A 254,043-nucleotide genomic window follows, 5' to 3' on the forward strand; every position below is an offset into this window, starting at 1 on the left:
AGGACAAGTCATGGGGACAGTGCTGAGCTGGAAGTTTGGAACTGGGTGAGGTGGGGTAAGGGGAAATGAGGAAACTGGTGAAGTTGTGGGCGGCACGGTGGCACAGTGGTTAATACTGCTGCCTCACAGCGCCAGAGACCCGGGTTCATTTCCCGCCTCAGGTGACTGACTGTGTGGAGTTTGCACATTCTCCCCGTGTCTGCGTGGGTTTCCTCCGGGTGCTCTGGTTTCCTCCCACAGTCCAAAGATGTGCAGGTCAGGTGAATTGGCCATGCTAAATTGCCTGTAGTGTTAGGTAAGGGGTAGGTGTGTAGGGGTATGGGTGGGTTGTGCTTCGGTGGGGCGGTGTGGACTTGTTGGGCCGAAGGGCCTGTTTCCACACTGTAAGTAATCTAATCTAATCCACATTGATGCCGCTGGGGTTGAAGTGTTCCGAGGTGGAAGATGAGGTATTCTTCCTCCAGGCGTTTGGTGGTGGGGGAGCGGCGGTGAAGGAGGCCCAGGACCTCCATGTCCTCGGCAGAGTGGGAGGGGGAGTTGAAACGTTGGGCCACAAGGCGGCGTGGTTGATTGGTGCGGGTGTCCCGGAGATGTTCCCTAAAGTGCTCTGCTAGGAGGCGTCCAGTCTCCCCAATGTAGAGGAGACCGCATCGGGAGCAGCGGATACAATAAATGACATTGGTGGATGTGCAGGTAAAACTTTGATGGATGTGGAAGGCTCCTTTGGATGGAGGTGAGGGAGGAGGTGTGGGCACAGGTTTTGCAATTCCTGCGGTGGCAGGGGAAGGTGCCCCTGCCCCTGTTTACGGGGAACAAAGAAATGGCAGAGGAATTAAATGGGAACTTCAGATCTGTGTTCACTGGGGAAGACTCAAGCAATCTCCCTAAGGTAACAGTGGCTGAAGGACCTGAACTTAAGGGAATTTATATTTGCCAGGATTTGGTGTTGGAGAGACTGTTAGGTCTGAAGGTTGATAAGTCTCCGGGGCCTGATGGTCTACATCCCAGGGTACTGAAGGAGGTGGCTCGGGAAATCGTGGATGCGTTGGTGATTATTTTCCAGAGTTCGATAGATTCAGGGTTGGTTCCTGAGGATTGGAAGGTGGCTAATATTATACCACTTTTTAAGAAAGGTGGGAAAGAGAAAGCAGGAAATTATAGACCAGTTAGTCTGACCTCAGTGGTGGGAATAATGCTGGAGTCTATTATAAAGGATGAAATTACGGCACATCTGGATAGTAGTAACAGGATAGGACAGAGTCAGCCTGGATTTATGAAGGGGAAATCATGCTTGACTAATCTTCTTGAATTTTTTGAGGATGCAACTCTGAAGATGGACGAGGGAGATCCAGTAGATGTAGTGTACCTGGACTTTCAGAAAGCTTTTGATAAAGTCCCACACAGGAGGTTAGTGAGTAAAATTAGGGCGCATGGTATTGGGGGCAAAGTACTAGATTGGATTGAAAATTGGTTGGCTGATAGGAAACAAAGGTTAGTGATAAACGGCTCCATTTCGGAATGGCAGGCAGTGACCAGTGGGGTACCGCAGGGATCCGTGCTGGGATCGCAGCTTTTTACAATATATGTTAATGATATAGAAGATGGTATCAGCAATAACATTAGCAAATTTGCTGATGATACAAAGCTGGGTTGCAGGGTGAAATGTGATGAGGATGTTAGGAGATTACAGGGTGACCTGGACAAGTTAGGTGAGTAGGCAGATGCATGGCAGATGCAGTTTAATGTGGATAAGTGTATGGTTATCCACTTTGGTGGCAAGAACAGGAAGGCAGACTACTACCTCAATGGAATCAATTTAGGTAAAGGGGCAGTACAGAGAGATCTGGGTGTTTTTGTACACCAGTCAATGAAGGTAAGCATGCAGGTACAGCAGGTAGTGAAGAAGGCTAATAGCATGCTGGCCTTCATAACAAGAGGAATTGAGTATAGAAGCAAAGAGGTTCTTCTGCAGCTGTACAGGGCCCTGGTGAGACCACACCTGGAGTACTGTGTGCAGTTCTGGTCTCCAAATTTGAGGAAAGACATTCTGGCTATTGAGGGAGTGCAGCGTAGGTTCACGAGGTCAATTCCTGGAATGGCGGGATTACCTTACACTGAAAGACTGAAGCGACTGGGCTTGTATACCCTTGAGTTTAGAAGACTGAGAGGGGATCTGGTTGAGACGTATAAGATTATGAAAGGATTGGACACTCTGGCAGCAGCAAACATGTTTCCGCTGATGGGTGAGTGCCGAACCAGAGGACACAGCTTAAAAATACGGGGTAGACCATTTAGGACAGAGATGAGGAGAAACTTCTTCATGCAGAGAGTGGTGGCTGTGTGGAATGCTCTGCCCCAGAGGGCAGTGGAGGCCCAGTCTCTGGATTCATTTAAGAAAGAGTTGTAGAGCTCTCAAGGATTGTGGAATCAAGGGTTATGGAGATAAGGCAGGAACAGGATACTGATTAGGAATGATCAGCCATGATCATGTTGAATGGCGGTGCAGGCTCGAAGGGCTGAATGGCCTACTCCTGCACCTATTGTCTATTGTCTATTGTGCCAGGATGGGAGGGTGGCATGGCCAAACCACCCTAACTCGCACATCTTTAGACTGTGAGAGGAAACTGGAGCAAACCCATGCAGACACAGAGGGAATGTGCAAACTCCACATGGACAGACACCCGAGGCTGGAATCAAACCCAGCTCCCTGATGCTGTGAGGCAGCAGTGCTAACTACCGAGCCACCATATCACCCATAACTATTGTGACTCGCCCTCTGGGTCACTAAAGCTGTTTAGGAAAGGATCCTTACCCATCTGGCCTACACGTGACTCCAGAGCCTCAGCAATCTGTTTGAATCTCAAGGGCAATTAGGAATGGACAATAAATGCTGACCTAGCCACCGATACCCCCATCCTGTGAATGGACAAAGCAGAAACAATCAGACTGCAGGAGGCGCTGTTCTGAGGGTTGAAGGAGAGGAGAAGGACACGTGGACAATGTTGTACATGAGCCAACCTCAGACATTGAAAGGCATTTCCATTCTCCAGTTCACCCTAACTGAAAATCCTCGAAGCTAAGGAGACAAGAACAGAAAACAGTGAATTAACAACAGGAAGAAAATGAAGTGAAGTTGCAGAGATGAAAGGCAAGTGACAAGAAAAGATTGAAATTGTATGAAAAAAGGGAATGTCAGAAATACAGGAGATGGGAATGTGGAGCAAAGCTACGGTAACCTAAAGATCCATCTATCCTGGTGTCAGGATCGAGAGACATCACTTGTTGGGGACATTGTGGCTATTTTTGGGAAAAGAAGATTGAGGGAATATTTGATTGTGGTGTTCAAAACGGTGTAGGGGTCTGCACAGAGTGAGCTGGATGGAAATGGGTTCCCATTGTTGGAACGATTAAGAGCCAGGTGACATGGATGTAAGTTGATTGGCAAAGAAACAGCAAGTTTGTGGGTAAATAAGTTGAGTTGTTCTTGCAGAGGGCTGGCATGGGTACTAAGGGCCAAATGGCCTCCTTTTGAGCTGTCGCAATCCTAGGTTTTAGGATACCCAGCTCTTCTCAAAGTGCTGTACAGCCAATTGAACCCGTTTTCATGTGTAGTCACTATTGTAACGGTGGCACTCGACTTCATGCACAGCAAGATCCCACAAACAGCAGTGCAACGATGAGCGAGTGTGCAATGCAGGTTTAGGTGTAGGTATTGGCCAAGCGCACTCAGGGGAGAACTCCCAGATTTTTGCAAAATGTCATCATGTGAACGTCTACCCTATTTGAGAGGGAAGAATGGGGGAGCATCCAAGAAACAGTATCTCTGACAGAAACCTTCTGACTCCGAACATGAATGTACCTCAAGGAAAGGAGCAAAACTTGATGTCCTCTTTGGAAATAAGGCAGAGCGGGTGACTGAGATGTCAGTGGGGGAGTACTTTGGGTCCAATGACCATAATGCTATTATTTTTTAAAATAGTGATTGGAACGGATAGACCTGATCTAACAGTTGAAGTTCTAAATTGGAGGAAGGCCAATTTTGATGGTATTAGGCAACAACTTTCAAAAGTTGATTGGGAGAAGATATTTGCAGATAAAGGGACAGACGGAAACTGGGAAGTCTTCAAAAATGAGATAATGGAAGCCGAGAGACAATATATTCCTGTTAGGGTGAAAGGCAAGTCTGGTAGGCATAGGGAGTGCTGGATGATGAGAGAAATTGAGGTTTTGGTCAAGAATGAGAAGGAAGCATATGCAAGGTATAGACAGCAGAGATTGAGTGAATCCTTAGAAGAGTATAAAGGCAGTCGGAGTATACTTAAGAGGGAAATCAGGAGGGCAAAAAGAAGATATAAGATAGCTTTGGCAAATGGAGGAAAGGAGAATCCAAAGGGTTTTTATAAATACATTAAGGACAAAAGGGTAACTAGGGAGAGAATAGGGACCCTCAAAGATCAGCAAGACAGCCTTTGTGTGGAGCCATAGGACATGGGGGAGATAATAAGCGAGTATTTTGCATCAGTGTTTACTGTGGAGAAGGATATGGAAGATATAGAATGCAAAGAAATAGATGATGTCATCTTAAAAATTGTCCATATTACAGATGAGATGCTGAATGTCTTAAAATGCATAAAGATGGATAAATCCCCAGGACCTGATCAGGTGTACCCTAGAATTCTGTGGGAAGCTAGAGAAGTGATTGCTGGGCCTCTTGCTGAGATATTTGTACCATCGATAGTCACAGGTGAGGTGCTGGAAGACTGGAGGTTGGCTAATGAGGTGCCACTGTTTAAGCAAAATCCAGGGGACTATAGAGCAGTTAGCCTGACGTCAGTGTTGGAGGGAACCCTGACGGATAGAATTTACATGTATTTGGAAAGGCAAGGACTGACTAGGGATAGTCAACATGGTTTTGTGTGTGGGAAATCATGTCTCGCAAACTTGATTGAGTTTTTTTGAAGAAGTAACAAAGAGGATTGATGAGGGCAGAGTGGTAGATGTGATCTATATGGACTTCAGTAAGGCATTCAACAAGGTTCCTCATGGGAGACTGATTAACAAGGTTAGATCACATGGAATACAGGGAGAACTAGCCATTTGGATACAGATCTAGTTTGAATGTAGGAGAAAAAGGATGGTGATGGAGGGTTGCTTTTTAGACTGGAGGCCTGTTACCAATGGAGCGCCACAAGGGTCAGTGCTGGGCCCTTTACTTTTCATCATTTATATAAATGATTTGGACGTGAGCATAAGAGGTACAGTTAGTAAATTTGCAGATGACACCAAAATTGGAAGTGTAGGGGACAGCAAAGAAGGTTACCTCAGATTACAACAGGATCTTGATCAGATGGGCCAATGGGCTGAGAAGTGGCAGAGGAAGTTTAATTTAGATAAATCTGAGGTGCTGCATTTTGGGAAAGCAAATCTTACAGGACTTATACACTTAATGGTAAGGTCCTGGGGAGTGTTGCTGAAAAAAAGAGACACTGGAGTGCAGGTTCATAGTTCCTTGAAAGTGGAGTTTCAGGTCGATAGGATAGTGAAGGAGGCGTTTGGTATGCTCTCCTTTATTAGTCAGAGTATTGAGTACAGGGGTTGGGAGGTCATGTTGCGGTTGTACAGGATGTTGGTTAGGCCACTTTTGAAATACTGCATTTAATTCTGGTCTCCACGCTGTCGGAAAAAATGATGTTAATCTTGAAAGGGTTCAGAAACGACTTACAGGGGTGTTGCCAGGGTTGGAGGGTTTGAGTCATGGAAAAAGGCAGAGTAGGCTAGAACATCAGAGGATAAGGAGTGACCCTTACTGAAGTTTATAAAATCATGAGGGGCATGGATAGGCTGAATATTCAAGATGTTTTCCCCAGGGCAGGGGGGTTCAAACCTAGAGGGCATAGGTTTAAGGTGAGTGGAGAAGAGTTAAAGGAGACCTAAGGGGCAACCTTTTCACCCAGAGTGTGGTACGTGTATGCAATGAGCTGCCAGAGGAAGTGGTGGAGGCAATTGCAACATTTAAAAGGCATCTGGATGGGTACATGAATAAGAAGAATTTAGAGGGATATGGGCCAAAAGCTGACAAACAGAACTAGGTTAATTTAGGATATCTGGTCAGCACGGCAAGTTGGACTGAAGGGTCTGTTTCTGTGCTGTACATCTGTATGACTCTTTGAACTCACTCAAGACTCAAGAAAACTGACAGCATCCAGGCTCGAGCAACCCATTTGATTGGCACCCATTCACCACGTTAAACATTCTGCTCCTTCACCACGGACGCAGGGTGGCAGGTGGCCATTTGGCCCATCATGCCTGCTACGACTCTTCAACGAAGCATCCCCATTGCTTTGCTTCATTTTTATCCACATAACCATCCAGTGCCCGTCTTGAATGCCTCACTTGAACCTACCTCCACCACATTTCCAGGAAGGACATTCCAGACCCTACCTACTTGCTGGGGGAGAAAGCTTTTTCTCATATCACCTTTGCTTCTGTTACAAATCACAATAAATCATTGTCCTCTCTCGTTCTTGTTCCTTCTACCTCAATCAGATCTTCTCTCAACCCTTCTCTCCAGGAAGAACATCGTCATCACGGAATTTTCTCATCCCTGGAACCATTTTTGTAAATTGCTTCAGCAGTCTCCCCAGTACATTGATGTATTTCCTATAATGTGATGCCCACAATTGTATACAGGACTCCAGCTGAGGTCTAACAAGGGTCTTCCACAGCTTCACTGTCACCACCTTCTCTTGTAAGCAATGCCCTTAATATTTGATTTGATTTGAGTTAATTTAATATTGTCACTTACTGACATACAGTGAAAATTATTGTTTTGCCTGCTAGGCTCACAAATATATCTTACATAAGTACATCAGGGTAAAAGAACGGATTATAGTGTTACAGCTACAGAGAAAGTGCAGAGAAAGATCAACTCTGGGATATGAGAGGTCTGTTCATGAGTCTGATAACAGCGAGGAAGAAGCTGTTCTTGAATCTGTCAGCATGTGTTTACAAACTTTTGTATCTTCTGCCCGATGGAAGAGGGTGGGAGGGGTCTTTGATTGGCTGCTTTTCTGAAGCAGCGGGCAGTGTAGATGGTGTCAGTGGATGGGAGGCTGGTTTGTGTGATGGACTGGACTGTGTTCATGACTCTCCGTAGTTTCTTGCTGTCTTGGGCGGGGCAGTAGCCCTATTAAGCTGTGATGCATCGAGAAAGGATGCTTTCTAGGGTGCTCTGTAAAAACTAGGTAAGCGTCATTGTGGACGTGCCGAACTTCCTTAACCTCCTGATGAAAGAGAGGCGTTGGTGTGTAGTTTCTTCCCTGTACTCTGTCTCGTCTTCGTTTAAAATCTGACCCACGATGAAGGTGTCATCAGAAAATCTGTAAATGGAGTTAGAGCTGAATAATAAAACATAGGACACTGTAAGCTTTATTGGCAGCTCTCTCCACCTCTCCTGCCACCTTCAGTGATCTGTACATCTCCACCCAGCTCCCTCTACTCCTGTACCCCTTGTCTACCAGGTGCACTGCAGCAAGTCACCCCAAGGTCCTTCACAGCAATGCATGACCTTGACCACCGCCAAGGACAAAAGTAGCAGATAGAGGGCAGCACCACCTTCACGCTCACCTCCAAGCCCCACACTAACCTGACGTACATTTTTACATGGCCACGTGGGCTCGGCTGACACAGCCAGCATTTGTTAGGTTTCCAGCATCTGCAGTCATTGTTTTTACCTCGTTGATTTTAACCCTACTGCGAATCCTCTTGCAAGGATGCCTGCCTTGAAGAAGTCATGATTTGGAGATGCCGGTGTTGGACTGGGGTGTACATAGATAAAAATCACACAACACCAGGTTATAGTCCAACAGGTTTAATTGGAAGCACATTAGCTTTCGGAGCAACGCTCCTTCATCAGGTGACAGTGGAGGGCTCGATCGTCACACAGAATTTATAGCAAAAATTTACAGTGTGATGTAACTGAAATTAAACATTGAAAAATTGATTATTTTCAATTTGCTCAAAACTTTGCTCTTTGCTTTTTTCACTTTGCTCAAAAACTGCATACATTCATGTAGAACTCCGTTATCTCACTTTTTAGATTAGAATCAATCTAAACATCAGGTCATAGACAGAGAACACAGGGGGCTAACACCTTCAACATATTATCTAGCTATCACCATTGTTAACAGCTAACCCGAGAATGCAACTTTAAAAAAAAGGTTTTGTGATTTACACATGAAAGAAGTGAAACTATCACTGTATTCTAACAGATGAAAGGCTTAACAGACAATCAATTTTTCAATGTTTAATTTCAGTTCCATCACACTGTAAATTTTTGCTATAAATTCTGTGTTACGATCGAGCCCTCCACTATCACCTGATGAAGGAGCGTCGCTCCGAAAGCTAATGTGCTTCCAATTAAACCTGTTGGACTATAACCTGGTGTTGTGTGACTTTTTAACTTTGCCTTGAAGAAGTTTTCCTCCTCTCTCTACAAGCTGTATTCCTGATGAAGGGCTTTTGCCCGAAACGTCGATTTTACTGCTCCTCGGATGCTGCCTGAACTGCTGTGCTCTTCCAGCACCACTAATCCAGAAGCCAGCATTTGTTACCCATCTTAGATTGCCTTCCTCACCATTTCCAAATCTACTTTTAACACAGCAGGCCTAGAGTCACATGGAGATTAGACCAAGTTTCCTTTCCTAATGGTCATTAGAGAACCAACTGAGGGAAGGCTGTAATGGTGCTGGAGCACATCCAAAGGAGGTTCACAAGAATGGTCCCAGGAATGAAAGATTTAACCTATGAGGAATGTTTGAGCACTATGGGTATATACTCAGTGGGGTTTAGAAAGATGGTCGGGGGGGTGGGGGGCTTCTGATTGAAACTTACAGAATACTGAACAGCCTGGGCTGAGTAGAAGCTGGGAGGATGTTTCCATTGGTAGGAGAGACTAGGATCCAAGGGCATAGTCTTTGAGTAAAGGGAAGACCTTTTAGAATGGAGATAAGGGGAAACTTCTTCAGCCAGAGAGTGGGGAATCTGCGGAATTCATTGCCACAGAAGGCTGTGGAGGCCAGGTCACTGAGTATGTTTAAGACTGAGATAGATAGGTTCTTGAGTATCAAGGGGGACCAAGGGTTACAGGGAGAAAGGGGGAGAATGGGGTTGAGAAACCTATCAGCCATCATTGAATGGTGGAGCAGATTCGATGGGCTGAACAGCCTAATTTCTGCTCCTATGTCCTGTGGTCTTATAATCAGATGGGATTTTTCCACAACTATTGATCATGGTCATTGTTAAACTAGCCAGCCTAATTTCAAATTTTATTTTAGGTTGTGTTCAAATTTCACCAAGGTGGGATTCAGCCCCAAGTCTCTCGACCATTACCCTGGGGATCTGAAATACTAACTCAATGACATTACCACGAAGCCACTGCCTTCCCACGCCAAAATATATCACCGTTCCTTCAGTGTCTCTAGGTCAACGCCTTCCTTAACAGCCTTGAGGGCTACAACGGTTCAAGAAGACAGTTGCCCACCACCTTCTCAAGAGGGCAACTAGGGACGGGCAATAAATGCTGGGCCCAGTCAGCAACACCCACATCCCACAAACTTGAAATGTCAACCATGAAAGATTGTGATCTTAAGTTGCCAGAGTAGTGGAGTGGACCTTCTGATCTTTCAATGGTAGCTAAGGAAAGGTGTCCTGTCATTGAACACAGACCACAGAGACCTCACTGGGTTGATTCCAGGTCCTGGGAGGACTGTCTTATGAGCAGAGGTTGAGTTGGTTAAGCCAATACTCACAGAGTTTAGAAGAATGAGAACAGACATTATTGGAACATACAATATGCATTTGAGAGAATAATTGCGCAAAGGTTGCATCCTCTTGTGGGAGATTTGAGGACCGGGGGCATCATCTCAGGGTAAGGGGTCACCCATTGAAGACAGAAATTAGGAAGAATTCCTTCTCCCAGAGGGGAGTGAGACTGTGAAATTCTTTTATCACAGATGACCGTCGCGATCAGGTCTTTACGTATACCCGAGACTGAGACAGACTATTCAGTAAGGGAATCAAGGGTTAAGGAACAAAGGCAGGACTGACAGACCAATCATGGTCTCTTTGAATGGTGGAGATGACTTGATGGGCTGAATGGTCTGCTTCTGCCCCTACGCCTTCTGGTTTCTCTGCTCAGTGAGCAAAAGAGAGGGTGAAACTCCATCACTTTTCGTTAGGAAACGAAAAGGGGGTCGTCCTCACTGCCTCCCCCTCAGGGGTAGGGGGCGGGGGGTGGGGGGGGGAGCCAGGAATACATTTGTCATCGGCTCCAGGAAGCAGGTCGATGCTTTATTTCTTAAGAGACTAAAAATGGAGATGGGCGCTTCTTTGCTGCTCGTGCAATGACAAGTTTGCAGATGCAAATCACAAGACCCTCTCCCCACCCCGCCCCCCCCATCTCCACCGCCACTCAACCACCCGCTCAACGGTCCCTGACCACATCCAGCGTGCCTGACTGTGAGTTTCTCAGCCTCCATCCCCAGCAGAGCCTGCAGCCAGTGGTTTGACAGTAAAAACGCAGGCAGGCCTATAAGTATCTCGCAGCTCACCAGCTGCAAATCTCTGCCGTTGGGGGGGGGGAGGGAAGGAGCGTGATGGCAGCTGTCAGGGTTTAGTTTAGAAGCAGGCAGACTGGAAATCTCACCTGGACCTGCCTTCCTTCTGAAAGTCTGATAAGAAGCAGCGTCTAGGTTTAAAGGGGTGCAGTCTTCATTAATCGTCTCTTTTGCACTTTGTATCTACTCGGCCTGTCAAGTTAATACCAACCCTCCAAAAAGCATCCCACCCACCCCCACTGTATCCCTGCATTCCCCAGGGCTAACCCAACCTAAACTACACATCGCTGGACACTACTGGGTAATTTAGCATGGCCAATCCACCCTAACCTGCACATCCCTGGGCACTATGGATAATTTAGCATGGCCAATCCACACTAACCTACACATCCCTGGGCACTATGGGTAATTTAGCATGGCCAATCCACCCTAACCTACACATCCCTGGGCACTATGGTTAATTTCCCATGGCCAATCCACCCTAACCTACACATCCCTGGGCACTATGGTTAATTTCCCATGGCCAATCCACCCTAACCTACACATCCCTGGGCACTATGGTTAATTTCCCATGGCCAATCCACCCTAACCTGCACATCCCTGACACTATGGATAATTTCCCATGGCCAATCCACCCTAACCTGCACATCCCTGGACACTATGGATAATTTAGCATGGCCAATCCACCCTAACCTGCACATCCCTGAACACTATGGATAATTTAGCATGGCCAATCCACCCTAACCTGCACATCCCTGAACACTATGGATAATTTAGCATGGCCAATCCACCCTAACCTGCACATCCCTGAACACTATAGATAATTTATCATGGCCAATCCACCCTAACCTGCACATCTTTGGAATGTGGGAGGAAACTGGATCACCCGGACGAAACTCACGCAAACACGGGGAGAATGTGCAAACTCCACACAGACAGTCACCCAAGACTGAAATCGAACCTGTGTCCCTGGCGCTGTGAGGCAGCAGTGTTAACCACTGAGACAGTGTGCCACCCTCTGGCACGATCATGTGTTAATGTCCCACATCGAGCTAGTTGTGGGTCACAGTCTGCAAGAAACCTGCCCAAGTCAGGTCAGACCAGCCGGGGCTGAGAAACCTAAGGGTTTGCTGTGTGTGTTATTGCTGGGCTCCCAGGCTCTGGGTGCAACCCTTCCCTCTGAGCTTGTCCATCAGACAACTGACCCTCCCAATATACAAGCTCCTAAACAAGGAACAAGAATGGGCCGCTCGGCCCTTCACTTGAGCATGTTACCGCAATCTATAAGGTTGTGGCTGATCTGATTTTAACCTCAACTCTACCTTCCACCATACTGTAGAGTCATAGAGATGTACAGCACGGAAACAGACCTTTTGGTCCAACTGCCAAGCAGATATCCTAAATTCATCTAGCCCCATTTGCCAGCATTTGGCCCATATCCCTCTAAACCCTTCCAATTATATACCCATCTGGATGTATTTTAAATGTTGCAATTGTACCAGCCTCCACCACTTCCTCTGGCAGCTCATTCCATACACGTACCTCCCTCTGCGTGAAAAAGTTGCCCCTTAGGTCTCTTTTATATCTTTCCTCTCTCACCCTAAACCTATACCCTCTAGTTCTGGACTCCCCGACCCCAGGGAAAAGACTTTGTCTATTATGCATCTCATAATTTTGTAAACCTCTATAAGGTCACTCCCCAGCCTCCGACGCTCCAGGGAAAACAGCCCCAGCCTGTTCAGCCTCTCCCTGTAGCTGAAATCCTCCAACCCTGGCAATATATTTTTAAATCTTTTCTGAATCCTTTCATGTTTCACAGCATCCTTCCAATAGGAAGGAGACCAGAATTGCATGCAATATTCCAACAGTGGCCTAACCAATGTCCTGTACAGCCACAACATGACCTCCCAACTCCTGTGCTCAATACTCTGACCAATAAAGGAAAGCATACCCAACACCTTCTTCACTATCCTATCTACCTGCAACTCTACTTTCAAGGAACTATGAACCTGCACTCCAAGGTCTCTTTGTTCAGCAACACTCCCTAGGACCTTACCATTAAGTGTATAAGTCCTGCTAAGATTTGCTTTTTCAAAATGCAGCACCTCGCATTTATCTAAATTAAACTCCATCTGCCACTTCTTAGCCCATTGGCCCATCTGATCAAGATCCTGTTGTAATCTTCACTGTCCACTACACCTCCAATTTTGGTGTCATCTGTAACTTACTAACTATACCTCCTATGTTCATATCCAAATCATTTGTATAAATGATGAAAAGTGATGGACGCAGCACCGATCCTTGTGGCACTCCACTGGTCACAGGCCTCCAGTCTGAAAAACAACCCTCCACCACCACCCTCTGTCTCCTACCTTTGAGCCAGTTCTGTATCCAAATGGCTAGTTCTCTCTGTATTCCGTGAGGTGTAACCTTGCTAACTAGAATCCCATGAGGAACCTTGTCGAATGCCTTACTGAAGTCCATATAGATCACGTCCACCGCTCTGCCCTCATCAATCCTCTTTGTTACTTCTTCAAAAAAACTCAATCAAGTTTGTGAGACATGATTTCCCACACACAAAGCCATGTTGACTATCCCGAATCAGTCCTTGCCTTTCCAAATACATGTCTCTCAGGATTCCCTCCAGCAATGTGCCCACCACTGATGTCAGGCTCACTGGTCTATAGTTCCCTGGCTTTTCCTTCCCACCTTTCCTAAATAGTCATGCCACGTTTGCCAACCTCCAGTCTTCTGGTACCTCACCTGTGACTATCGATGATACAAATATCTCAATAAGGGGCCCAGCAATCACTTCCCTGGCTTCCCACAGAGTTCTAGGGTACACTTGATCAGGTCCTGGGGATTTATCCATCTTTATGCATTTCAAGACATCCAGCACTTCCTCCTTTGTAATATGGACATTTTTCAGGATATCATCATCATTTCCCTACATTCTATATCTTCCATATCCTTTTCCACTCATTTAGTATCTGCCCCATCTCCTGCGGCTCCACGCAAAGGCTGCCTTGCTGATCTTTGAGGGGCCCTATTCTCTCCTGAGTTACTCTTTTGTCCTTAATGTATTTGTAAAAACCCTTTGGATTCTCCTTAATTCTATTTGCCAATGCTATCTCATGTCCCCGTTTTGCCCTCCTGATTTCCCTCTTAAGTATCCTCCTACTTCCTTTATACTCTTCTCAGGATTCACTCGATCTCTCCTGTCTATACCTGACATATGCTTCCTTCTTTTTTGTAAACAAACCCTCAATTTCTCTAGTCATCTAGCATTCCCTATACCTACCAATCTTTCCTTTCACCCTAACAGGAATATACTGTCTCCGGACTCTTGTTATCTTATGTCTGAAGGCTTCCCATTTTCCAGCCGTCCCTTTACCTGTGAACATCTGCCTCCAATCAGCTTTTGAAAGTTCTTGCCTAATACTGTCAAAATTGGCTTTTCTCCAATTTAGAATTTCAGCTTTTAGTTCCAGTCTCTTCTTTTCCATCACTATTTTGAAACTAGTAGAATTATGGTCGCTGGCCCCAAAGTGCCCCCCCACTGACACTTCAGTCACCTGCACTTATTTCCCAAGAGTACGTCAGGCTTTGCACCTTCTCTAGTAGGTACATCCACATACTGAATCAGAAAATTGTCTAGTACACACTTTACAAATTCCTCTCCATCTAAACCCTTAAAACTATGGCAGTCCCAGTCTATGTTTGGAAAGTTAAAATCCCTGACCATAACCACCCTATTATTCTTACAGCTAAGTGAAATCTCCTTACAAAGTTGTTTCTCAATTTCCCTCTGACTATTAGGGAGGGGGTCTATAATACAATCCCAATAAGGTGATTATCCCTTTCTTCTTTCTCAGTTCCACCCAAATAACTTCCCTGGATATATTTCTGGGAATATATCGGTATTGTTCCCTCAGTACAGCTGTAATGCTATCCCTTATCAAAAACTCCCCCGTCCTCTCTTGCCTCCCTTTCAGTCCTTCCTATATCATTTGTATCCTGGATAATTAAGCTGCCAGTCCTGTCCATCCCTGAGCCACGTTTCTGTTATTGCTATGATATCCCAGTCCCATGCTCCTAACGATGCCATGAGTTCATCTGCCTTCCCTGTAGGCCTCTTGCATTGAAGTAAATGCAGTTTAATTTATCAGTCCTACCTTGTTCTCTGCTTTGTTCCTGCCTGCTCTGACTGTTTGACTTGCTCCCTTTCCCAAATGTACCAGTCTCAGATTTATCTCATTCCTCACTATCTCTCTGGGTCCCACCCCCCACCTTACTAGTTTAAATCCTTCTGAGCAACTCTTGCAAATCTCCCTGCCAGTATATTAGTCCCCTTCCAATTCAGGTACAATCCATCCTTCTTGTACAGGTCACTTTTACCCCAGAAGAGATTTGAATGATCCAAAAATGTGAACCCTTCTCCCCTGCACCAGTTCCTCAGCCATGCATTCATCTGCTCTATCCTCCTACTCCTGCCATCACGAGCTCGTAGCACCAGGAGTAATCCAGATATTACTACTCTTGAGGGCCTTCTTTTTAAATTCCTACCTAACTTTCTATATTCTCCCTTTAGAATCTCATCCTTTTCTCTGGGCCCTCTCCCCTTTGAAAACACTCTGCACCCTCTCCAAAATATCCTCGATCCTGGCACCAGGGAGGCAACACACCATTATGATTTTTCGCTGCTGGCCGCAAAAACATGTCTCTGTGCCTCTGACTAGAGAGTCCCCTAACACAATCGATCGTTTGGAAGCCGATGTACCCCTCACCGCATCAGAGCCAGTCTCGATACCAGAAACGTGGCTGTTCATGCTACATTCCCCTGAGAGTCCATCACCCCCTACATTTTCCAAAACAGCATAATTGTTTGAAATGGGGATAGCCACAGAAGAGTCCTGCACTATCTGTCTACCCCTCCTACCTTTCCTGGAGTTAACCCATCTACCTGACTGCATCTGTGACTTTTCTTCCTTCCTATAACTTCCATCCATCACACCTGCTAACTCCTGTAAATTCCTTGTTGCCTCGAACTTCCGCTTCAAATGATCCATGCGATCTGTTGGAATTTGCAACCAAAGACAATCCTGTAGACATAATCATCAGTAACATCGAAACTCTCCACAAACTCCCACATCCAACAGGAGGGGCATATCACTTTATTAAAGGCCATCTTTGCTCCATCACAATCTACAGACCAAAAAATAGCACTGTCTTTTTGCTCTAAAAAACAGTGCTCCAGGCTAACTTAGTGCTTATGGTTTATATTTTAAAAACTTAATCAAGAGACAGATCTCAATAAAACATCTAATCAAGAAAGAACCCACTCTATTCACTACTGTAGACTTACAGCAAGGTTACACACAAAGAACTATGCACTTATCTGTTCCTGTGCTGTGAGCTCTCCCACACAGGTTCCTCCAAGGTCAGCTGTGAATTTCGCTGTTTGTTAATTTTTCCTAGGCACACTCCAATGTGCAGAGATACATGAACTCAAACAGCAAAGGTAGTACCTGTGCAGATTCACCGCTGTGTCAGTTAGCAGTGTAGGTTTCTTCCACTCTCTCCCTCACTGACCATGTCGCCAGTGTCTTTTGTCTGCCTTTCTCCTTTTAATAGAGCTGTTGTTTTGATCTTGTTTCCCCAAAATTCCAAAGCAATGCAACAGCATATAAACCAGTAATTGCTGCTCCTGGAATTTGAGGAAATCACCTCCAACACCTCAAAAAGGAGCACCTCTTGCAGCCACAATTTTTTCCTGACCTCCATCTTGGATTACCCAGAATCCTCCCATGATAATTATTCATCTCCCTCGGTCACCACAATCTATCCACCTTCACCTTCAAAAATCATCCACTGCCCTTTGAGGGAAGGGAATTCGAAAGACTCACAACCCCCAGAGAGAAAATATGTTTCCACCTCTCTGTCTTAAATGGGCGACCCCTTATTTTTAACCTCTGACCCCCCCATTCTAGATTCTCCCACAAGAGGAAACATCCTGTCCACGTCTGTCCGTTCAACTCCCCTCTTAGATGTCTTGTCTCTCCTCTACATCCCAACTTCCCTCTTATCCTGTTTTCTGTCTTCTATTCCTCAAATGGTTTCTGTTCTGAGGAAGGGTCACTGGACCCCGAATATTAACTCTAATTTCTCTCAGCAGGTGTTGCCAGACCTGCTGAATTTTTCCAGCAATTTCTGTTTTTGCTTCTGATTTCTAGCATCTGCAGTTCTTTCGATTTTTACTTAAAATGATTGCTGTTCATCCTTTAATTATCGATGATAAAATTTACTATTGTTCTCTTTTGTGGGTCAAAAAACGGTCTACAATCGTTGTAAACTGGGGTCTGTGAGTGACCAGCAAGGCTACCTTTTTAAATTGATTTGCACTCAATAGAAACCTTTTAACCAAGTGCTACCATACAGAGTTCATTAAGATTCCAAACTGTGACCTTAAGCAACATTCACTTACACATTTGGAGAACTGCAATTGTTGATATTTTTAATGAACCAAATCATAGAATTCCTTCTGTGTGGAAGGAGGCCACTCAACCCTTCTAGTCCACACTGACCCACCAAAGAGCATCCCAACCAGGCCCATCCTTTCATTTCCCATGGCTAACTCACCTAACCTGCACACCCCTGGACACGATGGAGCAGTTTAGCATGGCCAATCCACTCTAACCTGCACATCCCTGGACACTATGGGCAATTTAGCATGGCCAATCCACCCTAACCTGCACATCCCTGAGCACTATGGGCAATTTAGCATGGCCAATCCACCCTAACCTGCACATCCCTGGACACTATGGGCAATTTAGCATGGCCAATCCACCCTAACCTGCACATCCCTGGACACTATGGGCAATTTAGCATGGCCAATCCACCCTAACCTGCACAACCCTGGACACTATGGGCAATTTAGCATGGCCAATCCACCCTAACTTGCACACCCCTGGACACTATTGGCAGTTTTGCTTGGCCAATCCACCCTAACCTGCACATCTCTAAATACTATGGGCAGTTTTGCTTGGCCAATCCACCCTAACCTGCACATCCTTGAACACTGTGGGCAATTACCCATGGCCAATTTACCCCAACCTCACATCTTTGGACTGTGGAAGGAAACCAAGCACCCGGAGGAAACCCATGCAGAATGTACAAACCCGACACAGACAAGGCTGAAATCGAGCCCAGGTCCCTGGCACTGTGAGGCAGCAGTGCTAACCACTGAGCTACCATGCCACCCCAGCTCAAATGCACTGTGAAATATCACTGCAGAAGGTTTTGAACCTAAGTGTTTTAGCCCTGAAGTTAAGTCCCTACTGCTTCATCACAAGAGCAATTGGAAGGGTATTTATAACCTTAATGACTGGCTTGTGTAGACCACATTTACTGGAAGAGTTTTTGTGTGCAGTTGATGGCAGCCATTAAACACATTAAACATTTGTAACGTGGTGTCAGGAATGGGTGCAGCTGAAAATGGGTGGGCTTTAAGTGATGTCTGAGAGAAACAGCAAGGAAGAAGCAAACATTACGAACGGCAGTCTGTAAATTTAAATGGCTGTGCATTTACTGCTGCTGTGGAAATGGAAGGAGATACGGGTCAGAATTGGATTGTTTTTCTCCTCCCTCAGTGACAAAAAACAAAGAATTAATTTTAAAACCTGAGCAAAACACAAGTCGCAGCCTTTCTCCCAGTGCTGGGGAGAACAGCTACAAGATGGAAACAAGAACAGAAATTGCTGGAAAAGCTCAGCAGATCTGGCAGCATCTATGGAGAGAAATCAGCATTAACATTTCAGGTTGAGTGACCCTTCCCCAGATCTGGCTACAACATGTACTAAAGCCTAGATCTCATTCAGGAGTATGAATGCCAGATAAGGGAGATTTAAAAAACTTTGAAGATATATGTTGAACCCCGTACAAGTGGTACAAATAACCAACTTCAGAGCTCAAGGGGAGAGGGAGACAATTGTTCAGTGTATCACCACTCTGATACATCAAGTTAAATTTGAGAACTTGGACAGCTAAAAGGAAACCTCATGCAAGATAAGACTGCCTTAGGAATAATGGATCCTGCAGTGAGTGCACATCTGGTAAGAGAGGGGAAGCTTACTCTCAAGAAAGCTATTGACACACAGAGACTCTGTGATTATCAAGATTCAGCTCACATATACTAATGGGAGAAGGGATGATGATATGTCTTATGTTAACAGAGATAGGGAAAGGGAAGAAGTACAGAGGAACCTTGATTATCCGAATGTCAATTATCCGAATATCGGATTATCCAAAGGGGATCTCAATGTCCTGATATAAACATTACGTTAAAGAGCTGCTTCAACCCTGATCGCATCTTTTGTTTACAGGTACAATGATTAATAATGAACTCTGCTCACTGAAATGCTGCTGAGAACAGTCCTGGACAGTCCAGGCACTGTCTCTAAATGACTGACCACCCACCCACCCTCTCTCTCTCTCCACCACACTTTCCCTGAAGTTCTACACAAGGGTGTACCTTGAATCCCTCTTCCCCAGATAATCTCTCCAACATTGTCCTGTACAGGCAGAGGTCAAAAAGGTGTGTGTGTGCGCGTGCGTGTGTGCGTCTGTCTGTCACTGTGTGTGTGTGTGTGCGCACGTGCGTGTGTGCGTCTGTCACTGTGTGTGTGCGTCTGTCTGTCTCTGTGTGTGTGCATGCGTTCGTGTGTGTGTCTGTCTCTGTGTGTGTATGTGTGCGTGTGTGTGTCTGTCACTGTGTGTGTGTGCCCGCCCGCACGCGTGTGTGTGTCTGTGTGCTATTGTGCCCGCCTGCCTGGGGAGGGGGAGAGGCATGGACGGTGGGTGGGGATGGACGGGGATGTGGGGTTGGGGGAGCAGGAAGGAGTCAGGGTGTGAGTGGATGAGGGTGGGGCTCGAGCACAGTGTGCTGCTGCCTCGTCTCCTGAACGGAGAGCAGACTTCACAGAGAACTCTGCCCCAGAGGAAATCAATTAACCGAATAATCAATTATCCAAATGAAATAGTGGCCGCCCATCTCATTCGGATAATCGAGGTTCCTCTGTCTTTACTGTTTTGTAATTGCAATAATCACTTTGCACATTAATACCAGCTACTAAGAAGCAAAATAAGCCTGTAAAGAATACCATGAGAGAGAGCTATCAGATGATGATTCTGAAAAGAGTCTGGAAAACAGACCAGTGTTGTCAGGGCTAACGGTGAAGATGGTCTGGGACTGTTAGAATGATATGCATCCCAGGAGCAGGCAAACATCCTTCATCAGGAATGAGGCTGGGAGCCTCGGGGGGGTGGAGAGATAAATGGGAGGGGGGTTGGAGCTGGGGGGGGGAGGTAGCTGACAGTACAATAGGTGGATGGAGGTGGGGGTAAAGGTGATAGGTCGGAGGGGAGGGTGGAGTGGATAGGTGGGAAGGAAGATTGACAGGTGGAACAGGTCTTGAGGGCAGTGCTGAGCTGGAAGGTTGAAACTGCTATAAGGTAGGGGAAAGGAGAAATGAGGAAACTGTTGAAGTCCACATTGATGCCCTGGGGTTGAAGGGTTCCGAGGCGGAAGATGAGGCGTTCTTCCTCCAGGTGTCGGGTGGTGAGGGAGTGGCGGTGGAGGAGGCCCAGGACCTCCATGTCCTCGGCTGAGTGGGAGGGGGAGTTGAAATGTTGGGCCACAGGGTGGTGTGGTTGATTGGTGCAGGTGTCCCAGAGATGTTCCCTAAAGCGCTCTGCTAGGAGGCGTCCAGTCTCCCCAATGTCCAGTCTCCCGCATCGGGAGCAACAGATACAATAAATGACATTAGTGGATGTGCAGGTGAAACTTTGATGGATGTGGAAGGCTCCTTTGGGGCCTTGGATGGAGGTGAGGGAGGAGGTGTGGGCGCAGGTTTTACAATTCCTGCGGTGGCAGGGGAAGGTGCCAAGACGGGAAGGAGGGTTGTTAGGGGATGTGAACCTGACCAGGTAGTCACGGAGGGAAGGGTCTTTGCGGAAAGCGGATAGGGGTGTGGAGGGAAATATATCTCTGTTGGTGGGGTCCGTTTGTGGCCTCGATGTCAATGCCTGTCACTTTCACTTCCCCACTGGAATTCAGCTCTTTTGTCCACATTTGTATGGTGGCCTTAACTATTAAATGGATTTCCATGGGGTAGATCCAGAGAAGCTAAAATCAGCTTTCCAGAGTGTGTATATGTGTGTGAGAGAATGAGTATGTACGTTTGTGTGATACTGAGTATTTGTGTATGACTCTGTGTGTGTGTGTGTTTCTGAGTGTGTGTGTGTGTGTGTGTGTGTGTGTCTGTGTCTGTGTGTGTATATGTGTGCATATGTGTGTGTGTGAGACTAGATACGTGTGTGTATGTGTGCGGGTGCAACTAAGTACGTGTCTGTGTTTATGTGACTGACTGAACAGGAAGAATGAAGATCTGGAGTTCCAGATAGTAAATGTTAAGCAAACTCCCCTCACCCCAGCTGTAGCAAGTCTAAAGCTTGAACTGTTAACCCTTCACTTCTTCTACAACGACACTGATGTTTGGAGAAACATATTTTAGTATATTGGCTGGCTTTCCACAGTCAAATGGGTCCTCTATCTTTGCTGTAAGTGACTTTGTGTGTGTTGGTAGCAGCCCTGAAAACACACACACATCAGGTTGTAACAACATACTCACTCTCAGTGACACGCACACACTCAGGGACACACACCAAAGTACTTAAACACATTCTTGGTAACACACGCTCAGCAGCACATACATTCACACGCTTAGTGACAGATGTGCACACACACAGAATCACACACACTTGTCAATGACACGTAAATACTCAGTTACACACACAGACTCAGTGAAACACAGAGAGACATTCAGTAACATTCAAACACTCAGTAAAAGAAACCCAGTCTCATGCACTACATAGATGCACACACACTATCATACACCAACGGTCAGTCACACACATATATACACTCAGTCTCACACACGGGCGCGTATGTACACACACACGCACGCACACACACAGACACACACACACAAACACACACACACACAAACACACACACACACACACACACACACCCCATCACCACCACCGCCATTCGCTGAGTGACAAACAGTTTTGGTGACACGCACATACACACTGACTGATATACACACACACACTCACACACATACACACTGACTGATACACACACTCTCACACACACATACACACACACACATACTCACACATACGTACACACACACACACTCTCACATACACACTGACTGATATACACACACACTCTCACACATACACACACTCACACATACACACACACACTCTCACACACACATACACACTGACTGATACACACATACATATACGAGCCACCCCCATCAAATCCCCCTAATAGTAAAATCAAGGTCCAATCATAGCCAAAATAGCCAAATATCAGAGAGGAGGTGAGAGTGGCTGCCCTTGACATTGAGGTCACATTTGACCAACTGTGGCATCAAGGAGCCTGAGCAAAAGTAGAGTCAGTGAGAACTGGGGGGAGTTCTCTGCAGGTTGGAGTCATGCCTGGGATATAGGAAGATGGTTGTGGTTGAAAGAGATCAGTCATCCCAGCTCCTGGACACCTCTGCAGATGTTCCTCAGAGGTGTGTCCTAGGCCCAACTACCTTCAGCTGCTTCATCAATGACCTTCCTTCCATCATAAGGTCAGAAGTGATAATGTTCACCGATGTTCAGCTGCACATGTTCAGCACTATTCGCAACTCATTAGGTACAGTGTCGAAATACAGCAATACCTGGACAATATCCAGGCTTGGACTGACCAGTGGAAAGTAACGTTCACACCATGGAAGTTCCAGACAATGATTCAAGTGTTGCTGGAAAAGCACAGCACGTCAGACAGCATCCAAGGGGCATGAAAATCGACGTTTCAGGCAAAAGCCCTTCACCAGGAAGGCTTTTGCCCGAAATGTCGATTTTCCTGCTCCTCGGATGCTGCCTGACCTGCTGTGCTTTTCCAGCACCACTCTGACCTTGACTCTAATCTCCAGCATCTGCAGTACCCACTTCTGCCAAGTTCCAGACAATGACCATCTCTGACAAAAAGGAATCTAACATTGACATTTAATGGTGTTACCGTTACTGAATGCCCCACTATCAACATCCTGTGGTTTACTATTGACCAGAAACTCATCTGGACTCACCACATAAACACAACGGCTACAAAAGCTGGTCAGAGGCTAAGAGTCCAGTGATGGGTAACTCACCTCCTGACTCCCCAAAGCCTGTCCACCATCTACAAGGCACAGGTCAGGAGTGTGATGGAATACTCCCCACTTACCCTGGATGGGTGCAGCTCCAACAACACTCAAGAAGCTTGACACCATCCAGGACAAAGCAGCCCAGTAGATTGGCACCATATCGACAAACATCCATTCCCTCCACTACTGACGCTCAGTAGCAGCAGTGTGTACCATCTACAAGATGCACTGCAGAAATTCACCAAAGATGCTCAGACAGCACCTTCCAAACCCACGTCCACTTCCATCTTGAAGGACAAGGCCAGCAGATACAGGGGAACGTCACCACTTGGAGGTTCCCCTCCCAAACCACTCACTATCCTGACTTTGGAAATACATAGCCGTTCCTTTGGTGCGTGGCTGGGGCAAAATGCCAACACACCCTCTCCATCAGCATTGTGGGTCTACCTACAGCAGTTTCAGAAGGCAGCTCACCACCACCTTCTCAAGGGGTAACTCAGGACGGGCAAGAAATGCTGGGCCCAGTCAGTGACACTCACGTGCAAAAACAAAAGATGAGATCACTCTCAATCTATGAAACATAGGGGAGTTCAGACCAGGTTTGTGTATCACGTTGTGTGTGCGTCGAGTGAAAGTATGGCATCCCCTCGAAGTGGTTGGGGACAGGTGTTCTCCAGTAGATAACCCGTGATAAGCAACCTTCTGCGTGCCAAGGTTTATCAGATCCCTGAGCTCATGATAAACATGGCTCCTCATCACATCACAGAAGATGTACCTGTTGATATCGGTCTTAATCTCTCAGCTAGAATGTAAAATCATTTAAAAACGCCTGCATCCCTCTGCTACTATAAGTAAACACTTGATGCTTTTCTGTTCAGATCCTCACTGAATCACAATGACATGTCTCCACTCTTGGACAGATCTCATGGCCATTCTTCAAGAGTGGGCATTGTGGGATTGCCCCGTTCTGGGCCACTGTTGTCCACCTGCAGTGTGCATGTGGTCTCGGGGCCAGACAGGGGCAGTGGCAAAAAATAATAGAGAAATAAAGTCCAACCAGACGACCAGCATTTATGAGAATATAAGAGGCACAATTAGTAAGTTTGCAGCTGATACCAAAATAGGTGATAGAGTGATAAAGGTTTTACTTTATATTCATTCACAGGATGAGGGTGTCACTGGCTAGGCCAGCATTTATTGCCCATTTATTGCCTAGTTGCCCAGAGGGTGGTTAAGAGTCAACCACATTGCTGTGGGTCTGGAGTCACATGTAGACCAGACCAGATAAGGATGGCAGATTCTCTCTAACTTCAAATCTAATGTTGGTCTTGCTTTGGTGCACCTCCTACGCAGCTCTGTACATCCTTGTATAGTATGATATGCCTGTGCTGTATGCAAAACAAAGCTTTTCAATGTACGTAAGGGGCCTGTGACAACAATAAATCAAACCAAATAAATCAAATCAACTTTCCGATCATGGTCCCCGACTCCACCACCACTCCCCATCCTTCCCAGAGCCAGTCTCCCAAGGCTTTGGAAGACTGAGCTCTGTGGACCCGATCCGTACTGGGCTTACATTTTCACTATCTAGGAGGGTGACAGTTCCTTCTGAGCACAGCCTCAAATGAGGAAAAAGAGATTAGCAGCAGCTCATCCAAAATCCAGCAATGGACTGGTGGCAGAATTTTTCCCTTAGCGTGAAAGTGGTCCTCTCTTCACTGTTTGTTTGAAACAGGAATCTCTGATGACGATGTACCTACAGCTTGTTTTGAGGCTGAGACCCAAATAAGACCACAGCTAACACATGGGTGGCACGGTGGCACAGTGATTAGCACTGCTGCCTCACAGCGCCAGAGACCCAGGTTCAATTCCCGCCTCAGGCGACTGACTGTGGGGAGTTTGCACGTTCTTCCCGTGTTTGCGTGGGTTTCCTCCGGGTGCTCCGGTTTCCTCCCACAGTCCAAAGATGTGCAGGTCAGGTGAATTGGCCATACTAAATTGTCCATAGTGTTAGGTAAGGGGAAAATGTAGGGGTATGAGTGGATTGCGCTTCGGCGGGTCGGTGTGGACTTGTTGGGCCGAAGGGCCTGTTTCCACACTGTAATGTAATGTAATGTAATCTAATCTAAGACAGGGGTAACGGTTGGTCAGAGGTGATGCTGTTGACTGCACAGTTTTCCTGTTAGGTTCCCAAGAGGGAGAGAACAGGCTGTTATTTCAGGTGGAACTGGCTTTTTTTTATTCCCCAGATTGAGAGTCAAACACATTGCGGTGGGTCTGGACACATGTCGGCCAGACCAGGTAAGGATGGCAGATTCCTGCCCTGAAGGTATTAGCGAACCAGATGGGTTTCCTCCAACAATCAATTCACAGTTACCATTAAACTCTTATTTCCCGACGTTACTGAGATCAAATTACCCCATTTGCTGTGGTGGGATTCGAACCTGGGTCCCCAGAACATTACCTGGGGCTTGAGATGAACAGCCCAGTGATAATATCACTAGGCCATCACTTCCCCTGGTAAGGGTGGCAGATTTAAGAGGAACACTTTAGTTACAGACAATGTCATGCGCGGTGCAGTGGTACTGTCCCTGTCTCTGGACCAGGAGATCCAGGTTCAAGTCCCACCTGCTCAAGAGGTGAATAATAACATCTCTGAACAGGTTGGTTGGAAAATATCTAAATACTAACAACTAGGGTTTCTGTTGTAGTGTCTCTGTCTCTGAGCCAGCAGGGCTGGTTCATGCCTGACTTGCTCTAGAGGTACATGATAATATCTTGAACAGATTGATTTGAACATATATTGACGTTGATAATTGGCCTGATTTGCTCTCCTCAGAGGACGTGTTTTTAATACAACCGTTCATTATTGCTCTGATTAAGCGTCAACACTGGATAACACACTGGACATCCACATCACCTACACTAACCTCATTCTTACCCTGCACTCAGTTAGCCATCTAGTTATTCATTAATCCCTGCATGTAAACCATCCAAATCCTATCACTCAAACCCTAAAATAGCATTCCAACTTTTAACTCAGTCCTACTTAGCTGTTAACATGATTTTTGAATTCGGTCCTAGCTTGTAACTCACTCCTGGTTCTCTCTGTTATTCCACCTATAAATCAACAAACCCCCACCAATAGTTTCAGTGAAGAATTCACTCTTCGGAATCGACATAGTCCATACAAATCTCTTGATAAGCTCATGGCCTCTAAATCACATCCATATCATCGATATATAATTTAGCTGAACCCTCTGTGATCAGTTTTCAGTCGATTGCCCCATATAGTCTATATGTAATGCACTCAAAACTGTCAATTGGATATAAGCAGATAATTCATTCCCACGATATGCAATTATTCTGCAACTAACCCATTCAAATTTCTCGATTAAATGCAAAACTGTAACTCCCTCCCATGTAGTGTTCAACATCCAATTAAGAATCACTCAGTCTCCTCAATTTAATAAGTGTAACTGATTACTGTGTACCTGTTATGGTATCCAAACCACCAAACCCTTTTGACTAAGACATTCATTTCTAGATCACTGTTGTATATATAAACCACCCAAAATTCTACATTAGATTCCAGGTCAGACTTTGATTCCATTCTTGAATATGTGACAACACCTCAACCTGATGCCTACCTGACAACTCCATGTTGCTCACCAGAGCCTATAATATTGGTAAGGAGGTAACGGACACAATTAGCTTGTCTGGTCGCCATTTCCTGACAGTGACAGTGCAAGTGTTACTTTAGTCAATAGTCTTGTTTGGTAAGGGTTCCTGTTAAAGTGACCAACCGTCGTTCCCTGAGACGCTGCCTTTGAAGTGCAAACCACCAGTTTCCACTGTTAGTGGACTGTGCTCTCCCTCAGTTAGCATCTGATAAGGTAGGGCGTGTTTCTGTAGTATCATACTGCCTGCTGATGTGATCTGAAAAAAAAACCGCAAAGTGAAAACAGAAAAACACAGCTGTGGCCACTACCAAAAAAGAATCACGATCCTTCAGTTTATCAGCTAACCACTTCTGTCCCACTGATCCAACTTGGAATTAAAAATGAGGAATTCAGAGTTGGCTGGTGACCATGAATCTATTGCCACTTGTTGGAAAAACCCATCTGCTTCACTAATGCCCTTGAGGGAAGGAAACTGCTGCCCTTGCATGGTCTGACCAACATGTCATCGAGTCATAGAGTCCTGCAGCATGGAAACAGACCCTTCGGTCCAACTCATCCATGCCGACCAGATATCCCAACCCAATCGAGTCCCATTTGCCAGCACTTGGCCCATATCCCTCCAAACCCTTCCTATTCATATACCCATTCAGATCCCTTTTAAATGCTGTAATTGTACCAGCCTCCACCACTTCCTCTGGCAGCTCATTCCAAATGCACACCACCCTCTGTGTAAAAACGCTGCCTCTCAGGTTTCCTTTTATTCTTTCCCCACAACCTTAAACTGATGCCCACTAGTCCTCGATTCCCCAACTCTGGGAAAAGACTGAGTGCGTTCACCCTATCCATGCCTCTCATGGTCTGATACACTTTGATAAAATCTCACCACAGTCTCCTACGCTTTAAAGAGAAAAGTCCTAGTTTGTCTAACCTCTCCCTATAACGCAGACCCTTGAGTCCTGGCAATATCCTTGTAAATTTATTCTGCACTCTTTCCAGTTTAATAACATCCTTCCTACAGCAAGGTGACCAAAACTGAACACAATACTCCAACTGCAGCCTCACTAAAGTCCTGCATAACTGCAACATAACTTCCCAACTTCTATACTCAATGCCCTGACTGATGAAGGCCAGTGTGCCAAAAGCTGCCTTCACTGCCCTGTCTACCTGGGACTCCACTTTCAGAGAACTGTCCATCTGAACTCCAAGATCCCCCTGTTCCACTACACTCCTTAAGGCCCTACCATTCACCATGAAACTCCTACCTTTGATTGGACTTTCCAAAATGCAAGACCTCACACTTATTCATATTAAACTCCATTTTCCATTTCTCAGCCCACTTCCCCAGCTGATCAAGGTCCTGCTGCAATTTCTGATAACCCTCCTCACTGTCCATGACATCACCTGTTTTAGTGTCATCTGCAAACTTACTAACCATGCCTTATACACTCTCATCCAAATCATTGATGTAGATAACAAACAGTAATGGGCTCAGCACCAATCCCCGAGGCACTCCACTAGTCACAGGCCTCCAGTCCGACAAGCATCCTTCCACTATTACCCACTGCTTCTTATCAACAAGCCAATTTGCCACCTCCCCCTAACGATCGAACCTTCCAGAGCAGCCTACCATGTGGAACCTTATTAAAGGCCTTCCTGAAATCCATAAAGACTACATCTACTGCCCTGCCCTAGTCAACGTCCTCATCACTTCATCAAAGAACTCTAACAAATTTGTGAAGCATGATCCCCATGCACAAAGCCATGCTGACTTCTCCTAATCAAACCCTGTCTTTCCAAATACATGTATATCTTCTCCCTCAGAATCTTCTCAAGTAACTTACCTACCACAGATGTTAGGTTTACTGGTCTATAGTTTGCAGGTTCTACTCTGTAGCCCTCCTTGAATAAGGGCACAGCATTCGCTACCCTCCAGCCTTCCGGGACCACACTGTGGCTAACGATGATGCAAACATTTCAGCCAGGGTCCCCGCAATTCCTTCACTAGCCTCTTGCAGTGTTCTTGGATATATCTGGTCAGGACCAGGAGATTTATCCACCTTCATACATTCTAATACATCCCACACCTCCTCTACTGTGACATGGACACCCCAAGATATCATCACTAATATCCCCAAGTCTGTCACTCCAGACACACAACAATGGGATTGACTCACAACTGCCCTGTGGGTAATTAGGGACAGGGCAATAAATGCTGGCCCAGCCAGTGATATCCACATCCTACAAGTGAACAAAATAAAAGGGTCCTTCCTTGAAACACCATTCCAGTTGTGTACCTCTCTCTTGCTCCCTGAGCAACAAGGTTTGTTCTGAATCTAGACCTGGGAGGTAAAGAGGATAAACAAACGACAGCCCTTTCAAAGTGTGGCTACCATAGCATCCAGTGTGCGCACAGCAGGATCCCACAAGCGGCACTGAGATTGTTTGTTGGTGTTTCGCATAATGCGTCTGTCCAGTCCACATGTGAGATCCTGAGTAATTGGTGGCTCCCCCTTTCTTTCACGTTAACATCTTTGTCTGGCTTTGAATCATAGAATCCCCAAAGTACAGAAGCAGGCCATTCAGCCCACATTGACCCTCTGAAGAGCACCCCACCCCCATCCCTAAAACCCTGCATTTACCATGGCTAACCTGCTCATCCCTGGACACTGTGGGGCCATGCAGCCTGGCCAATCCACCATAACTCTGCACACCTTTGGAGTGTGAGAGGAAGCCAGAGGAAACCCACGCAGACACGGGGAGAATGTCCAAACTCCACACAGACAGTTGCCCGAGACTGGAATCGAACCCGGGTCCCTGGCACTGTGAGGCAGCAGCGCTAATCACTGAGCCACCATGCTGCCTGATCAAGAACTGCACCTCATCTTTTCATACAGCCTTTTAGTCCCAACAACAAGCTCCATAATTTCATTCTGTAAACTCTGGCCCTGTTAGACTTCCTGTTTTACCCGGGTTCTGTTTTGTTTTCCCTCAGCACCTCTGTTGTTGCCTTTCTCCTCCTGGCTCCATTCCCTTGGCCCTGGAGAACAAACCCTTCAGTCACTCGCACTCTCCTGTCGATCGCCCCAACCGGTCGTGGGACAGATTCCTCAACATCGACACCATGAAGTCTCAAGGCGCCAGGTCAAATCTGGGTCAGGAAACCTCCTGCTCTTGAGGAGGGTGATATGTGGTAATGCCAAGGAATAGGTACTCCTCCATGTTGAACAACATTTGGAGGATGCCCTGAGGATGGCAAGGGCACTCTGGGTGGGGGATTTCAATGCCCATCACTAAGAGTGGCTTGGCAGCAGCACTACTGATCGTGTTGGTCAGGTCCGAAAGGACATAGCTGCTAGACCGGGCCTGTGGCAGGTGGTGAGGGAACCAACAAGAGGGAAAAACATCCCTGACCTCAGCCTTACCAATCTGCCAGCTGCAGATGCATCTGTCCATGACAGTATCGGTAAGAGTGACCACCGCACTGGCCTTGTGGAGACAAAGTCCCACCTTCACATTGAGAACACCCTCCATTGTGTTGTGTGACACTATCACTGTGCTAAATGGGACAGACTTCAAACAGATCAAGCAGCTCAAGATTGGGCATCCATGAGGCATTGTGGGCCATCAACAGCAGCAGAATTGTTCTCCAGCACAATCTGTAACCTCATGGCCCGGCATATCGCCCACTCAACCATTACCATCAAGCCAGGGGATCAACCCTGGTTCAGTGGAGAGGGCAGGAGGGCATGTCAGGAGCAGCACCAGGCACACCTGAAGATGAGGTGCCAACCTGGTGAAGCCTCCAAACAGCTCTACTTGCACACCAAACAACGTAAGCAGCAACTGATAGACAGAGCTCAGCGATCCCACATCCAACGGATCAGATCTAAGCTCCGCAGTCCTGCCCCATCCACTTGTGAATGGTGATGGACAATTAAACAACTCAATGGAGGGGGAGTCTCCACAAAGATCCCCACCCTCAATGATGGAAGTGCCCAGCACATCAGTGTAAAGGATAAGGCTGAAGCACTCACAGCAATCTTCAGCCAGAATTGCCAAGTGGATGATCCATCTGGGCCTCCTCCAGTGGTCCCCAGCATCACAGATACCAATCTTTGGCCAATTTGAATCACTCCACGTGATATCCAGAAACAGTTGGAGGCACTGGATGCTGCAAAGGCTGTGGGCCCTGACAACGTTCTGGCAACAGGACTGAAGACTTGTGCTCCAGAACTTGCCACTCCCCGAGCCAACCTGTTACAGCACAGTTATAACACTGGCATCTACCTGACAATGAGGAAAATTGCTCAGGTATGTCCTGTACATAAAAAAAAGGACAAATCCAACCCGGCCAATTACCGCCCCGTCCGTCTACCCTCCATCATCAGTAAAGTGATGGAAGGTGTCACCAACAGAGCTATCAAGCAGCACTTACTCAGCACTAACCTGCTCAGTGACGCCCAGTTTGGGTTCCCCCCAGGGTCACTCAGCTCCTGGCCTCATTACAGCCTTGGGTCAAACATGGACGAAAGAGCTGAATTCCCAAAGGGAGGTCTTCTCTGTGGTCTGTTAACCCAGCGACCCAGGTAACATTCTGTATTTGAATCCTGCCATGGCAGGGATTAAGAGTCAAATGATGACCACAAAGCCATTGTCGATTGTCAGAAAAAAACCCACCTGGTTCACCAATGTCCTTTAGGGAAGGAATCTGCCATCCTTACCTGGTCTGGCCTACATGTGACTCCAGACCCACAGCGATGTGGTTGACTCTTAACCATCCTTTGGGAAAAAAAGTGCCAAGATGGGATTTAAGGAATATGCAGACGTATCCATCTGAGGGATGGAATGATGGGTCTGTGACCTCTCTGTGAGAAACCCTCTGCTAGAGAGACAGAATTGGGAGTTTTTGAGGTAGAGGTGTCTGCTGGTTGGCATGGCAATGAACCCTGGTCAGAGAGACACCTCCAAGCCTGCCCTGGGCTGATTTGGACAGACCAAGCCACACTAAAATGAGATGGACCAGCAGTGGACTCAAGCGCAGCTATCATGGATGAGCAACAATCCCTAGGCCTTGCCAGCAGTGCTCAGATGCTGTGCAGGTGAAAAAAGAAGAGATACAAGCAAGAAAGTTCAATTTTATCTACGAATGTAAAGTGAAAATTATTCTGCTGTCTGGGTTCCATTCCCTATCTCTCTTTCTCTCTCTCTCTCTCTCTCCTTCTCTATCTCTCTTTCTCATTCTCTCTCTCTCTTCCTCTCTTTCTCTCTCTCTCTCTCCTTCTCTCTCTTTCTTTCTCTCTCTCTTTCTCTCTCTCTCTTTCTTTTTTTCTCTCTCTCTTTCTCTCTCTATCTCTCTCTCTCTCTTTCTCTCTCTCTCTCTCTGTATCAGCCATCTTTTACCTACCATTGTGGAAGCCTCCATTTACCAGCCTGTCCCTTGCAGCTGTGGGAGGTGGCATACCCACTTCGAGATCGGTTCTTAATGAAGGGCCTGCGTGTTTCACAGCCTCAGCAGGTCACGGGCGATTTCTGAAGTGCTGCTACTGTCCTGAGAAAGGCAGCAGCCCAGCCAGGCACAGCAAGATTCCACAGGCAGTGACTGAGAGTTTCGATAATTGACCAGGACTTCCCAACCCCCAGCACTCTGAGATTCTTAGAATTAGACTACCACATGTAAGTGGATATTTACCACAGTAATCTGGAGGTGCCTGAGTGATCTGTGACACACACACACAGACACACATACAGACACACTCACACACAGACACTCATACAGACACACTCACACACAGACACTCACACACTCACTCACACACAGGCACACACACACACAGACACACACAGACACAGACAAACACCCCATACACACACACACTCACACACAGCCACACACACAGACACACACGCACAGACACACACAGACACAGACACACGCACAGACACACACACAGACACAGACACATGCACAGACAGACACACAGATACAGACACAGACCACGCACAGACATACACATACACACACACAGACACACAGACACAGACACACACACAGACACACACACAGACACACAGACACAGACATACGTACAGACACATACACAGACACAGACACAGACACACACCCCATACACGCACATACACTCACACACAGACACACTCACACACAGACACACACACACATACACCCACAGACACGCAGACACAGACACAAATACACACACAGACACACACACATATTACACGCACACAAACACACATACATACACACTATTTACACAAACACACACAAACAGAAACACACACAAACAGACACATGCACACGCACACCCCACCCACACATGCATACACAGACAGACACGTGTAGGCAATACCCTGTGTTCGGTGCCAGGTAGGGAAAGACTGCCATCTAGGGGTTTTCTGCCAAAGTACAACATGGATCCATTCTGTTGTCAGACCCTCTTGGTGCCTCTGAATGAGTTTAAATAATTACCTACATAAGTAGGAAAATACTTGTGATTTTGCTAACTGTGGAGAAGCTCTGAGAAATGTCGAAATTCCATTTTTCTCTCTACAAAAACTGTACACATATGATTTAGAACCTTTGTAACGTGATTTGATTTTTGTGAATAAAGGCCATTTTTGAAATATATTTTAAAAATCTAATCAGTGTCAGCACTCCAAGTGTCCACGGGAGGGCGTGAGAGTCATATTGCACATAGCTGATGGGATCGCTCAGTCCTGGGTTAAACCGGTTGGTGTCTGGGCGACATGAGAACAGAGGAACTAGGAGCTGGAGCAGGACATCTGGCCAATCGAGCCTGGTCTGCCATTCAATAAGATCATGGCTGATCTTCTTGTGGACTCAGCTCCACTTACCCACCCTCTCACCATAACCTTTAATTCCTTTACTGTTCAAACATCTAAATATCTTTTCCTTAAAAATCCTCAACAAGGCAGCCTTAACTGCTTCACTGGGCAGGGAATTCCACAGATTCACAACCCTCTGGGTGAAGAAGTTCCTCTTCAACTCAGTCCTGAATCTGCACCCCTTTTACTTTGAGGCCACCCCCCCCCCCCCCCCCCCCAGTTCTAGTTTCACCTGTCAGTGCAAACATCCTTTCTGATTCTATCTTACCTATTCTCTTCATAATTTAAATGTTTCTGTGAGATTCTCCCCTTCATTTTTCTACATTCCAATGAGTATAGTCCCATTCTACTCAATCTCTCCTCATAAGCCGTCCCTTTCAACTCCAGAACCAACCTCCTCTGCACCCCCTCCGGTGCCAGTCCATCCTTTCTCAAGTAAGGTGATCAAAGCTGTACACAATACTCCAGGTGTGGCCTCACCAGCTCCCTATACAGTTGAGCATAACTTCCCTGTTCTTAAACTCCGTCCCTCTAGCAATGAAGAGCAATGTTCCATTTGCCTTCTTAACTACCTGCTGTACCTGCAAGCCAACTCTCTGTGATTCGTGCACAAGGACATCCAGGTCCCTCTGCACAGCAATGTGCTGCAATTTTTCACAAGTCTGATTGATTCTCCAGTTTGCACTGTGCAAGCCCTCATCTTTTTTTATCTAGAATCCCTAAAGTGTGGAAACAGGCCCTTCGGCCCAAGAAGTCCACACCGATCCACCGAAGAGTAACCCACCCAGACCCATTCTCCTACATTTTTCCCCTGACTAATGCACCTAACCTACACATCCCCAAACACTATGGGCAATTTAAGTAAGATTTCCTACAGTTGGAAACAGGCCCTTCGGTCCAACAAGTCCACACCGACACTCCAGAGAGTAACCCACCCAGACCCATTTCCCTCTGACTAACGCACCTAACACTATGGGCAGTTTAGCACGGCCAATTCACCTGACCTGTACATCTTTGGACTGTGGGAGGAAACCGAGCACCCGGAGGAAACCCACGCAGACACGGGGAGAATGTGCAAACTCCACACAGATAGTCACCCGAGGGTGGAATCGAACCCAGGTCCCTGGTGCTTTGAGGCAGCAGTGAGCCACCGTGCCACCCTACATTTTCTCTCCTACCTCTGTGACACTTAGTGTCCACAGTCTGACAATGTCAACATTCAAGCCTTAATACATGCGGATACCTTAATGTTATTTTTGTTTAAATATACTTTGAAATATAACTTTAGTAAAAAAAAAATTTTTCTTTTAAATATTAACAAATACAAAACCGAACAATTCAAACTAATATTAAAAAAACAAACATGATAACTATATATATATAAATATCAACTAATAACTAAGCTAATAAAGAAAAGTTTTAACAATAATAATAAAGATAATAACCATAACACAGCTCAACAAAACAAAGGAATAGCCCTCAATCATCGAGCAGATAAGTTTATACATATTCATATGTTCGTAGTTCCTTCCCTCTGGATACCAGATTTGTTACATAGAACTGCCATGGCTATATAAAGGCTCTTATTAGTATGGCGGACAAATCTGTACCCAGATAGTCCACAAAGGGCCAGCTTATAGAAATTCTCAGTTTTATGGTGCACCATGCATGTCAGAAATTCCAAGGGGATGTGCTCCATGACTCGCTTACTCCAGCCCCGGGGGATTTTCCGACAGCCACCCTCAAAGAACGTTCTTTCTTGCACAAAATGTGAGAATACTGAAAAGCGTTTTTTTGTGTGAGAGAATTAACAAAGCCATGAAGAAGAGAAACCAGGTCCATCTCCACCTCCATCCCCAGGGCCTTCTCTATTTCACCTCCCACAGCGCTCCAGCATCCCGCAGTCTGTGGCAGGACCAAAGGCAATGAGTAAGCGTGCCCACGCTCACTTTACATTTAGGACACGTCGGAGATGCTCCCATTTTAAGTTTAGCGAGGCAGTCTGACGCCAGATGGACCCTGTGGAGAATCTTCAACTGCAAGGTGTGGGTCCTGTTGCAAATCGAGATCCTTCTCGCATTTTCCCAGCTATCCTCCCATATTTCAGAAGAGATCTCAACGTCCAACTCCATCTCCCATACCTTACAGAGCCATCTGGTCTTGTCTGAGGGACCCCCTCCCAATAGATGATAAGCCAGGCTAACAGATAATGTACCCTCAGCACTCAACACCCTCTCCTCCATCTTGGATCGATAAGGATCAATTAGAAGTGTGGTCTCTTTTTGCACGAAGTTTCTAATTTAAAGAAATAAAAGAGGTCCGTACTGGGCAATTCATATTTCCAGAGCTTAAAAATGTGTTGCTGGAAAAGCGCAGCAGGTCAGGCAGCATCCAAGGAGCAGGAGAATCGACGTTTCGGGCATAAGCCCTTCTTCAGGAATGAGGAGGGTGTGCCAAGCAGGCTAAGATAAAAGGTAGGGAGGAGGGACTTGGGGGAGGGGCGTTGGGAATGCGATAGGTGGAAGACCATACACCATTAGTGAGGACTGCGGCAAGAGGATCTCTAGACAAACCCTCCAGCCACCCTGATGAAGGTCTCTCCCAGGACAATCCACTTCAAAGTATGAAAAAGATATGACCACTCGACGCTGTCAAATGCCTTGTCCACATCTAAGGAGATCACCGATCCCCATACTGATTGCTGTTGACATACTTGGATCATATTAAGTAATCTCCTGACATTATCTGTCGATCTGCAGACTTTTATGAGCCCCGTCTGGTCCTCCTTAATGATGGAGGGCTGGACAGTTTCTAGCCTTAATGCCAGAGTCTTGGATAGGATTTTGAAGTCAACATTCAGGAGCGAAATGGGCCTATAGGAAGCACAGTCCGGGGCTTTCCCTTTTTTAAGGATGAGAGAGATATTTGACTCTCTTTGAGATGGTGGGAGAAGGTCACGACTATGTGAGTCATTAAACATACTAAGCATCAGGGTCCTGACAATATATTTATCAATTCCTTATCAAACTCACTGGGAAGCCCATCAGGACCCGGCACCTTCCCATTCTGGAGCTGCCTCACAGCCTCCTGCACCTCCCGCTCTGACAACGGGACATTGAGGAGAGACTCTTGTTCAGGGGTCACTCCCAGAAGGCCCTAACTCTTCAAAAAAAGGCTCCATCCTAACCCACCCACTCTCGTAGCTTTCAGATGGGTATAATTCTGAGTAAAGTTCTTGGAATGCTGCATTAATCCTTTTAGAATTGTAGGTCAAATTTCCAGTGTCCTCTCTGATTGAGGTAATGGCTTGGGGGGGGGCACTCCTTTTCCTAGCAAGGTATGCTAGCTACTTGCCTGGCTTATCCACATGCTCAAACAGCCTTTGATTTGCAAATGTAAACTTCCTCTTGGCTGTCTGTGCGAGCATGGAGTTCAGCATAGACTAAAGCACCGTGAATCTCTGCAGTTTCAGCAGTGAGGGCCTGTCAAAGTCTGTCTTTTTAACTGCTTTCAGACACGCCTTGAGCAAACGTTGCTGCTCACCTGTCTGCTGCTTCTTACTGGCTGAACAGGAAATAACCAATCCCCAGCATAGGTTTTAGCAGCTTCCCAAAGAATGGATGGGCTACTGGCCGAGTTAACATCTGAGAAAGCCCTGAACTCAGTCGAAAAGAATTCGATAAGCTTGTTATCCTTGAGGCTGAAGGGGTCCAGCCACCAGTGCCTCAAGCCTACCACTGTATCCTTACTCTTAACCATTAAATACACTGGGGCATGATCGGAAATTGCCAATTGTACATGACAACACTGAGCCCAGATGTGCTGTGTGGGGTGGTGGGGGGTGGAGGTGGTCGGAAAAATCCTGGTACGGCATTTATGTGGTTTCGAGAAATCCTTGTCAGTAGGGTGAAGGTGCCTCCAAACATCCACCAACCCTAATTCAACACACAATCCCTTAATTGTTCAGATTACAAAGAAGCTAGCAGCGGGCCTTTAGGCAATCTGTCCACCGTCGGGTCTGTGAGATGATTGAAATCCCCTCCTATGATGATATGTTGAGATACAAGGCTAACCAGCCTAGAAAATGCATCTGCCAAGAGTTTAAGGGGGTAGGCTGGGGGACAGTAAACATTTAAGATCCTACATGCTTCCCCATGTATCAAATCTCAAAGGATTACAAATCTCCTGTGTTGTCTTTAATGCATTTTAATAACTTAAATAGGTGATTCTTTCTAACCAAAATGGCCACCCCTCTACTCCTTGTATTGAAAGGCGTAAAATAAACCCGGTCATACCCATTCTGTTGCAACTTCAAATGCTCTGCATCATCTAAGTGTGTTTCTTGTCATAAGGCAACATCCACACTCTTCCTTTTAAGGCTGGAAAGTAGCTTCTTCCTCTTGACCGTTGAATGACTCCCCTTAATGTTCCAGGTGCACCACTTAAACACATCCTCAGACTCCAGAGAGGGAGAACCTGAACTACAAATCACTGAGCTTTAATGCAAAAGAATCCACAAAGCCCAAAAACTACACAGACTAACATAACTACATCCAACAAATCTACAAACCTTACAAAATCTATGTACAGCAAAAACAGAAAAACAAAAAATCATCAAAGGCACTGATTGGAGGAATTTACTCCCCATTCAAAGGGGGTACCTACACATCCTACAATCATACTAACCATCCCAACACCCTACCAGCTCAGATCACACTACACACACCGACCACCTGGCAGAGAAAAAAACAACCAAGAGCAAGGTTAGTACTATAAACAATTAAACTAAAGATAAATATGATTCGGAGATGCCGGTGTTGGACTGGGGTGTACAAAGTTAAAAATCACACAACACCAGGTTATAGTCCAACAGACAATCACCTGATGAAGGAGCGTCGCTCCGAAAGCTAGTGTGCTTCCAATTAAACCTGTTGGACTATAACCTGGTGTTGTGTGATTTCTAAAGATAAACATGTCACCCATCCCTTAACATAACTTAGAGATTAAAGATAAATACTCTCTCCATCCCAGACATCAACTTATTACCAGAAAGGAGACTCCACCGAGTCCTTCTTAAATAAGAACAAACCCGATCAGCTCTGTCCCCTACAAACCCGATCAGCTCTGTCCTCTACAAACCCGAACAGCTCTGTCCTCTACAAACCCGAACAGCTCTGTCCTTAAACCCGATCAGCTCTGTCCTCTACAAACCCGAACAGCTCTGTCCTCTACAAACCCGATCAGCTCTGTCCTCTACAAACTCGAACAACTCTGTCCTCTACAAACCCGATCAGCTCTGTCCATAAACCCGAACAGCTCTGTCCTCTACAAACCCGATCAGCTCTGTCCTCTACAAACCCGATCAGCTCTGTCCTCTACAAACCCGAACAGCTCTGTCCTCTACAAACCCGAACAGCTCTGTCCTTAAACCCGATCAGCTCTGTCCTCTACAAACCCGAACAGCTCTGTCCTCTACAAACCCGATCAGCTCTGTCCTCTACAAACCCGAACAGCTCTCCCCTCTACAAACCCGAACAGCTCTGTCCTCTACAAACCCGATCAGCTCTGTCCTCTACAAACCCGAACAGCTCTGTCCTCTACAAACCCGAACAGCTCTGTCCTCTACAAACCCGATCAGCTCTGTCCTCTACAAACCCGATCAGCTCTGTCCCCTACAAACCCGATCAGCTCTGTCCTCTACAAACCCGATCAGCTCTGTCCTCTACAAACCCGATCAGCTCTGTCCTCTACAAACCCGAACAGCTCTGTCCTCTACAAACCCGATCAGCTCTGTCCTCTACAAACCCGATCAGCTCTGTCCTCTACAAACCCGATCAGCTCTGTCCTCTACAAACTTGAACACCTCTGTCCTCTACAAACCCGATCAGCTCTGTCCATAAACCCGAACAGCTCTGTCCTCTACAAACCCGATCAGCTCTGTCCTCTACAAACCCGATCAGCTCTGTCCTCTACAAACCCGAACAGCTCTGTCCTCTACAAACCCGATCAGCTCTGTCCTCTACAAACCCGATCAGCTCTGTCCTCTACAAACCCGAACAGCTCTGTCCTCGACAAACCCGTACAGCTCTGTCCTCTACAAACTCGAACAACTCTGTCCTCTACAAACCCGATCAGCTCTGTCCATAAACCCGAACAGCTCTGTCCTCTACAAACCCGATCAGCTCTGTCCTCTACAAACCCGATCAGCTCTGTCCTCTACAAACCCGAACAGCTCTGTCCCCTACAAACCCGAACAGCTCTGTCCTCTACAAACCCGATCAGCTCTGTCCTCTACAAACCCGATCAGCTCTGTCCTCTACAAACCCGAACAGCTCTGTCCTCTACAAACCCGAACAGCTCTGTCCTCTACAAACTCGAACAGCTCTGTCCTCTACAAACCCGAACAGCTCTGTCCTCTACAAACCCGAACAGCTCTGTCCTCTACAAACCCGAACAGCTCTGTCCTCTACAAACCCGATCAGCTCTGTCCTCTACAAACCCGAACAGCTCTGTTCTCTACAAACCCGATCAGCTCTGTTCTCTACAAACCCGAACAGCTCTGTTCTCTACAAACCCGATCAGCTCTGTTCTCTACAAACCCGAACAGCTCTGTCCTCTACAAACCCGATCAGCTCTGTCCTCTACAAACCCAAACAGCTCTGTTCTCTACAAACCCGAACAGCTCTGTCCTCTACAAACCCGAACAGCTCTGTCCTCTACAAACCCAAACAGCTCTGTCCTCTACAAACCCGATCAGCTCTGTCCTCTACAAACCCGAACAGCTCTGTCCTCTACAAACCCGAACAGCTCTGTCCTCTACAAACTCGAACAGCTCTGTCCTCTACAAACCCGAACAGCTCTGTCCTCTACAAACCCGAACAGCTCTCCCCTCTACAAACCCGAACAGCTCTGTTCTCTACAAACCCGATCAGCTCTGTTCTCTACAAACCCGAACAGCTCTGTTCTCTACAAACCCGATCAGCTCTGTTCTCTACAAACCCGAACAGCTCTGTCCTCTACAAACCCGAACAGCTCTGTCCTCTACAAACCCGAACAGCTCTGTCCTCTACAAACCCGATCAGCTCTGTCCTCTACAAACCCGATCAGCTCTGTTCTCTACAAACCCGATCAGCTCTGTCCTCTACAAACCCGAACAGCTCTGTTCTCTACAAACCCGAACAGCTCTGTCCTCTACAAACCCGATCAGCTCTGTCCTCTACAAACCCGAACAGCTCTGTCCTCTACAAACCCGAACAGCTCTGTCCTCTACAAACCCGATCAGCTCTGTCCTCTACAAACCCGATCAGCTCTGTCCTCTACAAACCCGAACAGCTCTGTCCTCTACAAACCCGATCAGCTCTGTCCTCTACAAACCCGAACAGCTCTGTCCTCTACAAACCCGAACAGCTCTGTCCTCCACAAACCCGATCAGCTCTGTCCTCTACAAACCCGATCAGCTCTGTCCTCTACAAACCCGAACAGCTCTGTCCTCTACAAACCCAAACAGCTCTGTCCTCTACAAACCCGATCAGCTCTGTTCTCTACAAACCCGATCAGCTCTGTCCTCTACAAACCCGAACAGCTCTGTCCTCTACAAACCCGAACAGCTCTGTCCTCTACAAACCCAAACAGCTCTGTTCTCTACAAACCCGAACAGCTCTGTCCTCTACAAACCCGATCAGCTCTGTCCTCTACAAACCCGAACAGCTCTGTCCTCTACAAACCCGATCAGCTCTGTCCTCTACAAACCCGATCAGCTCTGTCCTCTACAAACCCGAACAGCTCTGTCCTCTAACAAACCCGAACAGCTCTGTCCTCTACAAACCCGATCAGCTCTGTCCTCTACAAACCCAAACAGCTCTGTTCTCTACAAACCCGAACAGCTCTGTCCTCTACAAGCCCGATCAGCTCTGTCCTCTACAAACCCGAACAGCTCTGTCCTCTACAAACCCGATCAGCTCTGTCCTCTACAAACCCGATCCGCTCTGTCCTCTACAAACCCGAACAGCTCTGTCCTCTACAAACCCGATCAGCTCTGTCCTCTACAAACCCGATCCGCTCTGTCCTCTACAAACCCGAACAGCTCTGTCCTCTACAAACCCGAACAGCTCTGTCCTCTACAAACCCGAACAGCTCTGTCCTCTACAAACCCGATCCGCTCTGTCCTCTACAAACCCGAACAGCTCTGTCCTCTACAAACCCGATCAGCTCTGTCCTCTACAAACCCGAACAGCTCTGTCCTCTACAAACCCGATCAGCTCTGTCCTCTACAAACCCGAACAGCTCTGTCCTCTACAAACCCGAACAGCTCTGTCCTCTACAAACCCGATCAGCTCTGTCCTCTACAAACCCGAACAGCTCTGTCCTCTACAAACCCGATCAGCTCTGTCCTCTCCAAAACCGAACAGCTCTGTCCTCTACAAACCCGATCAGCTCTGTCCTCTACAAACCCAAACAGCTCTGTCCTCTACAAACCCGGTCAGCTCTGTCCTCTACAAACCCGAACAGCTCTGTCCTCTACAAACCCGAACAGCTCTGTCCTTAAACCCGAACAGCTCTGTCCTCTACGCCTAATTGGCTGGTCAACTTAAGTCAGCATGCCCACAAAGCTCTTCTCTTTCTCTGGCAAGTTGAACAAATGTATGGATCCATTACGAGTGATCCGAAGCACCGCTGGATATCTTAAAGAATACTGGATCCCAAGCTCTCTCATTCCCCTCTCATCATAAGACTTCCTTTTCCAGACCACTGACACCGAGAAGTCTTGAAAAAACATGACCCTGGAGCTGCTACATCCCAATGCCCTCGGGTCCCTCCCCTGAGCTCTACAGGCTTCCATGACCCTCTGCTTGACTTTATAATGATGGAACCTCACCAGGACAGGCCGTGGGCACTGATCTGCATCTGGCTTTTGTGCCCTGATCCTGTGGGCCCTTTAATTTATTATCCTTCCCTTCTCAACCTCCAAACCAAGGAATTCTGGGAGCCACTTCTTGAAGAATTCCACTGGCTGCCAACAAAACGCAGGTTTTTTCTTCTGCCCTGTTTTCTAGATCTCCCACCAGATCCAACAGACCCTGGACCTGTGTTTCCAGGGCTTCAATCCCGCTCTTGGAGGAGTCAGTCTCTGCCTCTACCCCTGCAGCCCGGTGCTCCAACTCATCGGTCCTTTTTCCCATGTCTTGCAGCATAGCAGATACAGGAGCCAGCTTCTCCTCGGTTTTTACTTGGATCTGCTTCCCCAGGACTTTGTGGGATTTGGCCAGTTCCTCAACCATGGCCTGGTGAGTAAGGAAGCCCACTGCTTCAGAGGGCTGAGCCTGTGGCCCAGGCCTCAGGCGAGCTTCCTCCTTCCTTCGGCAATCCCCAGCTGCAAAGACAAAGGTAAGTAGAGTGTTTTCAGATTTCTAGCTCCTTTACTGTATTTTCACTCACAGTAAAGTGTTAGGGATGGGTCCTGGCTCTGTCAGGTCACAGCGTGGAGCCCAGCAAGCACGTGTCTAACAGGATGCCGCCATCTTGGATCCCCTTAATGTTATTTTAACTTAAAAAAGTAGGTGAACTGAGACAGAAGCAGGGAAATTTTACAGAAAGATTCTGAGGGGATTTAAAGACATTGCGCAGGACACAGTTTTAGCCTCTATATTTCTTTTCAATTCATTCACAGGATCAGGGCACCGCTGGTCAGGCCTGCATTTATTGCCCATTCCAGAGGACAGTTAAGAGTCAACCACATTGCTGTGGGTCTGGAGTCACATGTAGGCCAGACCAGGTAAGGATGGCAGTTTCCTCCCCTGAAGAGCATTTAAGGAAGGTTATACTTTCCGCAGAGGCTGTATCGTGAAGGTTCATGAGGTGTGATGACAGGGGGATAATAAGTAAGTTTGCAGATGACACTAACAGTGAGGAAGGTGGTGTTAGGTTTCAGGAGGTTAGGGATGGAAAGGTCAGATGAGCAGATGAGAGATAACCCCAATAAATGTGAGGCGATGCTCTTTGGAAGAAGGAACAAGACAAGGGAATATTCAATGAATGGCAGGACATGAGGAAGCTCCGAGGAAAGGAGGGATCTCAAGATGCTTGTCCATCCATCCCTGAAGGTTAACAGGTTGGTTCAGAAGGCAGATGAGACTCTTGCCTTTATCGGTCAGGGCTTAGATTATAAGAGCAGGGTGGCCCTGTATGGGACTTTGGTGAGGCCACAGCTGCAGTACTGTGGACAGTTCTGGTCCCCACACGAGAGGAGATTCACCAGGAATTTCCCTGGGTGAAGAGAGACTGGATAAGCTCAGGTTGTTTTCTGTGGAGCAGGGAAAACTCGGGGGGGGGGGGTGGAACCTGACAGGGGTGTGTAAGATGGACGTCCATGGACAGGGTAGACAGGAAACAACTACTCCCCTTAGCGAAGAGTGACCAGCAAGAAGTGGTCATTTTAAGGTGAGAGATAAGAGATTTAAGGAAAGAGTTTTTTTCACCCCGTCAGGCTCTCTGGCAAGGGGGCCTGTGGGCAGGTAGATTGTAGGAGGAAGGGGAGCTGAGTTATGAGAGAGTTTGGTTCTATTGACCCAGGGCTTTCTGGAGAAGGATGGGGTGGTAATAAGGTGGAAAGGTGGGTGAACAAGAGCCAATGGAACCGAGGGGAAAGGCTTCCAACTGCTCCTGACCTCACATTCGGGAAGGTATTTTAAACTAACCTGTATCCGAAGTAGTTGTCGCCAGATATACCTTCCAGGACCCATTCCACCTGGATGAAGGTGCGACGAAAAAAGCTGCCTGTTTGAGCAACCTGATATGGCCAATGTGGCTCAATATCAAAGCACGCTTCATTTCGCTACGATGGGACCTCGGGACATTTCATGGCGTGAGATGTGCTGTGTAAATGTAAGTGATTGTTGTAGATGCGTTTTCTGGGATACAGTCGATGCTGGGTCTAGAACTTCCCCTGGTGACTGACCAGTCTGCGAGTGTTAGCCAGTACAATGTGAGTGCTTTGGTCAAAAATCCATTTGTGGGATGTGGGTGTCACTGGCTAGGCCAGCATTTTTCACACAGAGGATGGGTAAGGGTCTGGAGTCACATGTAGGTCAGGCCAGGTAAAGACGACAGCTTCCCTTCACTAAAGGGTGTTAGTGTTGCTAATTACAGTCAACAATAGTCAGTTCTTTTTTTTAGATTAGCTTTTTCCCCTTGAATTATCAACTTCAAATTTCACCACTGGCTACAGTGGGACTTGAACCCATGCCGTCCAAATATCAGCCTAGACTCTGGATTACTGACCCAGTGACAGTATCAATATACATGGCCTCCCCACTCAATAGCACATAGACCCCGATTGCCAACTCTGTTCACAGCAGCTCAATTTTGCCAAGGCCAGAGCCCCTGATTAATTTCATAGAATCAGAGAATCCCTGCAGTGTGGAAAAAGGCCACTCAGCCCTCAGCGACCCTCAGAATCCTCAGCGACCCTCCGAAGAGCATCCCATCCAGACCTAACCCCCAGCGTATTCTGATAATCCTGTATTTCCCATGGCAAATCCACCCAGCCTGCATCTCCCTGGGCCGCACGGACAATGTAGCATGGCCATTCCACCTAACATCCACAGCGAGTCATACTGTCATGGAAGTCTACAGCATGGAAACAGGCCCTTCGGCCCACTCGTCCATGTTGCCCAGTTTTCACTATTAACCTAGTCCCATTCACCTGCACTTGGTCCATATCCCTCCACACCTATCCCACCCATGTATACATCTTTGTTTCCACACGCAAAGGGTCTGGCTACTGTTTCAGATCCACACTCCTGAGAGTCCTTGGGAAAGCCCGGGCTAACAGGGGAGTAGCCACAATCAGGCCAGCCATGATCTTACCAAATGGCACAGCCGGTGCAAGGGGCCAAATGGCTGACTCTGTTCCTAATTTGTAGCTTCGAATGCCTTTAACAGTTGGATGGGAGGACCAATATCTATCAAATGTGCATTTGTTGGCCCTGTAGGCACACAAATTGATTTGCCACCAGTTTTAAGTGTGTAAAATGTGTAGGATAGACAGAACGTTGGAAGGGTTAAGTTTTTTTGTTTAGTTTGTCCTTCTCTGATATTTGCAATGGAAAGTCCCTGCAGAATCTGAGAGACATTGTGGGAAAGTAAGCAGTGAATGGTTGTGGCGCGGCAAATATTTCTTGTGCACCTATTAACACACCTAACATACCCAACCAGTTTCCAATGCCAATAAAAATAACTTGGAGGCGATAACCATCACAGATAACCTGGTTGCACAGTGATAGGTTGGCATTTGAATATTGAAGGAAACAGGAAGCTCAAAAACGATGGGAGTGAGGCTCTGTTAACTACTGGTGATGTTAGTGAAATAGGGAGAGATAGTCTGAGTTCAGAAACCCACTGCGTCAAAGGAGTTTGGATAGTGATAAAAGTCGATAAAGAGAAGTCACTTGTAGAAGTGCTGAACAAGCCACTTTTAGAAATCATGGAACCTGTGAGGAAGCTGTGACACTATTAGTGAGGGATTTTAATTTACTGACTAAACTACAGTGTAGCCTGAGAAAGTTGGATGGATAAAGGTCACCGAGCTGAGGAGTTCATTGCATGTTTTCGGGACAGTTCCTTTGCAAAACATGAGTCAGACAGCACGGAAAATAGACCCTTCAGTCCAACCAGTGCATGCCAAACACAATCCCAAACTAAACTAGTCCCACCTCCCTGCTCCTGACTCATATCTGTCCAAACCTTTCCCAATCATGTCCTTATCCAAATGTCTTTTAAATGTTGTAACTGTACCTGCATCCATCACGTCCTCTGGACATTCATTCCACATCTGAACCACCTTCTGTGTAAAAAAACTTTCCCCCCCAGCATGACTTTTTAAAATCTCTCTTCTTAAAAATGTGCCTCTCTAGTCTTGAAATCCCCCACCCTAGGGAAAAGACGACTGCTATTAACTCTTTCTATGATTTTTCAAACTTCTATAAGGTCACCTCTCGACCCCCTACGCTCCAGTGCCTATCCAGCCTTTGTTTATAACTTAAACCTTCCAGACCCGGCAACATGCTGGTAAATCTCTACCTGAACCCTCACCAATATTCTTCCTATAATAAGGTGACCAGAACTAGACACGATATTGCAGAAGAGGCTTCACCAATGTTCTGTCCAACCTCAACACGTTCTGAAGTCAACTAAAGGACAACCCGGTATTGTTCAGTGAGATAGGATTAATTAGTGATCTTCCACTACATGTGCCCCATGGTATCATCTAGCACAATATGATTCAATTTTACATCTGGTTTGAGGGAGAGATGTGTGGTTCAGGACTGGTGTTTTAAACTTAAATAAGGGCAATTATGAGGGCATAAACGCAGAGCTAACTAAATTATCGCCCATCACAGATAACCTGGTTGCACAGTGATAGGTTGGCATTTGAATATTGAAGGAAACAGGAAGCTCAAAAACGATGGGAGTGAGTCTCTGTTAACTACTGATGATGTTAGTGAAATAGGGAGAGATAGTCTGAGTTCAGAAACCCACTGCGTCGAAGGAGTTTGGATAGTGATAAAAGTCGATAAAGAGAAGTCACTTGTAGAAGTCAACTATGTTGGGCGATAGGTCAATAGAGATAAAGGAACAGAGATTGAAGGCAATATTTCAGAGTACAGAGGAACCTCAATTATCCAAAGGTGAGGGGTGGGGCAGTATTTCATTCGGTTAATTGAATTCTGGATAATTGAATGCCGGATAACATAGTTTAGCTGAGCATTGGGACCTTGTGATGTTGCCGGATAATCCAATATTTGGATAATCGAGGTTCCTCTGTACTCAGAGTAGATACATTCCAAAGAGGAAAAAAATTCTAAATCGATTTATCTAAAAATAATTTAGCTAGAAATGTTAACGATAGTATCAAACCTAGTGAAAAATATACGCGATTGTGCGAATTTATCAATGACATGCCAGAAATTTGAATGAAGTCTAAAATACAGCAAAGAATTACTGAAAGATTAATAAGGATGGACAATTTAGAGAATAAGAGAAAGCTAGCTAAGACTATAAAAACAAATTGGAAGAATCTCTAGAGATATTTAAAAACAAAAAGAGCTAACAATAAGACCATTTGTCAGGTTGAAACTAAATCTGTGGAATTAGCAGTGAAAAAGAGAATGGCAGATGAACTGAGCAAGTATTTTGCAACAGCCATTACTGATAGAGAGAGTGTGAGTAAGATCCTGGAAATAGCTGTAAATCAGAAAGTGGAATGGAAAGAACACGTTAAGAAAATTATAATCATCAAGAAAGTGATACTGAGGAGCTGGAGGCTAACAAATGCATGCAGCTGATGGACCTTATCTCAGGGTCTTCAAATATGTTGACGGTGAGATAGTTTAAGTTTTCCAAGATTCCCTCAATTCAGCGATGGTCCCATTTGATGGAAAGTACCAAATGTAACTCTGCTTTTTTTCCAGAAAGGGAGGGAGAAGAAAACCAGGAAAGAACAGGCCCATCTGTCATGTGGAAAATGTTAGAAACCCCTCTGAAGATGTCATAGTAAGGTACTTTGAAAAATCAAGGTCTTCAGGCAGAGTCAATGTGGTGCCATGGAAGGGAAAAGAGCTTTAGCCAATTTATTAGAATTGTTTGAGGAATCTGGATGGGTATCTGAATAGGAAGGGTTTGGAGAGATATGGGTCAGGTGCTGGCAGATGGGACTAGATTGATTTGGGATATCTGGTCGGCATGGACGGGGTTGGACCGAAGGGTCTGTTCCAGACTGTACATCTCTATGACTCTACGTAACCTATATTGGTGTTAAAGGGGGATACTGAATATAGATTTCTACAATAATTTTTTTAGGGTAAAGTTGCCATTGTCCCAGAGAACCATAGGACTGCTCTTTCATTATTAGACACAGACAGAAGTGACTGGTGGCGATTTTACCTGAGGGTCATTATGCCTCAAGTGAGGGGAGATTTTTAAAAGAGAGTTAGTATGTGGTGTGCCACAGGAAAACAATGGATCGTCAACTTTTTATAACTTATACAAATGACTTGGTTGGAGGGACTGACTGCACGGTGGCTAAATTTGCTGATGACACAAACACAGATAGGGAAATAAATTGTAAAAAATGGCGTAAGGAAGCTATAATATACATGAGAGGGCAAAGATATGACATGAAGGATAAAAGAACTGTGATATTAAAATGGTGAGTGATCACGATGGTGTAACAGGGAGGGAGACATAACACAGGAAATTGTCGGCCTGTTAGCTTAGCTTCTCCATGTTAGACAACACTTGGAGGAAGCAATGAGGACGGCAAGAGTGAGAAATGAACTCAGGGTAGGAATTCAACATTCACCGCCAAGTGCGGCTCAGCAGTTGTAGGAAGGATGTTATTAAATTGGAGAGATTTATGAAAATATTTATCTGGATGTTGCTGGGGCTGGAGGGTTTAAACTATTAGGATAGGCTGGGACCTTTTTCTCACTGGAGCATAGGAGGTTGAGGGGTGACCTTATTGAGGGGTGTAGATAAGGTGCATAGCAAAGGTCTTTTTTTCAGGTGGGGGGAGTTGAAAACCAGGGGGCATATTTTTAAGGTGAGAGGAGAACGATTTAAAAGGGACCTGAGGGACAACTTTTTCACATAGAGGGTGGTTCGTGTGGGGAATCTACTGCCAGAGGAAGTGACACATTCAGGTTGATTTTCAACATTTAAAGGATGTTTGGTTGTGAACATGAATGGGAAAGTTTGAGAAGGATATGGGCTGATTGCAGGTAAGAGGGACTAGTTTAGTTTGGAAAACGTGGTTGGCATGGACACGCTGGACTGAAGGGATTGTTTCCATGTTATATGACTCTATCTGTCATTGGGACACGCTAGAGGCTATTATAGACGATGTAATATTTGCATTTATTTACATTTATATTTACATATTAACGTAGCATTCAGCATTACATAATATAATCAAGTACCGTCAGCATGACTTCATGAAGGGGAAATCATACCCAACAAAGTTTTTGCTTTCTTTGAGGGGGTAAAAGGCAGGAGAGATAATGGGGAGCTGGCAGATGTAATATATCTGGATTTTCAAAAGGTGTTCAATGCGGTACCGCACATAAAGCCATTTAATAAGATGAGAGCCCATGGGTGTTGAGATAGTGTATTAGCTTGGATAGAGCGTTGGACCAACTATTAGAAGACAGAGAGATGGGGTAATGGGGGCACCTTCAGGAGATCAAATTGCAATAGTGGAGTGCCACAAGGATCAGTGCTGGGGTCACAATTATTTACAGTACAGGTACACAATCCTTAATCCGAAATTCCGAAATACAACAAGCTCCGAAATCCAAAATTTTTTCATGGAGTGTGGAGCGTCATTTTGGTGTGTGAACAGGTGACCCAACTCCACAGCCAGTCGTACCACATCACTCAGATATGACGTGGCAGCGTGGCCCAGCACTGGCAGGTGTCAATTGTGTCTTAGCGCTCGTACTATTCACACGTGCGTCTGCTGTTTGGTAATTTTCTTCATTTCACTGTGAAAATGTCATTTATTCCGAAATCCAGAAAATTCCGATTTCTGAAAAGCAACTGGCCCGGAGGATTTCGGATAAAGGGTTGTGTACTTGTATCTCTTAATGACTTGGATGATGGACATGAGTATATCAGAACCAAGTTTGCAGATGAGACACGGATAGGTGGGAAATGCATGAGGCACAAAACAAGAGCTGGATTGAAGTTGGGGAGAAGTTGTCTAAAACTGCAGCAGAGACGGATTATACAGAAACCACAAAATGCTAACAGCAACATTCAGTGGGTAATAGAGAAAGTGAATGCCATATTGGCCCTTACCTCAAAGGGAATGGAATATGAAAATAGAGATGTTATGGTAAATCTATTCAAGATACTAATCAGACTACAGCTGGAACACTATGAATAGCTTTGGTCCCTTTGTCTAAGCATGGATATTGGAGTAGGTTGACGAGGTTGAATCATGGTTCGGAGGGATTTTCATTTGAGGAGAGGTTGAGTAGGTTGTTCCAATGCTCATTATCTGCCAGTTAGGTATTGAATGGTATAAGAAACCTGACGGAGTAGATGTGGAGAGGTTGCCTCCCTTTGTGGGAGAGTCCAGGGCCACAGGGTATCATCTCAGAGTAAGGGATCACCCATTTAGATGCATAGAATCATGGAGTCATGCAACATAGTAACAGACCCTTCGGTCCAACTCGTCCATGCTGACCAGCTTTCCCAAAGACAACTAGGCCTCTAAACCTTTCCTATTCATGTATCTGTCCAAATGTCTTTGAAATGTTGTAACTGTACCTGCGTCGACCACTCCCTCTGGCAGTTCATTCCACACATGAACCACTTAAGACAGAATGATGAGGAATTTCTGCCTCTCAGATGGTAGTGAATCTGTGGAATTCTTTATCTGTGGAATTTAACTGCAAAATCATCCAAAATAAGATAGTCTTAGTAAGGGTGGCTGTGAAATTATCAGCAATCGTTAAAATCCATTCAGTTCATGAACATAGTTCATCTGAATCGTAGCCCCCTGGATGTGAAAAGGTACTTAAATCTTACTGGTTCAGAATGTCACCTTGCAAAGCCTGCCTGGCTTTGTCCGATCTTTCTTTCTCATACAGTTTGCTTTTCTACACCTCTGTCTCTGATGTTTTCTCAGTCTCTGTGGGTCTGGGAATTGAACCACTAATGCTCAGTCTCCAACAAAATCCCAGATCTCCCAGTGCCCCCCACTGCACCAGAATCAATTTGAACTTTGAGACATTTACCTGGTTCTGGGGAAGGCTCTCTCGAACTGAAACGTTACCTCTGATTTCTCTCCCACAGATGCTGCCAGACCTGCTGAGCTTATCCAGCAATTTCTGATCCTGTTTCTGATTTACAGCATCTGCAGTTCTTTGGTTTTTGTTAACATTTATCAGAAGTTTATTTTAGGAATTGAAGGAGTCATTGGGTCCGTGCCGACAACTTACAGGACAATTGGTTTCACAGCCGGTGAGTGTAGGTGAATATGTTAAATTGCTGGCTTAAGCCTCGAGCTGCCTAGCCCCAGCAAGACCAGACCAAACAAAGCTTGTCACTTTGTTGGGAAAGATGGCTGCTGTGTAAACATGGTTAATTTTCAACTGTTGCATTGTAACTTTAAACTGAAGTCCCAACCCATGCCTGAGGCAACTTCCCACCTTATTATGTTCCCTTTGACATGTTGGGCAGTTTAAGTTTTAAAAATGCAAGATTATCATTCAGATCGCAAAAAAGAGCACTGAGGTAATAGTTTCAAAATCCCTGACACAACAAGTTTGTACAGAACCCTGAACTCGCTGTCTTGAGTTCTGCAGCTGAAAATGGGCTGTTGATAATTACAGCAGTTTGCAACAAAAAAAAACTCATTTGAGTTGAAATGTCCAAAGATCAGCTTAATTCCCTGGGAATTCTCATTTCTGGGAAGCGGGATAAATGATCTGCCTGTAACCAGTCTCAGCCAATCACATTGAAGCCCACCTTAGGGTCTTTCAATCTTTGAAGGGAGTGCAGTTGGACAGCGATATTCCTGAACAGAGGCTTTTATTTGATGTTTCACCTCTGCCAGGGGACCTCAGGGTTGAGCTTTCCCCAGGGTTTCAGGACCCCGACATTGGGACTAAACTGTGGGGTGAGGGCAGGGTCCTGATCCTAAGATTGACAGCGGGACGACTATTGGTGGCAGTTTCTCGAGAGGTGCACTCCTAATTGGCCCCTGGTGTTCACCGTGTGGTGTCGACGTGTTAGCACGTGTAACAGATCCCACAAAAAGGTCGTGGTTACATTTCTTTTTCTGAGGTGATTCTAATCTCCTGGGTTATTTTTAAAAAATAAAACTCCCCCACAGTGCTTATTTCTCCCTCACAGCCATGTCATGTGCATGTAGGTGTCGGACACAGTGAAGTAACATCGAGTGCAGAAAACTTTATTCATATTCCACCAGCAGGAAGAAAAAAATGCCTGGGTGGCCAGTGGCAAGCAGTGCCCTTCTCGTGGTTATGTACATTTTTTTACAAGTGATGCGTTAGGCCTACAGAAACTTCCCTCTCTTCACTCCATCTCTCACATCTTTCCTGTGTCTCCGTTCTCCGCATCTCCAATTCCCACTCAGAATGCCCAAAGTGCATCCTAGTTTGGTTGAGTAGGAACTACAGAGCAAAAAAAAACCTGTATAAATGAAATAAATGCTCAGAGGCCAGTGTCCCATCATCAAGTCACCCTTTTCCTGCCAATGTGCAATGCACTGGCTATGGCCAGCCAGCTCAGAGTCAGAGGGTTGTGGTTATATTGAGTCAGATATCTGCAAGTTTTTTTAACAACTAACTATGTACTGTGCTGGTGCATTTGGATGTGCGTATACAGTCTGTAAATGTAATATGCTTCTGGAATCCTCATCTAATTGGATTGCTCACATCTAGCTTCAGGACAGCTCCCCCTCCCCCACCAGCTTTGCGTACAAGTCCTGTCTGTGAGGGATTGGGGTGTTTATCCAACTGTGAGAAGCGCTTTACCATTTGTTTGAAATCCCCACAAAGGCAAAGTGATCCATAGGGCTTCACAATCAGTACAGCTGGTGCTGCTTATTCCACAAACTGTCCTGGTTTGATGATACCTTCGCTTTCCAGCCTCCTGATTTCTGTCTCTACTTTTGCTCATTCGGCAAATGGCACTGAGCAGGCCTTGCAGAATCATGGAATTGCTTCTTGGTCAACATGTAAGGTGGCCTTGGCCCCTTTGATAGTCCCTAAACCTTCCTGAAAAATCTGGGTATTTAAATAGGACATAACTCAGGCAGCCATTTTTAAATCAAAAGATGTTGAGCCAATCAAGTTGAATCTTTGTTAATCAACTCTTCTCCATCAAACCTGGGCCTGAGCCTTTTACTAAATCAATGATAACTGAACCAGCTGCTTCTGATACGACACTGGAACCAAAGTCGTACTCTTAATCTGTAAAGGATCCCAGGTGTAGGTTCTCAGCCTGGCTCAGGTCTTACACAAACGTAAGGGTTGCAGTCCAGAGTGAATTTTGACAAAGGTGGTTCCTGCGCTCACTATTACAGCTGTGCCGTTATTGACCTCCATTAGAACTGGGTGATCATTTAACCAGATATTGATTTTAATTGGTTCTGATTTAGATGTTGCTAAGCAGTTTAACTGCTCCAAACCAATTGTAGGTGGACTTTCCAGAGTGTGCACTCTCCCAGATACCGGCCTATGAATTCTCTTACTCAATTCAGGCCTACTGGGGCTCTTTCTCTGTCTTGAGTCTGCATACTGGCAGCAACTACAATGGCCTGCTGGCCTGAATCCTCAAGAAAATGTGAACCATTTGGCTGAGACTTGGCTTTGCTTTGGGGTTTTGCTTTAGTTTAGCCTCGAGTCCCTCTATTCAGGATATATTCCTGAGCGAGGCTACACAATTGCTTTCACGAAAGCGGTGTTCCCCAAATGCAGTCAGATTGGCAAGAATGTCCACTTCCATCAGTGTACTCTCTAACTCATGTGCTCCACTCGCCACATTTTCTCACAATAAACCCAGTTGTGGTTCCTGTTTGAAGTCCACTTCGGCTTCAGCTAGTCGGCGCTTTTGCGTGGTCACATTATCAATCCCACTCTTATCGCCACTGGATAACTCCACAAAGGCTGGTATCCCATCACCAAGTCACCCTTTAGTTACACATGCACAGTAAATGACACTGACCCAGCCAGCTCAGAGCCGGCTCCTAGAGTGAAGAGAACCTCTGACACTCCTGTCAGCCAGGCTCCTTGATTGGACCAGGTTAACAGCCCCAATCAGGGAACTCATATTCTCCAAGATCTACCTGGATGACATCATTCTAAACACTATATCCCTCAACTTCCTTCATCTAGAAGGACAATGGCAGCAGATACATGGGAACATCACCCCCTGCAAGTTCCCCTCCAAGCTACTCACCATCTTGACTTGGAAATATGTCACCTTTCCTTCAGTGTCACAGGGTCAAAATCTTGGAATGCCCTCCCTTAGGGCATCTAGAGCTCAGGACTGTTGTTGCTTTAGGAAGGCAGCTTGCTACCACCATCTCCAGGGCAGTTCAGGGCCGGCAATTAATGCTGGCCCAGCCAGTAACACTAACATCCCATGAACAAATGGACAAAAAGATGTCTGACAGACATCATTATTTTACTCTAAGGGCTATTAGTTGTACCACAACGGAAGGTGAGGGAAAAAAGGAAGGTCATGTAATGAAATCTCCAGGACTGGCCCGACCAGAGTTGGCAATGCGAGGTGTGAAGTACTGACTGGTAAGATACAAATTTTTACAAAATATCTGACACATGTTCACAGCAGCTGAGAGAAAACAACTGAGTCCTCACTGCGATCGTTATTTATTTCAATTTTTGTGCTTATTTTCATTGTGGCAATACTGGAAGCGTTTTCAGAGATCTTCCACAGTCAGTATCTCAGCAGAATTCGATATCCCCTGCCAGAAATAAAGCAATTGGTTGGATTGTCTGGGGATATTTTCTAATCAACCCATAAGTGACCCAACCCTCCAGTTTCTCCATGCTGGGATCTGAATCTGTATTCCACTCCCCCACCACCCAACGCGTTGGTTTGAAGTTTTTGGATGACAGATCAGCAATATTTTCACATTGCCATTGCTTTGAACTGGCTTCGATGTAACAGACAACTTGCCCAATCAGTCTCTAATCCCCAAGGATGAGTCACATTTGTTAATTGCCAAATTCTTTCAGAAATTGCAGATCTGCTGGGTTTTCATGCTGAGCTTTTACATCTCCTCGGTTAACGCCAAGACATTCCGCTCATCCTGCCCGAGACCTTCCCACTGTTGGGAAATCCGGGATGGATGGTGGAGCTGGAGAGGTTGAGAGGAAGAGCAGCTGACCCTTGGAGCAGCGTGGCTTTGAGCTGTGCACAGTGATGTTCCAATGTGGAAGTGGACCCCCCGTTTTAATACTCTCAGCGCTGCCCTCCTGTGAAGTTTGTCCCCTCCCCATCCCTGTAGCCTCCTTTGGATCCATAACGCTCCACTTCTAATTCTGACCCTCGCATGTTCTCAACTGTCATCATCTTTGGATGCCCTATCTATGTACTGCCCTTGCCCCAAGATCTAGAATTTCACCCCTCTCCCAGCCAGATCACCTCTCTCTTATCTATTAAGATGCTGCGGAGTTCAGGGAAGGATTGATCGACTGAGAGTTGGGGAGAGGGCTGTTACAATAAGAGGATGGGCCTGTACCCACTGGAGTTTAGAAGAATGAGAGGTGACTTTATTGAAACAGATCAGAACCCTAGAGAAAGTTGCTGAACAAAGAGACCTAGGGGTGCACATTTCCTTGAAAGAGGAATTACAGCTAGAAGGATGGTGAAGAAGGTGTTTAGCACACTTGTCTTTATTGGTCAATGCATTGAGTACAGGAGTTGGGACATCATGTTGCGGCTGTACAGGACATTGGTGAGACTGCTTTTAGAATACTGCGTACAATTCTGGTCGCGTGTCAACAGGAAGGATGCTGTTAAACTTGAGAGCATGTGGAAAGGATTTATAATGATGTTGCCAGGTTTGGAAGGTTTGAGCCACAGGGAGAGGCAGAACAGGCTGGGGTTGTTTTCTCTGGAGCGTCAGAGGCTGAGGGGTGACCTTACAGAGGTTTGTAAAATTGTGAGGGGCACGGAAAGGGTAAATAGACAAGGTCTTTTTCCTAGGATGGGGGAGTCCAAAACTAGAGGGTTGAAAGTGAGAGGAGAAAGATTTAGAAAGGACCTGAGGGGTGGTGCGTGTATGGAATGAGCTGCCAGAGGAAGTGGTGGAGGCTGGTACAATCACAGCATTTAAAAGGCAACTGGATGGGTATGTGAATAGGAAGGGTTTGGAGGGATATGGGCCGGGTGCTGGCAAACGGGACTAGGTCAGACTGGGATATCTGGTCTGCACAGACGAGTTGGACCGAAAAACCGACTGTTTCTGTGCTGTCTGACTCCATAACTGAGGCGACTTGACGCAGCGGATGCTGAAAGGGTAATGGGGAGACAAGAACGAGGGAACACAAGTTTCAAAATAATGGGCCTCCCATTTAAGGCTGAAATGAGGAAATATTGCTTTCCCAGAGGGTTGTCAGTTTTTTGGAATTCTCGGTGGAGGTAGAATAATTGAATGTTTTTCCTGGACAGAGATAGATAGATTCTTGAATAACAACTGAGTCAAAGTTTTGAAGGAATAGGGATTGGAGTTGGGGCTACAATCAGGTTAGTCATGATCATATTGAATATGGAGCTGGCCCAAAGGGCCAAATGGCCTTATGTATATTTTATTATAATCTAACCTTTTTACTGTCAAGGTTCACCTGAATTATAGCAGTGCGCATTTATGAACTGTTTTTAATACAGTGATATGTTCAAAGTGCCTTACAGGAACATAATCAAAATTCCACAGCGAGGTATCTTATAAGACAGGTGAGCAATAACTTACAAAGGTGATTAGTTTTAAAGGTGATCTAAAAGGAGGAGAGGGAGGTTTAGGACAGACAGGGGTCAGGGAAGGAATTCCAGGGGTCAGGGTCTATCAGCTGATGGAACAACTGAAGTTGGAAATGGGTTTACTGATTTGTGAGGGAATCAGTTTAGCTCGGTTAGCTGGATTGCTGGTTTACAGAGCAGTGTGATACCAACAGTGTGGGTTCAATGCCCATTACCACAGTTTGAGGTTACTACGAAGGACTCAACCTCTCCCCTTCCCTGAGGTCTGGTGGCCCTCAGGTTAAATTACCACCAGTCACTTCTCTCTAATGAGAGAGCAGCCCCTATAGTCTGGCAAGACCGCGGTGTCACACACATATACTGGTTCCTAAATCCAGACCATTAACCCATAATCTTTTCATCTGATACCTTCTGTCAAAAATAGTGGTGCCCTTTCAACAGGGCAGACCTTCCAGAAGTGACAGCACAGAGCTATGTCCATCAGGAGCGAGGGACACAATTACCAAAACTGACTGTTTGCTCCAGGAATCCTCCTGACATCACATGCAAGGAAATCTGCTGTTAACCAACCATATGCCCCCCGCAACCCCATCTCCTACCACCCCCACCAATAGTTCAATAGACCTTCATGTTGAGCATTACTTGGAAGAAACATTGTAACCCGGGCAGAAAATATCTCCTGGACAAACGTTCATGAACAAAACTGGCTTGTCAGTATTACTACTAACATAGCTGCCTGAGTTCTGAGAGACTTGTCTGTCAGTATGGGGCTTGGCACTGGCCGAGAGAACTGATATGATGGGAAAATTTGATCTTGTCTATCTACCTGTCACAGATGCTTCCAACTTCAGCAGCATTAGGAAGAGTGCTACAGCCACTGACAGTGCGACTCCCTCACCAATAACTTCACTCAGTTTGTGATCTGATTGGACCACACACACCACTAGTTCACATTCGAGGTAAATGCTTCAACAGTCTGGCCAGATTATTAGGGAGAGTCAACTGGCAGTGGTTTAACCTCAAGATCACCCATACCTCAGGCAAGGGGAGAGGTTGGGAAGGAGAATCCTTCACAGTAACTTCAGCTGGTGCAGGAATTGAACCCACGCTGTTGGCATCACTCCGTATTGCAAACCAGCTGCCCAACTAAACCAGGACACAGCAGCAGAATTCTAGAGGTGAGCTGAGAGTAGATGCTCTTGATATTAAGGTGGAGATTGACTGGTTGTGGCATCAGGGAACATGGGTGGAGTGAGGTCCTTGGGAGTATTAGGGAGCTTTCCCACGAGCTGGAATTATAGCTAGCACACAATTAGCAGGTCAGTCATCTTAGTCTCAGCACATCACTGCAGGAGTTCCTCAGCTGGTATCCTAGTCCCAGCTCAATGCCAATGACTTTTCTTCCATCAGACGGCCAGATGTGGCAGTGTTCACTGATGGTTGCACAGTGTTCAGTACTATCCATGACTTCTCGGAGAATGATAAAGTTTGCTCCTGCATGTAGCAAGACTTACACAATGAAAAAGTAGAGCCTTGGGTAATGTTGTAGAACAGAGAGACCTAGGGGTTCAGGGACATAATTCTTTGAAGTTTGTGTCACACATAGACAGGGAAGTCAAGAAGGTGTTTAGCATGCTTGCCTTCATTGCTCAGAGCTTTGAGTAGAGGAGTTGAGACATCACAGTGAGGTTGCACAGACCTCTTCTGGAATACTGTGTCCAGTTCTGGTCGTCCTGTTATAGGAAGGATATTATTAAACTGGAGCGATTTACCAGGAAGTTGTCAGGTACAAAAGGTTTGCGTTATCGGGAGAGGCTGGATAGGCCGGGACCTTTTGCACTGAAGTGTAGGAGGTTGAGGGGTGACCTTACGGAGGTTTTTTAATCAGGAGTAGTATAGATAAGATGAATGGCAGGGATTTCAAGACCAGGGGACATATGTTTAAGGTGAAAGGTGAGAGACTTGGGGGCAACGTTTTTACACAGAGTGGTTTGTGTGTGGAATGACCTTCCAGAAGAAGTGGTGGAGGTGGGTATCCTTACAACCTTAAAGTATATTTGGATAAGTTCATGAGTAAGAAATGTTGTAGGGATATGGGCTAGGAAGATGGAACTAGTTTAGTGTAATTGCAACATTTAAGAAGCATTTGGATGGGTATATGAATAGGAAGGGTTTGGAGGGATATGGGCTGGGCGCTGGCAGGTGGCACTAGATTGGGTTGGGATATCTGGTCGGCATGGACGGGTTGGACCGAAGGGTCTGTTTCCATGCTGTACAGCTCTATGACTCTATGACTCTAGTTTGAGGTTATGGTCAGCATAGACTAATTGGACCGAAGGGTCTGTTTTTGTGCTGTACGAGTCTATGACCAGGTCAATATTCAGGCTTGAGTGAGACATGAAGAATAACATTCACAAGTCCCACATGATGCCCATCTCCAACAAGAGCAAATCTAACCAACTTCCCTTTGATTTTTAATCTAACACTGAGTGCCCCTTTGTCATATTTCCTACAAGGTACCATTGACCATAAACTTATCTGATCGATCCAAATAAATACTGTCAGAACAACAGCAGGTCAGAGGCTAGGAATCCTGCAGTGAGTAACTCACCTCCTGACTCCCCAAAGCCTGCCCACCATCTCCAAGGTACAAGTCAGGAGCATGATGGAATACTCCCCACCTGCCTGAATGGGTGCAACTCCAACAACACTCAAGAAGCTCAACACCATCCAGGACAAAACAGCCCTCGCTTGATTGGTCTCATCTCCTCAAAGACAAGGAGGGTGGAGCTCAGCCAATGATACTCACATCCTTGTAAATCCCAGCTCAGATACAAATAAGTTGCATGCGACTCTTGGGGTCAATGGTATTATGACCAAATAGAGTCATAGAGATGTACAGCACGGAAACAGACACTTCGGTCCATCTCGTCCATGCCAACCAGACATAACCTAATCTAGTCCCATTTGCTGGCACTTGGCCCATATCCCTCTAAACCCTTCCTATTCATATACCCGTCCAGATGCCTTTTAAATGCTGTAATTGTACCAGCCTCCACCATTTCCTTTGGCAGCACATCCTCTGCATGAAAACATTGCCCCTCAGGTCCTTTTTATATCTTTCCCCTCTCACTCTGAACCTATGCCCTCTAGTTCTAGACTCCCCCACCACAGGGAAAAGACCTGGTCTGTTGTTTATGCTATCCACGCCCCTCATGATTTTATAAACCCAGAGAAGGTCACCCCTTAGCGTCCGACACTCCAGGGAAAACAGCTCCAGCCTATTCAGCGTCCCCCCACAGCTCAAATCCTCCAACCCTGGTAACATCCTTGTAAATCTTTTCTGAACCCTTTCAAGTTTCACAACATCTTTCCGATAGGGAGGAGACCAGAATTGCATGCAATATTCCAACAGTGGCCTAACCAATGTCCTGTACAGCCGCAACATGACCTCCCAACTTCTGTACTCAATACTCTGACCAATAAAGGAAAGCCTACCAAACACCTTCTTCACTATCCTATCTACCTGCGACTCCACTTTCAAGGAGCTATGAACCTGCGCCCCAAGATCTATTTGTTCAGCAACACTCCCTAGGGACCTTGCCATTAAGTGTTAATCTAAAAGTTGCAAGAAGTGAAATCTGATTCATTAATTTGTTCATTTGGAGGTCACTCGAAACATTTGGTTCTTTTGGATTATAGATCTGCTCAGGGATCATGATAAGTAACACTTTGTGAGCCAGCCAATCCATACTGTGGTAGGCATATACACTTCACCTGACCATTCCCCATCATACACACACAGATCTAAAACAATGTAACTGGCTTTTACCAAAGATCCTCAATGGTGCAGAATAGAGTTTCTAGCCTGCTGGCATTAGGTAAAGGTAAAGTCACCAGACCACAGACCTGCTCTCTCATGAGAAAGACAACTGGTGTTTGTTTAACCAAAGGGTGACCATCCCTTTGGCTTCTCATTGTTTAGTGAGTGAGTGCACCATGTGCTGTGATAGCAGGACTAGGAGGGTTCTAGCTGTAACTCTTTATATATAGAATTAGGCCGGAATAGGCCATTCAGCCCAACCACTCCATGTTGGTATCTTCGCGCACCTTGTCATCTGAGTCTCAGTTTGACACTTTACACCCATCTCCCTCATGAGCACACCTAACCTTCCCCTAACTGCATCCATACGATTAACATCCAACACTCATTGCGATATTGAGTTCCACATTCTCACCACTCTTTGGGTAAAGAAGTTACCAATTGGGTTCCTTGGTGATTATCTTACATTAACGGTCTCCTCTTCCCTGCAGCAGGAAACACTCTCGCTGTGTCCATTCCTTTTAAAGGTCAAGTTAACCCTGCCCCACCCCCACACCCCACAACCCCCTCCCCCCTTCTTTTCCCAAAAGGATTGACCCAGCCTTTCCTGGCATATTTATGCATGCGGTTCTGGAATATAACTGCCACTTGGGAAGATAATGTGTTGCTGGAAAAGCGCAGCAGGTCAGGCAGCATCCAGGGAACAGGAGAATCGACGTTTCGGGCACAAGCCCTTCTTCAGGAATCCTGAAGAAGGGCTTATGCCCGAAACGTCGATTCTCCTGTTCCCTGGATGCTGCCTGACCTGCTGCGCTTTTCCAGCAACACATTTCCAGCTCTGATCTCCAGCATCTGCAGACCTCACTTTCTCCAGTTGGGAAGATAAACCAGACCATGGTTCTGTCACATAGCAGCACTGCAATAAATTGTTTGTCAGTGAATGCTGAAATGGAGCTACGCATGGTGGCTCAGTGGTTAGCACTGCTGCCTCACAGTGGCAGGGACCCGGGTTCGATTCCACCCTCAGGTGATTGCCTGCATGGGGTTTGCACGTTCTCCCCGTGTCTGTGTGGGTTTGCTCCCACAATCCAAAGATGTGCAGATCAGGTGGATTGGCCAGGCTAAACTGTGGGCGCGTTAGCCACGGGCAGTGCAGGGTTACAGGGAGTGGATGGGATATCTGGGCCGAACGGCCTCCTTCCACACTGTGGGGATTCTGTGAAGGCTCAACAAGCAAACAGTTTCAGACCCTGGGAAGCTAAGTGCGAGGCTGCAGTGATTCAGAAAGATAAATGTCAAGGCTTCATGTTTCTGGGTGTGGTGAGAAAGTGAAAATCCAAGGGCCATCTGACAGCATATCAATCACCTCACAGCTTTGAAATTAGGCTGTGCTGCATTTTTGTGGCAGAAAAGAAGGTTTCAATTGTTCCTTTGTTCGCTGTCAGGCAGCTTGGCCAACACACCCAAACCTGTTGGATGTGATGATAGCTTCGGGCCCACATTCCAGGTGCGAGAGGGAAGCTGGACGGTGAGGCTAACCCAGAGCTCAATCGGGGACGAAGGCAATCAAACACAGTGTGAGGGACAATTTGCATTTGTGTAGCGCCTTTCCTCGAAGGGCTTCGCAACCACATAAGTGCCGTTTTGACATGCAGTCATGTAGTTTTTGCAGGTAACATAGCAGCCAAATTGAGCACAGTGGGATCCCACAATTAGCAATGCAATAGACACTGATGGCGCCATCTGATCTGGCGACGTTGGTTGAGGGGGGAATATTGACCGAAGAAGCGAGGGAAACCCTTTTGACCGTTGTCAAATTAGTCCCAGATAATCTCTTAAATCTGCCTGAGAGAGCAGTTGGAGCATTCTGCCGCATTGCAGGCGCTTTAGAAATGCAATTGGTATTATTGATAAAGTCAGCTCCTGGAAGACTTGCATTGTGTCAGAATAAACACCTCGAGCAACAAGCCCTGGCCAAGTTGGACCATTTGTGACCACGTTTAATTTTATTATAAATAAAAGACGTGTTGCACAATGTATCATTTTGCAACCGTCAGGACACATGAAAGAATGCCATGTTTCAAATGATCACAGCAATTTATATTACAGGAGAGAAGGATACTGACTGGTTAGCAAGTCAAATTCGTCTGGCTGAGGTATTGTTATAGGGGAAGCAATAGGCAGCATGGTGGCTCAGTGGTTAGCTCTGCTTCCTCACAACGTCAGGGACCCAGGATTCAATTCCACCCTCAGGCAATGGTCTGTGTGGAGTTTGCACATTCTCCCAGTGTCTGTGTGGGTTTCCTCCGGGTGCTCCGGTTTCCTCCCACAATCCAAAGATGCGCAGGATAGGTGGGTTAGCCATGTGATATACAGAGATAAGGGGTGGGATGCTTTTCAGTGTGGACTCGATGGGCTGAATGGCCTGCTTCCACACAATGAATTATAGACTCTCCAGGCTTCTGAGTAATTCAAAAATAGCACAAAGTTTCAAGGTATTCCTTTATTTTGCGTCTCCCTGGATGTGAATGCATTTATCGTAAATTGGTTGCAAGTGCACATTCACAAGAAACGTGTTGGAAAAGCACAAGGTTATTTACATTAATGTGTGTGGGGTTTCTGCTGGCATTTAGTGACCCTCTGCTCCACTCTGTAACCAGATAATGCTAGCTCAGGAAGGCTGGTGTGATGAAAACAAAATAAGTTTTCTGAAGAAAGCGTTTTTAAGAACTTTAGGACGGCCACAAAATATTTTACCTTCAATGAAACACGTTTGAAGTTAATGCACAACTATCTCCCACAAACAGCAATGTGATAATCATCAGATCATCTTCTCTCAATCACGTCGAATGAGGAGTAACTATTCTCCAGGACACTGAAAAGGGCTCTTTGATCATAATTGTACCAGGGGGAGTTTAAAAAATCATTGAGCAGAGCCTCCCAACTATCATATCATGTGATAGGATAGTTGGGAGGCTCTGCTCAATGATTTTGCCACGCTCACCTCAAAGATCACAGCTGAAGGCGGCCTCTAGAGCTTATGCACAGGGTTCTGCAGTGCAGTACTGAGGGAATGCTGCATTGTCAGAGGTGCTGACTTTCTGATGGAGCTGTAATCCGAGACCCACATCTGCTCGTTGAATGCAGGTGCAAGATGCAGTGGCATCATTTGAAGAAGTCATAGAGTCCTACATATCGAAAACAGACCCTTCGGTTTGACCAGTCCATGCCAATCACAATCCTATATTAAACTAGTCTCACCTGCCTGGGCTTGGCCCAAATTCCTCCAAACTTTTCTTATTCATGAACTTATCCAAATGTCTCTTCAATGTTGTACCCAGCATCCCCCACTTCCTCAGGAAGTTCATTCCACACATAAACCACTCTGTTAAAAGAGTTTGCCTCATGTCTTTTCCAAATCTTTCTACTATCAGCTTAAAATTATGATCCCTAGTCATGAAATCCCTCACCCTAGGGATAGAAGACTGTTCACTCTATCCATGCCCTTCATGATGTTATAAATTTCTATATGGTCACCCTTCAAACTCCTACATTCCAGTGAAAAAAGTCCCAGCCTCTCCTCATAACTCAAACACAATGCGCAGGGGGTGGGAAGCACACAGCTGAGTGAACATTAACTGGTTTGGACAGAGCAAGGGATTGTAGGAGAGGACATCTTCTGGAGCTCCAGCCAGACACAGGATCCAGTTCCATCTGATCTGATCTTCTTACGCACATGCTCAGTAGCCATTTTGAGAGTAATAATCTACCATTCACTCCACGTTTGCCCCCAAGTTGCTCTTTGAAAAGGGGCGGAAAAGGGACAGTTTAGATTTTCTGCTAATCACAAGTGCAGTACTTACAGTTAGAAGATGTGAATGTGTTAAGATAATGATTGGATGATATAGCTGAGAGTGTGGTGCAGGTCAGGCAGCATCCGAGGAGCAGGAGAATCGATGTCTCGGTCATAAGCCCTTCCTCAGGATGGGCTGATTCCTGATGAAGGGCTTATGCCTGAAACGTCGATTCTCATGCTCCTCAGATGCTGCCTGACCTGCTGTGCTTTTCCAGCACCACATTCTCGACTCTAGTCTCCAGCATCTGCAGTGCTCACTTTCTCCTGGATGATATAGCTGTGCACAGCAATCTTAAAATGTAGACTATGCAAACACAGTTGGATAGAGATAACGGTGAGTAGCCTTTTGACTGGAAATTACTGTCTGTCAAAATAGTTGATTGGTAGGACTAGCATGGCTTCAGAAATACAGTTTGAGCTGTACACCATCTTTCGATACCCGTGAATAAATGTTTAACAAAGAAACCGGAGGTGTGTCTGAACTAAAGAGGGGATAAAGAGTTAAGTCACCCTTTCATTGCTTAGCACAAACTGTGAACCTCACAAACTATTTCTTCTGATTTCTCCTTGCCCACCCCAGCCCCTCAGACCGAAGTCCCTTGTGTTTGAGGCATTGGTCTGCAGCTGTGTTTCTGCTCTCTTGGAGACGATGTCTGGTGGAGATTGGCACTCCCTTGGCATTGTGCCAGAAGGTGAAGAGACTGGTGGACTGGAAAGGCAACGTCTGAGTTACTAGATTAGATTACTTACAGTGTGGAAACAGGCCCTTCGGCCCAACAAGTCCACACTGACCCGCTGAAGCATAACCCACCCAGACCCATTCCCCTACATTTACCCCTTCACCTAACACTACGGGCAATTTAGCATGGTCAATTCACCTAACCTGCACATCTTTGGACTGTGGGAGGAAACCGGAGCACCCCGAGGAAACCCACGCAGACACAGGCAGAATGAGCAAACTCCACACAGAGAGTCGCCTGAGGCGGGAATTGAACCCCGATCTCTGGCGCTGTGAGGCAGCAGTACTACCACTGTGCCACCGTGCCGCCCACAATGAGTTGCGTGACCCTTCCTGAAGATCTGAATTCAGAAGTATTGAAGACTTATCGAGGAGAAATGGACTGAAGAGGCAAACTTTCCAGGGTTCAAACTACCAGACCCTGTTGAAAACGAAGATGCCAAACTGAAATTATGAATACACAAACAAACAGAGGCCACTCGGCCCCTTTGGGCTTGCTCCACCATTCCGATTTTAACTTCAATTCCTGCACATCCTCCGATAATCTTTCATCGCCTTGGTCATCAAGAATCTACCTACCTCTCACTGAAAAATATTTGAAGATTCTGCATCCATTTCCTTTTGAGGAAGGGAATTGCAAAAACTCACAACCTTCTGAGATAGGAGAATACGTTGCCTCGTCTCTGTATTGAACAGGCACCCCTTTATCTTTAATGTATGACCCGTAGTTGTAGATTCTCCCACAAGAGGAAACATCCTTTCCACATCTGCCCAGTTAACTCATCTCAGGATCTTATCTGTTTCACCTCTGACCCTTCAGAACTCCAGAGGATACGGGCTGACTCGCCTTTCCTCATAAGACAATCTGCTCATTCCCAGGGAAACCGTCTCTAAACTGTTTCCAATCCATTAACAACCTTCCATTGGTAAACGGTACTCCAGGTACAGTCTCACCAATGACCCATAGGCACAAACTGAAATTCTACCTACTTTGACATTCCACTGAACTCTGAAGCATAGACAAAAGCAAGACTGAAGGACGTTCAAATCCATAGAATCCTTATGGTGTGGAAACAGGCCCTTCGGCCCAACAAGTCCACATTGACCCTCCAGAGAGTAACCCACCCAGATCCATTCCCCTACCTTATATTTACCCCTGACTAATGTGCCTGACCTACTGAACACAATGGGCAATTGAGGATGACCAATCCACCTGACCTTCACATCCTCAGACTGTGGGAGAAAACCGGAGCACCTGGAGGAAACCCACGCAGACACTGGGAGAACGTGAAAACTCCACACAGACAGTCAACCGAAGTTGGAATCGAACCTGAGTCCCTAACCACTGAGCCACCATGCCGCCCCAGGACTGAAAACAGTCCTGGAGATGAGGGAGCAAAGACGTCCATACCCACTCTGAGGACACGACTTTCTGTTTCTGCAGATACTGGTGCCAGTCCCAGACTTATTTGCAATATGAGGCTGCCCTGCTCCGGACAGTGAACCTCATCAGAGACAGCCGAACTGCACCATCATCAAATATAGGATGAGTGTGTGGAAGATGCGAGGAAATTGAACTATTTTGGACTGGGATCTTGGGAAAGCTGTTGCATTAACCCCTGGCTGCAATCCTGCCAGAGGTTGTACTGCAATGCCAGGCTCTTCTCCAACAGAACCCTCAGTGGCGACAGCGTCATGAGCCCATGTGCCTTGGCTGGATCAGAAAAGAAGGACACATTATTTGACTAGGGGGCCAGGCTCAGTGGGCGCACGGTGGGGTGATAGGAACCTGGCCACTTATTAAACTGGAGACAGCAGATCTTCAGGCCACCTCAGGAGAGGGTATCATCTCCCAAACACTGACCCTCCCCCCTCACGCAGGAATAGCAGGTGTGGGGTGGGCGGGGGAAGCACTGAGTGAGAAGTGGGCATGCTCCAAGTGGCATGCCACCTTATTCTCTCCTTTCACCATTGTCCGTATTCAGCCGCATTGTAGGGCTACGATGGTGTTGGAAATCTCGTTGCTTCAAACCAGTTGGGATGCTGTTAAGACCAAGCGAGGCCAGGGGACCATGGTCACTGTTCCTGAGTCTGTCTTTGTGTACAGGATTTATTCAGAACCACATTTAAAGCACCTCAGCCCTCAGGATGGGGTTTGAGCCCACATCGTCACAGCCTCTGGATTACTAGTCCAGAGACATTATCACTTCCCCCCTCAATCTCCCTTACATCAGGATGCAAATGGTTGCATTGGAGTTGCTGGTGATGTCAGGTTAATATGAGTGACATTTGGGTGGTATCTGCTTTTTAGAGGATCAGTATAGACTTGATGGGCTGAATGGCCTCTTTCTGTTCTGCAGGGATTCTATGTCACCAGGTAGCAATATTAATTGCTACAAATCGAGGAACTGTCTTTTTCTAGTTCCTCCATTCATCACAACATCTCTTTAAATATTCTACCCAGCTACCTGTGTCTAATCATAAATTATGCATGTCTTCAAGGAGTTTTAGTTTGGAGGAGGGGGGAAGGCAGGAACAGGGGATGGTCAGCCATGATCATATTGAATGGCAGAGCAGGCTCGAAGGGCTGAATGGCCTCCTCCTGCTCCATAGAAGAATCATAGTTTGGAAGCAGGCAATTCAGCCCATCGGGTCCACACCGACCCTCCAAAGAGCAACCCACTCAGACCCATCCCATCCCAGTGCAACTGCATTTCCCATGGCTAGTGCACCTAAGCCTGCACATTCCTGGATACTATGGGCAATTCAGCCAATCCACCTGACCTCCACATCTTTGGACTGTGGGAGGAAACTGGAGCACCCGGAGGAAACTCTACACAGACAGTCGCCCGAGGCTGGAATCGAACCCGGGTCCCTGGCGCTGTGAGGCGGCCATGCTAACCACCGTGTCACCAAGACTCAGCCAGCATGCCGCCATGTTTCCCTGTTTCTAGAAAGTTTCTCTTCTGGGTTCCAGCCACATATGCTTTGATATGATCTGACATCACCGAAGATGCACTTTAACAATGAGAATAATGTCTTTTGGCCTCTTGTACATAGTAACTGGAGCTCCTAATCCCTTCATCTCTGACAGCCACATGCTGACAGCTGGAAGGTTACCTCTAGTCTCCTTCCCCTACCTTCAATTCTCCTCTCCCATGGCTAGACACAGTATGGCTGGCCACGAAAGAGAGCCATTACATTGTATGAGTCTGGGTGGGTGAGGAAGATCAATAGGCCTGTGAGGAAATGCACAGAAAGAGCAGGTCGCAGGCGTACACAGGAGATCAGTATGAGGCAGGAATGAAGGTGTGATGGGATAGTGCTTGAGAAGTGAATCGTGATAAGGCACATTGGATGGAAACAAAGATGCAATCCTACTCACCTTTCCTGACCTGGTTAGGTCCTTGAAATTCATACAATGAAGTTCATCCATGCTCCTGCTGCTTCAGTCCTGGGCTGATTTCTTGACATTAACAATGAGTTTCTTTGTCCTTGAAAATAACTCTTCAGAGGCCAGCATCCCATCCCCGATCACCCTTTATTTACAAATGCAGAGCCATTGACAATAGCACTGCCTCTGACTGAGTCAGGTATTCCATATCCCTGACATTTATCCTTTCATGTCAGCCAGAGCTCCCCGATTGAATCATAGAATCCCGACAATGTGGAAACAGGCCCTTTGGCCCAACGTCCACACCAACCCTCCGAAGAGTAACCAACCCAGACCCATTCCCCTACCCTACTGCCCTACTAATGCACCGCCCAGAACACTATGGGCAATTTAGCATGGCCAATCCACCCTAACCTGCACATCCCTGAACACTATGGGTAATTTAGCATGGCCAATCCACCCTAACTTGCACATCCCTGAACACTATGGGTAATTTAGCATGGCCAATCCACCCTAACCTGCACATCCCTGAACACTATGGGGCAATTTAGCATGGCCAATCCACCCTAACTTGCACATCCCTGAACACTATGGGCAATTTAGCATGGCCAATCCACCCTAACCTGCACATCTTTGGATTGTGGGAGGAAGCCAGGGCACCCGGAGGAAACCCACACAGACACGGGGAGAATGTACAAACTCCACACAGACAGTCGCCCGAGGCTGGAATCGAACCTGGGACCCTGGCGCTGTGAGGCAGCAGTACTAACCACTGAGCCACCGCGCCATCCCTAATGGATCAGATTAACAGATCCAATGAGGGAACTCATATTCTATGAGGTGTAGCTGGCTGACCTTGTCACAATCACTACAGTCCTGTTGCAGGGAAATGGAAACTGCTTCCCGATTCTCACTGCCTCTGTGAGGCTGCTCATGGAAACTGTGGGGAGCAGAGCTTTGGGCATGTTATCCCCATACCCTATACTGTATCCAATGCCATGCAACGTGCCTCGTTGGATTTTCCCTCTAGTCGGGATGCGAGCATATATCGTCATTGGCAATCACTCGCTAATGAGTATGATTGTCCAGCTAGGAAACTGCATGTCACTGGTCATGGGTTCTGTTGGTCCTTGCATGACTGATAATCCCAATCCTGGAGCCACATCTCCGACATCTCCAGGAGGTGGGAATTGATCCTTGGCCTTGAGATCATTGGCATTCCTTTCTCAGGTTCCTTTTCCATGAGTGTTCTTGAAGAATTGTGTCCCTTTGAACAGGAACTTCTGTTAAGTCAGTGTCTTCTGCACAAGGATCTCTCAGGCATTGACATCTACGTTGATGGAAGCCTTCAGCGTGCCTTCGGAATTCTCTCTTCTCTCATTCAAGTGCCTTCCTTGACCACGGTGATGAAGATTGGTTTGGCTGTTGATGCTCAGGAACCCTAAGCACGTGTCCAGGGGAGCTGGTTATGATGATCACAGCCTCGATGCTGGTGGTATTACCCCCATCCTTGCAGAGGGACGGGTTAGCCTGATAGTCTTACCACTAGACCATTAATCCAGAGATGCAGATAATGTTCTGGGGATCTCGGCTCAAATTGTGGCAGATGGTGGAATCTGTATTTGAGATACAATCTGGAATGTCTGATGATGACCATGGAATGATTGTCAGTCCATCTGGTCCTTAGGGAAGGAATCTGGTGTCCTCACCTAGTCTGACTACATGTGACTCCAGCCTCACAGCAATGTGATTGATGCTCAGCTGCTCTCTGGGCGATTAGGGATGGGTGCCATGGTGGCTCAGTGGTTAGCGCTGCTGCCTCACAGAACCAGGGAGCCGGGTTCGATTTCACCCTTGGGTGACTGTGTGGAATTCTCCTCCTGTCTGTGTAGGTTTCCTCCCACAGTCCAAAGTTGTGCAGGTTAGATGGACTGGCCATGGGAGATTGCCCATAGTGTCCAGGGATATCCAGATTAAGTGGGTTAGCAATGCGAAATGCAGAGTTACAGGGTAGGGGGTTGGTGATGTTCTTCAGAGGAGGGGTGGTGGGCTCGATGGGCTGAATGTCCTGCTTCCACACTGTAGGGATTCTATGATTTTATGATGAATGTTGGCCCAGCCAGTGATGCCGTCATCATTCTGAACGAATAACAAAAAAGATTAGATGGGCATACACTAAGTGTGTGGTGCTGGAAAAGCAAAACAGGTCAGGCAGTATCCAAGGAGCAGGACAGTTGATATTTCGGGCATAAGCTGTTCATGAGGAATGCATCCAGGGCTCCCTGAAATGTTGATTCTACTGCTCCTCGGATGCTGCCTGACCTGCTGTGCTTTTCCAGCGCCACACTAATCGACTCTGATCCCCAGCATCTGCCATCCTCACTTTCTCCTACAGACTGACTTCATGCCACCAGTTGTACCCCATACAACTCCCTCTGGGGTCACATGTAGGCCAGGTCAGGTAAAGACGGAAGATTTCCTTCCCTAAAAGGCATCATTGAACGCAATGGGTCTTTATAGCAATCGACACCATTGTGTTAGCTGTCACTGAATTCAAACTTTACCATCCCCTGTAGTGGAATTTGAACTCATTCCCCTCAGAACATTATCCTGACAGTCTAAGGATTGCTATGCTAGCAACATTACTACAGAACGGTGTCAAGTTATAGAATATGAATGCAAAGTCAGCCATAACTACCTGGATACCAAACAAAACAAATTCCTTGGCTAAAGCACCTTTTGGGATGGGTTCAGACAGATTTCCAGTGAAATCTGTTTGCACACATCACCCCATATTGAAATGTTGCCTGCCACACCCACTATTCAGTTGGAAACATGCAAGAAGAGATAATAAGCTCAGAGCCAGAGGGCAGATGATGAACAAGCAGATTTTGCAACATAGACACTTGTACTAATTTAACTTTTTAACACTCAGCTTGTGACTTTGTGGCTCTTTTGGTATATCCAAAGGCTGTAGATTTAAAATCGCAGTCTCAAGCCACTCCGTGGCCTCTCTATCCCTTCACTATCCATGCGACTCTATCCACGTGAACTTTAAGTTTATCTAACTCCTATGGCATCATCACAACCCACCATTAGCAGCTGCACCCACAATATCAAAGGGGTGTACTGGTCATATCATGTAAACCAGCAGCCTAGGGTGAAGTTCTGGTGAGGTGAGTTCAGATCCCCCATGGCATTTAGTCTCAGTGACGACATAATTTGTAACCACTGCCACTTGAAAATGAACCCCATTGGGCACACTAATGCCCTTTGAGGAAGGAAATCTGCTGTCACTACCTGGTCTGACCTACATGGAATCCCAGACCCTACTGCAATGTAGCTGACCCTTACCTGCCCTCTGAAAATGGTCTGAACAAGCCACTCAATTTGAACATGGGAGGCCAATGCCCACCTCTCATGAGACAATGAAAGGAAAAATGATGCCTGGCTTTTAGAATTCCAAGCAGAACTCTCTATTTTTTGAGAAGACCCCTCCTCCTTTAAGACCATCCTTCCTTCTTTGATAAAGCATTTGCTTTCCCTTAAGCACTCTCGTCTGCTTAAGGGCCTTTGGGAGACTTTGCTAAACTGCGGGCACCATGTAAACACAAGTTGTTGTTGCCTGAACTTGAAGCGACTGCCAGTCTCACCTGCATCCCACTGCGAAGGTGTCAGCCCTTAAGATGAGTTTGGGAATGTGCTGCATGACCCATCCTGTAACGGGCGGCGACTGATTGTGAGTGAGTGGGTATCGATTTAAGTGGCAAAAAAGAAATGATGGTTACTTTCAGGGAAAAAACATCCACTTTCGAGCAGCAGGTAGTTAGGATCTGAAGGGCCCAGCCTGAGAGTGTGGCAGAGGTGGGTTAAATCAAAGCTCTTACCTGGAACTGAGAAATTCACAATGTTCTGGGAAGGGGTTGGGTCACTGGCACGAATTGAATTAGAGTTATAGAATCATTCGGCACGGAAACAGACCCTTCGGTCCAACCCGTCCATGCCGACCAGATATCCCAACCCAATCTAGTCCCACCTGCCAGCACCCAGCCCATATCCCTCCAAACCCTTCCTATTCATATACCCATCCAAATGCCTCTTAAATGTTGCAATTGTACCAGCCTCCACCACATCCTCTGGCAGCTCATTCCATACACGTACCACCCTCTGTGTGAAAAAGTTGCCCCTTAGGTCTCTTTTATATCTTTCCCCTCTCATCCTAAACCTATGCCCTCTTGTTCTGGACTCCCCAACCCCAGGGAAAAGACTTTGTCTATTTATCCTATCTATGCCCCTCATAAAATTGTAAACCTCTATAAAGTCACCCCTCAGCCTCCGACACTCCAGGGAAAACAGCCCCAGCCTGTTCAGCCTCTCCCTGTAGCTCAAATCCTCCAACCCTGGCAACATCCTTGTAAATCTTTTCTAAACCCTTTCAAGTTTCACAACATCTTTCCGATAGGAAGGAGACCAGAATTGCATGCAATATTCCAACAGTGGCCTAACCAATGTCCTGTTCAGCCGCAATATGACCTCCCAACTCCTGTACTCAATACTCTAATCTTGCTTGTCTGCGTTTGGCCCCTATCCCTCTGAACCTTTCCAGGCCATCTACCTGTCCAAATATCTTTTAAATGTGGGTACTGCAGATGCTGGAGATTAAAGTCAAAATTAGAGTGGTGCTAGAAAGTACAGCAAGTCAGGCAGTATCTGGGAAGCAGGAAGGGCTGATGAAGGGCATATGCCCGAAACATTGATTTTCCTGCTCCTCGGATGCTGCCTGACCTGCTTTGCTTTTCCAGCACCACTCTAATGTTGATTTTAAATGTTGCAGATGTATCTGCATCTACCATTTCCTCTGGCAGTTCACTACACACACATTTCTAAGTTGAGAGGAGAGAGATTTAAAAGAGACGTGAGGGGCACCCTTTTTATACAGAGGGTAGTTCATGTGCGGAATGAATGTCCTGAGGAAGTGGTGGATGTGGGTACAGTAACAACGTCTAAAACACATTTGGATGTTTACCTGAATAGAAAAGGTTTGGAGGGATATGCATCAGAAGCAGACAGGTGGGACTAGTTTAGGTTGGGATTATGATCGGCGTGGACTGGGTTGGACTGTGTCTGTGCTGCATGAATCAATGATTCTCTGTGTGAAAAAGTTGCCCCTTGCGTCCCTAGGAGAAAGTGAGGACTGCAGATGCTGGAGATCAGAGCTGAAAATGTGTTGCTGGAAAAGCGCAGCAGATCAGGCAGCATCCAAAGAGCAGGAGAATCGACGTTTCGGGCATAAGCCCTTCTTCAGGAAGTATTGCCTATTCAACCTTTCTCCTCTTCTTGGGGTGGGGGAGTTCAGAACTAGAGGGTATAGGTTTAGGGTGAGAGGGAAAAGCTATAAAAGGGACCTAAGAGCAATGTTTTCAGGCATGGAGTGAAGTGCCAGAGGAAATGGTGGAGGCTGGTACAATAGCAATATTTAAAAGGCATTTGGATGGGTATATGAATAGGAAGGGTTTGGAGGGATATGGGCTAAGTACTGGCAAATGGGACTAGATTAATTTAGGGTATCCGGTCTGCAGACAAGTTGGACTGAAGGGTCTGTTTCCATCTCTATGACTCAATGTCCCATAGTTTTGAACTCCCCCTACCCTGGGGAAACACCTTAGCGGTTCAGAGACAGAAAAAAGACTTGGAAAAACACAGCAGCTCTGTGGAGAGAGAGAGAGAAAAACAGAGGTTAACAGTTCGGGTGCAGGTATCCTTTTTCAGAACGTGAGGAGAAGTTTCTGTTGTCCAGCAGTTCTTTTTTTTTGGGGGGGGGGGTATAAATAAGAAACTTGTTGACCTGTTGTTAAAGAGTGCTGGAGGCCTTCCTTTTGTGTCCTCCCAATCAGGGAGGCAGTTCAGGTCCCTCTGGATCTGAGACACGGGAGGCTGGAGGGAAAAGGTGTGACCAGTCTCTGTGGGTGCGGCTCTCTGCCTTTGGCTGTGGGCGGGGGGGGGCGTGCCTGTGTTGGATAATAAGAGGGGAGGCAGATCGGAGACACTGAGCTCGCAGTGCCACCTCAGGAGTTGGGAGGGAGGAAAGGACTGGTCCAAAAGTTCTGTTGGATTGCTATCGTTAGTGTGAGAGTTTAGCAGGATGTCCAGCATGAAAAAGACAATGACGGTCAGCAGCAGCAGCAGCAGCAGGGGTGGTGGGATGGCTTTAAGTGGACTGAATCTCGGTGGTGGTTGGGGCACAAGCGGAGGAGCCGCTTACATCCGCTCAGCCTCCCAGCCAAGGCAGTTCTCCAGTTACTCACTGACCACCGGGAGCAGAAGTGGACCCCGCATCAGCCTGGCGGCTGGGGCCGGCTCCATGGGCTTCTCCCGGGGCTACAGCGGCTCGGTCTCCTCCGGGCTCGGCTCCAACTCCCTCGCCTTGATATCCGGGGGTTTGGGGATGAACGAGAAGGACACCATGCAGGCCCTCAACCAGCGGCTGTGCGCCTACCTGGAGAAGGTCCGCTCGCTGGAACAGGACAACTGCAGGCTGGAGAAGGAGATCCGCGAGTTCGCCACCTCCAGGTCCATTGACACCTTCGACTGGTCGGTCTACAACAGCACAGTCAAGCCCCTGCAGGAGCAGGTAGGTCCCTCCCTCCCTCCATGGCCTGGGGCAGTGAAGGGGCAAAACCACAATGACAACCCCCTTGCAGAGGCTGGGGTCCCCCTGGTGTGGCTGTCTACGGCACAGCTGCCTGTTCTCACATTGCAATCCTAGATTGCATTCACCCAGAGCTGGGCTATTGTGACACAGTGGTAGTGCCCCTGCCTCTAAGGCGGGAGGTTAAAGTCCCACCTGCTCCGCAGGAGTTCTGGACAGGCTGCCTCGAAAGGGCGCATCAGAAATTCAACTGTTAGCCATCGTGCACAGGGAGGTCGGTGTCAGATCCGTGTGTAGAGTCATAGAGGTGTACAGCATGGAAACAGACCCTTCGATCCAACTCATCCATGCCAACCAGATATCCTAACCTAATTGCCAGCACTTGGTCCATATCCCTCTAAACCCTTCCTATTCATATACCCATCCAAATCCCTTTTAAATGTTGTGATTGTACCAGCCTCCACCACTTCCTCTGGCAGCTCATTACACACACACCACCCTCTGTGTGAAAATTTTGCCCCTTAGATCCCTTTTAAATATTTTCCCTCTCACTCTAAACCTATGCCCTCTAATTTTGGACTCCCTTACCCTGGGGGAAAAAAAACCTTGTCTATTTACCCTATCCATGCCCCTCATGATTTTATAAACCTCTATAAGGTCACCCATCAGCATTCAGTGCTCCAGGGAAAACGGCCCCAGCCTATTCAGCCTCTCCCTATAGCTCAAACCCTCCAACCCTGGCAACATCCATTTAAATCTTTTCTGAACACAGCAGATCTGAAAGGATGATTTCTGACTTATGTGGGCCAAACCAGGTAAAAATGGGAGTCTTCCTTTCCATTAGTGATGCCAACAGGTGGTCACACACCTCTATTGCAAATACAGATGACTTGGTGACTTGAATCCAAAAATTCTCCCTGTGACGGTGGTGAGACTTGAAGACAGGTTTACTGACCGAGTGACATTACCATTGTCTCAACATCTGCCCCTTGCACTCAGGGACTGCAAAAATGGCATTCTAAGCCCGTTAGCTGAGCAAGGGATTAAACAGCCAGCACGTCTGCTTCCCAATGCATTTTGTAAAGGGTGTGTTTTGGGTGGGTGGGGTGCAGAGAAGTGCAGTCGTGGGACAATGGCAGTGTCCCAAATCTGAGCCAGGGAATCTAGGTTCAAGACAAACTCTGTCTCACTCTGTCTCACTCTCTCACTCCAAAGGAATGGAATAACTAGGAACATGGTCAAGAGTCCTGTGGTTTCTCAGGATTATTGTGAAAAGCAGCAGGCACCCCTGAACGAAACCTCAGCTTGGGCACACCCCCACCCACCAAGAACTGAAAATAAAAATTCTGCATTCATAATTTCAGATTTATTATTCACAAAACAAAAATTATGATGATTGTGATTGCAAATTCTCATTATTGGACACATTTTATGGGATTTATGTCAAAGCTAACATGCATTGTAATGCGTAATGTTGGCTGACTTGATGTAATATTGTGTTCCTTAAATAGTTACGAGATGATTTTCTGAAAGATTTACACAATTAATCACTGCAGTAGAGTGGTCTTAATTAAATGAATGTTCTCCGGCTTCCAGGTTTTGGACTATGAATGTAGATGTACAAATCTGTAAAACTGTCACACAAACAGAGTGAGGCATGCAACATGAAATGCTGGCAATGTAGGTACACTGACTTGTCAGTTTCTCTGGAGATATATGGGTGGTGCAGTGGGTCAGTGGTAAGCACAGCTGCCTCAAGGTACCAGGGTCCCAGGTTTGATTCCACCCTCAGGCGACTGTCTGTGTGGAGTTTGCACATTTTCCCTTTGTCTGTGGAGGAGTGCTCCAGTTTCCTCCCATAGTCCAAAGATGTGCAGGATAGGTGGATTGGCCGAGAGAAATGCAGGGTTACAGGGGTAGGGAAGAGGAATGGTCTGGGTGGGATGCCTTTCAGAGGGTAGGTGTGGCCTGCTTCCACACTGTAGAGATTCTGTCAATTCTTATATTGCGTGCTGAACAGAGAACAAAGAACTGAGGATGCTGGAAATCTGAAACCAAAACAGGCATTCACAGAGAAACTCAGCAAGTCTGATAGCACCTGTGGAGAGAAAAACATTTCTGGTCCAGTGACTCTTCCCTCCAGAACTCAGTTGGAGTATTGGATGATGGTTTGGAGATTCATGAATAATTTGGTCAGTTTTTACTTATATCTGCAAACACCTTACACTCAAATAATTTCCCTTCAAGTTTCAGTGGACCTCTCTAACTTCCAATCATATTGATCTCGCTTTGGTGCACTTCCTATGCAGCCCTGACCTTGTATGCCTCGCTCTGTCTAAGCACCCTGTGATCTGTACCTCCTTGTTTGCTATGATCTGTCTGTACTGCTGGCAAAACAAAGCTTTTCACTGTGTTTAGGTACATGTGACTACAATAAATCGAATCAATAGCCTTGAGATTTCACTATAACTCACTATAACCCAGCGAAAGGTCCACATGAGATCAGGAGGCAGGGACTTCACAATGCAAAGGTCCCGATTAATGCTCTAGGTTTAATTTGGCGGTGCCCATGTTCTCTCATGGCTCTATTGACAGTATCTTACCACTGAACTGAGACTCAGGTTCAAATTGCACCTACTCCAGTGATGTGCAATACGTCTCCCTGAATAGGTTGATTGCATTGAAAGACTGCAGGTTGTTTAGGCCTGAGGATTTACAACAGACCCGCACTGGCTCTATACAAACCTTGTCTGGCTTCCTTTGGGTGGTCCATGGTGTACACTGACACTGCCCCCAGGTTCTGCAGGGATGGGAAGGGGCTGTGGCTTTTGATTTTAAAACCTCTCTCCTAATGCTGTCCCTCCCCACCTCCCCCAGATTATCAATGCAATCCTGCAGAACTCCCAAGTCTGCCTGGAGATCGACAACGCCAAGCTCGCTGCTGAAGACTTCAAGAATAAGTGAGTGGAGTGGTTACTGTTCTACCACACTGGAAAGGGTGGGAGCTAGGGCAGGGGTGTGCTACAAATACAGCCGGTATTACTACCACCCCCCACCCCCTTCCCCATATGGGTTCACAGGACGTAGGTGTATACCTGCCCGGAAGACCCAGTGTTGTGTCACGGCTAACTTGCATTCACATAGTGCCTCCAATGTCGTGAACCACAACCCCGGAACGTTCCCATAACAAAACCTGGCGCCAAGTCATTTTAAAACGACACGGGGACAAGTGATGAGAAGCTTTCATCAGTGAAAGATTATGGAGTGTCTCCGACAAGGGAGAGAAACCGTGAGGTTAAGGAAGGAATACCAGAATTTAGGGTTCAGGTCTGCCCTCTGGGGTTGAATATTAAGATTGGGATGAGCGCAGGTACCTCAGAGGATCCTGGGGCTGGAGGCAGTGGTGAAGCCAAGAGGAGGATTTGACGAAAACAGTCAGAGAATTTGAGAATGGCTGCAAATGTGGACAGGACTGGTGATACAAGGTAGAATAGAGGGCAGCTACCTTTCAGTTGAGCTAAAGTCTACAAAGGAATGTGAGTTGAGAGGTTGGTTAGGAACCCATTGGACTTGTCTCCAAGTAACAATGGCACAGACAGTTGGGGTCTTTCACATGGGGCTGTGGACCAAGGAGAGAAGCCTTGACTGCTCCTGCCTTATGCTGACCTTGTTTCCTTGGGGTCCTGTGTCTTTTGCAGGTTGGAGACTGAGTTGAGACTGAGACAAAGTGTGGAGCTCGATATTGATGGACTGCACCAACTGAAGCAAACCTACCTGGACCTACAGGGCAATTTGGTTGGTGAGATTGCTGCACTGGAAGAGGACATTGCCGCCCTGAAGAAGGACCATGAAGAGGTGGGTGTCACAAACATGACAGGGTGTTACCCTATAGTGGGAATAACAATGTGATGCCACCCTAGTGCCAATAGTGGGTAATAGAATAACTGGCTCCCTCCATTATGCAATAGGTTATATTGTTTAAATGTTTTATCACCTTTTTCTTCTTCAGCAACTGAGGATGCTGCGACTGCAGAAGACTGCAGATATCGATGTCCAAGTTGACTCCGGTCCTCCTGCTGATATGGCTGCGAAACTGCAGGAAATGAGAGATAGTTACGCCAGGATTGCAGACCAGAATAAAAAAGATTTGGACAATTGGTACCAGGAGCAGGTAGGCTTGGGTTCAGCAACAAGGGCAGTGTCTGATTCGGAAAGGGGCCTGTGAGGGTGGGACAGCAAGGTGAGGCTCTTTGCTAACTCTCATTGAAAGTGCAGCACCAAACAACTCCATCTTCACCCTCCCTTCTCAGAGTTAGAAGGCTTGATGGTTAATATCCCTTTCTCGCCAATAAAGCCAGGCCAAGGCTCAGTACTGAGAGTGGGCTACATGGCCAGGGGAACACCAACTTTCAGAGGAGACATTAACTACTTGGATTTCCCCAGTGTCTCCTGAATGGTGTGTATTCAGCATTGCTGTCCTTGGGCAATAATTATCCCTCATTAAACCCAAATAATCAAATCACGGCCACAATCAGGTTATTGTTCATTGGAGCTGCAGCAGGTGAATCACCTTCTGGGCTTCTGAACAATGGCAATGACTCCCCAAGAACGTGGGAAATAGGAACAGAGTAGACCATTCACACCTTCGAGTTTGTCCCTCTACTCAATGAGACCATGGCTGATTTTTCTCCTCCCACCTCATTTTCCTGCATTCTCCCCACGGTCCTTTCCTGTGGTAAACATGTTAAAGTCTCTGCCTTGACATAGGCTGAGCCTGCACAGCCCTCTGGGGCAGAGAATTCCAAAGGTTAGCCAGTCTCAGAATGAGGAAATTCCTTCTTACCTCAGTCCTAAGTAGCTGTCAATTCTGAGTCTGTGCTCTTGGTCCAAGACCAATCCCTAGTTCTCCCAGCCAGAGGGAAATATTCTTTTTTTTTTTAGATTACTTACAGTGTAGAAACAGGCCCTTCGGCCCAATAAGTCCACACTGCCACGCCGAAGCGCAACCCACCCATACCCCTACATTTACCCCTTACCTAACACTGCGGGCAATTTAGCATGGCCAATTCACCTGACCTGCACATCTTTTGGACTGTGGGAGGAAACCGGAGCACCCGGAGGAAACCCACGCAGACATGGGGAGAATGTGCAAACTCCACACAGTCAGTCGCCTGAGGCGGGAATTGAACCCGGGTCTCTGGCGCTGTGAGGCAGCAGTGCTAACCACTGTGCCACCGTGCCGCCCGTAAAGGCATTGACCCTCTGTAAAGGAATTCTGTATGGTTGAGTGAGGTCATCTCTTCAATAACTGTATACCACAAAGGCAATACTGCACGGGGCCTAGAGCCAGGGCTGGGAAAGCGACTACACGCAGTAAATGCAAGTCTTTCTTTCTCCCAATAACATAACCTCAAGGAGTGTCAGCAGCCAGCACTGACCCTGGAGGGTATACTGGTGCAATGCTATTTGTGTGTGTTTCTGTTTAGCTCAGCTGGCTGGATGGCTGGCTTGTGATGCAATGTGATGCCAACAGTGTGGGTTCACTGGCTGAGGTGACTGTGAAGGTCCTGCCTTCTCACCTGTGCCCCTGCCCTGAGGTGTGGGTGACCATCAGGTTAAACTCCCCACCAGTCGTCTCTCTCTGGATTGAGAGAGTGGTCCTCTGGGAAGGTGGTGCTTTCCCTTTCCTGCTCTGTGCCCCAAGGGGCTGGGGGAAGCTTCACTTGGTGTCTGCTCATTGGAAGCATTCGGCCTCAGTGCTACATTTCTACAATTTAATTGACTCCGTCATAACCAATGCCTTATGCAGTCATGGGGAGCTGATCTGATTGGTTACCGTGAGCACTGACACAATCTGGCCACTCTCACTGAGTCATTCAGGACACCCAAAGGAGGCCGCTCTGCCCATGGAGTCCATGTTGGCCCTGCTCATACCAATCTAATCATTCTCTTTCTCTCCTGAACCTTAATCCTCAGTATCCCCCAAACATTATTATCCCCATGTGCCCATCCCATTTGAAACAATCGATTTGTTCTGCCAACCCCTCCCTACCCTCCATGAGGGCAGTGGGTCAAAGGTCATTGTCATTCAATGTATTCCTCCTCATTCAGACACGCTGAGTAACCCCCTATCTCTCTCTCTCTCTCTTCCCCCCCCTCTCTCTGTGTGTGTCTCTCTCTCTGTCTCTGTGTCTCTCTCTCTGTCTCTATGTCTCTTTCTCTGTCTCTCTCTGTCTGTCTGTCTCTGTCTGTCTGTCTGTCTGTCTCTCTGTCTCTCTCTCTTTCTCTCTCTGTCTATTCACCCACCCACCGTGGCTTATTGTCTCTCGTTACCTCTCTCTCTCTCTGTGTCTCTGACTCTCTTGGATTTCTCAGGTACAGATTCAAGTCACACAGACCACACAGGCTAACCTGGCTTCTGATGGGGTGAAGGCCGAGCTTACTAAATACCATCAGGATTTGCAGACCCTGAACGCTGAATATAATGCCTTGATTGGTGCTGTAAGTAACTCCTGACTGTTTATTCCAATGTTATTCTGGGTCGGAATTGAAACAGGTTCGGAGCTCCCATTTGGGGCTGGGCCTAAATGAATGGCTAACTGTGTGAAACCTGCCTTGTCGTTTTCAGCTGAGGGGCCTGGAAAATAACCTGATGAGTGTTGAGTCCAGGTACGGCATGGAGCTGCAGACACTACAGTGTAGAATCGGAGATCTAGAAGGCAGGCTGGGAGAAATCAGGAACAGCATCTGTATGCAGACACAGGAATATGAGAAGCTCCTTAACATCAAGATGAAACTGGAGAGTGAAATTCAGCAGTACAGGGCTCTTCTGAATCAGAGCCAAAGGTAAGACACCGTCGTCATCTTGATAGAATTCCTACAGTATGGAAATAGGCCCTTCGGCCCAACAAGTCCACGCTGGCCCGCTGAAGAGTATCCCACCCAAATCCATTCCCCTACCCTACTACTGTACATTCACCTTGATTTAATGCACCTAACCTACACGTCCTGGAACATTATGGTCAATTTCCAATAGCGAATTCAATTAACCTGCACATTTTTGGACTGTGGGAGGAAACTGGAGCAAACCCACGCAGACACGGGGAGAATGTGCAGACTCCACACATCTGAGGCTGGAATCGAACTCGGGTCCCTGCCGCTGTCAGGCAGCAGGGCAAACCACTGAGACACCGTGCTGTGTCAGTGAGTGGAAGCAGCATTAGGAACCAGAGGAGCCGATTTAAACAAACCTCCACCAGCCCCCACCCCATGCCTCTGGTATTCAACCAAATAGGCCCTGAGTACCATTATCTCGCACTGTGTCCCGGGGCCCACGTAGAACAACCTTTATCTGTCATTCCCCGCTCACAAGTCTGCAAACGTCTTGTGGAAAGCCAGGACGCTCAACAGTTTGATGGAAGTCTGGGTTTGAGTGTGGTCTCTATACAAGAAACGTAGAGAATGGGGGCAGGAAGTGGCCATTCGACCCCCTGAGCCTGCTCTGCCACTCAATGGCTCATTGTCATCTGACTCAATCCCACAAGCCCCCCACGCCCCAGGATGTGAATGCTGCTAGCAAATCCAACATCTGTACCCCATCCCTGATTGCCTCCTGCCAAGGTGGTGGTAAGCTGTCTTCTTAACTCCTTGCTATGGGCCGGAGACACCCACAATGCCCTTAGGGAGGGAATTCCAGGATTTTGACCCAGTGACCCTGAAGGAACTGTGATATATTCCCAAGTCAGGGTGGTGAGTGACTTGGAGGGGAACTTGCAGGGGGTAGCATTCCCACGTATCTGTTGCCCGTGTCCTTCTAGATGGAAAATGGTATTCTCCTCTTCTCTGTGTGGGTTTCCTCTGGGTGCTCTGGTTTCCTCCCACAGTCCAAAGATGTGCAGCATAGGTGGACTGGCCATTCTAAATTGCCCCATAGTGTCCAGGGATGTGTGGGCTAGGTTGGTTAGCCATGGGAAATGCAAAGTTACAGGGCTAGAGTAGGGGGGTTGAGACTGGGTGGAATGCTTTTCAGAGAGTTGGTGTGGACTTGTTGGGCTGAAAGGCCTGTTTCCACACTGTAGGGATTGTATGGAAATATATGGTCTCAGAAGGAGTTCCTGGTGACTGGGGAGTCCAGAAGGAGGGGTCACAGTTTAAAGATATGGGGTAGGCCATTTAGGACCGAAATGAGGAGAAATGTCTTCACCCAGAGAGTGGGGGAGCCTCTGGAATTCTCTGCCATAGAGAGCGATTGAGACCAAAAATGTTTTTAAGAAGGAGATAGATGTAGTCCTTGGGGCTAAAGTGATCAAAGGGAATGGGGAGAAAATGGGAACAGGGGACTGAGTTGGATTATAGTGAATGGTAAATGGCCTCGTCCTGCTCCTAGTTTCTATGTTTAAAAGGTGTCCCTAAGGAGCTTCTATAAGTTGCCATTTTCCTGCTTGTAGATGGTATCCCATCCCCATTGATGAGCCTTATTATGTTAATACAAACCATTGGGTTGGTGTATCATAGAATCACAAAATCCCTACTGTATGGAAACAGGCAAGTCAGCCTGTCAAATCCACACCTGGGTGGACATAGGCAGGACAAGAAATGTTTAATTCCATGGCAGTGTTGCCAATTGCCCAGGATTTCCTTGGAGTCCACAGTAATTACAGATTAATCCACTCTGCGTCATTCGGAGCCACACTCAGAGGTTCTGACGGTGGTGTCCAACAGAGTGGTAGCAGTCCATGTGGATAGAGTCCCTGGGTTATCTCTGACGAGAGTTGACTCGCCTCATCATTACTCTCCAATGTTTATTCTCCTGAAGTTGGTGGGGTGGGGAACAATGTCTGGACCCTAGTGACTGTCTTCAACCCTGGACAGAAGTCAGCGTCTGTGTCAGGAGGAAGTGACAGCTAACAGAATGCACTGTCTGGTGCAAAGGTAGCAAACTAACAAGGAGGATCCAGGTAAATGCTGCACTCAGTAATGAACCCTGTTCCTCTTTTCAGCTCGATCCAGTCTGGCGGCGGCTCCTCCGTATCCTTTGGGTTGGTGTCCGGATCCAAATCCGGATCTGGATCAGTATCTCAGTCTGGTAAGTATTCCAGTGCTTTTGTGAGATCTGCCTCTGCGCTCTGTAGGAAATGGGTTACTGTGTCATTTGCTAAATGTCCTACAATTGGTCTCTCTCAGTTTATCTTCACTGCGCTGTATTTTGTTTCTTTCAGGAACAGGGTCGAGCACCTCAACAACCACGTGAGTGAATTTGATACTTTCATTGTGACTGCGAATGTTACTCTTTCTATTGGGGAAAGAATTGTCGTGATTGGTCCCAATGTTTTTTAACTTGACTGTGATGTCATAATCAGGGAGGGGCTCCCATCAAACACTTCCAGGACAGGGACAGCACGGGGTTAGATACAGAGTAAATCTCCCTCTACACTGTCCCCCCCTATCCCAGGACAGGGACAGCACGGGGTTCGATACAGAGTAAAGCTAACTCTACACTGTCCCCATTAAACACTCCCAGGACAGGGACAGCACAGGGTTAGATACAGAGTAAATCTCCCTCTACACTGTCCCCCCCTATCCCAGGACAGGGACAGCACGGGGTTCGATACAGAGTAAAGCTAACTCTACACTGTCCCCATTAAACACTCCCAGGACAGGGACAGCACAGGGTTAGATACAGAGTAAATCTCCCTCTACACTGTCCCCCCCTATCCCAGGACAGGGACAGCACGGGGTTCGATACAGAGTAAAGCTAACTCTACACTGTCCCCATTAAACACTCCCAGGACAGGGACAGCACAGGGTTAGATACAGAGTAAAGCTCCCTCTACATTGTCCCCATCAAACACTCCCAGGAGAGGGACAGCACAGGGTTAGATACAGAGTAAAGCTCTCTCTACACTGTCCCAGGATAGGGACAGCACAGGGTTAGATACAGAGTAAGAGGATCAGTGAAATCTGGAGCTTATTCTGCTGGTTAATAATTTGACCTTTTCAAGATTGGGATAGACCGATATTGTTTCTGGGTGAGGGTACTAGTGTGAATGGAGGAAAGGTTGGTCGTTGTTGTTCAGATTCATCATGATTGAATTCAATGATGGAACAGGTTGAAGGGCCTGCTCTTGATCCTCCTGTTCTAAACATTATGGGGAAGGGATGTAGCAGCACTACACAGATTGACACTTGGTTTGGGTAGAGCTAGTTTCGGACAGGAAGTATATTTTATCTTGAAGAGCAGGCATTAACTTCTTTTGTCCTTTTCTCTTCACAGAACCAAAATTACCACAGGTAAGAACGCCTCCATGTTCCTTTATTTAAAGTCTATGTTTGTAGTTGGTAAAGACAACGTCATGCATTGTCCTGAACTCCTTTGGCCCATGTGCTTGAACTCTCGGTCAGTGATCAATTGGCCGATCCCAGCAAAGGCTGCCTTGTATCATGCTGTTCTTGAACATTGGCAGAACCTTTAACCTTCCACTGATCAGAATACACTCAAGACCGCCAAACACCAGCAACGCATACTCAAGGAGAAAAGGGTGTTGATTGGCTGGCTGAGGGTGTGGCACACAAGAGCAAGGTCTAGATTGGTCTCTGGGCTGCTTATAGTGAGCAGTCAGTGAGAGGCAGGCTGCTCCTTTCCTTTCTGATCCACATTAGTGATAAAGAGCAGTTTTGACTGAAGAAAGTTGCTGGTGAAGCCGCCTGTGTGACCTATGAACCTAGTGCGACTGGTTTTGTTTCAACAGAACTGGGGGGGGGAGGGGCACAGCCTCAAAATAAGGGGGAGCAGATTCAGGACTGAGTTGAGGAGGAACTTCTTCACCCAGAGGGTTGTGAGCTGGTGGAATTCCCCACCCAGTGAAGCAGTTGAGGCTGCCTTGTTGAATGTTTTTAAGGCAGAGCTAGATTTTTGAACAGTAAAGGAATTATGGGATACAGTGAGCAGGTGGGTAAGCGGAGCTGAGTCCATGAAAAGATCAGCCATGATATGATTGAATGTTGGAGCAGGCTGGAGGGGCCAGATGGCCTCCCCCTGCTCCTATTTCTTATGTACAGCAATTGAAGGATAGACAAATGATACCTGTTTTATTTGGTGTCTTTGCAGAAAGGATAAGTCGTTACTAATGAAGATGACTGACCCCGGGTCTCTCTCCAAAGCATCTTCTGCAGACCCAGCACGACTATTTGCTAACTTGGTTTCTTACAGAATCTCGGGTTGTGGGCTCTTCCCTTCCGCGCTCCTGTCTCATGGCCTTAACTTTCAGCGCAATAGAAATTGTAACAGAGTGCCCGCTGCTCCCTTCAGACACCAATCCTATCCACTGGAGGTTGCCACTCAAGGATAACCTTCCCAACACCACCTCTTAAAAGGCTGCACCCCTCCCAATCTCTGCCACCATGTGATGGCTCCTGAAGCCAGTTTTCCTCGTGCAGAAACGCCGACACCAGCATGACTGTGTGAGGGAGGCAATGTGACTGTTCCCATCCCCCATGTGGCGTCAGTGTGTCCCGACCGGCTGGTAGTGCCTATGGGCTGGATTCTTTGGCCTAGGAGCACGGTGAGTCTGATCACTGTTTGTTCCCTTTTGAGACTGAACCCAAGGTGAGGGATCTGCTGGAGATTCCCCGGCTGATGTGAGCCTCAGTGCGTTGCTGGGGGGGCTGGTTCTGTTACTTCCGAAAAGGCTAAATCACAGAAGTTGGGCCTTTCTCATGTGTGGCTGGCGTCCACCACCTCTGCCTTAACTCAGTGGGGTGAACCTCACAAAGTCTCACTCACCACTGGGCCTTAGTGACAAACATCCCTGTAGTGGGGCCTTGGACTGACCTGACCTATCTCTGGAACCGGACTGATGGCACCTGTGGGGCACTCTGGGTTGCTCAGAAATCTCAACGTCTTTCTCCATGTCCATTCTCTGCTTCAAAGCCAATCAATAAATACTCCTTTTGTCATCCTGCCCCACTGTGTGGTGTGAGTTATTATTGCGAGAAACATCAAACTCTCAGAAGCAGACAGGGCCTGAGGGATGTTGGGTGGAGGTATCCCAGTTTAGAACGGCGAAGGATTATAGAGTCATAGAGATGCACAGCCCAGAAACAGACCCTTCAGTCCATCTTGTCCAGGTCAACCAGATATCCCAACCTAATCTAGTCCCATTTGCCAGCACTTGGCCCATGTTCCTCTCAACTCTTCCTATTCATATACCCATCCAGATGCCTTTTAAATGTTGTAATTGTACCAGCCTTCCCCACTTCCTCTGGCAGCTCATTCCATGCCACCCTCTGTGTGAAAAAGTTGCCCCATTCGTCTCTTTCCCCTCTCACCCTAAACCTATGCCCTCTACTTCTGGACTCCCCCACCCCAGGGAAAGTCCTTGTCTATTTACCCTATCTATGCCCCTCATGATTTTATAAACCTCTATAAGGTCATCCCTCAGCCTCTGACCCTCCAGGGAAAACAGCCCCAGCCTATTCAGCCTCTCCATATAGCTCAAACCCTCCAACCCTAGCAACATCCTTGTCAATCTTTTCTGAACCCTTTCAAGCTTCACAACATCCTTCTGAAAGTAGGGAGACCAGAATTGAATGCTATATTCCAAAGGTGTCCTAACCAATGCCCTGCACAGCTGCAACATGACCTCCCAACTTCTATACTCAGTGCACTGACCAATGTGTACCAGATGCCGTCTTCATCATCCTGTCTACCTGCGACTCCAAATTTCAAGGAACCATGAGCCTTCACTCCAGGTCTATTTGTTTGACAACACAGCTACTAGTCAGTGGTAGGAAATGAAGGGAAACTATTGATATATAACCAAGAGTTTGCAAGGTTAAACTCCTATCAGTGGTCAACATACAGAACACGCAATTTGAAAAGTAGAAGATATCTACAAAAGGGAAGGTGGTAGATATTTGGAGGGAGAAAAAGACACCATGGATATGGTGAGATGTAAAGAGGTAATCTGTAACAAGAAGGAACAAGAAGTAATAATGGTGTAAAAAAAAGTGTCTTTATCTGAATGCATTTGTAACAAAATAGATGAGATGTTAATGCAAATAGACATAAATAAATGATTTGGTAGCTATTACAGAGGCATGGTTGCGAGGTGACCAGGACTGGGAGCTCAATATTTTAAATTTCCCTTCAGTTGAACTCTTCACCCACTCACCTCTCCATTGACGAGTTCAAAGCCCTATCTACCTCCCTGGATATATGATTCGCCAGGACGTTGCTGTCAGCATAGTTCCCCATGAAACAGCGCTCTCTTCCCCCGGTGCCATTGCCCCATGAATCAGAGCCCATTTCTCCCACACAAATCTTAGAGCCATGCATTTACCTCTAATCTTATTTACATTATGCATGTTTGCACATGACTCAATTAGTCATCTGAACATTATAGCCTTTGCAGTTCTGCTGTTCAATTTAGCCCCGAGCTGCCCATAATCTCTCAGTGGAACCTCTGTCGTAGTCCTGTCTATTGGCCTGGAACACATCAGCAGCATTGACAACGGAATCCTTTCCCTCCCACTCCGAGTTTCACAGAGGATGTCTGTAACATTGGTGCCACATAGACACCAGGACTCTGTCGACCAAATCCTTCACTTGTTTCTTTTTGCATAGACATCTCATCTATCTTGATGCTGACATACCAACCGGGGTTAGCAGAATATCCTTCTCCTTGTTAAAACTGTTCATAATTTTGAAAGCCTCAAAGAGATCATCTGTTAATCTTCTCTCCTCTAAAGGGAACAAGCACAATTTCTCTAATCTTCCCTTTTATCCAAAATCCCTCATTCCTGGTAGATCTTCTTCACACTGTGTCCAGAGCTTTAGCAATCTTCCTTAAATAAGGTGCCCAGAACTGGACACAATACTCCAAATGTAGTCTGACCAAAGATTTGGAGAGGTATAGCATCACTTCCTTGCCGTCACACTCTATGCCTCTATTTATAAACCCAAGGATCCTATAACCCTTTTTATCAACTTGCCTGTCTACCTTCAGAGGATTACACTAGTGAGCCCCCAGGTCCTTCTGCTCCTCTACTTCCCTCAAAGTTAACACCCAGCAAAAACGGACTGTGCTCAAAAAGGTCTTGGATGAGAAGGATGAGGCAGCCAAGGTTAGCAAAGGCTGTCAAGGAGAGTATGCAATCAAAAACTATGTCGCACCAAACAAACGCAGTCGTGAACCAGATGATAGGAATGTTTTAGATACCAGCAGTGAGCAACATTGTGGGTAAATGTGGAACCCTTAGAGGTTCAAGTGATTTAGATTTAGATTTATTTAATATTGGCACATGTATCTAAATACAATGAAAAGTGTTGTTTTGCCTATTATTGGCAAAGTGTCACTACGCTCCGGAGCCATCTTGAATCACTGACTACATTGCATGATATTACTGCAAAGGCTTTGGTATTTTGGTTCAACAGTTCATCTTTTCCATTTTCCTCTTGCTGGCTTCTCCTGAGCAGCACAGTGGCTCAGCAGTTACCACGACTGTCTCACAGCGCCAGGGAGCTGGGTTCAATTCCACTCTCAGCTGACTGTCTATGTGGAGATTGCACGCTCTCCCTGTATCATTGTGCGTTTCCTTCCACAGTCCAAAGATGTGCAGGGTGTGGTGGAAAAATCACTCAATGTTCTATAAAAAATTACCAGGCGAAACAGGCAATCCTTCCCGAAAGTAAGCTTTAATCTTGCAAAAGCAAACCTGTGGCAGCCAGAAAAATGTCTTCCCTGACTGCACACAATTTGTTGGTCCCACACTTATCAGAAACATTAGCATAGCCAATCATGCTGGCTTGCTTTGTCTTTCTAAACTAATCACCGTCTGCCACACTGGTTCACTACATTACACTTAACCTATCACATTACAACACCATCATCTTCAGCATGAGCTCATCTCCCAGTGATTTAACTAACCTATCACAATCTGTTTCTATCATTATCTGTTTCTGGAGCCCTGTAACATAATTCCAGGCATGCATTGCAACACTAAGTTAACTGTTGAAAAATGTGATGCTGGAAAAACAGAGCAGGCCAGGCAGCATCCGAGGAGCAGGAGAATCGGGCATAAGCCCTTCTTCCTGAAGAAGGGCTTATGCCCGAAACGTCGATTCTCCTGCTCCTCGGATGCTGCCTGGCCTGCTGTGTTTTTCCAGCATCACATTTTTCAACCCTGGTCTCCAGCATCTGCAGTCCTCACTTTCTCCAACACTAAGTTAACTACCTTACTGCCATAATAACTTCCATAAGGGTAGGTGGATTGGCCATGGTAAGTTGCCCATAAGGTTTGGGGCTGGCTGGGCTAGCTATGAGAAGTGTAGGATTACAGGGATCGTGTGGGGGACTGGGTCTGATTGGAACGTTCTTCAGGGTTGGTGGACACTTGATGGGCCAAAAGGCTTGCTTCCACACTATAGGGATTCTATAAACCTCACTGTCAGATTAACTTCAGTGGAGGGGGAGCTTCGAGAAACAATCATTGGGGATAGAATTATTATGTACATGGGTGGATGAGGAAGAGTTAGCGTGGATCTTGAAGGTGGAAATCATGCCTGAATGACTTCCTGAAGTTTTTGGAGGAGATAGCAGAAAGTCATGTTGAGTGTAACACTGTTGATGTGGAGTATCTGCGCAACCACAAAATGTTAGCTATAGTGTCACACAACAGGAAAGCTATAGGCCATGGAATAGAAAGGGCTCGGGGAAAGTGAGGACTGCAGATGCTGGAGATCAGAGTCGGGAGTGTGGTGCTGGGAAAGCACAGCAGGTCAGGCAACATCCGAGGAGCAGGAATGCACCCCACCCCCCCCAACTTATCACTCAGTGCCCCCCAGCCCACAAGCCTCATTCCTGATGAAGAGCTTATGCCCGAAATGTCAATTCTCCTGCTCCTCGGATGCTGCCTGACCTGCTGTGCTTTTCCAGCACCACACTCTCGACAAGGAATAGAAGGGACATACATACACAATTGACTGAGGGATAGGAAACAGCACACTCATCATCAGATTTTTTTTTAAGGCTGGAGGAAGGTTTATAGTGGAGTTCCCAATTGAAACCCTTGCTTTTCCTGATATGTATTAATGATCCAGATCTTGGTGCGCACGGGATCATTTCGAAGTTTGCAAATAATGCAAAACTTGTAAAAAGTATAAACATTGAGAAGTTATGAATGGTATAAAAAATCAAAAGGGCATAGACTTGTTGGAGTGGGCAGAAAGGTTGCAGGTGGTTTTTAATGCAGAGAAGTGTGGGGTGATGCATTTTAGTGGGACAAGCACTGAAAGACTGTATAAAATATAGTCGGTTCTGCTACAACATGTGTTTCTTCAATGGAAGAAGTTAGACCGTTATTTGCAGAATGTGACCTTTCCTTACCTGTATTGACTATAGCGCGATTGTGGCCCATTGGTTTAAATGGTGCTGCTATTCCGCGAATTTCTCTTAACACAGGATTGCGTGGGAACAAAACTATCAGCGTTGTAGCAGAACCGACTGTAGGAGATAACTCTAAAGGAGGTACAGGAGCAGGGGAAATGGGGAGTATTTATGTGCACAGATCATTGAAAGTGGCGGGTCAGGGTATAGCAAACAGCTAATAAATCATACCTGAGTCTTCTTGTTTAATTCATTCACAGGATGAGGGTGTCACTGACTAAGCCAGCACGTATTGCCCATCCCTAATTACACAGAGGGCAGTTAAGAGTCAACCCTATTGGCTGTGGGTCAGGAGTCACATGTAGGCCAGATCAAGTAAGGATAGCAGTTTCCTTCCCTCAAGGGCATTAGTGAACGTGATGGGGCATTTTCCAACCATCAATTCATGGTCAGCCTTAGATGAATAATTCAACCACCTGCCATGGCAGGATTTGAACCAGGGTCCCCAGAACATTGGCTGAGTTGCTGGATTAACAGTCCAGTGACAGTACCACTAGGACATCACCGCCCCATTATTAATCAGGGCATAGAGTACCAGAGCTAAGAAGTGATGTTGCACTTGTATCATATACAGTCTAATAATAGTCACATTTTCATGACTACTTTTTAAGGTTAAAGTTATGGGGTTGACTATTACATGGACACTACTTTTGAGGGGCTGAAATTCATGCCCGTCAAAAATCATACCGTATCATTAGCAGAAGCCCAACTGATCTATTAAAAAAATATGATAATTCTGAAATCCCAGAATGGAATACAACAGCCAGTGGACTGGAAGACTAGGGACAGAGCGGAACAACGGGCAGACTGAAAAGCTGGAGTGGGATGTGACAGCCAGCACACGGACTCATAAACCTTGATCTGGTTTCTGAGAAGAAATAGGATCATGTTTTACATGAGATGTATAGAAAATTCCAGGTTATTTGGCCAAAAATAGAGGGGGGGGGGGGGTCGATTTTTACATGAGATTGACTATTACTCGAGTATATACGGTATTCAAGTATTGTGTACAGTTTTGGGTTCCATATTATAGAAAGGGAGTGAATGCTTTGGAAAGAATCAGAAGTGATTAACAAGAATGGTTCCAGGGATCAGGAACTTCTGTGATGAGGATAGATTGAAGCAGTTGGGACTGTTCTACCTGGAGAGAAGAAATTTGAAAGGGGTTCTGATAAAGTAGGTTGGACAGAGTAGGTTGAGGAAGGTGTTCCCACTTGTAAAAGGAACAAGAGCAAGATTTGATCTGCACTGTGAGTAAAAGGCGTTTGCACACAGCCAGTAGTTAGCATCTAAAATGCACCGCCTGGAGGTAGGTACAATTGAGGCAGTCACTGGATGATTAATTGGATCAAAATAATGTGCAAGGATACAGGGGAAGAGCAGGTAATTAGCACTGATAGTGACACTCGTTTGAAGAGCCAGTATAGCCATGATGGGCCAAATGGCCTCCTTCTAGGCAGGAGCGATTCTGTGGCTCTGTGAGAGTATTTGTAAAGGCAGACCAGTCACCAGGAACTGGCGGTCTGCATCCAAAGGATTCAAAGGAAGTGACTGCAGAGATAGTGAAGGCATTAATCAAACTGTTTCACAACTCATTGGATTACAGGAGGGTTCAAGAGGATTGGAAAACCGCTAACATGATGCCCCCTTTCAAGAAGGGAGGAAGACAGAAAGCAGGAAACTATAGGCCAGTTAGCCTAACATCTGTGATTGGGAAATGCTCGAGCCCATTATTAAGGAAGAAATAGTGGGACATTTAGAAAGGTTTAAGTCAATCAAACAGAGTCAAATAGTTTTATGAAAGGAAAATCATCTTTGACAAACCTGCTAGAGTTCTTTGAGGATATTAACAAGCAGAGTTAATAGAGGGGATTCAATAGATGCCATGTATTTGGACTTCCAGAAGGCATTTGATAAATTGCCACATTAAAGGTTATTGCAGAGAATAGGAGTTTGTGGTTTTAAGGTAATGTATTAGCATGAATTGAGGATTGATTAACACAGAGGAGATATAGAGGTGAGATTAATGAGTCTTTCAGAAAGGTCATCAAAATGTAACTGGACTGTTAATCCAGACACCTTGATACAGTTCTGGGGACCCAGATTTGAATATCGTGACAGCAGATGGTGGGATTTGAATTCAATAAAAATCTGGAATTAAGAGTCTAATCATGACTGTGAAACTGCTGCTGATTGTCAGAAAAAAACCCCCATCTGGTTCAGTAATGCCCTTCAGGGAAGGAAATCTGCCATTCTTACCCAGTCGGCTACATGGGACTCCAGACCCGCAGCAAACGCGATTGGCTTTTAACTGTCCTCTGGGCAATTAGGGATGGGCAATAAGCCAGCAGCACCCTCAATCCAGGAATGAATTAGAAAAAAAAATGGAGTGCTACAAGGATGAGTCCTTTGGCCTGAATGGTTTGATATATTAATGACTTGGATGATGGATGAGAATATCCAAATTTGATGGTGATACAATAATAGGTGGGAGGCTATGTTGTGATAGGGCTTAATAACTCTGCAAGGGGATATAGCTCAATTCAGTGAGTGGGCAAAAATCTGACAGATGGAGTTTAATGTAGCCACATGCAAGGTAAGCACTTTAGTAGGAAGAATCAAAGGACAGACTATTATTTAAATGGGTGGATATTCCAAAACATTGCAGGAGATTGGGTGCTCTTGCGCACGAAACACGAAAGGTTATCAAGCAAGTGCAGGAAGTAATTAAATGGAAACACAGAAAATAGGAGTGGGAGTGGGCCATTCGGCCCCTCAAGCCTGCTCCACAAAAAGGCAAAGCAGAAAGCAAATGGACTTTTGGCCTTTACTGCTAGAGGTTGGAGTTTAAAAGTGGGGAAGCCTTGTTACAACTGTGCAGAGTAATGGTGAGGCTGTACCAAAGTAATCTGTCCAATTTTGTTTAAGAAAATATATGCCAGCATTACAGACAGTTCAAAGAGATTCACTAGATTGATTCCTCGGTTGAAGGTGTTGACTTATCAAGAACAGCTAACTAGGTAGTGTCTTCATTGTTTAGTATTTAGAAGAACAAAGGGTGATCTTAATTGAAACATACAATATCCTGATGGGGGCTTGACAGGGAAGACATTTCTACTAGTGGGGAATCTCAAATCTGGGACATACACACAGAATAAGTGAAGATTCATCTAAAACTGAAGTGTGAACGACTTTTTTATATCTTAGGGTGGTGAATATTTGGAAATCTCTCCTCCAGAGAGTTGGGGAGTCTAAATCACTGAAAAGTTTCAAAGAGCAGGCGGATAGATTTTGTGAAATAATGGGAAGTTGAGGGCTAACAGGAACGAAAGAGGGTTTGGGAACTGGGGTGGATTAACCATGATCTTGTTGAAATGGGGGGGGGGAAGGCTAAAGGGGCTGAATGGCCGAGTTTGTTTCTGATGTCCACAGTGTTATTTTGTTCGCTGAGGGGTTGAAAGTATTTTTCCCGGAATCTAATTCTCAAATGGAAATGTTGGGAATGTTCCAAATTCATAACCCTGAAAACAGAATTCCAGCTGGGATCAGTACCATCAGTTCCAAGATTTACTGTGTCTTCTTCCACCAGTTATCCCATCTTAGTTAAATATTTTCGTTGGGGCAGTTGGCTGTGGGCCTAAATCTGTGAAGATAAAAAGTGTTCCTCAAGTCTTTCTTCCAGGTGGTGGTATGAAGATGTGGGTGTACTATACCTTTAAGAGAGTTAAAAGCTCGTTGTGACAGCACCAAATATTCTCAATAAGAAACAATGTAACATGTGCTCAAGCCACTAGGATAGCTAAGGTAGTTGGTTGCCTGGAAATGACAAAACAGATTTGAATTAGGCCAATCAGTTTAAATTATACCCCGAAAAATATCAAACTCCAATCTAGTTTGAAGGTAATATATTTACAATCTTAAAAGCCCATGACACAATCCGATGCTTTGGGAGGGGGGGGGGATAAGACCAGGGAAATGAACAGTTGAGAGGAGAATTGCCAAGCTACCATGTAAAGACAGCCTGAAAAATAGCTCTCTTAAAGGTACCTTTATCAATCAGTAACCTGTGAAGCAGAATCCCCAAGAAAAAGGAAAGAAGACAAGAATACAGAGAAAACTGAAAGCTGCCTGGTTTTGAGATAACAAGTTTCATTTTGTAAATCTTAATCGGGGCAGGTGGGGTTATCAGACTACTATTATAGAAGGGAAGGTAAAAGATAGGTTAGAGGAAGGAGTTGTAAATAGTTATTAGTTAATTATTCTCTATTATACTTTAAGAAATACAATTGTTAGTGTTTACTTTAAATAGTTCTTGGCCTTTTGAATTTTCAGATTATTGCACGGGATAACTCTTTTCTGTGTTACTGGTTTTAAATAAGCAGGAGGGTTTACCCCGTGTCGTAACAGTGGTCCACAGTATAATTTGGTAACATTCAATTTGGTGTAAGCTTTAATCCTGTAGATGGGAGCCCAGGTTACATTGAACTACACGGACATTACATCTCAGAATCAGGCCATTCAGCCCAAATGGTCCTTGGCAGTGCTTCCATTCTTTCCTTTCCAAGGTAATTGTGCAACCTTCTATTCCTTTCTCACATGTGGCTTTCTCTAACTCTGCATCTATGCTATTTTCTCCTCAACTATTTTGTGTGTAAACAGATTAGGGTTTCTTGAAGATTAAAATAAAAATAAAGTAGAAAATAAGTTTTAAAATGCTTGCACAGTTATGCATACTTCAGTGAACAAATTAGATTAGATTAGGTTAGATTCCTTACAGTATGGAAACAGGCCATTTGGCCCACCAAGTCCACACCGACTCTCTGAAGAGTAACCCACCCAGACCTACTCCCCTACATTTACCCCTGACTAATATACCTAATGCTATGGGCAATTTAGCATGGCCAATTCACCTGACGTGCACATCTTTGGATTGTGGGAGGAAACTGGAGTACCTGGAGGAAACCCACGCAGACACAGGGAGAATGTGCAAACTCCTTTAATGAAAATATGTTGCAAATCTCTGGTCTCTTTAAGAAGCTGAATAAAACTACACTCTCCATTTTGCATAAGTCCATGTGTCATCAGATTGGGTTCAGTAAATCCCCTATTACATTATTTACTTGTTTTGATAATTGAGTTGAAGTGTAGGCCAGTTGGCTATAATGTTAATTTGCAAAGCAGATTAATGTTAACAGCCTGGGTTCAGTTCCCACACTGGCTGAGATTATTGCAATGGTTCACTGTACTCTGCGCCTGAGGTATGTTAACCCTTGGGTTAAACTCACCACCTGTCAGCTCTCTTTAAATGATAGAGCAAGCAGTTATTTGAGGCTATTGTGACTTTACCTGGATCTGCTCATTTTGCATGTTTTCTCCCTAAACCATTGCACAGTTATGGTCCTGTGGTTGGGACAATGGAAATGTGGGATTCATGAGCCTTCTAGCCAAGTCCAGGCAGAGTTTTGTCCACCTTTTCAGCCAGGGAACACATATTCAGTTGTTTGACTGTGTTGCAGCAGTTTTGAAAGGTGTCATCTTGGGTCAGTTTCAATGCTTCCATTTCAGTAAATCTAGGTTCACAAACAAGAGTGGACATGCAGCCATAGACTGTCAAACACAGTGAACCTGTCAGGTAACAAGCAGAAATTTACAGGCAGTAGACTTTTCGCAATAGGTCTACTCACTGCTGTCTGGAAGGAACGTCGGCTCGAAGCAGAATTCACAGAATCCCAAGAGTGTGGAAACAGGCCATTCGTCCCAACAAGTCCACACAGTCCCTCCGAAGAGTAACTCACCCAGACCATTCACCTACCCTATTATTCTATATTTACCTTTACTAATGCACCTAACCTTCACATCCCTGAACACTATGGGTAATATAGCTTGGCTAATTCACCTAACCTGCATATCTTTGGATTGTGTGGGATACCGGAGCACCCGGAGGAAACCCACACAGACACGGGGAGAATGTGCAAACTCCACACAGACAGTTGCCTGAGGCGAGAATCGAACCCGGGTCTCTGGCGCTGTGAGACAGCAGTGCTAACCACTGAGCCACCGTACCACCCAAATTGTCCAGGGGAAGCTCACACTGCAGTCTTAAACCCCGTAGGGAGGGCTAGATTGTATAATTGTAGGATGTCCACTTCCCCCCTCCTCCCAACATATGCCCTCCTACGCTCACCAGCTCTATCACTCCCTGCAGCGCCACCACCAGCAGTGGACACTGCTGGGACTGCAGGAGGAGGATCAACTCTGGCTCAGAAGAGGTCCAGAGTCCAGGGAGAGGGCCTAAAGGAGGACAGGCAATGTGAAAGGAGGGGGGGGGGTAGCACCCTAAAGTGGCCATAATACACACAGAGCACCTATCACTGGGCTACCAATCCAATCTGAGGTCTAAAATAGAGGATGGCCTGAGCTTCCAACAAACTCTAGTGACCTTTCATTTCTTTATTTACATTTTGGTGGGTCAAACCAGGGCAGGACTTACACAGTCAATGGTGTGGCCCTCGGGAGTGTTAGAGAACAAAGGAATCTAGGGTTACAGGTTCATTGATTCTTGAAACTGGAGTACAGGTAGACAGAGCAGTGAAGAAGGCTGTCAGCATCTTGCTTTCATCAGTGAGAGTATTGAGTATAGGAGTTGGGACATCTTGTTCCAGTTGTACAAGACATTGGTTAGGGCACATTGGAGCATTGTGTGCAGTTCTGGTCATCCTATTATAGAAAGGATGCTATTAAACCAGAAAGAGTGCAGAAAATATTCACTACAATGCCAAGTGGACTGGTTTACATTATAAGAAGAAGCTGGATAGGCTAGGACTTTTTTCCCTGGAACTTAGGAGGCTGAGGGTTGACCTTACAGAGGTTTATAAAATCACGACGGAGCAGATAATGTAGATCGTCAACAGCTTTTCCCCATAGTGTGGGGGAGTCTAAAACTAGGGGGAATAGGTTTAAGGCTTGAGGGGAGAAATACAAAAGGGTCCAGAGGGGCATTTGTTTCCCACAGGGGGTGGTGAGTGGAATGTGCTGCCTGAGGTAGTGGTGAAGGGGAGTAAAATTTCAGCATTTAAGAAACACACGGACAGGTACATGGGTGGGATAGGTATGGAGGGATAATGACTAAATGTAGGCAAATGGGACTAGATCAGCCGTCAAAACAGGGCAGGATGGACAGGTTGGGCCGAAGGGCCTGTTTCCATGCTGTCAACCTCTATGACTATGATTGTATATGATGAGTGGGCCCCTCCCACCCTCTGTGTTACTGCGGTGAATGGGGCGATGGCACTCTCCCCAACCTCCCCATCCTCCAATAACACAGGGGCACATAACATTCAACTATGTCGCACATTTACAGGTTCCCCTTTGCCTTCCCAATAGTTTTATGCTCCTTTCCACGTCCTTTCAGACAAGCTTTGGTCACTCTTGGCCTCACTGTGAATGCATTTATCACAGAGGTGCCTCAGTGCACAGGAGAGTCAGTGAACAGTCTACTTTGATGATGCTGAGAATAGAATGAAATGTGAGTAGGATGGGGAGACGGGAAGAGGGGGTGGGGCATGTGCAGAACTTGAGAGCTCATCTTCCATCAGCCATGTGTGACACAACTGCAATGGGGACACACACAACCAGTCATGATAGAAAGGGTTTCAAGAGATATGGGACAAGTGTTGGGAAATGGGACTAGATTAGGTTAGGATATCTGGTTGGCATGTACGAGTTGAATGGAATGCTCTGCGCTGTACATCTCTATAACTCTATGTGATAGCCCATCACTCCATCCCCAGTCTCAGTCAGAGAGACTGAACTGGTGACAGAACTTACATGGTTAACAGTGCAGATGTTTTGGGCTAAAGGATATAGGAAGGAATGTTAATGGGGAACATTGATTGAGACCCCAAGAGGGACCAGGATCTACCAGCAGGCTATCTAGTGAGCTCCAAGACATCACTGATGGGCAGCAGAGGGTATAAATGTTAAAGATACAATTAGAAGCTAAAACGAGGGTCTGGAGACAGGTTTAATGACTAATACTTGTGGGTTAATTACTTTACAGTGCCAAGAGGCTATCCTAGTGGATCAGGAAATGAACCTCACGTCCTGATGAAAGCTCACTCTGGAATTCCTTGTTGGGTTTATCATTAATTTTCATTTTATAGTCTCTTGTTGCGTACTGCCAGAGGAAGCATCTTCCCTGATAAAGGGGACAATGCAAAGCGGTTATTTATTATGACAGGAGTTTAACATAACAGTGAAGATGTGCTTCAGTTGTACACGGCATCGAGACCACATCTCGAACATTGTGTGCAGGTTTGGTCTTTTTATCGACGGAAGGATGTAAATGCTCTGGAAGTGGTTCACAGCAGGATTGAAGTCTGGAATGAGTGGGTTGTCCCAGGAGGAAAGGTTGGACAAACTGGAGCAAGGGGTGCTTTGACTGAAGTGTCTATGATCCAGAATGGTCTGGAGAAGGTGGATGTGGGAAGGTTTCTGTTTCGTGGGTGACACCATGACGAAGGAGCTCTGTTTAGAATTACGGGTCACCCTTTAAGGTCAGACAGGAGGAGAAGAATTCTTTTCTCTCCGAGAGTTATACAATGTGGGACCTCACTGCTTCAAAAGGTAATGGGGGGAGTGGGTGCTGAATTATTAAATATTTCTAAGACAGGGCTGAATACAATCTATTTAGACACGTGAATCAATGGTTATCAGGAATAAATGGGAATGTGACATTCAGAACACAAACAGGCCATCCATGTTTGGATGGAATGATGCAGCAGGCTAGAAGGGCCAATTGGCCTATTTGGTGCATTTGTGCATGCACCGTCACCACTTCCAAGACAACCGCGTGGAGAAAATAAACTGACCAGCCTTTCCTGATCAAACCCACTAAGTCCTTGGTGTTCTCCTTGTGGATCTGCGTGGGTTTCCTCCGAGTGCTCCGGTTTCCTCCCACAGTCCAAAGGTGTGCAGGTCAGGTGAATTGGCCATGCTAAATTGCCCGTAGTGTTCAGCTGCATTAGTCAGAGGGAAATGGGACCGGGTGGGTTACTCTTTGGAGAGTCGGTGTTGTGCCGAAGTATTGGAAACCTCCTGTTTCCACATTGTAGGCAATCTAATCAAATCTATCTTTATTTGCACCGTCTTTGTTGCCAGAACTGAGACCAGAATCTCCATGCTTCCTTTGGGATTTGATGTCCCTTTGCTTTCTGACCTTGTTGGTGAAGTGATGGGATGTCAGGTTTATTTGTAGCTTCATTTAAGCCAAACACAAATGTATATTTTTCAAAATTCAGTCATGGCATCTCATTGCCATGTTAAGATGATAAAACCATAAGACGTAGGAGCAGAAATTAGGCCATTCAGCCCAACAGGTCTGCTCTGCCATTCAATCATGGCTGATAAGTTTCTCAACCCCATTCTCCCACTTTCTCCCATAACTCTTGATCCCCTTGATACTCAAAAACCTATCTCCGTCTTAAATATACTCAATGACCTGGCCTCCACAGCCTTCTGCTACATAGATTCACCACTCTCTGGCTGAAGAACTCCTTATCTCCATTCTAAAAGGCTGTCCCTTTACTCTAAGGCTGTGTCCTAGTCTCTCCTACCAATGGAAACATCTTCCCAACATCCACTCTATCCAGGCCTTTCAGTATTGTGTATGTTTCATTTAGATCCTCCCCATCCTTCTAAACTCCATCAAGTATAGACCCAGAGTCTTCAAATGTCCCTCATATGTTAAGCTTTCCATTCCTGGGACCATTCTTGTGAACCTCCTCTGAACATGCTCCAGGACCAGTACATCCTTCCTGAGGTGTGGGGCCCAAAGCCACACACAATTCTCCAAATGTGGTCTGACCAGAGTCTTATAGAGCCTCAGAAGTATATCCTGGTTTTTACATTCAAGTCACCTCAAAATAAATGCCATCATTACAGTTGCCTTCCTAACTACTGACTTGACCTGCAAGTTTACCTTGAGAGAATCCTGGACTAGAACTCCCAAGTCTCTTCGTACTTCAGACTTCTTAATTATTTCCCATTTAGAAAATAGCCCATATCTCTATTCTTCCGACCAAAGTGCACGACTTTCCCACGTTGTACTCTATCTGCCACTTCTTTGTCCACTCTCCTAACCTATCCAAATCCTTCTGCAGCCTCCCTGCCTCCTCAATGTTGCCTGTCCCTCTACCTATCTTCTATCATCTGCAAACCTAGCTAGAGTACCCTCAGTTCCTTCATCTAGATCGTTAATGTATAAAGTCAAAAGTTGTGGTCCCAACACTGAGTTTTGCAGAACATCACTTATCACTGGCTGCCATCCTGAGCAGGACCCTTTCGACCCCACTCTCTGCTTTCTGCCAACAGCCAAGTTTCTATCCATGCTCACACCTTGCCTCTAACACCATGGGCTCTTATCTTACTTAGTCACCTCCTGTGCGGCACCTTGTCAAAGGCCTTCTTGAAGTCCAGATAGACAACATCCATTGGCTCTCCTTGGTCTAACCTGCTGGTTACTTCCTCAAAGAATTCTAGCAGAATTGTCAGGCATGACCTCCCCTTGATAAAACCATGCTGACTTTGCCTTATTTTACAATATAATTACAAGTATTCACAAATCTCATCCTTCACAACAGATTCAGGGATCTTACCCATGACCGAGGTTAGGCTAATTGGTCTGTAATTTCCCAACTTTTGCCTTACTCTCTTTTTAAAAAGGGGCGCCACGTTAGCGATTTTCCAGTTCTCTGGGACCCTCCCTGATTCTAGCGATTCCTGAAAGATCACACTAACGCCTCCACTATCTCTTCAGCAATATCCCTTTGAACTCTGGGGTGTAGTCCATCTGGTCCACCTTCAGCCCATTCAGATTTTCTAGCACCCTCTCCTTGGTGATGGCCACCATACTCAGCTCTGCCCTCCCACTCTCTTGAATCTTTGAGATATTACTCGTGTCTTACACCATGAACTAATTATTCAGTTCCTCAGCCATTTCCTTGTTTCCCACTACCATCTCTCCAGTGACATGTTATTGCCCATCTCTACTGACCCAGAGGGCAGTTAAGAGTGAATCACATTGGAGGCCAGGCCAGGTAAGGATGTCAGATTCCCTTCCCTTGAGAGCAATCCTGAACCAGAGGGGTTTTTTGCAACAAGGATATGTTTCTTAAGGTTTTTGCACCCCCACCCCCCCTCCCATTCATTGGATTCAAATTTTACCATCTGCCAAGATGGGACTTGAACCCATGATCTCGGAGCATTAACCTGGATTGCTAGTCCAGTGACATTTCCCACTCTGCCACCCACAGTGGCAATACTACCGCTGCATCATTACCCCCTGGTTACATGTTGAGCACAGCATACAGAGCTAGTAGCTGTCAGTCAGATTATAAATGGCAGATTAACTGGGGCCACCCAAGATCTGCCTGGAAAGGGGCAGTAAGTCCGGGATCCCTCTGGAATCTTGTATTTCCTTGTTTCCCAAAATAAGGACTGATTAGGGAGAGTCAATATGGCTTTGTGCGTGGAAAATCATGTCTCACAAACTTGATGGAATTTTTGAAGAATTAACAAAGATTGATGAGGGCAGAGCAGTAGATGTGATCTATATGGACTTCAGTAAGGCATTCGACAAGGTTCCCCATGGGAAACCGATTAGCAAGGTTAGATCTAATGGAATATACGGAGAACTGGCCATTTGGATACAGAACTGGCTCAAAAGTAGAAGACAGAGGGCGGTGGTGTTGGAGGGTTGTTTTTCAGACTGGAGGCCTGTGACCAGTGGAGTGCCACAAGGATCGGTGCTGGGTCCTCTACTTTTTGTCATTTCCGTAAATGATTTGGATGCGAGCATAAGAGGTACAGTTAGTAAGTTTGCAGATGACACCAAAATTGGAGGTGTTGTGGACAGTGAAGAGGGTTACCTCAGATTACAACAGGATCTGATACCAGATGGGCCAATGGGCTGAGAAGTGGCAGATGAAGTTTAATTCAGATAAATGTGAGGTGCTGCATTTTGGGAAAGCAAATCTTAGCAGGACTTATACACTTAATGGTAAGGTCCTAAGGAGTGGTGCTGAACAAAGAGACTTTGGAGTGCAGGTTCATAGCTCCTTGAAAGTGGAGTCGCAGGTAAATAGGATAATGAAGAAGGCATTTGGCATGCTTTCCTTTATTGGTCAGAGTATTGAGTACAGGAGTTGGAAGGTCATGTTGCGACTGTACAGAACATTGGTTAGGCCACTGTTGGAATATTGCATACAGTTCTGGTCTCCTTCCTATCGGAAAGATGTTGTGAAACTAGAAAGGGTTCAGAAAAGATTTACAAGGATGTTGCCAGGGTTGGAGGATTTGAGCTACAGGGAGAGGCTGAACAGGCTGGGGCTGTTTTCCCTGGAGTGTCGGAGGCTGAGGGGTGTTCTTATAGAGGTTTACAAAATTATGAGGGGCATGGATAGGATAAATAGACAAAGTCTTTTCCCTGGGGTCGGGGAGTCCAGAACTAGAGGGCATAGGTTTAGGGCGAGAGGGGCAAGATATAAAAGAGACCTACCGGGCAACTTTTTCACGCAGAGAGTGGTACGTGTATGGAATGAGCTGCCAGAGGATGTTGTGGAGGCTGGTACAATTGCAACATTTAAGAGGCATTTGGATGGGTATATGAATAGGAAGGGTTTGGAGGGCCGGGTGCTGGCAGGTGGGACTAGATTGGGTTGGGATATCTGGTCGGCATGGACGGGTTGGACCGAAGGGTCTGTTTCCATGCTGTACATCTCTATGACTCTAAATGTGTTGGCCAGTCTCGGAAATTTGTAGCTAGTTTATAAATGCTGGCCTTCTCATCTCTCAATCAGTTATAAAGGAGTCTGGAAGCAAGCGACAGTTTCAGAGTAAAGGGCACAAGCGAGGAGGCCACTCAGCCCTTCTAACTTGCTCTGCCATCCAATATGATCATGGCTGAGTAATCACCTCAGTCCCTTGTTCCTGTTTTCTCCTCATTCCCTTTCATCCCTTTAGCCCTCAGGAACTTGACGGAACCTTTCAACAGAAATGTGGAGGCAGTCCTTCACTCAGACAGTTGCGAATCTTTTGAATTCTCTACCCCAGAGGGCTGTCGAGACTCTGTATGTTCAGGACAGAGATCGAGGGATTTCTAGATTATTAAAAAGACTAAGGGGTAGCGCAGGGAAATGGTGTTGAAGTACAAGATCAGCCAGGATAATGGTGTAGCAGACTGCAGGGGAGGGAGGGGGCCAAATAGCCTCTTCCTGCCCCCACTTCCTATATTCTTTACTGTTCCCTCTCAAGATGGTGGTGTAGAGCTGCCATTTCCATCACTCTGTCCCAGGGGGTCACCTGCACTGGAAACCTGGCAGCATACCTGCCACATTGGGAAGTAGGCACAGACCTAGTGGCAGCACCAACAGCCCAGGGCCACCCAGTACAGAAGAGACCCTTCAGCCCATCAAGTTTGTGCCACCGAAAATACACCCCACTACCCACACGAGTCCCACTTTCCCACACTTGAAGGCTATGACATTCTAAGTGCTCATCAAGTACTTTCTACAATTTGGGAGTTTTCCCACTCAATTACTGTGCATTCCAGACCCCCACCACCCTCTGGGTCTAAAGGATTTCCTGTAAATGCCCTCTAAAGCTTTCACTGTAACATTTTGCCACTTTGTCATTGATCCATCAACAAAGCTGCTTTCTATTCACCCTGTCCATGCCCCTCCATCTTACACCCCTCTATCAAGTCCCCTTTCAGTATTCCCTGCTCCAAAGGAAAACAACTTGAGCTTATCCAGCCTCTTCCCATCGCTGAAATGCCCCATCCCAGGCAACATCCTGGAGAATCGCCTCTGCACTCCCTCCAGTACTATCCCACCCTCCCTGTAGTGTGGGGACGAGAACTGTGCACAGTACCCCAGCCTAACCAAAGCCCTGTACAGCTCCAACATAACCTCGCTGCTCTCATAATCTATGTCATGACTGACAAAGGCAAGTGTCCTGGATGCCTTAATAACCACTGTGTTAATCTGCCTTGCCACATTCAGTGATCGGTGCACCAGATCCCCAAGATCCCTCTGGTCCTTGGAGGTTCCTAGCGTCTTGTTATTGATTGAGGAATCAAACACATTGCATGAAAATGTACCATAACAGTTCCTACAAAATCATTCTGCAAGGGAACAGCTTTGCGGCGAGATCAGAAAGACATTTATTTCTCAGCTTTAGACAGAAAGTGAACATAGAAGGGGAACTTCACAGCAACCCAGCCCGGGAGCTGACGCAAAGCCAGAGCCCTTTCCAAGGCCATGAAGCTGCTCACTAGGACAAGTGGGACCCAGATAGAGGATGGCAGGTTGTCCATTGGTGTCCAATGGTCGCACTTTAAATGTGGAAGGTTTGGAAGGTTGGAAAGTGGACCAATTCTATAAAGAGGCGAGGCCCCTGTTGCACATTCCGTTATTAACAAGAGCATCAGAAGGATAAAAGCGGAGGGAGAAATGTTGCAATCAAATAGCCCACGTTCCCAAGACTCCAGCAGAAACCACGCGACGGATAAGAGTTGTGTCGGGTTTCCAGGAAGATGCCACACAGAGTCTTCACTTCAACGTTTTTCTGCAAATGCCAAATAAAATCCAGATTAACTTCATCAGCAAGAGATTTGTAGCACAGGCTAGGTTCACTCTACACTGAATGTAGGCCCCCATCTTGGTTCTGCAATTCCATTTCCCATCAACCCCTCCTCCCCATTCTCACTATCTCCTCCTTTCAATTCCATGCAGGGACAGACATCAATACAACTACTTCCACTTTGTTTTTTTAATTTTGGCCGCAGACCGATCTGTCCAAAGAGCTCTGGGTAACTTGTGCTCACTGTCATGAATAAATATTTCCATCTGTTAAATGCCATGGCTGGTCCTTGGCCTGTTTCTGAAGAGAAGAGAGGGAGAAAAGAGAGAAAAAGAGAGAGAGAAAGAAAGAGAGAGAGAGAGAGAGAGAGAGAGAGAGAAAACAGGTAAAGAAACAAAAAGGGCAAGAAAGAGACCGAAAGAAAAGGAAATGTGCTGTCCAAGCTTTCCCATCTTGTACACATCAGGACACACACAAGAATGCCAAATTTCAAACAATCACAACAATTTATAACATGGGAGAAAGAAAATCATGCTGATTGGTTGATAAGTTAATTCTGATTGGCCATGCAGTGAACAATGGGAGCTGTAGGCTCCTCAGACTCAGGGTCATTTGAACGAAATGTTCACATTCAAACATCGTGCATTCACTTGGCAACTTTGAATGTGGATGACGCATTGGCTCATGCAGCACAAATCAAGGTCTGGGCCTTATGCGTCTGGGATACAAAACTCAGTGTCATCAAACTGGGCAAAGCGGGTGAAGAAGAATGAAGAAAGGTTTTTTATTACCTCTTTCCATCTTGGTGGTGCTAGACAAAGAGAAAAAAGAATCAGTTAGCAACAGGAAGCACGTTGCAAAACTAAAACCTTTCTCCTCAAGCCCTGGAGCACAGGCCTAAACTGAACCATCCCAATGTTGGATCACGTGCTATTATGTTTAAAGGCCATCAATTACCGTTTTCTTCTCTATAACAAAGAGTTTAGGCTTTTTAAAACTTCTTTAAAGAGATATGGTCATCACCGGCAAGGCCCCCAGTTGTTGGTCACCCCTAACCTAATTAGTGAGCATCAAAAAGGGACTTACGTGATAATCGTAGTTGTTCCTTCTGTGCTCTTCCCTGCAACACAGAGAAAATAAAGCTGTTCAATATTTGCAAGGAGAATTTCAGTTCAAAAGGTCTGAAACCTCAACAAACACAACCCACAGCCTCATTCCAGAGGCAGTCACCCTCCAGAATAAAATTGAGTTCAGAACAACGGGGGCTGGGTGGGTGTCAGGGGGAGACAGTGCTCAATGTGGTTATCAGTTTGCTGTCATGGTGGGACACCAGTCCAAACCAAGGCCCAAGGCTTACAGCAGCTCACCACCAAGTTCAAGAGAGTCGATGAGACGGTGAACTAAATCCAAAGGAGGGTGAGTGACCTGAAGAGCAAAGAGATAATATGATGGGTTGCACTCATCATGTCACAGGGAGGAAGAATCAAGTCTCATCATAGGATTGATTAGATAAGGATACAGGAGAAAGTGAGGACTGCAGATGCTGGAGATCAGAGCAGAAAATGTGTTGCTGGAAAAGCACAGCAGGTCAGGCAGCATCCAAGGAGCAGGAGAATCGACGTTTTGGGCATGAGCCGGAGACAGAAAGACAGAGAGAAAACAAGAGAACATGAGACAAAGGAACAGAGAGAGAGAGAGTATAGAGGGGGACAGATGTTTAACCTTCAGCTTGCAAAATGGTTAAAAATGCTGAGGCAGCTTTACTCCATATGTAACCCCATTCTGTACTTGTTCTGAGTGTTTGATGGGGACAATATCGGGAGATATTTACTTGGTAATTAACCCCACAGTGTAACTGTTCAGGGAATATTTGATTCCCTGAAGAATAACGACTCACAGACACACACCTTCACCCGTACAAGTCATGTCAAACTACTCACCGCCTAATGATGAGAAAGAGATGCCAGCAGTCCCCAGGCTGCAGAGAGAGAGAGAGAGAGAGAGAGGGAATAAAAAAACAATGTTTCTGAACATGGGGTACCATGGTGGATCATGCCAACAGCTGGGATGGCAGGGAGAAAGGGCACTGCCCAGCAGCCTGGTCAAGTCAATCACCATCTCTCATCTGGTTTGTACCTGTGACAAATAGACAATCGCTAAGAGAAATCTGTGGAGTCTTCATGCCTCACGATGCACATGCTCCTCGCTCAAGGAACATCCATGGGAACTGGGGAGATCTCACAGGTCACTGACTATGGGCTGCCCATGAAGAGCTAGCATTCTAACACTTCATCTCTCACTGGCCACCAACAAGGACCACCCATCCATTGGAAAGCCGATCCCGTTCTTTCTGGAAGACTGTCCCACCCTCTAATACCACCTCCCACAGGGCTATCCCCGAAACATTCCGGCACTGGTTCAGGGTTGGCGTCAGGGATTGCGTCGCCTGGAAGTGGGCCCCAACAAGGTGGGTTCCATCAACTTTCTGCATCTTTCTTGCTTTCTGGCAATCAGCAGCAGAGATGGTGACTGAGTGACCTTCCCTTAATCTCTCAGTTCACCGTAAACACCACAACTCTCCACTGCCACACTGTATGTGGACATCTTAGTGATCTAATTCAATGCTCACAGTCTGTCAGCTGGCAATTTTGACCTGGAAAACAAGGACAGGCACCATCGCCAGTGATTGCCAGGAGCAGGGTGAATCTGGACTGTGGGATCTCCCTGTGCTTTACCTTTCACTGCCTCCATTTAGAAGAATCCTGTACTGCTGAATCTCCTTCTCCAGATTCATCTTGATGTTAAGCAGATTCTTGTATTCCTCTGTCTGCGCAAGGATGTTGTTCCTGATTCGTCCCAGCTCTCCCTCTAGCTGTGCAATTCTTGCTTGTTCTTTCTGCAGCTCCATGTCATATCTGGACTCAACGTTCATCAGGTTATTCTCCAGGCCCTTCAGCTGATAATGACAAGGCAGGTTTCACTTTGTTACCTATTTATTTTTAAAACCATTCACCGCTTTCCAGCTAGTGAAGATTGATGGCATGAAAACTAACTATAACTATTATTATTGACACAAATCTAAAACATAGTCAATCATGAATACAAGCATCATGATTTGAGCATGAGAACACGTCAAACCACATACAAAATCACAGAAGCACATTGCAGACTAATTAATGGCTAGTAACGGTCACAAGATAAAGTTCAAGGCTGGAAGAATGTTTTGGACAAAATACATCTGCTCAGAGACAAACAAATTGACTCAGAGGTCGCAGGACATCAGGTTATAGTCCAACAGGTTTATTTGAAATCACAAGCTTTCAGAGCTCTGCTCCTTCATTAGATAAAGACTTCACCTGATGAAGGAGCAGTACACAAAGTTTGTGATTTCAAATAAACCTGTTGGACAATAACCTGATGTCCTGCGACCTCTGACCTTGTCCACCCCATTCCAACATCTCCAAAGAAAATTGAGAACAGTAGCCCATTAACTACAGTCCCAGTTCCCTCAAGAACAAGAGCAAATAATTAAATACATAAATACAAGTCAGTTTTAAAATGACAATACACAATGAATAAGCCCAGCCGAAATGGAAACTCCAAACCGGTTTCAATTCTGACCGAATGACACTGGAATAAATGGTGAAGAGTTACTTACAGCGCCGAGCAAGGAGCTATAGTCAGTTTCCAGGACCTGCAACTGATTATGGAGTTCAGTAAGCTCGGCTTTTACCCCATCAGAAGCCAGGTTAGCCTGTGTGGTCTGTGTGACTTGGATCTGTACCTGAGAAATCCGAGTGAGATGGAGTGACACACAGAGTGAGAGAGACATTGACAGAGAGAGAGAGAGACACACAGACAGAGAGCGAAAGAGAGAGACATAGAGAGACACAGACAGAGAGAGAGAGACAGAGAGAGAGAGACAGACAGACAGACAGAGACAGAGAGAGAGAGAGACACAGACAGAGACAGACAGAGAGACAGAGAGAGAGAGACAAAGACCGAGAGAGAGACACACACAGAGAGCGAGAGAGAGAGACACAGACAGAGACAGAGAGAGAGACACACACAGAGAGCGAGAGAGAGAGACACAGACAGAGACAGACAGAGAGACAGAGAGAGAGACAGAGACAGAGAGAGAGAGAGACACAGACAGAGAGCGAGAGAGAGAGACACAGACAGAGACAGACAGAGAGACAGAGAGAGAGAGACAGAGAGAGAGAGAGAGAGAGAGAGAGACAGAGAGAGAGAGAGAGACACACAGACAGAAAGCGAGAGAGACACAGACAGAGACAGAGAGACACAGACAGAGAGAGACAGAGATGGAGAGAGAGAGACACACAGACAGAGACAGACAGAGAGAGAGACACACACACAGACAGAGAGCGAGAGAGAGAGAGAGAGACAGACAGAGATAGACAGAGAGAGAGAGAGAGAGACACAGAGACAGACAGAGAGACAGAGAGAGAGAGACAGACAGAGAGACAGAGATACCGAGAGAGACAGAGACAGACAGAGAGAGAGAGAACAGAGAGAGAGACACAGAGACAGAGAGAGACAGACAGAAATAGAGAGCGAGAGACAGAGAGCGAGAGAGGGAGACACAGAGAGAGAGAGAGACAGACAAATAGAGATACAGAGAGAGAGAGACAAAGAGAGAGGCAGAGAGAGAGAGAGAGACAGACAGATACAGAGAGAGAGAGAGACAGAGATAGAGAGACAGAGAGCAAGAGAGAGAGAGAAACAGAGACAGAGAGAGAGAAAGAGACAGAGAATGAGAGAGAGAGACACACAGACAGAGAGAGAAAGACAGAGATACAGAGAGAGAGAGAGAGAGCGAGAGACAGAGAGAGAGGGAGAGAGAGAGACAGAGAGCGACAGAGAAAGAGAGAGACAGAGAGAGAGAGAGACAGAGAGCGAGAGACAGAGACAGACAGAGAGAGAGACAGAGACAGAGAGAGACAGATGCGAGAGAGAGACACAGAGAGAGAGAGACAGACAAAATACAGAGAGAAAGAATGAGAGAAAGAGAGGGCGGGGGAGAGAGAGAGAGATAGGGGGTTACTCAGCGTGTCTGAATGAGGAGGAATACATTGAATGACAATGACCTTTGACCCAATGCCCACATGGAGGGCAGGGAGGGGTTGGCAGAACAAATCAATTGTTTCAAATGGGATGGGCACATGGGGATAATAATGTTTGGGGGATACTGAGGATTAAGGTTCAGGAGGGAAAGAGGATGATTAGATTGGTTTGAGCAGGGCCAACATGGACTCCATGGGCAGAGTGGCCTCCTTTGGGTGTCCTGAATGACTCAGTGAGAGTGGCCAGATTGTGTCAGTGCTCACGGTAACCAATCAGATCAGCTCACCATGACTACATAAGGCTTTGGTTATGACGGAGTCAATTAAATTGTAGAAATGTAGCACTGAGGCCGAATGCTTCCAATGAGCAGACACCAAGTGAAGCTTCCCCCAGCCCCTTGGGGCACAGAGCAGGAAAGGGAAAGCACCACCTTCCCAGAGGACCACTCTCTCAATCCAGAGAGAGACGACTGGTGGGGAGTTTAACCTGATGGTCACCCACACCTCAGGGCGGGGCACAGGTGAGAAGGCAGGACCTTCACAGTCACCTCAGCCAGTGAACCCACACTGTTGGCATCACATTGCATCACAAGCCAGCCATCCAGCCAGCTGAGCTAAACAGAAACACACACAAATAGCATTGCACCAGTATACCCTCCAGGGTCAGTGCTGGCTGCTGACACTCCTTGAGGTTATGTTATTGGGAGAAAGAAAGACTTGCATTTACTGCGTGTAGTCGCTTTCCCAGCCCTGGCTCTAGGCCCCGTGCAGTATTGCCTTTGTGGTTTACAGTTATTGAAGAGATGACCTCACTCAACCATACAGAATTCCTTTACGGATCAAGAGGGTCAATGCAAGAACATTTCCCTCTGGCTGGGAGAGCTAGGGATTGGTCTTGGACGAAGAGCACAGACTCAGAATTGACAGCTACTTAGGACCGAGGTAAGAAGGAATTTCCTCATTCTGAGACTGGCCAACCTTTGGAATTCTCTGCCCCAGAGGGCTGTGCAGGCTCAGCCTATGTCAAGACAGAGACTTTAACATGTTTACCACAGGAAAGGACCGTGGGGAGAATGCAGGAAAATGAGGTGGGAGGAGAAAAATCAGCCATGGTCTCATTGAGTAGAGGGACAAACTCGAAGGTGTGAATGGTCTACTCTGTTCCTATTTCCCACGTTCTTGGGGAGTCATTGCCATTGTTCAGAAGCCCAGAAGGTGATTCACCTGCTGCAGCTCCAATGAACAATAACCTGATTGTGGCCGTGATTTGATTATTTGGGTTTAATGAGGGATAATTATTGCCCAAGGACAGCAATGCTGAATACACACCATTCAGGAGACACTGGGGAAATCCAAGTAGTTAATGTCTCCTCTGAAAGTTGGTGTTCCCCTGGCCATGTAGCCCACTCTCAGTACTGAGCCTTGGCCTGGCTTTATTGGCGAGAAAGGGATGTTAACCATCAAGCCTTCTAACTCTGAGAAGGGAGGGTGAAGATGGAGTTGTTTGGTGCTGCACTTTCAATGAGAGTTAGCAAAGAGCCTCACCTTGCTGTCCCACCCTCACAGGCCCCTTTCCGAATCAGACACTGCCATTGTTGCTGAACCCAAGCCTACCTGCTCCTGGTACCAATTGTCCAAATCTTTTTTATTCTGGTCTGCAATCCTGGCGTAACTATCTCTCATTTCCTGCAGTTTCACAGCCATATCAGCAGGAGGACCGGAGTCAACTTGGACATCGATATCTGCAGTCTTCTGCTGTCGCAGCATCCTCAGTTGCTGAAGAAGAAAAAGGTGATAAAATGTTAAAACACACGACCTTAGCATCTTGAACTACGTGCTAAATTGTCCGCTTTTTTATTGCGATAAGAGTGTGGTTGCTGGAAACAGAAAAGGAAGTGTATCGTTAAAACCTCAGCCCTTAATCGTTACGATGCACTGATTTGTTGTTGACACATGTACTGAGATACAGTGAAAAGTACTGCTTTGCATGTTTTATAGGCAGATCATACCAAACAAAATGCATTAGGGTGGCAGAACAGAGTGCTGAATACTGTGTTACAGCCACACAGGAGGTGCGGAGAGAGAGAGAGAGAGAGAGAGGAAGCTGAGAATTAACATTTGAGAGGTGTGTTCAAAGGTCTGATGACAGTGGGGAAAGAGCTGTTCTTGAATCTATTCATCAAACTTTAAGATCTTCTGCCTGATGGAAGTGGATGGAAGAGAGTATAACCGAGGTGGGAGGGATCTTTGACGATAATGGATGTTGCCCTGAAGCAGCGGGAAGTATAGATGGAGTCAATGGATGAGAGGCTGGTTTGTGTGGTGGACTGGGCTGTGTTCACAATGCTCTGCAGTTTCTTGTGATCGTGAAAAGAACAAGACACATGCGGCATCCACACAAAATGCTTTCTGTGGTGTATCGACATGCCGAGTTTCCTTAGCCCCCCGAGGGACAGGAGGTGTTGCTGTGCTCAAGGCTTACAGGATGTAGCCAACAGAGAGACCACAGTCCATGTTGCCCTGGCCAAAGGCCTTGCCTAGCACCAGGTTCCGAATAGTGATTGAAAATACAATTGGAGAGATATTCAAACAGGATCAGGTCACCCCTCAGCAAATGAGGCTGACATAAGGCATGGAGATAGCCCCATTCTGAGATCGATCCCATCTTCAGCCAGGGTCACCCAGCAGAGAGGGAGACAGAGGGAGAGGGAGGGAGAGAGACAGAGAGAGAGGGAGAGGGAGAGGGAGAGGGGGAGAGAGAGAGACAGAGAGAGAGTGTTTGTGAGAGAGAGAGGCAAGGAGGAGGAGACAAGAGTGTGTGGGGGAGATGGAGAGAATGCTTTGCTGGGATTGGGGTGGGAGAGGGGAGTGGAAGAGCGAGTAAAAGAGACTGTGTGACACAGACTGAGTGTCCGAGAGAGAAGGTGAGACAGACAGGCAGTGATACAGGAGGGAGATAGAGAGTGACGCAGAGAAAATAGAGAGACACAGAGAATGTGAATTTGTTTGATACAAGGACATCTTGGGATCCCACCTCTTCATGGTCCTTCTTTAAGAAGGCAATCTCGTCCTCCAGCTGAGCAATCTCATCCACAAGACAAGCCTGTAAAGACTGGTAGTTGTCCTTCAGTTGGCGGAGTCCAAGAATATCATTCTCCACAGACTGTTTCAGTGCCAGCTCGGATTCGTACCTGCAACAAACAGAGGAGTGGAGAGAACAAGATCAGCCAGAGCAGGTTCGAGAGAGAAAGATGAGGAAGCAGCTGCACCTTTCAGGATGGCAGGGAGATCACCGCAAGCTGGAGAGTGAGCCAAGCTGCGGACGGAGGAAGGAACGTACTTGTTCTTAAAGTCTTCAGCTGCCAGTTTAGCGTTATCGATCTCCAGTGCAATCTGGGAATTCTGCAACACAGCATCGAGAATCTGTACAAAGTGAAAAAGGGACAGTGGTCAATCAGAGGGGGCAGGGACTCCAGCCAGTGTGCATTTATATAGCAACCTAACTAAGGGGTACATCAACCAACCAAAGCTGGCGTGAAGAAGAGGGATAACTAAGGGTCAAAGAGGAGGCTGGGAGCAGAGCCCGTGCCATGGTCACATGATGCCCACACACACACAGGCACTATGCAGTGTCTCAGAGTGATCATCCCCTCTGTGACCATGTGTTTCGGTGAACACACCTTCAGCTTGCCCGAGTGGGGTTGGGGGAGGGGATATAAAGTTGCGGTCAATTTCTGTTGCAAAGTTCTGCACTAGCTGTAAGTTACCTCCGCAGCCACCTCAGCGAGAAGCTGGAGAACGGGTAACAGCTCTTTTCAGGCCAAGGTTTGCTCCTGCTGTGTGCGCGCTCTGCAGCTTTGTAACTAACTCCTCTCCACAGCTACATTTGCCCTCCCCCTGCAGGTATTCGAGGTTGTGCTGGTCAGGCTGAGGAAACAGTTGTCATTCCCATAGCAAGGTCAGATTTAGGTTGAGCTACAAATCAATGAGGCATACACAACTGGCGCAGGAACAGACCATTCGACCCCTTGAGTCTGCGCTGCCATTCAGTACAATCACAATCTGTTGGTGAGATTTCAAATTCCACATTCCTACCTATGCCCAAGTCAGCCCGCACTCGTCTGAGCTCCCATGGAACCAACGCTGTCAGAGATTCTCATCATTCTCATTTCCTCTTGCAAGTTCAGGCGGCCCACCCTTCATTGTTCTGGCACAGCCAGTCCCAAAGGAATGACATGCATTCCGTTACCTTCTTGCAGTCTTTCTGTGTGTGTGAGTGAGAGATTCCGAATCTGATCTTGCACTCAGAGCCTAGCTGAATGCAGAGCAAGAACGGGAAACCTACCCCATCGCACCCAAACTCAACCTACTTCACTACCTGGAGTTCTCGCTGGTTTGTTAATATCTCCCTCTGAAAGGTAAGCAGCCACAAACATGAAGACACCAACTGCATTCAATAGTGCCTGGGGCAGTCTGTAGTTAACTAACAGGCAGGCTCGAAACACAACAACTTCAACAGAAGACAGTGCCAGCTTGCAAGCAAGGACGGGCATCAAGCCTAATGTCTATCGGTGGGGGAGTTCACAGAGAAGAGGAGACATGACCCATAAGTAACACCAGTGAATGATGCACACCGGTCATAGAGTTGTACAGCACGGAAACAGACCCCTTGGTCCAACTCGTCCATGCCGACCAGATATCCTAAATTATTCTAGTCCCATTTGCCAGCACTTGGTCCATATCCCTTCCTCTACACCCTTCCTCTTCATATACCCATCCAAATGCCTCTTAAATGTTGCAATTGTACCAGCCTCCACCACTTCCTCTGGCAGCTCATTCCATACACGTACCACTTTCTGTGTGAAAAAGGTTGCCCCACAAGTCTCTTTTAAATCTCACCCTAAACCTACACCCTCTAGTTCTGGACCCCCTCACCCCAGGAAAAAGACTTTGTCTATTTATCCTATCCAGGCGCCTCATGATTTTATAAACCTCTCTAAGGTCACCCCTCAGCCTCCGGCGCTCCAGGGAAAACAGCCCAAGCCTGTTCAGCCTCTCCCTGCAGCTCAAACCCTCCAACCCTGGCAACATCCTTGTAAATCTTTTCGGAACCCTTTCAAGTTTCACAACATCCTTCCTATAGGCAGGGGACCAGAATTGCAGTTGTAAATCTTGCTGTGCCGCCTCCTGTGTAACTGTTTCCAAGTTAAACTTGGTTCGGATAACTGTCTCTTGTCTAGGTAGAGTTGAGGGTCAGATCGGCCACAGACAGGGTGAGATGGAGTCAATGGGCTGAACTGCCCACGTTTTCCAGGATCCAGGGTTTTGGTGATAAGGCGGCAGAGTGGAGCTGCGGATTACCAGGTTAGCCACTGGAATGGTTCAGTAGACTCGATGGGCTGAATGACCTCATGCTGCCATCTCCTGCGGTCAGAGAAGATCTCTCCCTTCCCAGCCCCCACCCACCACCCGCCAACCCCAATCTCCCTTACCTCCTTCTGGATGGGTTTGAGGGTCTGGTCGTAGATAGACCAGTCGAAGCCCACGATGCTCCTGGTGCCGTACTCTCGGATCTGTCTCTCCAGCTCCTTGTTGGATTCCTCCAGAGACTTGACCCGGCCCAGGAAAGCGGCCAGGCGTTCGTTCAGGTTCTGCAGGGTGTTCTTCTCATTGGAGGTCAGGGCGCTGCCACCCAGCAACATCGCGCTGCTGGAAGCCAGCCCGCCGGCCGAGCGGCCGAGACCCGCGGAGGCGCTGCTGTAGCCTGTCCCCGAGCCCACTCCGAAGCCCATGCCCCCGCTGTAGACCGAGGTGGAGATGGATGGTCTGGTTGAAAACTGATACATGCTCATTGAGGATTGCACGGGTCTCGAACGGCGGACACTGCCGCTGCTGCTGTAGATGGACTGGGTTCGATAATTCCCTGCCATGGTGTTCCACACAACAGCCTGAGAGAGAGCAGCACCCTGAGCAACACTCACACTCAGCGACTCTCTTTTATCGCAGGCACCGGGGGGTGGAAATGAACCCCCTCCCACCCCACCCCACCCCTGGACAGCACACCCACTGCCTGAACCGATTGGCTCAATCCCCACACCCAGAGCCCTCCTCCTTCCCTTCAAAGGAACATTCCCCCCCCCCCAAAACCAAAAAAAAAATGGAAATCACTAGACAGTGCTCCCCACCCAGCGGCTGGGTGGTGTCCCCGCCATCCACGGTCTGATCCTTCCCCACCCCATACATACCACGCCCCTCCACACAGCAAGCTGGGTGGGGGTGGGAGATGTGGGGGGAAATGGACAAGTGGTGGGGGTGGGTGCAGGCATAAAGGAAGGAAAAGACACAGTGTTCCTGACCTCAGTCGGGGGCAGGCGCCTTGATCTCACCCCTCCCTGGGATTCAGTTGGATGCAGGGGGCGGTGTATCAGGGTAACTGGGGAGGGGCTGAAAGAATGGAAACGACCAGGTTATTAATCGAGTGTTAATTTTACTCAGTGGATATTAATTGTGGTCCCACTGTTATTCTGTAATGTGGTTTTAGTGATAATGACCCTAGCTTTGAGCCAGAAGATATAGGGGTAAGGTCCCACCTGCTCCTAAGGTCTCTGAAAAATATGATTAAGAGAAATTTACATATATATATATATGTTTCATATCTAGGAGCTAACTGAATGAGGGATGGGTAGAATGTGTAAATAATAGTTTCAAAATCAGCAAAAGCAATGCTTCCACAGAGCGAAGATTAAATGGAAATAAACCAATGTGTTGGAAAAAATCAGCAGGTCCGTGGAGAGAGTTATGACATTTGACAGTGTAATTAGACAATTAATTTTACTTTCCAAAACAAATATACATTTTTCACCTTCTGGGATTTGAATCCGGATCCCAAAGCTTCAAGCTGGAAAAGTTTAGGTTAACTAATCTACTAGCATTCCCTTCAAGCCACACCTTGAACTGCTGCTGCAGTCTGATTGTAATTACTGGGGTCTGCTGAAGCTCCAACATTGACTGGGATAGTGAGAAGTATTCCGTTGATCTTTTCTTCAACAGCAACGACTTGTATTTGTAAAGGTTCCATACAATAAATGAAATGCCCCCCCCCCCCCTCCCCATCCCTGCCGCACACCCACACAAACTTTGTTATCATTATTCTGTTCTGTCAAGCAATCGAAAGTTAGGTTCGCAGTAGCTCTTAAGGACTGCCTTAACAGGGAAGGGAGGGCTTAAAGAGAGTTTTCGAGGGGATTCCAAAAAGAAATTGAAAACTGGATCCACAGCAGGCGCAGCGGTCACACGTGAAATAAGGGAAACCAGGAGAGTCAGGGAGCTGGAGATAAAACATGAACAGTTTCCTGTCATCTGAAGGTGAATTTTGTCCATTCTAAGTTCCAAAACTTGAAATTTGTGAAGTGACAACTCATACTTCTTTGTAGCTGCTCCCAGCAATCCCCCACCCCCACCCAAAGTTCCAGGCTGAGTAAACTTGACCTCATCCAACATTCTGCAGCCCAAGTCTAAACTCGCCCCGAATTCTGTTTCCGATCAGCCGACGTGTCAGAGACCTGAATTGGCTCCAGACCAGCTTGTGTTTCAAATCTTTATGCTTTTTTACAACAGTTCCCTCACCCCTTCTCTCTCTGTAATCTCCACCTCTTAACACTTCTCCCAGATATCAAGATACTGTGGTGCCAACCTTGATTTTAATCACTCCATAGTGGCTTCTGTTGTATGAGCCTTAAGCTCTGGAAGACCGTCCTTGCATCTCTGCTCCTCTCTCTATTCCACTTTCCTCCTGTAGGACACTCCTTCAAACCTACCTCCTTGAGCAAGCGTCGGGCCACCTGCCTTAATATCTCTGTTGCTTGGTATCACATGGTGTTTTAGAGTTTCCCTGGAAAGTGCCTTGCCATGTTTTCTCATGCTAAATGTTGCTGTAAAGTCTGTGGAATTTGTGTGACGGGTGTATTAAGTATGAGAGGGAAAGAAAAAAAAACATTCTGGTTAGTGGGCGGCACGGTGGCACAGTGGTTAGCACTGCTGCCTCACAGCGCTAGAGACCCGGGTTCAATTCCCGCCTCTGGCGACTGACTGTGTGGAGTTTGCACATTCTCCCCATGTCTGCGTGGGTTTCCTCCGGGTGCTCTGGTTTCCTCCCACAGTCCAAAGATGTGCAGGTTAGGTGAATTGGCCATGCTAAATAGCCCGTAGTGTTAGGTAAGGGGTAAATGTAGGGGTATGGGTGGGTTGCGCTTCGGCAGGGCGGTGTGGACTTGTTGGGCCGAAGGGCCTGTTTCCACACTGTAAGTAATCTAATCTAATCTAGTTAACATAGGGAGGTAGGAGGCTCATGTGGTGCATAAAGACAGTATGAACCTGTTGGGTCCAATGACCTGTACAGCAAAATCATGTATAATTATTGGGTGAAAGAGTTACTGATTTTCAGGAGTGAACATATCCAGAGGCAGTAGGATTGGTATATTCTTTAACTCTCACTCGGCATTTTGTTCAGGGTTTCTTGAGGCTGCACAATGTTAATCTTGCATACTGAAATAACTCCACATGGGCCCAGTATCCTGTCACCAAGTCACCCTTTATTTACACAGGGACAGTCCTTGACTTTTGTACTGCCTCCGACAGAGTCAGGCCCCAGAATGTCCCATCACCAGGAAGAAAAGAAACACCCGAATGCCAGTGACAAGCAGTGCCCTTCACATCAAAACTAACCTTTTTTGTCTGTCAGCCAAGGCTCCCTGATTGGACCAGCCCCAATCAGGGAACTCTTATTCTATGATGTCCAGCGGGCTGACTTAATTCCAATCACAACACACATTGCTCTCAGCAGACAAGCAGTGCTGGGCTCTGACTCCAACCCAGTCATTCATAGAGTCATAGAATGTACAGCACAGAGACAGATCCTTTGGTCCAACTCATCCATGCCGACCGGATATCCTAATCTAGTCCCATTTGCCAGCACTTAGCCCATATCCGTCTAAACCCTTCCTATTCATATACCCATCCGGATGCCTTTTAAATGTTGCAATTGTACCAGCCTCCTCCACTTCCTCTGGCAGCTCATTCCATACACGTACCTCCCTCTGTGTGAAAAGGTTGTCCTGTAGGTCCCTTTTAAGTCTTTCCCCTCTAGTTTTGGACTCCCCCACCCCAGGCAAGAGACTGTGTCTGTTTATCCTATCTATGCCCCTCATGATTTTATAAATCTCTATAAGGTCACCCCCCAGTCTCTGACGCTGCAGGGAAAACAGCTCCAGCTTATTCAGCCTTTCCCTTATAGCTCATACCCTCCAACTCTGGCAACATCCTTGTAAGTTGTTTCTGAATCCTTTCAAGTTTCACAACATCCTTTCTGCAGGAGGGAGACCAGAATTGCACACAATATTCCAAGAGTGGCCTAATCAGTGTCCTGTACAGACCTGGGTGAGGACTTCGGGTGATTGAGAGTTCAGATCCTGCCATCTGTTGGTCGAAACAAGGCAAGCCTGTCAACTTGCCTCATTTCACAAGCGAACAGCAGCCAGCTATCAAAGAAGCCAAGCTTGGTTCAGGGATGTGCCTCGCCCACAGTTCCCTGACTGTCCGCACACAGAGCCCTCATCCCACACAATATAGGTTCACTCTTAACTATTAACTTAATTAACTTAATTAACTATCGAGGTCCTCAAAAATGAATGTGCTGGAGACAAGCGTCAACAGGAACAAAAGGAGAAGTCACCGGCTTCTTTGGGCCCTTCTTCAACAAATCCTTACCCATACTGAATAGGCCCGCTTCACTGAATGCATTGGTTACAATGATTTCGCTACACTCTCCAACACTGTAGCTCAGGATCAGCAGCGACAGGATGATATCCTTGCTGCTGTATCCGCCAGACTGGCAAAACCTATTGATCTTGCCCACATCCTCAAAGTTCGCCCTAAAAGTAAGGAGTCTGCTGAAGATTTCCTTGAATGCTTTCGAGAATGCTATGAGTCTTATTCTGGGGATTGGGTTTAGAATTTCCATGCTGTCAATGCTCAATATCACTCCATGTTATTAAACTGTCTGCCGCCCTCTGTCCCCATAACAGTCAAGACAAACAACCTGAACTGGGTCAATGCTAAACCTAATCAACTCCACCATTCTGTTAAGGCTTTGTGGAAACATCAGAATGAAGACAAGGCTCCAACCCGCATAAAGTCAGAATTTGTTGACCAGGAGGAGACTCTCAGCAACTACCTGTGCATTACAGTGGCGGCTCTGCACCCATTCAAGGCCACAAGTCGTGAGTGTGGCCAAGGGGCCCCCTCCCAGGCAGCCCCCTCAGAGCTGTTTTAACTGTGACAACGCACATCACTGGGCTCGTGACTGCCTGACCCATGACTGCTTTAACTGTGGCCACCCTCTTCATTGGGCCTGTTACTGCCCTAAAGGGGCAAGGTGGGGGGGGGAGGGGAGGAACCAAGGAGGCACTTATGGAAACTACCCTCAGGACCCCTATGACAACTGGGGGAAACTCTCTCATAAACATCACCCTCTGCCACAAGCAAGAGGCCGAGGACGAGTCACTAATTTTTCGCAAAATAACTCATTTTCCCAAGGACTAAGTAACTTTCCTTTATAGTCTGTGTCTTACAAGCAGGAACCCACAGTCTTACGTAAAGTTGAAAACAGATGGTATCCCTTTCTGACTGACACAGGGGCCTCAATGTCCTCGGTGAACCTTCCAATCTCTAAAGAGACAAAGACATTACTCACAAATATCCAATTTCTCATCCAGTCCCTAGCTATTTCCAAGGCTATTCCTTGGACCACCACCTTGTGATCACAACCACATTATCCTGCAATCTGATGGGACGAGACCTACTGTGAGCCTTCCACGTTAAACTCGCCTGTTCCCCTGATGGTGTTCAACTTGGTTCTGACTCAGTTGAATGCCAACTGTATGTGTCCAATAAACCCCAATGGTGGTCACTTGACCTTGAAACCACCCCCCCCCCCCCCCCCCCCCCCAAGGGTCTGGAAGTCACATCACCCTTGCTTATGATTGGACAGGCCAAGACAAATCTCTTGAAGACTTCTTCAGGGACTTGATTGGTAATGAATGGTCCATACAGATCTTGGCTCGGGTCACCGGCCCAGAAGGCGAAGGAGATTTTGTTAAAATACCCCTTCACCTGTGGAAACAAGCAGTCACTTCAGACCCTCACATCACTCGGATGGTTAATCCACCTCACCATGCTAAGGACCTGGGCCCCTTGGTCCACTGTGTAGTCACTAGGGCTTACCCACACTGCTATCAGCTGCAAACATTTCAAGGAGGGATGAGTATCCTCTACTATCTAACTCCTACCCCTCACAATGCCACACTCCGGCACCATGAAAGTCGGGGTATCCTTGACTGAGTCCACCCTGATGTACGGGCCGAAACATCCTCCCATGTTGGACTCATGGATTGTGAACCCATTCAGATTGCTCTAAAACCAAATGTTATTCTACCATCCAACAAGCGATACCAAGCCTTACTGTTTTAATTGATGACTTTCTCCATCAAGGCATTCTGGTCCGTTGCCAGTCACCCTGTTACACTCCAATTATGGCTGCCCCAAAGCCTGGCAAGCCAGATCAGTATAGACTGGTTCAAGACTTAAGAGCTATCAAAGCCATTGTGCAGCCTCTTCATGCCCTGGTCTCAAATCCAGCTCATATTCTAGCCTCAGTACCATCAGATGCTAAAGTTTGCGCTGTTGTTGACCTGCAACATGCCTTTTTCTCTCTGCCTCTTCATGAAGACAGTCAGTACCTATTCGCCTTTACCTTTAATGGGCACTAGCTGATGTGGACTTGACGACCTCAAGGCTTCATACACTCTCCAACCCATTTCTCTCCGGCAGTCTCTAACCCTCACAGGGTGGTCTGCACTGATACAACATGTAGATGATCTCCTTGTTGCCAGTCTGGATGAAGAATCCAACAGCTCTGATGTCGCCCTCCTTCTCAACTATCTGAAACACCTTGGCTATGTAATCTCTCCAAAAAAGGTTTCCATTGCACAACGTCAGATAAAGTTCCTAGGTTTCATCCTCATTTCATCCTGTCTACTGACTCACACTCTCTTAACCAGAGCCGCATCAGTCCTATTGTCAAATTTCCAGTCCCAACAACTGTGAAACAGGTTCGCCAGTGGTTGGGCATGGTCAACTTCTGCAGACAATGGATTCCCAACGCTGCCCTCCTCGTTAAGGTGTTGACCCCATTTACCTTCAATGAAGGTACCTTTGACCTCTCCTCAGAGGCAAAGCAAGCCTTCGATGAACTTAAGCAAGACTTGCCACAAGTTCCAGCTTTGGGAAGACCACTCTATAACAGACCCTTCCAACTGTACTGCACCATTCTAAATAACTGTGCTTCCTCAGTTCTCACTCAACTACATGGGGATCAACATCGCCTGGTTGCCTATTTCTCTTCTAAACTTGACTCTGTTGCTTTAGGACATCCCTGTTGCATCCAAATCCTAACCACTATTTATCTTAGTTTGCAGTCTGCAGACAACCTCACACTTCAGCAGGACATTGTTATCTACAGTTCTCATCGCCCTGTTGGGACAATTGACCACTGCTCGCCAAAACCATTATGAGGTTTATCTCTCAATAATCCCCGATTGACCTTTAAGTACCGTACCACCATTTATCCTGCCGATTTCCTTGCACATCCCCCTTCACCCTTATCCACTCCTGACCATGACTGTTTTCTCCTCATCAATGAGGACATCCCAAATTCGTCCAGATCTTTCTGTCGCCCCTATCTCGGACCCCGATGTAAATATGTTCACTGATGGTAGTTCCTTTACTGACCATATAGGTATTCGCCTTTCAGGCTACGCGATAGTTGATTACCATGGCTCTGTCCTGGAGTCTGCTGCCTTTGAGACTCCCTTTTCTGCCCACCAAGCTGAGCTTTTGCCCTCATCCATGCCTGCGTCCTTGGGACGGGTCTTCATGTTAACATTTACACTGACTCCTGATATGCTTTTGGGGTTGTGCATGATATTGGGAAAGCCGAGAGGAGTTTTGACATCAGAGAGTTTTTGACATCATCTGGTACTCCCATTTCCCACCGACAGCTTGTCTCAGATCTTTTAACCACTTTGGCATCTGCCGCCAACTTCATTGTGCCTATTTCCCACAGGCTGTAGGGCTTCTAGAGCGTTGTAACCAGATTCTGAAAACTAAACTCACCAACTTGACTTCTGAGAGAGGTCTTTCCTGGGTTAGATTATTGCCTCTGGTATTATTCTGTCTGTGCTGCTCCTAAAACAGGTTTCTGTTATCAAATGTGCCGCCCACACTACTGGCCAATCCCCTGTCGACATTGGTAGCCATGCTGCTGATGACGCTGTGAAAGATGCCTCTCATGACTGTCTCATGATTGTGCCTAAAGTGTTGAGCCAGACTGAAACCTCCGAGAAGAGTGGGTCGACCTCGGACAAACTAATACCAACCAATAAAGATTTTGTCATCTTACAGGGGGAACACCTCTGATTCTGAAAGGCAATTGTGGTCCAAAGCTGGCTGTTATTGTAATCCTGTTACTAAACTATGGACCACTCCGGGTGGACAGGTTTGTATGTCTGATGCTCTTGCTTTATGGATAAGCGATTGTCTCCATGATGCTACACACTGTAGTACTTGCTCGACACTATTTGACCACCTGGTGGCACCCTCGCCTCCAGCAGATGGCCCAATGTGCAACCCGGGCAACGGTGTGCCTTACCCGGTGGGACAGACACCCCTCCCTGAAGGGCCCTTCCAAACCCTCCAACTTGACGTCATTGAGTTACAAAAGTGTCAACACTATAAGTACGTTTGGTTATTGTTGACTTTTTTTCTTGATGGGTTGAAGCTTACCCCACTTCTAATGCTACTGCCAAAACTGTTGTAAATATCTTACTTGAGATTATTCCCCACTTTGGTATTTTCTTTTGCCTGTCTTCTGACAATGGTCCTCATTTTATTGGTGACATTGATGAGGAATTATGTTCTCACTTTGGCATCTGCTGCCAACTTCATTGTGCCTATCGCCCACAGGCCACAGGTGGAGGATTGTAACCAATTTCTGAAAACTAAACTTGCCAATTTGACTTCTGAGACAGGTCTTTCCTGGGTTAGGTTATTGCCTCTGGTATTGTTCCACCTACACTGCACTCCTGTCGGTAAAACTCGCTAGTCCCCAGCCGAAATCGTCGATGGTCGAGCTTTCCGCACACCTTGGAATGATACCTCCTCCCCTATTCACTTCCTCCACAAGACTGAGGACAGGTCCTCCTATGTCCTCTCCTTGACTAAAATGTTGTGAGGTCTTCACTCCCAAGTCTGTGCTGCTCACGAGAAACTCCCCTCTCTCGACAGTGTTCCCACTGTCACAGCCTGTCCTGACAGGCTCTTTCATTCACATCAAGAACTGGACACACCACAGCCTCAAATGGGAAGGAGCCTTCCAGGTCCTCCTCACCACGCCGACTGCTGTTAAGATCGCCAGGCGCTCCATCTGGGTTCACCTCCATCATTGCAAGGTCATTGTACGAGCCTCTTCCAAGGGGGGAGATGATGGAGATGAAGACGATGGGGAACTGAGAGAGGAACTGGAATCAGACTAAGATATAGCTGCATGTTTCAAATAGTAATTCTTCTTGTTTTAAATACCCTAATCATTGCTCCAGAAATGATCATTACGATGAAGATCGAACTTACCCTGCTTTGTGGACTCGCCATCGCCAGCATTGGTGCTCAAGAAGGGACCGTTTACCTGTGTGACCCTGAGCAACCAGAGACTGTGTACCATTTATGCCGAAAAGCTGTCCTCGTGTGCCGAGAGACTTATCCCTTCAATGCATAGAACGTTACCAAGAATGACTGTCGCAATGGTCAACTGCATCAAGAAGATTGGACAGTTCAATTACAGAACAAGTCTAAATGGTCTTTACCCTGTTGTGTGCCAGTTTGATTTCCGTTGTGCTATGGGTGGCCCTATTCAAATAAATCTAAATCTGCACTCCACAAAAGAGAAAAGCAGGAATTGTTATCTTTCACTAACAATCTGTTTCTTCAGAGTCATAATAAAACATTTGGCTGGGATGAAGTGGTCTATTATGCCCTTACATCAGCAAAAGACTCTTTGACCCCTTTCCCCCTCCCGAATGCAATGAAGGAGTATGGAATGCTTCTAAGGTGTTTACTAGACATAATATTTCTTTTGACTATTATTTATCCTCACCTTCTATTGCTTATGGACTTCCTCTAAGTTACAAATCACACAACACCAGGTTATAGTCCTTCATCAGGTGATAGTGTCGCTAGGTGAAGGAGCGTCACTCTGAAAGCTAGTGTGCTTCCAATTAAACCTGTTGGACTATAACCTGGTGTTGTGTGATTTTTAACTTTGTACACCCCAGTCCAACACCGGCATCTCCAAATCAGGACTTCCTCTAGTAAGTCTAGGGTAGGCTATCCCAACTGTTACAATGGTGAGGGATGGGGATGCACTTACATGAATGTGTCTAAGACTATTCTCTGCACTATGATTAAATGTACCAGTCACCACTGCTCCCCTGTAGGATCTCGCATATTGTGCGTATGCCTAGAGGAGGAATGTGTCTCTCTTATCGCTGGTCACCAAGCCCTTTGTGGAATGGGTAATGGCACCACCTGCACTATGAGACCCCTATGGGACCTGCATCTACCCAATTGGGGGATGGAAGGAAACATTCTGGGACAACAATCGCATCTCTTACCGAAAGACCCACTTCTTTTCATTGAGCAGCTTTCACCCTAAGCGTTCAGGATAACCATAATTTGTAGCCATGGACTACCCATATGTTCGGGGAAGTCACAAAGACAGATCTGCTTCTTATTGGGAAGCTCCCTCCATTATCCATACTAAACCTGGTTACTATTTTTTCAGCCTAAGTAAATCAACCAACTTCCTTGTCCTTGATTAAATACGTATTCCCGTGCTGTAGCTGTAGAGGCACTATTCCCGACTACTGTTCCCTGTCCAATTACCTGGGAATGGGATTGGGTTTTCCCTGTCAAACGTTCAGTCTCACCTGAATTCTGCACACCTCATTTAATACATGTTCTTACTAACATAGGCAGCAATAAACTGGCTTCTGAATGCAAATAGCATGACAAAATTTTTTCCAGGCTGCAAATTGACAATTCTGCTTAAAAGCTACATAAAATAACTTTTAACCCCACTAAAAGCTGCATTCCCGAACTAAGCATAGTATGTCTCAACAAAGATTAGCAGACAATACTTCTCTTATAGCATAACTAGACAAGATAAAGTTAAAAATCACACAACACCAGGTTATAGTCCAACAGGTTTAATTGGAAGCACACTAGCTTTCGGTGTGCTGCTCCCAACCACCTGATGAAGGAGCAGCGCTCTGAAAGCTAGTGCTTCCAATTAAACCTGTTGGACTATAACCTGGTGTTGTGTGATTTTTAACTTTGTACACCACAGTCCAACACCGGCATCTCCAAATCATGACTACTAGACTAGATAAGACATTACTAGCCATCCTAACTGACCTTGCAAGTGCAGGTGCAAAGAATAGTTTTGTGAGATAAGGGTGTTTGGATGTGGGAAGTAAGGTTGGTTCCCAGGAAATACCATTGGGTTGAGTTGCTGACAATAAAGTCATTTCATTAGAATTGATTGGTAATTGTCTGAATGTGCTCTGTAATGATGCCCTGTACTTCTCTCAAAAAAGGTATAAAAATGTCTTTGTCTTAAGCCATGTGCACAGTTTCTCCTAGGGACAGAGAAGTGTTTAACCTCTGTGTCACTGGACAATCTATGCCTGGCGGTAATTAAAGTGTGAAATCTTACAGAACCAGACTGAATTGCTAGTGTTTATTGACTGATCGCGGAACCGAGAGACCCTTCCGGTGGATCGAGATCTTCAATAGCACCAGGGACCCAGGTTCACTTCGAGTCTCGGGTGACTGTCTGTGTGGAGTTTGTACATTCTCCCGTGTCTGCATGGGTTTCCTCCAGATGCTTCAGTTTCTTCCCACAGTTCAAAGGTTAAGTGAATTGACTATGCTAAATTGCACATAGTGTTCAGGGATGTGTAGGTGAGGTGCATTAGGGAAATGGGAAGTGGGTCTGGTTGACTTGCTCTTTGGAGGGTCATTGTGGACTTGTTGGGCTGAGGGGATTCTATGAGATCCCATCCAGACCTGGGGACTTGTCCAGCTTAATGTCTTTTAGAATACTTAACGCTTCATTCCTCATTTTGTTGATTTGACCGAGAGTAATCAAACATCTATCCCTAACCTCAACATCCATCATGTCTCTCTCCTCGGTGAATACTGATGCAAAGTACTCATTAAGAATCTCACCCATTTTCTCTGACTCCATGCATAACTTTCCTCCTTTGTCCAGGAGTGGACCAACCCTTTCTCTAGTTACCCTCTTGCTCCTTATATATGAATAAAACCTGTTTCCTAAAGATATTTCATGACCCCTTTTAGCCCTCTTAGTTCCTTATTTCAGGTTGGTCCCACTTTCCTGATTTCTCCAAAGGACATGTCTCAACCTGTCTTTAAAAGCCTCCCCTTATCAAATGTGAATTAACCTTCAAACAGCTGCTCCCAATCCACATTCCCAGCTCCTGCCAAATTCTGCTATAGTTGGCCTTCTCCCCAATTTAGCACTTTTCTTTTAGGACCACTCTCATCTTTGTCCAAGAGTATCCTAAAACTTATGGAATTATGATCACTACTCCCAAAGTAATCCCCTACTGAAACTTCAACCACTTGGCCTGGCTCATTTCCCAACACCAGGTCCAATATGGCCCCCTTCCCGATTTGGTCTATTTACATACAGCTCTAGAAAACCCTCCTGATGCTCCTTACAAATCTGCTCCAACTAGTCCTCTAGAACTACGTGAATCCCAGTCAATGTTGGGAAAATGAAAATCTCCTATCACCATCATCCTGCTGCTCCGATATCTTTCCAGAATCCATTAACATATTTGTACCTCTACCTGACGCTCACTGGAGTACAGCCCCAACATTGTTATTGCACCATTTCTAGTTTTGAGCTCTGTCCATATTGTCTCATTGCTCGAGTCCTCCGTACAGCCTTCCATCAGCATAGCTGTGATATCCTCTCTGACCAGTAATGAAACTCCTCCACCCCTTTTACCTCCCTCTCTATCCTGCTTGAAGTATCTATATCCTGGGATATTTAGTTGCCAATCATGCCCTTCCCTCAACCAAGTCTCAAGAATAGCAATAACATCATTCTGGGGTTGTGAAGGGATGACAATGTATTTCTAAGTGAGAATAGTGAGTGGTTTGGAAGGGATCTTGCAGGTGGTGGCATTCCTATATATCTGCTGCTCTTGTCCTTCCAGATGGGAAACATTGCATATTTGGAAGGTGTTTTTGAAGAAGCAGAGTCCAGCTTCCACACAACATTAAACCTTCCTGGGTGTGCTGCCCCTCTCCTCACCTCTGCTAATTGATCTCACTTCAGTAGGCAATGCTGCACTACCCTCCTCCAGCCCCATAACAACCTTCAAATCACTCAACTCCTCCAAATCTAATACCACACCCCGCTGTCCTTTCCAGTAGTGCAGCATGTGTGCTGTCTTTGTAAGTGACAGAGGTCCTCCGAATGCCTGGCCAGTGATGCCACATCTTCCCGCACTGAGTTATTTCACCTTCAAGCAGTTTCCAGGGTCGTCAGGAAACTACAGTTCAGACAGCCAGCTCTTGATGTGCATTGAATAGGTATGGTCATGTCCAGATGAGTTGGCTAGCGATAAAAGCTGAAGAGGAAATTCTTTAACATGAGCAATCTGGTGTGGGACACAGAGCACTTCCAGGCATGTCAGCTCAAGGAACACCTGGTAAATGGGAAATAAGAATGTTATTGTTCTCACAAGTTAGCTCCTCAGGTGACTCACAGAGAATGCATGTTATTATGAATGGAAGCCTCAGGCACCAAACTCGGAGAAATAATTTCGACTGTTACCATCACAGGATCTTTTTTTAAGGGTGTGGTAACATACTTTCAAGCTTTTCAAAAAAAAGAAATCATAAGAAGGCAACAGTGACAGTTGTGCTCTCGGTGCACTGGTGTGCGACGTGTGTGCATGGGACCAAGTGAATAGTGTGGGTGATTGAGCGTGAGAGAGAGAGAGAGAGAGAGAGAGAGAGAGGGTGCATGTGTGAAAGAGAGTGGAGGGAATGGTGTATATGAGTAAATGGCGTGTGAGACAGACTGAATGGTGTGTGTGTGAGAGAATGAATGATGCGTGAGGATGAATGGTGTGTTTGTGAGTGCATGGTGTGTGTATGTGTGTCTGTGAAAGTGAATAGTGTGGGTGTGTTTGCCAGTGAGTGGTTTGTGTGCGTTTGAGGGTGAGTAGTGTTTGTGCACATTTGAGTGTGAGTAGTGTGTGTGCGCATTTGCCAATGAGTGTTGTGCATGTGTGTGAGAGAGTGGTGTGCACATGTGTGACAGAGACTGAATGAGCTGTGCACGTATGTGTGTGAGAGTGTGAGCACTGTATATGTGTAAGAGTGTGAGAGAATGAGTAATGTACATGTGTGTGAGTAATGTACATGTGTGTGAGCGGTGTACATGTGTGTGTGTGTGGTGTGTCTGTGTGATAGAGTTAATAGTGTACATGTGTGTGTGAGCGTGAGAGAGTGACTGGGGAAGGTGTGTGTGGGTGAGCACTGTATGTGTGTGTGTGAGTGAGCAGCGTGCGTGTGTGTGTGAGAGAGTGAGCGGTTACATGTACGTGTGTGTGAGTGAACGGTTACGTGTGTGAGTGAGAGAGTGAGTGGTATACATGTGTGTGTGTGTGTGAATGGTGTGTACGTCTCTGAGAGTGAGTGAGCAGTGTACATGTGTGTGCGTGTGTGTGTGAGTGAGTGAACGGTTACCTGTGTGTGTGAATACATGGGTGAGAGAGTGAACAGTGTACATGTGTGTGTGTGAGTGAGTGGTGTACTTGTGTGTATGTGAGAGAGTGTAGTGTACGTGCATGTGAGTGAGACAGCGGTGTACATGTGTGTGTGTGAGAGAGTGAGCGATGTACGCATTTTAGCAGTGTATATGTGTGAACAGTATGTGAGTAGTGTGTGTGAGTGCACAAGTGTGTGTAAGTGAATTGTGTGTGCGCATATTTGTGACTGAGTGGTGTGTCATGTCTGTGAAAGTCAGTGGTGTGTATGGTCTCGTGTGTGTGAGTGGTGTGCATATGTGTGAGTGAGTGAGTGGGTGGTTTATGTAAGTCAGTGGTGTGTGTGTGTTTCTGTGAGAGAGTGGTGTATGTCAGTGAGACTGGTCTGTGTGTCTGCCTATGAGAAAGTGTGTGTCTATGAGAGTGAGTGGTATACTTCCATGTGTGTGCAAGTTAATGGTGCATGTGCACATGCATGTATGTGCTTAAATGAATGAGTGGTGTTTGAGAGAGTGAATGGTGCGTATGTATATAAGAGGCAATGAGTACTGTGCGTGTTTCTATGAGAATGAGTGGTGTGTGCATGCATATGCGCAAGTGAGTGGTGTGTGTCCACATACACATATGTGTATAAGTGACTGGTGTGTGTGTGTGTGCGCGTGTGCCTGAGTGGTGTGTATATGTGCACAAGTGAATAGTGTTTGTGTATGTGTGAGTGTGTGTATGTATTATGTTTTGAATAACCGCCAGACTTCTGACCAAACACACCTCTTCTGGAATTTGAACAAGCTAAACATTTCAGATCAGGTGATTGTTCTTTCCATGAACAGTATTATACTCATTTTTCCCATGAGCATCATCCCAAAATGAAATCTGGCATGATAGATCATCTTTTTTCTAGTTTGTAATTGTTCCATCACTCTCAGTGAAGCCAATAGTTTTGAACTTTCTGCAACATTTCTCAAGGTAAAATCAATTCCCCCTCGAGGAATCTGTTTCACTACTCCAGCTCTAACTTCTTTATTTACTGAACCTAAGCTAAAGTCAATTCTTGATTATGCTAAACCAAAAGGAGGCTCATATCTTTCAAAGTTTTTCCCTCTCCTGTCATAAACTCTCACAATATAAACAAACATCCATTAACATTCCAGGAGGTACGTAATGGTTTTAAAGTCACGGTTCTGGAGAAACTGAACCTAATTACCTAAATAGATCAAGACCCATATGCCACTAGTTTGAAATCCAAAGTCTTAAGAAAAATCTTTTATGTAAATTTCACAAATTTCATCACATTCAGTATGTAAATTTTATCATTGGGTGACTTATTGGTTGATACTCATGGTTTTCTTTGATTTATACCGAGGACGTGGACATCATTTATTCTGTATCTCTAAAACTTGAGTTGCCTTCCTTTAGCCATTGCAGTCTTCGGGTTGTCAGGACACCCATAGTGCTGTGAAAAATGGAGTTTCAGGATTTTAAAGCAGTGACATTGAAGAAACAATGATACTATTCAGAGACAGAGTTAAAAATCACACAACACCAGGTTATAGTCCAACAGGTTTAATTGGAAGCACACTAGCTTTCAGAGCGTCGCTCCTTCATCAGGTGATCACCTGATGAAGGAGCGTCGTTCCGAAAGCTAGTGTGCTTCCAATTAAACCTGTTGGACTATAACCTGGTGTTGTGTGATTTTTAACTTTGTACACCCCAGTCCAACACCGGCATCTCCAAATCAGGACTTCCTCTAGTAAGTCTAGGGTAGGCTATCCCAACTGTTACAATGGTGAGGGATGGGGATGCACTTACATGAATGTGTCTAAGACTATTCTCTGCACTATGATTAAATGTACCAGTCACCACTGCTCCCCTGTAGGATCTCGCATATTGTGCGTATGCCTAGAGGAGGAATGTGTCTCTCTTATCGCTGGTCACCAAGCCCTTTGTGGAATGGGTAATGGCACCACCTGCACTATGAGACCCCTATGGGACCTGCATCTACCCAATTGGGGGATGGAAGGAAACATTCTGGGACAACAATCGCATCTCTTACCGAAAGACCCACTTCTTTTCATTGAGCAGCTTTCACCCTAAGCGTTCAGGATAACCATAATTTGTAGCCATGGACTACCCATATGTTCGGGGAAGTCACAAAGACAGATCTGCTTCTTATTGGGAAGCTCCCTCCATTATCCATACTAAACCTGGTTACTATTTTTTCAGCCTAAGTAAATCAACCAACTTCCTTGTCCTTGATTAAATACGTATTCCCGTGCTGTAGCTGTAGAGGCACTATTCCCGACTACTGTTCCCTGTCCAATTACCTGGGAATGGGATTGGGTTTTCCCTGTCAAACGTTCAGTCTCACCTGAATTCTGCACACCTCATTTAATACATGTTCTTACTAACATAGGCAGCAATAAACTGGCTTCTGAATGCAAATAGCATGACAAAATTTTTTCCAGGCTGCAAATTGACAATTCTGCTTAAAAGCTACATAAAATAACTTTTAACCCCACTAAAAGCTGCATTCCCGAACTAAGCATAGTATGTCTCAACAAAGATTAGCAGACAATACTTCTCTTATAGCATAACTAGACAAGATAAAGTTAAAAATCACACAACACCAGGTTATAGTCCAACAGGTTTAATTGGAAGCACACTAGCTTTCGGTGTGCTGCTCCCAACCACCTGATGAAGGAGCAGCGCTCTGAAAGCTAGTGCTTCCAATTAAACCTGTTGGACTATAACCTGGTGTTGTGTGATTTTTAACTTTGTACACCACAGTCCAACACCGGCATCTCCCATTCAGAGACAGGATTATATTGGCGAGGCATAATGTCCTCACCCTCCTAGAGATCATAAGTTTAAAAGGTGTTGTCAAAGGAGGCTTGATGAGTTATTGCAGGGCGCCTTGTAGATGGTACACAACGCTGCAGCAGTGCATGGCTGGTGGAGGGAGTGAATGTGTAAGATAGTGTTGTCATAGCTCCATTATCCAAACAAATTGGGAGTATACTGTCACACTCCTGACTTCTGCCTTTAAATTGTGGAAAGGCTTGGAAGGAATCACATGTTAAACCTTATCACAGAAATCCCAGCCTCTGATCTGCTCTTGTCTATATTAATTTACACATATTTATATGCTGGGATTTGGTAAGAATGAGTGAATATGTGTGTGTGAGAGAGGGTGACAGCATACGCAAGACAGCGAGAAAGAGGGAGAGCGAGCATGTGAGTGAGTGAGAGCGTGTGTGTGAGAGGGAGGGAATAGAGCGTGTGAGAGGGAGGGTGAGTGTGAGTGAGTGCGAGGATGAGCAGAGAGTGCGCGCGGGATTGGGCGCAGGGGAGAGAGTGCGCACGTGTAAGAGAGAGGGGTAAGACGGCATGCAAGAGATGGAGAGCACACACGACAGAGAGAGAGAAGGGGGAGAGGTGGATGCATGCGAGAGAGGGTGTTTGCAGAGAGAGTGCAAGAGCCGCAAGGGAGAGACAGCAACACACAATAGAGAGTGAGAGAGTGTGGGTGAGAGAGGACCCAGTAGAGAGAGAGCATGCACGTGCACGATAGAGGGGAAAGAGAGCATGCCAGAAGGAGAACGTGAATGAGCGAGAGGGAGGGAGGGAGAGTGTGCGAGAGATGGAGAGGAAGGGACAGTGCGTCAGTGAGAGGCAGGGAAGGAAAGCAACACACGGGAGGGAGGGAGAGTGCACGAATGAGGGAGAGGGAAGGAGAGCTTGCAAGCCAGAGAGAGGGAGGAAGAGTGCGAGAGAGAAAGAGGGAGGGACAGGACACCAGCGAGAGAGGAGGGAGGATGTACCAACGAGAGGCGGGGGGAAGAACCTATGCAAGAGGGAGGGAGGGAGTGCAGGTGAGTGAGAGGGATAGAGAGAGAACACACATGAGAGCAAGTGTGTGCAATAGTGCGAGAGTGTACGCGAGCGTGAGTGCAAGAGCGAGAGGGACATTAAGAGTATGTGCATGATAGAGAACAAGAGAGCGAGCAAGAAAGAGAGAGCATGCGAGACAGATCCCGAGCGTCATAGTGCAACAGAGAACGAGTAAGACAGTGCATGAGCGAGTGTGTATGAGAGAGTGTGCACGCGAGAATGACAGTGTGCTGGAAAGTCTACGAAAGAGAGAATGCAAAAGCACACACAAGAGAGAGAGGAGAGAGGAAGTGCATGGAAGGAGAGAGTGCACACGACAGTGTGAGAGCAAGCAGTGCTAGAGTGCAAGAGAGAGCACGAGAGTGCGAGCATGAGTAAGCACGTGTGATAGTGTTTCTGTGAGTGCAAGTATCTGTGTGTATCTGTGTGAGTGAGTATGTGTGTCTACTTGTGCAAATATCCAATGACAATCGGGTTCCAGTTCAGTTGTGCTTCATATTACTCTCACTCACAGCCTGATGGTGTTGGGTGATCTATTAAGGAGCTGCATACTTGACAAGAGTCAGCCTGTTGAACGAGATGAACAAGCAAAAGGTTGCTCTGAACCCCACCCGTGGGAAGAGCAGGAAGGATGTGCTGTACCTGTCTGCACAATGCCTGCTTCACCGCAAAGAAGTAATTCACATTCCAGACACAGCCCGAGTCCATAGCATTGGCAGGTCAAAGACAAGAGGCTTAGATAGCAGCTAAAGCCTTCACCCCATGACAGTCGATGATATATATATTAATGACTAGCTCAGGCACTTCTATAAACATGGTGCGATCAGCATGATTTCACAGTGAAATTATTTGACAGAACTTGTATACCAATACTGATATCAGCCAGGGGCAAGAGACCTCAATCAATCTCATCAGTTGACAGGAGTGGCAACGGGAGAGGGGGAAAGAGCGAACAGGCAAAGGGGGAAGGAGAAATGAAGAGAATAGTAAGGGGTGGGGGTGTGTGTTGCATAGCAATGGGGGAAGGTTGGCAGTCAAGGAGGAGAGGAATGTGAACAGAGAGAGGGATTGGAAAGGCTGACAGGCCAGATGGAATGGAAGTAGTTGGGGAGAGGAGAGGATGAAGGGTTGACTATCTGTGAGAATCCCACATTTGGCATGGGAACATTTTCCTAAATTTTCTTGTGAACTTTTACCAATATTTTGAGGATCTTACAGAACCATTTTGTCAACTTTTATATGAAAATCACAAAGGCATAATCCTAGTCACAAGCAGGAGGGTTGGTCAGGGGAACATACTGTTTTAGAGTGAGGCAAATGAATTTCATAGATTCCTGTCATACTTAGCAACAGTTATATTATTGTGTTGACAAGCTGTGAGCAGAGGATATAGCAAGGTTCACTGCTTTGGCTCCAGTAGTTCACAATATGTATCAGTGACTTGGATTGAGGGCCAATTGTAATATTTACACTTGATACAAAACCTAGGGAGGGTGTGTGTTGTGGGGAGGATGCAAACAGGCTTCAAGGGTATTTGGACAAGCAGATAGAATATAATGCCTGAGATTATCCATTTGGTAGGAGCAAACAAAGTTGATGTCCAAAGGAACCTACGTGTCCTGGTTCTTATGTTACAGAAAGTTAGCATGCCAGGACTGCAAGCAATTCAGAAAGCAAACAGTATTTAGCCTTCAACACATCACAAGTACAGGAGCAAAGTAGTCTTACTTTAATTACACAGAACTGTAGTGAGACCACACTTGGACCATTATGGAGCGTTCTGGTCCTCTTGCCCATGGAGGTATACTTTTCACAGAGGAATTGCAAGAGGACAAAAAACGGCTCTAAGAAGTGACTTTCATGAAAGAAGGTGCGAGCATTTCGACTGTGAGATCAGAGCTGAGAAGATCTCTTTCCGAGGACAAAGTGCAAGGCAGCAGAAAACGTTTCAAGCTGAGCATAGTTCAATGATGCTATCACAGTGGTTGCAGATGAACCAGACAAACATGCCTGGCGTACCCTGATGGCTAATCCCTTGGCTGCAGTAGCTGCAAGTAGCAGCAGTGGCTTACTTAGTGTTACAATATCCCAAACAAATACCACTGACTACATCCACTATTTACTCTCTCTTTCTTCACTTTCTGCTTCACTCTTTCAAATTCTCTCTTTCTCTGGCTTAATCAGCCTTTGGCTAAAGGACAACTCCCTTTGTCGCATGTATGTGGAATGAACAAGCTTGTCTGCAGCTAGTTTAACTGAAGCACTGCCTCATCGCTGGGCTTGGAAACAAATCTACACCAAACCCATTTCATGTCATGACTGGTTTCAAGCTGGAGCAGTTAAAATATGTGCAAAGAGTGAAAATGCTTTGATTAAATCAGTAATTATTATTTACATTCTTCCTCTTTTCAAAGTAGCATTTCACAAATAATTATTATGCAGGCAGGGTCTCAGTTTAGATTTTGCTTAGTGACAATAGTCATGTTGTATGAATTTAAATTGCTTTGTAGTGACTCTCCAGGTAACGTAGTCCAAACATATTTCAAGCTGCATGATGCCAAAAACGACAACTGGAGATCACTATTAATGCAGCGTCGGAGATTTCATAAGACCTTAGGAGCAGAAACTATCATATTTATCCCATCGAGTCCGCTCCACCATTTGATCATGGCTAGAGGTTTTCAACCCCATTCTCCCACTTTCCACTCATAACCTTTGGTTCCGTTGGCAATCAAGAACTTATCTATCTCTGTCTTAAATATACTCAATGACCTGGCCTCCACAACTTTCTGTGGCAATGAAATCCATAGGTTCACCACTCTCTGGCTAAAGAAGTTTCTCCTTACCTCTGTTCTAAAGGGTCTTCCCTTTACTCTAAGGCTGTGCCCTCAGGTACTAGTCTTTTTTGCCAATGGAAACATCTTCCCAATGTCCACTCTGTTCAGGCCATTCAGTATTCTGTAAATGTCAATCAGATCCACCTCAGCCTTCTCAACTTCATCGATTATAGTCCCAGAATCCTCAAATATTTCTCATATGTTAAGCCTTCCATTCCTGGGATCATTGTCGTGAACCTCCCTCTGGATCCACTCCGGGGCCAATACATCCTTCCTGAAGTGTGAGGCCCAAAATTGCTCACAATACTCAAAATGTGGTCTGTCTGGACCACTTCAGGTTACCTATGTGTCTGATGGAAAGTGCTGACTTGCTGACTATAAATGTCTTGCCCAGAGATCGCTTTATTAATATGGCATAGAGTACAAAAGTAAGGAGGTGATGTTGAACTTGTACAAGACACTTGTTAGACCTCAGCTGAAGCCATATGTACAATTATGGATGCCACATTGTAGGAAAGATGTAAATACATTGGAGAGAAAGCAGAAGCAATTTACAAGAACATTCCAGGAATGAGGAATTCAGTGATGAGGATATATTGAAGAAGTTGGGAATGGCCTCCTTGGAGAGAAGGAAACTTAGAGGAGATCTGATAGAAGTTTTCAAAATTGTCCTGGACAGAGTGCACAGGGAAAATCTGTTCAGCTTGTAAAAGGAACAAGAAAGAGACAGAGCTTAGAGTTAAGGTGATTTGCAAAAGAATGATGTGACAAAAATATGTTTTCACTCAACAAGTAATTAGGGTATGGAATGCATTGCCTGGAAATGTGATAGAAACAGGTTCAACTGAGGCATTCAAGGGGGACATTCAAAGTACAAAGAAAAATACAGCATAGGAACAGGCTCTTCAGCCCTCCAAGCCTGCACTAAGATTCAATCATTATTTTTTCAGAAATAGTGTGCAAAAGTATTGGAGGGGGTGGTGGGGGGGGGGGGGGGGGGGGGGTTGAAGCAAGGGAAGAGCCTTTACAGACAAGATGGGCCAAATGGCTGTAAGATTTGTGTGACGACAGCATCTCCAATATCATAGTGCTTCCTAAGTATGGTACTGAATCAGCAGCTGCTGTGGGACTTGAACCCAATCTTCAAACAGAGACAGGAGAGTGATATATCCACTGAGCAATAGCAGAAGTAGCGCACTTCCCAGTCCTCACATTCACAGCAGAGAGACAGAGCCCACAAGTTTCATCACAGTCGGGATCCAGACAGAATCAAAGAATTTTCCAAACAGTCAAAGGTTATTTGGGGCCATTCGTATGCCTGTGCCAATTCTTAGGAAGAAAAATCCACTTGGTCCCACTCGCACTTCAGAAACATGGAAAAGTTTTGATTCAGTAAAAAGGCCAATCAACCCATTGTATCTGCCCCAGGCCAAAAAGAAAAATAAAAGTTCTTAAAAAAAATGTTTGGAACATAATTTAAAAACTAGCCCTTTCAAATGCAGCACCTGGTCAGGCTGCCTTGCAGATTATTGCACTTCCTTCCCCAACCACTTTCAAGTATTACGCTTTTCAATTACTTATCCAGTTCCTTTTGAGAGTCCCCATTAAATCTGCTTCTAATGCTATTTCTGGCACTGCGCTTCAGTTTATAATCTGCTGCATTAAAAAAAAAATCACTTCATGTCCTTTCCTGCCAAATGTCTGAAATATGTATCCTCTGGTTATTAAAACATTTCAAGTCAACAACTCTACTTTAGAGATCTCTGGTTGTTCATTCTGTTAGTGAAAACTAAGCAATAAAGAGAGTTTGATGGAGACAGGCATTTCCTGCTTTAGATTGTCCTGTTCAGTTACCTGTACATTATGCTTACGTTCAATTCACACCCTTGTGTTCTCAATAAATAGTTGGAGGCACTGGATACTGCAGAGGTTATGACCCTTGACAATACTCCAGCAATAGTATTGAAGACTCGTGCTCCAGAACTTGCCACTCCCCTAGCCAAGCTCTTCGAGTGCAGTTACAAAACTGGCATCTACCTGACAATGTGGAAAACTGACTGGGAATATCCTGTACACAAAAAGCAGGACAAATCCAAACCAGCCAATTATTGCTGGAATATATTCTTTGTCATTAGTAAAGTGAAGGAAGGTGACACATTAGTCCCTGCCAGCAATAATCTGCTCAGAGACGCCCAGTTTGGGTTCCACCAGGGCTACTCAGCTCCTGACCTCATTTGGTTCATACGTGGATAAAAGAGCTGAATTCCAGAGGTGAGGGGAGATTGACTGCCTTGATATCATTGACTGGCAACAAGGAACCCTAGCAAAGCCAGAATGAATGGGATTAGGGAGGAAGACTCTCCCCTGGTTGGAGTGATGGCTGGCACAAAGGAAGATAGCTTTGGACATTGGAGGTCAGTCATCACAGCTCCAGGATATCTCTACAGGGGATCTTCATTTTAGTGTCCTAGGCCCAACCTTCTTTAGCTGCCACAATGACCTTCTTGATCATAAGATGCTCACTGATGATTACACAATGTTCCTCACCATTTGTGACTCCTCAGATACTGGACTAGTCTGTGTCCATACGCAGCAAGACCGAGAAAACATACAGGCTTGGGCTGGCAAGAGACCAGTTACATTTGTACCAAACAAGTGCCAGGCAATGATCAACAAAAGAGAATTCTCCCTTGACATTTAATGGCATCACCATAACCGAATCTTACTATCAACATCTGGGGGTGCCATTGACCAGAAGCCGAACTTGACAAACCATATAAATAGGAGAAAGTGAGGACTGCAGATGCTGGAGATCAGAGCTGAAAATGTGTTGCTGGAAAAGCGCAGAAGGTCAGGCAGCATCCAAGGAGCAGGAGAATCGATGTTTTGGGCATGAACCCTTCTTCAGGAATCTCTGAAGAAGGGCTACTGCCCGAAATGTCGATTCTCCTGCTCCTTGGATGCTGCCTGACCTGCTGCGCTTTTCCAGCAAACCATATAAATAATCATTTCCAGTCCAAGATGGTGACAGAATAGGATGCTTCAGCCAGATCTCTGCCCGTTCTTTTTTGCCTCTGTGTTTTCTTTTCTTCTCTCCCGGCCTCTGATTGACTCCTGGCCTCAGCGCAGACACGGCGATGGGTCCTCTTGACCTGCTATAACGGCCCCCTGGAGTGGCGGTCTTCCGGCAGTACGTGGCAGTCTCTTGGCCTGGCATGGCCTCAGCGTGGTTGCTCTCCCAGTCTTGACGTGATTGCAGAGCGATCTTTCACCCTCACGAATTGGCCATGCTAAATTGCCCATAGAATTCAGAGATGTGTAGATTAGTGCATTAGTCATGGGAAATGTAGAGTAATAGGGTAGGGGAATGGATCTGGGTGGGATATTCTTCTGAGGGCCTGTTTGGACTTGTTGGGCCGAATGGCCTAGTTCCACACTGTAGGGATTCTATGAATAAAATGTGAAGGGTTGCTTGGGTGATTTGGGGAGGGTGTTGGAGAAATACATGAAGTGAACTGCTCATTTGGAGAGTTGGTACAGATTCGATGGGCTGAATGGCAGTGTAGCAACTGCATGTGCAGATGAAATAGGAGAGACAGGGCACGGAAAGTCTTGTTTATGTTGTTTCATAATTCTGAGATTGTGAATTTGTAATACGTGTGAAATCTGTGACAAACTATCTGCTCTTCCACACAGTAAATAGGCTCCGGATTTGAATTTAGTGCCTCTGGTATTTTGCTATACTACACATGGAGTTGGTTTCATGAAATATAGGCTGGCTGTTTTGAGACAGCGTATGATCCCAGGGAGTGGCATAGTTTGTTGTTTTGCCTAAGGAGGGACATACATCTTGCTTTACCAGGGATTGTGGATTGACATAACTTGTCAAGTAACTATTTAACTCAATGTTCAAACATGTTGTTTGTCTGGTATTCACGCCAGCAGCTAAAGCTTGAATTCTATGCACAGACTTCCACAGGACACCGACATATTATTAAAGAAGAGTTATGTGATAGCTGGTCCTGAAGGAGGAGGTGATCAGTGCAGAATGGAAAAAAATTTGTGAGCTGATATTGCAAGAAAATAATGCTGCCCTAAAACTATCCACATCAAACACACCCAGGACAGGGACAGGTGAGGGTTAAATAGAGAGTAAAACGTCCTCAAAACCGTCTTGATCAAACAGCATAGGCTTAGAAACAGAATAAAGCTCCATACACAATGTCACCTGACACTCCCAGAACAGATATAACACAGAATTAGATAGATAAAAGTTCCCTCTACTCTTTTACACAGAAAGTAAAGTTCTCTCCACATTGTCTTCATCAAACACTCCCAGCATTGGGACATAGGAAAAACATAGAACATAGGTGCAGGAATAGGCCCTTCGAGCCTGCTCCCCCATTCAATATGATCATGGCTGATCCCAATCCGACTTTCTCTCTATACCCCTTGATCCCTTTAGCTGCAAGGGCTAAGTCCAGCTCCCTCTTGAATATATTTACCAAACTGGTCCCAACAGCTTCCTGTGGGAGAAAGTTCCACAGGTTCACGCCTCTCTGAGTGAAGAAATCCATCCCCATCTCAGTTCTGAATGACTTACTCCTTATTCCTTATTCCTAGACTGTGACTCCTAGTTCTGGACTTCCACAACATCAGGAAGATTCTTCCCGCACCTAGCCTGTCCAGTCCCATCAGGATTTTACATGCTTCCATGAGATCCCCCCACTTATTCTTCTAAATTCCAATGAGTATAAGCTCTGTCAATCCAGTCTTTCTTCATATGTCAGTCCTGCCATCCAGGGAATCGGTCTGGTGAATCTTCGCTGGACTCCCTTAATAGTATGGGATTAGATACTCCTTTTTACTAAAGGTAAATGTCTACTACGTTTTTGAACTGAAAGCAAAGTGCCTTTGACACTGTCCCCAAACACGCCCAGGACAAGGACAGCTTGGGGTTAGACACAGAGTAAAGCTTCCACTATACTGTTCCCATCAAACAGTCCCAGGGTATGTACAGAACAGGATTAATCACACTGTAAAGCTCCTTCAACTCTTTTGAAAGTAAACTGAAAGCAAAGCTTCCTCTACACTACTTCATCAAACACTCCCAGCACAGGGTTAGATACAGAGTTCAGCTTCCTGTACAATGCTGCACCAAGGGAAGTTACAGGATTGTTGAGATACGTTGTAAAGGTCCAGTACAGTATTGAGCAACTACTTACTGATACCACCCACATTAAATATACTGAGCCTCAACTTTATCCTGCTGTTGAAGCCTGTGGAATTTACTGGTGTCACACTGGAACATACCAGGTTGTCTTTGCAAGTATATTAATGGTGGGTGAAGAGTGTCTGTATCAGGATGCAATGAGCATCACCACTGTGTAGAACTGCACAGGCTTGTGGATGTTTTGTTGCCATTTTGTTTGCGCACACATCTATAACTCAATGCATAGGGCAGCTAGTGAGCTATTTCTGTACCTTACATTGTCTGGTCTCTGGATGCGTGTACATTTGGCTCAGTTTTTCCGCTTCCCATCTGTTGAGCTGAAGTAAAATAACCCCACCCTTTCCGGGTCCTGAGTGAGGACAGTCAACTCCTTTGGTTCTGATCCCTAAAAACTGACTGGAATTGACCCTCAAGCTCATTTGGTACTGAGTTTCTCCAGCCAGTCCCGTCAGTTTGTACCGGAATTAGATCCAGTCCCAACAGCTCCCTGAAGTTTGGTGACTTTTGGTAATGACAAACCATTGACATTTACATCCGTCCAGCTCTAACCTCTACCAATCCTTCACAAATCTCCACATGCCCCGTTCTTGCCAACTCATACCATTACATCTTACATAATCTCCAGGCCAACCAGTGCCTCTGTACCTATTTCACACTGCCCTTTATAGCCCCTCAGCCAAGTTCATGCCAAGTCATTCCCACCCATGCCACTCACCTTAAATGTATCATGACAACATACCCAGTATCCACCATGGGTTGACCTCATGGTCTATGCAGAGGTTGAATGAAGTAATTCTGTGTGACTGCTGTAGACATCAAAAATGCTTTCATTTATAAAAATCCCTATTCCACGTTTATATTGCTTCGATTACAGAATGCCGTGTACCAAGAAACATTTATTTTAAATGCATTATCCCTTAACTAGCAAGGGAACTTGGAGAGGTTCACTGTTGTGGTGAAAATCCAAGCCAAAGTATTTACAACATCAAAACAGGTTTCCCGATTCAGGCTGGCATCTGGCAAACTCTCTCCCCACCCTTTTTCACGTAACCTCATTCATGTATCCTTCAATTCCTTTCTCGCTCATGTTCATCCAGCTTCAACTGTGCTGGGGTTGGTTCCAATCCCTGTGTTAGTTTGCGGTCCCCACGAAAGTCTCAACTACACTCTTTGACTGAGCAAGGTGAACTTCAGGTTAAATCACTACCAGTTATCTCTCTTTAATGAGAGAGTGGGGCTATAGCTTTAGTGAATGTATCTATGCTATTTGCCTCAACCTTTAGTCACATGTTCTACATTGTTACCACTCACTGGGTAGAAGGATTTCTCTTTGGTGCCCCACTGGTGTTACTCGTAACTATTGTACACTTAAGAACGTAATCCGTACGTGGTAACACATCCTCTGTATCTACCTCATCAAATGTTTCCACAACTTTGAAAGCCACTCAATACTCAATCTTTGTTCTGGAGCAACAGTTTCCAACTTATTCAGTCGTTGTTGATTGTGATAATCTCTTAGCTCTGGTTTCAACCTATTTTAACAACTTCAGTCACCCAGAACCAATGTTATTGCTTGGCACTTTAGTGTGTGTTTTACTAAAATTGAGGGGAGATCATTCAGTTTAAAATAATAAGGCCAGGCCAAAGATCAAACAACAATGACAGCACCATGTTACTCCTGAGCACACAGTGAGTGTGCTGAACAAAAGAAGTTGATTGAAGTGAAACAAATCTGGGTCAGATTAATTAGAGTCCTATTAACATAAAGAAACAGTCAGTCGATTAAGGATTGGGTAAAAACCAACACAGGTTTGTCTGAGGCAATTGGAGTACTGTGTCTAGTTCTGGTCATCCTGTTATAGGAAGGATATTATTAACATGGAGAGGTTCAAAAAGAGAGTTACAAGGATGTTGCCAGGAATGCAGGGTTTGAGTTATAAGGGGAGGCTGGATAGGCTGGGATTCCTTTTCACTAGAGTGCAGGAGGTTGAGGGGTGACCTTACAGAGGTTTATAAAATCACGAGGGGCGTGGATAAGGTGAATGGCAGGTGTTTTGTTTTCCCTTCGGTGTGGGATTTCAGAAACAGAGTAGATGTTGGGAAAATGCTTCCATTGTTCGAAGAGTCTCGGACCTGAGGGAATAGCCTTAGAGTAAAGGGAAGACCTTTTAGAACAGAGATAAGGAAAAACTTCTTCAGCCAGAGGGTGGTGAATCTGTGGAATTCATTGCCACAGAAGGCTGTGGATGCCAAGTCATTGCGAATATTTAAGACTGAGCTCGATAGGTTCTTGAGTAGCGAGGGTGAAAGTGGCAGAATGGGGTTGAGAAACTTATCAGCCAAGATTGAATGATGGAGGAGACTCAATGGGCTAAATGGCCTAATTTCTGTTCCTGTGTCTTATGGTCTAACTAGGAGTCATATCTTTAAGGTAGCAGGAGAAAGATTTAAAAAGGTATGAGAGGCAATTATTTTTGCACAGAGAATGATTTGTGTGTAGACTGGACTTCCAGAAGAAGTGGTAGATGCGGGTACAGTTACAATATTTAAAAGACACTTGGATAAGTACATGAATAAGAAACATTTGAAGGGATATGAGCCAAGCACAGGCAGGTGGGACTATTCTAGTTTGGGATTATGGCCGGCATGGAGTGGTTGGATCGAAGGGTCTGTTTCTGAGCTGTATGAACTCTAATTGCATTTTATGCTAAGTTAAGGGAGCTGCTTGATAAGGTAGTGGAACATGGGTGAGACACAGAGTTGAAAAAAAGTAAGCAATTTCTAAATCTCTATAAAACTCTGTTCAACGTCACTTGGAAGATGGCGTTCATTTCTGGGTTCCAAACTGCCGGGAAGAAGGATTTAACGAGAGTGCAAAGATTCACAGTAATATGATGAAGGATAATAAAATAAAAAACAGAAAATGCTGAAGAAACTCAACAGGTTTGGCAGGTTCTGTGAAAAAAGAAGCAGAGTTAAACTTTTGAGTCTGATATGACTCTTCTTTAGAAGATCCTTCTTCATCCAGGGATGAAGTGGATAGATTGGAGGAATTGAGACTTAATTAAGCATCAATCCTTGTTAATTAATCTTCTCAGGAATGGAAAGGCTCAGGTGACCGAAGATGTAGGTTCTGAAAACCATGGAAGGCATCAACACAGGAGATAGTGAAACTATAAATACCATAAGACATGGGACCAAATTCTGCTCCTTTGACCAACGCAGTCTGCTCCACCATTCGATTACAGCTGATATATTTCTTAACCCCATTCTCCTACCTTCTTCCCTAAACCCTTGAACCCCTTACTAATCAAGAATCTCTCTCTCTCTTAAATGCACTCAGTGACTTGGCCTCCATAGCCCTCTGCGGCAACGAGTTCCACAAATTCACCATCCTCTGGCTAAGGAAATTGCTCCTCATCTCAGTTCTAAAGGATTGTCCCTTCACTCCGAGGCTGTGCCCTTGGGTCCTGGTCTCTCCTTCTAATGGAAACGTCCTCTCCACATCCGACTCCGTCCAGGCCTCTCATTATTCTTTAAGTTTCATCAAGATTCTCCCTCATCCTTCTAAACTCCATCAACCCAGAATCCTCAACCATTTCTCATATGACGAAACTTTCATTACCAGTAATCATTCTTGTACACCTTGTCTGGAACCCCTCCAAGTCTTTCCTTGGGTACAGGGCCCAAAACTGCTCACAATATTCCAGATATGGCCTGACCGGAGCCTTATGGAGCCTGAGCATTACATCTCTGTTCCAACTGGGGGGAAGGGTTGAAACCAGAGAACATCACGTTAAGATGGTTGGCAAACAAACCTACATTGACATGAGGACATAGTTTGTTTCATGTAGTAAGCAGATAAGATATGGAATGAGTGGTTTGAGTAGATGATGGAGGCAGATTGTCCAGCCTTTCACAAGGGAATTAGTCTAGCACATGAACAGAAGAGGAATTACAGGGCTGCAGAGAAAGAGATCAGTGGGGTGGTGGCTGATCAGCTGAATTGCTCTGAAAGAGAATCAGTTGGGCCTGTACTGTAAACGTTCCATGATTCAATAAATTCCACTCCCAGTATACTGTCTGCTGGATCTCTTCTAGATAAGGTAATTTCTGAGACAGGGTCGAAATCCTAGAGCTCCCCACCCAGCAGCACTGTGGGTCTATCCACAGCACATGGACTGCAGCGGTTCAAGAAGGCAGCTCACCACCACTTTCTCAAGGTGCAACTAGGGTTGGGCAAAAATACTGGCCCAGCCAGCAATGCCCACATTATCTGAGAGAACTTTTAAAAACTGAAATTAAGAGATTATTTAGGAAGAGTTATTAATAGGCTAGTGAAAAACATCATGTCCCATTGTGTGAGTTTTATGCTGCCAGGTTAGTTGAGCATTGACACTATCTGGTGCTTGAGAATATTGCTCCTTGTTTAAACAGCTGCCTCCCTGTTCCCATGGCAGCTCGAGTCATGTGCATGAGTTTTGTATTTAGTTTCCCTCATTTTAGGGACATGAGGCAAAGATTCACAATGTGACCTGACAAGTCAAGATCTTAATATCCAGAAGGGAGTCACTGTAAATGAACACTTTGGATAGCAGAGTAGAGCGGTATGAGAGAAATCTCACCAAGCTTTGGCACACTGAAGTTCAGAGCTGGTCGATATGTGCAAGAAGAGGCTCAATGGGTAACTCATTGCCTCAGATCTCAAAGGGTTGAGGGTATAAACCCTACTCTCATGATTTGTTCCTAACAGATCAGGCTGTTGTGATGGAATGCTGCACTGACAGAGGAAGCCATCCCTCAGAGGAGGTGCTGCACCAAGACCCTCACTGAGGAGGAATTCAGGGGAGCTGTTCCTGGTTTTATGGCCATCGTATGGACCCCCTTCACCGCAGCTGTTGGTTTGTTTGATTTTAGGATGTGCACAGATGGCCCTATGCCGTTCCAACAGTAACAATGATCGCACTTCCAAAAGGGAAAAAATGAAATTGACCGCGTCGCCTGCAAAGTACTTTGGGCATTGCTAGGGGTTGTGAAAAATATTAATAAGTAGAACTTTCTAAAGTCTGTTCTGGGGCCAATTTAACAGCCCTTTGGGGGTGGGGGGTGGGGGCGTGGGGTTTGCTCAGTGATGATTGATCCTGTAGAAGGCCAACTAGCAGGCTCTGGGGCAGGGCCAGCTGAAGGTGGGTTGTCATGTGATGACATGACTCACAAAATGTCCAGATAAAATTAAATGTAACTCTGTTCCACTGATTCTTTGAAAGATATTATCAGCAATAGAACCATTAGCACCAAAGAAAATAAGGTAGTGATAATACTCTTGGAGACCTCAGGGGGCAGTGTGGGGGTGGGGATTCAAGTCTAGAATAGACTAGAATCCACACAGTGTAGAAACAGGCCATTTAGCCCATACCAACCCTTCGCAGAGCATCCCAACCTGACCCTATCCATGTAAACTTGTATTCCCCATGGCTAACCCACCTAGCCTGCACATTCCTGGACACCATAGGGAATTTAGCATGGCCAATCCACCTGATCTGCACATCTTTGGATTGACCAAAGAAACCGGAGCACCTGGCAGATAACCACGCAGACATAGAGAGAATGTGCACACAGTCATCCGAGGGTAGAATTGAACCCAGTCCCTGGTTGCTGTGAGGCTGGGATGAGCCAATACAACTGCGAAATCTGGTCACCTTAGCTATGAAACCTTTTCATCAACTGCTGAGTTACTTCTTCATTTAAACTTGCTCTAAACTGATGCCTTCTTTTTCACTACTCATGTTTTGAAAACCTTTCTGAGTACTGAAAAATATGGTCAGTCAGTCATCAGTGGAAAGGGGTTGGTGGCTTGCTGGCTTAATTTAAATCAGGCCAGATAATAAATAGCCCACAGATTATTTACTCTCCCCTCCCCTCCTGGCACCTTCCCCTGCCTCTGCAGGAATTGCAAACCCTGTGTCCACACCTCCCCCTCACCTCTGTCCAAGCCCCCAAAGGAGCCTTCCACATCCATCAGAGTTTTACCTGCACTTCCACGCATGTCATTTACTGTATCCTTTGCTCCCGATGTGGTTTTCTCTACATTGGGGAGACAGGACACCTACTCGCTGAACGCTTCAGAGAACACCTCCAGGACACCCGCACCAACCAACCCCACTGCCCTGTGGCCGAACACTTCAACTCCCCCTCCCACTCTGCCAATGACATGCAAGTCCTGGGCCTCCTCCATTGCTACTCCTTAAATACCCGATGTCTGGAGGAAGGGTGCCTCATCTTCCGCCTTGGGACCCTCCAACCTCACGGCATTAATGTGGATTTCACCAGTTTCCTCATTTCCCCTTCCCCCACCTTATCTCAGTTCCAACCTTCTAACTCAGCACCGCCCTCATGACCTGTCCATCTTCCTTCCCACCTATTCGCTGCACCCTCCTTTTCGACGCATCACCATTACCCCCACCTTCATCCACCTATCGCACTCTCAGCTACCTTCCCCCCAACCTTATTCCCCCTTCCCATTTATCTCACCACCCCATCAGCTCACAGCCTTATTCCTGATGAAGGGCTTTTGCCCGAAATGTCCATTCTCCTGCTCCTTGGATGCTGCCTGACCTGCTGTGCTTTTCCAGCACCACACTCTCGATGTCCCATATGAAACTGGGGCCCCCTGCATCTTCCCCTGATAGTTTTGAATCTGGATGCTCCTAAGAACTAGAGACCCGAAGTACAAATTGGTCACCTTGGCTCACAGTCAGTCAGGTCAGGCAGCATCCAAGGAGCAGGAGAATCGACGTTTCGGGCATGAGCCCTTCTTCAGGAATCACGTTTCCTGAAGAAGGGCTCATGCCCGAAATGTCGATTCTCCTGCTCCTTGGATGCTGCCTGACCTGCTGCGCTTTTCCAGCAACACATTTTCAGCTCTGATCTCCAGCATCTGCAGTCCTCACTTTCTCCTCACAGCCAGTCAGTCAATCTAGCAACCTTCCATCTCTTCAGCTAGACTGATCCCACAATTGACTCCAGGAACCTGAATGGGGAGACACACTGCAGAAAATTTCATAAGAAGTTTGAATTGACTGCATTTTCACGATAAACACAAAAAAACCAGAGGCGTCTCCAGGCAATTTTCACATTGAAGAATTTAGAGAAATTCTGCCTTCTGAAGGTGGGAGGAGACAGAAGAATTAACCACAATTGTTACTTGGTTAGTTCTTAAACATAGTCCAGGAAGAGGTTTCACTTCTTCAGGAATGTGGGTTTACTATGGAAACTGTTGCCTAGCAGTAAACACAGGAGAGACTTGGCTAAAATATCCAAATTGTAACAGGAACCCTGGGTGAGTCTGCCCCTCCCAGGCCGCAGGCTCTGATAGAATAAATAAAGATGAAGGTGAATAGGCAATTCGCCCTCAGCCAGTCTATCTCATTGTACTCCAACTTTTCCCAGCGCATTGAGACAGAACCAACAACAAATCACCCGTTACATTAAAAGATTGCCCCTCTGTGTTGCCTGATTCCCTGCGACAATTGAACCCATACTCCCACCTTCCATCATTGTACAGCTCACTAGTCACAATGCCTTCTGCAGTCATGTCCATAGTACAGTTACAACAGTCACCTAAATTGCAGCCAACCTACAATTACAACCCCACTTAACGATTCCCCCCTACAGTAACAACACCACCTACAGATATCTTCCATACAATCACATCTCCAATCACATGCAGTCGAACCATACACTGTCACTCCAACAGTCATACCCACCCTAATGTCTCACACACACACACACACCCTACAGTCATCCCACAAATAACTACCCCCAGTCACATCTTACAAGAGGCATTTGGATGGGTATATGAATAGGAAGGGTTTGGAGGGATATGAGCCGGGTGCTGGGAGGTGGGACTAGATTGGATTGGGATATCTGGTCAGCATGGACGGGTTGGACCGAAGGGTCTGTTTCCATGCTGTACATCTCTATGACTCTTTGACTCTATGACCTTACAATCAGAAACACTCCCCGACAGCCACACTCCTTACAATCATAGCCTGCTAAAATCACTGTAGTGACAGTCCCATATCCCCAAAAAGTACAATTCCCTCTTGTTGTCTATCTCATACACTGCACGCAAGGATGCCCTGAGACATGTAACATTGACGAGACCAAGCAGACGCTACGACAACGGATAAATGGATACCGCGCAACAATCACCAGACAGGGATGTTTCCTGCCAGTCGGGGAACACTTCAGTGGTCAGGGACATTCGGCCTCGGATCTTCGGGTGACTATCCTCCAAGGCCTTCTTCCTGAAGAAGGGCTTATGCCCGAAACGTCGATTCTCCTGTTCCCTAGATGCTGCCTGACCTGCTGCGCTTTTCCAGCAACACATTTTCAGCTCTATCCTCCAAGGCGGACTTCAGGATATGCAACAACGCAGAGTGGGCGAGCAGAAACTGATAGCTAATTTTGGTACCCATGAGGATGGCCTCAACCACGACCTTGGGTTCATGTCACACTACAGGTAAATCCAATATACCCACACAAGCTCACATACTCACACACTCACGCAGACCCTCTCTCATACATACGCTTTCTCTCAGACACACACATACACCCACCACACTCACACCCATGCACACTCCCTCTCACAGGCTTCTACTCCATCACAATCATGCACACACTCTACCAAGCATGCACACACGCAAACACGTACTCTCACACTCACTGTCTCTCTTTCTCTCTCTCTCAAGTTTATGGAGTGAATTTGCATTTGCAGAATTGTAATTGCAGATACATTCTATTTTGTTCAAAAAGAGCAGGCCGTCAATCCATGTAACATTGTATAAATTCCTACTTTGGAAACAGAAACAGTCTGGCTCAAGGGATACAGACAGACTCTAACCCCACACCTTTAATGCATTGTCTGAGTCAAGACTGTCAGCTGATGAAGGAGCAGTGCTCCGAAAGCTAGTACTTCCAACTAAACCTGTTGGATTATAACCTGGAGTTGTGTGATTTTTAAACTTTGTCCACCCCATTCCAACACCGATAGCTCCACATCACAATCCCCCCTTGAACATTCTCACCTGCAATCACACACCCCTACACTACTGTTTCTTCTACAAACTACTCCACCCCCACCTCTACTGTAGTCATGCTCCATTAGTCACAGTCGCTCACCTGTTGATAGTCACACACCTCCCATAATCGTCCGTACAGTCACATATATTCATTAGTCACACCCCCAGTACAATCACCCTTAACTACAGTTACACCTCCCTTACAGTTTCGCTTCCAATGTGATCACAATTTCTTTATGATTACACTCCACTAGTGATTTCATTACCCTAAGATGTGTTTTCCTTACAAACCCACTTCTTCTCTGCTAGTCTCCTCTCTTAATGACACACTCTCAGCCAACCCCAACAGTCTCATACCTCTACAGTCACACCCCAACCTGCAGTCACTGTGCAGTACAGTCACCTAGTCATCTAGCTCCACATGATGGTCACACTGCACTACAGTAAAACAGTCCTCTACTCAACTCTCACTGCAGTCACACTCTCCCAATGATCGTAATTCCCTTAAGATCACACTCCATCGATTTCACTCCACGATGTTGCCCACCCCTTCGTTGATTCCAGTCCTCACCTCTGCCATTTAGCCACTGGGATTGGCCACCTTTACCCTGGCACCAAGCTGCAAGATGGTGCCCATCCAAGGGCTGTAAATTGGATCAGGCTAATAGTCCTGACAGAAAAGCCCCTCCCCCCCGAATGGGCCAGCCGCAAAGCGATGTTCATGTCAGAGTGAGATATCCGGAGCATTTTGTGCCAAGATCAACATGAAGCAATGTCTCACCATCAGCATATAACAAACAGAGGATTTTTTGTGTGTTTTATCACCTCAAAGCCCTGGTACAGAGAGGGGAACTGGCTTGCCGATGATTCTTGCCAATGCATGCGCTTAAGGGCAAAGGGAACATGAGGTAGAATTTGAATTATTTATAAGACGCCCTAAATTGAAGTAAAGTTTGAGCTTCTGCCAGCTGCTGCTAAAGGCGATAACTGCTCATTTATTGCCACCTCAATGAAGACACGGATTGTATTTTGAACCAGTCTGTTGCAATTGTGCAATCTTGCTCTGTATAAATTGGCGTTTTCTTTGTGTGCATGTGGGGCATAGTCATCGCTGATCACAGCAACATTTAGTGCCTGTTCCTAATTGCCCTAGAGAAGGTGGTAGTGAACTGCCCTCTGGAATCACTGCCGTCTACATGCTGCAGGTAGACCTGAAATGCCATTAGGAAGAGAATTGTAGGATTTTGACTGAGCAACACTGAAGGAATGGCCATCAATTTCCAAGTCAGGATGGCAAATGGCTTGGAGGGAGTCATCTATTTAAGACAGAGATCAAGTGAACTTGTTTCTCTCCAATGATTATGAGATTTTGGAAGTTTTTTCCCAGAGGGCAATGGAGGCAGCAGGATTAAGTAAGACAGAGGTAGATAGATTCTTGACTAACAACAATGTCAAAGGCTGTCAGCGTGAAAGGAAAGTGGAGGTCACCATCATATCAACCATGATTTTATTAAATGGCTATTTTATTGAATGGCTAACTTGAATGCTTGCATGATTGGGACTTAAACCCAGAGTCAGCAGCCTGAGATAACGCAACACAGGAGCATTGTTTTGTATTTTTCCAACTGTGTGCGCAAATAGAATTTGAAAAATGTGTGCCTTCATAACAATGTGCCTCACATTGAAAGCGAATGTCAGACCACAGCAACTTCTTAAGAACTACAAATACAGACACACAAATTCTCACATCAGAAAGCTGTTTTTTGTTTTAATTTCAAGAATGTTCCAAGCAGATGTTTCTGTGAGAGATGTGCTTGCTCATGTTATTGCATGCAAATTCAAATTGCCCAATGCTGACACACAGCCTCTCAGTAAATACTTTTCTAAAAACCACATCGACTGCCAAACCTCAAGTAGCAGCTGGTTCTGCGTTCATTGTCTAGGTTTATTTTTGATGATTGGCATCTCCTGTTGAATTCAGATATAAAAATATGAATTTGGAGCAGGATATGGGCTATTCAACCTCAGCACCTTCTATACCATTCAATAATTTAGATTTTTTAGATTAGATTTAGATTTAGATTAGATTACAGTGTGGAAACAGGCCCTTCGGCCCAACAAGTCCACACCGACCCGCCGAAGCGAAACCCACCCATACCCCTACATTTACCCCTTACCTAACACTACAGGCAATTTAGTATGGCCAATTCACCTGACCCTGCACATCTTTGGATGGTGGGAGGAAACCGGAGCACCCGGAGGAAACCCACGCAGACACGGGGAGAACGTGCAAACTCCACACAGTTAGTCGCCTGAGGCGGGAATTGAACCCGGGTCTCTGGCGCTGTGAGGCAGCAGTGCTAACCACTGTGCCACCATGCCGCCCATAATATCATGGTTGATCTGACTGTGGTCTACAGTCCATTTCCCAGCCGTGCCCCCAATACTCATTTATCCGTCTGTCAGCCATTATCTATTCATCTCAACTTTGAACATACCCAATGACACTGTCCCTTGGACAAGAGAGTTCTATTTTCTCATAATCATGAGAGAAAGACTTTCTCTTCAACTCCTGCATCCTCTTGTTTTAGTCTCTCACAAGGGGAAAACATCCTTTCAGCTCCCATCCTTACCAACTCATCCTCATGGTCCTCCATGTTTCAATAAGATTCTGATTTAGATTCCAATGTTTGGTTTGTGGTGAGTTTACTGAACATCAGGCACACAAGGTTTGGATCTTGACAATTCAGCTGAGAGCCTGAAATTTGGATAAGGGAATCAGCTGAAATTCCTCACCTACGTTCAGTAAGCTTTGCATACTTAGGAAGGAGAGATCGCGTCCAGAGTGAGTCACAACTCAAGTGACTATATAGTTTGGGAATTTTGGAGGCAGCATGGAAATTTGGTGCAGAGAGGAAGAGATGCTTTTTATGAGCCAAAAATGGCAACAATTTGTAGGTTTTTGAAGAAATATGATAAATTCAAGCACACAATCAGCGGCTTTGCATTCATTATAGCTTACTTTCAGATTGAAGATACATATGGAAAACATTTATAGTTTACAAACTAAAAGATCAGAATGAAACTTTTAAAAATAAAAAAAAGCCCCTAAGCTTGTCTAACCGATTTGAGATTCTTGCTGTGTGTGGATGAGAGTGGGGACTGTAGTGAGGAGAAGCAAACTGACCATAGCACTGTGGTAGAGGATGGAAATATGAATCTAAGATGATTTGGCATACCAAGTTATGGTCAGATTCTAATTGCAGCACTGCATTTTCTTTGTTCTTTCGTGAGACATAGGCATCACTGGCTAGATCCAGCATTTACTGTACATCCCTAATTCCCTTGAACTAAGTGGCTTGCTAGGCCCATTTCAGAGGCAGCTAAGTGTCAACTGGTTAGCACTGCTGCCTCACAATGCCAGAGATCCGGGTTCAAATCCAGCTTTTGGTGATTGTGACCGTGTGGAGAGAAAGGAGGTGAAAGAGAAACATTGTTGTAATTGAGGTCAGTACAGTCAGGGGAATAAACCCTGATCTTGAGGAGAGATGATGACCTGATGGTATTATTGCTGGATTATTAATCCAGAGACCCAGGTAATGTTCTGGGAACTCTGAGTTCAAATCCCACCACGGCAGATAGTGGAATTTGAATTCAATATAATTCTGGAATTAAGAGTCTAATGATGACCGCCAATCCATTGCCAATTGTTGGGAAAAACCCATCTGGCTCACTAATGTCCTTTAAGGAAGGAAACTGCCATCCTGAACTGGTCTGGCCCAGATGTGACTCTAGACCCACAGTAATATAGTTGACTGTTAACTGTCCTCTGGGCAAGGGAAGGCAGTAAATCATGGCCTACCCAGTGACACCCTCATCCCATGAATGAATAAGAAAGACTCTGTGGCCAGAATTGAGTGTCCTGAAGGCTATGCTGCCTGCTTGGTGCCCAGGTTCAGGATATCTCAAACAAAATGGAAACTGCCAGAAAAATTCAGCAGGGATTGTGGTGGATTGAATTTAAAATTGGCACAGTGATGGAAAACAAAGAGTAATGAAGAATGGATGTTTTTCATGAATGGATTTCAATGGTGTTCCATGGGGCTCAGTGTTAGATCTCATGCTTCTTGTGGTATATGTTAATCATTTAGACTTAAATGTGGGAGGCACAATTGGGAAATTTGTAATGACACAACAATTGGAAGGGTAATTGATGGTGAAGAGAATGGCTATGACCTGCAGGAGCATCAATGGTTTGGTTGAGGTGACAGAATCTTGACAAATGGAATTCGATCCTGAGAAGTGTGAGGTGATGCATTAGGGAGGGTAAACAAATCAAGGGAATAGATAATAACTGGGAGGGAGGGCACTGAGAGGGGTAAAGGAAGTGCATATCCCCAGGTCCATGAAGATGGCAGGACAGGGAGATAGGGTGGTAAAGAAGGCATGGGGGCAGCTTCCCTTCTTAGGAGAAGGTTTTCACACAAAAGCATGGGGTATAATGCTGGAACTGTGTCAATCCTGTCCATTCCTTTAAGACTTTTAAGATCATCTCTCATTCTGTGAAACTCTATACAGATTTCTTAATTGTATTTAAATTATATTGTGGTGAGATCTGAATCCGTGTTCCCATGACTTTAAACCTGAAACTCTGAATTGAAGTCTAGAGTCAACAGTCCAATGACACACAGTCTCAGCCTTAACTACCTTCCTCATTGTTTGCTGTATGTCGAAGTTTCATGGCACGCATAATTTTTCTGCCCAGCTCTTCAGCATATGATAACAAGAACACTGGTTCCAAAACCACAGTATTTTTAGCTTCAGTAGGCAAGATGGCTGTTCACCACAACTATCTGCTTTCAGTTCCTTAGCCAGTTTGGTCTGCTCTTTAATGAGATGGGCTTCCGCATCATTTACACAATTCTTCTTCAAACTAAGCACCCCGCAGTGTAACAAGAATAAGGCATCAGTTTTTGCCGTGTGACGAATTAATTTACTTGTCAGGGCGTATACAGCTGTCTCTGGGATGCACACCGCAATGTCAATAAGTGTCAATCGATTAATCCAAGCCCTGCGGGACATATTAAAACCAATCAGAGTTATTTTAATGTTTCTAACTGTTTAATAAACTAATTGTTTGCTCATGACACTGGCCCTCCGGGCCTTTCTGACAGTTTTTTTGGGAGACTCCCCTTGCTCCTGCTCTAATCCAGTGGCATCTATTTTATGCCCAAGGTTCACATTTCCCATTGCAATTTAAAGCATCTCCTCAATTCTAGTTTCTTTTTGAGTCATACAGCATGGAAACAGACCTTCAGTCTGTGTGGCGGAGGCAAGATTATTATCCCCTTGAGAATTGAAACTTGAAAACAATTCAGAAAACATTTACAAGGATGTGTTGTAAGCTGCTGCAGTTTGGAAAGGCAAATCAGAGTAGGACTTATACACTTACTGGTAAGGTCCTGGGAGTTTTGCTGAACAAAGAATTTGGGGTGCAGGTTTATAGTTCCTTGATAGTGGAGTCGCAGGTAGATAGGATAGTGAAGAAGGCATTTGGTATGCTTTCCTTTATTGGTCAGAGTATTGAGTACAGAAGTTGGGGGGTCATGTTGCAGCTGTACAGGACATTGGTTAGGTCACTTTTGGAACATTGTGTGAAATTCTGGTCTCCATCCTATCAGAAGGATGTTGCAAAATTTAAAAGGGTTCAGAAATCACTTACAAGGATATTGCCAGGGTTGGAGGATTTGAGCTATAGGGAGAGGCTGAATAGGCTGGGGCTGAGGCTGACCTTGTAGAGGTTTATAAAATTATGAGGGGCATAGATAGGGTCTTCTCCCGAGGGGGGGGAGTCCAAAACTAGAGGGCACAGGTTTAAGGTGTGAGGGGCAAGATTTAAAAGGGATCTAAGGGGTAACTTTTTCACGCAGAGGGTGGCGCATATATGAAGTGAGCTGCCAGAGGAAGTGGTGGAGGCTGGTACAATTACAACATTTAAAAGGCAGCTGGATGGGTATATGAATAGGAATGGTTTATAGGGACATGGACCAAATGCTGGCAAATGGGACTAGATTAATTTAGGATATCTGGTCATCATTAACGAGTTGGACTGAAGGCTCTGTTTCTGCTGTGTACATCTCCTTGACTGTAAGACGACAAGTGAGTTCCTTTCTTGGATCACTGCAGTTCATCTGGTGTAGCTGCACCCTCAGGACTTCAAAAGTGCTTTGGGCTTTTCAGAAGGTAGCAAAGACAAAGATTCAACTCAGGAAGAGAAGTAGACAATTCAACATCTTTCAAGAAATCATGCTTCGCTGACTTAGAAATATTGTTCTTGTCTAAATCTTGAATAGGTGACCTCTTATTTTCAAACAGAGTCCCTTGCTTCTGGATTCTCCCATTGGTCACTGCTGTTTAGCTGGTGTCCTGTGTCATCTAAACCATGTAAGGATGGTAAATTTCCTCCCCAAAGGACGAAGAACAGCACGGCACAGCATAGGAACACACCGTGCCTGTGTCAACCATGATACCATTCTAAACTAATTCTATCTATCTGCACATGGCAAGTGTCTCTCTATTCCCTGCCTGTTCGTGTCTCTGTCTAAATACCTCTTAAATGTTGCTATCATCTGTGCTTCTACCACCTCCCCTGCCTGTAAGTTCCAGCTACTTACCTTTCTGCATGCAAGGAGTTTGCCTCGGGCATCTCTCCTCTCACCTTAAACCTATGTACTCTAGTATTTCACATTTTCAAAAAGACTTAGACTATCCAAACTACTCATGCCTCTCAGGATTTTAAAGAGTTCTATTAAGTAGCGAACCTGATGAGGCTTTTATGTCAATCACAAAGTTTCATGATTATTATTAATAAGACTGATTTTATTCCAACATTAATTAAACATAAATGATCCCAGTTGCCAGTTGAACTCATGTCCATCCAATGATTGGTACAGTAGAATGGACACAATGCTCCACCTCCACTGGATTTACAGCAAAAACCAACTCAATATTGACATTGAATGGAAAGAAAGTAGATGAGGTGCATGTGAATTATATTTCAGGCGACAGTAAATGACCAGTTGGAGACTTGATGTGCGAATGAAGGACATGAGGGGCTGTGTCCTCTACTGCCAGATGTTGTGAGCTTGGAGCTGAGAGGGGCAATTCATCAGCTGAGTGGTGAGATAGCCCAATCCTAACTCTGCTTGCCTTCTCACCTCTGCCAGAATTATAATCTGGGCAGGATGGCCCAGGGTGGGGGGAAGACAGAATGGTGGAGTTGTGATGCAGAGTTGGGAGGGGTGGAGGAGGAACTGGTGAGAGGTGATGGAAGGTGGGGGAAGGGCGGAAGGAATTGTAGAAGTGGAGGGTGTGGGGTTTGGGGGGGGGGGGGGGAGAAGATGGATGGAAGGATGAGTGGGGAGGGCTGGATGCCTGTTCTGAACTAGGCCCTTTGCCCCATGTTTTCAAACAACCTGTGGTGCTGTATACCATGCCTTCCCTGAAAGTGTCAGGACACTATCCCTTCAGGCGGCTGCTGAGAATCCCCCACTTTGATTTATCAACAAGCTTCTGCACTGGTTCCTGAAACACTCCCATTGCAGAGACTTTCCCTTACATCATGCCTGGATCTGCTGTGGACTCATTGCTCTCAGAGATTGACTGTTAGCCAACAACTGCATTGCTGTTGATATGGTGACCATCAGGATAGTGAAAAGGTGAAGTTTAGGTAATTGGTCTTACCCTGACATCCCAGTGAAGTAAATGGCAGGCAATATTTAGATAGAGCTCATTTGGTTAATGATGTGACATATAGTAAGACCAATGGTGCGGGTATATAGAAGGATCCATGCTGTAATGGGATGTTCAGCCAACAACTCTACATTGGCATTTGCTTTCCACGCAGAAAAGAGTCTCAGACATATTTATTAGCCCAATCCCGCTCTTATTCCCACATTCCTTTGTGAATTTTTCTTCATCAGCAGTTCATTGCCTACTACAATGATGGAAGGTAGCCATTTCCATAACTGGGACCCTTTTTTTAAAAAGGAAGGATTAATTAAACAACACTAAAGCAGCTGCGCATTATCCAGGACGAAGCAGCCCACTTGACTGATATCAACACCACAAACACCTCACACAGTGGTGTATACTATCTACAAGAAGCACCACGGCAACTTATTAAGGCTCCTTAGACAGCATCTACCAAAACCGTGATCTCTACAATCTGGAAGGCTAAGGGCAGCAGATACATGGGAATACCACCCCCTGCAAATTCTCCTCCAAGCCACTCACCATCCTGATTTGGAAATATATCACTGTCACTGCATTAAAATCCTGGTGCTCCCCTTCCTAACATCATTGAGAGTCTACTGACACTCCATGGACTGCAGTGGTTAAAAATCATAGGTCCTCCTCACCACCCTCTCCAGGGCAATAAGGGACGGGCAATGAATGCTGGTCCAGCCAGTGATGCCCATTTCTCATCAACAAATGGAAAAAAAACTTTGAAGCCCATGGCATTAAAGAAGACACAGAGTTGGGTACGAGATAGAAAGCAGAGAATGATGGTGGATAGTTTGCTTTTCCACTGGGGGCAAGGGTTTTAGAACCAGTGCCTGAGCTGGTTTGTAAGTGACAGAAAACATGGCCTTACAGTAAACAGTGAGGAGGTAACAGACTGAATGGGTAGCACGTTGCCAGAGTCAGAAGTTTATGGGTCCAATCTTCCAACTAGGGTACAAAATCCATGCTGATACTCCCAGTGCAGTAAGTAAAGAAGTGTTGCCCTAACACAAGAGTTGTACTTCAGATAAGCTGTTAAACCAATGTACTTTCACCCATCTCACATTGAAAAAACCCAAAGGCTTTGTTTCAAAGGAGTTTCTTCACTCTCCTGTGATCCCCTAACCCCACAAGACACTGAATAGTACAGCACCCATCATTAAACAGAGCAGCAAATCACTCGTGTTCCAATTGGTGCTAGTGAGTTGGTCTTAGCCAATGCATTACATGTGGACTCAGTACCCTAGTTCTACAGATGGCGACCAATGGGTGCTCACAGTCACCATCCAATGAGCCCTGTTCACTGCTCCATCGAGCAATGCAATAGTGTGTGCATTGTTGAATTTTAGGTGGAGAGGATGACCACAAATTTGATAATCTCCACCACCAAATGGCTCCGCAGGTTAAGAATGATCCTAGTATGTGTTTAGAAGTATGGTTTTAGATTCAGTGCCCAAGGAGCTGGCGTCCAGCAATGGTCAGCACCTTCAGGAGAAGATAATGGAAAAAGCAAACATTAACTGAGCAGCAATTCACGCAGATCCCCCAATGCACCTTGGTCACCAACTCTCAGGGATCATCCTTGAGTCTGCAGGGATTAAAATTTTATCTCCCAGATGTGGAAAAATTTCATTCCCTTTCATTCATTTTGAGTACTTTAAACAAATACTGAAAATGAGGGAAATTTTGAATGGATGAGAAATGTTTAATAGGAGATCATGTCATTAACACCTAATGGGGATAGGCTAAGCACAGTTTGCAACATTAGCTTAGTACTCATGAAAATCATCTCAGATCACTTGGCATAATGGCTCATGCCTTCTCATTTTACTAAATGAATGTATGCAAACTCAACACAAGGAAACCTTCCAAACAACGTCATATAGCACATCAAGTGGCCAGAGCATTTACAGTCAGGAGTAAACTGTGGGCGAAGGCAGAGGCTGACAGAGCGAGGTCAGGATGGTATGTGAGCAGAAAGGACTGTACCTCCAGGCAGACTGAGTTTACAGGATTATACGCAGCTTGAAACAGCTCCACAAAGAATTAATAATTGCTGCCATGTGCTTATTGGAAGCCACATCCAGAGACATAATGTAGCAATCTATTTTCTTTCTGCCTTTACTTATTTTCCTTTCCATCTTTTGTTCTGTTTATCTGCTGTTCTCTTCGCGACTGCAATGCTGTGCACCCTTGTTTATCTCTCTGTCCTTGTGTCATCCTTCCTCTGCTTCAGAAATATGTCAATGTTTATCCCTTTCAGTCTTTTCCTGCTTTGTCAGTCTGCCATGTGTTAACTGTTGCTCAATGTGTCCTTCTTTCTATGTTTCTGAAGTTGGTGTGTTAGCTTTGCTTTGTTGGTATCTTCTGGGAACACATGGCTTTAGGTTCAACTCCCGCTCCTGAGAACTTGAACCCAAATTCATTGCTAATGCTCCAAAGCAGTATCCAGGGCTGAAGATGTTTTTAGTTTGAGATGGGAGCCTGTCTGTCCTCTCAGGTGGACATCAATGCTCCCATTGCACTTTTAAGAAGTGGGCTAGTTTCCAAGGTGTTCAGGTCAACATTTACTCCTCCACCAACATCATTAAAAATGACCAACATCTGGTCATTTATCATACTGACATTTATGGGAGCTTGCTGTGGACAAGTTGATTACCATGAACGAATTTCCATCATTATTGTTCGGGTACACTTCAACAGTACTTCATTATCTGTAAGGTTCTTTGGGGCCTCCCAATTGATGGAAAGGTGTTATACAATGGCAGGTTCTTCACCACGATTTCTATACAACTGACAGAAACCTCCGCTTGGGCTGTGAGGCACTGGAGATAGAGAGACTAGCATATTGATGTTTCCCTTTCCCAAATCCTGTGCTGTTGTGGTGAGGAAAAAGGAGACATATCCACTGAAGACCAGCAGAGTCCTTTTTGAAATATGCAGCCTGCCATTTGATACATTGGCTGGGAGTGGGGAAAGCTAAGTGTTTCCTTGTCTGGGGAACCAGGTGATTAGAGGCCAACAAACAAATAGTCAGTCTTTTAACTTAATGTCGTTTACCTTGTTAGGCCAGAAAGAATGGGAAAGATTTGCATTTCCATCCAGCCTTCCACAACCTTAGAACATTCTGAAGTGATTTCCAGTCAATTGAAGCACTTTAAATGTCGTCACGTTGTACCAAAGGGAACATGGCAGCTGCATTGTGAAAAGCAAGATGTCACAAACAATAAATATTAGGCAGGTCACAGAGAGAACTCCTCTGCTGTTTTTCAAAGTAGAAAGCTGTTACAAGCAACTCCTTCTGCTACATCACCTTCTCCAAGTCAACTAAAAATGGGCAGTAAATGCTGGCCGAGCCAGCGACACTGCACGAGTGAATGAAAAGCAACAATTATTTTTGTGGAGTTTTGTGAATAGTTTTCATGCCAGCTGCTCATACATAAACCAAGACACTTTTTTTTACCCTTTATGTGGAAAGTTTATTGATTTGCTCAATCTTACTCTAATCATTACATACTCAGAGTCCTGGCTGTTCAAGATTTACAGATATTTTTAATGAAACTTTTAAGATATGTGTGACAATGCACAGGAATTCCTAGAGGCCTGGCATTCTAACTGGAACTCCATCAATTAACACATCGATTTGGACTCCATCTACCATCCTCTGAGAAAAAGAACCGGAAATGATATCACCACCTTAAGAAACTAAGACACATAAACAGAAAGTGGGACATAGCACCAGTGCTTCACTGGAGGCTCACTGATGATGTTACCTAGTATGGTGATGAAACATCTGAAAACAAACCTGCCAGCTCAGCAAGCAAACTTCCAACCAGAACCTCAACCTGAGCTACAAATCTGCTCAAAAATCAATTACAGGCCATGAAGGCCAGAAATTGGGGAAAACAGAAATCCTCACATGATAAGGGAACTGCAGATCTTGAAGAAGATCATAAAGATAGCTTACCACAGGGAAGCACATGAAGGGGAAGGAGAAGTTAAAAAGCTCTGGTGTTTCCACTGCAGTAAAGAAGGCCACATAAAATCAGTGTTAGTAGGTTAGGAAAAGCATTGGGAAGATGGATCTAGGAGAACAGGTTGAGCCAATGAATTTTGTTGAGTGGTAAAGGAAAGCACAGTGAAAGCTGAATGTATAACCTGGTTAGATGTTTGTTAAGGAGGAAGTGCCAAATCTTCTTAAACCATTTACTTGTGAAGATAAGGTTTACCCGCATAGGCCAGGGGGTAGCAGGTTACAGTATTAAGAGACACGAGATCATGTCAATCTTTGAAGTTGAGAGATGACGGGACAGGCAACTCAGAAGGAGTATTGCCAGAAAAAGTGCTAGTACGTAGAATTCATGGTGAAATTAGAAGTGTTCAATTATGTAGAATGAGGTCAGAGAAAAGTGCAGAAATCATGGTTGGAGTACTGTAAGAGCTCTTGGCACCAGGAATACAATTTGTCATTGCTAACGATGCAGCTGGGTCACATTTGGAGGTGTGGTTGAAAATCAGACAACTAAAGCATTACAGGAATTTTTCCTGAGATGTTTCCTGACTGTGTGGTACCAAGATCACAAAGTCACCAGTTGAAACAGGAGGAGAAATCAAAGAATACAGATAAGGAAGTTAAAGTAGAATTATCGGAGACCATGCAAAGGTGAGGACTGCATATGCTGGAGATTAGAGTCAAGATTAGAGTGGTGCTGGAAAAGCACAGCAGATCAGGCAGCATCTGAGGAGCAGGAAAATCAACATTTCAGGCAGGAGCCCTTAGTCAGGAATGATGCTGGAAGCCTCGGGGGTGGAGAGATAAATGGGAGGGGGTGGGGCTGGGGTGAAGGGATCTGAGAGTGCAAATGGGTGGATGGAGGAAGGGTAAAGGTGATAGATCTGGATAGGTGGGAAGGAAGATTGACAGGTGGGACAGGTCATAAGGATGGTGCTGCGCTGGAAGTTTGGAACTGGGGTAAGTTGGGGGCAGGAGAAATGAGGAAACTGGTGAAGTCCACATTTATGCCCTGGGGTTGAAGGGTTCCAAGGCGGAAGGTGAGGCATTCTTCTTCCAGGTGTCGGGTGGTGTGGTGGAGTGGTGTGGTGTGAAGGAGTGGTGGTGGAGGAGACCCAGGACTTCCATGCCCTCGGCAAGAGTGGGAGGGGGAGTTGAAATGTTCGGCCACGGGCGGTGGGGTTGCTTGGTGCGGGTGTCCCAGAGATGTTCGCTGAAGCAACGGATGCAATAAATGACATTTGTGGAAGTGCAGGTGAAACTTTGATGGATGTGGAAGGCTCCTTTGGGACCTGGGATGGAGGTGAGGTGGGAGATGTGGGCACAGATTTTGCAATTCCTGCGGTGGCAGTGGAAGGTGCCAGGAGTGGAGGATGGGTTGTTAGGGGGCGTGGACCTGACTAGGTAGTCACGCAGGGAATGGTCTTTGTGGATTGCGGATAGGGGTGGGGAGGTAAATATATCCCTGGTGGTGGAGTCCGTTTGTAGGTGGCGGAAATGTCGGCAGATAATGCGGTTTATGCGGAGGTTGGTGGGGTGGAAGGTGAAGAATAGGGGAGTTCTGTCCTTGTTGCAGTTTGAGGGGTGGGGTTTGAGGGCGGAGGTGCAGAACCTAGGAGGGCATCTACAACCACGTGGGGTGGGAAATTACGGTCTATAAATTTTAACAGTCGGGCTGCTCCATTCATTGAATTACTGAAGAAAAACAGGAAGGCAGACTGTCATAAGGCAGTTGACAGTCTGAAAGCTGCATTAATCACTACGTCAGTATTAGTCACACCTAATTACACAAAGCCATTCAAGGTGACTATCGATACGAGTGATGTGGGTATCAGTACTATTATCCTATAAGAAAGATGACGAAAAAATAAGAAGACCTATTGAATATTTCTCCAGGAAATTGAATATTCATCAACAGAAATATTTGATAATTGAGAAGGAGACCTTAAGCTTGGTGTTGACGTTACAACATTTCAACGTTTATGCTGCCAGTAATGTGTCTAAGACAATTGTATATATTGATCATAAACCATCAACGTTTTTGGAGAAATTTAAGGACAAAAATTCCAGACTGTTGGATTGAGCTTATTATTACAGCCTTTCAATTTGAAAATTGTACATGGCAGGATGATAAAATGTAATTGCCGATGCATTGTCAAGACTTGGATGAAAAACAGAGGTGTTTGGTAGCAGGAGTAAACAGACTGAAATAGAATGTAGTAGTGTGTATTTGCATGATTACAGTCAACATAATGTATATGTATTGTTTTTTAAACAGATTAAGGGGTTTAAAATGAAGCCACCTTTGTGTATTGATGATTCATTCTTTAATGGGGGAAGTGTGATGAAGCTGCCTGTTTAACAAGGTTATTTTGTCCTTGGTTTTTTTTAAAAGAGAGGTTGTAAAGACAGAGGTGCTGAAATGTTTGGAAATGAACCTATTTTAACAATGACAGGGGAGTGGCCAGTTCTCCCAGCTCAGATTTTTTGTAGTTTGTTTAGCTATATCAAACTATAGCTAAACAGTCAGAAGCTGCTGCGGTGGAGAAAGGTTCCAAAATTCATCATCATGAGATTTGTGAACTGTGGATGACAGGAGAAATTATACGACTAGCTAAGAGGAAAAGGGAAGCGTACAGAAGGTCGAGGCAGCTAAGAACAGAATGGCCCTGGAAGAATACCGGAAGAGTAGGACAAGTCTTGAATGAGGAATCAAGCAGGCTAAAAGGGGTCATGAAATAGCTTTAGCAAGCAGAATTAAGGAGAATCCCAAAGCATTTTATTCTTATATGAGAAGCAAGCGGGTAACTAGAGAAAGGATTGGTCCACTAAAGGATAACGAAAGAAGGTTGTGTGTCAAACCTGAGAGAACGGGTGAGATTCTGAATGATTACTTTGCATCAGATTAGAGACAGAAGTTTGATTAGTCTGGATCACGCTGACATAAGTACGGAAGATGTGCTGGGTAGGCTAGAGGTCATTAAGGTGGACAAATCCCCAGGACCGAATGGAATCTATCCCAGGTTGCTGAGGATGGCGAGAGAGGAAATAGCTGGGATCCTGACAGATATCTTTGTGGCATCCTTAAATACAGATGAGGTGCCGGAGGACCAGAGGGTTGCTCATGTGGTCCCCCTGTACAGGAAGGGTAGTAGGGATATTCTGGGTAACTACAGACCAGTGAGCCTGACGTCGGTGGTGGGAAAATTGCTGGAGAAGGTATTGAGGGTTAGGATCTATTTATATTTAGAAAAGAATGGGCTTATCAGTGATAGGCAACATGGTTTTGTGCGGGGGAGATCGTGCCTTACCAACTTAGAGTTCTTCGAGGAAGTGACTAAGTTGATAGATGAAGGAAGGGCTGTTGATGTCATATACATCAAGGTCCCCCATGGTAGACTAATGGAGAAAGTGAACTCATATGGTGTGCAGGGTGTTCGAGCTAAGTAGATAAAGAACTGGTTGAGCAACAGGAGACAGAGAGTGGTAGTTGAAGGGAGTTTCTCGAAATGCAGAGAGATCTGGGAGTGCAGGTCCATTGTATCCTGAAGGTTGCTGCACAGGTGGATAGAGTGGTCAAGAAGGCATATAGAATGCTCGCCTTCATTGGATGGAGTATTGAGTATAAGAACTGGCAAGTTATGTTAACATTGTACAAGACATTGGTTCGGCCGCAGTTAGAATACTGTGTACAGTTCTGGTCGCCACATTACCAAAAGGATGTGGACGCTTTGGAGAGGGTGCAGAGAAGGTTTATGAGGATGTTGCCCGGTATGGAAGGTGCTAGCTATGAAGAAAGGTTGAATAGGTTAGGTTTATTTTCATTAGAAAAAAGGAGATTGAGGTTTATAAAATCATGAAGGGTATAGACAGGGTGGATAGAGACAAGCTTTTTCCCAGGGTGAAGGATTCAATAACGAGAGGTCACGCTTTCAAGGTGAGAGGTGGAAAGTTTAAGAGGGATACACGCAGCAAATACTTCACACAGAGGGTGGTGGGCATTTGGAACATGTTGCTAGCAGAGGTGGTTGAGGCAGAGGTCGTTGAGATTCATTTAAGATTCGTCTGGATAAATGTACAATTAGGCGGGGAGTAGAGGGATACAGATGCTTAGGAATTGACCGACAGGTTTAGACAGTACATTTGGATCGGCTGAGGCTTGGAGGGCCGAAGGGCCTGTTCCTGGGCTGCAAATTTTCTTTGTTCTTTGGTTCCTGACTGGCTTCTCTTTCTGAAATCTCTCCTACCTGTAAGAACCTGTGCTTGAATTTAACTTTTGCAAAGGGGTGTGTTTATGGGATGTTAAGGGAAATTGGAACAGCTCCTTAGTTAAGTTGTGGTATCGGGTTGGTTGAGTTTTCAAATAGTTAAGCTATTCTAAATTATTTTCTTTTGTATGTATTTCAACTGTAGTGTTTAAAAAAAGTTGAGTGGTTTGATCGACTGCACCACTCTTAGAATGTCCATTTCACATCTGCTTTTAAAATTCAGAAAAAAAAAGTTAGGGTCTGGGCTATTTTGAGGGGGTCTGGCCTGGTCCATAACATGTATAATGACATCGCTGGAGCTAGTGGGACTTGATCCGTAGCCTCCTAGCTCAATGGTAGGGACGTAACCAGTATGCCACAATAGCCCTCTCCTAGTTGGGTATGCTCAAAGAGACCAAAAAGCCCAAAGAACAGTACAACACAGTAACAGGCCCTTCCATCCACCAGGACTTCACCAACACAATGCCTTTCTAAACTAGAACACTTTTTCCTCTAAGCTGTCCATATCCTTCTATTCCCTGCCTACTCAGTGATCTGTCTAGATGCTTCTTAAATACTGTTATTGCATCCACCACCATGGCAGTGCATTTCATGCACTTACTACCTTCTGCACATAAAGCTTGTCTCTCATCTCCTTTAAATTTATGTCCATTGATATTTGACATTTCTATCCTGGGAAAAAGACTGACTATCCCATCCCTATCCATGCCTCTCATAATTTTGTAAACTTCTACTGGGTCACCTCGCATCCTCCGACGTTCAAGTGAAAAGATTTCAAACTTGCCCAATCTCTCCTCATAGCTAATACCCTCCAAACCAGAAAACAACTTGGTAAACTCTTTCCACAGCCCCTCTAAAGCTTCCACACCTTTCTGGTAGTGTGGCGACCAGGAATGCAAGCAATATCCCAAAATATGGCCTAAAGTTATATACAGCTGCGACATGACTTGCCAATTAATACAAACTACCAATTTCTTTTAACTTTAATAAAGATATGAACAAAGTCAACAGTGCAATTGACAAGATATTAACACACTTGAGGTGAGAGTGATAGTATAGAACTCGGGTATGTGGAGTGGGACTTAAACTACAGTTTAAGCATGCCACCTTAGCCATGTGATGACACTCAAGAGAGTACCAAAGTGTAGTCCTATTCCTGATTTGGAGGTGCTAGTGTTGGACTGGGGTGGACAAAGTTTAAAAAACAAATCACACAACACCGGGTTATAATCCAACAGGTTTATCTTTAACAGCCTGAAGATGAAGCAGCATTTCAAAAGCTGGTTGTGAGAAACAAAACTCACATATTAATAAATTTCAGTCCGAGTCAAATTGTGAAGCAGCGAATTTTATTGATACATACTTGCAAGAACGGGTGCCTAATGAGTAAGCACCTCGATCTGAGGGTTACATTCTGATTTATGCAGTTCAGCTGCGTCTCTCAGTCCTCCCCTTTCACCCCAATGGTTACTTTTGCTGTAGCACGTAGTCTATCACAAGCTCTAGCTTCACTCCACCTCTGTTTACTTCTCCCATTACTCTAAGCCTGTCACCCCTTACTCTTATTTCTCCCATTCCTTATGTGACTATCCTGGCTTAGTTTACTGTCTTCGTGCGATCATCCTGCCAAACTAAATTCCAACCATTGGCCACATCCCTCCTGCGACTAGTACACTATTCTCCTGCTACTGGTACATCCCGCTACACGGTTGTTCTGCCCTATTAGTCAAGATAATTCTACCTGATTTCGCTTCTCACTGTTTAGTATTTGCATGTGCAGCCTAATTTTATGATGCAAGTTTTTGCAGAAGCAACACCTGTTCCCTTATTCTGTACAATTTTAACCGGATACCTTACACTGGTGATTCCAAGTAGTCCTATTCAGGATGTGTAGTCCTATTCAAGGTTTATTCCCAGCCTATCTATGTTTTGTTACATTAATCTCGGTGTTGTTTATCAGGGTTGAAGCCTCACTGTTTCCCAATGGTGTCCACACAGAGATCAGCATGCAATATTTATTCCGCAATCAACGGCGTTATAGCTCCTGAAGAACAGGAGCTCCACAATAAAATTGTTTTACGCATTGATCTGGTTGACACTTTTTTTTTCAAAAACCCTTCAAACTTTGATTTCTCCGTCAGGGACGGGGCTGGGTCGAAATTATTCCTCGAAATCTCACGCCATTCCCCTCACCCAAAATGAGAGAGAGCGCATTCCTAACGGGTGGGCTCAAATTGGCTGCTGGTGCAAACGAAGCTAACGTGACCTGCGAAGTGTCTCTCGACGCGATGCCACCGCCGTCACTCACCCTCGGCTTCGACCACGCCCGTTAGCGAACCGACGCATAGGTCAATCGCGTAGACCGTAGGCCTCGAAATGGAGGGCACTTTACCTCAGCAACTTCCACGTGAGCCAAAATGGCGGGAATGGGTACACGGCAGCCATTTTGTCCACCACCCCAACCGGAGGGAATGTCCGTTATTTCACCGGCGGGGGGGGGGGGGGGGGGGGGGCGCGTGAGGAAATCACCAACCAATCCGGAGATAGTTTCGACTGAATGACATCATAACCAGCCAATGATTGAAGACTAACAACTGAACGGTTGGCGACGGCCTCCGACAGACCAACCTCCTTAGTTCAACATGACCTCAAATTCCTCTGACAAACGCTAAATAAAAAACCGAAAGGACGGTTGGTGTTCGAAGTCAGTAATGAGCACAGAAATTGCTGGATAAGCAATTTGTGGCAGCACTTGTGTGGAGAGAAAACAGATTTAACATTTCGAGTCGAATGACCTTTCTTCAGAACTGATTTGGAGCGAGGGAAGTGTTGATATTTATGCTGAAGATAGTGTGGAAGAAGTGGGAAGGAGAAAATGATTGGTGGAGATGGACTCCAGGGAAAGAACAGTTGGGAAGACAAAGGAACGAGTCGGGGTCAGCCTGGAGTCCATTAATGGCTGACAATGGGCAGTACATCTCATTAGCTGTTGGTGTGGCCAAATGAAGCAAATGTGATCTGCAGTTTACAAAGTGTCTCTGGAGACAATTATGCCTTCACTCATCCTTGGTTTCAACAATGCCCGTTATCCGCCAATGCAAAGATCAACAGCAAAAACCATCTATGATGCTTAGGCCTCAAACTGGAGGGCTGTTTACCTCAGCAATTGAAAGTATTCTAATGGTTTTCCTTAGTCAGTAACAATGACAGTAAATTTAAACCACCCGCCCTTCTATGTGGGCAGTGATGGTGGGATTGATTCATGGCAGCCATTTTGTCCGGCACCCCAACCTGAGATGGTTTTGACAGAATGACACCCTAATCAGCATATGATTTGAAGATTAATAACAATTGATGGCCTCCAACAAACCAACCACATTAGTTAAACAAGAATGCAAACAGGAATTGATGGGAAAGACTCATCAGGTCTGGCAGCATTTTTGAAGACAAAGTAGTTAATGTTTTGGATCTAGTGACCCTTCTTCAGAAATGATTTGTAGCTAGGAAAATGTTGGTATTTATGCTGAAGATGCTGTACATCTCTGACGCTATACAATTGCAACATTTAAAAGGCATTTGGATGGGTATATGAATAGGAAGGGTTTGGAGGGATATGGGCCGGGTGCTGGCAGGTGGGACTAGATTGGGTTGGAATATCTGATCGGCATGGACGAGTTGGACCGAAGAGTCTGTTTCCATGCTGTACATCTCTGTGACTGTATGTTGTGGGGGGAGTGGGATGGAAGAAACATTAGGTGGAGATGGAGGCAGAGTGAGAGAGAAAACAACAGTAGAGGTAAAAAGGGAATCGGTAAAGGTCAACCTGGGATAATCAGTAGCTACTAATGGAGACTATGAATGGCTGATAAGGAATTATTAGCAGTGGTAGCAGTCCATGTGAAAACAAGGCTCGGAGTGTGGGGATTAAGGTCCTAAAATTATTGAACTTGAGATTGAGTCCAGATGCTTTCTTCCAGTGTGTTGAGCTGGACCACTGCAGTAAGCCTGAGACAGAGATATTGGCCGGGGAACACAGTCATGTTTTGAAGCTGCAGGCAACAGGAAGCTTGGCCTCATTTCTGCAGACAGATGTTAGTTAAGTGATATTGAAATCATTTCCAGATTGGTGAGGCCAATGGGGCCAGTTCTGAATCCTTTACGGCACTGTTCCCAACATTATCTTTCAAAGTCTCAATGACTATTACCAATTCAAAGTTTGTGAGAAGATTTGTAGCTCGGGTGCTCGTTGTTGTGGTTCTGTTCGCCGAGCTGGGAATTTGTGTTGCAGACGTTTCGTCCCCTGTCTAGGTGACATCCTCAGTGCTTGGGAGCCTCCTGTGAAGCGCTTCTGTGATCTTTCTGGTGCTTAGGCGGTTGGCACAGGATTCCCATTTCCTGGCTTGTCTTAGCGTCTCTCGCCCGTAGGTGTTCAAACTTTGTGAGAAGATTTGTAGATTGAAAGATCACAGAAGCACTTCACAGGAGGCTCCCAAGCACTGAGGATGTCACCTAGACAGGGGACGAAATGTTTGCAACACAAATTCCCAGCTCGGCGAACAGAACCACAACGACTATTACCAATATCCGTCATTTAAAGTCATTGCAATGCTCACTTCATCGACATGTAATTTTAAACATTAAATGGGACTATCTCTCTGGACATTAATATTAAAGGGTTAACCTGCACTGTCCTTGGGTGGGGATGACAGTTATGAAGGAATGCAAGTGACTTCCACTCCAATTAGACAGTCATTTGCCATTGCTCTCCCTTGCTATTGTCAAGTTAAACTATCGTTCCATCTCTTCCATTCAGCAATGCTTTCTGGCCATCCCATGAAGCTAAGTTTGTAGCATCTGCATTGTCTTGCGGAAACACTGAGTCAGGAAATCATCTGCATAACGAATACCCAGCATTAGGCCATTAGCATTTGCATTATCTCCATGGATGATCTCATCCTGCCATTGTACCTAGGGTAACATGTGGCTGTGAGTGACTTGGGATTGTCTTGAGTGGCATGTGACAATGAGGGAATGGCCAGAGCATTTGTAACATTGCCAACTGACTTGTATAAAGGGGATGTATTTTCTTTATTTGGGGTCTCTCTTCTGACTCGACTTTGCGTACCCGCGAAGAGTATCAGAGAGGTTACCTAGCTTGTACAAGCTTTATTAAACTTTTAACAGTTTGCAGAAGTTGGTGTGTACAATTTGCATTTCGTGGGCGAAAGCTCAGAAAAATAACCTAACAGACAGACTGCAAGCTTGTCATCAATTTTTGCAAATAGTGCTTGCAATGTGATTGTGGTTGTGTTTCCTGGGTTTAATTGCATCGACTGCACATTTTAAAAAAAATCCTTTAACCATCCTTGAATCTGAGACAGGACAGGATTGGGTCACAATTATCTCTCAATCTCACAACATTCCCCCTGGGATGGCAGACTTGGTCATCTCAAAATGGCTACTGAGGCATCTACATAGTTTGCTGAAACTAAGCAAATGTGATATGCAGGAAGTGGCTAAACTAGAGCAAGTGCCTGAAAAGTGAAATGCTGAATGGGTTGAGACACAGAAGGATCGAACCCACGGCAGGAAATCTCACTTCTATATGTATTTAAGCAAATCAAAGAATAGGTTTGACTTCAGGAACCTGGGAAAGGAATCTTTCTCCATCAAACTGTATGTTCTCTCCTGGGCCACTTGGAAGCAGGAGTTGTTGGGATTGGTCAAGTTTCTGGTCACGATTACTCTGGTCAGTGAGTCAAGGTTCACCTGAAATAGAAGAAATAATCCATCAAAAGAAAGAAGCAAGCACAATGGTTAGGGGCGAGTAATGCAAGGGTTACATGAGGCAACGACGATCAGTTTTTATGGAGAGATCTCTGTGCTCCCCCAGTTTATGATGAGTTGATCAGTCAAGAGAGAATCATACACACTGAGGGAGGAAATTAGACAAAGGAAAAGTCTGAAAATACTGGGTACAGTTGCAGATGAAACAGAAGTGAGTTAGAATTGGAATATGAAAACATTGGAATGTGATTGCACTGGAATATGAAGACTGGATTTTTAAAATTTATTCATGGGATATGGATGTTAGTAGCTGGGGCAGCATTGATTGCCCATCCCTATTGCCCCAGGAAGGTGATGGTGAGCTGCCTTCTTCAACTGTTACAAGCCTGGATTGCAGGGACACAGATTGCTGTTGGGAAGGGAGTTCCAGGATTTTAACCCAGTGACAATGATATATTTCCAAGTCAGGATGGTGTGGGACTTAGTGTTCCCATGCATCTGCTACCCTTATCCTTCTAGAGGGAACTGGTCAGAGGAGAAGGAGGTTCGTGGGAGAGTCTTGGCAAGTTGCTGCAGTGTATCTTGTTGATGGTACTCACTGCTGCCACTGTGCATTACTAGTGAATGAAGTGAGTGTTGAAGTTAGTAGTGCCACTGAAGTGGGCTGCTTTGATGGTGTGAAGCTTCTTGTGTTTTGTTGGAGCTGAACACTTCCAGTCAAATGGGGACTATTCTATTACACTCCTGACTTGTGCCTTGTAGATGGTGGACAGTCTTTGGGAAGTCAGGAAATGAGTTACTCACTAGAATTCCCAACCTCTGACCTGCTTTTATAGCTACAGCACTTAAATAGCTAGACCGGTTCAGTTTCTGATCAATGGTAACACAGTGAAGGTAACATCATTGCATATCAACAGATGATGTTTAAATGCTCTTCTGTCTTGCGATCACCGTAGAAAAGTGCTGTAAACTCTGAATTAAAGATAGGATTACAGACCACTTGTAGAGATTTGATATCATTTCTGATTTTTAAAATGGATTGAGAGAGATGACCCAGACCATGAAAATTATTTAGGGGTATTTAAACATTTCTCCCCACCTCCTTTCCCAGGGGTTGTACATTTTACCTCCTTTGGTGCCTGGACTTTGACAAAATCATCGTAAATCTTCTGGGCTTTGAGCATGAGTTTGGAGCTGGTCTTTGTGTTCTTGTAGTCTTCACAGGCAAGCCAGAAGTCAATGTTCTCCTCACTGAACTCAGAGCAAAGGAATGCACGGAATGCAGCCACACCATCTGGAATGACAACACTATTCTCAGTCATTTCATTCATCGCTTTGTTTAAAAACCCTTTCCCACCTCTTGACTAGTTCACCTCCAGCTTCCCATCTGTTTGTCTCCCTGTTCTTCCAGTCTTTCTCTAATTCTGGCCTCTCGTCCATCCCCTATCTAGCAGGGAAGGAGAGAAATGCAATACCAATGGCACCATATCAAGGCTCCTCCACCAGCACCTTCCAGTAGGAAAGCAGCTCACCACCACCTTTCTCCAGGTCTACTAGCCATAGGAAATAAATACTGGTCGAGCCAGTGATATCCATGTCACACAAATGAACAACGGAATCCCAGAAATTGACTGGTGGTCATGTGCCTTGAGTTGATTAGAGCCTAAACTCTGGAATGTCTTTCCTAATTCTCTCAATCTCTCCCTTTTCTCTTTGTTGTGTTTTTTAACATATCCTAATGATACCAATCATACAACAAAGACTGATAAATTGAAATGTCAGCTCATGATAAGGGTAAGTGTATAGACATATATAAATATGCGATATAACTCCACACATGGGCACTTTAGATGTCTCTGGCCTATGAGTACTATTGTCTTCCACAAAGCCATCAGATTATATATCAAGTGATGTACAGTGATAGCAGTTTGAAATATGCCCATATCAAGGTACATGTACATCACCTCACAACACCTTGAAGACCCTTGGCAAAATCTTGTCAGAAACGATTTACAAGGAAGTTGCCAAGATTGGGGGATTTGAGCTATAGAGAGAGGTTGAATAGGCTGGCACTGTTTTCCCTGGAGCGTCAGAGGCTGGGAAGTGATCTTATAGAGGTTTATAAAATCATGAGGGCATGAATAGGATAAATAGACAAAGTTTTCTCCCTGGTGTTGTGGGAGTCCAGAGCTTGAGGGCAAAGGGTGAGAGGGGAAAGATATAAAAGAGACTTAAGGGGCATCTTTTTCATGCAGATGGTGGTATGTGTATGGAATGAGCTGCCAGAGGGAAGTGGTGGAGGTGAGTACAATTGCAACATTTAAAGGGCATCTGGATGGGTATATGAATTGGAAGGGTTTGGCAGGATATGGGCTGGGTGCGAGCAGGTGGGACCAGATTGGGTTGGGAAATCTGGTCGGCATGGACGAGTTGGATGAAGGTCTGTTTCCATGCTGTACAACTCTAGGACTCTATATAGGTGGGAATAAGGAATAAGATGGGTGAACTTGCAGCATGGGTTGGTACCTGGGATTTTGATGTTGTGGCCATTTCAGAGACATGGGTAGAGCAGGGACAGGAATGGTTGTTGCAGGTTCCAGGATTTAGATGTTTCAATAAGAACAGAGAAGATGGTAAAAGAGGTGGGGGTGTGGCATTGTTAATCAAGGACAATATTATGGCTGCAGAAAGGACATTTGAGGACTCGTCAACTGAGGTAGTATGGGCTGAGATTAGAAACAGGAAGGGGGAGATCACCCTGTTGGGAGTTTTCTTTCGGCCTCTGAATAGTTCCAGAGATGTAGAGGAAAGGATAGCAAAGCTGATTCTCGATAGGAACGACAGTGACAGTGTAGTTGCTATGGGAGACTTCAACTTCCCAAATATTGACTGGAAATATTATTGTTCAAGTACTTCAGATGGGTCAGTTTTTGTCCAATGTGTGTAGGAAGGTTTCCTGACAGTATGTAGACAGGCCAACAAGGGGCGAGGCCACATTAAATTTGGTACTGGGTAATGAACCCTGCCAGGTGTTAGATTTGGAGGTAGGTGAGCACTTTGGTGATAGTAACCACAATTCAGTTATGTTTACTTTAGCAATTGAAAAAGATATGAATACACCGGAGGTCAAGAGCCACAGCTGGAGGAAAGGCAATTACAATGCGATTAGACATTACTTAAGGTGCATAAGATGGAGAAGGAAATGCAGGGAATAGATGCAATAGAAAGGAACAGCTACTGTGTGTCTTTGATAAGTATGTACCTGTCAAACAGGGAGAATGTGGTTGAGTGCAGGAGCCATGGTTTACTAAGGAAGTTAAATCTCTTGTCAAGTTTATGTTAGGAAGGCTTATGTTAGGATGAGATGTGAAGGCTCAGTTAGAGCAATTAAGAGTTACCAGGTAACCAGGAAAGACCTAAAGAGAGAGCTAAGATGAGCGAGAAGAGGACATAAGAAGTTGGCAGATAGGATCAAGGAAAATCCTAAAACTTTTTATAAGTATATAAGGGGTAACAGAATGACTAGAGTAAGATAGGGCCAATCAAGGACAGTAGTGGGAAGTTATGCGTGGGGTCAGAGGAGAAAGGGAAGTGCTAAATGAATATTTTTCATCAGTATTCACACTATAAAAAGACAATGTTGTCGAGGAGAATACTGAGAAACAAGTCACTAGACCAGATGGGATTAAGGTTCACAAGGAGGAGATGTTAGAAATTCTGGGAAGTGTGAAAATAGATAAATCCCCTGGGCCGGATGGGATTTATCCTCGGATTCTCTGGGAAGCCAGGGAGGCGATTGTCGGCTTTGACTTTTTTGTCGTCATTATCTACAGGATTGTTCTCTTGTTCAAGATTGGGGAGTAGAGACAATCCTGGTAATTATAGACCAGTTATAGACCAGTGAGCCTTCCTTCGGTTGTGGGTAAGGTTAAAAGAGAGGCAGCACGGTGGCACAGTGCTTAGCACTGCTGCCTCAGAGCGCTAGAGACCAGGATTTAATTCCCGCCTCGGCGACTGACCGTGTGGAGTCTGCACATTCTCCCCGTGTCTACGTGGGTTTCCTCCGGGTACTCTGGTTTTCTCCCACAGTCCAAAAATGTGCAGGTTAGGTGAATTGGCAATGCTAAATTGCCCATAGTGTTAGGTGAAGGGGTAAATGTAGGGGAATGCATCTGGGTAGGTTGTGCTTCAGCGGGTCGGTGTGGACTTGTTGGGCCGAAGGGCCTGTTTCTGCACTGTAAGTAATCTAATCTAATCTAAATTACAGATAGGATTTATAATCATCTAGAGAGGAATAAGTTGATTAGGGATAGACAACACAGTTTTGAGGGGGGTAGGTTGTGCCTCACAAACCTTTTTGAGTTCTTTGAGAAGGTGGTCAAACAGGTGGATGAGGGTAAAGCTGTTGATGTACTATTAATGTATATGGATTTCAGTAAGGCGTTTGATAAGGTTCCCTATGGTAGGCTACTGCACAAATACGGAGGCGTGCGATTGAGGGTAATTTAGCAGTTTGGATCAGAAATTGGTTAGATGAAAGAAGACAGAGGATGGTGGTTGATGAGAAATGTTCATCATGGAGTTCAGTTACTAGTGGTGTTTTGGGTCCACTGCTGTTTGTCATTTTTATAAATGACCTGGATGAGGGTGTCGAAGGGCGGGTTAGTAAATTTATGGATAACACTAAGGTCGGTGGAGTTGTGGATAGTGTCAAAGGGTGTTGTAGGTTACAGAGGGATATAGATAAGCTGCAGAACTGGGCTGAGAGGTGGCAAATGGAGTTTAATGCAACAAAATGTGAGGTGATTCACTTTGGAAGGAGTAACAGGAATGCAGAGTACTGGGCGAATGGTAAGATTCTTGGTCGTGTGGATGAGCAGCAAGATCTCTGTGTCCATGTACTTAGATCCATAAAAGTGGCCACTCAGGTTGATCGGGCTGTTAAGGAGGCATACAGAGAGTTAGCTTTTATTGGGAGAGGGATCGAGTTTTGGAACCATGAGGTCATGCTGCAGCTGTACAAAACTCTTGTGCGGCCACACTTGGAGTATTATGTACAGTTCTGGTCACTGCATTATAGGAAGGATATGGAAGCTTTCGAATGGGTTCAGAAGAGATTTAGTAGAATGTTGCCTGGTATGGAGGGAAAGTCTTATGAGGAAAGGTTGAGGATCTTGAGGCTGTTTTCGTTAGATGAAGGTTGAGAGGTGAGTAAGTGGAAATATATAAGATAATCAGAGGGTAGTTTGAACAGTAGAAACCTTTTTCCAAGGTTGGTGATGGATAGCACGAGGGAGCATAGCTTCAAATTGAGGGGTGATATATATATAGGACAGATGTCAGAGGTAGTTTCTTCACTCAGAGAATAGTAGGGCTGTGGAGTGCACTGCCTGCAATAGTTGTAGACTCACCAACCTTACAGGCATTTAAATGTTCATTAGATAGGCATATGGATGTGAATGGAATAGTGTATGTTAGATGGGCTTCAGATTGGTTTTTCAGGGCGGAGTAACATCAAGGGCCGAAGGGCCTGCGCTGTAGTGTTTTATGTTTTATATCCTGATATCTCTTTTTCAGGTTCAGCCAAATTCTGTTCGATAACTGTCTTGTATCACTGCTTTGGGGAATTTGGCTTCATCGAAGGCAATGCAAATGCTTCTCCTCCTCCCTTATCCTTGTTTCTAACAGCAACACCTCACTGGGTGTAAGATTCCATTCCCAGCCCTCCTCTGATTAGCTGCCATTACCATCTCTCTAAGACTGTCCCTTCCCTTCCTGACGAGGAGAAAGTGAGGTCTGCAGATGCTGGAGATCAGAGCTGAAAATGTGTTGCTGGAACAGCGCAGCAGGTTAGGCAGCATCCAGGGAACAGGAGAATCGACGTTTCGGGCATAAGCCCTTCCTGAAGAAGGGCTTATGCCCGAAACGTCGATTCTCCTGTTCCCTGGATGCTGCCTGACCTGCTGTGCTGTTCCAGCAACACATTTTCAGCCCTTCCCTTCCTGACCTCTAGTAACAATAATGCACATCTACAATGTACATTTGATATAAGGAGCAAGATGAATAGGCTGAATATAAAGGACTGGTGAGCTGGTGAGGGACAAATTAGGAACAGGAGGAGGCCATTCAGCCCCTTGAATGTGCACTATCATTGAATTCAATCACAGTTGAGGTGTGATTGAGTTCAATCACACCTCAACTACTTTTCCAACTTTGTTCCTTATCCCTTGATATGTGTACCCAAAAGAACTCGATTAATCTCACTCTTGGAAGCTCTAATGGTCACCCCAGCGTTTTAGGGCAAAGACTTTCACATTTCATGGAAAAGTGCTTTCTATGTTTCCCGCAATTGGACCACCTCAAATGTGAAGTTACACCCTGCTTCATTTTTGATTTTCCAGCTGAAGGTTTCCAAACTATCCTTGCTGGCAAGTCCACTGAACGTTTAAAACCTCTCAATTATATGCCCATCTCCATCATCTATATTCAAGGGGATGCAAACCCAGCTCATACAGCCTGTCATTGCAACTTATCTATTGAAGGCCTGGTATTTGTTTCTGGGGACAATGTGATGCACCCAACCCAAGGCCAATATGTCAGCCCAAGAGAGGAAAGTGCAAATCTTCTGTTTGAACAAAGAACATATTCAACAAGGTTTTCACTGGAATTATAGGGCGTGTGGATGGGAAATTGAAAGGACTACTATGCTTTTGGTGATAAATAGTGGAACTCGTAAAATCGATGCTTACGTTTATTAGCCAGGAGCTTCTCGAAGAGCTGACCTCCTTGGAGTGTGTCCTCAGCACTGGGTCTGGGGATTGAAAATGAAGATGAGACTGAGAATGTGTTAACTTTGGTATCTTATTTTCAGCCACTGAAGCAAGGATTGTTGCAGTCCTTAAGCTTGTAATAACTTGAGGGAGGGAGAGTGCTGTTGTCCAGCACTGGATTCCTTCACTCAGTTATCAGCACAACTCTACCCAGGTAACTTCTGTGGGAAAATCCCAAATTGTGCAGCAGGAGGTCTAACTGGTACTGACCTGTGGGCGCAATCATTCCTGTTTAGCCAGTGTATGTCTGAATCAGACAAACCCAGAGTTTGATCCCAGTCGATAAGGTCAGAGACTCCAGTGGAGCAGTGGATCTGGACTCAAGGCCTGGGTTAGTCAATAGAAAAGAAACCGCCCTTTAATCCTCTATTGGTCTGACAGTAGCCCCTAATGGGAGTCTGCTTGTATCTGTGTATGTGTTTGAGTGTGCCCTTCTATGTGTGTTTGTGCCTGTGTCTTATTTTGTGTGTGTTTTTGTGCACATATTTGTGTGAGAGTGTGTATGTACATACAGGCCTGCGCATGTGTGTTTCTGAATGTACATGTGTCTGAGTGTGTCTGTGAGATAGTAACATATACACTCACTTGGCGATTTTTGTAACTTTGTCTTGTTTGACAGGAGAAAGATTGTCAAAGTCACCAATGGCTTTCGATTTGTGCAGAAATTGTCCCAGGTGAACTTTCATCTCTTTGGCCCTGGAACAAAGGTATGTCAAAATATACGCGTAGGCTAGTTATGCAGCTTTAAGGAGCATTACTGAATTGAGTCAGCTCTCAACTCTCAGTGGTTGATGTCGAGGTCCCCTGCTGGAAAGAGCTGTATTTCAGGAGAAGTCATCTGTTCAGAAGATGAAGGGAGCTTTATCTCTGGGAGAGGCAGAACCTTAGAAGAGATGGGGTTGGTACCGGGGGTGGTGGGGTGGTGGGGGGCGGAGGGGTGGGTGGAGGGTGGGGGGGGAGGAGGAGGAGCTGGGGAGGTGGCTAACATTGCATTTGAAGGAGGTAAGAAACATAGTGGGCCAACTCAGTAGAACAATGATCACACGTTACCATACATTCACAATTACTGTCACATCCCTCTGTTTCTTGTATGGTTCATTGACACAAACAACGTAGGACTGCTGATTTGTGCATGGTGGGGTCCCATGACAACCTTAGAAGATAAATGACCAGATAATTGCCCCTGATTATTGGAGTTGAGGATGAAACATTGTCCAGGGACACCCAGGACAACTACCCTGCTGTTTCTGAAAGCAGGACTATGGAATTGTTTATGTTCTTTGAGAGCGCTGACTGGATTTCATCTAAAATATGGCACCTTAGTCTCACAAACATATATTTGTAGAGCATTACAAACTCATTATCTCACAGAATTTCACAATCTTGCACAAACCTCTGATGCACTCGCTAATGATCCCTCACTCAAATACAAGAACAAGTTTTCATTCCCTCACAGTTATACAAGTGCCTTCATATAAACACTCACTCCTTCACCCGCACACTCACTCCCTCACAAAAAGTTGGGCTTTGGGTAGTGTTGGAAAACAGAGAGACATAGGAGTTCAGATACTTAATTCTTTAAAGTTTACATCATATGTAGACAGGGTGGTTAAGAAGGCATTTAACACACTTGTCTTCATTGATCAGACCTTTGAGTGGAGGAGTTGGGACGTCATGTTAAGGTTGTACACGACATTGGTGAATCCTCTTCTAGAGTACTACGTCCAGTTTCTGCTCACCCTGTTATAGGAGGGATGTAGTCAAGCTGGAGAGGGTTCAGAAAAGATTTACGGGAATGTTGCCAGGAATGGAAGGTTTGCATTGCATGGAGAGACTGGATAAGCTGGGACGCTTTTCACTGGAGCGTGGGAGATTGAGGAATGACCTAATAGAGTTTTATAAAGTCATGAGGGGAATAAATAAGGTGAATGGCAGACGCCTTTTCCCTAGAGTGGGGGATTTCAAGTGTAGGGTGCATATTTTTAAAAGGAGAAATAATTTCAGAGGAGGAAGACTTTAAAAAAGACACAAGGACAACCTTTTTACACAGAGAATGGTTCTTGTATTGAATGAACTGCCAGCGGAAGTAGTGGATGCAGGTACAGATACAACATTTAAAAAACATTGGATAAGCAACATGAATAAGAAATGTTTTGTGGGATATGGGTGAAGTGCAGGCAGGTGGGACTTGTTTAGTTTGGAATGATGGTCAGCCTAGACTGGTTGGACTGAAGAGTCAGTTTCGATGCTGTCTGACTCTTAACAGTGCAGTACTTGCTCAGTATTGCACCAGATGGTCAATCTGGATAATCTATTCATGTCCTGTTGATATGGGAGTTGAATCCATGATCTCATGTGGTGAAGCTCAGCATTCTACTCCTGAGCTAATAAACACTGTCTTTGCCAACTGGTGGTTGGTACCAATTGTTGCTGTCATTCATATCAACTATACCAACCATTGATACCAACTGAACAATGCAGCAACTGTGCACTAACACTGACTGTGTCAACTAATCATACCAATTATACTAACCATTCATGCCCATGAACCAGTTATATCAACCATTCATACCCAGGAACCATTGCGAAAACTGTCTGTGCAAACTGACAACTGTAACTGAAGAGATAAAAGGAAAAGGCAACATACCTCTCAATGCAAGTACTGGGCAATGCAGCCAAACCCCTACACATCTGGATGGCTAATGTTTTTCAACTTCCAGAGGGAGAAGTGGAAACAATCATCCAGTTGAGATTGATTTCCGTGTAAGTGCCAACGGAAGCAGTGTGATGGTGGAGGGAGCAAAGCAGAGATTTATACACTTGATGTACATCCACGGATAAGGGGGAGGAGTCTGCAGGCCTAATTAATCTTCATTTCAGCCCTAAGAAAGAGCCTCTGACATTTAACAACAAAGCTTCTGTTGGCTGAGAGTATGGGGACATTCAGAGCCAGTGCTGAGGTTGAAAGATGTTGCCTGACCTGTTGCCTTTGCTTTGTGATTCAGTGAGCTGCACTGAACTTATTTACTAGCTTCTTTTCTAATGAGCAACATCTGCTCAGTTTGTTACTAGTTTTTCTGTCATAGTTTCCATTCACAGATCAAGTTGATGATAAACCAGGAGAATGATGAATGGCGAATTCTCTGAAAGAAACAGTTAACCCTTGAGGGGGCATATGGTTGTGAGCACTCTGCGTCAAGCAGAGTGTACCTGTCACTTTGCTCCTACGGGGTATCAGGGCCAGTCATTGAGCATGCATTTTGCCCAGAGACAGGCTGGCCAGCACCTCGTGACCCTTCAGTTCACCAGGATGTAACCTGGATGGAGCAATTCAGCAATGAAGAGAAGCTAGATAAGCTTGGGTTGTTTTCTTTGGAACACTGAAGGTTGAAAGGAGGGATGTAATAGAGGTGTGTGGGCCATAACGTGAATAAAAAAACAACTATTCCCCCTAGCTGAAGGGTCAATAACCAGGGGGCTTAATTTTAAAGTGAAAGCGAGGAGTTTTAGAAGGTATTTGAGGACGAGGGCTTTGACTCAGAGGGTGATGCTATTCTGGAATGCTTGGACTGGGAGGGTAGTTGAGATGAGAAGCCTTACAGCCTTTAAAAAGTACTTGGATGAGCATTTGAAATGCGATAACATTGAATGCTATGGGCATGAGTATGGTTTTAGAGTATTTTTGGAATTAAAGCCCAAATGGACTAAATGGCTCTTCTGTACATTATGATTTGGAGTGCTCCCCAATCAGAGGGCATTGGCTTTTAGGCTTTGGCAGACCCACCAGCAGAGGATGGGCACAGCTGAGGCAGGTTGGTGAATCTGAGGGACCTCATGAGAGGCGTTACGAGGGTGGTCAGAACTATAAACAGACAAGCAAGTGGGTGCAGTAGACACCTCAAATCTTGGAGCTGCTCCTCCTGTTGGATCGTTGTGTTTGTGGAGTTCTCATTCAGTGCCTGTTGTCCCCATGTTTGGGTCTTGAGCCCTATGTCTCCATTCTCCAATTCCACTTGTTGACCTACAGACTAGCATGGAGAAGCATCTCCACTAAAGGGGGCAACCCTGCAGGTGACTGAGTGGAGGAAATTCTGCTCTCGGCTGTAAGTGAAGGAGGAGGTGACATTATGGCTATCCCATGATGGAAATGTCGAAAAGCATCCCTTTTGATCCCTTTAGCCCTCAGATCTATATTTAACTCCTTGAAAATATTCAATGTTTTTGTCTCAAATACTTTCTGTGGCAGAGTTCAACAGGCTCACCAGCCTCTGGATGAAGACATTTCCCCTCATCTCAGTCCTAAATGGCCTACCCTGTACTCTACAACTCTGACCCCTCGGATCCATGGTCATTGGGAACATCCTTCTTCTATTCGCCCTATCTGGGCCCGTTGGAATGTTATAGGTGTCTATGAGATTTCTCCTTCATTCTTCTAAAGTCAAGTGAAATATAGTCCTAACAGATCCCTTCTGTCTTGATACTTCAGTCCTGCCAACCCAGGAATCAACCTGGTGTTCCTCTTACTGTGTGTCCAGTGGTTTCCAACATCACAACATTAGTATGCCTCAAATGCCAAAAAGTATTTTAGGACATCTTGAGGTCGTGAACAACGCAATATAAATATAGGTTTCCTGCATCCACCTGCAACCTTCCTCTGAGAAGCAGTGACCTCCCTCTCGGCTGAACTTGAGTAGGGCAGAGTTTCCATTGAATAAAGACACTGGCCTTTTCAAGCGAAAGCAGCACCTGATTTATCACACTTCAGAGATGCTGACAGTTCAGACACAAAGACAGTCCACCTCAAACACAACCACTCTGACAGGTTCTATCCTCACTTTCTCCTTCGCAGCGGACATGCTGATTAGAATCTCTGGAGGTGTGGATCTTTGCTTTCTATCAATTTGTGACAATAAATAATATCCAGCCTACCACATCAGCATAAAATCCCTCTCGTATTCAAATTGGAGAAGAAAAGGTCCCTGTTGTTGCTGCAAATACTGCTCCCTGACCACTTCCAGCCCTACAGCCTGTAACAATTAAGGCTGAAGCTGTTATCCCTCTCGCACTCACTCCTCACTCTCTAACTCCACTGAAACATGGATGACAACACAAAATAAAATTACCTTTTTCTGCTCCCCCCGCCCCCAGTATTTTACCAACTAAATAACTCACATTTATCAGGTTTTAAACAAATAGATTTATCAACTGGATCTCTTAATAAACACAATGTGGTTTATTCTCAAAATAAAAATTCTCAAAATAAAGACGCAAAAATTGGTTGATGTACACAGTCAGTACTACAGAAGTCTGGCAAAATGCACACGAACATAAAGCAGTCCCTGCAGAGAAATCTTCTGAATAGAGAAACTGCTGGGTTGTTCTTGAATGCAAAAGAATAAAGCATTGAATGTTCTGGATTTGTTTCTCTGATGTTTGGACATGTGTGGGCATCATTCACTTGTGTACTAATGTGTCTTCGTTCAGTCCGTCAAAAGAATAAATAGGTTTCACCCCGAGCCGTTGTAGAGAGTTTTCTTTTTACAAATGGGAGAGCTCAGTTGGGCAGCTCATGCTTTAGTAAAGTTTTGTCCAACTCAGCTTCTTTCTAGCTGACTTTGCTTTAAATCGGCTTATTCTCAGTGAACTTTCCTCCAACTCAACCAGATAAAGCAAGAATCTCTCCAAGTCAGTCAATGTAAACCGTTTAAGACTGAGATGAGGTGATATTTTTTCGCAGAGAGAGCTTGTGCAATTCACTACCACAGAAAGAACTTGAGGCTAAACTATCATTTGGTTTCAAGGAGGTAGATATTGCAATTGTGACTAAAGAGATCGAGGGGTCTGGGAAGAGGGTGGGATTAGGATATTGAGGTTAATGATCAACCATAATCATATTGAATGGCAGACCTGACTCGAAGTGTTGAATGGCCTACTCCTGCTTTTATCTTCAATGTTTCCCTGTTTCTGTCTTGCCTTCCTGTAATCTCTCTAGCCTTATAATCCTTTCCTTCCTGTAACCTCTTCTGTTCTTACAATTCTTCCTCCTGTAACTCCCTCCCGTAACTCCCTCCCATCTCTGTAAGCTCTTCCAGCCGTCGAACCCACTGTATCTTGATAGCCTGCTCCAGTCTTGCAATCCTCACAATCTCCAAAATATTTTTTAAAAACTTTTTTGTGATATGTAGACATTGCTAGGAGATCATCATTTGTGGCCCACACCTAATTTCTTGAACTGAGAGACTTGCTCATCTGTTTCAGAGGGCAGTGAAGAGTTAACCACATTGCTGTGGGTTTGGAAACATATGTAGGGCAGACCAGATAAGAACAGCAGATATCCTTCCCTGAAGGATATCAGTAAATCAGATGGATTTCCTAGTGGTAATTTCCTAGTCAACATTCCCAAAATTAGCTTTCAATTCTAGTGATGATCAATTGAATTTCAGATTCAAGCAGCTGCTGTGGTGGGAATGGCCAGACCATTCATAGATGTGTGTCAATTATTTGTCCAGTGATATTACCACAGTGTCACCATCTTTCTCCTTTGTGATTGACTCTGAACAAAGCAATTAGGGGTGGGCAATAAATGCTGGCCTTGCCATCCCATGAAAAGATTAACAAAATTTACTAACCAGACCCCTGTGCAGCTGTAACAAATCTCAAACCCCATTCTATTCACTCTTTGAGAGAGAGGCTACTATTTGACTGGTCAGTTTGTAGTGGGTGATTTGGCATGAGGATTTTTTTTGTTTCTGTTCTGTGATTTCTGTGAATGAATTCCTAAGTTCCTGCCTTTGGCAATTCCCAACTTCTTGTCACTTAAAGAATACTTTGTACTATGTTCCTTAGGTCCAATTTGGATGTCCTCACACTTTGCCTAACCAGATTCAATTTACCACATTCATTTTATCTATTCATTGAATCTATTGCTATCCCATTGTAACTTCCTGCTTCCATTTGCAATATTTACTGTGCCATTGAGCTTAGTGTTGTCAGGAGACCTAGATATACACCTGTCTGTTCCTTTGTTCCAGTCATTTACAAATACAGTGAAAGGCAGAGAATGTTAATACAGATCCTTGGGGATACCAATGGACATATTATGCTAATTTGAGTCAGTATTGCTGTACCTATTGTTGAAATAGCCCTTCTCTGTCTCCAGCTCTTAATAACTCTTGATCCAAACCAATGGATTGTCTCCAATTCTATATACTTCACTCTTCTTGTGACCTAAAGGCACAGCCAGCAATGAAGGCATGAACAAAGCTAGAATTGGAGGAGTGGAGAGACCTCAGAAAGTTGAATGGCTTTGCGATAGGAGTAGTGTCAGGTCCATATGTGACTCCAGAGGACATACAGGTCCTGTGCCGCCTCCACCGCCACTCCCTCACCACCTGACGCCTGGAGGAAGAACGCTTCATCTTCCGCCTCAGAACCCTTCAACCCCAGGGCATCAATGTGGACTTCACCAGTTTCTTCATTTCACCTCCCCCCCCACCTTATCCCAGTTCCAAACTTCCAGCTCAGCACCATTCTCATGACCTGTTCCACCTGCCAATCTTTCTTCCCACTGATCCACTTCACCCTCCTCTCCGACCTATCACCTTTACTCCCACCTCCATGCACATATTGCACCCTCAACTATCTTCTCCCCAGCCCCACTCCCTCTCCACCCCTGAGGCTTCCAATCTCATTCCTGATGAAGGGCTCCTGCCAGAAATATTGATTTTCCTGCTTCTCGGATGCTGCCTGACCTGCTGTGCATCTCCAGCACCACTCTAATCTTGACTCTAATCTCCAGCATCTGCAGTCTTCACCTCCGCCAAGGTAGTAAAGAAGACTTTTGACACACTAGCCTTCATCAGTCAGGGCATTAAGTATAGAAGTTGGGAAGTTATGTTGCAGTTGTACAGGACGTTGGTGAGACCGCACTTGGAATATTGTGTTCAGTTTTGGTCACCTTGCTATAGGAAAGATGTTATTAAACTGGAAAGAGTGCAGAAAAAAATTTACAAGATGTTGCCTGGACTCAATGGTCTGAGTTATAGAGAGAGGTTGGACAAGCTGGGACTTTTTACTTAAGAGCATAGGAGACTAAGGGGGTATCTTAAAGAGGGGTATAAGATCATGAGACGCATGGATAGGGAGAATGCATTCAGTCTTTTTCCCAGGGTGGGGAAATCGAGGACTAGTGGGCATAGTTTAAGGATAGAGGGGAAAGAATAAAAGGAAACCTGAGAGGCAGCTTTTTTACACACGGGGTGGTATGGATATGGAATTAACTGCCAGCGGAAGTGATTGAGGTAGTTACATTAACAGCATTTAAAAGGCATTTGGACAAATATGTGGATAGGAAAGGATTAAAAGGACATGGGCCAAGTGAAGGGAAATGGGGTTAATACACGGATGGACGTTTTGGTCAGCATGGACCAGTTTGGGCCAAAGAGCCTATCTCTGACTCTACTAAAGGGGAAAAAATACATTGCAGCTGGTCTGGAGTCATGTTTTGAACATTGCAGGTAGAGATGGCAGAGTTCTTTCCTTCCAGGATATTAATGAACCAGATATGCCACTATGACTTTTGATGATTGTCATAGTCCTGAGACCAGAGTGTATTAAGTGAATTTAAATCTCACTAGCCATGGTAGCATCTATACACCTGTGTCTCTAGAACATTACATTCGTTTGGATCGCTGGATTATTGTCCAGTGGCTATGTCACTGTCTCTGTCTTAGCCTTGGAATGAAGAGGAAAGTCACTCAAATAAATTATTTTTAATGAATCTTCTCTACGCACCTCTAGGACAGGTGGAAGTATGTGAGGAACAAGAAGATGGCGAGAGTGCGGATAGGGCCAATCAGGGATAGTGGAGGGAACTTGCATCTGGAGTTGGAGGAGGTAGGGGAGTGCTTCAGTATTCACTACTGAGAGGGACCTTGTTGTTTCAGAGGATAGTGTGAAACAGACTGATATGCTACAACAGTTTGATGTTAGGAGGGAGGATGTGCTGAAAATTTTGAAAAACATGAATTCCCTGGGCCAGACTGGATATACCCTCGGTTACTATAGGAAGTGAGGGAAGAGATTGCTGCACCTTTGGCGATGATCTTTGCATCTCACTGTCCATTGGAGTAGTGCCAGATGATTGGAGGTTGGCAAGTGTTATTCACTTATTCAAGAAAGGGAATTGAGATAATCCTGGGAATTACAGACCATACAGTCTTATATCAGTAGTGGACAAATTATCGGAGAGGATTCTGAGAGGCAGGATTTATGATTACTTGGAAAACCATAGTTTGATTAGAGATAGCCAGCATGGCTTTGTGAGGTGCAGGTCATGCCTCACAAGCCCTACTGAATTCTTTGAGGATGTGACAAAACACACCGATGAAGGTAGAGCAGTGGATGTGGCGTATATGGATTTTAGCAAGGAGTTTGATAAGGTCCCCCATAGTAGGCTCATTCAGAAAATAAGAAGACATGGGATACAGGGAAGGTTGTCTTTCTGGATACAGAATTGGCTGGCCCATATAAGACAGAGGGAGGTGGTAGATGGAAAGTGTTCAGCCTGGAGTTTGATGACCAGTGGTGTTTTGCAGGGATTTGTTCTGGGACTCCTGCTCTTTGTGATTTTTATTAATGATTTGGATGAAGAAGTGGAAGGATGGGTTAGTAAGTTTACCGATGACAGAAAGGTTGGTTGAGTTGTGGATAGTGTGGAGGGCTGTTATAGATTGCAACGAGACATTGACAGAATGCGGAACTGGGCTGAGAAGTGGTAGATGGAGTTCAACCTGGAAAAGCGTGAAGTGATTCACTTTGGAAGGTCGAATTTGAATGCAGAATACAGGGTTAAAGTCAGGATACTTGGCAGCATGGAGGAACAGAAGGATAATCGGGTCCATGTCCATAGATACCTCAATGTTGCCAGCCATGTTGATAGTGTTGTTAAGAAGGCGTATGGTGTGTTGGCTTTCATTAGTAGAGGGATTGAGTTTAAGAGCTGCGATGTTATGCTCGCAGAATTAGAGTTAGACCACACTTGGAATATTGTGTTCAGTTCTGGTTGCCTCATTATAGGAAAGATGTGGAAGCTTTGGAGAGGGTGCAAAGGAGATTTACCAGGATGCTGCGTGAACTAGAAGGCATGTGCTATGAAGAAAGGTAGAAGGAGGTAGAGCTTTTCTCGTTGGAGCGAAGAAGGATGAGAGGTAACTTTATAGAGGTACATAAGATGTTGAGAGGCATACATTGAGTGGATAGCCAGAGACTTTTTCCCATGGCAGCATAATTTTAAGGTGAGTGGAGGGAGGTTTAAGGGAGATGTCAGAAGTAGGTTCTTTACTCAGAGAGTGATGGGTGCTTGGAATGCACTGCCAGCAGTGCCAGTAGAGTTAGATACATTAGGAACATTTAAGCGAGTCTTGGATAGGCACATGGAAGTTAGTACAGTGAAGCATATGTAGGTTAGTCGGATCTTGGCACAACATCGAGGGCCGAAGGGCCTGGCCTGTATTGTGCTGTACTATTCTATATTCTCTGTTCTGTTAAGTGTTTTTGGATGGTTAAAGGGTTGATTCTTTTGTTTACACGCAGAAATAATTTCCTGTGGTGGTGGAAATCCGGATCAAATAAAGGTCAGTCAGAATGGCCGTGAGAGTACCGCAAAGCCAACCTGGGAATAAACAACAGCAGGACCTTCTGGCCAAATACCTGAGGAGTAGGGTTTGGATCGAGGTCAGTCAGGGGGAATCAGGAGGCAAAGCTCCAGAGATAATCCTGGATTTCAATAGGTGATGTAGGCTTGGCTGCTGGGAACCGGGTCTGGAGAATGAGTGAGCAATACCCAGAGATAAAGTACTTATTTTTATGATTTATAGTTTCTTAGGAAGAGAGAGCAAAAGTGAGAAATCTGATGTTGGTTAGTAGTGGGTAAGTTTGTGAATAGTTTGTTGTTTGTAGCTGGTAAGGTTCACAGTTATAGGAAAACCCAGCCTATGAAATGCTCTTCCTTCAGTATGTAGGAAATCAGTAACACTTCCAAAGTGCCAAAATGTGCAGGGTAGGTGGATTAGTATGGGAAATGCAGGTTAACAGGAATACGGTAGGGGGATAGGTCTGGATGGGATGCTGTTTGGAGGGATGATATGGACTTGATGGACCAAATGGCCTGCTTCCACCCTGTAGGGATTCTATGATTCTTTTCCAGTTCCATTGTGATGATGTATGCAGGAAGTGTGTTTAATTGCATCTCCTGATACATTGCATGGAGCAGCTGGAGCTGTGAATGGACTCACTATAGATCATCGTGGTGTGGAAAGGTAATTGACTGAGTTGGTCACACCACTAGTAAGGGCTACACAGAGAGATAAAGTATTTCGATGGTTGCAAGTGAGATTCCAGGATAGTACTTTGCCTCCTTGGTGCCATAGTCATGGATGTCTCTGAGTAGGCACAGGACATTCTGAAAGGGGAGGGTGAGCAGCCAGAGGTTGTGGTTCATAGTGGTACTGATTACAAAGGCAGAAAGAGAGATGAGGTCCTGCAAAGGGAACTTAGGTAGTAGGTCGGAAGTTGAAAGACAGGACTTCTCTGTTGTAATCTCAGGTTTACTTTCTGTGTCCACTCCCTCCGACAGTCCTTGGTTCATGCCACCCCCGCTACCAAACCCCCAGATATCTTACCCTGCAACCAGAAAAGATGCAGGTGGCACAGTGATTAGCACTGCTGCCTCACAGTGCCAGAGACCCGTGTTCAATTCCCGCCTCAGGCGACTGACTGTGTGGAGTTTGCACATTCTCCCCATGTCTGCGAGGGTTTCCTCCAGGTGCTCCGGTTTCCTCCCACAGTCCAAAAATGTGCAGGTTAGGTGAATTGGCCCGGCGAAGGGGTAAATGGGTGTGGGTGGGTTGCGCTTTGGCAGGTCGGTGTGGACTTGTTGGGCTGAAGGGCCTGTTTCCACACTGTAAGCAATCTAATCTAAAACCTGCCAGTATACCACCACCCCTTACCTCCATTCAGGGCCCCAAACAGTCTTTCCAGGTGAGACATAGGTTCACCTGCCTCTCTTCCAACCTAGTTTACTGTGTCAGGTGCTCCCGATGTGGTCCTCTCTCTATGTGAGGGAGACCGAACATAAACTTGGGAATGGCTCACCGAGCATCGGAGCTGGGTCCGCAAGGGCCAACTGGACTTCCCAGTCACTGCCCATTTCAATTTCCCCAACCACTCCCTTTCTGACATGACCTCCTTGGCCTCCTCCATTGCCAAAAAAACCCACAGCATCTATTGGAGGAACAAAAACCTTATCTTCTGCCTGGGCACCCTATAGCCCAGAGGACTCAACTTCCCTCTTCATATCCTGACTCCCTTTCCAGGCCCTCCCAGCCACTGCTCCCTGCCAGCAACCGGATTCATTCATCCCATTGACCAACCAGGTCATACCCTTTACCTATCTTCAACTATCCCTACTTCACCATCCTGCCCCCACCTCCTCCTTTATCTGCAGTTCCCCCCACACCTACCCTCAGTTCTGAAGAGGGGTTGCACTTGAAACATCAACTTTTGCACCTCCTGATGCTGCCTGACTTGCTGTGTTCTTCCAGCCTCCTGCCTGTCTACCTTGTACTAGTGAGGCCAGAAAAACGAAGGTAATATGGTTGAATGTGTAGTTAAAGAGCTGGTCTAGGAGGGAGGACTTCAGATATCTGGATCATTAGGATCTCTTCCAGGACAAGTGGGAAGTGTACAAGCAGGACAGGTTACACCCGAACTGAAGGGCACTAATATCCTTGCAGGAATGTTTGCTGGTTCCACTCAGTAGGATTTAAATTAGTGCAGCAGAGGGGTGGGAACCAGAGCAGTAGCTTAGCAAGAGAAGTGCTTGAGTAGAAGGGAGTGGTTAAGTCAAAAAAGTCTAATAGGAACAACAGGCAAGACCAGTTAAATGAACACAGCAAGACTGTTGTGTATTTATTTGAAGTGTATTTATTTTAATGCAAAGAGTATAACAGGTAAGGCAGTCATGATTTAGAGATGCCAGTGTTGGAGTGGGGTGTACAAAGTTAAAAATCAGACAACACCCGGTTATAGTCCAATAGGTTTAATTGGAAACACTAGCTTTCGGAATGCTACTCCATCAGGTGATTGTGGAGTACACAATTGTAAGACACAGAATTTATAGCAAATGTTTACAGTGTGATGTAACTGAAATTATAACATTGAAAAATACCTTGATTGTTAAGTCTATCATGTGTTAGACTGACCATGATAGTTTCACTTCTTTCATATGTAAATCACAAAACTTTTTTTAAAAGTTATATTCTCAGGTTAACTGTAACAATTGGTGTCAGGCCAGATAAGATGTTGAAGGTGTTAGCCCCCTATGTTCTGTTGTCTGTGCCATAATGTTTAGACTGATTCTAATCTAAAACATTAGTTCACAGAGTCTTACATAGATTCATGCAATTTTTGAGCAAAGTACAATGTAACTCTGCAAGTACAAATTCACCCAACAAATGTGTGTAGTGTTCCACTATAGGCCTCCTAATAGCCAGCAGGAGATGGAGGAACAGAATTAGAATTAGGTTTATTGTCACATGTACTCATGTGAGTGCAGTGAAAAGTTTACAAAGTCACCACTAATGGTACCATCCTAAGTACAAATGTACCTAGTTACTACATTTTAGGAGTAAATTAGGAAAATAAAGAACTAAAATGTTCAGTATTGCATTCCTTTGCACCATCTTTGGTGCAAGATACTTAGGTACAAAAGTTTAGAAATAAATTAGAAAAATAAAGAACTAAAAGTTCAGCATTGCAGTCCTTCAAGCAGTCTTGCCAGAATCTTGCCTGCAATCCATGATGGGACCTCACTGAACGTAGCCTTATACCGCACAAAGGGTGCAGCCCCACTCTAGCACCAAATTCCACTGCAGACAATGACACTGTGCATCAAGCATTGCTATAGCATGGACTCAGCAGCCTTACACTCCCTCCCATACCAATACCACCATCTTGAGACAGACATGTAAGCAGATTGTGGAAAGTTTTTAAAACAAAGAGCTGTTGTGGGTGATATTAACTTTCCCAATATTGGCTGGGGCTTCTTTATTGCCAGGGGCTTAGATGGGGCAAAATTTATTAGATGCTTCCAGGAGGGTTTCTTGAAATAATATATGGAAGGTGTTATACTTGACCCTGTGTTGGGGAATGAGCCTGGTCATGTGATCAAAATTTCATTGGGGGGAACATTTTGGAAACAGTGATCATAAATTCTTAAGTTATAAGAAAGTTATGGGTAAGGATAACATTAGCCTTTGGGGGGAAAGTGCTAAATTGGGGAAGGCTAATTACAATAGTATTGGGCAGAAACTGGAGAAATTAGATTGGGCATGGGGTTTGAAGATAAATTTACATCTGATATGTCTCGAGAGTGTGCTCCTGTTGAAGGGCCTATGCCCAAAATGTCAATTCTCCCGCTCGTCGGATGCTGCCTGACCTGCCGTGATTTTCCAGCAACACACTCTTGACTCTGATCTCCAGCATCTGCAGTCCTTACTTCCTCCACATCTGATATGTGGAAATCTTTTAAAAGCCAGTTGACTAGAGTTCAACATGTTCCTGTGAGGATGAAAGATAAGGACGGCAAGATTTGGGAACCTTTATTGGCAAGAGATATTAAAAGGTTAGTCAGACAGTAAAAGGAAGTGTAGTTCAGTTTAGCAGACTGTATCAAGCAAGGCCCTTGAAAAGTATCATTGAAGCAGAAAATAAGTTAAACAATCAATTAAGTGGACTAGTAGGATTAAGGAGAACCCCAAAGCATTTTCTATGTATATGAAGAGCAAGAGGATAAGTAGGGAACGGGTAGGTCCACTTGTGGGTAAATCACACAATTTACATTTAATTCAATTGCTTATTAAGAAATCTCACAGACAATCAAATACTGAAACAATAATTCAAACGTTATTACATGTAGCAACCAAATAGGAGAATCCTCATGTAAGCAAGTAAAAGCCTCCAACCCAATCCAGCTATTAACCGATTAATGGTAAAATCTGACCAGGACTTCAACCGACTACAGTCTGTCTTCTGGAGCTGTCCCAGGATTCGGTCCTTCTGCAGTGTTGTTATGGAGCCATAGAGATGTACAGCATGGAAACAGACCCTCTGGTACAACTTGTCCAAGCTGACCAGATATCCTAAATTAATCTAGTCCCATTTCCCATCATTTGGCCCATATCCCCTAAACCTTTCCTATTCAAGTACCCATCCAGATGCCTTTTAAATGTTGTATTGGAACTAGCCTCCACCACTTCCTCTGGCAGCTCATTCCACACATGCAACGTCTTCTGCATGAAAAGATTTGTCCCTCAGATCCCTTTTAAATCTTTCTCCTCTCACCCTAAACCCTCTAGTTCTGGACTCCCCCACCCCAGGGAAAAGATTTTGTCTATTTATCCAATCCATGTCCCTCATGATTTTATAAACCTCTATAAGGTCACCCCTCAGCCTCCGACACTCCAGGGAAGACAGCCCCAACCTATTCAGCCTCTCCCGAAAACTCAAAACCTCCAATCCTGGCAACATCCTTGTAGATCTTTTCTGAATCCTATCATGTTTCACATCACCCTACCTATAGGAAGGAGACCAGAATTGCACACAATATTCCAAAAGTGGTCTAAACAAGTCCTATACAGCTGCAAAATGACCTCCCAACTCCTACATGAAATTCTGCTTTTGAGTTGTTCCAGTGTTGGATTCTTACATAATTTTCTGTCTTTAAAGTTTGTAGTGTGCATGATTGATGTTCTTCAGATTCTTTCATCCCAATATTGATTTTTTGCAGACCTCAAGTCTGAAGCTTGCCCTTTTATCAAAAATAGCTCCTTTGTTCCTTGTTACATTTGGCATTAGTTGTCTGCTTAAAACACAGTTTTTTCCTGCAATTAATCCCTTTACTACAGAATATTGCTTCTGCTGGCAGGTCTCATGGTCCATTTGTCACAAGGTAGCAAATTGTCAAGCAGTGTTATCTCCTGTCTCCCAGGAAACAGCTTGTTTATGTTGTTTCTGTAACTCCCCCTTCCCAGGGATGGTTAATTTGCATGTTGCTGTAAGTCCTTTTATGACAGTTTCTCATCCCTTTCATTTCAAGAAATAGTTTATTCCAAAAAGAGTTATTGCTGCTTATTTCAATCTATATGCAATAGTTTATCTTTGTTAATTCTTCCAATCCATGAACAGTTATTCTGAAGTTTACAATGTCATACACTCAAGGACAAGGTTGGGAATTTACGTGTGGAGCCAGAGGAAGTGGGTGAGGTCCTTGAGAAGTGCTTTGCATCAGTAATCACCAATGAGAAAGGCATGGATGATGGGTATGTTAAGTTCTAGGGCATGTCGATATTAAGGTTGATAACCTAGGATATTGAAGCAGGCAAGGGAGGAAATTGCTGGGGCTTTGACTGAGATCTTTGTATCCTGTTTAGCCATAGACAAGGTCCCAAAGGACTAGAGAATAACAAAGTTGCTCCTTTGTTTAAGAGGGGAAAGAAGGATAATCCAAAAAGTTAGAGCCTGGTAAGCCTTATATCAATAGTAAGGAAGTTATTGGAGAAGATTCTTAGAGACAGTATTTATTCGCATTTGGAGAGAAATTATTATGCATAGTCAATGTGGGTTTACATGGAGGACATCTCGTCTCACGTACTTGATTGAGTTTTGAGGAAGTAACAAAGATGATTGATGAGGGTAAGGCAGTGGATGTTGTCTCCATGGACTTTACTAAAGCATTTGACAAGGTTTCTCATGGTAGGCTGATCCAGAAGATTAAGTCACAGGGGATCCATGGTGAGTTGAATACTAAATAGGCTGGGTCATAGGAAACAGAAGGTAGTTGTGGCAGAGTGTTTTTCTGACTGGAGATCTGTGACCAATAGTGTTTTTCAAGGATCGGTGCTGGAACCTCTGATGTTTGTAATATGTATAAATGATTCAGATGAAAATGTGGGTGGTCTGAGCGGTAAGTTTGAAGATGACTTAAAAATAGGTGGAGTTGCAGATAGAGAAGAAGATTATCAAAGGATACAGCAGGCTATAAGTCAGTTGGACATTTGAGTGGAGAAATGGCAGATGGATATACTTGGACAAGTGTGAGGTGATGCATGTTTGGAGGTCAAATGCAAGTATATAGTAAATGGCAGTATACTTAGGAGCATTGATATGGATTTTGGGGTGCAAGCCCATAGCTCCCTGAAAGTGGTAAGGCAAGTGGATGAGATGGTAAAGAAGGTATGTAGCATGCGTGCATTCATTGCTTGAGACATTGAATATAAAAGTTGGCAAGTCATGTTGCAGCTATATAAAACTTCAGTCAGGCCACATGTGAAGTATTGTGTGCAGTTCTGATTACCACACTAGAGGAAGGATGTGCAGTCTTTGGACAGGGTGCAGAAGGGGTTTACCAGGATGTTGCCAGGATTGGAGTATTTTAGCTATAAGGAGAAACTGGACAAACTTGGATTGTTTTCATAATAGTTTCAGAGGCTGAGGGCAAGCTGATAGAATTATGTAAAATCTTGAGAGACGTGGATAATGGGAGTCTCTTTCCCAAGGTGGAAATGTCAAATACTATGGAGCATAGGTTTAACATGGGAGGTGAAAGTTTAAGGGAGATGTGTGAGCATAGCTTTTACACAGAGGATGATAGGTACCTGAAACGCATGACTGGGGAACTGGTAAAAGTAAACGTGAAAGCAACATTTAAGAGGCATTCAGACAAACACATGAACTGGCAGAAAATGGAGGGATATGGACAATGTGCAGGGAGATAGGATTCATTTAGAATGGCATCATGGTCAGCACAGATATGGTAGGCTATAGACCTGCTCTTGTGCTGTGCTGTTCAATGTCCAATGTAAAGCTAAGCTTTAACATCAGAATCTGGCCATAAATGGGTGGTGTCAAGAAACACCTCTTCCCATAAATAATATTAGTGCATGCTGTGAAGACTGGACAGAGTGGTGGTTTCTGGGGCGGAATTTAACTGAAAATGTGGAAGCATAGATTGACACATTTTTAAGGCAAAAGCATTAACGTTTACGGAACAAAGACAGGTAGATCGTGTCACATTGCATATCAGTTGTAATCTAGTTGAATGATGGAATAGGCCCAAGGGACTGTATGGCCTCCTCCTGTCTCTGATATTCTTCCATCCAGGCCTGAGACTCTAGAATTCTCTCCCTTAACCACTTTCCATTGCTAGATTCCTTGTCCAACTTCAAGATGCTACCTCGTTGACCAGCATTCTGGCTACCTGTCCTGATATTTCTGTGAATCTTTTCCCTGGTAGGGTAATTGCCAGGGAATTGCTTACAGGCAATTGAAAGGCAGTGTATTCAGTGCCACGGGGAGGGGAGAGGAGAGGAGAAGCTTGTTAGAACAGAAGCTGTGTTGATTTTTGAAAAATCAAACTGAAAATACAGAGGTTTTTGAAACAGCAGTAAATTTTACGGCTCCTGAAGGCCCTTGCATGGTTCCCATCCTGTAAAAATGACATTTTGATGCTCCAGCTGTCCTTTGCCAGGTCCACTTGTAGATGATAAGAGGCTGCTTATGTATTTATAGGAAGGTCTTGTACTGATATGATATCCTAATGATTTCTGAGTAAAGTCGCAGTGTGGGAAAGGAGTGTGTGTGTTTCCTAATGACATATGGGTTCCTACCCTGTTTTAGTTTCAATTTTTCTCCACACTTTGGGATCTGTGTGGTCACAATGTTATCTCTCAGTTATCTGTATCACCTTCACTCCTCACACCAGCTAATTTCACCGAAACAGCTCCTCTCTGCAGAGGTCCAGCCAGATCCCCATGCAGTGCACAATCAAAACTATGTCAAAACCTGCCTTTCGGCCCATTTATGAACTTTGGGATGGCTTATGTTAGAAGTAAAGGAACAGACTAGATGAGTTTTGTTTATTTGTGAGCGGGAGACTAATTGCATACTTTGCCTTGATTATAAAGGCTCTAACAGACACAGAGAGCCCCAAGAGGAGCATTGTGTTTAAACAGAAAGCAGAATTTGGCTACTAACAATGCTAGTACCTGTGTTAGTAGAGAGCTACTTCAAAGTTTGTGAGAAGATTTGTAGCTCGGGTGCTCGTTGCTGTGGTTCTGTTCGCCGAGCTGGAAGTTTTTGTTGCAAACGTTTCGTCCCCTGTCTAGGTGACATCCTCAGTGCTTGGGAGCCTCCTGTGAAGCGCTTCTGTGGTGTTTCCTCCGGCATTTATAGTGGCCTGTCCCTGCCGCTTCCGGTTGTCAGTTTCAGCTGTCCGCTATAGTGGCCGGTATATTGGGTCCAGGCCTATGTGTTTGTTGATGGAGTTTGTGGATGAGTGCCATGCTTCTAGGAATTCCCTGGCTGTTCTTTGTTTCGCTTGCCCTATAATGGTAGTGTTGTCCCAGTCGAATTCATGTTGCTTGTCGTCTGCTTGTGTGGCTACTAGAGATAGCTGGTCGTGTCGTTTCGTGGCAAGTTGATGTTCGTGGATGCGGATCGTTAGCTGTCTTCCTGTTTGTCCTATATAGTGTTTTGTGCAGTCCTTGCATGGGATTTTGTACACTACATTAGTTTTGCTCATGCTGGGTATCGGGTCCTTCGTTCTGGTGAGTTGTTGTCTGGGAGTGGCTGTTGGTTTGTGTGCTGTTATAAGTCCTTGTGGTCGCAGTAGTCTGGCTGTCATTTCAGAGATGTTCTTGATGTATGGTAGTGTGGCTAGTCCTTTGGGTTGCGGCATGTCCTCGTTCTGTTGTCTTTCCCTTAGGCATCTGTTGATGAAATTGCGAGGATATCCGTTTTTGGCGAATACCTTGTATAGGTGTTCCTCTTCCTCTTTTTGCAGTTCTGGTGTGCTGCAGTGTGTTGTGGCCCTTTTGAATAGTGTCTTGATGCAACTTCGATTGTGTGTATTGGGGTGGTTGCTTTCATAGTTCAGGACTTGGTCTGTGTGTGTGGCTTTCCTGTGTACCTTAGTGGTGAATTCTCCGTTTGATGTTCTCTGTACCCTCACGTCTAGGAATGGGAGTTGGTTGTCCTTTTCTTCCTCTCTCATGAATCGGAGTGTGGAGTTGATGATCCGGTGTGTTTTCTCTATTTCCGTGTTTTTAATGATTACAAAGGTGTCATCAACGTATCTGATCCAGAGTTTGGGTTGAATTTGTGGTAAGACTGTTTGTTTTAACCTTTGCATTACTGCTTCTGCTATGAGTCCTGAGATCGGTGAGCCCATGGGTGTGCCGTTGATTTGTTCGTATATCTGGTTGTTGAATGTGAAGTGTGTTGTGAGGCACAAGTCCAGTAGTTTAAGTATGCCATCTTTGTTGATGGGTTCAATGTCCTGTTGTCTGTTATGTCTGCTCAGCAGGTTGGCTATTGTTTCTCTGGCTAGGGCTTTGTCAATAGAGGTGAACAGTGCCGTTACGTCGAATGAGACCATGGTTTCTTCCTTGTCTATGTGTATATTTCTGATGATGTCCAAGAATTCCTGTGTTGATTGTATAGAGTGTCTGGATCCGCTGATCAGGTGTTTCAGTTTCTGCTGTAGTTCTTTAGCCAGTTTGTGTGATGGTGTCCCTGGTAGTGATATTATGGGTCTGAGTGGGAAGTTTGGTTTGTGCACTTTAGGTAGTCCATAGAATCTGTGGGTGTTGTTGCTTTCAGGTTTCATTCTTTGTAAGTCCGACCTGGTTATCTGTCCGTTTTTTTGTAGGTTCCTCAGTGTGTTGTTTATCCTATTGGTGAGCTGTGGGGTGGGGTCAAACTCCTACTAATGTAGTGTACAAAATCCCATGCAAGGACTGCACAAAACACTATATAGGACAAACAGGAAGACAGCTAACGATCCGCATCCACGAACATCAACTAGCCATGAAACAACACGACCAGCTATCCCTAGTAGCCACACACGCAGACGACAAGCAACATGAATTTGACTGGGACAACACTACCATTATAGGGCAAGCGAAACAAAGAACAGCCAGGGAATTCCTAGAAGCATGGCAGTCATCCACAAAACTCCATCAACAAACACATAGACCTGGACCCAATACACCGGCCACTACAGCGGACAGCTGAAACTGACAACCGGAAGCGGCAGGGACAGGCCACTATAAATGCCGGAAGTAACACCACAGAAGCGCTTCACAGGAGGCTCCCAAGCACTGAGGATGTCACCTAGACAGGGGACGAAACGTTTGCAACAAAACCTTCCAGCTCGGCGAACAGAACCACAGCAGAGAGTTGCTTTTCAGACTGAAGGCCTGTGACCAACAGTGTGCCACAAGGATCGGTGCTGGTGTAAAGGACAATGAAGATTTTTATCTGAGTACAATGGCACCTTCATCAGATAAGTCAATGGGTTGAGGAGTGGCATTTTAATCAAGATAAATGTGAAGTGTTGCATTTTGGTAAGGCAAACCAGGTCAGGACTTATACAGTTAATGGTAGGGGCTAGGGATATGTTATCAAAGAGAGACCTAGGGGTACAGGTGCATAAGTTCCCTGAAAGTGGGGTCGCAGCTTTGGTACAGAAGGTATTTGACACGCTTGCCTTCATTGATCAGAGCACTGAATATAGGAGTTAGGATCTCAAGTTGTGGCTGTACAGGAAATTGGTGAGGCCACTTCTATATTGTGTAGAATTCTGGTTGCTCTTCTATAGGAAGAACGTTGTTAAACTTGAGAGGGTGCAGGAATGACTCACAAAGATATTGCCGGGACTAGAGAGTTTGAGTAATAGGGAGAGGCTGAATAGACTAGATTACATTACATTACAGTGTGAAAACAGGCCCTTCGGCCCAACAAGTCCACACCGACCCGCCGAAGCACAACCCACCCATACCCCTACATTTACCCCTTACCTAACACTATGGGCAATTTAGCATGGCCAATTCACCTGACCTGCACATCTTTGGACTGTGGGAGGAAACCGGAGCACCCGGAGGAAACCCACGCAGACACAGGGAGAACGTGATAGGCTGGGGCTTATTTCCCTGAAGCGTCGGAAGCTGAGGGGTGACCTTATAGATGTTTATAAAACCATGAGGGGAATGGATAGGGTGAATACCCAAAGTCTTTTTCCAAAAGTGGAGCCCAAAATTAGACGGCATAGGTTTAAGGTGAGAGGGGAAAGATTTAAAAAGGACCTGTGAGGCAACTTTTTCCCACAGAGAGTGGTGTGAGTCTGGAACAAGCTGTCAGAGGAAGTGGTGGAGTCTGTTACAATTACAACGTTTAAAAGCCATCTGGATGGGGAAATGAATCAGAAGGGTTTAGTGCAGAGGTGGGGAACCTTTTCATGTTGGAAGGCCGTATTATGTTAGTTGTAATCTAATAAGGCCGCATCCAAGACTTACTCATAGCCCTTATGACTTACCAATTTTTTAATTGTGGCGGTCAGTTTGTGAGGATTATTTTGTTGAATTTTCTTTTACTCTCTGGTATTTTAAATACATTCATTTTAAGATTAAAATAAAAATAATAAAGGATGAAAAAAAACATATTAATGAAAATTGAAGAAATGTTCTGCAAATTTTGGATTCATTCAAAAGACCACACACAATAGCCTAGAAGGCCGCATGTGGCCTTAAGGCTGCAGGTTCCTCACCCCTGGTTTAGTGGGATATGGGCCACATGCTAGCAAATTGGACTAAGTCAGATTAGGATATCTAGTCAGTATGGTCAAGTTGGACACAAGGGTTTCCGTGTTATATGACTCGAAGTCTCTGTTGCTCTACATGGAACTGAGCATCAGGGGAGGTGGGCTGTTGGAGGAGGAGACTGGGCAGGTAGTGCATGGGGTATCCGGAGGAGAATAGAAGAGCACCTCCTTAATTTCACCCCATCTGTTCGCCAGCTCTGTCTATTCTCCCTCTCCTACCATTCATTTCCTCTTACTCTCCACCCATATCCCCATTTCAATGTCATTCCTGCTTTGTACACACCTGCAAAGCACACTTTGTGCATGATGGAGTAACATAAGAGGGTGTGGAACTGTGCACATGCGCATTTCCACACAAGCATGCATGCACTGTTGCAGTGTTGGCAGATACTGCACTGAACACCACATTTTTCCAATCTTCCCCCTAGTCTGTTCAGTTTTTCACTCATTGGCAGGTAAGTACTGACCAGGATGACTGCTTCCTTCCTCGTTGTGTCAAAGGAATGCACATGAGGAGCCTCTGCCTCGGTTTGGCATAAACATCTGATTCTCTCTGCAAATTGATGAATCTCCAATGATCCCATAGAGCTTCAGCCTCCCTCCTCATGAACATAGACAGTTTCAGCTCCCCCAACCATCCACTCCATGTTGGCCAGGCATCTTTCAACTTCATCTCCCAAGAATTGGAACGTTGTGAACTCCTGATGTCTACATCAGAAATGTAATATGAGATTTGAACACACGGATGGCCCCAAATCATGAAACAGGGATTCTGTAGTCTACTGACTTCATGTCAGTGCAAACATGAAGTGAAATGGTCAGACATTGGTGTCTGCCAATTTAGCCAAGTTGTCAATGTTTCTTTGAAGTCACTCAGCATCATCCACGTTCTATGGGGAACAGCAGGCCCAGTGTGGAGGTGAGTAAGGTCAGTGTGGAGGTGAGTAAGGTCAGTGTGAAGGATAGTCAAAGGCACAAATAGGAGGTTGAGGGGTGATTTACAAAGGTTTTGTACCATCATAAAGGGCATAGATAAGGTGAATAGTAAACGTCTTTTCCCTGAGGTGGGGAGTTCAAATGTAGGGGGCATGTTTTTCAGGCGCAAGGAGAAAGATTAAAAATCTGTCTGGATACAGAATTGGCTGGCCCATAAAAGACAGAGGGTTGTGGTGAATGTATTCAGTCTGGAGCTAAGTGAGCGTTGGTGTTCCACAGGGATCTGTTCTTGGACCCCTGCTCTTTGTGACTTTTATAAATGACTTGGATGAGGAAGTGGAAGGGTGGGTTAGTAAGTTTGCTGGTGACACAAAGGTTGGTGGAGTTGTGGATAGTGTAGAGGGCTTTTGTAGGTTGCAACGAGACATTGATAGGATGCAGAACTGGGCTGATAAGTGGCAAATGGAGTTCAACCTGAAAAAGTGTGAAGTGATTCTCTTTGGAAGATCAAATTTGAATGCAGAATACAAGGTTAAAGGCAGGATTCTTGGCAGTGTAAAGGAACAGAGGGATCTTGGGGTCCATATCCATAGATCCCTCAAAGTTGCCACCCAAATTGATAGGGTTGTTAAGAAGACATGTAGTGTGTTGGCTTTCATTAGCGGGGGATTGAGTTTAAGAGCAGCGAGGTTATGCTACAGCTCTATCGAGTCCTGGTTCAACCACACTTGGAATATTGTGTTCAGTTCTGGTTGCCACATTATAGGAAAGATGTGAAAGTTTTAGAGAGGGTGCAGATGAGATTTACCAGGATGACTGGAGGGCATGTCTTCTGAAGAAAGATTGAGGGACTCAAGGCTTTTCTCATTGGAGCGAAGTAGGATGACAGGTCACTTCATAGAGCTGTATAAGATGTTGAGAGGCATAGATAGAGTGGATAGCCAGAGACATTTTCCCCATGGTGGAAATATCTGTCATGAGAGGGCATAATTTTAAGGTAATTGGAGGAAAGTTTAGGGGAGATGTCAGAAGTAGGTTCTTTACTCAGAGAGTGGAGGGTGTGTGGAATGCACTGCCAGCAGTGCTAATAGAGTCAGATGCATTAGGAACATTTAAGCAAGTCTTGGATAGGCACGTGGAAGTTAGTACAATGAAGCGTATGTAGGTTAGTCTAATCTTAAGAGTAGGATAAAAGGCTGGTACAACATCGAGGGATGAAGGGCCTGTACTGTGCTGTACTGTTCAGTGTTCTTTGTCTGGTTGGCCCTGGGCCTTGTCTACCATGATGCTTCCCAGAATTTCCAGCACATCCACTTCCTTAATAGCAATCTGTTCAAGCCCATTATCTTGTCCAGAGTGTTCACACTATCAACAAGTCCCTCTCTGTCATGAATACTGAAGCAAAAAACTCTTCTTTCTCCTCACTTCCCCTCTCTTCACCAGTGCTCTCCCCTCTCCTCCCATCCTATCTACTTTTATCCTTTGCTCTAACTCTTACCTCTTCAGATTCAAGGCACAAGTTCCCTCCAATATCCTCGATCGGCCCTTCCCTCTCTCTGATCATTCTCTTATTCCTCACATACGTGTAGAACACCTTTGGATTCTTCCTAACCCTTCCTACCAAGGCTTCTTTGTGCCTGCTACTAGCTCTCTTCAATCCATTTTTTAGTTATTTTGTAGCTACCCTGTAATCCTCTAAGCTGAGTCAGATCCTTGCTTCCTCAACCTTAAGTAAGCTTCCTTCTTCCTTTTGATGAGAAACTCCTCTGCTCTTGACATCCAATGCTCCTTCACCTTAGCATTCCTGCCTGTCTTAGTGGGACAAAGTTATCCAAAACTGTCAACAAGTGCTCCTTAAACAGCCTCCACATTTCTGTTGTGCATTTCCTGTAGAACAATTGTTCCCAATTTAAACTCTACAGCTCCTGTCTAACAGCAGTATAATTTCCCCTCCCCAATTAAATACCTTCCCATATTGTTTGTTGCTATCCCTTTCAATGGCCATGGTAAAGGTGAGGGCAGTTATGGTCACTGTCACCGAAATGCTTTCCTACCGAGAGATCTGACACCTGGCCTGACTCGTTTCTGTCTGTCAGCTTCCACAGAGATGCCTTTCCCCCCAGAGAGACCCTTTCTTTCCACAGAGGATCTATTTGACTGCTCCAGCTGCTGTCTGTCACTGTTGTCATCTGCTGATGGAGGTTCCATTACGGTTTAAAATTATGAAGGCGTTTATATCAAGTAGACTGCAAAAATCAAGTCAAAGGACATAAATATAAATAACAACTAATTAAATGCAGTTGAGATTTCAGGAGAAACAGTTTGTTGAGAAATTGAAACTTATACCACAAGGAAAAGTTAAATATAGCTGTATTTAAGAGGAGGCTGGATAAGCATGAAGTAGTTCAGTGATTAATTCAATGGCCTTACTCTTTTCCTGAAGAGGAATATACCACAATACAAGGAGCTCCCACCACAATTACCTTGATACCTTCCATGAAAGAATATCGAAATATCAAGGATTAGTAAAAAGAATTTAATTTCAGGACTTTTATTCAGAACCACCTGCCAAATGTGCATTAAGATCAAATTGCAGTCCAGCAGTGTTCTTGAAATTGATGTACCTCAGTTTGGAAGAAACTTAACCCTTGATTTATGATATTTTAGTTGTAGATGCTAATCTCAAGGGAATTGGCATTATGGTTCGAACAGTGCTGTAGTTAATGTGGTCTCTATAAAACTGTGGCTGCCAATGTAGCTCCTAATCCTGGGGAAGGGTTTTCATTCCTGAAACCCCAAACCTTGGGATAAAGTCTTGATTCTGTCAGTCCTGATTTGGCCTCTGTTGAAATGACTGCATCCATGTTACCTGAAGAAAAATAAGCTTTGTTTTTCTGGTCTTGATCAAGACCAACAAGAAATTATTTGATTTCCTGCCCCTGCTGATTGAATCATCACAAATGAAAATTTACGCAGAGAATGTATTTCTCATAGTCAGTGCCAAGATAGTGCAGCACTTCCAGCATCTGAGGAAAACGGTACCGTTGACTTGAAAATCAACTGTGGCTTGCCATTTCTGGCTAAAAGTATTTAATAAGTATTTTTCTGATTGGTTTATCATGTTCCAACTTCCATTCTTTCTTCCCCACACCCCTCTCCTCTTCTTTCCTGCTCACATTCTGCAAGCCCATCCTTTCCTCCCCTCAAACATTTCTTCTGAACCCTAAGTTCTCTGTCCTCACTATCTTTTCTCTGCATTCTCCCTGTTTGTCTCTTGTTCTCACTCTCAAATCTGTCTTCTGACTCCTCACCTCCCCTCTCTTCACCAGTGCTCTCCCCCTCCTCCCATCCTATCCACTTTCCCCCTTTGCTCTAACTCCTACCTCTTCTAGCCTCTTCCCCTGCACCTCCTTCTCATCTTGTTCTTCTTTCTGTGTTGAAAACAGATGGATGGCTGTATTCTCACCAGTCACTCTAGCTCTTGTTGCTTTTCTTAACAACATTCTGCCCGAAACATCAACTTACCTGCTCCTTAGATGCTGCCTGACCTGCTGTGCTTTTTCCAGCACCACATTCTATCTACTCTGACTCTCCAGCATCTGCAGTCCTCACTATCCCCTACCTGGTGACTACACCTGACCACTTACTCTGAAGGACCTGCTTATCAGGCACTAGGCAGCAATATCTCACTGGTCAACTGTACCTCACATCCATGGACATTGACATCCAAAATGTGCCAACCTCAAAGAACTATTTGAACATCTCCAATCCACTTACTTCTGCATTTGAACACTGCTGCAGCGCAGATCATTGTAATGCTGCAGCAAGGACACTTAAGGGTGCTCAGGGACACACAGCTCATAGATTGATCAGACTGTATCTCCAGGCTGTTTGTTCACTGTCATTGTGCACACTCACTGCGAGCCTTACCAGGATGCCCACTGTATCCCTGCCTTACGTTACCTTGGCTTTTTGTGCTTTACCCCTCAGTCCCACACACTAGGCTTCTACTAATTTTGAAGAAGAGTTGTATAGGGCTTGAATTGTTAATTCGGTTTTTCCAGCACTTCCTAAGTATCTTTTCAAATTGTCAGCATCCACGGTATTTTGCTCACATTACTTCTGCCTGACTTTGCTATTCAGCACAGACTCAAAGGAAGTAACCTTGTCATGGTTGTCAGCAGGCCACAGTCAAGTCATCAAAACACAGAGAACAGGACCGGGAAGAGGCCATTCGGCCCTTCAAGCCTGTTTCTATATTTGTTAAGATCATGGCTGACCATCCAACTCAGCAGCATATTCCTGCTTTTCCTCCATATCCTTTGATCCCTTGAGCCACATATACTATATACAGCTCCTTTTTGAAATCCTACAATGTTTTGGCCTTGACTGCTTTCTGTGGCAACAAATTCCACAGACTCACCACTCTCTGGGTGAAGAGAATTCTCCTCATCTCAGTCCTAAATGCTTTATCCCATATCCTTAAATAATGACTTCCGATTCTGGTCTCTCCCGCGATTGGGAACATCCTTCCTGTATCTACCCCGCTTAGTCCTGTTGGAATTTTATAGGTTTCAATGAGGTGCCCTCTTCATTCTTATGAACTCCAGTGAATATAATCCTAACTGATTTAACCTCTCCTCATAGAGCAGTCCCACCATCCCATGAATCAGCTCACTGCATTGCATCCATAGCCACAACATCCCTCATCAGATAAGGAGACCAAAACTGCACAGAAACAATCAAGGGCAAAAGGCTTTGTTCAGAATTTCCTGCACAACATGCCCACTAAGTTTATTAATGTCTCTTGAAGCCTATGCACAGAAGCCAATCAGATGTTCAGCCATTGAATAGCACAACATATGTAAAAGGGCTGAATGGGCTACTCCTGCTCCTATTTGCTATGTTTCCATATCCAAGGCACATGAGATGGAATTTTGATCAACAAAAGAGTTGAGGGTTGTCAGGAACAGACAGGAAAGTGGAGTAAAGGCCACAATCAGGTCAGTTATTGAATGGTGGAGCAGGCTTGAGGGCCCTGCTCCTGCTTCTTTTTCTGAGGTTCTAATTAAAGCAAAATGGTGATCCCGCCATTAACAAACATCACTGTTTAACATAGATTTTGATGAGTGTATACTGTCACCATGTGATCCATCTGCAATATGTCACAACTTAATTGGGAACTATGAGTGTTACTGTGGTAAAGAGTTTACTCCCATTCCTGGAAGCTCCAGCATTGCAACAACTTGTAAAGATAAGGAGGGTAATCTTACAAGCGATTAAATGGGTGTCACTAATCTCCTGTTTGTGATAAGGCTGTCAGTTCACCAGGATGGTCCTGGACTCCAAAGAAATTGGAGACTGATGTCTAAGTCAAATCTGGGAGTAAAATTAAAAGGATAATTAAGAAAACAAAGAATAGTACAGCTCGGGACCAGGCCGTTTGGCTCCCCCAAGACTGCGTCGACACATAGAGTCATAGAGTCATAGAGACATGATGCATTTCTAGACTTAAAACTTTTTCACCTCCATATACTCTATATCTCTCTTTGATATTATGTCAGCCTCCACGACGTACTCAGGCAGCACAGTCCAGGCTGTTACTACCCTCGGTGTAAAAAAAAGCTTAACCTCTAACATCTCCTTTAAAGTTCCCCACTTTTCCCTTAACCCTATGTCCCTTGGTAATTGTACCCTGATTGAAGAACTCTGGCTCTCCATTCTATTTCTGCCTTCCAGTTTTTTTAACATATTCTAAATATGTTAAGAATAGAAGGAGATAATATAATGTTGGACATTTTGAAACAGAAGTTTGGTGTGCTTATTATTGAAGGATTTCCTTGGTTCTGAGGATTCCTCAGAACCTGTGTATGTAGTGCCAGTGAGGGTGTGGAGAAAGACCCAGAATCCAAATATGCCATGTTACCAGTCTGAAGGCTCAGCCACCATTTCTAAACTTGGTGCACTCCTGACCACAGTCAAGCTCTCATTAAAACCATTGTCCATTGGAATACCAAACTGCTGCTGCCTACCTTGAATCTGAGTCTGGACCCATGGCCAAAATGCTGAGCTCTGTGCCTTCTCGAGAGTAGGCTGCCTATAGGCAGAAGAGGAGACTGTTCAGCCCCAGAAACATCACTGTCATTCGGTGAGATCATGATCTGTGTCTGTACTCCAACCATCTGCCTCTGTTGCATCTCCTTTAATAGCCATGACTAATGGTTTTGGAGCCCTTTGTGATGAAGGATGTACTTGCCTTGGTGACTCTACACTGGAATTTCACTGGGTGCTTCCTGAGCGGAGAGGTTAATCTATGATGAGAAGCTCAGGGCCTACACATTGAAGTTGGGAAGCTAATGGAAGCTAATAATCAGTTTGCTGTTCCTTTCAAACCTTCCCAATTATTCCCTAAAGGGAAGGATCTGTGCATGAAAAGAAGTGAAAATAAGTGATCAAGACAGAATGCACTCACTCACAGGAGGTCCAATTAGAACACCATAGCCTAACTGCAGTACCTAAGGCTTTGGTTATCAATGTCACAGATAAAATCTTAAGTACTCATACTTGCACTGTCAACCCACTGTCACTGCCATATGCATTATCTACAAAATGCTTGCAACAGCTTAACAAAACTACTTCAATGCATCTCCAATACCCAGAAGAACAAGAATATCAGACTCTTGAAAATACTACTGCAATTTTCCAGAAAGTTAAGTGATTGAATATAGAACTGAAGCCAATATTTCCACATTTTTACAGGCATTAATTTACAGAGATACACTTTACAAACATGTATCTGTTAACATGATAACCACTTCACTCTTCTACTCTGTTCTTTTATGAAATGGCATGTGTGAATCGCAGATAATGTCCACAACCCACATGCAAGAAAATACAATTAAACTGAATTCTACTGCCTGCAATTTACCCTTCGAGCTGTACACCCTGTGAATATGGAAATATATTGCCATTTCTTCTATGTTGCTGGATCAGAATCCAGCCTAGCTTGGGGGGTCGGTTCAAACCTAAAAGACATACACATTTAATAGTTCCTAATAAACCCAATGAAGAGTTGAGTAGAAACCATGTCAGCCGCAGAATTCTTAAAATGTGGAACTTGCTACAGCATGGAATAATTGAGCATCGATCCATGAGGTAATTGAGTACATGAGGGAGAAAAGAATAGAAAATTATGTTGGTTCAGTAAGACAGTGATGGAGGGGCTCTTAGGTGGAGCATCAATACCACCATTTATCTAATGGACCAAATAGCCTGTTTCTCTGCTGCAAGTTCTATGTAATATAGATTTTTAAAACCAAGTCACCAATTGTTGGCTCAAGTGGGAGTCTGAGTAGTCCAAGTCTGTTCAGTCCAGCTCTGGAGCAGTTGCTATGACCTTTTTTCCTCTTCATGCAGATGTGGACGAGTGTGAGGATGAAGACGTGTGTGACAAGAACGCAATTTGTCATAACTTCTTTGGGAGTTACCGCTGTATCTGTCGGGCAGGATTTCAGCCAGTGCCAGAACAAACACAAGAGACCTGTACAGGTGAAGGCAATGATTAATACAGAGAGCTGCATGGAAATGTTCGTTGGCACTGGGGGTTTGGGTGGGCTTGTTGAGGGTCAGGGTAGAAATGAATTTGGCCCATTGCTGTGCTTAGACCCCAGATGTACAGGTAGCTTCCTGATGCACCAGTAGCTTCCTGATGTACCAAAGGTGCCTAAGGCTGAGGAAATTGGACATGAGACCTCACCTTTGGGGCCTCTGCTGAGGAATTTTGGGCAACTGGCAATGACTGTGAGGTAAGTTCTGGGAAGAAGGGGTTCCGATTGGGCAATGATGGTTGCTTCAGGATATCAGAAAGGTTGTGGAGCTGAAATTAAATTCATCTTCAGTTGTTGGTTGCCAAGAATCACGAGTCTGACCCAGTGGAGGAAATTTTAATTGCAGGGTCTTCCCAAAGATGCTAACGTCCCACTTTGACAAAATGTCAGGAGTTAATGGATGTCGAAAAAAACTATAATTCGGACTAGCCTCTAAGCAGGCTTGTTGATATCGTGAATGTCAGTTTGGCTCGGTTATTAGCATTCTGAGTTAGAAGGGCGCTGGCATGAAATGCCATGCTGGGATTTGAGAGTGTAATCAAAGCAAATGCTCCACCCCTCCCAAACCCCAGTGCTGTGCTGAGGGAGTGCTGCAGTGTTGGAGGAGCATTCTTTAAATGAGATGATAAAACTGGGCTCCATCTGCTCAGTGAGGGAGCATCAGAAATCAGCAGTAGGAAGATGGCAGAGTTTTGAACTGAGCACCAATGTTGAAAGATTTCTTAACTATTCTAATTTTTACAGTGCAACCTCTCAAATGTCCCAAACCAGAAAAGCCAAGCAATTCCACCCTCGTACAGTGTGGTGGGAAGCATTCACAAACCCTTCAACAGGATGTGACCCATATTTTTCCATACCCAAACTGACACATTGGAAAGGTCCTTATTCCTAATGGGATTCACTTTTTTGTAACCACGATTTTTGATTTAACATGTGCGTGGATTTAAAATGATTATAATTGTCACAGGTAATGATCAAAATAAAATAACATTTTAAAAATCAGCAGATACTTGCACAGCAGACTAGCACTTCACTGTTATTTAGCATCAGAATGTTTGAATATGTTACCTTAGACATTGCCAAAAGAGACCCCATTTGGAAGTTTTTTCCTTTGCTCTGATAATTTATCGATCCCACAATCTGATCCCCCACCTCATTCATTGGAAAGAGGCCTGAGAAGCCACTCTGTTCCCAGACAGGTTCAAATTTTCTTGACCATATGCTCGGTTGTCCAATGAGATGTTAGACCCAGATCCCATGTGTGACCTTGGGTAGAACCAAGATTGCATGGTGGCTCAGTGGTTAGCACTGCTGCCTCTCAGCGGCAGGGACCTGGGTTTGATTCCTGCCTCGGGCGACTGTCTGTGTGGAATTTGCGTATTCTCCCCGTGTCTGCGTGGGTTTCGTACCACAATCCAAAGATGTGCGGGTCAGGTGACATGGCCATACTAAATTGTCCATAGTGTTAGGTGTACTAGTCAGGAGTAAATGTAGGGGAATGGGTCGGTGTGGGCTAGTTGGGCCGAATGGCCTGTTTCCTTACCATAGGGAATGTAAACTAATCTACGGTGGAGAAAGCACAGGGAGCTTCCAGTGATGTCTAAGTCAATATTTAGTCCTCAATATGAAATGTTAAGAGTTTATCTAATTACTTGGCATTGCTGTTTATGGGATGTTCCTGTGTGCATATTGGGGTGTCACATTTCCTATGTTCCAACTGTGACAAAATCAATATCATGGACAAAACAGCTACAGAGGTGAGAGACCGCCCTTGGCATAAAGTCAACATATGACCAAATTTGGCATCAAGGAGCTCTAGCAAAATGAATGCCACTTGGAATTTGGGTGAACTCTCCTCTGGTTGGAGTTTAACTTGCACAAAGGAACATGTTTGTGATTGGTGGAGGACAGTCATTCAGCTCAAAGACATCTCTTCAGGGATTCCTCAGGTTTGTCCTAAGCTCAACCCATCTTCAGCTGCTTCATCAGTAAACATCCCTCCATCATAAGCAAAAACATTCACACAATGTTCTGCACCATTCCTGACTCCTCAGATATTGATCCAATCTATTGACCAGAACTTGAATTGGACCAGCTATATAAGTTCAGGGGCTATCAAGCAGGTCAATCCTGCCGTGGGTAGTTCATCGTCTCAGTCTCCCCACACGACCCACAAAACACAAGTCAGGGATGTGGTGGGATACACTTTACCTGCCTGGGTGAATGTTGCAGCAACAACACTCGAGAAACTGTTCAGTCTCCCCAACTAACACCTTCAATATTCTCTCCCTCCACCAATAATGCACAGTGGGAGTACAATGCATTATTAACAAGGTGCAGGGAACCAAATCACCAAGGCTTCAATGGCAGAACCTTGGAAAATAGTCATCACAAGGACAAGGTCAGCTGAAGCCTGGTAATATCACCAACCTCCAGTCACACATTTCCTTGGAATTATATCACAATTCCTTTGCTGTGACTGAGTCCAAATCCTGGAGTTCCCTGCAACACTTCTCCATGAACAGCACTCCAGGTACCGCCTACACAAGGTGGACTGCAAGATTTTAAAAAAAAGTAGTTAACCATTGCCTTCTAGAGGGCAATTAGATATGGGCAACAAATAATAAATACTGGCCTCACCAGTGACACCCATTTCCCATGAACAGATACTTTTTTTCAAAGATTAGATGTAAAGCATCCAAAGGGAATGAAAGAGGCGATATAATTTTCAGTCATTGTTTCATTCTTCAGGGGGTGCTTGCCCATATATCCAGTGTCAAGAAGGTGCCCCAACACTGATGCCATGAACTCCTGTGGGATAGATCCAGACATCACTATCTGGTACAATCCCAGCATCACCACAAGTAACACAAGTATTGTTATGTCGCTTGTTTTAAGACGATGCAAAGTTGATTCTCAAGGCTTTTGCTGTTGGGACTGTTCCTTTGGTGGATTTTCTAGGTTAAATTGTCCAGTGATGGTTATCAATGGAAAAGGGTGCTTTTTAACTATTGTCTCATTCCACTGCCTAGCCAAACTCTGTGGGTAATGTGTCTTGCTTTGTGATGGAATCAGCTCGCCGATTACTTGAAAAAGTCTATCAGAATTTTGGCATCACAGTATCCAGGTAAGGAATCAGTGTTTTTATTTGCTCCAAATGTGACATGGTTCTGGTGCAGTGTTCTACTCTGCAAAGCCAATCTTAACATAGATCAACATCTATTTACAGAGTAAAACTATACAAGCATATGCCTCCAAACTCAACCATCTATAGATTCAGTGAACGTCTCTAACTTTTAAGTTTTTAAGTGTTTTTTTAATTGACCTTTTTCTTAAATCAACCTGTTCGGAATACAATATACCTCTGGAGTAGGTGGGATCTGGAGCTAGTTCTCTCAGTACAAGGGTATGGACACTACCACTGTGCTACAAGACGGCCCCTGAATGGCTCTTTCCATGTACTCAATTGAGACCCCAATTAATGCTTTCCATTAGCACATAATCAAACACAATTGGTAAACAATTAACACAAAGGACTAAATCAGCCTTCCATTGATCAAATCATTTGTAATTCTTGCTGCCTGAAAGCAGCCAACATAATAAAAGCACCCTTGATTTGACCGATCAATTTATTGTTACATGTACTAAAGAAAAGCTTTCTTTACGAGCAGTACAGACAGATCATAGTAAGCAACAACATATAGATCATAGGGTGAAATAAACTTGGTCAGAGACATACGGGTTACATGGCACAGGGCGTGAGCTAGGCAAGATCAACATTAGGCAAAAGTGAGGACTGCAGTTGTTGGAAATCAGAGTCTAGATTAGAGTGGTGCTGGAAAAGCACAGCAGGTCAGGCAGCATATGAGGAACAGGAAAATCAACGTTTCAGACAAAAGCCCTTCATCAGGAATGAAGATCAACATTAGCAAGATCAGCATTATTTGAAGTTCAAGAATCAATTCATCAGTCAAATCACAGCAAGGAAGAAGCTATTATTGAACTTGCTGGTGTGTGTGTGTGTGTGTGTTCAAGCTTCTAAACCTTCAATGCGTCTAAGTCCAAATGTGCCTAACCTTTCCACATTAGGCAACCACTTTCTCCCAAGAATCAGCTGAGCGAACATTCTTTGAATTACTTCTGATGTAAGTGGAACCCTTTCATAATATTGTAATTTAAATAGTGCTCAGATGCAGTCGCACAAATGCCCATCTTACTGTCGCAAAACATTTCCTTTTTTATCCTTCATCCTGTTTGATGTTAAGGCTAACATTCTATTAGCCTTGTTAATTACTTGCTGAACTTTCTTGCTATTGTAATGAGATTTTAACACACAAAGATGATGAAACATTAATGCTTTATTCCACTGGCATTTAGTTATAACATAAGTGAAGGGAAATTAAGATTAAATGAGGATATATTTATATGGACTGTAGTCTGAGTTTACGTTGATCTGAGAGAGGCTGATGTAAGATTCTGTAAGTCCCACTTTAGAAATAGAACCAATCTGACTCAACATTGGGACATAGACAGACTTTAACCTCAAATGTTTAATGCATTGTCTGAGCTGAGGTGGCACCTACTGTTAGAAAAGCTGAAGCTATCTTGAGAATGTAACTCAAAAGGAGTTCTGGGATTTACATACTAAAGAACCAAAACTAGCAAGTCCCATTCTAAAAGATGAAAGACTTAATCTAAATTTGTTTAATATATCCATGACACTGTAACCCTTTTGCTATAAACTCTGTGTCTTATGGTCCTGTTTCTCAACCACCTGTTGAACTGACACGACTGAGTAAGGCAGCACCTCAAAAGCTCATACTTCCAAACAAACCCGTTGGACAATAACCTGGTGTTGTATCCTTTTTAACTGTTTCCACCACAAGGGTATTTATGCCTTACCACAGCTTCTTCCTCTCCCTCTCACTGATGGAGTGGGCTCCATGTTAAAGCAAAATAAACTGTTTGCTCAGGAGTTAGAGAAAAGCACATTTGGTACAGAGGTCTTGAGCCCTTCAACTTCACATCTCAAGTGGGCACAAACATTTCCACAGGCTGGGCAGATGTGCTTTGGTGCTCCTCTGCCAAACATTGGCAGTGTCCAGCTAACCTCTGCTGCTGAGATGCTCTCCTTGATGGGCTGAATGGCTTACTTCTGCTCCTACATCCTATGGTTGCCAATTAGTGTGGGTTTTTCCCACATTGACCCTGCAAACCCTAGCAGGAATCATTGGGCACCATGTGCCCAGGCATGACAATCATCATTGGTACCCGAGGGGTTTCAGGCCAATTTTGTCTCTTAAAGATCAGCCAAATCAAAGAGGACCAAGTAATAAGAGATCCTCATTTATTTTCTCAATTAGACTAACACAAGATAACCCCCCTGAGGACTTGAAAGATGACAGAGACAAGAGCGTTTTTGGTTTGTATTTCTGTGTGTGTCTCTCTCTCTCTGTCTGTCTGTGACTACAACATGTGCAATTAATAAAAAAAAATTGCATTTGTGTTCTGTTGGCTTTTCCAGCTTTGCAAGACAGGTTTTTTATTCATCACAGAATTATTATTTTTATTCTCTTATGAGCTATGGGCTTCACCGGTAAGGTCACACACATGCTCAGTCTCATAGACAAATGTATATATTGATATCGACACATGCACACATTGTCTCATAACAAACCACATACACATCAGAAACATGGGTATAACACATACACACAAGACACTCATATATGTACATATTGAAGGAATTGAGAATAATGTTTGTGTTCCAACTCTACCCTGGGTGATTCGACGCTAGAGCCAACCACATTTGGTCTACTGCGTGTTTGCTTTAACTCCAATGTCTCTTTGCAAGCTGACGATAATATGGTGTATTATAGATATTGGTGCTACACCCTGCTTTTTGGATTTGTTTTATGCCAAACATGTTTTAGAAGATTCATGATTGAAGTGGAAATGTTGATTAACAGGGTTTAAAATTATAGCACGTTTGCAAAAGAGCAGGTTCTTGAAATTTTCTGAACCATTTCATAATTAATTACAATTCTTAACCAATTGTATCTTAATCGAATAAAGTTTTTTTTAACTGTTATTATTGTTTTAGGTGTATTCAGGTGCATTTTAATTTTATGTTACATATAGAGACACCACAAGGCCTGGCTACAATGGAGCTGATAGTTATGTCAGTGTACAATAGATTCTGTTTGCTGTGACACCAAGTGACGTGTTTAAATACACCCTGTTGTTAGACTCAATCTGTATTGAACTCACTGCCTTACTCAGTCGTGTCAGTTCACAGTCTGTCTTATTCTCTGTCTTACACAAATGGACAATGATGGTAAATTAGAGGAACCCGAGTAAGATGCAGCCCGAGTGAGTCTATAGTTCTGGAACTTTGGAGGCAGTGTGAAAATTCATTGCAGAAGGGAAGAGGTGCTTTTTGCTTGTCTTTTCTGGTTCCAGTTTGTAGAGTGTTTTTTAAAACAGGATGAATCGAAGCCCAGGATCAGGGACTTTGCATCTGTTATAAATTACTTTCAGATTGAATGTAAATATTGAATGAGAAACATTTACAGCGTACAACCTAAAAGACCATTACAAAACTTTTAAATATCAAATTAAGATCCAAGTATTATAGACCAGACCAAACCCACCCAAAGTATATTCAGAAGATCATCTACACTCTGATCTTTTTCTTATTTTAAAGGTAGGTGTAAGATGTTGGTTCCAGATGCAAATCAATTGGTCAAACTACTTGATATTAAGCAAAACAGACTTTATTCATAAATTTCTGCCCTGGGGAAAATTTATCTACTCTATCTATGCCAGTCATTACTTTGTACACCTCTATCAAGTCACCTCTCTTCCTTCTTCTCTCCAGTGTGAAAAGCCCAAACTAACTCAACCTATCTTCATAAGACAAGCTCTCCAATTCAGGCAGCATCGTGGTAAGTCTTTGCACCCTCTCTAAAGCACCTACATCCTTCCTAGATTGTGGCGACCAGAACTGGACACAATATTCCAAGTGTGGTCTAACCAGGATTTTTTAGAGCTGCAGCAAAGCCTCATGACTCTTAAACTCAAACCCCCTGTTAATGAATGTCAAAACACCATACGCCTTCTGAACAACCCTATCAACTTGGATGGCAACTTTGAGGGATCCATGTACATGGACATCAAGATCCCGATGTTCCTCCACACTGCCAAGAATCCTGTCTTTAATCCTGTATTCAGCATTCAAATTCAACCTTCCAAAATAAATCACTTCACATTTCTCCAGGTTCAACTCCACAGCTATTCTATTTGTATTCTTAAAATAGAACTCTCAGTTTTTATCTGTAACTGAGAGAGGAAAGATAAAGCTTTCACATCCAGTTTCAAGACCAGCAACTGCTACTACTGAAAACTAACACTAAAAATCTTGGTTGTACGGGAGCTGGCCCCACCCATTCAAGCTACTTCGACTATTCCTACTTTGAAAATAAAACCCAAGGCCTCACAAACTATGGATTTCAGATCGACAGTTTAGCACCTCAGACATAAAATCTCTCTTCATAATAAAATCCAGGACAAAATACATCTCTTAAAGACATAGTATTGTCACACCTGCCCCCTTAAAGAGAAGTGAATCATCAATAAAGAAAAAAATCACACAACACCAGGTTATAGTCCAACAGGTTTAATTGGAAGCACACTAGCTTTCGGAGCGACGCTCCTTCATCATCTCCAAATCATGATCAATAAAGAAAGTTGGCTTCACTTTTAAAAAAGCTTTAGTCCTACACTATTACTACACAATACGTATACATTACATTGACTCTAAGCATACAAATATTCACTGTTATTTTCCAGCTCAGTATGTTTATTCCCGCCACTGAACACCTCCGTTTTCCTTAATCCAGTCATGACAATGCATCAGCAATTACATTTTCTCGTCCTGCCACAAATATAATTTTCAAATTGAATGGCTGCAATAATAAGCTGTATCTAAACAGTCTGCAATTTTTATCCTTAAATATTTCCAAAAGCTTTTAAGGAATCTTCATCAATATATACAATTATCTCAGACACATTACTGCAATATAAATGTTGAAATGCTGCAATGCCAGAACCAAGCTCAAGGTCTTCTGTTCAATCGTGGAATATTTCTGTTGCTGATTATTCAGTTTCCTGGAAAAATACTGAATAGGTCTTTCTATCTTCTTGTCATTTTCTTGCAAGAGTAAAGCCCTGACACCCATATTACTCACATTGGATGGATTTGTGTAATTAAGTGTGGCCTACACTGGGGCAGTGGTTAACACAGCTTTCAGGCTGTCAAATGCCTTCAGGCATTCCTTCATCTACTGAAATTTTCTGCACTTCTTCAACAAGTCAGTGGAGGAGCCACATTGCTAAAATTCAGTATGAACTACTGATAAAAATCACTCTCAATCCCAGGAATCTTTGTAGTGTCATGGGAAACTCCCCAATAATCTTTGTTTTCATATCCTGAAGGGCCATCTTTCCATGTCCAATGACGTGACTCAGAAATGTGACTTGGGCTTTTGCGAACTCACTCTTTATCACCACCTCCTAAAGTCAATCAAACAATTCCAATAGAATATAGAACATAGATCAGTACAGTACAGACCCTTCAGTCCACGATGTTGTGCTGAGCACTTATCTTAATCTAAGATCAACTTAACCTTCACACTCTTCAATTTACTGCCATTTATGCTTGTCCAGCAGTTGCTTAAATGTCCTAATATGTCTGACTCTACTACCACCATTGGCAGTGCATTCCATGCACACACCACTCTCTGCTTAAAGAACCAATCAATTATAAAAGTCTTAAAATCATGACCCCTCATGACAGCCATTTCTGCCCTGGGGAAAATTTATCTACTCTATCTATGCCTGTCATTACTTTGTACACCTCTATCAAGTCACCTCTCTTCCTTCTTCTCTCCAGTGTGAAAAGCCCAAACTAACTCAACCTATCTTCATAAGACAAGCTGTCCAATTCAGGCAGCATCGTGGTAAATCATTGCACCCTCTCTAAAGCACCTACATCCTTCCTAGATTGCAGCGACCAGAACTGGACACAATATTCCAAGTGTGGTCTAACCAGGATTTTTTAGAGCTGCAGCAAAGCCTCATGACTCTTAAACTCAAACCCCCTGTTAATGAAAGTCAAAACACCATACGCCTTCTGAACAACCCTATCAACTTGGATGGCAACTTTGAGGGATCCATGTACATGGACACCAAGATCCCGATGTTCCTCCACACTGCCAAGAATCCTGTCTTTAATCCTGTATTCAGCATTCAAATTCAACCTTCCAAAATAAATCACTTCACATTTCTCCAGGTTCAACTCCACCTGCCACTTCACCGCCCAGCCCTGCATCCTGTCATTGTCATTTTGTAGCCTGCAATAACCCTCGACACTATCTACAGCACCACTGACCTTTGTGTCATCAGCAAATTTACTAGCCCACCCTTCTACTTCTTAATCCAAGTGATTGATAAAAACTACAAAGAGCAGAGGCCCAAGAACAGATCCCTGTAGGACACCATTGGTCAGTGACCTCCAGGCGGAATATTTTCCATCTACTACCACTCGCTGTCTTCTTTTGGCCAGCCAATTCTGTATCCAGACAGCCAAATTTCCCTGTATCCTATACATCCTAACTTTCTGAATAAGCCTCCTACAGGAAACCTTATCAAATGCCTTACTGAAATCCAAATACACCACACCCAGCACTCAACCTTTGTCTTCTTGTCTTGTCACCTCCTCAAAGAACTCAATAAGACTTGTGAGGCATCACCTGCCCCTCACAAAGTCATGCTGACTATCTTTAATCAAACTATGTTTTTCCAAATAGTCATAAATCTTACCTCTCAGAATCCTTTCCAGTACCTTGCTTACCACAGACATAAGACTGACTGGTCTGTAATTCCCAGGGATTTCCTCATTCCCTTTCTTGAACAGAAGAACAACATTCGCCTTCCTCCAATCAGACGGTACTACTCCAGTGGAGAGTGAGGATGCAAAGGCCATTGCCAGAGGTGCAGCAATCTCATTCCTTGCTTCCCGTAGAAACCTTGAATATATCTGCTCTGGCCCTGGGTACTTATCTATCTTAATGCTTCCCAGAATTTCCAGCACATCTACTTCCTTAATATCAATCTGTTCAAGCCTATTAACCTGGTCCACGGTGTTCTCACTATCAACAAGGTTCCTCTCTCTAGTGAATAGTGAAGCAAAAATTCATTTAGGGCCTCCCCCCCCACCTCTTCAGACTCACGGCACAAGTTCCCTCCACTGTCCCTGATCAGCCCTACCCTCTCTGTGATCATTCTCTTATTCCTCACATATGTGTAGAATGCCTTTGGGTTTTCCCTAACCCTTTCTGCCAAAGCTTTTTTGTGTCCACTTTCTTCAATCCATTTTGAGTTCTTTCGTAGCTACCCTGTAATCCTCTAAAGCTGTGCCAGATCCTTGCTTCCTTAATCTTAAGTAAGCTAGCATCTTCGTTTTGACGAGAAGCTCCTCTGCTCCTGTCATCCAAGGCTCCTTCACCTTATCGTTCCTTGCCTGTCTCAGTGGGACAAAGTTATGCAACGGGTGCTTCAAAAGTTCCTACCACGTGTGACTGAAGTCACCAGAATGTCGATGTACATCTCACCGTTAGGTAATCCAAAAATGATTTTATTGGCTAGTGTTTAAAATGTGGCTCGTGAATTTTTCGTACCAAATGGCATGAGTATAAACAGTTAAGAGTGTAGATTAGAGTGGTGCTGGAAAAGCACAGCAGGTCAGGCAGCATCTGAGGAGCAGGAAACTCGATGTTTTGGGCAAAAGCCCTTCATCCGGAATGAAGGCAGCGAGCCTCTGGGGTGGAGAGAAAAATGGGAGGGTGTGGGGCTGGGGAAAAGGTAGCAAAGAGTACAATAGATGGATGGGGGTGAGGATGAAGGTAATAGGTCAGAGTGGAGGGTGGAATGGATAGGTGGGAAGGAAGATTGGCACATAGGACAGATCATGGGGACAGTGCTGAACTGGAAGGTTGGAACTGGGGTAAGGTGGGGGAAGGGGAAATGAGGAAACTGGTGAAGTCCACATTGATGCCCTGGGGTTGAAGTGTTCCGAGGCGGAAGATGAGTCGTTCTTCCTCCAGGCGTCGGGTGGTGAGGGAGTGGCCGTGGAGGAGGTCCAGGACCTGCATCTCCTTGGCAGAGTGGGAGGGGGAGTTGAAATATTGGGCCACGGGGCAGTGGGGTTGATTGGTTCAGGTGTCCCAGAGACGTTCCCTAAAGTGCTCTGTGAGAAGGCGTCCAGTCTCCCCAATGTAGGGGAGACCGCATCGGGAGAAACAGATACAATAAATGATATTGATGAATGTGCAGGTGCAGTATGAGTAGGGAGCTGGGTTCCCTTGTAGCAAGAAGCTGTTATGAGACGCTGAGGCAAGATTGGTTGAAGGAGACTGTACCGGACTTGGTAACTAATTTGGCAGCTTTCACCTTGAGTTGTTGACCTGGATCCCGATATTTGTTGTCTGTCTCAGTTTGTGTATTGTCTTTGTTTGTTTGTCCTGGTTTGTCTATGGTTTTGTTCTGTTTGTTTTGGTGTTTGTTCTTTGCTTCTTGTTGTTTGCTTCCAGGATAATGGGATTGCTAAACTCTAAATGCAAGAGAAGGGCTCCCCCCCCCCCCCCCCCCCCCCCGGGGACAAGTAAATCTTGTCTCGCCCATGTCTGGTTGCTCTCTCAAGGAAAACACAGAAGTACCGTGGTAAATGGGCTCGAATCAAGAGTAAGGGAGGAGATATCCTGGTCCTGCCAGACCACCGGCCGATATTGTTTGAGTGATGAAATATAGAGGGCAGTTGCTGGCCAGGACAAAAGTGCTGTTAGAAACGCTGATACAACTCTCGCTACTTGACCACAAGATACTAGTGTGAGTACACAACGGGGTCCTAGTGTCCGAACGGAAAGTGCTGCTGAAAGCATCTGACGCTTTTCAAAATTAATAATAAAGAATTTGCTTGCCCTATGGTTATGACAGGTGAAACCCCATTTGGTAAGCCCTGGACCCACACTGAGGCATGCTTCAAGATGCCCCCATTCCGTTCAAGTGCCCAACATTATTTTTAATTGGCTAGTACAAATCTGCAGTAATTATAGTTGCTTGCTTCAAGATGTCCAGACTTTAATGAATTTGGCAAACGGGACACATTGGGCAACTATTGAAGACTCTTTTGTATTTCCCTTGGGTTGTGGACTAATGCAGAGCCGAACAACTTGCCTTGAAAACATTGTTAAATTGCAAATGGAATGGCTGAGAGGTATTTAGATTTTGCACACCTGGTTAAGCAGCTATGTGTCACAACCAGGATTTGTGAGGCTAGCTCCCTAACCTTGACTGTTCTGTAATGTGAGTGCCTTATTCCCCTTATAAGCAAGGAATAAACAAAAGCTAAAAACTGAGATAGAAAAAAAGTTGGAAAATGTTCATGTGTGTGGCGAGAGAGAGACTGTTTCCCTGCAGCTTGCCAAAAGGTTAACCCTTTGTGATGTGGTTTGAATGCACGTTTGCTTGTTGGTGATTGAATGTTTGTATTTTGTTCCCTGGAGCTCAAGATCCAGAACAGTTTTGAATTTGCTTTGCATTTTGGGATTTAAGATGATTTCTTTTAAAGTTAAGGAACCATCAGTGATTATGAAATGAAATATTAACCAGCCCACTTTGTTCTTCTTACTGACCATGACTGCCCTACTGTCAATTTCTAACTAATCAATTTTTATGCTTACATGAAAGCCAATTCAAATTCAAATCAGTTAAATATGGAGGAAGACAACATTACAATCCTTTTTTAAAAAAGTCTTCTCCTTAGATTCTGCACCATTTGACATCAGTATAAACTTGCTCTCACCTTCTCCATAATTTTGACTAAAAAAAGTAAAAGCAGAAGCACTAAACCTGGCCTCAGGTGCAGAATCATGCTGTTCCAGGATGAGAGTAGGTCTCTGCTCAATTTTTAATTATAATCTAAACCTGACATGAGGAAATCATCTCAGACTGTAACATTTACTCATTGAGTGGAGGAATTGAATGAACTTTGTTTAATTTAGTTAAGTATTGTAAAACTGGAAGTATAAAGATTGATCCAAAATATCCCAAACCAACAGTATTGTTTTCAGAAAAAGGTACCAGCAGATTAAAGTTTTTGTTTCAGACTCATTTGTTTCCATTTAATTTTCAGACTGCTGCATCTGATTGGTGATTATGGAGTGACAGTCGTAGTTTTATTCTATGTCAATTTCCCTCCCTCACTGACAATTGAAGTTTCAGTTCAACATTATGTTGTGGAAAAAATCCTATAACAAAAATTAATTTCCTAATGTTAATATCTGTGTCTTTGGTTTCGGCCATTACTCATGCATTAGAAATATTTTGTTACCATGTGAGGAGACAAGACTTTTTAATGCAGGTGCAGTCATTTCACAGCCTATAGCATTGTAAATGAGCAGTGACTGGTCAGGACCACTTAAGGAACCTAATCTGGGATTTTAATTAAGGGACTAGAATCTGATAATTATAATGGATCTCAGAGAGTTGGAAATTGTGTACATTTTACATTTTAAAATTGGATTTTGAATAATGTATTTTCAGTTTATATTGATGATATCTTAGTCACTTGTTCAGTTTCCACCTCTCAATTATAGATAATAATTATATTAGTTATTATTTTAAAAAACAATTGTATTAGCCCAAAACCACATAATCAGAACTAATTGGCAGGATCGATTGGCTTTATACTTTTACACATTGTCAGTGACCTGTTTCATTGCCTCATGGTTAATTTGAAGCATGGCTTCATTAATTCATTATTAATTAAAGAATGAAAAGATAAAGCCAATACTAAATGAAAAGATACCTTATTGGCTAGTTGAAGGAATTACGCATATGGAATAGAGGTATGTACGACAGATGGAATTCCCAAAAGCTGAGAGATGTTCATAGCTGACTGTGAAGAACAAAGGGAACAGAAGAAACAGTGTAAGGCCACTAAGGCTGAGGAATATTAAAAAAACGGTTAAAGCAACAACGCTGTAAAAAAAGAACTAACATTCTACTCGGAATCCTGAGCCTATGTCTGGCATACTGACTCTATTTGACAAAGGGACTGATAGGGATGAGGGATGGGGATTTTATTCCAGGATACCCACTGAGCCCCGAACATCCCTCCTGAACTGCCCTCCTGATTTGGTGAAAAAAAGGAAGGAATTGTGGGAGAATTGTTAAATTTGGGGCATCCACTTTGTTACATATTAAAAGCCTGGAAACCATTTTTGAATCTCATCTGAGTGTCTGCTCGCTAAAAGCCTGTGTTTCCCATGCCCAGCTAAGACAGTTGGCCTTGCAGCTGTACTGATACCTGATAAACAAATTCTCTCCTTGCATGGTGCTATTCTTCTCTTTGGAAAGACCTATCGTATACTAACACCTGCTTATCAGCTACTAACCGATACTGTCCAGCCATTACATGCCTGCAGCTAATGACTGGGGAACGTGCCTAGCTTGCTCATTATCCTGCAATTAACAATTTGCTAATTATTAAATGATTGTAACCTATATAATCACACAACTCACTGTAGCTTGTCAAGAGTGACATGTGACCATTCAGTCGACTTGTCTTTCCCTGTGAGCTCACGAATAAACCAGTCAATAACTCAAGGTTTGTGTGGCCTGAATACTTACCTAAACTGGACTGCTACAAACGAGTCACCCACTTCATAATGTATTTCCATCCCCAACAGTATGCTTCCCGGACTTTGGCTGATGCCAAACGAAGGTACATGCAGATAGAGAAGGAAATAGTGGTTATCTTTGGTGTGAGAAAGTTTCACCAATACCTATATGGATGTAAACTTGTGATGGACCACAAATCCCTACTCAGGCTACTTAAAAAGGACATGGCTATGCTGCCCACAGCTTCAGGTTGAATTCAGTGCTGAACTCTACAATTACAAGTTGGAATACCGCCTGGGAGGCCAAGTGGCAAATGTGGATGCTATGAGCCGCTGCCCACTGGCAGATACACCACCGGTGATGCTGCCACTAGGAGAGTCAGTTCTGGTTTTAAACGTTTTGGACACCTTCAGATCACCACTGACAATATCAGACTGTGGACACAAAAAGATTCCATCCTGGAAAACCTAAAGTAGCTGGTGGTGATGGGGGAAGCAAAAGGGCCATCACAATCAGAAACTGAAACTTTTCTTGACCCAGTGAGAGTAGATCAACATAGAGGATGGCACATTATTATGGAGAGCAAGAGTGCTTGTCCTGAGCAAAAGGACTCCACTAAGGTCATCCAGGGGTTTCCAAAGTAAAATGTTAGCTTCCCAGCTATCTTCCCCCCACCTCCACCCCACTCTCACCCCCACACTCCCATTTATCTCTCAGCTCCCTTCACCGCTTCACCGCGTGCCTCCCCATATTTCCAATGAAGGGCTTATGCCCAAAATGTAGATTCTGCTGCTCCTTAGATGCAGCCTGACCTGCTGTGTTTTTCCAGCATCAGGCTCTCGACTCTGACACTCCAGCATCTGCAGTCTTCACTTTCTCCTGCCAATTTACATGCACACCAGTTCATTAGTTTGTTTAATTACAGACTGAAAGACTGAATAGGTTAGAGCTCTTCCCTCCAAGATGGAGGAAGCAGTGCTTGATAGTGGCCTATTGTAACATGAGATTTGAATACACTGCCTGTCCAAAGATCATGAAGCAATCATCCTTTATTCCATTGGCATTAAGTTATTACAATCATTAAGGGAAAATTAAGGTTAAACAAGGAGATATTTATAACGAATGAAGACTGGGATGGACATTGGGTTCAGGAAGCTTTTGTCTGTCTGCTCCTTTTCCCAATGCGAAATCCTTCTCCCAGGGACATTCTTTTTTTCCAGAAAGGGTCCGATCAACTGTTCCAGTGGCTCTGCCTCACCAACATCACATGCTACATACTTCCCTGCATGAAAGTTGCCAATCCAGCAAGTACATAGTGCCTGTCTGCAAAGTAGTTGTGTGTTAGTTGTGTTGTGTTGCAATTGCTCGAATGTTCAAATCCACATGAGGCTGCCTTCTCCTCAGACACCCTTTCTTTCGACTGCTCCAGCTGCTCTCGCTCACCGTCGCCATCTGCTGCTGGAGGTTCCATTACGCTTTATTTTATCATGATGTGAAGGTGTGTTGGACTGGGGTGTACAAAGCTAAAAATCACACAGCACCAGGTTATAGTCCAACAGGTTTATTAGGAAGGACTAGCTTTCGGAGCACTGCAAAAGCTAGTGCTTTCAAATAAACCTGTTGGATATAACCTGGTGTTGTGTGATTTTTAATTTTTTTTCATCAAGTGGACTCTGCAAAAATCAACTGAAGAGTCATAAATACAAATGACCACAAATAAATGCAGTTGAGATTTCAAGAAAAGTGACTTGTTGAGAAAGTGAAACTTCCAACCATAAGGAATAGTTAAATATAGCTGTATTTAAGAGGAAGCTGGATTAACATGAAATAGTTCAGTGATTAGTTCAATGGCTTCTCTGGTCAGGGTTATGCCACAATTCAAGGAGCTCTCACCAGAAATACCTCAATACCTTTCATGACAGAATATCAGTTCTGCAATATCAAGGTTAACGATAAAAATGTTTTCTTAAAATTTTCAGGACTTTTATTCAAACCTCATGCTGAAGGTGCATTAAAATCAAATTGGAGTCTGTTAAGTAGTGTCCCTCAGTTTGGATGAAACTTAACCATTGATTTATGATGTCTTAGTTGAGGTTGCTAATACCAAGGGAATCGTTATTATGACTCGAGTAGTGCTGCAGTTAATGTGGTCTCTAGAAAATTGTGGCTGCTAATGTAACTCCTAATCCCGGGGCAGGATATTCATTCCTGAAGCCCCAAACCTTGAGAAAAGGTCCTGTTTTTGTTGGTCCTGATACAGCCTCTGTTGAAATGACTACAGTCACATTACTTCAACAAAGATGAGTTTTCTTTTTCTGGTCTTGATCAGGGCCCCAGGAAATTATTTAATTTCCTCCCCCTGCTGATTGGATCATCATAAATGAAAAATAATACAAAGAATGTATATCTCATTCGGTGCCAATACAGTGCAGCAATTACAGCACCTGAGGAAAACAGTTCTGTTGACATGAAAATCGGCTGTGGTTTGCCGTTTCTGGGTAAAAAGTTTTATTAATTATTTTTCTGATTGCTCTTTTCCCCTCTTATCATCCTCCACTTTCCATTCTTTCTCATCCTATGCCTGTCTCCTCCTTCCCTCCTGCTCACCTTTTGCAAGCTTATCCTCTATTGTCCCCTTGAACATCTCTTCCTGACCCTGACTTCCCTGTCCTCACTACCCTCCCTCTGCATTGTCCCTGTTTCTCTCCAGTTCTCACTCCCAGTTCTGTCTTCTTACGCTTCATCTTCCTGTCTTCCCATCCAATCCACACCAAAATCTTTCTCTGTTCTAATTCTGATCTCTTCTAACCCCTTCCCCTGCACCTCTTTTCCATCCTGGTCTCCTTTCTCTGTTGAAAACAGACTGATGACTGCATTCTCACCGATGTCACCTCTTGCTCTTCCATTTTCTGTCACGACACTCCCTTTCTTGAACTCTCTGTAATCCATGATTACCTGTATTTGCCACAGGAACAAAAGTCTGGATCAATTTTTTTTGTCATTAGCGCAGACAATTCTTTCATTATGCTTTAACAATACTGCTTTCAGATTCTGATCAGCAAGGCAGGAAACATAAGAATTCGCAGAACAAACTTGTCATCCTCGTTTTGAGAAATGTTGTTGATTCTACATAGTCACTGTAAACAGGCCTGTAGACAGCGATAAACAAACCATACATATGGGTTAGCAATGCCCTAGTCATATAGGTGTACAGCACAGAATCAGACCCTTCGGTCCAACTTGTCCATGCTGACCAGATTCCCTTCGTTGTCTGGTACGTTCACCAAAGTTGACCTTCTAGGGATATTATCAGTTGGATCAAAGGGATAAAACACTGATTAAGCATCAGCTAGATTATCATGTACAGCTTTGGCAGAGGTCAGTTAGCTCAGTTGGTGAGACAGCTGATTTGTGCTGCAGAGTGATGTCAGCAGCATGGGTTCAATTTCCACACTGGCTGAGGTTACCACAAAGGACGTTTCCTCTCTCCTTACCTGAGGTGACTCCCAGGTTAAACCACCACCAGTCATCTCTGTCTAATGAGAGAGTAGCTCTATGGTCTGGTAAGGTAATGGCAGCTTTAACTTTCTAAGGACTCTGCAAGGAGTTCCAAGACGCATCACACTGTGAGAAAAGAAATTGCTCCTCACCTCAATCTTAAATCTTAAATTGGTGCCCCATTATTCTGAGATTCTGCCCTCTGATCCTAGACTCTCCCATCAGGGGAGACATCCTCTCAGTATTTACCCTGTCAAGTCCTTTATGATTCAATGAGATCACCTCTCATTTGTCTAAACTGCAGTAAGGTTAACCTGTTTAACCTTTGCTCATAAGACAATCCAATTAGAATGGAGTTGACCAATAAATCTTTGCAACCACAGGGTGATGAAGGTCTGGAGCTCACTGGCTGCAACAGGAACAGAGACCCTTGTCACATTGTTTAAATAGAAGATATACACACTTCACATGATTAATCACAATTAGAGTTTAGTCCATAGAGTTAGGTGCATTAGTCAGGGGTAAATATGGGGAATGGGTCTGGGTGGATTACTCTTTGGAGTGTGTGTGTGGACTAGTTGGGCCGAGGTGTCTTTTTCCACACTGTAAGGAATCTAATGTAAATTTAGTGTCATTCAAAACTTGACCCCCAGGGCAGCAGATCACAAGGACTCCAGCTACTTTATATTCACGCTGCACCACGGCACCAGTGATGTCAGTACATTGCAACTGTGTCTTAAGCAGCTCCCTGTTTGTTATTGGTGGGAACTTTGTCCACAGCCTGAATTGCTACTGTTATTATTACATCGCCCAGCAACACTATGGATAGGAGGTCGATATTTAAAGAATTAATTACTCACCTGACTCTTCCCTACCCAATGGTAGAGGTGGGGTGGAGGGAGTGTTTAATTCAAATCGAGGCCAATGGATTTTATCAGCCAGGTCACTTGGAGGAATCAAATCTTGTAAATGCTGAAACTTACCTCATTATGACTTTTGATTTGACATTTAGCTTCAGTTAAGATGTCCACGTGGAAGTTTCTGAATTGTTGTAGAGGGCCAACTGGTTTCACAATGGTGTTCAGGGAAAGTGACAGGCCAACTGTACCCAGCCTGGGCCCATATGCACATGTATCAAACTTAGACAATGTAGTGGGACCTCAGCAGTGGGACCTCATTGTTCCAACCAAACCCAGTTTCATCCCAATCACTGCTGGTTGAAAAGTTGATGGGCCTGTGCATGGGGAATGGGTGAAGGATTGGAGAATAAGTAAACTCTTTCAGGGCAGGGAAGAAAGACAACTGAGGAACAAAATTTTTAAATGCTTTTTTTTCTTCTAGTAGTCTACTGCATTTGGAGGCTACGCCAGGCTCAGTCTTGTCCGTCAGGTTATTTATATCACAAACATTATCACTGCGTGGGTAAGTGTTAAGCAAGGTCAGGAGATTGTTGCATGATTGAAGACAATTATCAGATCATTCCCCATTGGTTTCCAAGACTCTCAACCAGACTAAGAGGAGGCTGCAGTATTTGTAAGTTGCGACATGGATGAATATCAAACACCTATGTCCCACACCCATGCCTCACATCCTTTCCCTACATCCATGCCATTCCCACATGGCCCAGAGCCATACCTCATATCTATACCCCACACCAATTTCTTACATTTATTCACCACAGTCTTACCCGCACCAATGTCCTACAGCAATGAGTGTCACAATGATGGGCTGTCTGCACAAGCCATCATTTTTATATTTCAGAGTAAACGAAAGTGGCCTTTATGACAAGTGGAATGGGGTATAAAAGTAAGGGATCCTGCAAGAGATATACAGGACCTGAGAGAGAGTACATCTAGTTTTCTGCATGCAGGTTATTGGGGGAGTGATATATTTAGAATTGGGAGCGATTGGAGGAACATTCATGAGGCTCATTCCTGGGATGAAGGCATTATCTCATGAGGATTGTGTGGGACTATATCCACAGGCAAAACAAAAGGAGAGGGGGGGAGCTTTATAAAGGTCTGGGCCAGATTGGCTGTAGTGAGCTCTGTTGCAGCATTGGACACAGGGTTGGGCGATGAGTATTTTGATGTCAGGACTATGTGTTTGCCACACTGCGAGACGAGTTTCCCACTCAGGCAGAATGGATTGCGAATGAAGAGGGATTGTAGCTTGTTAAATGCCTGGTTAACAGCATTACTCATGTGAGAAACAAAGTTCACTCACTTCAATAATTTCAGTCCGAGACAAGATCTGAATCAGTAGTGTCATTTAATTTAGCTGGAAATGTGTTGCTGGAAAAGCGCAGCAGGTCAGGCAGCATCCAGGGAACAGGAGAATCGACGTGGTACCACCCTGTAGCTCAACATTTCAATTCCCCCTCCCACTCCACCAAGGATATGCAGGTCTTTGGACTCCTCCATCGTCAGACCACAACAAAACGACGGTTGGAGGAAGAACGCCTCATCTTCCGGCTAGGAACCCTCCAACCACAAGGGATGAACTCGGATTTCACCAGTTTCCTCATTTCCCCTCCCCCCACCCTGTCTCAGTCAAATCCATCAAATTCAGCACCGCCTTCCTAACCTGCAATCTTTTTCCCGACCTCTCCGCCCCCACCCCAGTCTGACCTATCACCCTCACCTTGACCTCTTTCCACCTATCACATTTCCGACGCCCCTCCCCCAAGTCCCTCCTCCCTACCTTTTATCTTAGCCTGCTGGACAAACTTTCCTCATTCCTGAAGAAGGGCTTATGCCCGAAACGTCGATTCTCCTGTTCCCTGGATGCTGCCTGACCTGCTGTGCTTTTCCAGCAACACATTTCCAGCTCTGATCTCCAGCATCTGCAGACCTCACTTTCTCCTCTGTCATTTATTTTATCCTTGCAAGAGGGTGCGATGTCCACTGTCTACAAGGCAGGGACACACACACACACACCGAATTCAACTAATACACGATATTTATGTAATTTGGTTCCTATTTTGTATCCCATTGCTCCTCCCCGTTTACATCTTCCACTTCTCTAAATCCGGCACCCATTACTCCTGTTTATCTCTTGCCTTATCCGGCCTTATCTGTGACAAAATGCTTAATTCTGGCCTCACAAGGCCGTTTGACCACATCCTGCTGTGACCCATTGTTAGGTATTACTCCCTCCATCTGTGCTTTCCCCAACCATACTGATCCTTATGACCTTCTAAATGAGGTTTGTTCCTGTGTTTCTGTAAAAGTGGGAAACAGATGCTTATAACTACTGCTTGTGCAAACATATCTGGCTTAACCTACATCCTCACAGCACCTTATCTATTTGTCTGTAACATCTACCATTGTTTTGCAGTCACGTTTCATTCTTGCATACAATTTTAGCTAATACGAAAACAATTATGTATTTCTTCCACATAGTTTGCATTCTAGTTGACTCAGCTCTTAGTTGAAACAATTATTCACTGTTGTGAGTTCATTTATCTTGCATAAGTAATTATAATTGCAGAAGTAACACTACTTTACCTATATCCCACACTCACCTCATCAATATTCAGCTTCCTTTCCGATCAAATGCACCAAACAAGCTTGATGTCAGAAATGCTCGATTCAGAAGTCAGAACAGGGCCTGGTGAGTACAGCTCGCCACTGACTGTGAAGGACCCCAATATCGGCCACCAGGCACCAATATCTTACTGGCTAAATGCACCTCACATTCATGTACAAACCTAAAAGTCACACAACCCCAGGTTATAATCCAACAGGTTTATTTGGAAGCACTAGTTTTCGGAACGCTGCTCCTTCACAGGTTTAGTTCACAGGTGTGCTCTTTGGTCAGATTGGCTGATAGTTGCCTGTAGTGTTCCTGGTTGTTCAGTTGTCGGTACACTTCCTTGCAGTTATCTATTCTGTTCTGAATGATGATGGCTCCTTCTTTGTCTGCTGGTTTGATGACAATGTTGTGATTGGCTTTGAGAGCATGGATGGCATTGCGTTGTGGTTGGGTGATGTTTGCTTTACCTTTTGGGTGGGACTGATGACAAGAGATGAAATTGTCACCAAGGATTCTGTAAATCCCTTTTTTAGAAATAGAATCAGTCTGAAAATTGGGACACAGACAGCCTCACAAAGGGCACATCAGACCTTCAATACATTGTCTGGGCTGACATGGCACCTATTGTTAAATATCACTTGAGAATGTAACTTTAAAAAAGTTCTGATATACGTATGGAACAACTGAAACCAACATGGTCATTCTAAAAGACTAGAAGACTTAACAAACAATCCAGGTTTCTTTCAAAATATAATTTCAGATACATCACATTGTAAACTTTTGCTATAAATTCTGTGTCTTACGATCTTATACACCATAACCACCTGATGAAGGAGCAGCGCTCCCAAAGCTAATGCTTCCAAATAGACTTGTTGGACTATAACCTATTGTTGTGTGATTTTTAACTTTGTACACCCCAGTCCAACACCGGCACCTCCAAATCATTACATCCATGTATATTGACAGCCAACATGCGCAAACCTCGAAGAACTCCTTTGAACCTCTCTGATCCACTTACTTCTGCATTTCAAAAATGTTCCAGCATACAGCAATGTAATGCTATGGCAAGGACACTCAAGGGTGTTCAGGGACACATGGACTGCACCAGGATGTTTGCTCACTGCCATACTGCACACTCACTGCGAGCCTTCTCGAGATGCCCACAGTATCCCTGCATTACATTACCTTGGCTTTTTGTACTTTTCCCTATCAGTCCCACACACAGCCTCATGATTCATCTGACGAAAAGACATGTGGGACTTGAAATGTTAATTTGGTTTCTCTCTTCACAGATGCTGACAGAACTTCTCCAGCACTTTCTGACTTCCTTTCAAATTTCCAGCATCAGCAGTATTTTGCTCATGTTACTTCCGCCTGGTTTTGCTATTCAGCACAGACTGAAAGAAATGAACATTGTCATGGTTATCAGCAGGCCACAGTCATCATTGAAGCATGGAGCAGGAAAAGGCCATTCGGCCCTTCAAGCCTGTGTCTATATTTATTAAGATCACGGCTGATCATCCGGCTCAGTAGCATATTCCTACTTTTCCTCCATATCCTTTGTTCTGGATGTAGGTTTGCTCACTGAGCTGGAAGGTTTATTTCCAGACGTTTCATCACCCTACTAGGTAACATCTTCAGCTGGAAGCCCACTGAAGATGTTACCTAGTATGGTGACGAAATCTCTGGAAATGAACCTTCCAGCTCAGCGAGCAAACCTACATCCAGAACCTCAATCTGAGCTACAAATCTTCTCAAACCTCGCTAATATCCTTTGTTCCCTTTTGCCCCACATGCTATATCCAGCTCCTTTTTGAAATCCTACAATGTTTTGGCCTTGACTGGTTTCTGTGGTCGCAAATTCCACAGACTCACCACTCTCTGGGTGAAGAGAATTCTCCTCATCTCAGTCCTAAATAGCTTACCCCATATCCTGCATGGCATGCCCTCTAAGGTTCTTAATGGCTGCATGGCTCTGCATGCCCTGTGTAGAGAAGCCAGTTGGATGATCAGCCATGATTATATTGAATGATACAGCATGCTTGAATGGCCGAATGGCCTACTCCTGCTCCAATTCTCTGTGTTTCTCTATTCAAGGTTCATGCGATAGATTTTTGATCGGCAAAGTAATTGACAAGGATTATGAGGACCTGTCAGGAAAGTGGAGTCAATGCCAAAATTGGGTTACCTGTTGAATGGTGGAGCAGGATTGATGGGCCGAGCGCCCTGCTCATGTTCCTGTATCTTAGGTTGTAATTTGAGAAAATGGTGATCCAGCCATTAACGAACATCACTGTTTACATAGATATTGATGAGTGTACATGGCCACAATGTGATCCATCCGCAATATGTTGCAACACAATTGGGAGCTATGAGTGTTACTGTGGTAAAGGGTTTACCCGCAATCCTGGGACCTCCAGCATTGCAACAACTTGTAAAGGTAAGGAGAATAATCTTAGGAGTGATTAAATGGGGGCACGAATCTCTTGTTTGTGATAAGGTTGTCAGTTCTCCAGGATGGTCCTGGATTCAAAAGGAATTAGAGACTAATGTCCAAATCAAGCCTGAGTGAAAAATTGGAGGAATACTGAAGAAAATAAAGAATAATACAGCGCAGGAATAGGTGCTGTGGCCCACCAAGACTGTGCGATACATGGTGTGTTTCAAATCTAAAAGCTTCCTGCCACTATCTTCATTCAGTGAGATCATGGTTCATCTGCATCTGTACTCCAACTAGCTGCCTCTGTTCCATCTCCTTTAATAGCCATGACTAATGTTTTTGGTGCCTTTTGTAATGAAGGATGTACTTGCCTTGGAGACTCCACACTGGAATTTCACTGAGTGCCTCCTGAGAGTAGGGGTTGATCTATGATGAGAAGCTCAGTAATTTGGGCCTACACATTGAAGTTGGGAAGCTAATAATCAGCTTGCTACTCTTTTCAAACCTTCCCAGTTATTCTCTAAAGGGGAGGATGTGTACATGAAACAAAATGAAAATAAGTCATCAAGACAGAATGCACTCTCTTACAGCTGATCCAATTGTTCCATTCGAAAACCATAGCATAGTGCAGTACCGAATGCTTTGGTTATCAATGGCACAGATAAAATCTTAAGTAGTCCTCACTTTCTCCTCTAAAATCTTAAGTATTCATGCTTCCACCATTGGTCCACCGTCAGTGCCATGTGTAGTATCTACAAAATGCACCACAACAGCTCGACAAAACATCATGCACACATCTCCAGTACCCAGACGCACAAGAATATGAAACCATTGCACTTACAAATGCAATTTTCCAGAAAGATAAGTGATTGAATGTAGAACTGAAGCCAATATTTGCACACTTTTAAAGGCATTTATTTACAGAGATACATTTTACAAACATGCACCTGTTAACGTAACAAACAGTCCACTCTTCTACACTGTTCTTTTATGAAATGGCACAAGGGAATCCCAGATAATGTCCACAATCTGCATACAAGGAAATACAATGAAACTAAAGTCTACCACCTGCAATGTACCCTCTGAGCTGAGCCCCATCCTGATTTGGAAACATATTGCCACTCCTTCACTGTTGTTGGGTCAGAATCCAGCTTAGGATGGGGGTCAGTTCAAACCAAGAGAATGTATATATTTAATAGTTACTAATAAACCCAGTGAAGAGTTGAGGAGAAATTGTGTTTCCCAAAACATTGTTAAAATGTGGAGCTTGCTATGGTATGGAATAGTTGAGCATGAATGCTTGAGGTAGATGAGTACACGAGGGAGAAAGGAATAAAAAGCTGTGTTGATAGTGTGAGACAATGTTGGAGGAGGCTCTTAGATGGAGCATCAAGACCACTATCCATCTAATGGACCGAATGTCCTGTTTTTGTGCTGGAAATTTTATGTAACGTAGATTATTAACACCAAATTACCAAGTTTTGTTCCAGTAGGAGTCCGTATAGTACAAGTCTGTTCAGTCCAGTTCGGGAGCAGTTGCTGTGACATCTTTTCCTCTTCACTGCAGATGTGGACAAGTGTGAGAATGAAGATGTGTGTGGCACGGACGCAACCTGTCATAACTCCTTGGGGAGTTACTGCTGTGTCTGTCGGGCAGGATTTCAGCCAGTGCCAGAACAAACACAAAGGACCGGTACAGGTGAAGGCAATGATTGATACAGAGAGCTGCATGCAAATGATTATTGACACTGGAGATTAGGGTGGGTGTGCTTATGGAGGGTTAATGCTACACATTTGTGGGGAGAAATTAATTTGGGCTCATTACGAGGCCTTGATTCCTGATGCACAGGTTGCTTCCTGATGGACCATAGATGCCTGAAACATGGGAACTTGAGCCAGAGGCCTCACCTTTGGGGCCTTGTCTGAGGAACTTCAGCCAACTGGCAATGACTGTGAGGTCAGTTCTGGGGAGGAGGGGGTCAGAACGGGCAATGGTGGGAGTTTTAGGATATTAGGAGCTGAAATCAAATTAAATTCATCTCTCGTTGCTGTTTGCCAAGAATCACAAGTCTGACCCTGTGAAGCAAATTTTATTTACAGGGTCTTCCCACATGTACTAAGTCCTGCTTTGACAGAATTACAGGAGTTAATGTATGTCTAAAAACTGATCTTCATTAATCTGTAATTCGGACTAGTATGTCAGCAGGCTTGTTAGTATCGTATATGCCAGTTTGGCTCATTTATTACCACTCTGGGTCAGAAGGGCGTTGGTATGAAATACCATGCCAGGATTTGAGAGTGTAATCTAATCTGATGCTCTTTCCCTGCCAAACCCCAGTGTTGTGCTGAGGGAGTGCTGCCCTACTGGAGGAGCATCCTTCAGCTGAGATATCAAAACTGGGCTCTATCTGCCCAGTGAGATGGGCATCCAAAATCCATAGTAGAAAGATGACAAAGTTTTGAACTGGGTTAGAGACAAAAAAAAACTGTAGATGCTGGAATCCAAGGGAGACAGGCAGGAGCCTGGAAGAACACAGCAAGCCAGGCAGCATCAGGAGGTACAGGAGCCAACATTTCAGGTGTAACTCTCCTGAAGAAAAGTTTTGAACTGGTACTAATGTTGAATTATCTCTTAACTACTTTAATTTTTACAGTGCAACCTCTCAACTGTCCCAACCCAGAAAAGCCAAACAATTCCACCCTTGTACAGGTACGTGACCCATATTGTTCCATTCTCAAACTGACTCGCTGAAAAGGTTCATCTGCTTAATGGGGTCCATTTCTTTGTACCCATGATTTTTGATTGAACATGAGCACGTATTTGAAATAGCTACATGATGATTATAATGGTCACAGATTGCAGATTTAAAAGGTTGAACGAAAGAAAATAACATTTTCAGCAGGTACTTTTACAGCAAACTAGCACTTCACTGTTACCTCGCATCAGAATGTTCAAATTAAAAGAGACTTCATTTGGAAGCTAATACCCTGCTCTGATAATGGCAACTCAACCACTAAATAATTATCAAATTTATGCTCACCTCCCACCCTCCAACCTGAATCCCCACTTCATTAGTTGGCAAGCATCCGGGAAGCCAGTCTTCCCCAGGCAGGTTCAAGTTTTCTTGATCATAGGTTCAACTTTCAAGTGAGATGTTAAACCCATATCTCATGTGCGTCCTCAGGTTGAACCAATATCACAGTGATGTGGAGCTGCCGGTGTTTGGCTCGTAGAACAAAGTTAAAAATCTCGCAACACCAGGTTATAGTTCAACAGGTTTATTTGGAAGGAAGATGGACAGTTAGCACAGTTCAAGAGGGTGGTTCCCACCCCTTCCAGCATTCTGCAGAGACCATTCTCTCCACAACTCCCTCATTAGGACCATGCACCCTACCAACCCAACCTCCAGTCCCAGCACCTTCCCTTGGCACCGCAAGAGGTGTAAGACCTGCGCCCACACCTCCTCCCTCACCTCCATGCAAGGCCTCAAAGGATCCTTCCACATCTGGCAGAGATTTTCCTGCATCTCCAAATACCTCATCTACTGTGTCCATTGCACTCGATATGGCCTCCTCTACATTGGGGAGTTAGGATGTTAGCTTATGGAACATTTCAGAGAAAATCTCTGTGACGCATGCACGAAAGAACCCCACTATCCTGTGGCCAATCACTTCAACTCCCCAGCCCACTCCACCAAGGACATGCAAGTCCTGGGCCTCCTCCATCGCCAAAGCCTAACCATCTGATGACTAGAGGAAAAGCACCTCATCTTTCGCCTTGGAGCCCTCTAAACACACGGAATTAATGTCGATTTTGCTAGTTTCCTCATCTCCCCATCTGCCACCTTATCCCAGATCCAACCTTTCAACTCAGCACCACCCTCATGAACTGTCCTACCTGTCCATCTTCCTTCCCACCTATCTGCTCCACCCTCCACTCTGACTTATCACCATCACCCCACTTTCATCCATCTATCGCATTCCTAAATATCTTCCCCCCAGCCCCACTCCTCTCGCATTTATCTCTCAGCCCCCTTGGAGCATCCCCCACTATATTCCTGATGAAGAGTTTATGCTCAAAACGTCGACTCTCCTGCTCTTCAGATGCTGCCTGACTGGCTGTGCTTTTCCAGCTAGGAGAAAGTGAGGACTGCAGGTGCTGAAGATCAGAGTTGAGAGTGTAGTGCTAGAAAAGCTCAGGTTTCCTGATGAAGGGCTTATGCCTGAAACATCGATTCTCCTGCTCCTCGGATGCTGCCTGACTTGCTGTGCTTTTCCAGCAGTACACTCTAGACTCTGTGCTTTTCCAGCACCACATTTTTTGACTCTGCCATACTCCCTAAATGACAACTGTGATAAAATAAATATCATGGACAAAACAGCTACATTCCAGAAGTAAGATGAGAGTGACTGTCTTTAAAGCCCATACTTGACTAAGTGTGGCATCAAGGAGCTCCAGCAAAACTAGAATCATTCGGAATCGGGGGAAGTCCTCTGGTGGTTGGAGTCCTAGCTGGCACAAAGGAAGATGTTTGTGGTTGTTGGAGGTCTGTCATCCCAGCTCCAAAACATCTGTGCAGGTGTTCCTCAGGATTATGTCCTCACCCAACCATCTTCAGCTGCTTCATTAGTGAACATCCCTCCATCATAAGTGAAGATGTTCACACAGTGTTCAGCACCATTCGTCACTCCTCAGATACGGAACCTGTCTGTGTCTATATGTAGCATGACCTCGACAACATTCAGGCTTGGGTTGATAAGTGGCAAGTTGTATTCATGCCACATAAGTGCCCGGCACTGAATACCTCAGACAAGAGAAAGGCTGAACATGAAATTCAATGGCGTTACCATCGCTGAATTCCCAACTATCAATTCCCTGGGGGTTACCATTGACCGGAAATTGAATTGAACCAGCTATATAATTATGTGGCAACTAAAACAAGGCAACCCTGCAGTGAATAACTCAACTTCCAATTCTCCAAATCCTGTACACTATCAACAAAACACAAGTCAGGTATGTGATTAAATACACTATAGTTGCCTGGATGAGTGTTGCTCCAACAACATTTGAGAAGCTGGAAAGAGCAGCCTGTTTTATTGGCTCCTCATCCACCACCTTCAATATTCTCTTCCTCCACCAGTGATGCACTGTGGGAGGACAGTGTACTATTAACAAGGTACACTGCAGAACTCACCAAGGCTCCAACAGCAGCACCTTGGAAAATTGTCACCTCTAAGACAGGGACAGCTGACAGCTGGAAACATCACACACCATCCTGACATGGAATTATATTGCTGTTTCCTTGCTGTAACTGAGTCCAAATACTGGAACACACTGTGCCCCTTCCCCATGAACTGCATTCCCGGTGTCCCCTACATTAGATGGACTGCAAGAATTCAAGAAAGAAGTTCACCATCACCTTCTAGAGAGCAATTAGGTATGGGCAATGGATAATAAACATTGGCCTAATCAGTGACACCCTTTTCCTATGAACAGATAACTTTTAAAAAAAATTTGTTGTAAAGTGTTTTTAAATGTCCAGAGGGAATGAAGGGTGCGACATATTTTCAGTGTTTGTTTCTTTCTTCAGAAGGTACTTGCTCACATCCCATACCAACAAGGTACCCCAACACTGATGCTGTGGACTCCCTTGGGATAGAGTTGAAGAGTGTGGCACTGGTAAAGCACAGCCGGTCAGGCAGCATCCGTGGAGCAGGAGAGGTGACGTTTCAGGCATAAGCCCTTCATCAGCCTTTCCTGATGAATAGCTTATGCCAGAAACGTTGATTCTCCTGCTCCTTGGATACTGTCTGACTAGCTGTGCTATTCCAGCACCACACTCTTCAACTCTGATCTCTAGCATCTACAGTCCTCACTTTCTCCTCTGGGATAGAACCATATGTCACTATCTGGTAAAATCCCAGTGTTACCACTAGCAACACAAGCAATGTGACATCCCCTACTTCCAGACAATACAAATTTGATTCTCCCGGCTTTTGCTCTTCGGACTGTTGGTTTGGTGGATTTTTTAGGCTGACTTGTTCAGTGATGGTTATCAATGAGAGGGGGGATTTTAAACTATTGTCTCATTCCACTGTCTAGCCAAACTCTGTGGGTAATGAGTCTTGCCTCGTAATGGAATCAGCTCGCCACTTACTTGATAAAGTCTGTCAGAATTTTAGCATTACAGATGATATCCAGGTAAGGAATTATAAGCTCAGTGTTTTATTTTCTCCAAACGTGACATACTTCTGGTACTGTGTTCTATTGTACAAAGCCAGTCAGTGAAGAGTGAGACTAGAACAAATCTTAACGTAGATCTACATTTATACAAAGAGTGAAACAGTACAAACATCTCAACCAGCTCCAATCTCAACCATCTATAGTTTCAGTGAATCCCTTTAATTTTTAATTCTATTTTTAGAATTGACCTAGTTTTCCCAACCATTTAGTTAAGAGACGTGCATCTTTGGAGGAGGTGGGATTTGAACTTAGGTTCACTGAGGATTATATCTGCAATAAATGTTGTTGGTTGCAAATCTTGTCAGACCAAATGGATCAGTTGGAGCAACAGTTAGAGGCAACGAAGAATTACAGGAGCTAAGGAGTGTGATGGATGGCAATTATAGGAAGGAGAAAAGCTGCAGATACAGTCAAATAGATGGGTTAACTCCAAGAAAGGTAGGAGAGGTAGGCAGGTAGTACAGGAGTCTTCTGTGGCTGTCCCTATTTCAAACAAGTATGCTGTTTTGGAAAATGTAGGGGGTGATCAACTTTCAGGGGAATGTAGCATGAACAGCCAAGTTTCTGGTATCAAGACTGGCTCTGATGCAATGAGGTGTACATCAGGTTCCAAGCAATTGATTGTGTTAGGGGACTCTATTCAGGGGCACAGACAGACGTTTCTGAGGCCATCAGCGAAAAATCGGAATGGTATGTGCCTCCCTGGTGTCAGGATCAGGGATGTTTCAGAAAAGGTATAGAGTGTTCTCAAAGGGGAGTGGGCCCAGCAGGAGGTCATTGTACACTTTGAATCCAACACAAGGAAGGGAAAATTATGAGATTCTGAAGGGGCAACGTAGAAAGTTAGGCAGGAATTTAGAAAAGAAGTCTTCAAGGCTAATAATATCTGGATTAGTGCCGGTGCTATGAGCTAGAGAGGGGAGGAATAGGAGGATAGAGCAGATGAATGCATCGCTGAAGAGCTGGTGTATGGGAGAAGGATTCACATTTTGAATCCTTGGAGTCTCTTCTGGGGTAGAAGTGACCTGTACAAGAAGGATGGATTGCACCTGAATTGGAAGGGGACTAATATACTGGCAGGGAGATTTGCTAGAGCTGCTCGGGAGAATTTAAACTAGTAAGTGGGGAGTGGAGTGGGACCCAGGGAGATACTGAGGAAAGAGATCAATCTGAGACTGGTACAGTTGAGAAAAGAAGCAAGTCACACAGTCAGGGCAGGCAGAAACAAAGCAGAGAACAAGGTAGGAGTGATAAATTAAACTGCATTTATTTCAATGCAAGAGGCCTAACAGGGAAGGCAGATGAGCTCAGGGCATGATTAGCAACATGGAACTGGGATATCATAGCAATTACAGAAACTTGATTCAGGGTTGGACAGGACTGGCAACTTAAGGTTCCAGGATACAAATGCTATCGGAAGGATAGAAAGCGAGTCAAGAGAGGAGGGGAGTGGCGGTTTTGATAAGGGATAGCATTACAGCTGTACTTAGGGAGGGTATTCCCGGAAATACATCCTGGGAAGTTATTTGGGTGGAATTGAGAAATAAGAAAGGGATGATCACCTTATTGGGATTGTATTATAGATCACCTAATAGCCAGCAGGAAATTGAGAAACAAATTTGTGAAGAGATTTCAGTTATCTGTAAAAATAACAGAGTTGTTATAATAGGGGGTTTTAACTTTCCAAACATAAACTGGGACTGCCATAGTGTTAAGGGTTTAGACGGAAAGGAATTTGTTAAGAGTGTACAAGAAAATTTTCTGAGTCAGTATGTGGATGTACTGACTAGAGAAGGTGCAAAACCTGACCTACTCTTGGGAAATAAGGCAGGGCAGGTGACTGAGGTGTCAGTGGGGGAGCAGTTTGGGGCCAGTGATCATACTTCTATTAGTTTCAAAATAGTGTTGGAAAAGGATAGACCAGATCTAACAGTTCTAAATTGGAGGAAGGCTCATTTTGACGGTATTAGGCAAGAACTTTCAAAAGCTGATTGGGTGCAAATGTTCGGAGGTAAAGAGACGACTGGAAAATGGGAAGCCTTCAGAAATGAGATAATGAGAGTCCAGAGACAGTATATTCCTGTTAGGGTGAAAGTAAAGGCTGGTAGGTGCAGGGAATGCTGGATGACTAGAGAAATTGAGGGTTTGGTTAAGAAAAAGAAGGAAGCATATGTCAGATATAGACAGGAAAAATTGAGTGCAGTCCTTAGAAGAGTATAAAGGCAGTAGGAGTGTACTTAAGAGGGAAATCAGGAGGGCAAAAAGGGGACATGAGATAGCTTTGGCACATAGGGTTAAGGAGAATCCAAAGAGTTTTTACAAATACATTGAGGATAAAAGGGTAGTAGGGAGCGAATAGGGCCCTTCAAAGATCAGCAAGGCGGCCTTTGTGTGGAGCTGCAGGAGATGGGGGAGATACTAAATGAGTATTTTGCATCAGTCTTTTCTGTGGAGAAGAACATGGAAGATATAGAATGTGGGGAAATAGATGGTGACATCTTGAAAAATGTCCATATTACAGAGGAGGAAGTGCTGGATATCTTGAAATGCACAAAGGTGGACAAATCCCCAGGACCTGATCATGTGTACCCTGGAATTCTGTGGGAAGCTGGGAAGGTGATTGCTGGGCCTATTGCTGGAATATTTGTATCATAAGTACTCACAGCTGAGGTGCCAGAAGACTGGAGGTTGGCTAACATAGTGCCATTATTTAAGAAAGGTGGTAAGGACAATCCAGGGAACTATAGACCGGTGAGCCTGGGCAAGTTGTTGGAGGGAATCCTGAGGGACAGGATTTATACGTATTTGAAAAGGCAAGGACTGATTAGGGATAGTCAACATGGCTTTGTGCGTGGGAAATCATGTCTCACAAACTTGATTGAGTTTTTTTGAAGAAGTAACAAAGAGGATTGATGAGGGCAGAGCGGTGGACGTGATCTATATGGACTTCAGTAAGGCATTCGACAAGGTTCCTCATGGGAGACTGATTAGCAAGGTTAGATCTCATGGAATAAAGGGAGAACTAGCCATTTGGATACAGAACTGGCTCCAAGGTAGGAGACAGAGGGTGGTGGTGGAGGGTTGTTTTTCAGACTGGAGGCCTGTGACCAGTGGAGTGCCACAAGGATCTGTGCTGGGTCCTCTACTTTTTGCCATTTACATAAATGATTTGGATGCGAGCATAAAAGGTACAGTTAGTAAGTTTGTAGATGACACCAAAATTGGAGGTGTAGTGGACAGTGAAGAGGGATACCTCAGATTACAACAGGATCTTGACCAGGTGGGACAATGGGCTGAGAAATGGCAGATCGGTGCTGGGTCCACTACTTTTTGTCATTTATATAAATGACTTGGATATGAGCATAGGAGGTATAGTTAGTAAGTTTGCAGATACACCAAAATTGGAGGTGTAGTGGACAGCGAAGAAGGTTAGCTCAGATTACAACGGGAGCTTGATCAGATGGGCGAAGGGACTGAGGAGTGGCAGATGGAGTTTAATTTAGATAAATGCAAGGTGCTGCATTTTGGGAAAGCAAATCTTAGCAATACTGATACACTTAATGGTAAGATCCTGGGGAGTGTTACTGAACAAAGAGACCTTGGAGTGCAGGTTCATAGCTCCTAGAAAATGGAGTCACCGGTAGATAGGATAGTGAAGAAGGCGTTTGGTCTGCTTTCCTTTATTGGCCAGAGCATTGAGTATAGGAATTGGGAGGTCATGTTGCGGCTGTACAGGACATTGGTTAGGCCACTTTTAGAATATTGCATACAATTCTGGTCTTCCTATCAGAAGTTGGAGGATTTGAGCTTTGTGGGGAGGCTGAATTGGCTGGGGCAGTTTTCCCTGGAGCTTTGAAGGCTGAGGAGTGACCTCTTAGAGGTTTATAAAATCATGAGGGGCATGGATAGGATAAATAGACAAAGTCTTTTCCCTGGGGTGGTGGAGTCCAGAACTAGAGGGCATAGGTTTAGGGTGAGAGGGGAAAGATATAAAAGAGACCTCAGGGGCAACTTTTTCATGCAGTGGGTGGTGCATGTATGGAATGAGCTGCCAGAGGAAGTGGTGGAGGCTGGTACAATTGCATTATTTAATAGACATCTGGATGGGTATATGAATAAGAAGGGTCTAGAGGGATATAACCAAATGCTGGCAAATGGGACTAGATTAGGTTGGGATGTCTGGTCGGCATGGACAAGTTGGACTGAAGGGTCTGTTTCTGTGCTGTACATCTCTATGACTGTGTGTCTCTATGACTCTCAGTCTGCAGGTAGGGTCAATACAACTGCGCCGCAAACAGGCCCATGAGTCTTTCTTTATTTGAATTCAATTGAGACCTCAGTTCATAACTTCCATTGGCACATAATTGTATGCAACTGGTGAACAATTGGTGCAAAGGACTAGATTTTGGTGAATTCATCTGATATACCAGACTTACATGTGTACTAAAATATGGATAACATTAGTTAAAACCCCAGCTTTCTTCTTGGACTGGGATTGTACCTGACTTTAGTTTCAGCATGCAAAAAGCAGGCTTGCTGAGTATTTTACTCAGCCTGTCAGGCAAAGGTGCCTGGGTTCACTTGGAATTTGCAAACTTCCTTCCAACGAGATCTTTTTTCTCAGTAGTCATTTGATGATAGACAGTGGACATTCTCATGTATAGATGTCATTGTTATATTAAAGGAAAAAGTAGAGCAGGAGTAAGAGGAATTAGGAGAGGCTTTCCTATCTCTGCAGCCTCTGTTGCCCAACCCTCAAATACATTTATGTTCCTCAGATTCTAGCCTCTTAATCATTTATGAGTTCAAAGGCTACATCATCACCTTCTGCTGCCAGGGCAGCAGGCTCTGGAATATCATATACATCAGCTTTTCCACCTTTCTTCATTATTTCCATTAGATCATAAAAATATAGAAACATGAGAGGACTGTTCCATCCTTTGAACCTCTTCCACCATTCAATAAGAGCAGGGATGATTTTGTTTAAATCACTTTCCTGCCTGTCTCCCAAAAGTTTGGGTTTCCTGTTACTCAAAAATCGAACTCTGCTGTCAGTATGTTCAATGGTCCGACCTCTATTGCTCTCTGTGATGCAGAATTGCAAAGTTTAATAACTCTTTGACTGAAAAGGTCTCCTTGTCATTGTCTGAATTCGAAACCCCTTATTCTGGAACTAAACTCCTGAGTTCTAGATTCCCCCATGAGCATTCACACTGTCAATCCCCTCAGAATGTAATGTGTGGCAATAAGATCCCCTCTCGTTCTTTTAAATTCCAATGAATCTAAGCGCCACTGTGCTTAACCTTTCCTCATAAGGTAACCACTTTCTCCCAGGAATCAGCTGAGTGAACATTCTTTGAATTACTTCTGATGGAAGTATATACCTTTCATAATATTTTAATTTAAATAATGCTCAGATGCATTCACACAAATGGGCATATTACTGTGGCAAGACTTTTCTATTTTTATGCTTCATCCCCTTTGATGTTAAGGTTAACATCTTATTTACCTTGTTAATTAGTTGCTGAATCTTCTTGCGAATGTAACATGAGATTTGAACACGTTCCAAAGAACATGAGACATTAATTCTTTATTCCAGTGGCATCAAGTCACAACAAAAATTAAGGGAAATTAAGGTTAATCGAGGAAGTATTTACATGGAATGAAGTCACAGCAGTGGGATTGATGCTGAGCTACATTCTGGAAAGTGTTTAGGAAGCCTTTCAGTTGAAAGGTAACAAAGTAATGGTAATTTGCAATAAGGACAAGACAGGAGATTGGCTCCAGGTAACAGAAGTGGTGCTGAATGGGCTGAATTACCTCCTTTGGCACTGTCAAAGTTTTGTGATTCTATGAAAATGCTTACTATGGCTGTTTCTTTTATTTCAAATTGCGACTCACTGCTGTTGTGATATCTTTCAGCAAATAGTAAGAGAAAGGATCGTACCCTAATTTATTGAGGAAGATAATTGGCAGTTACAGGCAGAAGGGGTGGAAAGCAGAAACAGGGAAGGGGAGCAAGTGAGAGGAAAGGAAGGTTCCAAGACAATCATAGTGAAGGGGTGTGGGAGAAGGAAAACAGAAAACAAAAAAAAATTGAGGAAGAAGGAGGAGAAGATGGTTCAGAGAGAAAGGGAATGAGAGAAAATGAAAATAAGAAGAGAAAACAACAGACCCATTAGTTCAAGAAGCCTTTTTCTTTCTATACTTAGGCCATTGCAAACTTTACAAATGGTCTCCTCAGTAGGAATTCACGGCTACAGAACATGGCGACTAGCCAGCAGTTAAATGTAGCAGCAACCATCTTGGATCTCTTGGAGAATATGGCAATGGCTGTTGCTTTGACTTTGCCCAGTGGGGAAACAAAGTCAATCTCAGAAGACTCTTTCGGTAAAATATTACTCAGTACAAATGCTAAACCTTGAGATGTCAAATTGATACAGAGGGCATCTTTTAGCAAAAGGAAAGGTTGTTTATTTCTGGTTTTATGGTCAGCACTATCTAAGCCAATTGGCACTTTACTGAAAGAAATGTGTCAATTAAAATGGTGACATCCGATTAAAAATTTCAAACAATATTTCATAAAATTGTTTTGACGAACATGTAGAAACATTATTGTCCATGATGCTGTGTTATAGGGTTGAGCAAGTTCCTAAATTATATTTGATTATTGCATTTTCACAGAAACAGGGCTAAGAAAATTGATATCAATTTAGGTTCCTGTTTCTGTGCATGAGGCCAGAGGATATAGAAACAGAATTAGGCCATTCCTGCCTTCTCCCTGTAACCTTTTGTTACGGACCAGACCAGACCCCCTTAAAACATTTCAAGAAAGTAGCCAGGAGCGAAACTTTGCTCGTTGTTTTAAGCAGGTGTATTGCGGATATTCCAGGAGTGATGCAGATGGCCCAACCACTTAGTTTTAAACAAGCAGAGTTAATTTGCAAGATTACCAAATGAAACATAAACAAAAGAGAACAGAATATAGAATAACTGAACTGATCTGAAAACCCAACAGACTATTCCAACTTAATGATGCTATTCCAACTGCTTGCAACAATCTCCATTAACACCCCTTGGCACAAAAAGTAAAATCAGATACAGGGTCTTACAGGAGAGAGAGAAATGGCAGAGAGATTCAGCATGGGACACCTTCTATCTATCAGTTTCTTGGACCAGCAGCCTCGAAACTGAGTGACTGCTTTTCCAGAGTAGCCTGACTGCTAAAACCCAAACCAAACCAAACTGGCTACTCCCCTTTCATTGTACAAGTGTTTTTTTGTAAACTTAAAAGCCTTTTGCCTGAGGCAGTATCTGTTAGGTATAATCAAAATAGCCATAAAACCAATCCAAGCCAGACTTCTCAGCAACTCTGCATTTATGACAGCTCTGAGAAAAAAAAGGACACATAACCTTGTTAATGGAACAGCATCATCACACTTTGATCTCCTTACTATTCTAGAATTTATCTATGTCTGACTTAAAGATACTCAATGGCTTCACCTCCATAGCCATCTGTGTCAGGGATGTAAGCAGGTTCACCACTCTATGGCTGAAGAAATTCCTCCTCATCTCAGTTTTAAAAGGTCATCCTTTCAGTACGAGGCTGTGCCCTTAGGTCCAAGTATCTCCTACTGGTGAAAATAGCTTCTCCATGCTTACTCCATAGAATCATATACATATAACCCCTACAGTGTGGAAACAGGCCATTCAGCCCAACAAGTGCACACCAATCCTCTGAAGAGCATCTGAACCACACTCAACCCTCACCCTTTCCCTGTAACCCTGCTTTTTCCATGATTAATGCACCTGACCTACACATCCCTAAAGAACACGGGGCAATTTAGAATGGCCAATTCACTTAACTTGCACATCTTTGAATTATGGGAGGAAACCAAAGCACCTGACGGAAACCCACACAGATACGGGGAGAATGTGCAAACTCCATACAGATAATGCCCAAGGGTGGAATCAAATCCAGGTCCCTGGCGCTGCGAAGCAGCAATGCTAACCACTGAGCCACCATGCCACCCACTCTATCTTAGGCTGTCAGGATTCAGGAAGTTTCAATGATCTCATCCCTCATCCTTTCAAATTCAACAGTGTCAATTGTTGGGAAAGTGATGGTGTGTGAATATTGTTTGAGAACGGGTTTCTATCTCCTGTGCTGTGCTGTGCTCAGCATTTGCACTGTTTCTTCTGGGTCTCAGTGGCTGCAGAGGCTTTGACACAGGATTGAGGAGGACGATCCCACAATAGTAATGAGGAAGCATTACACTGCCAGAGACTTTCATTTCAAACATGAAGTGAAGATTCCTTGAGGTTGTTAAGCAACTGCTGCCCAATTGCAGAATCACATTGAGCAATAGATGTTTTGTTGTGGGTTTTGCAAATGTAAGCTGTTTGGGTGAGGTCTATATCATCTAGAGGAGGAACATCCTGTTTGATTCAATCAGCTACTTGCTGAGATGTGTAGGCTATATGCCAAATTCTGCACTGACATTGAAATTCAAACATAACATTGCTCAGTTGGCTGCTGGGTGGAATTTAGATCAGAGTGGTGCTGGAAAGCACAGCAGGTCAGACAGCATCCGAGGAGCTGGAAAATCGATGTTTCGGGCAAAAGCCCTTCATCACGATTAGAGGCAGGAAGCCTCCAGAGTGCTGGGTGGAGTGTAAGGAGTGTGCTAATAGTGATGCCAATAACCATTGTAAGATAGTGAGTTGGCCTTGCAACGCAACTCATTTAGTTGCACGAGAAGCAACATACATTGGACAGTGATACGTTCCCCACAAACAAAAGAATATGTTCGATAACAAACACAGAGAGTGCTGGAGAAACTCAGTAGGTTTGGCAGCATTTTGTGAAGCGAGAAAGAGTTTATGCTTCGAATCTGATATGATTCTCCTTCAGAAGTCATGAGCTTACTGTCTCAGGCTGAGTGGGCAAAATGCAGAATGACAATGCAGGGAGGCGATGAGTATCTAGGTAGGCTCAGAATGAATCATCAAGTAGCATCATGTAAATCTGTGAGAGAGAAAGAGGCATGGGGTTTCCAAAGGCACTGCATCCTTCACTAGGACTTATCTTAACTTTTAGCTGGGAGGATCCAGGTGTTTGGTAATCAAAATATGCCAGACGACTTGGCAAGAATCGAGATCCAGAATAACACCATGGAGATAAACTGGAGAACGGTCATGGGAGCAAAGAACTCTGGTAAAAGATTAGTTTCTTTTGCAGCCAAATTTGTATTTTCCAACACTGTGTGTTTAAAATAGTTTCTCCTCTCTTCCTTCTTTCCCTTCAATCCCTCTCTCTCTCTCTCTCTCTTTCTTTCCATTACATTCATTAATTTCTCCCTTTCCATGCTGGCATTATTAGGATCAGGGAGTTTGTCTTATGAGAGAAACCTGAGGAGATAGGTCAATCCTCATCGGAGGACAGAAGAATGAGCGGTGATAATTCTGAAACATGTAAGGACTTGACTGGACAGACTGATTCCCCTTGTAGGGAAATCGAGAACTAAAGATAATGTCATCATTGTCCTACCAGACCACAGGCCAACTGTTTATTAGAAAGAGGTGACAGGTGCTGTTTTAAATTGTGAGTCATCACACCTTAGAGAAGGGGAGAGATTGAGAAGGAATGACATTCGTGATAACCTCAGTTAATGCAGAAATTAAACCCACATTGTTGACATTACTCTGCATTCAACCAACTGCGGGATGCATTGGCCTGGTGGTATTATTGCTGGGTTGTTAATCCAGAGACCCAGGTAATGTTCTGTGGACCCGAGCACAATCTTGCCCTGACAAACGGTGGAATTTGACTCCAATAAAAATTTGGAATTAAGAGTCTGGTGGTGACCTGAATCCATTGTTGGAAAAACCCATCTGGTTCACTAATGTCCTACAAGGAAGAAAACTGCCCTCCTTCCCTGGTCTGGTCTTCATGTTACTCCAGTCCCACAGCAATGTGTTGTTGATTCTTAAATGTCCTTGGGCAATGAGAGATAGGCAATAAATGAAGACGTGGACAGCGATACCCTCAATCTGGAAATGAATAAAATAAACTGGGCAAACTAACCCCATGCATCTAGAACTAGGGGCCGCAGGTCTCCCATTGAGAAGGGAGTGGATGAGGTGTCTCAGCTCTCAGATGGTCATTAGTTTTTAGATTTCCCTGCTTCAATGAAAAGTGGAGGTGGGTCATTACTTAAGGACAGAGGTTTGATTGTTAAAGGTCATTGGGGGATGGGGAGGAGACAGGCTGGAAAGTGGAGTTAAGGTCACAATTAGGTTAGCTGCAAATCTATTGACTGAGAGATATGCTTCAATGGTCTATTCCTGCTTAATAAGACGATGAGAAATAGGAGCAGACATTAGGCCATTCAGCCCATTGAGTCTGCTCTGCCATTCCATCATGGCTGATAGGTTTCTCAACCCCATTCTCCTGCTTTCTCCCCATAACTCTTGATCTCCTTGATACTCAAGAACCTAGCTATCTCAGTCTTAAATATGCTCAATGACCTGGCCTCCACAGCCTTCTGTGGCAATGAACTCCATAGATTCTGGCCGAAGAAGTTTCTCCTTATCTCCTTCTAAAGGGACTTCCCTTTACTCTAAGGATATGCTGTAGGACACACCTCAGTGAGAGGTACAGGATTAAATATGCGTAATTTTGCTGTGAGTGTTGTATCTCCAGAAATAGCCTCTCCTACCAATGGAAACATCTTCCCAACATCTACTTTGTCCATGCCATTCAGTATTCTGTAAGTTTTAATTAGATCCCCCCTCATTCTTGTAAACTTTATCAAGTATAAATCCAAAATCCCCAAACATTCCTCATGTGCTCCAAGTTGTGCATTTGGCTTCAAAATTATTTCTTGGCCTTGAAAACCAATGAGAATTCTTTTTTGGAGGCCAATCAGAGCCAATACCATTGCACTGTGGGTGGTTCAGCTGCTTGGGGCTGAGGTGGGGTGAGGACTAAAGAAGTGTGAAAGGTTGTTAG

General features: G+C 44.9%; 3 protein-coding genes and 1 long non-coding RNA gene across 4 annotated transcripts; 2 read left to right on the forward strand and 2 right to left on the reverse strand.

Moving 5' to 3' along the window:
- The first annotated feature begins 74,861 nt into the window (after positions 1-74,861).
- On the forward strand, positions 74,862-87,391 carry LOC122552198 (keratin, type I cytoskeletal 19-like). Its single transcript, XM_043694793.2, has 10 exons — positions 74,862-75,413; positions 78,309-78,391; positions 79,130-79,286; positions 79,441-79,602; positions 81,807-81,932; positions 82,060-82,277; positions 84,431-84,516; positions 84,650-84,677; positions 85,705-85,721; positions 86,539-87,391. The coding sequence occupies exons 1-10, from the start codon at positions 74,925-74,927 to the stop codon at positions 86,556-86,558; spliced, it is 1,386 nt and encodes a 461-aa protein (XP_043550728.2). The 5' UTR covers positions 74,862-74,924; the 3' UTR covers positions 86,559-87,391.
- An 18,682-nt stretch (positions 87,392-106,073) lies between these two features.
- LOC122552196 (keratin, type I cytoskeletal 18-like) lies at positions 106,074-117,567 on the reverse strand. The gene is made up of 10 exons (XM_043694791.2): positions 117,093-117,567; positions 114,941-115,023; positions 114,635-114,791; positions 113,215-113,376; positions 110,175-110,300; positions 109,252-109,472; positions 108,457-108,494; positions 107,603-107,636; positions 107,308-107,327; positions 106,074-106,501 (listed from the first exon to the last, which is right to left on the reverse strand). The coding sequence occupies exons 1-10, from the start codon at positions 117,528-117,530 to the stop codon at positions 106,491-106,493; spliced, it is 1,290 nt and encodes a 429-aa protein (XP_043550726.1). The 5' UTR covers positions 117,531-117,567; the 3' UTR covers positions 106,074-106,490.
- Positions 115,030-238,481, forward strand: LOC148136401 (uncharacterized). Its single transcript, XR_015754482.1, has 5 exons — positions 115,030-116,018; positions 181,928-182,015; positions 212,378-212,509; positions 215,601-215,695; positions 238,353-238,481. It is a non-coding gene; the product is annotated as an uncharacterized LOC148136401 (long non-coding RNA).
- LOC122552197 (regulator of G protein signaling 5-like) lies at positions 173,206-184,268 on the reverse strand. Its single transcript, XM_087983401.1, has 5 exons — positions 183,956-184,268; positions 181,894-182,004; positions 181,228-181,289; positions 175,606-175,772; positions 173,206-174,460 (listed from the first exon to the last, which is right to left on the reverse strand). The coding sequence occupies exons 1-5, from the start codon at positions 183,997-183,999 to the stop codon at positions 174,293-174,295; spliced, it is 552 nt and encodes a 183-aa protein (XP_087839527.1). The 5' UTR covers positions 184,000-184,268; the 3' UTR covers positions 173,206-174,292.
- Positions 238,482-254,043: the final 15,562 nt, after the last annotated feature.

This window comes from Chiloscyllium plagiosum, unplaced genomic scaffold, assembly GCF_037043375.1.
Source record: "Chiloscyllium plagiosum isolate Xiang-an unplaced genomic scaffold, Cpla_swu_hap1 HiC_scaffold_45, whole genome shotgun sequence".
NCBI classification, from domain to species: domain Eukaryota; kingdom Metazoa; phylum Chordata; class Chondrichthyes; order Orectolobiformes; family Hemiscylliidae; genus Chiloscyllium; species Chiloscyllium plagiosum.

What these genes read in the sequence shown, in the direction of transcription:
- LOC122552196 (XM_043694791.2), bottom strand. Translation starts at nt 117,530, where the DNA reads ATGGCAGGGAATTATCGAACCCAGTCCATCTACAGCAGCAGCGGCAGT. An exon ending in ATAGCTCCTTGCTCGGCGCT is followed by an intron (nt 109,473 to 110,174) that starts GTAAGTAACTCT and finishes TGTCATTATCAG; the next exon opens with CTGAAGGGCCTGGAGAATAA. An exon ending in CTAAATGGAGGCAGTGAAAG is followed by an intron (nt 108,495 to 109,251) that starts GTAAAGCACAGG and finishes CTCTCTCTGCAG; the next exon opens with CCTGGGGACTGCTGGCATCT.
- LOC122552197 (XM_087983401.1), bottom strand. Translation starts at nt 183,999, where the DNA reads ATGTGTAGGGGTTTGGCTGCATTGCCCAGTACTTGCATTGAGAG. An exon ending in AAAGTTACAAAAATCGCCAA is followed by an intron (nt 181,290 to 181,893) that starts GTGAGTGTATAT and finishes TTCAATCCCCAG; the next exon opens with ACCCAGTGCTGAGGACACAC. An exon ending in AAGTCCAGGCACCAAAGGAG is followed by an intron (nt 174,461 to 175,605) that starts GTAAAATGTACA and finishes CTTCTATTTCAG; the next exon opens with GTGAACCTTGACTCACTGAC.
- LOC122552198 (XM_043694793.2), top strand. Translation starts at nt 74,925, where the DNA reads ATGTCCAGCATGAAAAAGACAATGACGGTCAGCAGCAGCAGCAGCAGC. An exon ending in GCTGAAGACTTCAAGAATAA is followed by an intron (nt 78,392 to 79,129) that starts GTGAGTGGAGTG and finishes TGTCTTTTGCAG; the next exon opens with GTTGGAGACTGAGTTGAGAC. An exon ending in ACAATTGGTACCAGGAGCAG is followed by an intron (nt 79,603 to 81,806) that starts GTAGGCTTGGGT and finishes TGGATTTCTCAG; the next exon opens with GTACAGATTCAAGTCACACA.